Source organism: Phocoena phocoena, chromosome 8 (genome assembly GCF_963924675.1).
Source record: "Phocoena phocoena chromosome 8, mPhoPho1.1, whole genome shotgun sequence".
NCBI classification, from domain to species: Eukaryota; Metazoa; Chordata; class Mammalia; order Artiodactyla; family Phocoenidae; genus Phocoena; species Phocoena phocoena.
The window spans coordinates 10,649,095-10,937,452 of record NC_089226.1 but is presented as its reverse complement, the minus strand read 5'-3'; the positions used below and the strand labels follow the sequence as shown (position 1 = coordinate 10,937,452).

General features: G+C 45.2%; 2 protein-coding genes across 3 annotated transcripts; both read left to right on the top strand.

The window, feature by feature from the left end:
- Nucleotides 1-108,964: 108,964 nt before the first annotated feature.
- Nucleotides 108,965-246,329, top strand: UBASH3B (ubiquitin associated and SH3 domain containing B). 2 transcript variants are annotated; one of them, XM_065882129.1, is made up of 14 exons: nucleotides 108,965-109,125; nucleotides 215,412-215,465; nucleotides 216,221-216,407; nucleotides 217,983-218,181; nucleotides 221,675-221,844; nucleotides 227,770-227,978; nucleotides 232,033-232,165; nucleotides 233,599-233,719; nucleotides 234,341-234,463; nucleotides 235,526-235,618; nucleotides 236,860-237,004; nucleotides 242,873-242,979; nucleotides 244,422-244,531; nucleotides 245,729-246,329. In XM_065882129.1, exons 1-14 carry the CDS (start codon nucleotides 108,965-108,967, stop codon nucleotides 245,864-245,866), a joined length of 1,950 nt encoding a protein of 649 aa, XP_065738201.1. In that variant the 3' UTR covers nucleotides 245,867-246,329. The 2 variants fall into 2 exon arrangements, with proteins under 2 accessions (XP_065738201.1, XP_065738202.1); XM_065882130.1 differs by having other exon boundaries at nucleotides 109,074-109,125; nucleotides 215,412-215,469; nucleotides 245,729-245,866.
- A 15,721-nt stretch (nucleotides 246,330-262,050) lies between these two features.
- CRTAM (cytotoxic and regulatory T cell molecule) lies at nucleotides 262,051-286,418 on the top strand. The gene is given in 10 exon segments (XM_065882822.1): nucleotides 262,051-262,096; nucleotides 268,338-268,484; nucleotides 270,715-270,867; nucleotides 272,603-272,740; nucleotides 273,976-274,137; nucleotides 278,533-278,613; nucleotides 280,566-280,649; nucleotides 282,692-282,838; nucleotides 284,381-284,467; nucleotides 286,288-286,418. Coding segments are annotated over 10 exon segments (1,176 nt in total).
- The last annotated feature ends 1,940 nt before the right edge of the window (nucleotides 286,419-288,358 follow it).

The following is a 288,358-nucleotide window of genomic DNA, read 5'->3' as shown; positions in this document are numbered from 1 at the left end:
CTCAGCATTAGACCATCCACACCAGGTCATTATCTGGTTCTCCATCCCTTCCTAGAAACTACTTCCATGTAATCCCTGTGGCTTCTGCTGTCCTGAATGAGAAGCAGCCGTCCTGTTGGAGAGTCACTAGAAATATCTGTTAAGATATACATTGTGTGCTTGTGCAAGACACAGTGAGAACTGCTTCTTCCCCTACACCTGTGTGTCCATTCCCTGAGTGTTTTCAAGCCTAGCTAAAGAACACCTGAGCCTCCTTTACGTTGGCCTATTGAAGTCCGATGTGTCCACATAAGCTCGGCATCACTTCCAGAACATTTCTAAGCCATCAAGCTTCAAGCCTCACTTCTCTAATCTCTAAGACTCAAAATCTCTAAACCCTAAGAACAGGGGCTATTTACACAGTATTTTACAACGTATATGACACTTTCACTAACGTGCTCTCGTTTTATCCTCACAATCACCCTGTAATGTGTGTGTAATATTGCAGATGAGGAAACAGTCTTACCCAGGTGGCGTCGCAGGGCTCCTGGCTCAGAATCCTCAGCTTCATGTCACAGCTTCCCACCGAGTCGGCCGGAACTGCCTCTGTGTGTGAGAGGTGGGCGTAGGTAATCCCGGGACAGGAAAGAAACCAAGAGGAGCCCTAGAAAACAAAGTACTCAGTGAAGACCCTCCATCACACAGGATTTGGGCCAGGTAAAATTATTCCCCATTCCAACTCATACCAAACCTTGTGACTGAAACAAAATATCAGCCCTTAAAATTGCGGAGGGGGCTCCCCTGGTGGCGCAGTGGTTGAGAGTCCGCCTGCCGATGCAGGGGACGTGGGTTCGTGCCCCGGTCCGGGAAGATCCCACATGCCGCGGAGCAACTGGGCCCGTGAGCCACAACTACTGAGCCTGCGCGTCTGGAGCCCGTGCGCAGCGACAAGTGAGGCCGCGATAGTGAGAGGCCCGTGCACCGCGATGAAGAGTGGACCCCGCTCGCCACAACTAGAGAAAGCCCTCGCACGGAAACGAAGACCCAACGCAGCCAGAAATTAATTAATTAATTTTTTTTAAAAATTGCGGAGGAAGCAGCAGACCTGCAGTGGAAATATCGGGTCTCCAGACCTGGCTGCAATACCTGCCATCCTCCCCCAGACCTCTCCACGTTTCTGGCTCTGCCTTGGGTTTTGGTCCCCTGGGTTCCCGGCTCGACCAGGCCACTGAGAGGACCTGTTGTCTAACCACCTGCCTCTGAGCCCAGCTCACGCCCCAGCGAGTAGCCAACCAAGTCTTCCAGAAGTACTTTTAGTATCACTAAAGTGTCAGAGTCCTTTAGCTCAGAAGAAAAAGCAAAATAAGGAAGTACTTCTTCACCTTGATCTAACTTAGACGCTGGCCCCTCTGGGGCGCCTTCTTTAAAGGCTCTTTCTCCCCTCCAACTCCTCCCCCAGGCTGAGTTAGGTGCACACCCACGTACCTCCAAGGCGCCCTCCACTCTCCTGTAAGAGCACTTGGTCCACTGTTACCGAACCAGGTTCGTCTTGCCCGACGCACAGCAAGCCAAAAGGCCGAGACCCCGAGGTCTGCAGCAAAGAGGGTTTATTTTCAAGACAGCCAAGCGACGAAACGGGTGGACAAATCTCAAATTCACCTCCTGAAGGCAAGGGGCTCGGGGTATTTATGAGCTAAGGAATAAAGCAGCACGGCGGCCTGAGGCGTCGGGAGCTTGGGGCGCGCTAGGCGCCTGCTAGGCGCCTGGAGAAGGGCGTGGTGTGTCGTTCTGCGCAGGCGTGACTAAGCTAGCGGCCTCTGCACGTTCTGGGGGTGGAGTTTTCGGCCCGCCGACAGCAAAAGGATGCTGCGCATGTCCAGCTGGAGGGTCCGTGGTTCTATCCTGTCTGAACAGGCTCAACTCGAACTGGATGCAGCTGACTTCAAGCTCCTAGAACACAACTCAAGCAAACATCTTATTGTTGAGGCTGCGTGCTGCTTGGTGGACTTGCAAGTCTTAAAACAACCTTGATTAGCGAAGACAGGTGAGATGGATTTAGCTAATCCTTGAGGTTTTTCCACTGTATCGTAAATGTCTGCTTTTTGTGTCATTGCCTTTGCCTTGTGAGGTAGATATTCTATCTGGACCCCTAAGTCCATAGCCCCTAGGATAATGTCTTTGACATGGTAAACATTCAGTAAATGGTTGATGAATGAATGAATGAGCTATGTTAAAAAAACAAACAAACAAAAGAAACCTCTGTAAAGACAAGGGCTATAATAGGATGTAAAAATGAAAATTGTTTTCTGCAGTGATATTAAGTGATATATGTTCTATTATTCTTAAAAAATTATTTATACTGTACAGCCCGAAGAAAAATAAGACATGCTTCCAAAAATTTTTATGAAGTAGGAATAACACTGACACCTGGCAACAGACATAAAACAAAGCTCAAGAGGCTTAAATTTCAGATTCCCTGACTATCAATGGCTCCTCCCAAAGCCCTGGCCCAAAATTTATATTCATCATTTTCTATTCTTACAGTGCCTCCAAAACTGTATAAGCTTCAGGTCTTTTGAAACTTAGGTCCACTCCTACTGAAACCAAAATCCAATAAAAATAGCACAAATATAAGACTACAGTACGATATCACTTATGAGTACCAGTGTAAATAATACTAAATAAAATTTTATCAAACAGAACCCAGCTGCATATAAAATTATGACCAACTGGGCTGTGTTTCAGGAATGCAAGGACAGGTTAGTATTAGGAATCTACTAATACAGTTTATCATTATAATATCTCTAAGGAGAAAAAGCATGCATTTTCATAGTTGCCAAAAGCCATTAGTTAACATAGAATACTTATTTTTGATTTAAAAAACTCATTAAGAACAGATGCGTTCTTCCTTAATATAATAAAGGTACATGTAACTTCACTGAAAAGCCAGTGTCCAGTTATCTATTGCTGTGCAACAAACCATTCAGAATCAGTGGCTTTAAAACAATAACAATTATTTATTTTGCTTACAAATCTGGGGGTCTCCCGGGCTCAGCAAGGCAGTTCCTGCCTGGGTCTGTCAGGGCTGCCCTCAGACGTGTCTGGACCTGGGCCTTCTGCAAAGCATCTCCACTCCAATGTCTGGTGCTCAGCCTGCAAAGAATCAAACAGCTAGGACCCCTCAGGCATCTTTCTCTGTGTGAAGCCTCCAGGTAGAGACCTCAGGGGAGCTAGGTTTTTTAAATGGCAACCGAAGGTGCCCAAAGCAAGTGTCCCAGGAGAGAGAAACAGGCATGACCATTTCTAACCTTGCTGGGAAAACCAACAGAGTCTATTTTCCTGAATTATGTTCCCTGAGGCAGCCATAACCTATCCAAGTTCAAGAAGAAGAGACAAGACTGCACCTGTATGGGAGACCTTCAAAAACGTACAAGTACATTTTGAAAACCACCATGGCATCTTACTTAAATGAGACAACAGAAGCATTCCCATTAAAGTCAGAAACAAAACAAGGATGCCCACTATTAACTAAACTTAGTATTTGACATTGTTCTAGCATAAAGATGGGTAAATTTTTTCTGTAAAGGGCTGGATAGTAGGTATTTAGGCTTCTCAGGCCATCTTGTCTCTGGCAAAACTACTCAGCTGTAGTGAAAAAGCCATAGATAACATGTAAATGAACGTATGTGGTTGTGATCCTACAGAACTTTACTTGCAAAAACAGGTCACAGGGGCTTCCCTGGTGGCGCAGTGTTTGGGGGTCCGCCTGCTGATGCAGGGGACGCGGGTTCGTGCCCCGGTCCGGAAGGATCCCGCATGCCGTGGAGCGGCTGGGCCCGTGAGCCATGGCCGCTGAGCCTGCACGTCCGGAGCCTGTGCTCTGCAGGGGGAGAGGCCACAACAGTGAGAGGCCCGCATACCAAAAAAAAAACAAAAAAACAGGTCGCAGGCTGGATTCAGCCAATAGGCTGTCATTTGCTGACCCATTTCTGGCAACACTCATTTAGAAAAAGAAAGTAAGATGTATAAATAAAGGAAGAAATAATTTTTTTTTTTTTTTTTGCAGATAGTATGATATATAACTGCAAAGCCCAAAAGAATCAGCTGAAAAACTATAACAAACAATAAGAAAATTCAGAAAGATGGATGAACACATAACCGGAATACAGCAGTCAATAGCTGTAATATTGTGATACGATACGAAATACTTATTTGGTCTTCACCTGGGTTCCTGACACAGGTGCTGCCCTTGGAGTCTCCTGAGTGATAGGGGTGGGCGAGAATCTTTTATTATTCATAATAAGCCCCTTTTAATCATACCTGGGTGTATGCTAATGAGGTGACTTGTTGGCCCCCTAGACCTGTTGCTGGAGGAACCAACCACGGGATTAGAGGGTTGGACCTTTCAGCCCCACGCCCTGAACCTCAGGCAGTGGGACAGGGAATGAAGACTGAGTTCATCACCAATGGCCAATGACTTAATTACTTAAGCCTGTGTAATGGAACTTCCATACAAATCCCTAAATGGCGGGGTTCGGAGATCCTCCAGATTGGTGAGTGCATAAAATGCTAGGAAGGTGGCCCTCCCATGGAAGCTCTGCACCCCACCCTGTACCTTGCCCTGTGTAACCTCTTCACCTTTGTCTTGCCCTGTGTTTCTGTCCTTTATAATTCCCTTTATAATACAGTGGTAATAGTATACTCTTTTCCCTGAGTTCTGTGAGCCATTCCAGCAAATTATTGAACCTGAGGAGGGAGTCATGGGGAACCCCCAATTTATAGCCGGTGGATCAGAACACCGAAAGACCTGGGACTTGCTACGGGCCTCTGAAGTGGGAGCAGTCATGTGGGACTGAGCCCTTAACCTGTGGGGTCTGCATTAACTCTGGGTAGTTAGTATCAGAATTGATGTGAGTCACTGGACATTCAGCTGTGTCTGGAGAGTTAGAGAATTGGTTGTTGGTGTGGGGGAAGAAGAATACATATTTGGTTTCAGAAGTGTTGTGAGTAGCAATAGGTCAGAATAGCACTTAAAAATACAAACATTAGAAGTTATAGTGAGAGGGAAGAGAAAACTGAAGTGCTTAGGGGCATACTCTAACACCCAAGGAGCAAGGGATTCTGTGTAATTGATGATGGAAACTTAAAAACACTCCTGCAGAACACAATTTATTCTATTAAATATTTACTTCTGAACATGCAAAATGATGAAAATGCAAGGTTATATGTTACCATAGGGTCTTAAATAGCAAAATATTTCAAATAACCAGTCCAACAATAGAGAACTGGTTAAAGTATTGCGTTCACATACAAAGAATACAAAGTATCCATCAGATAAGAATGAGAAAGTTGACTTCCTTGGTGGCGCAGTGGTTAAGAATCTGCCTGCCAGTGCAGGGAACACAGGTTCAAGCCCTGGTCCAGGAAGATCCCACATGCCACAGAGCAATAAGCCCACGCGCCTAGAGCCCGTGCTCTGCAACAAAGAGAAGCCGCAGCAAAGAGAAGCCCGCGCACCGCAACGAAGAGTAGCCCCCGCTCACTGCAACTAGAGAATACCCATGCCCAGCAACGAAGACCCAACACAGCCCAAAAATAAAATTAATTAATTTTAAAAATAAAATGAGAAAGTCCTTTGTGTATTGATGTGGAACGTGGGAGATTAGGTTTGACATAAATACATTACCACATGTAAAATAGCTAGTGGCAACCTGCGGTATAACACAGGGAGCTAAGCTCGGTGCTCTGTGATGACCTAGATGGGGTTGGATGGAGGTTCGAGAGGGAGAGGATATGTGTATACCTGTAGATGATTCACTTCATTGTACAGCAGAAACTAACACAACATTGTAAGACAATTATATTCCAGTTTTTAAAAAGGATGTATTGTTAACACACTCACTGTGCAAAACATATTTATGGTCTCTATCATTTGTCCAAAAAAGGTAGGAAGAGGAAATATACATAAGCACACGCATGCAGGCATTTGCTAAAATGTTTGCGGAGTGATACATGAGAGACTCACAACATTGTTTGCTTCCAGAAAGGGGAACTGGATGGCTGGGAGAGGCAGAGAAAGTTTGCATCAAGTTGCCCCTTTCTGTGTTTTGGTCCTTGAACCGTGTCAGTGCATTAAGTAGTCAAAAATTAAATGCCGTTTTAAAAATATTGTTTATACACTAAATAAAAATCAAATGCCTTTAAATCTTTAAATTTTTTGTCATTATTTACTTTTCTTCACAAGTTGTCACATGCCCAAAGTTTTGAAGTCACACAGATCTGAACAAGCATATAGAGTAGTAATTAATACCATAGATTCTACAGCTCCAGACTGCCTGGATTTGAATCCCAGCCCTGCCAGTTATGATCTGTGGGATCTTGAGTCAGTTAATTAACATCTCTGTGCCTCAGTTTACATATCTGTAAAACAAGTATTGATAACTCCTCCACAAGGTAAATGGGATCATCTCTGCTCAGCGTTTTATCCAGTGTCTTGATGGAGTGACGATGTAATAAATTATGCTGTAGTGTCTATCAGGACAAACAAAAGATGAAGGAGGGATCAGAAAGGTGGGCATGTTTCTGAGGATATTTATCTTGTAGGTCAGAGAACCACAGTCTTAGACCTGAAAGTGACCTAAAATTTGAGCAACGCTCCTCCTCCTACTACCTCCAATCAGACCTTTACAATTCAGGGTAGGATACCTGTTTGACCTTGTTTAAATCCACCTGTTAAATGCAGGTGTTCTCAAGTTTGTTTGACAATGGTACCCTCGACTGACAGAAAACCTATCATTATCTTTCAAGAAACTACTCTTTAGAGCAGAGCTTGTTAAACTTTAATATGCCTATGACTCACATGGATTTATTGTTTAGTTTTTTTTTTGGCTGCGATGGGTCTTCATTGCTGCACGTGGGCTTTCTCTAGTTGCGGCAAGCGAGGGCTACTCTTCATTGCGGTGTGCGGGCTTCTCATTGCGGTGGCTTCTCGTTGCAGAGCACAGGCTCTAGGCGCGTGGGCTTCAGTAGTTGCAGCACTCAGGCTCAGTAGTTGTGGCTCATGGGCTCTAGAGCGCAGGCTCAGTAGTTGTGGCACACAGGCTTAGTTGCACGGCATGTGGGATCTTCCCGGACCAGGGCTCGAACCCGTGCCCCCTGCATTGGCAGGCGGATTCATAACCACTGCACCACCGGGAAAGTCCACATGGATTTATTCTTAAAATGTAGATTCTGATTCAGTAGGTCTGGGGTGGGGCCCGAGATTGTTCATTTCTAACTTTTTCCCAGTTGATTCCAATGCAGCTGGTCCACAGACCCACTGTGAGTAGCAAAGCTTCATAGAAGCAGCTTGGGAAATGCTGGTGTGTATAGTACATCTGTAGATGTATTCATGTACAAGCTTCCATTCATCTCTCCATTATTCAAGGGCATTGACTTGTCAATTTGTGTTTAACTGTATTTCACCTTTCACAGGACAGGTTTTGTTAATTAAATGTGCCAGTCAGTTTATTATGGGGAAAAAACCCTCAACCAGTCCCAATAATAGTGACAGACTTCAAAATGTATAACAATGCATACATTTTGCCTAAAATGAAAACAGCAACAACAACAAATATGCTATTTTTAAATGACATTACCATGACATTTGTTAACTGAACATTTTTTTGTATTTTACAAATCTTAGGACAGTGGCCAGAGCTCTGGGTTCGGAATTGCTCACTTTTCTGAACTTCAATTTCTTCATCTATAAAACGAAGATAGTAATTCACACGTCGAAAAACTAAACTGAGAGTGTCTAATAGAAAGTGCTCGACATTTAGTAGTTAATACATTAATTTTTAATTGAAATCACTGAAGATTATATTTGTTTGGGTCCATTTTATCACATAATATAAGATTTCTCTAGAACAATTATTCTCAAACTTCAGTATGCAGTAGAATTACCGAGAGGGCTTGTTGAAACATAGAAACTCCCAAATTCTTTAAAATGGTTAGTCTGGGTCCTCACTTTAAGAGCCACTGCTCTAGAAGAAAACAAAAACATGTGAGAAACTGTATACATTTATAGAAAAGGCTGCTATGTTACACAGTGCTTTCCTCCTCCCCTCCACACTGTGTGTGTGTGTGTGTGTGTGTGTGTGTGTGTGTGTACTATATATATATATATATATAGTAAAATACATCTGTTGTAGAAAGTGGGAGAATTACCGGACACTCAGAGACAGGGGATTCTGAAAATAGGCTGTCTTGACGTTACACTCGAGCAAGATTGAAGAGTGGACGTTTACAGGGCTGTTTGGAAATACTGATGGGGGAAATGATGACCATGAAGAAACAGAACTGGTTCACCAAGAGCACATCACATCAGATTAACCTTGTTCCTTTCACTGACAGTGTCACTGCACTAAAACAGATTTTATCAAAGTATTTGACAGTGACTTTCAATGATATCCTATAGAGAGAATAAAAAACAAGGAATTATGGATCTATGAAAACATAACTAAGAGGATTAGCAAATAGTGGGACAAATAATCAAAGAATTAGTTTAACATGTCCATTAAGAGGTTCCTGCTGGTGGACCCTGAGCCAACAAGTGAAAACTAGCCTTGATGTCACAGGAACTCAACAGAGTTGCCCTTAAATGTTAGGTGGAACCTCATAAGGACATTTTTTTGTAGGTCAAAGTGTTCAGATATTTAACCCAATAGATGAAGAGTTATCCTCTAATGGCATCCCTCTCTTCTAAATCTGTTGACGATGCTCAATCCTCACTGATATATCTACATATTTCTCACTCCAATAAACAAAGCCCTCTAAAATTTAGCCCAATTTTCCGGCCCCATGTTCCATTATTGCCCCATATATGCTCAACATTTCAGCCAAATTGGATTCCACAATACTCTCCAGACATACCCCAAACTTTCTTGTCTCTGCCTTTATTTGTGCTGCAGCCTTTAAAATTCCCTCCCTCTATCCCATATCCCTCCTCCATATGGCACATGTGGGTGGAAACCTACTCACAGTACGTTCAGATGTGAGAGAAAGTCAGGTTATCTATTTTGTGTCTTACTGATCCAGTGTTCCTCATTAAGTCCCCACCCAGTGGTTAAGTGGGAAGGAGACTGCCTGGACTGGGTTGAATCCAGTCCAGTAATCCAGATTGTCCCTTTAGGGAATACTTAGTCTCTATATGGAAAACTGAATACCCATGTCCTCAGATTGCTTCGTCTCCCGAACTCGTTTCTGCAGTGGCATCTGTATGTGGCAGGGAGGTAGGGAGTGACTTGCTGAACCACATGGCGGAAGCAAAGGCTCTGGGATTATTGAGTATCTCAGCCTCAAGACGGGGGAGAAAATGAAAAGGTAGAGTCTGCCATTCTCCTCTTCTTCTCCCACTCCCTTTCTCCTTTACACTCCTTCTTTAAGAATCCTAACCTACCCATTGGTAGATGGATCCATAAGACCCATAAGAAGAAGATCATATACTCAGGGAGCCTTAAAAAAAAGAGAACATATACTTACCCTCCTTCCTAACTCTTTTATAACACTTTTTACTATTGGAAAATGTGTTGCTTGCATGGTGTAGGTGTTTATTGTATCTCTGTAGGAAAGACATCAGCAAGATGCAGATTAAGAAAAAGGCAGTGGAACAGACCACTCTAGAGGCACCAGAGCTGGGGTGACGGGATGGGGAGGAGAAGAGTTAAAAATTATTTAACTAGAAGGTTCAAGAGAAGAAGAAGGAAGAATAACAAGCGAAGCAGAATGCTTTAGCAGAAAAAACACTCCTTCCAAGAAGACTTTGAGTCTCCAACACTGTATCAGATGCTTCTTGTAACTTTCTTCTACTGTGGTATACTTCAGCAAGCAGTGAGATCTAAAGTTTTGGAAATTTTTCCTATGTTCTGCCTGTAGCATGGAGACAGCTGGGCAATGGTCCTAAAGGGACAAACTCATAGAGACTTGGGCTACTCAGCAAACGGTGACTGGCAACCATTGACCGGAAGGGCATCCCCAATGCTTTAGCACTGGGTGACCTTTGGACCTTTGTATGTTCTTGGGGCGGGTAACTCCAATAATAACTGAGGCTTAATTTCCTGCCAGCAAGTTGATTCGAGATTTTAAGTCAGAAGCAATTTGATTTAAAGGAAATTAAGAAATTTGATATGCTTTGCTTTGCACAACTGGGTTTGTAGACTGAGATTCATTCCCACTATAATAGTTTAGCTTAGCCTGAAGGAATGTGAACCTGGAGGTGTATGTGAGTTTGCAGAATTTAATATAAGTCCTTACTCTCTTCCCAGTGGCCAGCCAGCTTGGGCATGTACCCAGGCCACTCTCCTTATCTGATTACCTTATTATAGAGAACATGAACACAGCAGAGTGGTAAACAACAGAAGACTTTCTTTCACCCTTCCCTTTTAAGGCTTACAACCCACACTAGGCACCCCATAGGAATCATAGTACCATACAAGACAATATCTTGCCTGTTTCCAACAGCACTGGAGAATTAGTTGACCTTAACTTTGAGTCTTAAGCATCTTCACCAAGTGATTTCTCTCTCTTCTCCATCAGCCCAGTCAGCAGGTTCCACACACATATAAATTATACTAAACAAATGTGTTCAAAAATCGAAACCCCCAGAAGTTCCTAAGACCTTTGGCATTCTAAAGCCCTTCACATTCTTACTGCAAACTGCCTTTCCAGTTTTATCTCCTACCACGTGCATACACACACACACACACAGTCATTCAGCCATACCCAGTTGCTTCCTTTCCTGAGGGTGCCATATTATTTATACCTGTGTACTTCTACACATGATTCCCTCTGCTTCCTGTTGACCTCCCGTTTCACTTAATAACACCAACTAAAATATCAAAATCCAGCGGAGGGGGTTGGGGGAGGGATGGAATGGGAGGTTGGGGTTAGCAGATGTAAGCTATTATATGTAGGATGGATAAACAACAAAGTCCTACTGTATAGCACGGGGAACTATAGTCAATATCCCATGATAAACCATAATGGAAAAGAATATTTAGAAAAATAATGTATGTATACGTGTAACTTAATAACTTTGCTGTACAGAAGAAATTAACATTGTAAACCAACTATACTTCAATTAAAAAAATAATAAGAATTGGACGTCCCTGGTGGCACAGTGGTTAAGAATCCACCTGCCAATGCAGGGGACATGGGTTCGATCCCTGGTCCGGGAAGATCCCATATGCCACAGAGCAACTCAGCCCGTGTGCCACAACTACTGAGCCCGCGTGCCACAACTACTGAAGCCTGCGCGCTTAGAGCCTGTGCTCCTCAACAAGAGAAGCCACTGCAATGAGAAGCCTGCACACCGCAACAAAGAGTAGCCCCCGCTTGGTGCAACTAGAGCAAGCCCATGTGCAGCAACAAAGACCCAATGCAGCCCAAAATAAATAAATATATATGTATTTCTTTTAATACTATAAAAAAATAATAAAAATAAAACATCAAGAGCTTCCCTGGTGGTGTGGTGGTTGAGAGTCCGCCTGCCGATGCAGGGGACCCAGGTTCGTGCCCCGGTCCGGGAGGATCCCACATGCTGCGGAGCGGCTGGGCCTGTGAGCCATGGCCGCTGAGCCTATGCGTCCAGAGCCTGTGCTCCACAACGGGAGAGGCCACAGCAGTGAGAGGCCCGTGTACCGCAAAAAAATAAATAGATAAATAAAAAATAAAACATCAAGATTCACCTCAGGTGTCACCACCTCCCCTGACTCAGGACATATTAGAGCTCCCTACTCTGTGGGTTCAGAGCACTTAGTGAACACTGGTCTAGAGCACACGTATTGTATAGCAATTGGTTTACCTGCCCCAGTCACTAACACATCAGCTCCCAAACAAGGAAGGACTGTGTTCCTTTGTACTGCCAGCGTATTACAGTGTGAACCACATAGTAAGATGTATAGGTGAATGGCTGAATAAAGCAGTTATGTAGTCAGGAAGCAAAAGTGATTACACGACCAGACGGGAATCCAATGAATGTGGGCAAGATGTTCAAAATCAAACCTATCTTAATATATAGCCAAAACCATTTTTAAGTTCATATTTTCCATCCGGAAATGCCAATCCTTGGTTTAGTCCTAAAGAAGAAAAAATCACATGCATTTACACATAGCACAGATTAATTTCATAGATCACTCTTGAACATAGGAAAAAACAAGAAAATAACTGCAAAATAAATCAAGATATTTCTTAAACTTATTCAGACTGCAACTCTTCAGAATGCCTTAGAGATGTTGTTATCGTTATTTTTCCACACACTTTTGCCTCATGTACCATCAATAGCATTGGTCATAAAATGTTTCTTAAAAAAAAGAAAGAACTTTAAAATGTATATGTACAAACACTCTATTTCCAATAATGATGGTATGAGGAAGTTGGGGGATTCCCTTCGGGAGAAAACAAGTATAAAACCAGACAAAATTATAAAAGAAGCCATTTCAGCACACTGAAAAACATCTTGAGAAGTTGTTGTTTCAAGGCAACAACTTGAGAAGCATTCGCTCATGAAAGATTGCTAATGCATTTAGTGCGAATGGCACATTGATGGCCTTACTGCCAAGGAACATTGCTATTGTCCCCAGAGTAGGTAGTATAAACCCACAGCTTTACTACCCAGAAGAGGAAGACTTAGTTACTGATGTGTATCAGAGCTGATAAATATACAGCAGGGAGACTTTGGAAGCCAGAAAACCATAGAAGGGCTGAAATAACGAACTCTTCACACAGCCCTGGCTGACTGCTAAGCTACATGTGTGCTGAAAATATCAGGGAGTTCAAAAAAAAGGTAAGCAAGACTTATAAATAGGCTGTGCCTTTGGATATGCTCCTCAAACCACAAACAGCTTGGACAGCAAAGAACAGAAGCCTTCCTGTCTACCCATATATCACTGACTGACCCCTAAACTATGTACAAGTACAGGAGAAGCACCAAAGTCACACTGAAAAAAATGGGCAGAGACATAAGCAGCTGCACACCACGGAGGAGAAAGATTTGGTAGTTTGAGTCTAAACAAATTAGATGATTGCTAATTATTTAACAAAAATTTAAAAGCAACCCACGGAAGAACAGAACAGAATCCAAAGTCACTGCAACCTATTAATTACAATGTCCAGTTTACAACAGCATCAACATGCAAAGAATAGGAAAGCATGACCCTTATTCAGCAAATAATATATGATCAATAGAAAATGACTGCCTGGAGGCCCATGTGCTAGATTTAGGAGACAAATTTCAAATAGCCATTGTAAATATGTTAAACGAATGCAGAAAAATGTGCAAAAAATTAAAGAAAATTATACCAAGAATGAATGATCAAATAGGATTATCCACAGGAAAATTAACACTATTTTGTAAAAAAAAAAAAAAAAAAATGCAATTTCCAGAGCTGAAAAGTAAAAAGAATGAAAAATTCACTAATGGGCTCAAGAGCAGATCTAAGATGGTAGAAGAAAGAATCAGTAACTTGAATATAGAAAGTATCCAATCCAAAGAATAGAAAGAAAATGACTGAAGAAAAATGAATAGTCTTGAGATCTGTGAAAGAATATAAAGAATTCCTATACATGTATAATTGAAGGAACAGAGAGCACGAAAGGGAAATCTATTTAAAGCAGAAAGACTACTTAAAGAAATAATAGCCTGGGCTTCCCTGGTGGTGCAGTGGTTGTGGTTAAGAGTCCGCCTGGCAATGTGGGGGACGCGGGTTTGTGTCCCGGTCCGGGAGGATCCCACATGCCGCGGAGCGGCTGGGCCCGTGGGCCGTGGCCGCTGAACCTGCGCGTCCGGAGCCTGTGTTCCAAAGCAGGAGAGGCCACAACAGTGAGAGGCCTGCATACCATAAAAAAAAAAAAAAAAAAGAAAGAATAGCCTAAAAATTCCCAAATTTGATGAAAAACCATAACTAACAATTCCAAGACACTCGACAAAACCCAAATAGGATAAATTCAAAAAGAACCATAGCTGAACAAAGCATATTACAGCTTCTAAAAGCTAAACACAAAACAAAACCTTGAAAGCAGAGAGAAAAGATAAAACTCATATAAGGAAACAACAGTGTGATTAATAGCTGATTGCTCATTAGATAAAAAGGGAGGTTTGAAGACACTGGATGAACACATTCAAAATGCTGAAGAAAAAAACAAGCAAACTACCAAACAAGAATCAACATCCAGTGAAAATGTCCTTTAAAAATAAAGGTAGGGCTTCCCTGGCGGTGCAGTGGTTGGGGGTCCACCTGCCGATGCAGGGGACGCGGGTTCGTGCTCCGGTCCGGGAGGATCCCGCATGCCGCGGAGCTGCTGGGCCCGTGAGCCGTGCCCGCTGGGCCTGCACGTCCGGAGCCTGTGCTCCGCAGCGGGAGGGGCCGCAGCGGTGAGAGGCCTGCATGCCGCAAAAAAAATAAATAAATAAAAATAAAGGTAAAATAGAGACATCTCTAGACAAACAATAACGGAGAGAATTTGCTGCTAACAGACCTACACTACAAGAAATTCTAAAGGAAATCCTTGGAGCTGAAGGGTAATGTTACTGGAGGCTAACTCAGATTCTAGAAAAAGAATAAAGAACACTGGGAATAGTATATATGTCAGGAAACATAAAATTTTGTGTAATTTTTTTTCTTTTCCTCTCAACTTATTTTAAAGATATATCAGTGTTTAAAGTAAAAATTATAAAACTCTATTGTAGGGTTTATTATGCATAGATATGGATATAAGATAACGATAGCTCTGAAGAGGAGAATAATTGAAGCTATAATGGTGCACATTTTCTAGATTTTATAGGAATTTGGTATTAATATATGTATATCGTGAACCTTAAAGATACATACTGCAATCCCTAAAACAACTCCTCCACAAAATGCAAAGAAGCATAGCTAAAAAGTCGATAGAATTACAATTGCGTAACTAAAAATAGTTAACAAAAAAATTCAGTTTAATAAGAAAAGATTTAGTAAAAAACAAACAGAAAAAGAACGAGACAAATACAAATCAAAAGAGCAGACCTACATCTAATTGTAACAATAATTACATTAAATAGGAATAGACTAAACCCTTTACTCATAATGCAGAGATTATCCCTCAGGATAAAAACGCAATATCCAAAAAAACAAACAACCCAATCCAAAAATGGGCAGAAGACCTAAAGAAGACATTTCTCCAAAGAAGATATACAGATTGCCAACAAACACATGAAAGGATGCTCAACGTCACTAATCATTAGAGAAATGCAAATCAAAAGTACAATGTGGTATCACCTCACACCAGTCAGAATGGCCATCATCAAAAAATATACAAACAATAAATGCTGGAGACGGTGTGGAGAAAAGGGAACCCTCTTGCACTGTTGGTGGGAATGTAAGTTGATACAGCCACTATGGAGAACAGTATGGAGGTTCCTTAAAAATCTAAAAATAGAACTACCATATGACCCAGCAATCCCACTACTGGGCATATACCATGAGAAAACCATAATTCAAAGAGTCATGTACCACAATGTTCATTGCAGCTCTATTTACAATAGCCAGGACATGGAAGCAACTTAAGTGTCCATCAACAGATGAATGGATAAAGAAGATGTGGCACATATATACAACGGAATATTAGCCATGAAAAGAAACGAAACTGAGTTATTTGTGGTGAGGTGGATGGACCTAGAGTCTGTCATACAGAGTGAAGTAAGTCAGAAAGAGAAAAACAAATACCGTATGCTAACACATATATATGGAATCTAAAAAAAAAAAAAATGGTTCTGAAGAACCTAGGGGTAGGACAGGAATAAAGACGCAGACGTAGAGAAGGACTTGAGGATATGGGGAGGCAGAAGGGTAAGCTGGGACGAAGTGAGAGAGTCGTATGGACATACATACACTACCAAATGTAAAAGAGATAGCTAGTGGGAAGCAGCCACATAGCACAGGGAGATCAGCTCTGTGCTTTGTGACCACCTAGAGGGGTGGGGTGGGGAGGAGATATGGGAACATATGTATATGTATAGTTGATTCACTTTGTTATAAAGCAGAAACTAACACAGCATTGTAAAGCTGTTATATTCCAAAAAAGATGTAAAAAAAATACAATATCCAATTATTTTCTGTTTACAAGAGGTGCACTTTAAATTCCAAAACACAAATAGTTTGAGAGTAAAAAATACAGAGAAAGATATATCGTGTAAACAGTAAGTTTAAAAGAGATGGAGTGCCTATATTAATATAAGACAAAATAGACCTCAAGATAAGGAATATTACTAGGAACAAAGAGGGTCATTTCATAATGATTGATAGAGCAAGATGATATATAATTTTTAAATGTATAACTGCCTAGTAAGAGAATCTGAAATGCATGAAGCAAAACTTGTAAGAGTTGAAATGAGAAAAAGAAAATAATAAGCAATTATAGTTGGAAATTGTAATGCTCTTCTCACAGTCATTCATAGAACAAGTACAAAGACAACCTGTAAGGATATTCAGCAAAACCCGGTCCCCACATCAGAAGGATAAAAGAGTGTGAATTTGGAGCCTTTGACTCTGGGTGTCAGAACACTAAATAGTGTGGGCTATCGTGAAAAGGCTGCTGTGAGAATGATTCTAGGGTCCTAGGGCTCCCGGCAACCTGCTTAACAACCCAAGTGGTCTTTGGCATCAGCCCTAGGGCTTCAGGATGGGAGACAAGTGGGTAGAGTCTGGCCAGGCCAGAGGGGAGCCCCGCAGCAGCCCTAGCTCTGCTGAGTCATTGTGTCAATCAAGGCTTTTTCTGCATCTAGCGTCTCCAAGGAAACCAAACATCATGACGATCTACTTGACCCCAAAATTAATACCTCAGAGCAAGAAAAAGAAACGCTTTTCATTAACGAATTGAAAATCCACCAACACGATTAGTTTCTACTGAGGTAACCTAACAGTTACGAAACATCACCCACCCACCGCTCCCCATCAGAAATGCCAACAGCACAGCTGGGAACCACAGGCCACTGGAACTGGAAAGTCCCTTGTCCCAACATAGCCTGCTCCAGAGTCTCCTTTTATTCAACTCTTTGGTAACAATAATAGTAGCCAGCACCTCTAAGGACAGGGCAGTGTGAAAATTACTTTATCCAGTGATCGCTTGTGATTCTTATAATTTTCCTATGAGACTTAATCCCGGTAAAATTCCTGAAGTTTATGATGGAGTCAGGACTGACACTGCGACCTCCATCATTAGCCATTCCTGTTCCTTTTCTTGCTTTCAGTATTGGGCATGGTCCAAAGTTCTCCACTCCTCTGGACATCCCAGAGAAGTCTCTCAAATCCATCCTCCAGTCCTGCTCTGGCTCTCTTTTGGATTCTATCCACCTGAGTATTTTTCTCGTACCTCAGATCACAGCTAAGATGAGTTCTTCATCTGTTCATGGGGCAGGCACCCTTCCAGGTACACAAGTCAGAATCTCTCTGTCACTCTCATTCTGAACCTTCCTTAATGGCCAATTCCATCTTCACACCGTCTCTGGCATCCATCCCCCCTCACCTGCCCTGGAGCATTACAGCATGATCCTAACAGACCCCACTCCTTCCATCCTGTCTGGTGGTACCAGACCCACAAAACATTGAGGGCTCCACATTCTCCACTGAATATCACTCCACTCTTTGTCCCACGTCCCCACAGATTTATTTTCTGACAAGCCCTAGCAGTGGGCCTGATGATACTCATCATCCTCAAAAACAGGAAAGTTCCCTGAAGCTCCTTTCACCACACGTGTCTTCACCAGAGGTCAGCAAGCTATGACCTGTGGGTCAAATCTGGCCTTAGCCACCAGGGCTAAGAAGAGTCTCCACATTTTTTAAAAGTTGAAGAAAGTCAAAGAAAGAAAAATATTTTGTGACCCATGAAAATTCTATGAAATTCAAATTCCAGTGTGCCTAAGTTTCATTGGAGTGTAACCATGCCCGTCTGTATACCTGTTGTCCAGGGTTTCTTCTGTGTCATATGACAGAGTTGAGTTGTCATCACAGAGAATGTGAGGCCCACGATGACTCATATTGACTATCTGGCCCTTTATAGAAAAAGGCTGCCAATCCATGTCTTCACTATAACCTGGCCAATCTTGATTATTGTAACAGTTTTAAAATTTTTTTCTGACACACATTGTAAATGTTTTGTAGTCTGTCACTTCTGATATTAACTGCTTATCATGTGTACGTTTTTAATTTTGTGAGATTAACTCTATCAGTGTTTTCCTTTATGGTTCCTTTGCTTTTATGCTTGAAAAGGTCTTACCTTCTGTTAGTATCAGAAAAATATTCACTTACATTTTCTTCTAACTTTTTAATGATTGATTTTCGATCTTTTAACTTTTTAACGAATGTGGAATTTATGTCCATGAGGGTTGCAAGTTAAAGAAAATTAACTATTGCCCAAACCATTATTCATTTCTCCTAGACCACTGGTTGAATATATATTTATTCCCCATTAATTTGAAAAATGCTGTTGAAATACTGTTTCATTCATTAACATGACAAGCATTCCATTCTAACTTTAAAGTTGAAGCAATGCTCAGAGTCTTTTTTATGAATGTATTGAATATTTTGCAGATGAGGAATATGTTTTTAAATGTGTAAATCTGATGTTAAAACTGAGAATGTAAAACTCTTAATTAGGTTTACAGCTTTCTTCAATATTTTGTCAACTTGGTTATAAAACCATACAACTTTGGGGATGCACAATGAACTTTGCTGTGCTCATCTCACTAAGACAACCCAAGTTTTCTTGGGTCTTTCCTGTCTCTGAAATCTCTTTACTGTGTTACTATTCTATTTTGATAGTAGCAGCTCACTGTTTTCAGTAAAGTAGCGTTAGATGTTTTACTACCTGATAGGAAATTTTCTTTATTGCTCCACTTTTCAAATTGTCCTTAATATTTTCTCCTGCTTCTTCTCCTAGGTAAAATTCAGAAGTGCAAAGTGATTGCTGTGTGATTTTGACTTTATGTTGATTTTTCTTTTTTTCTTTGCGCTACGCGGGCCTCTCACTGCTGCGGCCTCTCCCGTTGCGGAGCACAGGCTCTGGACGCACAGGGTCAGCGGCCATGGCTCAGTCCCAGCCGCTCCGCGGCACGTGAGATCTTCCCGGACTGGGGCACGAACCCGTGTCCCCTGCATCGGCAGGCGGACTCTCAACAACTGTGCCACCAGGGAAGCCCTATGTTGATTTTTGAAGACTTGCCATCCAAACAGTATTTAGTTTGCCTAATGTGAAACATATACTAATACATGTATTATCCTGTACTGAGAAGTGTATTAGCTAAATACTATCATTACATCCCATTTTACAAATGAGGACATGAAAGTACTGCACCCCGACAATTGGATTCTAATACTAACTACACTGACTTATCACAGACCCCACAGGGTAAGGGTCACAGTCCCCAACAAGACTGCTCTCACTTTACATGCAAGCCACAAGTATGCTTTATAACATATACAATACGTGATAATACATTATGAACTTCATAAAATAAGCACACGTAAAACAAGGAGCAAATGCACAAACATGATTTTTACAATAAAAATTTAGAGACAACTGAACCAGAGAAACACAACGCGCTACCACCACCAATAAAATTACTGTGAAAATACTAGGATGAACTAGGATGATTTATTCTTTTTTTTTTTTTTTTTTTGGCCACACCACAACTTGTGGGATGTTAGTTCCCCGACCAGGGATTGAACCCGGACCATCAGGGAATTCCAAGGCAATTTATTCTTAAGCCAGGAAAAGATGGAACAAATGTGAAAACCCCACAGGAATCTTTACAACTCAGAAACTGTGAAATAGTGACAATTTTAAGAAGTGTTTCGTTAAAAATAACCACTAAAGACAATTTTGAGTATGGTGCTTTAACTCCAAGTCCCTATGTCAAAATATTCCAGAGGCCCCAGATATTTATAAATGATTTTAAATAATTGTATGAAGTGTTTTATACCAGTGGTTCTCAAACGCCAGTCCTTAGACCAGTGCCAAATCTTGTTAAGTTTTTCACCCCTTTGTAACAAAACTATAAAAATAAGAAAAAGGGCTTCCCTGGTGGCGCAGTGGTTGGGCGTCCGCCTGCCAATTCAGGGGATGCACGTTCGTACCCCGGTCCGGGAGGATCCCACATGCCACGGAGCGGCTGGGCCCGTGAGCCATGGCCACTGAGCCTGCGCCTCCGGAGCCTGTGCTCCACAACGGGAGAGGCCACAACGGTGAGAGGCCCGCGTACCGCAAAAAAGAAAAAAATAAATAAATAAGAAAAATATGATTATACGTTCATTAACCTAGGTATGCAATTAAAAGGGCTGCCCTTTTTTTCTACAAAAACACTTTCTTTGTGAATTATTGCCCTTGAAGAGTAAGATGATGGTAACCATAGATGCTGGATTTAAAAAAAAATATTACTTGGAAAACTAAAAAGGTGCAACCCTGAGCTGGATTTATTTATTTACCCGGGCTTTTTGTGGGACTTTTTGTTTGCTTGCTTGTTTTTCCTTTTTTATAATTCATAAACATCTAAGTCTGGGAACCATGCAGTTTACAAAGTGCAGGTGCCACTTTGGCCACCAGATGGCAGAGCAGCTCTATTGATACATTTGACGTCTTGAGGCTCCACCTTCTGCTACCTCTGCCCGTTTGCCCTTGGCAAACAGCACCCGTTCATTTTTCGAAAAATATCTTATTTCCTCTTTTTAGGATTTTCCCCTAAGGAATATTTTGAACAGAAGTATTTTACATCTCAGCCTAGAAATGAATTTCCCCCACGGTGTTGTGTTTAGACTTGCCATCTATTTTTTTTTAATTCATTATGTCTCTATTAATAAAACAAAGACCTAACCGAGCTGTTTCAGAGGTACAGAAAGATGATGTGACGAAAGGAGGGGAGAGGAAAGGAGGGGAAGGAATCGATCCTAAACATTTATCCTTCTCCCGTCTAACCCCAACACCACCACCACCACCCGCCCCCCCCCGGCATCGCACGCGCGCGCACACACACACACACACGGAAGCTCAGGATATGTAGGAACAGGGACACTCGGGGAGGGACGGAGGAAAGGGTAGCTGGTTTAACCCAAAGGAATATGATTCTTTAGATCCGGAAAACAGAGCCACTTACTAGAAACAAAGGGGTGCGCCATACTGCCACCCAGTGGTGTGTGTGAGCTGTTTCTTTTTAGACTCGTGCTAACAAGACCTTTCTGTAGATGCTTCACGTGGTGGCTCAGGCCATGGTCTGGGAGGACTTTATATGACACCTATTACACCACTCTTCTGTCTCCACCAGCACCTGATGGTGTCAGGTCCAAACGAGTATATTTACAGACCTCTGAGTCACTGGCTTGTCCGAATGCCAGGCCTGTGAGGACTTGCTCTCTGCCACCTTGCAATTCTAGTGAACATCACAAAGGACCACTCGTGCACCCTAAGAACCAAAGTGCTACCCTAGCGCCCCACTGTTACCTGAGCAAGAGACTCATAATCATCTCATGTGGTCAACTTTCTCTAAAATCCCCCATTTCAGAAAACCTGAGTAAATCTTCGTTTCTCCCCCAAATGCTTTGTCTTAGCAGGAACTGACTGGCTGCAGAAAACGTCCCAGGTCTTCCTGAGAGCATCTTGCTGAAGCCATCACTTCCTCGTCCTAGGCCAGGAGCACAGAGCCTAGGAAAGGACCCAGGGGCATCTCTGGGTACAGAGGAAGGAAAAAGCAATCCTACATCAATTTGGCCTGAGATGTTGAGAGATGTTCAGAGTACCTGAGCTTAGTCCCAAATCCCCCTTCCTTCCTTCCTTCCTCACTCCCTCCCTTCCTTCCTTCTACGTTTTTCTTCCACTTCCCAGACCACCCCTCTTCTACACTTTGGAATGTGACATACCTGGGTTCAAATTCAGATGACCTCCCTTGCTAGGTGGGTGACATTGTAATGTTTCTCGACCTTGTTTCTCATCTGTAAAATGAGGATACAGGAACCTCACCAGTGCCCTCTTGTAGGGCTTCACCCTCTCAGTCTAACCTTTCCTTTAAAACATCCCCGTGCTTCCAAATTACATGCTCTGTTTCTGCATTCTCATCAAAACTCATTTTTCTTCAGTGTCAGGCTATGTCAGTTTCTGAGAAAGCAAGTTCATTGAATTAATGTACGATCATGTGAAAATGACTAATAATAGCCTCTCCCTCTTGGATCCTAGACTTACAAAATCCTCTGTCAGAATTGTAGAACTGCCAAATGCTAGAAATGAGAGAGAACTCAGAGGTCATCTTGTTCAAATCCCATATTCTCCAAGTGATGCAACTGAATCCTGAAGACATTAAGTGGATGGTCTGAGTCCCAGAGTATTTCCTAGAAGAGCCCAGACTGGGACACAGAAGATGCAGCGTACTGACCTCTGCCCAGATTCCTTCCAGTATTCCACACTGCCTCTGGGATTCTAGTCCTGCCTGGCTTCCTTGGCTTCTTCCCATTGCCTGCTTCTGAACCCGTTGGTACAATTCTCCTCCCCGCCCCTCTCTTCCTAATTATCACCATCTCACGCAGGTGATGCAAAGACCTCACGCACATTATCCAGACTGCAATGCTTGGAATTCCTCAGGGAATGGCCCTCGGCTCTGCGTTTAAGATAATTTGGAAGATAATTTTGTAGGAACAAGTAGAAGAAATTTCTGGAAGAGAGAAAACTACATGAGCAAAGGCATGCAGGTGTGGAGTGTTTACACCAGTGATTATAAGACTGCAAATAACGTAAATACAAACTGAAAGGAAACAGATCAGACCTCAGTTTCAAGTGTGAGAATGAAAACAGCTGATAAGAGAAGGAGAGGACCAGGAGAAAATAATGTGGTTAAGGATTCAGCTGCCACATCTAGTTAAGTCTATTATGGGAGAAAATCAGAAAGGTGGGTTGCAGGGGGGAAGAAAGAATCCACGTAGAGGAATAAGAATGGTCGGACAACACAGCTTTACAAGGCTTTGTCCTCACCGCTGGTCCTACCTTTCCCATCCCCACTGCCCCAGGGAGCTTTATAAAACATGAATGCTCAGACCTTCTTGGCAAATTAAATCAGGATTTCTGGGAGTGAGGCTGCTATAATGTTTGCGTTCCTCCCCCCTTGTCCGAAAGTCATATGCTGAAATCCTCATCCTGAATGTGATATTAGGAGGTGGGGTCTTTGGAAGGTGATTAGGTCATGGGGGTGGAGCCCTTATGAATATGATTAGTGCCCTTATAAAAGAGGCCCCCCCAAGAGCTCCCTCACCCTTTCCACCATGTGAGGACACAGAGGGAAGATGGCCACCTATGAACCAGGAAGTGGGTTCTCACCAAATCCCAAATCTGCCAGCATCTTGATCTTGGACTTACCAGCCTCCAGAACTGTGATAAATTAATTCCTGTTGTGTAAGCCACCCAGTCTATGGTATTCTGTTATAGCAGTCTGAATGGACGGAGGTCTAGGCATTGCTAATTTTTTCCCTGATGTATTATGAAAAAGGTCAAAGCTGCAGTGTAGTTGGAAGAATTTTATAGTGAATATGAGTAGATCTACCATCTAGATTCCACCATTAATACTGTTAATTTTATTTTTTAAATCATGGAGTAATATTAACTTATTTTGGTATATCGTTCTTTGAATTTGAACATATGTATATATTCATGTAACCACCACCTAGGATGCAGAACAATTCCATCACCCGAAACTCCCTCATGCTCTCCTTTTATAGTCACACCCTCTCTGCCCTGCTAACCCTGGGCAACTTCTGGTCTGTTCTCCATAACAACAGTTTTGTCTTTTTGAGAATGTCATGTAAATGGAAACATGTTATGTAACCTTTGTGATGGTTCTTTCACTCAGCATCATGCCTTTGGGACTCATCCAAGCTGTTACAAACATCAACAGTTTACTCTTTTTTATTGTTGAGCAGCCTTCTATTTTACGCATGTAATACAATTTATCTCTTAACCTGTTGAAGATATTCAGGTTGTTTCCAGTGTCTGGCTATTACAAATAAAGTTGCTCTAAATATGTGTAAAGGTTTTTGTGTATACTTAATTTTTCATTTCTCTAGGGTAAATATCCAGGAGCAAGAATGCTGGGTCATAGTAAGTGTGAGTTTAACTTTACAAGAAATGTCCAACCTTTCTTCCAGAATGGTTCCATTTTTCATTCCTACCCGCTATGTATGGGTGTTCCAGTTGTTCTGCCTCCTTCTCAGCACTAGATATGGTCGGTAGTTTTTTTTGTTTTGTTTTAAATATTTATTATTTGGCCGCGCTAGGTCTTAGTTGTGGCATGCAGGATCTTTGTTTCATGTGTGGGATCTTTGTTGCGGCATGCAGGATCAGCATGCAAACTCTTAGTTGTGGCATGTGTGATCTAGTTCCCTGACCAGGGGTCGAACACAGGCCCCCTACACTGGGAGCACAGTCTTAGCCATTGGACTACCAGGGAAGTCCCTGGTCGGTGTTTTAATTTTAACAATTCCAACATGTGTACTGAGGTATCTCATTATGGTTTTAATTTGCATTTCCTTCATGCATAATGATGTTGAATATCTTTTCATTATCTTATTTGTTGCCCATATATTCTCAATGGTGAAGTGTCTATTCAAGTTTTGCTCATATAAAATTTGGTTGTTTGTTGTCTTACTGATGAGTTTTGAGAGTTCTTTCTATACTCTAGATAGAAGTGGTTTTTGTCAGATACATGATTTACAAATATTTCTTTCATTCTAGAACTTGTTATTCTCTTAACAGGGTCCTTCCCACTTTAAGTAGAATGTAGAAATTTTACCACCATATAGGGCTCTTTATACACACTCTTTTATGTTACAGTTGTCTTATACATTACATTTACATACATTAAAACCCCATCAGGCAATGCTATAATTTTTGCTTTTAAACTTTGAATATGCTTTAAAGAACTAGAGAGGAGACTTCTTTGCTCAAAACTATGCATATGATTTTAGAAAACCATATGAGGTGGTTGACTTCCTGGGAAAAAATTAATTACTTAAACTAAGAAGTGGAAAACTTAGATCAATTACCATCAAAGGATGAGAGTTAAAGAAAAATGTAGACTCTCCAGAGTTTGGGGCTTGACAGGAATACTATCAAACATTAAGGGAAGTGAATGGATGCTGTGTACAAGTGATATATCACAAAATAGCTAAATAAGCATGTTGCTTAGAAATATGGATGGCAATCACATAAGAAGCAGCTGAAAATAGTTCAGTGGACTGCTTACCTGGAGCAAATTACCCAAGTTCCCACAAAGACTCCCTCCCCTTTGCTTGGAAGACAGATTTCAATCCCCTCTGATAGGCCTCCATTCTTCTTCATTCTTTTCTCCTACACACTCCCTGCTTCATCCAGGTTAATAGACTTTCTCTGCACACAAATCACCTCCTACCCCAGGGTGTATGAATAATACCTCTTTTTGAAATACCTTCCATGCCCATAAGATTCTCCCGTAGCCTCCTGTGATAACGGCGTTCCCAGGTGTTCCTTTCCCGAGGGGACGGCACTGTCTCACCTGCCTGAATGTCTCAGCATATTGAGACTTGCAGACGCACTGATATGTCCTAGATGAGTCTGGCCTCTGGCAAAATGCTAGGCAGCCAGCTGGCACTTTTGGAACTTTGTGAACATTTGTTGAATTTTGCTTCAATAAATATTCTCCTCATGTATCTTCCACATTTTGTTCCTCCAACTACACTGTCAGAGCAGCTCCAGAATGGTCACCCTTTTCTCTGGTTGTCCACTATTTCTAGAGTCACCCTGGCTAGACTATTTGAGAGGGAGGTGAATAAACCAAAAAGTTAATGCCATGGCCTTTCTGGGGGTGCCTGGTGAGTCCCGGCTTCGTGGTTTCTCACAATGAGTTACGGAACAGTGTTGTCTCCTGAAATGTTAGTAGCTATTCTGTAGAAAGGATGAGCAGCCTCTAAAGTGATCCCATTGATCACTACCTCTGGTATTCACAGTCCTATGTAATCCCCTCCCATTGAGTGTGGGCTTGACATATTGACTGACATCTAATGAATGAAATATGGCACATGGGCTGCCATTTCCAAGATTAGGTTATAAAAACACTGTGTCTTTAAAAAAGAACAAAATCAGGGACTCACGCGTCTTGATTTCAAAAGTTGCTATAAAGCTACAGCGATCAAAATAATATTGTACTGCCATAAAGACAGACAGACATACCAATGGACTAGAATAGAGAGCTAATAAACCTACACCCATATCGTATACCTATACCAACAAATGATGTTTCACAAAGGTGCCAAGACAGTTCAATGAGGAAAGAATAGTCTCTTCAACAAGTGGTGCTGGAAAAGCTGGATATCCATATGCAAAAAAATGAAGTTGGACCCTTACCTTACACCACATAAAAAATTAACTCAAAATGGATCAAAGACCTAAATGTAAAAGATAAAATTATAAGACTCTTCGAAGAAAACAGGAAAAAAAACTTCATGACATTGGATTTGACAATGATTTCTTGGATATGACACTAAAAGTAGAGGGAACAAAAGAAAAAAAGATAAATTAGACTTTATCAAAATTAAAAATTTGTGCATCAAAGGACACTATCGAGAGAATGAAAAGGCAATCCACAGAATGGGGAACTATATTTACAAATCATACATCTGTTAAGAGATTAATATCTAGAATATACAAAGAACTTTTATAACTCCACAACAAAAAGCAATCAAAAATAGGCAAAGGGCCTTAAATAGACATTTCTCCAAAGAAGATAAACAAATGTCCAAATAAGCATGTGAAAAGATGCTCAATATCGCTAATCATTAGGGAAATGCAAATCAAAGCCACAATGAGCTATCACTCCACACCCATTAGGATGGCTATCATGAAACAAAGAAACAAACAAAAACCCCAGAAAATAACATTTTGGTGAGGGTGAGACACTGGAGCCTTTGCGCACCGTTGGTGGGAATGTAAAATGGTTCAGCCCCTATAGCAAACAGTGTGATGGTCCTCAAAAAATTAAAAATAGATTTGTCATACAATCCAGCAGTTCCACTTCTGAGATCTGAGAGCAGGGACTCGAACAGATATTTGTAGACCCATGTTCGTACATAGCAGAATTATTCACAACAGCTAAAACGTGGAAGCAAGCCACGTGTCCATTGACACATGGATATGAAAGGATAAATAAAATATGTATATATATATATACAACAGAATATTATTCAGCCTTAAAAAGGAAGGAAATCCCGACATGTGCTAGAAAACAGATGAAACTTAAAGACATGCTAAGTGAAATAAGCCAGGCACAAAAAGACAAATACCATATGATTCCATCTATATGAGGTACCTAGAGCAGTCACGTTCCTAGAGACAGGAAGTAGAATAGCAGTTGCCAGAGCCTGGGGACGGTGTGGGGTGGAATGGGGGATGACTGTTTAATGGGTACAGAGTTTCAGGGTTGTTTTTTTTTGCGGTATGCGGGCCTCTCACTGTTGTGGCCTCTCCTGCTTTGGAGCACAGGCTCCGGACGCGCAGGCTCAGCGGCCATGGCTCACGGGTCCAGCCGCTCCGCGGCACGTGGGATCTTCCCGGACCGGGGCACGAATCCGTGTCCCCTGCATCGGCAGGCGGACTCTCAACCACTGCGCCACCAGGGAAGCCCAGAGTTTCCGTTTTGAAGGATGAAAAAATATTCTGGAGCTGGATGGTAGTGATGGTTGCACAACCATGTGAATGTACTTAAAGCCACTAAACTGTACACTTAAAACTGTTAAAACTGTTAAATGTTCTGTATATTTTACCATAATAAAAAAGTAACTGAAAAAAACACATCTTCCATCTTGGTTTTCTCTCTCTCTCTCTTTTTCTCATCACTCACATGGAGGGAAGCCAGCTGCCCTGTGGAGAGACAGTCCTGGGGAGAGGACTTCATGGCAGAAACCAAGGCCTGCGGACAGCCACGCAGGTGAGGAGTGAGTGACAGGTGGATCTTGGAAGGCCTGTGGACAGTGGGCCTAACGTGGACCCTCCCACACAGAGCCTGGAGATGACTGCAGCCTGTGAGAGACCCTGGGCACAACCTGACGGAGTCACTCTCAGGTTCCTGGCCCTCGGATAGTGTGAGAGAATGAATATTTGTGGTTTTCAGCTAAGTTTTAGGGTGCTTTGTCACTCAGCAGTAGGTAACCAATGCAGGTCCCATGGTCAAATACGTCTGGGGAATATTCCAAACTGTATACCTTTTTTGTAGGTTCACAAAGAACATTAATATGTGGAAAGGAAGGGAGGGAGGGAGGGAGGAGGGAAGGATGGAAGTGCTGTAAAGAAAAGAAAATCCATTAAACTTTATCTCAGTGATACACAAATTTACTTGACTATCAAACGCTTTCATTATGGAACACCTATTAACATTTCATGATATAATGCTATTCTAAGAAACATAACTGGGTAAATATATATATTTTTCAAACTTGCATACAACTTGTAAGTTCTTTATAACTATTAAATCATTTCTAGGATCAGAAGGATTCACCTCCCAGTAACAGAAAATTCAAATTTTAATGGCTAAATAAATATAGATTTGTCTTTCTGACTTAAGAAATCTGGAGGTAAGTAGCTGGTAGCACTGGCTCAGGAGCTCGGTGATGTCAAAGTATTGGTGATACGTCTCCTTCTCTCATGATGATGCCTCTGGGTGGCAAGATGGACACACCAGCTTCAAGCCTGGTAGCAATTTTCAAGACGACGAATAACAGTGAGGCCAGCCCTGTCTGCCCTTTTTTATCCAAAGAAGCAAATTCTTTCTCAGAACGATTTCTACTTGTATTTTCTTGCCCAGAACTGTGTTTCCTGGTCACTAATATCTGAAGGAGAGGTTGGAAAAGTGAGTATCTCATCTGTGCTTCACACATTTCTGCCCTGAGCAGAACTGGGATTTATTAGCAGAGAACAAGGGGGAAATGGATGCTGAGTAGGCAAATTATAGGGTCTGCAGCACAAGGTTAAAAAGGAGCATCTGGAATCTACCCTCACTCCTGGAAAGACAGTTCAAGGTTCACGTGAACCCTAGCCGTATGTATTCATGAAATAGTTAAACTACAGAACAGTAATGAGGCAGAAGTTACATTTTTTTAAGCCCAGCTGCCTCAGAGGGACAGGTATTTGAGGGGGGACAGAGGAAACAATTGTGGGGTAAGGAGTTTATAGTCGTAGGATGAAAATCTCTCAGGAATAACTCATCTGGGAAGTTGTTCTTTCCCTGCCAAAATTCATTCTAAACTTCCCCTCACTTAACAACCTCAGAGGGTGTTATCATAAAGCTGGAGCAAGTCTGTGAACATCTAAATAGAGTTCAGAGGCGATCAGAACAGAAACTGCCAGACAAGTGCAAATCCAGGTGGCAGACTTGAAGCAGTTCCAGGATGAATGGCCAAGGACCCTTTGCAATTGGTGTGCCCAGAGGTGATGATAAAAGTGAGATGAAGAAAGAATTTGAAAGAAAATAGCTACATGTATATGTATAGCTGAATCACTTTGCTGTACACCTGAAACTAATACAACATTGATCATCAACTATACTCCAATATAAAGTAAAAAGTTTAAAACAAAAGTGAGATGGGTACTGTTGGGACTCACAGAAAATAATCAGAAAATGACCACAAAGAGGGGTGGGAGAACCTTAACCAAAATCAAAACAGACATTTACCAGGCGTTCCTGACCAAGAGTTTCATGAATATCCTGGCAAGGAAGTATTGGCCAGAATCAGTTCAGAATCGCTATCATTGTAATTGCTATGTCCAGTGTTGAGCATGTTCCATGGCCAGAAAGAGAATTACATGTTATGTCTATTGTAGATGAAGAATGTCGCCTGCCACATAAGTAAACAAAGGATGCTGCAGCCATCAAGCCAGCAGCCACTGTAGCCACCCCAGCGGTGCATCCTGAGGGGACTCAGGATGGAGAAAAACAGGATACTGGCCCTAGATAGCTAAGGTGCATATCGAAGAAATGATTTCATTAAGCCCAGACTCTGGCATCTTCCCATACATGGAAAAGTGCTAAATTCATTAACTGGAGATGTCTAGTTTTCCTTTAATTAACAGTAATATTTTGATGTTCCAACTACCCGGATTTTTTTCCAAAAACTCCTATATATCCTGGCTCTTCCCTTACCTCTTTGGAACAGTCCCTCAGAGCTATCTCAGAGGCTGTCTCCTGGGCTTGAGTCCTCAGTATGTCCGCCAAATAAAACATAATTCTCAACTTTTAGGTTGTACACTTTTTCAGTCCACACTGTGTTATCTTTATCCTCACTGTGCCTTTGCACATAAATCCTATTTTCCCCCAATACACAAATGAAAAGAATAACATTCAGAAGGTTTTAAAAACTTGCCCCCAAACGACATTGGCATTAAGTGGCAGATGCAGGATTCTGACGAAAATCTCCATGTCTCCAAAGCCCAAGTATTTTTCACTCTATCCCAGGGCCACTTCTGGTCAATACAACACAGGAAACCTCTATCAATAACATTTTCTTTTCTGTATTTTGTTGAATAGGTTTTAACTGCTCAGTAAATTTGGTTCAATCTAGTCTTTAACACTTTACTATGTGATCATTTTATTTCTTTTTTAAGAGGTGCTATTTTATTTTTTATTTTTATTTATTTTTAATTTATTTATTTGGCCACACCGTGCAGCATGTGGGATCTTAGTTCCCCTACCAGGGATTGAACCCGTATCCCCTGCAGTGGAAGCACAAAGTCTTAACCACTAGACTGCCAGGGAAGTCCCCATTACTTTTTTTTTTTTTTTTTTTTTTTTTTTTTTTTTTTCGGTACGCGGGCCTCTCACTGTTGTGGCCTCTCCTGTTGCAGCGCACAGGCTCCGGATGCGCAGGCTCAGCGGCCATGGCTCAGGGGCCCAGCCGCTCCGCGGCATGTGGGATCCTCCCGGACCGGGGCACGAACCCGTGTCCCTTAGCATCGGCAGGCAGACTGTCAACCACTGCACCACCAGGGAAGCCCCCCATTACTTTTATAATTTAAAAAATCTAATGGCAGGACTTCCCTGGTGGCGCAGTGGTTAAGAATCCACCTGCTGGGCTTCCCTGGTGGCGCAGTGGTTGAAAGTCCACCTGCCGATGCAGGGGACACGGGTTCGTGCCCCAGTCTGGGAGGATCCCACATGCCACGGAGCGGCTGGGCCCGTGAGCCATGGCTGCTGAGCCTGCGCCTCCGGCGCCTGTGCTCCGCAACGGGAGAGGCCACAACAGTGAGAGGCCCGCATACAGCAAAAAAAAAAAAAAAAAAAAGAATCCACCTGCCAATGCAGGGGACATGGGTTCAATCCCTGGTCCGGGAAGATCCCACTTGCCACAGAGCAACTAAGCCCTTGTGCCACAACTACTGAGCCTGTGGTCTAGAGCCCGTGAGCCACAACTACTGAAGCCCACGCACCTAGAGCCCATGCTCCACAACAAGAGAAGCCACCGCAATGAGAAGCCCGCGCACCACAAAGAAGAGTAGCCCCCTTCGCCCCCATTAGAGAAAGCCTGCACTTAGCAACAAAGACCCAACCCAGCCAAAAATTAATTAATTAAAAATCTAATGGCATAAGAACGTATTAGAGACGATTCATTTGCTCTGGCTGCCATAACAAGATACCACAGACTGGGGGGCTTAAATTACAGAAATGTATTTTCTTGGAGTTCTCTTCTGGAGGCCAGAAGTCCAAGATCAAGGTGTCAGCAGGGTTGATTTCCTTTGAAGCCTCTCTCCTTGGCTTGCAGCTGGCCACCCTCTTCCTGTGTCCTCACGTGGTCTTTCCTCTGGGCACACACATGCCTGTGTCCAAATTTTCTCTTCCTTAAGGATATCAGGCATGTTAGATTAAGGCTCACCCTAATGGCCTCCTTTTAACATAATTATCATTTTAAAGAACTTGTCTCCAAACACATTCATAGGGCTTCAGCCTATGAATTTGGTGGGGACACAGTTTGCCCATAACAGAGACTCTAAGTCAGATCCTAAAAACCCCTATGGACAGTGTTTTGATTGAATGATTGACAAATATACCCATCATCTTGGCTACCAGGGACCCACCCCCAAAGCTTCTGTCACTATGACTCTTAAGGGATCCTGGGATGAATTAAAAGACCAAGACCATTTGGTCAGAAGATTTATGCGATCGTGCTGATACAATGCATCATGAAAATTAGGTAATGTTTCAGTTTCAGTCTGAATCACATAGAAAGGTTTTCAAAAGGTTTTACATTAATTCCCCAGGGCTCTCCCTAATCATGCCCCCAGTCACCATGGAAGGCCAGTTGGGGGAAGCCTTGAAGACCCACTGATAACATCATCACAACTGTTCTTCATTCTGTTGGGAATCAGTGAAGATTTACAGACTCTGATGATTGTCTCTTCTCCTAAGTACTGAGAGTATCTGTGTTTGCCTTCCCAAAAGAGAAACTGTAGATTTGCAACCAAGAAAAGATCATATTTTGTTTGAGAATTTCCTGTGAAAAGTCGATCTTTGCCCAGAAATTACACATATTGGTTTTCTGAAGTTTTTGTTAAAGAATAGGGAAGGAGGTCCTTGTCCCCATGGTGAGCCACAGCCACCCCTGCCTCTGCAGGAGACCCTCCAACACTAGCAGCTTCAAACAGGCCCAGGGAGCTGCGTGCCTGCTGCCTGGGAAAGGAAAATCCGATTGTAAATATTATCTGCGCTTCTGAGAACATTTAAATGCTGCCTGTGCCGGCTACAGACATTTCAAACACCAAACGTAAAGACATGACCCAGTGGTAGTTACTTCTAAGGTTGACGTGACTGTCACAGTCATTCTTAACATCAGCTTTTGAGGGAAGAGAGGACTGAGAAACAAGGCCTGCTGAGTTCACAGTTCTGTAGAGAACCTGCTGCATCTTCATTTGTTCCAGGCCCTTTCCAGCCATGTGGCTGACAGGCTCTTGGTGCTCCGGCCGGGTGTCAGGCCTGTGCCTCTGAGGTGGGAGAGCCGAGTTCAGGACATTGGCCAACTAAAGACCTTCTGGCTCTACATAGTATCAAATGGTGAAAGCTCTCCCAGAGATCTCCATCTCAACGCTAAGACCCAGCTCCACTCAACGACGAGCAAGCTACAGTGCTGGACAACCTATGCCAAACAACTAGCAAGACAGGAACACAACCCCGCCCATTAGCAGAGAGGCTGCCTAAAATCATAATACTGTCACAGACACCTCAAAACACACCACTGGACATGGTCCTGCCCACCAGGAAGACAAGATCCAGCCTCATCCACCAGAACATAGGCATCAGTCCCCTCCACCAGGAAGCCAACACAACCCGCTGAACCAACCTTACCCACTGGGGGCAGACACCAAAAACAACGGGAACTATGAACCTACAGCCTGCAAAAAGGAGACCCCAAACACAGTAAGTTAAGCAAAATGAGAAGACAGAGAAACACCAGCAGATGAAAGAGCAAGGTAAAAACCCACCAGACCAAACAAAAGAAGAGGAAATAGGCAGTCTACGTGAAAAAGAATTCAGAGTAATGATAGTAAAGATGATCCAAAATCTTGGAAATAGAATGGAGAAAATATAAGAAACGTTTAACAAGAACCTAGAGAACTGAAGAGCAAACAATGATGAACAACACCATAAATGAAATTAAAAATTCTCTGGAAGGAATCAATAGCAGAATAACTGAGGCAGAAGAACAGATAAGTGACCTGGAAGATAAAATAGTGGAAACAACTACTGCAGAGCAGAATAAGAAAAAAGAATGAAAAGAACTAAGGATAGTCTCAGAGACCTCTGGGACAACATTAAACACACCAACATTTGAATTATAGGGGTCTCAGAAGAGGAAGAGAAAAACAAAGGGACTGAGAAAATATTTGAAGAGATTACAGTTGAAAACTTCCCTAAAGTGGGAAAGGAAATTGTCAATCAAGTCCAGGAAGCACAGAGAGCCCCATACAGGATAAATCCAAGGAGAAACATGCCAAGACACATGTTAATCAAATTATCAAAAATTAAATACAAAGAAAAAATATTAAAAGCAGCAAGGGAAAAACAACAAATAACATACAAGGGAATCCCCATAATGTTAACAGCTGATATTTCAGCAGAAACTCTGAAAGCCAGAAGGGAGTGGCAGGACATATTTACAGTGATGAAAGGGAAAAACCTACAACCAAGATTACTCTACCCAGCAAGGATCTCAGTGAGATTCAACAGAGAAATTAAAACCTTTACAGACAAGCAAAAGCTAAGAGAATTCAGCGCCACCAAACCAGCTTTACAACAAATGCTAAAGGAACTTCTCTAGGCAGGAAACACAAGAGAAGGAAAAGACCTACAATAACAAACCCCAAAAATTTAAGAAAATGGTAAGAGGAACATATATATCGATAACTACCTTAAATGTAAATGGATCAAATACTCCAACCAAAATACATAGACTGGCTGAATGGATAAAAAAACAAGACTTGTATATATGCTGTCTACAAGAGACCCAATTCAGACCTAGGGACACATACAGACTGAAAGTGAGGGGATGGAAAAAGATATCCCATGCAAATGGAAATCAAAAGAAAGCTGGAGTAGCAATTCTCACATCAGACAAAATAGACTTTAAAGTAAAGACTATTACAAGAGACAAAGAAGGACACTACATAACAATCAAGGGATCAATCCAAGAAGAAGATATAACAATTGTAAATATTTATGCACCCAACACAGGAGCACCTCAATACATAAGGCAAATACTAACAGCCATAAAAGGGGAAATGAACAGTAACATATTCATAGTAGGGGACTTTAACACCCCACTTTCACCAATGGACAGATCATCCAAAATGAAAATAAAGTTTTAAATGATACATTAAACAAGATGGACTTAATTGATATTATAGGACATTCCATCCAAAAACAACAGAATACACATTTTTCTCAAGTGCTCATGGAACATTCTCCAGGATAGATCATCACTTGTGTCACAAATCAAGCCTTGGGAAATCTAAGAAAATTGAAATAGTATCAAGTATCTTTTCTGACCACAACGCTATGAGACTAGATATCAATTACAGGAAAAAATCTGTAAAAAATACAATCACATGGAGGCTAAACAATACACTACTAAATAACCGAGAGATCACTGAAGAAATCAACGAGGAAATCAAAAAATACCTAGAAACAAATGACAATGAAAACACAACAACCCAAAACGTATGGGATGCAGTAAAAGCAGTTCTAAGAGGGAAGTTTATAGCAATACAACCTACTTCAAGAAACAAGAAAAATCTCAAATAAACAACCTAACCTTACACCTAAAACAATTAGAGAAGAAGAACAAAAAAACCCCAAAGTTAGCAGAGGGAAAGAAATCATAAAGATCAGATCAGAAATAAATGAAAAACAAATGAAGGAACAAACAAACAACCAAACAAAAAAACCCAAAAGGGCTTCCCTGGTGGCACAGTGATAGAGAGTCCACATGCCAATGTAGGGGACACGGGTTTGTGCCCCGGTCCAGGAAGATCCCACATGCCGCGGAGCGGCTAGGACCATAAGCCATGGCCACTGAGCCTGCGCGTCCGGAGCCTGTGCTCTGCAATGGGAGAGGCCACAACACTGAGAGACCTGCGTACCGCAAAAGTAAACAAAAAAAAAGAAAAAGAAAGAAACAAAGAAAACAATAGCAAACATCAATAAAACTCAAAGCCGGTTCTTTGAGAAGTTAAACAAAATTGATAAACCATTAGCCAGACTCATCAAGAAAAAAAGAGAGAAGACTCAAATCAATAGAATTTGAAATGAAAAAGAAATAAAAACTGACACTGCAGAAATACAAAGAATCATGAGAGATTACTATAAGCAACTATATGCCAATAATATGGACAATCTGGAAGACACGGACAAATCCTTAGAAAAGCTCAACCTTCTGAGACAGAACCAGGAAGAAATATAAACAGACCAATCACAATCATTGTAATTGAAACTGATTAAAAATCTTCCAGCAAACAAAAGCCCAGGACCAGATGGCTTCACAGGCAAATTCTACTGAAAATTTTGAGAAGAGCTAACACCTATCCTTCTCAGACTCTTCCAAAATATAGCAGAGAGAGGAACACTCCCAAACTCATTCATGAGGCCACCATCACCCTGATACCAAAACCAGACAAGGATGTCACAAAGAAAGAAAACTACAGGCCAATATCACTGATGAACATAGATGCAAAAATCCTCTACAAAATACTAGCAAACAGAATCCAATAGCACAATAAAGGATCGTACACCATGATCAAGTGGGGTTTATCCCAGGAATGCAAGGATTCTTCAATATATGCAAATCAATCAATGTGATAAACCATATTAACAAACTGAAGGAAAAAAAACCGTATGATCATCTCAATAGATGCAGAAAAAGCTTTTGACAAAATTCAATACCTATTTATGATAAAAACCCTCCAGAAAGTAGGCACAGAGGGAACTTTCCTCAACATAATAAAGGCCATATATGACAAACCCACAGCCAACATCATTCTCAATGGTGAAAAACTGAAAACATTTCCTCTAAGATCAGGAACAAGACAAGGTTGTCCACTCTCACCACTCTTTTTTATTTTTTTTATTTTTTTTATTTTTTTAAATTTATTTATTTATTTTTGGCTGCGTGGGGTCTTCGTTGCTGCGCGCAGGTTTTCCCTAGCTGCGTCGAGCAGGGACTACTCTTCATTGCGGTGCACAGGCTTCTCATTGCAGTGGCTTCTCTTGTTGCAGAGCATGGGCTATAGGCACGCGGGCTTCAGTAGTTGTGGCGCACAGGCTCAGTAGCTGTGGCGCACAGGCTTAGGGGCTCCAAGGCATGTGGAATCTTCCCAGACCAGGGATCGAACCTGTGTCCCCTGCATTGGCAGGCAGGTTCTCAACCACTGCGCCACCAGGGAAGTCCATCTCACCACTCTTATTCAACATAGGTTTGGAAGTTGTGGCTTCCAAAACATCAATCAGAGAAGAAAACAGAAATAAAAGGAATCCAAATCAGAAAAGAAGAAGTAAAGCTGTCACTGTCTGCAGATGACATGATACTATACATAGAGAATCCTAAAGATGCTACCAGAAAACTACTAGAGCTAATCAATGAATCTGGTAAAGTATCAGGATACAAAATTAATGCACAGAAATCTCTTGCATTCTTATACACTAATGATGAAAAATCTGAAAGAAATTAAGGAACACTCCCATTTACCATTGCAACAAAAAGAATAAAATACCTAGGAATAAACCTACCTAAGGAGACAAAAGACCTGTATGCAAAAATCTATGACACACTGATGAAAGAAATTAAAGATGATACAAAGAGATGGAGAGATATACCATGTTCTTGGATTGGAAGAATCAACATTATGAAAATGACTATACTACCCAAAGCGATCTACAAATTCAATGTAATCCCTATCAAACTACCAATGGCATTTTTCACAGAACTAGAACAAAAATTTCACAATTTGTATGGAAAAACCAAAGACCCCGAATAGCCAAAGCAATCTTGAGAAAGAAAGATGGAGCTTGAGGAATCAGGATCCCAGACTTCATACTATACTACAAAGCTACAGTAATCAAGACAGTATGGTACTGGCACAAAAACAGAAACATAGATCAATGGAACAGGATAGAAATCCCAGAGATAAACCCAAGCACCTATGGTCACCTTATTTTTGATTAAAGAGGCAAGAATATACAATGGACAAAAGACAGCCTCTTCAATAACTGGTGCTGGGAAAACTGGACAGCTACATGGAAAAGAATGAAATTTGAACACTCCCTAACACCATACACAAAAATAAACTCAAAATGGATTAAAGACCTAAATGTAAGGCCAGGAACTATCAAACTCTTAGAGGAAAACATAGACAGAACACTCTTTCACATAAATCACAGCCAGATCCTTTTTGACTCACCTCCTAGAGAAATGGAAATAAAAATAAAAATAAACAAATTGGACCTAATGAAACTTCAAAGCTTTAGCACAGCAAAGGAAAACATAAACAAGACGAAAAGACAACCCTCAGAATGGGAGAAAGTGTTTGCAAGTGAAGCAACTGACAAAGGATTAATCTCCAAAATTTATAAGCAGCTCATGCAGCTCAATAACAAAAAAACAAACAACCCATTCCAAAAATGGGCAGAAGACCTAAATAGACATTTCTCCAAAGAAGATATACAGACTGCCAACAAACACATGAAAGAATGCTCAACATCATTAGTCATTAGAGAAATGCAAATCAAAACTACAATGAGATATTATCTCACACCAGTCAGAATGGCCATCATCAAAAAATCTAGAAACAATAAATGATGGAGATGGTGTGGAGAAAAGGGAACCCCCTTGCACTGTTGGTGGGAATGTAAATTGATACAGCCACTATGGAGAACAGTATAGAGGTTCCTTAAAAATCTAAAAATAGAACTACCATATGACCCAGCAATCCCACTACTGGGCATATACCCTGAGAAAACCATAATTCAAAAAGAGTCATGTACCACAATGTTCATCGCAGCTCTATTTACAATAGCCAGGACATGGAAGCAACCTAAGTGTCCATCAACAGATGAATGGATAAAGAAGATGTGGCACATATATACAATGGAATATTAGCCATAAAAAGAAACGAAAGTGAGTCATTTGTAGTGAGGTAGATAGACCTAGACTCTGTCATAAACTCTGAAGTAAGTCAGAAAGAGAAAAACAAATACCCTATGCTAACACATATGCATGGAATCTAAAACAAAAAAAATGGTTCTGAAGAACCTAGGGGCAGGACAGGAATAAAGACGCAGATGTAGAGAATGGACTTGAGGACACGGGGAGGGGGAAGGGTAAGCTGGGATGAAGTGAGAGAGTGCAGGGACATATATACACTACCAAATGTAGACAGCTAGTGGGAAGCAGCTGCATAGCACAAGGAGATCAGCTCGGTGCTTTGTGACCCCCTAGAGGGGTGGGAGGGAGATGCAAGAGGGAGGGGATATGGGGATATATGTAAATGTATAGCTGATTCACTTTGTTATAAAGCAGAAACTAACACACCATTGTAAAGCAATTATATTCCAAAAATGATGTGAAAAAAAGAAAAAAAGAATAGGGAAGGAAAGTCTCTGTGTCAAAATAAGAATTTTAAAAAGCAAGGTGGGATGAGAGGCCCCTATAAAACTTGCTTCAAATCATGTAAGACACTTATGTTTGAATTACACAAGTAGTCTACAATTTCTGCACTGAGAACAATAAAAAGGGTCAAGACACTTCCCTCCTTCAAGGTAGACCCCTGGGTATAATGGCAGGGACATGGCTACAGACATGGCAGCCATCTCCTCTGTCATCTGCCTTCAAAGACCAAGTAAATTGAACCTATTGTGAGGCTCTGAACCATTTGTATGCTCAACGACATCCACCTTCAGAAAGAAAGCAGGACCTGTGCTTAGAATATAGAGGCGTTTCTTGACACTACAATTTGATGTCCTGACATTATCCTCTCATTGTGATGAAAAGAATCAAATTGTGAGTTGCACTCACAGAGGAGGAGTCCCAGATTTTGGCAGACCTAACACAAGCCCACATAAGGAAAATGTGGAAACAGAGATTCTCATTACCTTTTGGCCTACGAGTCTTGTCTTGCCCTTTGCTCTTCTAAGATACATGGGGCCACTAATAAGTTCAGTCTTTTCAAGAAAAAGCAAGTCTCATTGTGTTATTAGAGATGAAGTTGTTTATTTTCAAGAAGGTGACACTGGAGAAAAAAAGTAATACAGAAGGACAAGGAAAGGTACAAAAAGGACACGCAGAAAGTTTATAATGCAAATGTCTAGCCATCTGTATCCTTCTTCCTGGATGAGCTCAGCTAGCAAACAGGGTCTAAGAGAGGCATGAAAGTTTTCTGCTTTGGTGAATTATCAGAACTCTATGAACTGTCAAATCTCTTACGCTTTTATTACTGCTCAACACTAATATAAGGGGGAATGAGAACTACAGAATGTTAGAACCACAAAGATTCCCCTAGCCCAGATTTTTCAAACTTTATTTAGCTATACAATTCATAACGTTTTTAAAAAAAGGAAGGAATGAACAGAAGAACAAACGAATGAATGAAGGGCAAGAGAGAGAGAAGCAAGGCAAAAATAACGACTACTTAATACATAAAGTGGAGGGAAGGGGGGTTGTTGTGCCTGAAGAAATGAGGGGGAGGGGACTCACTAAACTCCCACATTCTTTATAAGAGCCCCAGAAAGTTCTACAGAACATCTCGGTCTTCTGAAGCACAGTTGGTAAACCAATCATTCTAGTCCAGTCTTTTCATTTAATAGAGGCAAAAACAGAGGTCCAAGTGCAAAACCAGACCTAGAATCCAGATCTCCTGGCCCCAAATCCAAGGCTTGGAGAAAGAAATTTTCCTCCCTCCAACAGCTGCTGATGGAAAGATGAACCCTAAAGATGTCTGCTCCGAACAGTGTACTTCCTGATAGAAAACGTGAGATTAAACCAAACCCTAGCAACAATCAGGAAATTGATCTTCATAGCAAGAAACAAGCATGAGAAGGTGTGGTTAGAAGGTTTTGCTGGTGACCCATGTCCTGCGACCACCAGAGCTCCAGAACCACGGTGGCAGTGTGCCCAACGGCCAGCCTCGAGTATCTATATGTGGTGTGATGTCTGCAAACCAGCCTGACAGAGCCCTGCACTGACACAGAAAACTTTTAAGTTTGTTCTTTCGTAGGAACAGGATTAGCACATAAAAATGTAAGCGTGGGACTTCGCTGGTGGCGCAGTGGTTAAGAGTCCGCTTGCCGACGCAAGGGACACGGGTTCGTACTCTGGCCCGGGAAGATCCCACATGCCGCGGAGCGGCTGGGCCCGTGAGCCATGGCCGCTGAGCCTGCGCGTCCGGAGCCTGTGCTCCACAACGGGAGAGGCCACAACAGTGAGAGGCCCGCGTATAGAAAAAAAAAAAATGTAAGCGTGAATTAGTACCTAAAGGACAAAAAGCACTTACGCGGCATCAGCACATAAGAACATCACGCAGGGGGGCTTCCGGGAAGATGGCGGAAGAGTAAGACGCGGAGATCACCTTCCTCCCCACAGATACACCAGAAATACATCTACACGTGGACCAACTCCTATACAACACCTACTGAATGCTGGCAGAAGACCTCAGAGCTCCCAAAAGGCAAGAAACCCCCCATGTACCTGGGTAGGGCAAAAGAAAAAAGGAAAAACAGAGACAAAAGGATAGGGACTGGACCTGCACCAGTGGGAGGGAGCTGTGAAGGAGGAAATGTTTCCACACACTAGGAAGCCCCTTCACAGGCGGAGACTGCGGGTGGCGGAGGCGGGGAGCTTCAGAGCCTCGAAGGAGAGCAAAGCAACAGGGGTGCGGGGGGGCGCAAAGCGGAGAGATTCCCGCACAGAGGATCTGGGCCGACCGGCACTCAACACGCCGAGAGGCTTGTCGGCTCACCCGCCGGGGCGGGCGGGGCTGGGAGCTGAGGATCGGGCTTCGGTCGGAGCGCAGGGAGAGGGCTGGGGTTGGCGGCGTGAACACAGCCTGAAGGGGTTAGTGCGCCACGGCTAGTCGGGAGGGAGTCCGGGAAAAAGTCTGGACCTGCCGAAGAGGCAAGAGACTTTTTCTTACCTCTTTGTTTCCTGGTGCACGAGGAGAGGGTATTAAGAGCGCTGCTTAAAGGAGCTCCAGAGACGGGCGCGAGCCGCGGCTAAAAGCGCGGACCTCAGAGACCTGCATGAGACGCTAAGGCTGCTGCTGCCGCCACCAAGAAGACTGTGTGCGAGCACAGGTCACGATCCACACCCCCCTTCCAGGGAGCTTGTGCACCCCGCCACTACCAGGGTCCCGGGATCCAGGGACAACTCCCCTAGGAGAACGCACGGCGGGCCTCAGGCTGGTGCAACGTCACGCTGGCCTCTGCCGCCGCAGACTCGCCCCGCCCTCCGCGCCCCTCCCTCCCCCCCGCCCCCGGCCTGAGTGAGCCAGAGACCCCGAATCAGCGGCTCCTTTAACCCCGGCCTGTCTGAGCGAAGAACAGTCGCCCTCTGGCGACCTACACGCAGAGGCGGGGCCAAATCCAAAGCTGAGCCCCTAGGAGCTGTGCGAACAAAGAAGAGAAAGGGAAATCTCTCCCAGCAGCCTCAGAAGCAGCGGATTAAAGCTACACAATCAACTTGATGTACCCTGCATCTGTGGAAAACCTGAATAGACAAGGAATGATCCCAAATTAAGGTGGTGGACTTTGAGAGCAAGATTTATGATTTTTTTCCCCTTTTCCTCTTTTTGTGAATGTGTATGTGTATGCTTCTGTGTGGGATTTTGTCTGTATAGCTTTGCTTCCACCATTTGTCCTAGGGTTCTAACCGTCCGTTTTGTTTTTTTTTTTCTTTTTTTTCTCTTAATAATTATTTTTTTAATTTTAATAACTTTATTATATTTTATATTATTTTATTATACTTTATCTTCTTCCTTTCTTTTTTCCTTCCTTCCCTCCTTCCTTCCTTCCTCCCTCCCTCCCTCCCTCCTTCCTTTCTTTCTTTCTTTCTTTCTTCCTTGCTTTCTACTAATTCTTTCTTTCTACTTTTTCTCCCTTTTATTCTGAGCCGTGTGGACCAAAGGCTCTTGATGCTGCAGCCAGGAGTGAGTGCTGTGCCTCTGAGGTGGGAGAGCCAACTTCAGGACACTGGTCCACAAGAGACCTCCCAGCTCCACATAATATCAAATGGCTAAAATCTCCCAGAGATCTCCATCTCAACACCAGCACCCAGCTTCACTCAACGAGCAGCAAGCTACAGTGCTGGACATCCTATGGCAAACAACTAGCAAGACAGGAACACAACCCCACCCATTAGCAGAGAGGCTGCCTAAAACCATAATAAGTCCACAGATACCCCAAAACACACCACCAGACATGGACCTGCCCACCAGAAAGACAAGATCCAGCCTCATCCACCAGAACACAGGCACTAGTCCCCTCCACCACGAAGCCTACACAACCCACTGAACCAACCTTAGCCACTGGGGACAGACACCAAAAACAATGGGAACTACGAACCTGCAGCCTGCAAAAAAGAGACCCCAAACACAGTAAGATAAGCAAAATGAGAAGACAGAAAAACACACAGGAGATGAAGGAGCAAGATAAAAACCCACCAGACCTAACAAATGAAGAGGAAATAGGCAGTCTACCTGAAAAAGAATTCAGAATAATGATAGTAAAGATGATCCAAAATCTTGGAAATAGAATAGACAAAATGCAAGAAACATTTAACAAGGACCTAGAAGAACTAAAGATGAAACAAACAATTATGAACAACACAATAAATGAAATTAAAAATACTCTAGATGGAATTAATAGCAGAATAATTGAGGCAGAAAAACGGATAAATGACCTGGAAGATAAAATAGTGGAAATAACTACTGCAGAGCAGAATAAAGAAAAAAGAATGAAACGAACTGAGGACAGTCTCAGAGACCTCTGGGACAACATTAAACACACCAACATTCGAATTACAGGGGTTCCAGAAGAAGAAGAGAAAAAGAAAGGGACTGAGAAAATATTTGAAGAGATTATAGTTGAAAACTTCCCTAATATGGGAAAGGAAATAGTTAATCAAGTCCAGGAAGCACAGAGAGTCCCATACAGGATAAATCCAAGGAGAAATACGCCAAGACACATATTAATCAAACTGTCAAAAATTAAATACAAAGAAAACATATTAAAAGCAGCAAGGGAAAAACAACAAATAACACACAAGGGAATCCCCATAAGGTTAACAGCTGATCTTTCAGCAGAAACTCTGCAAGCCAGAAGGGACTGTCAGGACATATTTAAAGTGATGAAGGAGAAAAACCTGCAACCAAGATTACTCTACCCAGCAAGGATCTCATTCAGATTTGATGGAGAAATTAAAACCTTTACAGATAAGCAAAAGCTGAGAGAGTTCAGCACCACCAAACCAGCTTTACAACAACTGCTAAAGGAACTTCTCTAGGCAAGAAACACAAGAGAAGGAAAAGACCTACAATAACAAACCCAAAACAATTAAGAAAATGGGAATAGGAACATACATGTTGATAATTACCTTAAATGTAAATGGACTAAATGCTCCCACCAAAAGACACAGATTGGCTGAATGGATACAAAAACAAGACCCACATATTTGCTGTCTACAAGAGACCTGCTTCAGACCTAGAGACACATACAGACTGAAAGTAAGTGGATGGAAAAAGATATTTCATGCAAATGGAAACCAAAAGAAAGCTGGAGTAGCAATTCTCATATCAGACAAAATGGACTTTAAAATAAAGACTATTAGAAGAGACAAAGAAGGACACTACATAATGATCAAGGGATCGATCCAAGAAGAAGATATAACAATTGTAAATATCTATGCACCCAACATAGGAGCACCTCAATACATAAGGCAAATACTAACAGCCATAAAAGGGGAAATGAACAGTAACACATTCATAGTAGGGGACTTTAACACCCCACTTTCACCAATGGACAGATCATCCAAAATGAAAATAAATAAGGAAACACAAGTTTTAAATGATACATTAAACAAGATGGACTTAATTGATATTATAGGACATTCCATCCAAAAACAACAGAATACACATTTTTCTCAAGTGCTCATGGAACATTCTCCAGGATAGATCATATCTTGGGTCACAAATCAAGCCTTGGTAAATTTAAGAAAATTGAAATTGTATCAAGTATCTTTTCTGACCACAGCATTATGAGACTAGATATCAATTACAGGAAAAGATCTGTAAAAAATGCAAACACATGGAGGCTAAACAATATACTACTTAATAACGAAGTGATCACTGAAGAAATCAAAGGGAACATAAAAAAAATACCTAGAAACAAATGACAATGGAGACACGACGACCCAAAATCTATGGGATGCAGCAAAAGCAGTTCTAAGAGGGATGTTTATAGCAATACAATCCTACCTTAAGAAACAGGAAACATCTCGAATAAACAACCTAACCTTGCACCTAAAGCAATTAGAGAAAGAAGAACCAAAAAACCCCAAAGTTAGCAGAAGGAAAGAAATCATAAAAATCAGATCAGAAATAAATGAAAAAGAAATGAAGGAAATGATAGCAAAGATCAATAAAACTAAAAGCTGGTTCTTTGAGAAGATAAACAAAATTGATAAACCATTAGCCAGACTCATCAAGAAAAAAAGAGAGAAGACTCAAATCAATAGAATTAGAAATGAAAAAGGAGAAGTAACAACTGACACTGCAGAAATACAAAAGATCATGAGAGATTACTACAAGCAACTCTGTGCCAATAAAATGGACAACCTGGAAGAAATGGACAAAATCTTAGAAATGCACAGCCTGCCAAGACTGAATCAGGAAGAAATAGAAAATATGAACAGACCTGTCACAAGCACTGAAATCGAAACTGTGATTAAAAATCTTCCAACAAACAAAAGCCCAGGACCAGATGGCTTCACAGGCGAATTCTATCAAACATTTAGAGAAGAGCTAACACCTATCCTTCTCAAACTCTTCCAAAATATAGCAGAGAGAGGAACACTCCCAAACTCATCCTACGAGGCCACCATCACCCTGATACCAAAACCAGACAAGGATGTCACAAAGAAAGAAAACTACAGGCCAATATCACTGATGAACATAGATGCAAAAATCCTCTACAAAATACTAGCAAACAGAATCCAATAGCACAATAAAGGATCGTACACCATGATCAAGTGGGGTTTATCCCAGGAATGCAAGGATTCTTCAATATATGCAAATCAATCAATGTGATAAACCATATTAACAAATTGAAGGAGAAAAACCATATGATCATCTCAATAGATGCAGAGAAAGCTTTCGACAAAATTCAACACTCACTTATGATAAAAACCCTGCAGAAAGTAGGCATAGAGGGAACTTTCCTCAACATGATAAAGGCCATATATGACAAACCCACAGCCAACATCATTCTCAATGGTGAAAAACTGAAACCATTCCCACTAAGATCAGGAACAAGACAAGGTTGCCCACTCTCACCACTCTTATTCAACATAGTTTTGGAAGTTTTAGCCACAGCAATCAAAGAAGAAAAGGAAATAAAAGGAATCCAAATCGGAAAAGAAGAAGTAAAGCTGTCACTGTTTGCAGATGACATGATACTATACATAGAGAATCCTAAAGATGCTACCAGAAAACTACTAGAGCTAATCAATGAATCTGATAAAGTAGCAGGATTCAAAATTAATGCACAGAAATCTCTGGTATTCCTATACACTAATGATGAAAAATCTGAAAGTGAAATCAAGAAAACACTCCCATTTACCATTGCAACAAAAAGAATAAAATATCTAGGAATAAACCTACCTAAGTAGACAAAAGGCCTGTATACAGAAAATTATAAGACACTGATGAAAGAAATTAAAGATGATACAAAGAGATGGAGAGATATACCATGTTCTTGGATTGTAAGAATCAACACTGTGAAAATGACTCTACTACCCAAAGCAATCTACAGATTCAATGCAATCCCTATCAAACTACCAATGGCATTTTTCACAGAACTAGAACAAAAAATTTCACAGTTTGTATGGAAACACAAAAGACCCCGAATAGCCAAAGCAAGCTTGAGAATGAAAAATGGAGCTGGAGGAATCAGGCTCCCTGACTTCAGACTATACTACAAAGCTACAGTAATCAAGACAGTACGGTACTGGCACAAAAACAGAAACATAGATCAATGGAACAGGATAGAAAGCCCAGAGATAAACCCACGCACCTATGGTCACCTTATCTTTGATAAAGGAGGCAGGAATGTACAGTGGGGAAAGGACAGCCTCTTCAATAAGTGGTGCTGGGAAAACTGGACAGCTACATGTAAAAATATGAGATTAGATCACTCCCTAACACTATACACAAAAATAAGCTCAAAATGGATTAAAGACCTAAATGTAAAGCCAGAAACTATCAAACTCTTAGAGGAAAACATAGGCAGAACACTCTATGACATATATCACAGCAAGATCCTTTTTGACCCACCTTCTAGAGAAATGGAAATAAAAACAAAAATAAACAAATGGGACCTAATGAAACTTCAAAGCTTTTGCACAGCAAAGGAAACCCTAAACAAGACCAAAAGACAACCCTCAGAATGGGAGAAAATATTTGCAAATGAAGCAACTGACAAAGGATTAATCTCCAAAATTTATAAGCAGCTCATGCAGCTCAATAACAAAAAAACAAACAACCCAATCCAAAAATGGGCAGAAGACCTAAATAGACATTTCTCCAAAGAAGATATACAGACTGCCAACAAACACATGAAAGAATGCTCAACATCATTAATCATTAGAGAAATGCAAATCAAAACTACAATGAGATATCATCTCACACCAGTCAGAATGGCCATCATCAAAAAATCTAGAAACAATAAATGCTGGAGAGGGTGTGGAGAAAAGGGAACACTCTTGCACTGCTGGTGGCAATGTGAATTGGTTCAGCCACTATGGAGAACAGTATGGAGGTTCCTTAGAAAACTATAAATAGAACTACCATATGACCCAGCAATCCCACTACTGGGCATATACCCTGAGAAAACCAAAATTCAAAAAGAGTCATGTACCAAAATGTTCATTGCAGCTCTATTTACAATAGCCCAGAGATGGAAACAACCTAAGTGCCCATCATCAGATGAATGGATAAAGAAGATGTGGCACATATATACAATGGAATATTACTCAGCCATAAAAAGAAACGAAATTGAGCTATTTGTAATGAGGTGGATAGACCTAGAGTCTGTCTGTCATACAGAGTGAAGTAAGTCAGAAAGAGAAAGACAAATATCGTATGCTAACACATATATATGGAATTTAAGGGGGAAAATGACATGAAGAACCTAGGGGTAAGACAGGAATAAAGACACAGACCTACTGGAGAACGGACTTCAGGATATGGGGAGGGGGAAGGGTGAGCTGTGACAAAGCGAGAGAGAGGCATGGACATATATACACTAACAAACGTAAGGTAGATAGCTAGTTGGAAGCAGCTGCATAGCACAGGGATATCAGCTCGGTGCTTTGTGACCACCTGGAGGGGTGGGATAGGGAGGGTGGGAGGGAGGGAGACGCAAGAGGGAAGAGATACGGGAACATATGTATATGTATAACTGATTCGCTTTGTTATGAAGCAGAGACTAACACACCACTGTAAAGCAATTATACCCCAATAAAGATGTTAAAAAAAAAAAAGGAAAATGTGTGGAAGCCCAGCTGAAGTAGGGCTCATGGAAACTTGAGGAGGGGAACCACCGCAGTTTTGCAGGGAATGGGGATGGAGGTGAATTCCACACCTACCTGTGGGGCAAGAACTGCTGCAGTGATGACACATAGAGCATTGCTGTGGGACAGACCCTTGAGAGGCACTTTACATGAGTGTTCCTAATTGTCCTTACACTCCCATTGTCCTCATTTTTCAGAGAAAGAGAACTGGGTCTCAGAGAAGGTGAGTAACCAGCCACGTTTACACAGCTGTAATCTAGAAAATCATTATTCATTCATTCAACAGATCCACGGCATGTCAGGCACGTGTAGGTGCTGAAGAGTCCGTGGCCAACAAGAGAAACAATCTCCACCTCCAGGAGCACGTGTGGTCCATGGAAGGTGCAGGTGAGTGAACAGTTACCATGGAGCCCTGGGAGCCATCGGGTAACCAGCTAAAAGACACGGGGTGTCTGCCTGGCTTCAGAGCCTCCCGTTCTCAGTGATGGGGAACCATTCGTTAAAAAAGCCTGTGCAACCTCAGAGACTCTCCCCAGAGCACTTAGCAACCTTCTCGCTAAGCTTCCCAGCAGAAGGGCTTCTGTTGTCCGAGCCTCCAAGTAGAAAGGAGTCATTTTCTCTCCAGGCTTGGAAAACACGAGTACCTAGGGGAGGGCATCGTCCAGCAGACTGAAAGCTTAAAATTTTCCTTGTCTAGTAATAAATGGATAAATTGCACCTCGTGTGTAAATTCCACCTGTGGAACCTGAGTGACGTTTCAGAAAGGATTCCCTTCTCTTAATTAGTTATGAAGAATGAGACCCCAACACAGACATATCCCCAGGAGTTCCCTACAGGGCAGCAGCTGATGTATTTACCTCTACACACCCACGTCCCACCATATTTCTCAGTGACGCTCTTCTCTTTCCAAGCCCTCCCACCACCTTCTGTAGCATCCCAAGTCCTTTAGCTCTGAAGGTATTGAATAAAAACACCTTCTTGCAACAGCAGCTGCAGGGTTTCTTCTATTCTTTTGCCCTCCCTCTGTTTCCTCCCCAGCCTCCATCCTCCTTTATACCCACTCTAACCCTGGCATTTCCTCACTCTGATTTCTCCAACTTGTACCTTTCGCAGCATCTTTCTCTTCACCATCCTCTGTAAAATTCAACGTAAAGGGAAGCAAGAAGGAAGTCGGAAGAGACTGTTCGGCTTTGCTTCTTGGACGTGGGACATGTCTCCCATCTCAGTGAGTCATAAACTTGCTCCACCAATTTGAAATCACATGGGTTCTTTTCTAGGAAGAACTGATGCCTGGTTCCCACCCAAACATCGTGATCTAATTGGGATGGAGCGCGGCCCAGGCACCAGGATTTCTAAAAAACTCCCAGGCTGAGTCTAATGGGCAGCAGACGTTAGGGGTTACTGACCTGTGTAGCTGTTCTTCTCAGGCATGAGACATGGGTATCCACACGAAACATGGCCTTCTGTCCAAACGGCAGAACCTGAGGGATTTGGAGTCAATGGGGGCCCATTTTGAAGATTCACAGCCAGCCTAACCCCTTCAGAACTGGCCCCTTTTGCCAGTCTCAAATTCAGACCCTCGTTCTGGAGTGAATATAAAAACAGGATTATAAGGCAGCACTGAGTCAAAGCTAAAAAGTACCATGAGCTGCTCTGCTAAAGAAAAACAAGGGGACAGGGAGAGAGCGCATAATTATATTAGTCTGTCAAGTACAAGGTGGAAGCCAATTTATTTTCCGTACGGGAAATGTCGACTCTGGTCAAAATGCTATCAGCTCCGTTAACAGCTCCTCTTCTGGAAGGCCGCGGCGGAATCTACACTTTAAACAGGATAAGCCTGAAGATCAGGAAAATGAAATCATTGTCCTAGTATCAGACAGTCCGTTCATGGTAGACCCAGGGCTGGAAAAACGCAGGTGGCTTTTTTCTTTTAATATTGATTTATTTATTTGGCTGCACCAGCTCTTAGTTGCGGCATGCGGGATCTTTAGTTGTGGCATGTGGGATCTTTAGTTGCGGCATGTGGGATCTTAATTGCGGCATGCATGAGGGATCTAGTTCCCTGACCAGGGATCTAACCCAGCCCCCCTGCATGGGGAGCGTGGAGTCTTAACCACTGGACCACCAGGGAAGTCCCAAACTCCAGGTGTCTTTTGAGAATGCTCAGGCAAGTTAAGACTGCCATCAGAATTCTGCTAACGCTGTTATTATTGTCTTATTATAACTCATTACTACCACTAAGATTTACAGTAAGAAGTACATTTGTCTGCAGCTCTGCCGTAGACAAGAACAGGATGATGACTTCGGGACGACCCCTCCCCACGGAGGAATCCTTGTATTAGTCCTCTCCATCTCTACCTCACTCCCCAGAGCCTCTGATTGGATTTCCTGGTGATGAGATCACAAGGTTTTCACTGGAAAGTGACACGTTAGCCTGAGTGACTGGGTGGTCCTGACAACAAGTAGCCGAGCGCCTTGGTTTTTAAGTGCAGTCTGCTCCCCGGAAGCAAGAAGCCTTCTGCTGAATTTACCTAAGTCCCCAGAAGGTGACTGACAACCTGCTGGAGAGGGAGGCGCCCTGGTGGGGACCCGAGCCCCGCATCCCAGCCCTGGCTCTCCACTAACGAGCAGTGTGGTCTTAGCCGGCTGTGCCAGCTCCACATCTGGAAAATGAGGGGCTTGCACAGGACCATCTTGAAGGGGACCTCCAGCTCTCAGATTCAGATTCCACGATCTGACACACAGAAAACCGTGCAGAGCCAGGCAGACTCAGAAATTTGCAGCTCCCTGGAGTTCCATAACCATAACTGAATAAGCTTCTTGGAGTAGACTTGGAAGTTGGGGGAATTGAACGCCTCATTTGATGACAGGAAACCTATGTGTGAACAGATTCTCCAAGATATTTCATATTTTAATTGTTCTGCCCCATAAATATAGTCTTGTCAGACGATAGTGCAGATAGTTGGATAAGAAAGGCAGAGTTTTCGGGAATTCCCTGGCAGTCCAGTGGTTAGGACTCCACACTTTCACTGCCAAGGGCGCAGCCAAAAAAAAAAACAGAAAGCACAGTTTCTACGGGCATAAACCTTTCAGACCTGCTACACATCCTTGACTTACACAGGGCAAGTGTATACAGTTGCACGGCCTTGTTCTTTGGATTTATTCCGCAGAAAAGACACATTTATGTATTTTGTCTCAAAATAATGCTACTTAGTAGAGCACCCTCACATATATTACCTCCATTTAAAGTTTTAGGAATCGTTTTCTTTGTCTATCAGCCTTTCAAGATAGGTGGTACTACAGTATGTTATCTTACTTTACAGATGACAAAATTGAGGCCCAGGAAGGTTAAATATTTTGTTAATTAATATCAGAGTCTCTGCTGACTCAACTCTTGTCTTCCAACTTTATTTCCTGTTCTTTTTTTTTTTTTTTTGCGGTACGCGGGCCTCTCACTGTTGTGGCCTCTCCTGTTGCGGAGCACAGGCTCCGGACGCGCAGGCTCAGCGGCCGTGGCTCTCGGGCCCAGCCGCTCCGCGGCATGTGCGATCTTCCAGGACCGGGGCACGAACCCGCGTCCCCTGCATCGGCAGGCGGACTCTCTACCACTGCACCACCAGGGAAGCCCTCCTGTTCATTTTTAATTCAGAAAAATAGCAATTTCTAGCCTTAGGAAACTTAGCTTGAATTTGGCAGCTATAAAACAGGTTTACTAGGATGAGACAGGGATCAGATACTGGTTCAGGGTCAGAGTCGATGACTATAAACTAATCTGAAGGTTCAGAGTCAGACTCAGGACTCAGTGAGCAGGCTCGAGGCACTCATATGCCCTGGGCCCACAATACTGGTCTTTATGATCACCTAAAGCTGTGTTGTACAACTAAGCATGGCTATTTGTAATAGAAGCCAGGCTGGGTGTTGGAAGCAGTGGTCCTTCAGACTGACTCAGAATGGAATTGGTCTATAGTCTTGCTACCCAAGCAGACTGGGGCATCACCTGGGGCTTGTTAAAATGCAGGATCGGCCCTATACCCCAGATGCGCTGAATCAGAATGGATATTTTAACAAGGACCCACGTGGATCATATGCCCACTCTACTTGAGGAGCACTGCTCTGGGCTCCCCTCCGTCGAGGTTCTACCAGCAATGATTTTACAAATGAAACTTGTTGTCCAGCACCCTCTGTTCAGCACGCTAGCAAGTGGGGGAGTGAGGGCAAGTCCACTGCCGGCATCTTGGACACCGAGATGACACACATGGGGCTCAGCAAAACAGTGATAACAGCTGTAGAGCGTCTACATGGGAGCCCTTAAGCAGCAGCCTGTTAGTCTGTCCTGTGAGAGGAGTGAGATTACCAGACCTTTTCACTGTCCTTAACTTACATTTGAGACGGTGAGAGGTGAGATTTCAAAAGCCAATATCATTGAGCTTCCCTCTCACTGCCTGGCACAGATGAGGAAGCTGGTTTTTCTCCCTCTGTCCTCCCATTGTCATTGCTCTGTTTCTCATTGTCCCTTCTTCCTGTCTCTTTCCCATCCCATCCACCCCAGCACACACACACACACACACACAGATTTTCAAAGTTAAAGAGATGTGAAGATCATCTCTTCTGATTAGGACCCAGGAGAGGAGCTTCTGCAGAGCCATTTGCATTAATTACCACATTAATTTCTTGTCCCTCGGAAAGCTCAACAAACCCTAAAGCCTTCCTGCAGGCAAACACCTGCAAGACCTGGCAGTGGATTCTGGGGGCTCTGGGTGAGTGAGGTGCTAACGAGAGCACTGGAAAGGAGCCCTCGTGCTGGAAAGGAGCCCTCAAATGGCTTCCGTGCAGGTGTTCGGCATAATAGGGCGTTAATTGGGTAACAGGTGGAGGCACAGAGGGTGGATGAGCGGTGAAGTGAATAGGGCAGAAGCTGACTGCGTAACCTAATTTTAACCGCGGTGGAATTTTCCTTCCTCTTACTTCAGTTTGGGCTCAGAAAGCTCAGTCACAATAGAACGTTACAGCACAACATCATTTATAACGACTAATATTTAGAGCTGCTTTCTAAGTGCCAGCACTGCACACTGTGTACATTACACACTTTATCCCAGATCATCAAAGCAGTTCTTCAGGACAGGTACGAAGAGCTTATTTTGAGAATGCAGGAGCCAAGGCTCAGAACAAGGTGATTAATTGCTCAAGGGCACACAGCTAGTACTAGTATGGTGGCAGAGCTAGTATTCTCTGCAGGAACCCACTGCATGGTACTGTCTTCCCGTATCAGTGTTTTTAGGAGAGGCAAGAAGCCTGTTAGACTGTGTGTTGGTCACCCTCATCTGAAGGTTGTCCTTAAATCTGGAGGCCACGTTTTAACACGGATGGAGGGACAAGGAGTCAACTAAACACATGAGGGTTGAGAAACCACTGGAGAATGAGCTAAATCAGGGCTCAGCAAATTACCACCCAAATCCCAACCTGCCCTTGCTTTTGTAAATAATGTTTTATTGGAACACAGCCATGTTGTCTGTGGCTCCTTTCATGCAAATATTGCAGGCCTGAGTCATTGAGACAGAGATTGTATGGCCCACAAAGTCTAAGGATCTACGGTCTGGCCCTTTACAGGAAAAGATTGCCAACCCCTGGGCTAAATAAATTATTGCCCATAAGTCTAATCGCAGAGACCCTGCTTTGAATCACTACTCAGTGCTATCAAAGACACTGTGAATACTTTATCCAAAACAGAGAAAACTCAAGGGCACATACCTGACATCATGTAGAAATGGATTTCCTTGCAAGCCAAGGGGCAGAAATTTCCAGGACATGTTTTTTTGGCCCAACCTAAAGAATTTTCTGTTCCTAATGTCTGAGTTAACTTGTAGGGTAATAAGGTCTCCATCACTATTAGTATTCAAATAGTCAAATGAGCATCCATCAGAAATATCATGGACTTTGTCCCAGATGAGCTCTATGTTCCTTTACAGCCCCCGTGATCATAGGACTTTGTGAATTTCGGTATGACCAGTGAGTCAAGGGGACTTATCCTTTCCTGAGTCGCCGTGCCCTCGTCTACTATGTTAAACTCATCATCCCCTCCCGCTACCCACGAATATAGTAACAGTTAACTTATCAAGTGTCAGCAAAGAATAAGCTATTGTACTTAAATGGTGTTTCAGATAACTGGAATACAACGTGTGGTCAAGATGTACTCACCTTTAAACGTCCTTTTGTTTTTTCGTTTGGGGTTTTTTTTTTCACTTTTTTCACATTTATTAACAACACTCTTTTAGAGTAACTTCCATCTTTTTGTTTTGTTTTGCTTTGTTTTCACACTTATTAACACTTTAAGAGTAACTTCCATCTTTTTGGGGGGTTTTTTTGTCCTTTTGGTTATTTATTTATTTATTTATTTATTTTTGGCTGTGTTGGGTCTTCATTGCTGTGTGCAGGCTTTCTCTAGTTGTGGTGAGCAGGGGTACTCTTCTTTGCGGTGCGCGGGCTTCTCATTGCGGTGGCTTCTCTTGTTGCAGAGCACGGGCTCTAGGCGCGCTGGCTTCAGTAGTTGTGGCGCACGGGCTTAGTTGCTCCGCAGTGTGTGGGATCTTCCCGGACCAGGGCTCGAACCCGTGTCCCCTGCATTGACAAGCAGATTCTTAACCACTGCGCCGCCAGGGAAGTCCCTGTCCTTTTGTTTTTTAAAATCAACAATGAAACATAATTATTAAAGCCAAAAAGGACATAGCTGCTATCAAAAACAAGATTCATTCATTCATTCATTTAATAAATACTTATTGAGAGCTACTATGTACACAGACAGAAGTAGGATGGTAAGTAGGGCTGAAGCGACGGGCATCTGACCCCTGATCTGGAAACAGGCAGAAGAAATCCAAGCCCTGCAGGGTAACAAGGAGGGGAGGGGCCGGAGCCAGGCTTACTGGCAGGAAATAGGTGCTGGGAAAGCTGTGACCACTACCTGGGGCAATGGCTTGTAGAAAAGTACCTGTGGTCAGAGGAAAAAGAGACAGGCTGGGAGAGACACACACACAGAACCCGGGCCAAAGCATCTGCTGGATCTGGGATAATGCTCCATTATCACCAATGGGGAGGAGCCCCGAGCTATCAGGATAAGACCTAATATCTAAACTGGAGGTTCCAGGAAAACAAGTGCAGCCAATCACAAAACTACAATTGAGGAAAGACTGGCTGCAGAAAGGAGGGGAAACTCTCCTTTAGAAACCTGCCTCTTCAAGTCATTCCAAGATTGTTCCATTATTTACACTTTACTGAAAGTGAATTCAGCTTCCAAATGTGGATTTTGTTGGCTGTTTTTCAAAGCACACGAGGAAAAGGAACCAAGAAAATCATTCCTAATAAAATGTAAATAATAGGACAATCTCAACATGATTTTTAAATAAGTGCACATAAAGCCTCAGAAAGATAATAGAGTAACATTTCTTTACAATAAAAAGAAATTACGAAACAAAAGCATACATGATGCCCATCCCTTTGCGGTAGAGGAAAAAAGATGGACTCCTGTGTTTCCTGGGACTTGCCCCTCCTTACTTGCTAAGGATTTGGGCTCAGCTCAGCTGTAGTCCCATCTTTCTTGGAGAATTACGCCTGGGACATTGTGATGCCAAATCAGGATGAAGTATTAGGTTGGCCAAAAAAGATCGTTTGGGTTTTTCCGTAACATCTTATGGAAAAATACAGTAGCCAAGAAGAAAAGAATGAGAATCCAGTAGGAGCCAGAACTGGGGGGCAGGGGAGGAGGGGAGGGATAGAGTAAGAAAGGGGTGAAAACCCTTATTTTGAGGCAAGTTATAAGGGGTTAGAAGTTTTGCTGCAATCTACACATTCACCCTCTTGTACATGAGACATGCGAGTGAAATGCTATGATTTTAGAACTATTTTAGTTGCTGTGGTGTATCTTTTTAATCACAGAGCTTCCCTGAGTTTGGACAACAACAGTTATGACATTATATGCATATAACCTTAATTTATTTATTTTCAAATTAATTTGGAAATATTTCTAAAATATATCACATATGTTCCTACTTTCTTGAGCAGAACAAGCAATAACTTAACTTCTCTTCATGACTTGGGGTTAAATTAGATGGGTTTCCCCCTAAACAAGATAACGCCTCTTGCTCTTGGGGATGTCACCCTGTTCTTTCTGTCTCTGACTTTTTTTTTTCTGGCCAAGCCACAAGGCTTGTGTGGGATCTTAGTTCCCCGACCAGGGATCGAACCCGAAACCCCTGCAATGGAAGCACCGAGTCTTAACCACTGGACCTCTAGAGAATTCCCTCTGGCCATTTCTGAGGATGTCACCGTCGGCAATTCCTCACTTCCATCTCTGCTGTTGGTACTCCATCACAAGACATCAGACAATCAAATCAACTCACTTAGGCTACAAAAAAATGTTGGAGTCAACAGACCTGAAGGTGGTTCCATTCTCTGCTGAAACAGAAAGTAAAGGATACAAGCTGTGTGAAATCTATTTTCTAGCCATTTTACATTGCTTCCTTCTAGGTTCACAGCTACCCTACAAACAATTGAGAACTCTAGAAGTCAAAACTGGATGAGTGAAATATTAGTGCAATGTGAGGATCTAGTGTGAATCTCTGGCCAAAACTGAAAATGCTTCATCCTCTCCTAGGGTTAGCAAAGGAGATACAGTCAACACTGTAGAAGATGATCTCTTGAACAAACTCCCTCAAATCCACTTCAAATCACAGCCAAAGCTCCACTGTGGACTACCCAGCACAGGTGGGCAGATTGGTATCTAGAAGAGAGGTAGGGGCCATTATGCTGACCCCAGAGGATCCCTAGGTGTATACAGGTGGTACCAAGCAGGTGCTAAGTAGCCAGGCAGAGTCGTTTCATCCATCCATGGAGTCAAGGAGAACTGAAAACTTAAACCCACCCCATCCCCCCTTCTCTCATATCTGGTCCTTCCCCCTGCAAATTCAATTTACTGACAACTTACTTTGTGCCAGTAACTTTACTAGGCACTGGAGGAATACAATGATGAATAAGGGGGAAAAAAACCTTCTTTCAAGGAGCTCCCAGCTGAGTAAGGGAATACAGAGAAGTAAACAGATAACTACAGAATGAGGCAGAGTAAAAGCAAATGAGAGAGATGAAGCAACCTGCTTTGGAAGCACGAAGGGAACAACTAATTTTTTAACAGCTTTACTGAGATATAATTGATAAAGAACAGCACGTCTTTAATGTGTGCCATTTGATGAGTTTGGACATATGCAAACACTCATGATACCATCACCACCATCAAGGTAATAGACATACCCAACACGTCCCAGAGTTTCCTTGTGTCCCTTTGTTTTCTGTGGTAGGAACACTTAACATGCAATCTACCTTCCTAATAAATTTTGAAGTCACAACACCATATTTGTTCACTGTGGACGCTATACTGTACAGCAGATCTCTAGAACTCACTCATCTATCATAACTAAAGCTTTATACCCATTAAACAATGACTCCCCATTCCCCCACCACGACCACCACCCAGTCCCTGGCAACCACTGTTGTATTCTCTGCTTCCATGAGTTTGGCTATGTCTTATACCTCATATAAGTGCAATCATTCAGTGTTTGTCCTTCTTTGTCTGGCTTATTTCATTTAGCGATAATGTCCTTCAGGTTCATCCACCTTGTCACAAATGGCAGGATTTATGTTTTTAAGGCTGTATAATATTCCATTTTGTAAATATACCACATTTTCTTTATCCGTTTATCTTTTGTCACTTTTGTTGTTTCCACATTTTGGCTATTTGAATAATGCTCCAATTGGGAATTCCCTGGCGGTCCAGTGGTTAGGACTCCATGCTTTCACTGCCGAGGGCCCGGGTTCAGTCCCTGGTCAGGGAACTAAGATCCCACAAGCTGCATGGCACAGCCAAAAAAAAGAAAAAATTAATAATGCCGCAATAAATGTGGGCGTGCAGATATCCCTTCAAAATCCTGATGTCTTCTGGATATATGCCCAGAAGTGCGATTGAGGAACATTTAATTTTTAATAAGGGATCAGAAAAGTCTCACAGAGGAGGTAGCAATGAAGCTTGATCCTGAAGGATGAGAAAGTTTTTGATTTACAGCAAATGGAGGGAAAAGGCATGGTGGAATAAGCATGAGTGGGACCCTAGGATGTGTCCACAACACTAATCCTATGAGACTGCAACGTCGGATGAATGGAAGGAGGTAGAGACAGAGGGGGCTAAAGAAAGTGGAGAATGAGAAACTCGCAGGAGATCCTGAATTTGGTCTTAAAAAGTTTAAAGTTATTCTCCAGACATGGAATGCTTTGGCAGACCTTAATGGAGGGGAGATATGCCATCTGTTTTGATAGTCCCCCTGTGTGGACCATATATGGAGGAGGAGCTAGAGTGCAGACCCATGAAGAGCCCATTTCAGGAGCCCTCACAAGAGCAAATGCTATAAAATGCTGAAAATTTCCCTTAGTCTCTTCTGTTAGACGAAAGCTCTTGAAAGAATTATCTGCCTTAATATGAAGGGATAAGCTGGTACAGGATGTGAAGCCAAGATCTCGGCAAAGACTGACTCAGGCCTGCTCACCCATGTTAGACCTTGTTGCATTAATTCCAGGCCCCTCACTGCCTGGAAGGGAGTTTCTCTCACTCCATTCTGACTTCTCTGAATGCTTGTGTTCCCTCCAATGTTCCTATGTTGAAACCTAATCCTTAGTGTGATGGTGTTAGGAGGTAAGGCCTTTGGGAGGTGATTAGGTCATGAGGGTGGAGCCCTCATGAATGAGATTAGTGCCCTTATATAGGAGACCCCAGAGATTTCTCTTGCCCCTTCTGCCATGTGAGGACACAGTAAGAAGACAGCCTGGCTATGAACCAGGAAGCAGGCCCTCACAAGACACTTAATCTGCTGGTGCCTTGATCTTGGATTTCCTAGCCTCCAGAACTGTGAGAAATAAGTGCTTTTTGTTGAAGCCACCCAGTCTGTAGTATTTTTGTTACAGCAGCTCAGAAAGACTAAGATGCTGACCGACTCTACTGACCTCTACTGGTCATCTCCATGTATGTACAGCATTCAGAACCATGCGTGGTACAAAGCCAATGCTACACAATGGATTGTTGTGGTCTGGCCATACTCTGGGTCCCCTGTTCTCCCTGTGTGACTGTGTGTGAGAGCCTCCGTCCTTAGCTACAGGCTACATTGTTCCAGCAAGTGACCAGCCTGAGCCAGATAGACCCCGGTATGGACCAAACCTCCCAACTTGCCAAGCTGATTTGGACCCAGAGGCCTCCACTGGTTGGTTTCTCTTGGGTTAAAATAGGTTTTCAGTAACCCCATAGATAGAGTGCTGATGAGACAGCTCCTGAAATACCTGGGGAACTCCCAAATCAGGAAGGGCCGACCGGTTGTCCAGGTAGTTTCTGGAGTCTTTTGGCTTCAGAGCTCAGTATTTCTTCCCCGCATGGCTCTTTTCTCTCTGTCTGCAATCTTCACCCTGCAACCAGAGTGCATTTCTAAACTGCAAGTCCCAGCATGCCAACTGCATTAGTTATGTATTCCCACGGGATAAACAACCTAAAAGAGTGGCTGAAAACAATAGCAATGATCTATGATTATTATTTCTCTGGTCCTGGAGTCTGACTGGGCCCAGCTGCAATAGTTCTCACTCAGAGCTTCTCCATGGTGGCTGTCAGACAGTAGCTGGGACTGGGGTAGCCTGAAGGCTTGCACACTCCCATGACCAGAACCTGGCCTGGGAGGACTCAAAAGGCTGGGGACTCCCTGAGCAGCCCTCTCTATTTTTATATGGTCTCTACTTGTGGTCCCTCCAGTGTGGCAGCTGCAAGGTAGCTGTACGTGGTGGCCCAGTGCTCCAAGGTCAAGAGCACTGAGCGGGGAGAAAAAAGAGTCCTGAGGGAGAGCCAGTTGGAAGCTTTATGGCCTTGGAAATCATTCAGTGTCATTTCCACCACTTCTTATTCAATAGATGTGAGTCACTAAGTCTGACTCACTTACAGGAGGAGTTGAATTAGACTTTCTCTTTTGAAAGGAAGAGCATCTGTCTAGAGTTTAGAGAACTATCCTCTGCCATTGCTGCCTTGGCATCGATTTTATTTGGCCAAGCGTCCTGTGGGACGTTAAACGGACATTAGCCCCTCGTGCAAGCTCATGCCCTAGAGAACTGCCCGAGAGAACAGCCCACAGGGTTATATGCAAAGTAAGTTCCTAATATGACTTCCCAAGCAGGCCTTGTGACCCACAGTCTCCTCCACCTCCCAGGGCCTTCCCCTCGTGTGCCCCCCTGGAGCTTACCAAAATCTCACACGTTTTGGTTTGACTTGTCCAATCCAGCCTTAGCTCAGGAACCCCAAAGCCCTCCCTCTGCACACCCGAGGCCCTGCCGCTCTCTCTGCATGCACCCCGCTTTGACCTCCCTGCGTAGCCCCTCCAAGAGGGCTCCAGGACCCGTGAGCAATAAGCTTCTCTGCTTCATTTCCTTTGTGGTCTTTTTTGGAACCTCAGCTCACTGACCGACATCCCAGGGCTCTACTGAACAAAGTGTTAATTTTCTGAAGTCACAACAGCGCCACAGACTTTGCAGACATATTTTAAGACTATGACACCATCCCTCCTCTTAACATCCATCCTTTGTCCCCCATTGCCTTCAGGATGAAATGTCGGCCCCCTTAGCAGGCTCCTGGGGCCCTTCTTGATCTGGGCGCTGTCAGGCTGTCTGGATTTCAGCCTCACCAATTCATGCACCTTCTCCTTACCTCCTCATACCTAAGCTCCAGTCACACCAAACAACTCTGGGGTCCCTGAGTGAATGTGTCAGGACCTGGCCCACTTTCATGTTTTCTGGGTGCCCCCTCTGCCTGACATGCTCCCATCCCCCATTGCAGCCCTAACCCCATGCAGCTACTTGAAATCATTCACGATGCAGCTCTGCAGAGGCTTCCTCTGATCACTGTCCCATCCTGTGGGTTTGGCGCCAGCCTCAGGTGGCCCATCATATCTGTGTGCACTTCTAGCCCCTCACTTCACTGCAGTCTTTCTGCCTTGTGCCTGCCTGTGTCCTCCTCTCCACGGTGGTCTCCTCGGGCTCATGCATCAGATTTTGGTCATCATCTCCCAGCTCCTATCAAACCCAGCATAATTGTGACAAAGCGAGAGAGTGGCATGGACATATATACACTACCAAACGTAAGGTAGATAGCTAGTGGGAAGCAGCTGCATAGCACGAGGAGATCAGCTCGGTGCTTTGTGACCGCCTGGAGGGGTGGGATAGGGAGGGTGGGAGGGAGGGAGATGCAAGAGGGAAGAGATATGGGAACATATGTATATGTATAACTGATTCACTTTGTTATAAAGCAGAAACTAACACACCATTGTAAAGCAATTATACTCCAAAAAAAAAGACTCATTATGTTGGTAAATAAATGACATGTCAAACTTGAAAAAAAAAAAACAAAAACCCAGCATATTGTAGGCCCTCAAAACATGATCAGTGAATGAATGAGGGCCAAGGGTCTTCAAAAATTCTGCTATGGTGCCTGGAATTTAGATTTATATATTCTAAAGATAGATAGATAATAGATAAGTAGATGATAAATGATAGATATAAGTAGATATAGATATATATTCTTTTTTTTTTTTGCGGTACGCGGGCGTCTCAGTGTTGTGGCCTCTCCTGTTGCAGAGCACAGGCTCCGGACGCGCAGGCTCAGCGGCCATGGCTCACGGGCCCAGCCGCTCAGCGGCATGTGGGATCTTCCCGGACCGGGGCACGAACCCGTGTCCCCTGCATCGGCAGGTGGACTCTCAACCACTGCGCCACCAGGGAAGCCCGATATATAGTCTTATATCTGTATGGTTATCCTTACATATGGAAAAATGAGTGTGTGAAAGCTGCTTAGAGGGACTTCCCTGTAGTACAGTGGTTAAGATTTCACCTGCCAATGCAGGGGACACAGGTTCAATCCCTGGTCCGGGAAGATCCCATGCGCCACGGAGCAACTAAGCCTGTGTGCCACAACTACTGAGCCTGTGCACCACAACTACTGAAGCCCACACGCCTAGAGCCCGTGCTCCACAAGAGAAGCCACTGCAATGAGAAGCCTGCGCACCACAACGAAGAGTAGCCCTCGCTTACCGCAACTAGAGAAAGCCGCGTGCGGCAACAAAGACCCAACGAAGCCAAAAAATAAATTAATTAATTTTTTAAAATCTGTTTAGACACTGTATTATCACTTTAGCAGTGTTTAGTTAGAGTTATGTAGAAAACAAAGCTTGATACTTTGTGAGATATAAATCTAGGGCAGGAAAACTGAGACAAGGAGAGATTCAAGGCAATGTTAGCATTCTGGCTACCGTTCATGACAAGCTACGAAGAGACATAGCAGATCTTTGCAGATGTGTCCATTTGGCACGTGGGATGTCTCCGGAAAGGCTACGTAGAGAAGATGGGGGAGGGAGAGACAACCTGACCCTCTCCTGCCAACCTCTGGTTTCCCATTGGTTGCAAGTACACGAGTAGCATATCAGGAAGTGTGCTATAGAGCAGTGTTCCTCAAACAGTGGTAAATGACAATTTCTTTTCAATCTCCAACTTACGATATACCGATGGTTTTGTAACATACAATAAAGGTGAATTACTGGAAAAATGAAATTTCTAAAATAAACTTAGAAAATATGCTCTGAGTATTACTGCTACAGAACATATGAGTCACTCTTGGCAGAAACCAGAGGGAAATTGCATGGCCAAATAAATGTGAAAAACACTGTGTGCAGAGGGCATCCTTGTCTCAGAGACTCTCTGTGTGGCCTAGCTTCTCAGATATCCTGCAGTGAAGAAACCTGGTCCCTTTTTAAGCCCTAGTTTATAAAATATAGTTGATCATCAAACCCAGTCCTCACAAAACACCCATTAAACTTTATGGATCTCAGGCTCATCACGTTGATATATTGAAAGTACTGGTTTTTTAGGTATATTCAAGGAGCGAGTTCAATCAACTTATAAGACAGTACTAAGCAAAGTAGAATGTGTCCAATACCGGGAGGCAGTGGGGTCATTATAGTCTAACTAGAGAACTACAGTGCCATGTATAAAACATTTAGACTAATACAGGATAATATAACCAAGCACCAATGAAAACGGCACAGGGTATAAGTGCCTTAAAAGATAATACAGAAAATCGAAAATTTTATCAAAGAGCTTCCCATTTATAAAGCACTAGAACTGGAACCTCCCTGGTGGTCCAGTGGTTAAGACTCTGTGTGTCCAAATGCAGGGGACGTGGGTTTGATCCCTGGTCAGGGAACTAAGATCCCACATGCCATGCAGTGTGGCCAAAAATTTTAAAAAACCAAAAAAAAACAAAAGGCACTAGATCCAAACAACTTAATTCTACAAAGGTTTAAGAAATTTTATATTCCTCATACTAATCCAGAAAATTAAAAATATTTCCCAATTCTTTTGATGGTGTAATCATATACTGATGCCTCCTTTAATAAATCACAAGAATATCAAAACTTAAAGACTAGCTTATGAATATGAATTCGAAAAGACCTAAATAAAAAGTAGAAGAGGGAATGCCCTGGCGGTCCAGTGGTAAGGACTCCATGCTCTCCCTGCTGAGGGCCCGGGTTCGACCCCGGATTGGGGAACTAGGATCCCACAAGCGTGTGTGGCAAAAAAATAAAAATAAAAATAAATCAAGAAATAGGGACTTCCCTTGTGGTGCAGTGCTTAAGAGTCTGCCTGCCAATGCAGGGGACATGGGTTCGAGCCCTGGTCTGGGAAGATCCCACATGCTGTGGAGCAACTAAGCCCGTGCACCACAACTACTGAGCCTGTGCTCTAGAGCCCACGAGCCACAGCTACTGAGCCCACATGCCACAACTACTGAAGTCCGTGTGCCTAGAGCCTGTGCTCCACAACAAGAGAAGCCACCGCAATGAGAAGCCCACGCACCACAACGAAGAGTAGCCCCCACTCACCGCAACTAGAGAAAGCCCGCACGCAGCCACAAAGACCCAGCGCAGCCAAAAATAAAAATTAAAAAAAAAGAAATAAATAAATAAAATAAAAAGTAGAAGAAATATAATTCAGCAACTTGTTAAAAACTAAAATACCAGGACTAAATAGAGTTTAAACATGGAAAGAATGGGTGAATATTAAGAATTCTATTTACATAATTCACTAACTTAGCCTATTATTATATCAGAGTAAAAGAAATGTTTATCCAGAGATGCTATAAAATCATCTGATAAAATTTAACGTCTGTTCTTGATTTTTACATAATTCTTCCTTAATACAATTGCATTAAGAAAATTGCAAATTTCCATGCCTATCTGTATCTATATCTACCTTTATATAGCTATATGAACTCTTAAGACAAGGAACTTTAAGGCTAGTGTCAAGCTTAATAGAGAAATGATGTAAGCAATTCTGTAAAGTCAGAAACTAGACAAGGTCATTTATTATTATTGCTCGTTTACTATTTATTATTATATGTATGCAGGTATACATATAATATATATTGTTTATATATTAGAAGGAAAGAAGCAAACTTATTTTTTTGCAGGTGGCATAATTATACACAGACAATTAACTATAAAACTATTACAAGCAATAAGAGAATTCAATAAGGTGACGATGCAACAAAAATAAGACTTTTGATAATAAAAGTCCGAAAAATAGACTTTTATTAGTAATGATAGCTTTCTTACACAAAACAACGTATTTTCCCCTGTTAAATAACAATCATATTTTATCTTACTGGCAAACTAACAATTTAGTCTGCCACAGTTTCATGGATGCTAGCAGGAGAAGGGAGACTCCTGGGTCAGAGACAAAGAATTTTATTACTCACAGTAATTACAGTAGTCAGATTGTTAGCATTTTCTTGGGCCAGTTCCCTGAGCTCTAGTTCCAACAGGGCAACACAAGAGAGGGCCAGGTGACACCTGCATATTCAGTGGGTTATATTACCAGAAGAATCCTGGACCTGGGGGACCTGAATCTTTTATATAAGACATTAATCATGCCTGCCCTTTGCTCAAGGGGAAGACATAATCTCTACCTTTTAAGGCTGTTTGCTATACAAACATCCTTGAAAAGTTAGTTTGGAACAAAGGGAGAAACGCAACTCGTAGAGAAACATGAGCAACCTGTGGAGAAGTGTCTCCCAACATATGCAAAGAAAACTTTAAAATGCTATTTGAGGATATAAATGAAGATTACAAATTGAAAGATCTATTTTATTCTTGAATAATCTCTAAATATAATGAAAAGGTCAAGCACACCTAAATTAATCTATAAATTTAATGCTATTCCAATTAAAGTACAAACAGGTGGAGCAACAGGACTCTCATTAATTGCTAGTGGCAATGCAAAGTGGTACAGCCACTTGGAAGACAGTTAGTGTCTTCTCAGAAAGCTAAACATAGTCTTACCATGTGACCCAACAATCTCACTCCTAAATATTTACCCCAGTGAGTTGAAAACCTACATTCACACAAAAACCTGCACACAAATGTTCATAGCAACCTTATTTATAATTGCCAAAAATTGGAAGCAACCAAGATGTCCTTCAATAGGTGAATGGATAATGAAATGAAATATTATTCAGTGCTAGAAATGAGCTATCAAGTCCATGAAAAGACAGGGAGAAAACTTAAATGCAAATAGCTAAGTGAAAGAGCCAGTCTGAAAGACTACATACCATATGATTCCAACTACATGACATTCTGGAAAAGGAAACTACAGAGCCCTCAGTTTTGTCTGCCAAATAAAACATAATTCTCAACTTTTAGGTTGTGCCTTTTGTTTTTCAGTCGACATCTTGTCAGTTCTTCTTGAAAGCTGGACATAATGTACTGGGTAAAAGGCCTTCAGTAAGGTGGTGGTGAGGAATGGGTTGAGGGGATACGTTCTACAGTCCTGGGATAAAGTCTCAGGCTTTTAGTGAGCCCGTGCCTCTGGACTGTGAACTTCACAAGACTTTCTCAGATTTTTCTTTTCCCCCCTTGAGTGGGAGAGGATGGCTGGGGTGAGCTAGTCTTGGGTATTTCCCTCCCTCAGGTCACTTAGGCTCTGAGAATACCCTAGCAGGTTAAGCTCTTGTTAACTAGTTTCCTCTGAGGGCACGCCTTAGAGTAGAATGCTCTGGCTTATTTAAAAATGGTTCCCTTTCCCCTCCCCCTACCGGAAGCACTAGGGGATTGTTGTCCAAAATTTACTGTGGGAACATGGTCAAGCTCCTGGGGGTAAATCTCACAATATTGTGGAGGTCTCCCTATTACTGGGTTTCCCTAGAGTTTTTAATTCTCAGACTGGTACACACCGAGCATCCAGCAATTCATCAGTTAACAGTGCTGGTTTTCCTATCCCAGTGCTGGCCTTCGGGAGGTTTCCACTCCTGAGTCTCCGTTCTTGGAAGCCAGGACTTCCTGTATTCATTTGACTGTCTCTCCAAGCTTGGGGAGTGCAGTTTGCCATGTGTCCTCATCTCATTTTCAGATCCTAGAAAAGTTGTTGATTTTTCAGTCTGTTCAGCTTTTTACTTGTTGCTAGGATGAAGTGGCAACTTCCAAGCTCCCTACATGTGGAACCTGAAAGCAGAAGTCCTTAACTTTTTTTTAAGTACTAAATCGTACCACATTTTTTTAAATTTGCATTTTAAAAGGGACATAAAGTTGAAAACCAGATTACAGCTTACAGAAAAATATTTTCAATTCACATTATACACAAAGTTTAATCTGTTTTTTATGCTGACTTTCTACACAATGTGTAAAGAATTTTTTTCTATTATGTGTAACATAGGCAAAATTATTTAAGTCGATAAAAATTGTTTAAATAAATTTATTTATTTTTGGCTGCGTTGGGTCTTCATTGCCGCGCGCAGGCTTTCTCTAGTTGCGGCGAGCGGGGGTTACTCTTTGTTGCGGTGCGCAGGCTTCTCATTGCGGTGGCTTCTCTTGTTGCAGAACACGGGCTCTAGGCGCGCGGGCTTCAGTAGTTGTGGCACGTGGGCTCTATAGCGCAGGCTCTGTAGTTGTGGCGCACAGGCTCAGCTGCTCCGCGGCGCGTGGGATCTTCCCGAACCAGGGATCGAACCTGTGTCCCCTGCATTGGCAGGCAGGTTCTTAACCACTGCGCCACCAGGGGAGTCCCTAAGCCAATAAATTTTTAAGGAATTTCACATGTTCTGATTCTTTCCCCTGCCAATCACCTTAGTTCCTCCAAACTCATAATCTTCAAGATAAGATAGCCCTTTCAAAAAGAAGTTGTCATGTGAGTCAGCCCACAGTCCTTTTAGTTAGGCTTCTTTGATCTCCAGTGGAATACGGACACACTTCAAAATTCCCCACCTGTAATCTTTGGGATCCAACTTCCTCAAGCAATTTACTTTAGGACCATGTTTAGGGTCAGGGGTTGGATCTGCCTGGTTCTGAATTTGACACCCTCTAAAAATGTATTAGGTTCATATCATATTCACTCCTAAGCCATCACACCCTAGAACAGTACAGATCGTTGGGATATGCCAATACCTAAGATAAAAAAAGTTTGACTGTTAGGTTTTTCATAGACTACTTGGCAGCTCTGTCTTATAGTTCTTTCCCACAGATCTAACAGCTAATTCTATGAGTAAAGGAAACCACACAGTTACTCTATGGGGCGTTTCCAACACTAATCTCTTTAATAGAAAATGGACAAAGGACAAGAATGAAATTACAGAATAATTACAAATGACTTATAAGTATTTAAAAAGATGTTTAAATATATACAAGTATTTAGAAAATGTTTACTTAACTACTAATTTTTACCTTTATTTTTATTATTACCTTTCCAAATAAAATAAATGCAAATTAAAAATATTAGACATCATTTTAAATTTAGATTGGCAAAGATTTAAAAAAATGGATAACGCAATGCATGAGCATTTCTATACTTTGTTGTTGGGAGGGTAATTTGATACAACTTCTTTTGGAAAGAAATTTAACAAGATCTATCAAGAGTGAAAAGGTATATATTCCTTTTATGCAGCAATTTCAATTCTAGGGTTGATCCCTTAGCTATATATGTTCCCAAATATGTGTGTACAAGAGTATTTATTGTAGCATCTTTAGTAGTATAAGCGACTGGAAATAGTTATATACACCATGATACAGCAATATAATAAAATACTATAGGGCTTCCCTGGTGACTCAGTGGTTATGAATCCGCCTGCCAATGCAGGGCACGTGGGTTCGAGCCCTGGTCCGGGAAGATCCCACATGCTGTGGAACAACTAAGCCCGTGCCCCACAACTACTGAGCCTGTGCTCTACAGCCCGCGAGCCACAGGTACTGAGCCCACATGCCACAACTACTGAAGACCATGCACCTAGAGCCCATGCTCCGCAACAAGAGAAGCCACGACAATGAGAAGCCCACGCAACGCAACAAAGAGTAGCCCATGCTCGCTGCAACTAGAGAAAGCCCCTGCACAGCAACAAAGACCAAATGCAGCCACAAATAAATAAATAAATAATACTATATAGCTCTTTAACGTAGTAAGATGGTGCTATAGTATGTCCATGGAAAGATTTTGAAAATATAATATTAAGAAACCAAACACAGAAAAAGACTGTGCTACCATTTATGTAAAAAAAAAAAAAAAGTGGGGATACATCTGGAAGAAGAAAAAATGTTAGTGGTTGACTCTAGGAATTCGTGGGTCAGGAGTCAGTGAGAGAAGACTCACCTAGGTCTTTCATTATGTGCTTTTATTGCTTCAGAAAAGGAGGGAGGGAGGGAGAGAGAGAGAATGCAATCAAGCACACTTGTCTGTGGAAGGTTGCTGCTCATCAAGAGGAACAGATATCTTAGTTAATGGTTTTGAAACAGGAGGGAAAGGGGCAGAGCACAACCTTTAAAAGAATGACAGAGCTGTTGTGGATACAGCAAAAACTGGTGAGAACAGATTAGGCCCAAGATGGCAGAAGATTTGACTTCAAGTAGACCTTGAGCCTCATTATATGCTCATTGTAATACATTAGCATATGCTAAACAACACACCCACAGGTGCCATGACAGTTCAGGGGCTGACCATAAAAGGTCAAAAAGTGGGTGGTGGCCTAAATCCTGGAAATCCCCATCCCTTCTCCAAAATAGTTGGAAGAATTCTCCCACTTATTAGCCTAAGAAATTACCCAGCCCATAAACACTAACCACCCCATATTTCAGCACAGCTCTCGCCTTTTGAGACGAACCGCATTCTATCTACAGGATGTGTATCTCTCTAAATAAACTGACTTCTTACGTTTGTCTTGTCACCTTGTCTCTCACTGAATTCTTTCTGTGCTGAGACGCAAAGAACCTGAGCTTCATCAAGTCCTGACACCAGGTGAGTGATTCTAAATAAAAGACAGTGGGTTCAAGTCCCACTCTGGGTTGCATGGTTTCAGTTTCAGTGCTTTTCTAAGTGTGGGAAGGTGCAGGAATCCAGGTTCCTAAAGAATCTCTCCTGAAAATATCTATCTGCAGTCCTGTTCCACCAGTTTTCCCAGAGCACAGAGTGCCTCATTCCACCTGGAGTTCCTTTCAGAGTGTGTTGAAGGTCAGTAACTGCGGTAGCCAATAACTTAATTCTTGTAGAATCGGGTGGCAAGTGACATTCTTTAGTTGGCAAGTTGGTATAAAGCTTCAATTATGCGAGATGAGGAAGTTCTAGAGATCTACTGTGCAACACTGTACCTACAGTTAACCATACTCTTGCATACTTACACATTTGTTAAGAGGGTAGATCGCACGTTAAATATTCTTACCACAGGGACTTCCCTGGTGGTCCAGTGGTTAAGACTCCATGCTCCCAACACAGGGGGCCTGGGTTTGATCCCTGCTCGGGGAACTAGATCCCACATGCATGCTGCAACTAAGAGTTTGCATGCCTCAATTAAGGAGCCCACCTGCCGCAGCTAAGACCCAGCACAACCAAATAAATAAATAAATATTTTTTTAAAATTCTTACCACAATGAAAAACATGTTTGATGAATGAAAACAAACAAGCAAATAAATACATTTTTAATAAATAAATAAATTCCCATACACATCAACCGGTTCTATTCCTAAGCCGACTAACAGATCACAGCACCAGGATCCATAAGAAACGCCAATGAAACACCAATATTTTGATTTCTAAACTCAGTAGGGGCCAAAAAGAAAAATCAGGCCCCGGTAAAAGTATCTCTCACTTTCCTACGTCATCCTGCACAGTGTTTTGAATTTAACAGGTATGCAATCAGTATCTGCTGTGAATTTCATTAAATGGTTTTCACGACCATTGAGCATTCATTTATCTGCATTTGTACATATAGCAGATTTCCTCAGTTAAAAGTCCTGGATAAAAACTCTTTGAAAATGTAAACATCGTTAAAATGTCACCCCTCAGCTTTCAACTCCCTGAGGCCAATCATGCCAGTAATTTTCATCTTTTGCTCAAGTATAAATTGGCTCTTAGATCAGATGGCTGTTGCAGACCTGTGCTCTTCTTTTCCAAAATAATCTGTTCAACTGTGATTGGAATAACCGTAGCAGCTCCCCTCGGGAGGGGCAGGGGTACGGGGAAGAGCTGTGAGCAGGCTTCGTGGGCTGGCAGATGCTGTGTTTCCCTCTCGGTGCAGCAGTTGCGCTGAGCTATATGCTTCTGCACAGACACATTTCCTTGGCAAACAGACTGTTCTCGGGAGGGACGGGGGGTACGGGGAAGAGCTGTGAGCAGGCTTCGTGGGCTGGCAGATGCTGTGTTTCCCTCTCGGTGCAGCAGTCGCGCTGAGCTATATGCTTCTGCACACATTTCCTTGGGAAACAGACTGTTCTTTTCGATGTATGGCTCCAACAGCCTGGTGCCATCCTGTGCAGGTTCCTCCAGGGACGCAAGGCCCTAGGGATGCAGCGCCCAGGGCAAACCACAAGGGGTCACTTTTGCACACAGGTGCACCCCACTTTAAAACACCACCAGTAGCGGAGGAGAAGGTAGCTGGAGATTGTGGCCCGAGGTATGGAAAGGAGAGACTACTTGTTGTGAACTGGCTGAGCCAATTCAGCCACACGCAACTCCGAGGTCCTTTTGGAATAAATCATAGCCACCCAGGAATTTTAAAGGTGGCAAAAACTAGCTGCTCTCCTACACCCTCGATACCCGATTAAATTGAAAATAAACCTCAAACCAAATATATGCGAGAAATTATTAAACAAACAGGAGCAAACTGAAAGAGCACTGTTCATATAACTTGTTTGGTAAACACAATAAATCCCAGCTCTGTGCTCTTTGAGTGCTCCAAACGTTCCGCAAGTCAGGCACAACATTCCAAGGGAAGGATTCTGTTACCCTAAGAGGCAATATCAGGAAACCAGAAATCTTCCTAAACCAATAGCTGGACACAGGACCTCATAGGGATCAAGTCTTGCATGTTGTTTCCCAAGGGAGCTGACACAGAACTCAGGGATTTTTCACACTCTGTTCAAAGTGTGTGTCCATCTTATTCCTCAGGTAGGTGAGACCATGAACTCCTTTAGGAAAGAAACTAGGTCTTATTCACATTTTCTTCCCTTGTTGTAGAGTGGCCACCAACATTTCCTACCCGCCCATCCAGAGGTAGAGCCTAATTCCCATTCCGTTGAATCTGGGCTGGCCTCGATAGCTGTGGCCGGTAGAAGGTGGTGGAAGTGACACCGTGCCAGTCCTAGTCCTAGACCTTCTGAAGACTGGTGGCTTCTACTTTCACCCTCTTGGAAGCCAGCCACCATGTAAAGAAGTCTGATTACCTTGCTGGAGAAAGAGACCATATGGAGAGAGTGGAGACCTGGGGGATGAAAGCGAAAGAGACCCAGCCAGCCCTCAGCCATTTCAGCCTTGCCAGCTAAGGCACCAGACACGTGAGTGAGGCCACCCTGGACCTTCCAGCAAGTACCACAGGAGCAGAGACAAGCCATCCCTGCCAAGTGCTGCCCAAATTGCAGAATCAGGAGCAGATAAATAGTCCTTGTTTCTACCCACTGAGTTTTTGGAGCGATTTATTACATAGCAGTAGATAACAGGACATCCCCCTTTCCACCTGCCCAAACACAATGGCAGTCACATTCACAGCTGTGGACCAAGAATGCTGCCTGCCATATCAGCAGACAAAGGATGTTTCAGCCATCAGCCACTACAGACACCATGTCTGTGAGCCCTGAGGCAACTCAGGATGGAGACAAACAAGCCGCCTACCATCAAGCCGGGTCAGTCACTGCAGCCGCCCCCAACGGGGCATCCTGAGGGGATTCAGGATGGAAAAGAACTGGATACTGGCACTAGGTAATTGAGGTGCATTTCAAAGAAATGACTTCATTAAGCCCAGGCTCTTGCATCTCCCCATACATAGGAAAGTGCTGAATTCATTAACTGGAGATGTCTGGTTTTCTTTAATTAATAGTAATCTTTTGATGTTCTGACCACCTGGTTTTTACTGCAAAACTCCTATATATCCTGGGTCCTCCCTCACCTCTTGAGAGCCGTCCCCCAGAGCTATCTGAGAGGCTGCGACTCGGGCTTGAGTTCTCAGCAAGTCCCCCAAATAAAACATAATCCTCAACTTCTAGGTTGTGAATTTTTTTCAGTTGACAGAGTAATAGCACGAAGGTCGGCTGAACTCAGATATCACCCCGTCCAAGAAACCTCCTTCCATCTTTCCAGACACCAGTCCTCCGTCTTTATAATATTCTAATATCAGGTGCATCGCTGTCACAACTCTGAATACTCTGTAATTAGAATGACTGAGATTCAGGTACTGTGTGCATGTCTACCCCCCAACACTTGACTCAAGGACAAGAAGCATGTTACATTCATATTTGTCCCTCCCCATGCCTTAAATGTTTATTGAAGTAGTAACTCAATGTATAAAGAAATGGAAAGTGGGCTTCCCTGGTGGGGTAGTGGTTAAGAATCAGCCTGCCAAAGCAGTGGATGCGGGTTCGAGCCCTGGTCCGGGAAGATCCCACATGCCACAGAGCAACTGGGCCCATGAGCCACAAATACTGAGCCTGTGCTCTACAGCCCGCAAGCCACAACTACTGTGCCCACGTGCCACAACTAATGAAGCCCGTGCGCCTAGAGCCTGTGCTCCGCAACAAGAAGCCACCGCAATGAGAAGCCCGCGCACCGCAATGAAGAGTAGCCCCCACTCGCAGCAACTGGAGAGGGCCCGCACACAGCAATGAAGACCCAAAGCAGCCAAAAATAAATGAATAAATAAATAAATGTATTAAAAAAAAAAAAGAAATGGAAAGTGAGTAGTTCAGAGTACAGACACCCCCTTGATAGAACAGTCTTACAAAACTCTAACTTTGTAAATCAACGACACAATGCAAAACAGTCAAAATCCATGGCCAATCCAAGTCGACAGTGTCATTCTCCACGCCTCAGGAATCTGCCTGGAGCTCCTAATCGAGAAAGACTTGAGTTTCTGTCTCCTCTCTCATCCTCCCTCCAGGGACGCTGCTAACAAGCTGGGAAACCGTCAAGATGCAGCTGTCAAGGTGTGGGGAGCCACACAGACATTGGGCAGTCGGCCCCTGGAGCTGGTAGGCCAGGCTGGCTGTGGGCAGGCAAAGGTAATAACTGGATCACAGCCAAGAACTGTAGGAATCATCACTGACGGTGGCCCAGTTTGTGTCATTAGAACATACCTCCCCAGGGGGATGGGCAAGTGGAAATGTCTTCGACTCACTTCCTGGTGTGAGCCAGTCCCCAGAGGAATGACACTTTCTCTGAATCCTTTCCTCACATCCCCCAACACACACATACACACCCCAAAACCCCTATCTCTTAGTCTGGACACCTTCACCTGCACTGACAGCCTCACTCTTTGAAACAGACCAGTGAAGAGCAGTGATCTCAATGGTGATGGTTCCCACTCATTGGACGTGGAAGCAGAGACAAAGGTTCAATTGCAACCCCAGGCATCCAGGGCTTTGGAACTTGCCAGATGATGCTGAATCTTTCCCCTTTCATCCTTTTGTGTGATATAAACACTGATCGAGGGTTTGTTTTATCACGACTTAGTCATAATAATTGAGAATCTGATGCCGTCACTTAGATGTCCTGATACCCAACTGTCCTGAAATAAAAACAGAAGGACATTGGATCTACTCCAGACTTTTTCAAACAGTGAATTATTGAGAGCCTCAGAAGCACTGGGAATTTGACATATGGAAATAGTCATCTCTAAGTAGTTCTAAAGATATTGTGGTGGTTTTGCACTGTGTCAAACTCAGTAAAGTGGAACCACATTTCCCAGAATCCCCTTCCCTGTATGCTTCTGGGTTAGGTTGGCCTCAGGGAAATTTGCATGAAATGCGGAAGGTGGAAGGGAAGCAGCAGTGATTATACTAGGAAGGTTGGGTGTCAGACCTCAGGCGATGCACCATTTGCACGTGTTGTTAATCTGCTGGCTTGTCATCGCCGTGGGGCAGTGATGGGGCCACAGAGCCTCTGAGTCTCACTGGCTCGCCCCCTCCAGCTCTTTTGCATCCCCTGCCAGGCATGTCTGCAGTTCGAGGGAAAAGGTACCATCTTCTTCCTACGCTACTGGAGTTAGATGCGGGGAGGATGAATATGGGTTCTCCTTTGTCCTTGTGAGTAGGCTACACTTAGTCCTCATAGGTTCCAGTTTATTCCTATGGGTTCCTGTTAGTCCTCACTTTACCCCATTTCCCACCCAGCTTTGCTTCTCAACTGCTGGTCCTCTTGACCTTCAGCAGCTTGGAGCCCACCCACCAGAGGCAGAACTTTCCACAGACATCCTCATCTACTGTGTAAGTCCCAACACCTACAATAGATCACTTATTCCACATCACTCATAGTGATTCTGCTTGCTTAAGGGAACGCCAGCTGTTAACACTTAGGTCAGTATTTTCCTGCCTCAAAAAATGTGGTTCTGTGGATGAAGGTGCAAAGAAAAACTGGTACCTACATACAGTGGAATACTAGTCAACCTTTAAAAGGAAGGAAATTCTAACACAGGCTACAACATGGATGAGTCTTGAAGACATTATGCCAAGTGGAATAAGTCAGACAAATCCTGTGTGACTTCACTTATATGAGGTACTGAGAATGTCAAATTCACAGACAGAAAGGAGAATGGTGGTTGCCAGGGGCTGGGGTGGGGGGAGTGGGGAGTTATTGTTTAAGGTTAGTGGGTACAGAGGTTCAGTCTGAGAAGATGAAAACACTCTGGAGGTGAAGGTGGTGCTGATGTTTGCAGAACAAAGTTACTATTTTAGTATCATTGAACTGTACACTTTAAAATGTTCCAGGGACCGAGGTCCAGTGGTTAAGACTCTGTACTTCCACTGCAGGGGGTGCAGGTTCCATTCCTGATCAGGTAATTAAGATCCTGCATGCTGTGTGTCGTGGCCAAAAAAAAAAAAAAAAGGTCCAAAATGTCATGAGTTTTTTTCTATGTGTATTTCAGGTTATATTCTACCACAATAAAAAATACAGTACGTGTTTGATAATTTTATGAATTTCTCTGTCTCCCTCCCTTCTCCCTCTCTCTCTGCTGTTTTCCCATATACCTCATCTCAAACTCTCCATTAAATCTAAGTGTTTGGCACATATATGTCACCTCAAATGCTAGATGTAGGTCAAAGATGTCACTATTTTAAAAAGCAAGAAAAAGTAAAGCTCACTACCTCCCAGTGTTTGCAACTCAGTGATAAACTTTTCAACAGCTACACTTCCCACTAGAGAGGTCACAGAGTTCAGTCTACACATTGGCACATGGATGTTCTGTTTCGGCCAAAAGAATCAGTTGGTTGAAAATGTTAATAATTTGAGTAGGCATTTCAGGAAAGCTCTGCAGGGAGAAAAAAAAATCTGTGACTAAAACCAGGTCAAAAAAAAAAAAGAAAAAAATGCACTGCTTCCCCTATTTCTATTCAGATTTGCCCAGGGTCCTTAGATTATCAGGTATGACTCTGAGCCCTCACCTCTGCCCTAGAAATCAGAGATAATGTTGCCCTTTCTTTGCTTATAGTCTCTCTTTCTCAGTGTGCCCTGACCCACTGTATACTCCATTCCCAACTTTCAGACCTGAAGTTTCATTTTCTCACCTCACCTTTGGATAATAACACTTGGCATCACATATTGCTTTGGTTCGGTCTGGTTTGGTTTGGTTTTTGTCTCTTTAACCACAATGTAGTCCCCCCACCCCCTGGCATTTGGCCACCATGACCTGGAACCTGCCAAGGAGCTCATGAGTTGTGTCCCAGTGGATTCCCCTTAACTCGCAGGCACCTTCTCACTTCCTTTATTTCTTTGGCCATGTTGCCAGGGTAACTGGAAGATCTAGAGGGAAAAAAACTAATCAGCATTAGGAGGCAAGTAGATTTCTTTAACTACAAACACGAGAAGTGAAACAGAATTTGGGGGAAAACAGGCAAAAAGAATCCAGTCCAGATGAAGAATGAACTGAGTTCTGAGCAGACTGATCCAGTTTCATTCGGGGGGGCAGTGAAGTATAGCAGGTATGGGTTGGGGCTGGGGATCCGACATTTCTGGATCCCAGTCCCAGCTCAGCTCTTCACCGTTTAGGCAAGATACTTATCCCCACGAAGCCTCAGTGCCCTCAGCTGTGATAGAAATACCTGCCTCAAGAGTTTAGGAGAACTAAAGAGACAACATTTGTAAGCAATTCACTACAACGCCTGGTACAGAGTAAATTCTCAATTAAAAATAATGATAATTATAGCCACTTTCAAGTGAAGAACTAAGTGAAGAATCAGAGAGACCTGGATGACAAAGAAATTAACACTGTGTCATGTAATGAACTGAAGTTTTTATCATGGAAAAAAATAGATTCAAGAGCTATCTTTGAGTATAGGATGGGCTGTCATGTGGACAGTTTAAAAAATGTTTTATATTCCTAATGAACTTATCTACGAAACAGAAACAGACTCACAGACATGGAGAACAGACTTGTGGCTGCCAAGGGGGAAGGGGGCTGGGGGAGGGATGGAGTGGGAGTTTGGAATTAGCAGATGCAAACTATTATATATAGAACAGATAAACAAGGTCCTACTATATATAACTATATAATAGTATATATATATATATAACTATATTTAATAATGTGTGAGAAACCATAATGGAAAAGAATATGAAAAGGAATGTATGTATATATGTATGTATGTATAATTGAATCACTTTGCTGTACAGCAGAAATTAACACAACATTGTAAATCAACTATACTTCAATAAAATAGATTTTTTTTAAAACTGTTTTGTATTCCTCCAATGGATAGGTTTTTAGATGGAAGGTGAAAGGGAAAGGGAAACAAATTGTAGCTCAATATAAAGAAGAGCTTTCTTTCTGAAATCTCTACCTTGATAACAGTACAACCCCGGGGATGAGACTTGCACCGGCAAAGCGAGAAGGGTCTTTGGCTGGACCGTTGTCACAGAATTCAGGCCTGGAGTGGATGCCGGTGAAGATTCCTTGCAGCACTGGAATTCTGGGTCTGCTCCGTTCTATTGCTTACTGTAAATATTATCAGGTATTTACTGATCATTTCTTGAGCACCAACTTGGGGTAAGAGGAGAGAAAAGAAGGTACGAAGAAGTAGAGAATAAAGTTTCTGTTTTTGAAACATTTCGAGTCTCCTTAGGCAAACAAGATACACAGTTCAATTTAATTCAATAAATATTTATTAAAGCTGACTTTGTGGTGAAGCCTGTGCTTGTTGGTAGAAAGTCAAAGAGGAATTGAGACAGCCCCAAGGATCCTGGAGAAGCCTACATTAGAGCAAGATGCTATACGCTAAGGGCTGAGTTTTTTGCATAAGTTCTACATGAATTCAGAGGAAGGACAAATCCTTTATTGTGAACAGGACCATAATTATGTATAAGACCTTGTTGAACACTTTGTAGACACAACTCTCCTGACTAATCTCAAGAAAATGTGTCTGTATTTTGATTTGAGGACTTGCTATGAACAGGGTTATAGGATGGAAGAAATAGACACTTGCCAGATGTCAACAACCAGAAGAAAAGATAGGTCCTTCGCCTTCCGGAGTAGTGACAATAAAGGCAGGGAGTTGGGAAAACAGGAAGTGAGCAAAGGGTACCCTGCTGGGCATAATGATGAGCCAAAACAGGACCACTGACTAATTTTTAATTTTTTTTTAATTTGGTTGCTTTGTTACTATGTAGGTAGCTTAAAGATTACTCAAACCTTTGATAAGTTCCCGACATATCCATTTGCTTCCATTACATCGTAACTGTTTCTTTCCCAGAATTTCTGTCTTCCTTAGAGAAAGAAGAAATGAATGGGAAAGGGGGTAATATTTTCTGAGCCTTGACATCAGATACTTTACATACTTGTATGGTCGGGCCATTCAAGATGGCTATTCTCCTGTTCTCTGTACATCCCCTGCTTGACCAATCCCTGCTTCAATCCTCTTAATTATGGGGCTTAATTAGTAACTGCCTATGTGCTTGCTCCCTCCCCCAGCTGCTGGTTTCCATAGTAATTGATGAGCCAACCTGACATCAATTGCCCCTATAAATCGCAGCCTCCTTCCTGCCGAAGGTCGCTGTCACGTCCTGCTTGAGGTCTGCCGCACACGACGGGGGTGTTGCTCCAGGAACCTGCTTCAGATGTGTAAGATCCCCCTGTCCAAGAAACCAGTGATGTCTCCGTCACTGTCCCCGGGCTCTTTCTTTGGCTTCAGGTTGGACAGCTACAAGGCTTGCAGGCCTGCGGGGCACAGCCCAACAATATTTCATTCTAGTTTCTCCTGAAAACTGTTATGTGAGTATAATCACTTTCACTTAATCAGTGCAGAAACTGACATACAAAGGTGTGAGTAACTCACCCAAGGTAACACAGTGAAGAGGAAAGAGTTCAAATTCATATCTGTCTGGTTCCAAAGCATGTGGTTTTGAACTACCCTGCACTGTTTTTCCATTATGCCGATGGTGATGATGAGGACGATGGTGTTGGTGGAGATAATGATGGTGATGATGACGAGGATATTGGTTGCAATAAGCTAATGAACTCAAATGTAGAATCATCAGGTTCTAGGGCCAGTAGCGAGACAGTGTTAACAGTCAACACAAGAGGGACCTGTAACACCAGACTACGGGGAAGTAGAGCCACATTCTAAAGCAAGCCTGCCCACTTCTGAATTCCAGGAGAGAAGCAGTCCTGGAAGCACAGCTGCCTCCAATATAGCCAGTTCAATGTTTCATTTTTATCTTTGATTTAAAAGTTAACCATTATCCTTTGGTTAAAGTTTAAGGAGTCTGTTAACAAGACATTAAAATAGAGTTTGTGCACTGCCTTCAACAAAACTGCATATGGCTTAATCAGACATGATTTTATTTATTATTTTATTTAGATTTCTTTGTAAGTTCGAATGGAGAAACTCCATCTTCGTGAAAAATAATTTTTTTTTTTGATGAAACAATCCAAGACACCTTAGTTTGAGTGGGAACAAGGAATTCCCTAGTATAATCCCAGTAACAAACCCGACATTTTCATTAAAGTGAAGGTAGTCAAATGAGGTCACTATGCTCCCAGCTGAGCTGTGTGCTCTTAGGGTGGGGGAGAGGGCGGGAAGAGAATAAAAGAAATCAGAGAAGAGAGGGGAAATAGAATGAGAAACAGATGGTCTCTAATTTCCAAACCGGAAACTTTTTTTGGTTGTTTACCATTTGTAATCTGAACTAAAAACAGGAGGCAGATAGAAGTGCCTTCAAGTGACAACTCACAAAACTAGTGGCTGGAAGTCAAGCCAGCAACTCCCTCTGGCTTGGAGCAGGGGAATGGGGAGCCCTGGAGCCCTTTGCCCCACCCCACACGTGGTCCTGGCCACAGTGTTCTCCTGGCCATGGCATCTTCCAGTTTAGGGCTTGGGAATCTCTGGTCCTGGGCAACTGGCCTTGCTTTGGGCTCTGTGTGTGGTTTCCATAGTCGGCTTGATCCACATTGTAATGAGTGAAGGGGCCATGGGTCCCAAATGTAGTGGGATGGGTAATGTGTCTTCTGGTTCTTCCAAGTTCCAGTTTCATCTTTCCATTTTGCTACCATGCTGGCTTTTCAAATGCAATGTGTCCAAAATTAATTTTGCAAATGTTTGAGAATGGAATTTCTTTAGTCCTCTAGATTCAAATATTTTTCATTCACCTCCCATATCCAAATCATTTTCAATCCTCTAGAAGGGGTAGATTTACTTCCAAACTATCTCTTGAATCTAATTTTTATTTTCAGCCGCACTGAGGACGTTCTATTTAAGCAGTTTTCTCACCTTGGTTTTTGTAAGATCATAATCAGTCTCTCTGTATTCCTGAAAAACGTACTGACTTTATACCAGGGAGAGAATAATCCTATGGTCCTTCAGTGTTGATGTAATACATTTAATTTAAATATATGCAGGCATAAAACTAGTAACTTTTTACCTGTAGTTCTTATACTACAGACATTCAATCTTCCATATCTGCAGGTTCCATATCCATGAGTTTCGCATCGGCAAATTGCACATCCACAGATTCAACTGAACGCGGATCAAAAATATTCCCAAAAGTTCCAGAAAATTCCAAAAAGCAAAACTTGAATTTGTCACACACGGGCAACTGTCCACAAAGCCTTTACGTTGTATTTACAACTATTTACATGGTAGTTGCATTGTATTAGGTATAATTAGTAATCTAGAGATAGTTTAGGGTATACAGGAGGACGCATGTAGGTTATATGGAAATACTATACCATTTTATATAAGGGACTTGAGCACCCACAGATGTTGGTATCTGTGGGGGTCCTGGACCCAATCCCCTGCAGATACCCAGGGACAACTGTAACTAAAACGTTTTACATTAACAAATAGACATGTAAAACTAATGAAACTAAAATACATTGATTTAAAGTGACAGTATATTGTTCTGCTGAAGCTAGTGTTAGAAAGGTGAATTTGTTCATTTTGTGTTTCACTTGCTGTTAGCTGAATTCTTTTAATTTTGAGTGTGGTGGGCCACTTCTTGAGTCCTGTCACATTGTTTATTTAACAAACACCCTTGAAACTGTCACTGAATGAGTTTTTGATAGTGTACCCCATAATTCTAACACAATTTTTAATGCTTTCTTATTTACTCGCTAACGAACAGTTCCAAGTAAAAATGTACAGAGACAGGATACTCAGGAAACATGCACATCCAAGAGGCTTCATGTATCAAACTGGTTCTTTGGAATCCAGGATGCCTGCACTTCCATGTGCCAGGTAAGGCCTCAATTTCCTCGCTCATCTTTGTATAACCCTGCTTTGCAACTTCTGTTCTTTTCTGGCACCGTGACATCATATTGCCTTCACTTGGTGTTGATGCCTCATGAGCACAAATTCAAACACTAGAAAGTAAGCTCCATAAGGGCAGGGATTCCTTCCTTTCTTTCTTTCCTTTCTTTTTTTCTTTCTTTTTTTCTTTCTTTCTGTCTTTTTTTTTTCTTTTTTGTGAAAAACATTAAGCATACACAGAAGTAAAGAGAATATTACAATGAATCTTTTCATACCCTTTGTCCAAGTACAACGATCAACTCCTGGACAATCTCATTTCATCTATATTCTCACCCACTTTTTTCCACCCCACTGGACAACTGTGAAGCAGATCTTAGATACCATGTAAGTCCATGCATAAACATTTCGGTATATATATCCCTGAAAGATAAGAACTCCTTTTAAAACATAAACATACACTGTGATTATGCCTAAAAAAATGTTCTTAATATTGATAAATATCCAGTTAATGTTCAAATTTACAGAGGGAGACTTTTATCCGTTGTGTCTACTGCTGTATGCCCAGTGCTTAGAACAACGCCTGGCACATAGTAAGTGTTCAATTAATATTTTGAGTGAAGGAATGGACATTGAACTTGAGTGGCAGAATTCTGTTATATAATGCGGTCATTCAAATACTCCAGAATATTATAATATTTTAAGATTTTCATTAGAATAAAAACACATAATTTTAAAATTACTGTAGAATTCTCAGAGCACTGAAAATACATCCACAAATCCCAGCTGAGTAACACCGGTGTATAGATACCCCTGCCAATTAATCTTCCAAGTTCTTATCTTGGCTCTTCTGATCTTAAAAACCTCTGGTGCTTCCTGTTACTTGCAGAGTTAAATCCAGACTTCTTGGCTGGGCATTTGGGGCCCTTGGGACTCTGACTTCAACCTGCCCAGCTTATCTCTCACTATCCTCCTCCCCCATCCTGTTCCGCGAGTCTAAGGAGGCTCTTCCCTGCTCTCCTGCTTTCTCCTCCCCGGTCCTGACCTTCCTGGCCCCTCCCCTCCTTGCTTCGCCATCACTGCTGATTGAAAGCCTTCCTGTTCTTCAGACAGTCTCAGAGAGCATCTTCCTCATGAGACCTTTGGTGTTGCTCCAACTGAACTGAATTGCTCTCTTTCTTGAATTCAGCTAACATTTGATTGTACCTCTATTATCACAGTTTTAATATTCTGCCTGGTTTCGGGTTTTTGGTTGTGTTTGTTTGTTTTATTGAAGTATAGTTGATTTACGATGTTGTGTTAGTTTCAGGTGTACAGCAAAGTGATTCAGTTATATATATATATTTTTTTCAGATTCTTTTCCATTATAGTTTATTACAAGATACTGAATATAGTTCCCTGTGCTATACAGTAGAACCTTGTTGTTTATCAATTTTATACACAATAGTCTGTACCTTCTAAACTCAAACTCCTAATTCATCCCCCACCCCAGCCTTTCCTCTTTGATGACCTTAAGTTTGTTCTCTATATCTGTGAGTCTGTTTCTGTTTTGTAAATATGTTTATTTGTGTCGTATTTTAGTTTTCACATATAAGTGATATCATATGATATTTGTCTTTCTCTGTCTGACTTACTTCGCCTAGTATGATCATCTCATTCATGTTGCTGCAAATGGCATCATTTCCCTTTTCATGGCTGAGTGATCAGTCCACTGTACATATGTTTTTGTTTTGTCTGTCTTAACCCTCTTCCTAGACCATGAGATTTTTTTTTTTTTTTTTTTTTTTTTTTGCAGTACGTGGGCCTCTCACTGCTGTGGCCTCTCCCGTTGCAGAGCACAGGCTCCGGACACGCAGGCTCAGCGGCCATGGCTCACGAGCCCGGCCGCTCCGTGGCATGTGGGATCCTCCCGGACCGGGGCACGAACCCATGTCCCCTGCATCGGCAGACGGACTCCCAACCACTGCGCCACCAGGGAAGCCTCCATGAGATTTTTTAAGGGAAAGCTCTGGGTATTTTTTTCTGCATATTCTCTACCAGGTTTGGCTTAGAGCTTTGTGTGGTTGTTTGCAACAAATGGTTATGGATTGAGCAAAGCTAGCAGAAGCTAGTGACCTCTTTTCGCTCAAACCGTCCCCTTCTCACTCCTCAGTTCCTTATGCACCTCAATTTAAGCTTAAAGCCCTTCACTGGTTGCCCATAGCCTTGGAGGCACGGTCTAGATGCCTTGGTGGGGCTTAGAGGCCTCAGCACGACCGGCCCTACCTACCCCAGCCTCGCTTCCTCCCATCCTGCCAACCACCTCTTACTCCTTTGGTTCCTGAACCCTGTGTCCTTGTCTGCCTCCTGCACTTACTCCATACTGTTTGCCTGAAACACTCCTAACCCTCTTCATCTATTACCATCATCTAGCTTTTAGCTTAGGTATCCCTCCCTGATCTCCTAAATCTGGCCCAGGTGTCCTTCCTGTGAATTCCCATGAAACCCAGCACATCACAATCACAGTACTGATCTGTCTGCACCATTACGGCCAGTGTCCCGGTCTGCCGTCAAGAGCACCAGCGAACGTCTGGAAGGTGGGGTCATAGTGTCACTCACCACTGCACTGAATTGGAGTGTAGATTACACATGCTCCTGGTGGTGATGGGGGGCAGTGGTTACATGATGTGAAGTCGTAGAGGAAAACAGAGGCCACAGTGAAGAGGGCCTTGCAGACCACATCGGGGAATTCGGCTTTATCCTGAGGGCAATGGAGCAATGGAAGACCCTTTAAAAGGGTCTTTAGCTTGGGAAAGGCATGAGTACATTTCCTGATCAGATTTTAGAAAGAGTATTTTACCTACAGTGTAAAGGACAAATGCCAGCCAAGACTAGTTCCTCCCTGATCCCAGCTTTAAGCACTCTTGCCGGCTTGCCCTGCTCTCGGGGCATCTACATTGCAGGTCTCTCCTGACTCCCTACCCCTTGCCAGAGCTGACCGGTCCTGGGTCCTAGGGTCCTGTTTTGTGACAGCAGTTGCAGAACCAATCTGCTAATGTGCTCACAGGGGCCATAGATCAGTCCTTCCAGATAAGGACGTGCGATGCAAAGGGCATCGCCTGGAGTCAGGATACTGAAGTTAATGTTCATTTCAGCCACAGCCAGCATGAGACCTGGGGTGAGACACTTCTGGCTCTAACCTTCACGCAAGTGTGCTGTGTGAAAGAGGGAAAATCAAGGTATCTTCGGTTTCAGAGAAGAGATTTTTTTTTTTTCTAGCAAGGGAGAAGGGGAATTGGGAAGGTTTCATGGCATAAGTAACATTAGAGCTAGGCAGAGGCCTAGGGAGGAAAAAATGGGGCATTTCTCAGGGAACAAAAATTTATTTTTCTGGCTGCACTGCCCGTCGCGCGGGATCTTAGTTCCCTGACCAGGGGCTGAACGGTACTGCCTACATGGAGTCTTCGCTGCTGGACCACCAGGGAAGTCCCCAGAAATAATTTAAATGTTATCTCAAGGATAGGCTTGGAGGTTGCTAAAGATTGAATGTTTGTGTCCTCCTCAAATTCACACGTTAGAACCTAATCCCCAATGGGATGGTATTTGGGAGTGGGGTCTTTGGGGTGATTAGGTCATGAGAGTGGAGCCCTCATGAGTGAGATTAGCACCCTTATAAAAGGGACCCCAGTGAGCTCCCTCACCCCTTCTGCCATGTGAGGACACAGAGAGAAAACGGCCATCTATGAACAAAGAAGTGAGCTCTCATCAGACATTACATCTGCCAGGGCCTTGATCTTGAACTTTCCAGCCTCCAGATCTGCAAGAAATAAATGTTTGTTGATTATAAGCCACCCAGTCTATGGTATTCTGTTCTAGCAGCCCAAACAGACTAAGACAGCAATCTAGGAAGGTAAGATTCGATCTCAGAGTATTTGTCCTAAAGATCTGGGTGTCCTGTCTTCCAGACAGAGCTCAGGTGATGCTAATTTTTACTGTTTGGGCTCCCTTTTTTTTTATACTCTCAGAAGACCACCTTGTATTAACACACTATTATCTGCAAATCTATTCTTTGTTCAAATGATAACATAGCAGCCCTTTGAACATTAACAGTGCTCTAGGCTATTGCTTGGTTTGGGGTCATATTCTGATTGTCTCAGAACAGGTGTAAAAAACCTATTTTAGGTGGATTCATTTGTGGATAGTAGAGCTCATGTTTGTCCAATCAGATTCTAAGTTACATGGTGACATTTTCCAATTCTGTTCTTCTGTCTGAGAGAAGAGAAGACAATACCACAGTCGGGGCCCGTGGGCCTCTGCACACCTCACGCTCTGGATGGAGTCAAGTCAGAAAGCCAGATAGCTCCACTCACTTCCCAAATCATTTTTAAGCACCTCCTTAGGTGCCCAAAGCACTGAAGAACGCTTAGGATTTTTCCATAAGTGTGCTTCTGAACCCTCTGGAAACTACAGGCAATGTTTAGGTTGGGCAGGATTAGCGGATAGGAATTCTCCCCAAATTTTTTATCATTCTTATTCCAGTTCTATTAAGGTGCAGATTGTGTCGTACAACCCCCCCCCCCACTCCCCGCCCCTCCTGCCCCCCGCACACATACACTCAGCACTTTTATGCTGAGACAGACACAGAAGAGAGGGAGGTCTGGAATCTGAATCCCAAGGGTGGAGCCCCAGATCTTGCGCTTACAAGCCCTGTGACTGGAGGACAATCCAGTCCCTCAATGAACTGCAGTCTCCCACCTGTAAAATCTGTATAATGGGGGTAACAACAGTAGTAGCCCTTCTGGGGTGTCACACGGTATCACAGATACGGAACGATTGTAAATGGCAACTTGATGTTCTGATGCTCCTGAAGTTACCATTATTTATTTATTTTTTCTTCTCTCCGTTTGAACAGCTCAAATGCGACTGAGGTGGCAGGAGAGGAGTGGAAAATGGAGCACCGGGAGACCCGGGGCAGTTCATGATCAGAGAATGTGTCAGGGAAAGATACTGGGACGAGCAGAGCAGAGGCTGCAGCCAGGGTAAGTCAGAAGAAAACCAGCCCTCCTTCCTGTGTTCCTTCCTTCCTCCCCCCCACCCCCACCTCCCTCCTTCTGTCCCATTTGGCCACACTTGAAGAAAATGATCAAAGAGTAGACACCTCAAGTCTTCTTCCCAGGGCCTTTGCAGTCAGGTGAGCAGAGGCTGGGAAGAATAGGCTCTTGGGGACCAGCAGGGGCATGACTGGCATTGTGGACACCCCAATGGAGACCCGATGTCCGTAAAGTGGCAAAGGGCCGGAAAGGCAGGTGAGCTGCAGAGGGCTTGGTGATGTGGACTTACTGGGTTTGTCGCACAGGAATGCTGCCCTTCTGGAGTCCTCTCCTGCCATCCTGCCTTCCAGCCATTTCTACAAAACCCTAAGAATAAGCTTCGATGTGTGTGTTTCAGTTTGGAAGGCATTTCATTTATTTTCAACAACTTTATGTTCTAGGTAGTAGTATCCACTTGACAGGTGAAGAATCTGAGGCCCAGTGGTCAAGTGACTTGCCCAAGGGCACACTGCATGAAAGCCATAGAACCCAAACCAACCGTGAAATCCAACAACTAAACCCAGTGATCATAGCAGGACACCACTCTACACACTGAGCTGAAACGCTTGGACTTGCAAGTGGGGAAGAAGGCCTGATGGGAGGGGAAAATGGTCTTATTCATCCACCACCCCCATATGTCTTTCCCTCCCTCCTCCTGTCCTCTGCTATCTCTCCCCAGAGCGTCCATCGCCCACGCCATCCCCAACCAGCTGCAGTTCTTCTGACTGCAAAACACTTCCCACTTCACATCCTGCCCCAGACCTAGTACAAAAGGCACCACAACAAAAGGAAGAAGTTAAAGGGCTCATTCCTCTCTCCCTCCCTCCCTCCCTCCCCTCTCTCACCTTCTCTCCCCAGGCTCCTCCTCCGCCCCTGCCTTCCAAACACAACAAGGCTTTTAAACCCCTTCCGACTAACAGCAAGGGCCGATCATCAGGGGGGCCGTCTGGAACTGGCTTCTGTCCCTCTGATGGGCCCAGGAGATTTGACATTGCCAAGCATTTTAAGAAATTTACTTATTTTCATTCCTTACAAATCATTCCTGCAAAACCAGCACCAGCTCTCATTTTGTGGTTGTTCCCCTGGGGAGATTAATAACACACAAAGAGCCTTCCTCTCCAGGCTTATGTGAATAAGAGCTGGAACACACTCAGAAATTGGAGGTGATGGGTTGGACTCTGTTTCTACCTGTCCCCGTTTTGTTGTATTACACGTAGTCGGCAAGTTGGCTAGGCCGAAGCCCACTGTGAAGAACGACTCCTCTCTACAGCGGTCATAGGCTGATGATATGCCTGTTAGGGACAGTCTGACTTTTTTTTTTTTTTTTTGGCTGCATTGGGTCTTTGTTGCTGCGTGCGGTCTTTCTGTGGTTGCGGTGAGCAGGGGCTACTCTTCCTTGCGGCGCACGGACTTATTGCGGTGGCTTCTCTTGTTGTGGAGCACGGGCTCTAGGCGCGTGGGCTTCAATAGTTGCAGCACATGGGCTCAGTAGTTGTGGCTCGTGGGCTCTAGAGCGCAGGCTCAGTAGCTGTGGCACACGGGCTTAGTTGCTCCACGGCATGTGGGATCTTCCCGGACCGGGGCTTGAACCCGTGTCCCCTGCATTGGCAGGCGGATGCTTAACCACTGAGCCACCAGGGAAGTCCCCTGACTTTAAATATTGTCTTCTTGGCAGGTCCTGTGAGCTGATGTTGGGTTCAGAAAACATGGTTACCTGGTTTATACCTTCCCCTGGGGGCCTGGCAAGGCTTGTTTCCCACCCTATGTTTCTTGGGGAAGAAAGCCGCCTGGCTGTGTCCATCTTGTCTTCATTTTTGGTAGTGTGTGCTGACCACCGCCTGAGAGTTTGGAGGGACTAGAGCATGAGGAGAGGCTAAGAAGATGACAGACGCCTAAACGGACATCCACAGTCTAAGCCCTTATGCATAAGATCCTTGCCCTCAGGGGGTCCTCTTCACAGTGGTGACAGGCAACTGCCTCAGATGTGAGCACTGTCACTGTGGGATGTCATTAAAGGTGATGCCCAACTTCATCATCTGTCAAATGGCAACAATACTGCAAAGTTCCCAGCCTACTGTGAGACAATTCATGTGGTAACTGTAACTCACCCGCATAGAGGAGGGCTATTCTGACACCCACCCAGTTGCAGGCTCTTAGCAGGACTTCATCAACCCTGCACAATGAATGAGGAAATAATGTAAGAAAGAGTAAATGAATAAATAATGGTTTATTGTCAGTATAAGAGGAGTGATGTGTCAGCTCACCTTTTGTGGGATGTGATATGCTGCAACGCACATGTATGCACTAACTTTTTAAAATCTTCACATGCCTTTAAGTAGCTTTTTAGTTTATCTCTTTTTCTTTTTGCACACCAGGAATGTGAGACCCATTTCACCTACAGTGAACTAGGTGAGAAGTAGCAGAATGGGAACTTGAACTCAGGTCTTCTCCCTCTAAGCCCGGCACCAGTGCCATTTCCCTCTGGAATACAGGTCTCAGCTTCAACCCCACCTCTCTATTCTATCCAGCCAAGGTGGCCGCCTCCCCCTCACTCTCTTTCCAATTCACCTGTTTTATTTCCTTTACCTCATATATCACTTCTGCTATTGGACATCATCTTATTTGTTGCTTTTAAGTCTGCAAGCTGTTCTATGTGCTAAATTAGACCTTTGTTCTTTAATAAAACTATCACAACAGCCTTATGAATTTAGTATCAGTTTTATCTCTATTTTATGTATGCAAAAACTGAAATTCAGAGAGTTTAGGTTACTTTCGAAGTTTAAACAATAGTGGTAAAGTTACTCTAAGTAGAAGAGTTCAGATATTTGGTATCTGACTGCAATGGTCACGCTTTTCAATTCTGAGCTAATGTCTCCTAAAGGTGCTAGATGACTATTTTTTAGTATAAGGGTGTTTTTTTGTTTTTTGTTTTTTGTTTTTGTTTTTGCCGTACGCGGGCCTCTCACTGTTGTGGCCTCTCCCGTTGCGGAGCACAGGCTCCGGACGCGCAGGCTCAGCGGCCATGGCTCACGGGCCCAGCCGCTCCGCGGCATGTGGGATCTTCCCGGACTGGGGCATGAACCCGTGTCCCCTGCATCGGCAGGTGGACCCTCAACCACTGCGCCACCAGGGAAGCCCAGGATAAGGGTGTTTTTGTCATTGTTATTGTTGTTTTCAGAATTAACGTATAACTTCTACACCATCTCTTAAGAAAATTGGTGACATCCTAGTATCTACTGACTTCAGGAGGATTGAGAGTTACCGAAATAAATGACATAATAGACATGTACAATAATGGAATTATTCCAGTGTTTTTTTCCCTCTTGGAGACAAGCAGCAGTGTGGGTCTCGTTAATATCTGGCCTGAAAATGCATGTTCTTATTCTTCTCTACAGATCTTACCAAAGATCATTTCACCAAGAGCATATGTTGGCTGGTTATGAGGGAGAGATGGCCCAGATGTGTATTTGGGGGCAAAAGGAAATTAACAGTTTAAAACCTGCTGGCTATCACTTACCAAGCAAATACTACAGTTGACTCTAAATGATTGGAAATAGTAAACAGAGCATGGATTTCAGCTTCTGGAACTTATAACAGCGCGTTTGGGGTAAGTCTCTTAGCTGTCTGAGTCTTGCTTTTCTCATCTGTAAAATGAGGAAAATAAAACCTTATTTTCAGGAATGTTATAAGGATTAAGTGAAACAATTCATATAAACTGCCTGGTGTGCTGCTAGTGATAAGTAAACTTTCGTCTCCTTCCACTATCCCTGGTTCATAATGATTTACTAGTCTGTGTATGAGTCATGATTATAAAATAAAGAATAAGGTCGATATCGCAAGTAAAGAGACTGGAATGCAAACATCGCAGTATGTCTTGGGAAGCTACCCACTTGGCCTAACCATGCTGTGTTGGCTCAAACATTTTTGGAATGCTTCTCTCTACCAGTCAGCCCTCCGTGCAGAAGACATTCACAGGAAATGACATCAACAACTTGTTATTCATCCATCTCAGACTCTTACTCATCCTGAACAAGTGAATGAATGATTATTTTCGGACCAACAGATAAGGAACAAGCCACAACCCTACAACATTTTCTGGAGTGGCCATTCAGCTCTCTGGTCAAGTATCACTCAGCTTCCCTGAACTTTTTCCAGATATGCTCAGAGAAGCACTTGTTAGCAATTTTACCAGTAGCCAGTTTCTAAATGGGGAAGTGGATTGGCTCTGAGGGACAGTGTGTATTAGTCACAGAAGGCGAGGGACGGTGACATTCTTGAAAACAGAGGGGACCAGAAATAGTATTACAAATATCTAGAGCATTTCTTTCTTGAGAGAAAGGTTCAAAAACACTCGTTTTAATGAGGCTGGTGTGTAACAAGACTGATGTGGGAGTGAGGCAACCCCATTTCAGGGAACAGCAGTCCACCGGAGAAGGTCTCAAGAGCCCTCACTTACAAAACACTTTGCTTTGACTGCGAGCACCCTGAACTATGGATACTTTACTTAGATTTCAAAGGCCAACGACGTTGATGCTCTTCAAGAGTAATTACTAGCTAGATGTGTGAATGTATGAGCCTTGGGTCTCTTGCTGCCCGTGCTAGAGATTCTTTGTCGGAAGAAGACTTACATCTCCCATTTCATCTCTAGCTGTGCTAGCTCTGCTCCAAGGCCAGAGACCATCCCCTGCTCAAATTTGCCAACTTTCTTGCAAATGCATCACTACTACTGGACAGAAACCCAAAGTCCTTTGTGATGTGAAAGGCTTAACTGCAATTCCTTAAGTACGGCTCTGTATATTTATACACACCCTTCCCTTTAGCCCTATCACCCGAAAGCATGCTTCCCATATCATGACATCTCACCCTTAAAATCTCCCAAGGACAAGAACATTCTCCTATGTAATCATAAGACCGTTATCGTGCTTATGAAAATCAACAGTAATACAATAACCGCAGCCAACAGTAAGTCCATATTCATATTTCCCGAATTGTCTCAAAAATGTCCTTTTAGAGCAGGTTTTTTGGATCCAGGATCCAATCAGGGTCTGAGCATTGCACATGGCTGTTCTGTCTCTCTACTTTTCTCCCAGGTAGAGCACTCCACTGTCTCATTCTGATCTGCATGGTGCTGGGCCCTTTAATGAGCCTAGGCTACTTGTCCTGAAGAATGTCCCACACTCTTAATGAATGACTGTTTCCCCCTCGGGATTAGATTCAGGTGACATTTCTGACAAGAGCATCGCATAAGCTGTGATGTGTACCACCCACTGCATCTCATCTCAGGAGTCACAAGTCAGAGGCACCCCATGATTGGCAATGCCAAGGTCAAGCTCTTGGTTAAGGTAGAGACCACCAGGTCTCTCCATTCTCCCTTTGTATTTAATAAATAAGCTATGGGGTGACACTCTGAAACACTATGAATATCCTACTCCCCAACAGCCCTTTTACCCAATGGCTTGAACATCTATTAGTGATTCTTAATAGAATCTGCCATGAATTACACTGAGGGTTGAAAAATGGTGATTTCTCTAATTCCATCATTGTTTCCACACTCATTTGTCAGCATTGTTTTGTGAAAAACAGTTTTCCCTTTTCTCTCCCTCTTTTCCCCTTTCTTTATTTTTAAAGTATCACTATGGATTTATGGGGGTTTATTTGCTTGTTTAGCCTGCTATAATCCAATATCATCATTTGAGGGTAGAGAAGGGGGGTGTTCAAATTGGATTTGGCTGTGGGAGCTCCTTCAGGCTGGCTCCTATATCCTTTTCATATAATCCCATTAATCCTGGGGCAATTCAACACTTTGTGACGTAAGATGTTCCAGGCCAACCTTGTGCTTTCCCTGCCTCTGACCTGGAATCAGCATCTCTCCATGGAGCCCTGACTCTTTTTAGTTGAGGAAATGGTGCTTAGAAATAAAAATCTATGTGCTAGGTGTGCGTCCAACTGCAATTTTAAAATGCAATTTTGAAGCAATAAATTTCTAGATCTCTGCTACCCAGGCCTGGGATTACCGAGACATTATGACAGCCAATAGTAATACGGCATGACTCCAGAGGACCTTCCTCCTAAAAAGAATCTCTGTCTTGGATGCCCTTCTGAGGCTGAGGGGTGATCCGAACCTTCACTTGGTCTCACCTGAGAGATTTATCTACCACTGCTCTAAGGAACTTGCCCTACACTTAAGAGTAGCAAGTCTTAAGACATTTTTAGCCCCAGCCCAAGAAAGAAAGAAGAAATTACTAGAATGGCTCTCATTTCTGAAAAACCTGGGTTTAAGCACTGATTTACTCTCCTGCATCACTGTGTTATCACGGTTACATTGCATAGTTTTTCTGAGCCTCAGTCTTTTTTTTCTGCCTTTAAGAAAAATGTATTTAATGTAGCTTCTTTATATTGTTTTGTTTTCTTGGGGGGTGATAATTAAACAAGGTATTATGCCTGAAAGTGTTTAAAAATTGTAAAGAGCTATGTGAACACTATTACTAAATGGGAATAAGAGGGTAACATTTTAGGTGGGTGGAAGCAGCATAGGTAATTCAAATTCAAGAGCAATCTCAGTCTCTACTTCTTTAATTAAAGTCTCTAACTAAGGAGCAGTTTGCACTTGCATTTCTCCTCTTGGCTTCTCTTTACAGGAGCTTCTAACTAATGAGCGGAGAACAGGCCACGAGGAAGCTTCTAGGAGTGGTCTGGAGGCTCCATCCACACTCATGCTGGACACTTAGCCCCAGGAGCACCCACAAGTAGCCAGATGGGGGGGCAATAACTGAAGGCAAAGTCAGGGCCTGAAAGAATAGAGTCACTTGCCATTTAAAGACACGTGTTTCAGGCCTTCCCTGGTGGCGCAGTGGTTAAGAATCCGCCTGCCAATGCAGGGGACACGGGTTCGATCCCTGGTCCAGGAAGATCCCACATGCCGTGGAGCAACTAAGCCCATGCGCCACAACTACGGAGCCTTCGCACTAGAGCCCGCAAGCCACAACTACTCAGCCCATGTGCTGCGACTACCGAAGCCCGCGCGCCTAAAGCCCGAGCTCCACAAGAGAAACCACTGCAATGAGAAGCCTGTGCATGGCAACGAAGAGTAGCCCCCGCTCGATGCAACTAGAGAAAGCCTGCGCGCAGCGAGACCCAATGCAACCAAATAAATAAAATAAAATAGAGACACGTGTTTCCCAAACAGCCCTTCCACTGAATGTTGGAGGTTTGTGTAAATATCACCTCTCTTGCTGGTTCAGGCCACCCATGTGAATGTCCCACACTCTTAATGAATGACTGTAGCAGTGAGGTCATTTTCCCTCTAAAACCCCTACAAGCCTCCAGTCACAGGTGCTCCACTTCTGGTGTGTGGCCCTTAGATCTTTCCAAAAGGATGTCTTTAAGGAGACTTGCTTTGGGGTTACTCACAGCATCGTGAACCGGAGGCGTGAACTAGGCATGAAGATCTGTCTCATCACCAAGGAAACTGAAGGAGGGAGAGGGGAGATTCTGACCGGGGCTCTGAGCCCATCCACCCAGTGGGGCGGGAGAGAGAGTTTCTTAGCCTGTCTCAAAATCAGGGAAGCGAGGAAATGCAATTGCATATGTGCTGTCAAGGAGTCTCTCATCTCAGCTGGAATGCAATTCAAGCCAATTCAAGAGCATTTATTAAGTGCCCACTGAGGCCACAGCTCTGGGAAAGGCACGTGGAGCCTTATGGAGCTCACATTCTCCCCTGGAGGTAAGCATTAAGTATATGACATAGCCTTCACTGTGCTTAGTGCTATGATAAAGGGGGCACAGAGGACAAGGTGGGTGGCAGTTTTCATCTATGCAGTATGCGCAAGAAAGGCAGGTGATCTCAGGTAAGTCCCCTTAGAAGAGGTCGGGGGAAGAAAGAGCTCCAGGCAGAGGGAACAGCATAAATTGAGGACAGTGGCCTTTTCCAATAGGACTGGGAAAGTATGATTTACTTACTCATTTCCTGCCCCTCCCCATAATCTGTCTCCTCCCATTAACCCAGATCACCAGGCTCCTCCAGCCTCAACATTAATTGCTCTAGGACTGGTAGTGAAGGAGGTTAAATAACGGCCCCCCAAAGTTATCAGGTCCTAATCTCTAGAACCTGTAAATGTTTCATTGTAAGGAAAATAGGGGGTTTGCAGAGGTAATGAAATTAAGGATTTTGAGATGGAGAGAACATCCTAGATTATCTGGGTGGGCACTGAATCACAAGGGTCCTTATAAGGCAGAGGCAAAGGGAGATTTCAGACAGACACACACGGAGGAGAAGGTAACGTGCAAGACAAAGCAGAGAGAGATTTGAAGATGCTGCCTTAAAGACTCTAGTGATGCAGCCACAAGCCAAAAACTGCTAATAGCCACCAGAAGCTGGAAGAGGCAAGGAATGCATTTTCCCCTAGAACCTCTGGGAGGGTGTACAGCCCTGCTGACACCTTGATTTCAACCCAGGGACTCTGATTGAGGGCTTCTGGGTCTCCAGAACTGTGGGAGAATACATTTCTGTTGTTTTAAGCCACCCAGGTTGTGATAATTTGTTACAGCAGCTACAGAAATTAACAACATTCAGATTCCTCCAAAGATCAAGCATCTATTTTGCCCAGGGGACTTCGTTAAGGAAGAAGGAGAGAGAAAGAGGGTGGTCTGTTCTTTGCTGTATTCATTTTGCTTTTATTTTTCAGATGATAGTCTGGTCACTCACCCCCAGAGGTGGATCCAGCATGCCCACAGGAAACTAGCCAGCACTGGTGGCCTCCACTCTAAAGAGCCACATTTGTGGAAAGACCTTTCCTGGATTTTTGAACATGACAAGGCTGATTATGTCATCTTCTCTTCTGGGCTTTTTTACAATGCTCCTCACTCAAGGCACAAATTTTCAAGCGAATCTACGTTAACACAGGCTTATGCCATGGTCCCAACTAGCTGGGAGCTCATAATCCATTGAGTGTTGTCTCCATCAGTGCCAAGTATTGAAGAGGTCCATATGGGAGGTAAAAAGCATACAGTGATGGTAGCGCACAACCCCCATGCTCAGGTAATTTAGAATTAATTTGACTAGGACCAAGGGTTGATCATCAATCTTACTGAACAGTGGACGAAAATGGACTAAAATGTTAGTTGATCACTTCTGCCTGAAATGATTTGTTCTTCCTTCTTTATCTTTTTGACATTAATTTTGTGATAAAAAATACCTTGCTGTATTGCTTCTATATTTTATAAAGCATTTACATTTAAACGAGAGAGAGTGAAAAAGTGAAGGAAAAATTAAAAGCAGCATATTGTTAATTATCCATGAGGTTTTAGGATTTGAAAAGTGCTCTGAGTTTCAGTAGCTGGGGGCCTGGGAAGACTCCTTGGAAATGTCAAGACTTTAGTTGAGCTTGAAGAATGAGCAGTATTTTGAGATGTCACTCTAATTTTCCCTTGTGTCTTAGTCCGTTTGGGCTGCTGTAACGAAATACCATAGCCTGGGTGGCTTATAAACAACAGAGATTGATTTCTTACAGTTCTGGGGGATGGAAGTTCAAGGGAGCTCTCTGGGGTCTTTGTTATAAGGACACTAATAATTCATAAGGAATCCACTCTCATGACCTAATCACCTTCCCAAAGCCCCATCTCCTAATCCCATCACCTTCGGGGTTAGGATTTCAACATATTAATTTTGGGGGAACACAAAAATTCAGACTATAGCACCATGGATTCTAAGTGGTTTTGGATTATGAACCCAATCATTGGGTGGTGATGGATTTCCTAATAGGGTATCAAAGCTGGGCAGACATCAGCTAGGGAAATATTACCTATAAAGAAGTCTGGTTCTGCAGTAACCCCAATTCTCCAACCCTGCTCTAATATCTGAATCTCCTCCATTTCCCCCAAATCCTGTGCTTCTGCCATGCAAGTTATCTAAGATGACCTGACCTCTCCCATCTCTGGCCTTTGCACTTGGCATCTTCTCAGGCTGGAACATCCTTTCTTTCTTTCTCTTTCTACCCAGCCTCATCCCACCCCTAGTCTCCGTGTCTACTTAACCTCCATTCACCTTCCAATGTCCAGCTCAGACATCATGTTCTCTGGGAAGCTATACCAACCACCCTCCCACCATTTGGCCCCTTATAGCAACTTAGGCAAACCTCTGTCTCTCAGTCATCCTGTGTTGTCATGGTCTGATCATGCCTGTCTCCCACTAGACTTTGCAAACCTTGAATCCACCCCTGTCCTCGAGCCCATTGCCCAGATATAGTAGGTATCCGATTACTGTAGAAGAGAAGAACTACAGGAGGGAAGAATTTTGTCTTTTACTTGTTAGTCACCTGATGATGAGTTTAGTAAAGATTATTTCAATGCCAGATTTGCTTCGACCCCTTCTACTCATGTATCTTCAAATAGTCTCGAGCAAGCCTGTTGTTCATTTAATAACACATCCAAAATAATTATCCCTGAATGAGTTGCCTATTCATATGTTTTAATTGATATTAATGAATTAAGGTACACTGTGATGTGCCCTGAAGCTAGATTCTGATGTCTTAGTTTTCAATGCCAGCTCACCACTTAGCAGCTGTGTGACCCTGGGCAAGTTACACAACATCCCTGAACCTCAGTAGGTTTATCAGTAAATTTCCCATACAGATATCTGCCTGACAGTGTTGCTGATGGTATGAAATAACGACATGTGAGAGTCCTAGCCTAGAGTGACCACTCAACGTATGTTTGTTCTTTTTCCTTCAAGGAGCATGGTGAACAGATTGTTGGAAGGTAGGGAACCTGGAGAAGGAGCAGGAAAATTGGCAGGAGCTGGCAAACACTGTAGTCACTGAGCTCTCTTCCTCTGCCCTGTGCTTTCCTGTGAACCAACTCATTTCATTCTCATGGCAGCCTTTTGAGATTGGGTTCTGAGAGGTGAAGCAACTCATCTCACTTTTTTTTCTTTTTTTAAAATTTATTTATTTTATTTATTTTTATTTTTGGCTGTGTTGGGTCATCATTGCTGCGCGTAGGCTTTCTCTAGTTGCGGCGAGCGGGGGCTACTCTTCGCTACGGTGCACAGGCTTCTCATTGTGGTGGCTTCTCTTACTACAGAGCACAGGCTCTAGGCGCACAGGCTTCAGTAGTTGTGGCATGCGGGCTCAGTAGTTGTGGCTCGTGGGCTTAGCTGCTCTGCAGCATGTAGGATCTTCCCGGGCCAGGGCTCAAACCTGTGTTCCCTGCATTGGCAGGCGGATTCTTAACCACTTCGCCACCAGGAAAGCCCAGCCCATCTCACTTTTTAACTGCATCTGTTCAGTAGTATTTCCCCCTTCCCGCATTCCCCCTACCCACTCTCAGGGCCAGGAGGAAGAAGCCCTGGGGAAGCATTTGCCAATTTCCACGGTGTAAATATTCCCACTGTGGCTGATTTCCAGCTACTAATGTTTTAACGGTGGCTCCAGGTACTCCTGAAAATTTAACAATGGGTTGTGAACACGGAGCTTGAGTTGGCTCTGCGCACCCACTGCCGGTCTTCATTCTCCCCTCCCTCACTATGCTTCAATTTCGCTGGCCTCCTTTATGTGCCTTTGAGTATTTTCACCTTTGAGGGTTTGCATGTGCTGTGCCCTCTGCCTAAAACGCTCCCCCTCAACCTCTTCATTTGGCTGTTTCCTTCTGATTATTCAGATCTTAGCTCTGAGGTCACCTCCACACATGTGATCTTCCCAACCCATTTCGCTAAAGGAGCTTTCTACTCTCAGTTACTTTTAAGCACATCATTCTGTTTTCCTTCTTTATAGCACTTATCATTGTATGGAATTTACATTTACTCATTTATTATCTGTCTCTTCCTACTAGAATGTAGGATCCTTGGGAAGAGGGACTTTATCCTCAGCACATAGTAGGTGCTCAGTGAATAACTGTCGAATGAATGAATTTGTTCAAGATCACATGGCTCAAAAAAAAAAAAAAGATCACATGGCTTATAAGGAATAAAGTGGAACTCAAACACGGGGCCTATACTCTTGAACTCTCTGACTACATTACCTCAAGTTAACCTCAGGTAGCTTGTAGAGTAATCTGGACTACAGAATAATTATGTAGCCACAGGCAACCACAAGCGAAGAAATCTCTAACGTGCTGGTGGTGGGAATATAAATTGGTGTAACTACTTTGGAAAACAGTTTTCTATTACCTTTTCTAGGCTACATTGGGTCTTTGTTGCTGCGCGTGGGCTTTCTCTAGTTGCCGCGAGTGGGGGTTACTCTTCATCGTGGTGCGCAGGCTTCTCATTGTGGTGGCTGCTCTTGTTGCAGAGCACGGGCTCTAGGCGCACAGGCTTTAGTAGTTGTGGCACGCAGGCTCAGTAGTTGTGGCACACGGGCCTAGTTGCTCCGCAGCATATGTGATCTTCCCGGACCAGGGCTCGAACACATGTGCCCTGCATGCGCAGGCAGATTCTTTTTTGTTGTTGTTGTTTGTTTGTTTGTTTGTTTGTTTGTTTGTGGTATGCAGGCCTCTCACTGTTGTGGCCTCTCCCGTTGCAGAGCACAGGCTCCAGACGCGCAGGCTCAGCGGCCATGGCCCACGGGCCCAGCCGCTCCGTGGCATGTGGGATCCTCCCGGACCGGGGCACGAACCCACGTGCCCTGCATCGGCAGGCGGACTCTCAACCACTGCGCCACCAGGGGACCCCCGCAGGCGGATTCTTAATCACTGCGCCACTGGGGAAATCCTTCTAAGTTGAAGATGACCCAGCAATTCTACTCCTAGAATTACCCAAGGGTAATTCTTGCACACATAGAGTTGGAAACATATAAAGAGTGGTCATAGCAGCAGAATCATAAAAGCAAAAACTTGGAAATAATCCAAATATGAATTAACAGGAGATAGGCTATTTTTCCTTTTTTTTGTTTGTCTTTTTTGGCCCCGCTGTGCGGCTTGCGGGATCTTAGTTCCCTAACCAGGGATTGAACCTGGGCCATGGAAGGGAAAGCACGGAGTCCTAACCACTGAACTGCCAGGGAATTCCCAGAGATGGACTATTATACCGCAACCAAACCAATGAACTACACAATATTCAACAGTGTGGATATGCCTTAGCTATATACTATTGAGCAAAAAAGTAAATCTCAAAAGATTACAAACAACATTATACCCTACTATATTAAAATAGCTTAAAAATCTCTAAGAATACTTTTTAAGACTACTCACAGGTTCAATAAAATTATATGAAAAGGGGGCTTCCCTGGTGGCGCAGTGGTTGAGAGTCTGCCTGCCGATGCAGGGCACACGGGTTCGTGCCCCGGTCTGGGAAGATCTCACATGCCGCGGAGCGGCTGGGCCCATGAGCCATGGCCGCCGAGCCTGCGCGTCCGGAGCCTGTGCTCCGCGGCGGGAGAGGCCACAACGGTGAGAGGCCCGCGTACCGCAAAAAAAAAAAAAAAAAAAAAAAAATTATATGAAAAGGAAATCAGGAGAATGATGAACATGGGGTACAGGAGGAAGCCACCTGGGGTACAGGAGGAAGCTACCTGGGGTATATGGGGAGACAGGGGATGGGCTTGTTGGAGCAGGGAGTGGTCATTTGGTAAGGTACTGGTTACTGTCAAGGTCCTAACTTTTGTTTCAGGTGAAGGGTTTATGGGTGCTTATTGTATTATTCAAAATGAGTTGAGTAAACAAGTAGCTAGATGGCTAAAATTGAGCCATATATGGACCATTGATTACGATTAATTCTATAGTCCTAAGGTCTAATTAAACAAAGAAACTGTACAAATGTCATAGGAATGGGAAGGTGAGTACTGCACAGGGAAAAACTGTTTCATTAAGCCCTCAGCAAGCATGTGCCACCTTGCTTGGTACTTCCATATTAGTGATTCACTTAATACCACAAAAACCCTATGAAGTACGTATTGTTGTTCCCATTTTAAACATGAGAAAACTGAGGTAAATTATCTTGCTTACTTTCCCAAACCTATAACCCAATCGTAGAAGGGGACTTATCATAAAATGTAGCTAAACACTTTCTAGGGTGGCTTGGGGAGATGATGGGGCAGGCAACTGGGTAGGGGAGGCAGCATCTGGCACTTTTAGTATTTCCATTTCCAGAATGAAGATGGAAGAAATAGTGACCTGGCCAGAGCATTATTCTACCAATGGCTCGGCATTACAAAAAATTCCCTATTTGTATAGGTCGTAAGTTATTTATGTTTGCATTATGTATTATGCATGATTTGGAAATGTAACAACAAAGTACACAGACCCACAAAGATTCACTAAAATGCATGTTATGGAATTTTAAAGTAAACTTACATTTTAAAAAAATTATTAAAATATTTTATCTTGCAATCCCTGAAACCACTCTGAATTTTTAAATGGTAAAAATATTTTTCCAAGTATTTTGGTTCATGGCTGTTGTTTCCACTCTTTTTTAAAAAAATTTATTTATTTTATTTATTTAGTTTTGGCTTCATTGGGTCTTCGTTGCTGTGCACGGGCTTTCTCTAGTTGCGGCGAGCGGGGGCTACTCGTTGCAGCACGTGGGCGTCTCATCGTGGTGGCTTCTCTTGTTGCAGAGCACTGGGCTCTAGGCGTGCAGGCTTCAGTAGTTGTGGCACAGGGGCTCAGAAGTTGTGGCTCACGGACGTAGTTGCTCCACGGCATGTGGGATCTTCCCGGACCAGGGCTCGAACCCATGTCCCTGCATTGGCAGGCGGATTCTTAACCACTGCGCCACCAGGGAAGCCCTCCACTTTTTTTTTTTTTTTTTTTTTTTTTTTTGCGGTACACGGGCCTCTCACTGTTATGGCCTCTCCCGCTGCGGAGCACTGGCTCCAGACGCACAGGCTCAGCGGCCATGGCTCACAGGCCCAGCCGCTCCGCAGCATGTGGGATCTTCCCGGACCGGGACACGAACCCGTGTCCCCTGCATCAGCAGGCGGACTCCCAACCACTGCACCACCACGGAAGCCCCCTCCACTCTTTTAAATCAAGGTTTTTGGAGTTTTGGGGGGAGGCTTTGTTTTTTGTTTTTCTTTTCCCTCAGGTTATTTTTAAATTTTATTTTTATTAAAGTATAGTTGATTTACAATGTTGTTGATTTTAGCAGTACAGCAAAAATTATAGTACAGTTATACATATATATACATTCTTTTTCATATTCTTTTCCATTGTGGTTTATCACAGTGTATTGAATCCTGTGCTATACAGTAAGACCTTGTTTATCCATTCTATGTATAATAGTTTGCATCTGCTAATCCCAAACCCCCAATCTATCCCTCCCCTAACCCCCTCCCCCTTGGCAACCAGAAGTCTGTTCTTTATGTCTGTGAGTGTTTTTCTGTTTCGTAGATAAGTTCAGTTGTGTCTTATTTTAGACTCCACATATAAAAGTGATATCATATGGTATTTGTCCTTCTCTTTCTGATTTACTTGGCTTAGTATGATAATCTCTAGGTCCATCCATGTTGCTGCAAATGGCATCATTTCACTCTTTTTTATGACTGAATAATATTCCACTGTGTGTGTGTGTGTGTGTGTGTGTGTGTGTGTGTGTATATATATATATATACCACATCTTCTTTATCCATTCTTCTGTCCACGGCCATTTAGGTTGTTTCCATGTCTTGGCTATTGTAAATAGTGCTGCTAGGAACATTGGGGTGTATGTATCTTTTCGAATTACAGTTTTGTCTGGATCCCTCGGGTTTTTACAGCTACTTAATTTTATATTGTTTCTTGGAAATAAAATCTCCCCTTAAGTTTCCTGTACATTTCCTTTTGTATACAAGAAGGAAGTTATGTGAGAAGTGGCATTAACCTTTTTTTTTTTTTTTTTTTTAAATTTATTTATTTTTGGCTGCGTTGGGTCCTCGTTGCTGAGTGTGGGCTCTCTCTAGTTGCGGTGAGCGGGGGCCACTCTTCGTTGCGGTGCACAGGCTTCTCATTGTGGTGGCTTCTCGTTGCAGAGCACGGGCTCCAGGTGCGCAGGCTTCAGTAGTTGTGGCTCACGGGCTCTAGAGCGCAGGCTCAGTAGTTGTGGCGCACGGGCTTACTTGCTCCATGGCATGTGGGATCTTCCTGGACCAGGGCTCGAACCCATGTTCCCTGTATTGGCAGGCAGATTCTTAACCGCTGCACCACCAGGGAAGCCCGGCATTAACCTTTGATTAAGCTTGTACTGTTTATTTCCCAACACTTCTATTGTCTTGTGGCAAGTCAGGGACACAGACCCTTCGGCAGTGACATTTAGGATGAGGCTTTTCCAAGGAGGAAGCATACACAATGGAGTATCTCCTACGAGGATTCCAAAATAGACACGCTGGGAGTTTTGTTCAGAGACGGACAAAAGAGAAGTGAAAATAGACTCCCCCACTCTCTCTTTCTTCCTTTTGCAGTTGAGGGAGAGATCTTAATTTTTTCAATGTATGAGGAAAACATAAGTTTTTTTAGTGGTTTGGATTGATGCTCCTAACTTTGTTTCAGCCTTACCTTTTCCTACCGTATACAAGGCTTCACAGATTCAACAACCCAGTAGTAATTGTACAAGTATAGGCTTCCTGCGTGCCCAGCACTGTGCTAAGTCCTACAGACAAATTCAAGACTGTGAAATAGTCACCAATCTCCAGATCCTTAGACATGTTATAGCTGTGCCTCAGGACAGGGTAGAAATGATATGACTCTTTTTAAATTTAATGTTTTTAATTGAGGTATAATTAACATATAATATTGTGTAAATTTAAGGTGTACAACATATTGAGTTGATGCATTTATATTGTAGTATGATTTCCACTGTAGCATTTTGTCAAGTCATATAACTATCATTTCCTCTAGTGGTGGAAACAATGTGACTCTTTTTTCTTTTTTATAGAAGTATTGTTGATTTACAATATCATGTTAGTTTCAGGTGTACAGAACAGTGATTCAGTTATATATATATATATATATATATATATATATATATATACACACACACACACACACACACACACACACACATCTTCTTTTTCAGAATCTTTTCCCTTATAGGTTATTACAAAATGTTGACTATAGTTCCCTGTGTTCTAGAGTAGGTCCTTGTTGGTTATCTGTTTTATATATAGTAGTGTGTATCTGTTAATCCCAACCTCCCAATTCATCCCTCCCCCCACCCCATTTCCTCTTTGGTAACCAGAAGTCTGTTTTCTATGTCTCTTTCTGTTTTGTAAATAAGTTCATGTGTATCATTTTTTTAGATTCCACACATAAGCGATATCATATGATATAACAACAGGACTTTTTAAAGTTTGTTTTACCCTAACATTCGACCTGTGTGGACCCTTCTCCCCTCCCCCCACCCCACTCCTCACCTGTCCCTCCATTCCCAGCAACCTTGGCCCCTACTCACCAATCCGACTTCATTCCCCTTTTACTTTCCCTCTTGTTAAATTATGGTCTCTCAGAACAAAACTAGGCGTTAAAGATCATCTAGTTCAGTGTTTTTCAAAATGTTTTTTAATCCTCTAAACCATCTTCCCATAGAAAACCTTATATAAAATCCCCAAGAGTAAGAGAGGATGCCATGTTTTGCCCACTCCAACTTTCAGTTGACAGCACCAACCCCTGCCCACAAGAGTCCCCGAGGGTCCCCAGGCAAAGTTCTAGGAATCCCCAGCTTAAGCCCCTCATTTGGCAGATGAGGAAGCAGATAAGTTCTCTATCCGTCTCATTTGGCCTAGAGAAGGATAGAGAACTTATCTAAGTCACAGCCAACACCTAGGGGTCCCAATTCCCAGCTCTGGAACCTTCCCATGCTGCTTTCTTTCTTTCCTTATCGCATAGTTTCAAAACCTTCTGGCCATGAGGAATTCCCAGGAAGTCTAGGGGCTAATGGCATCCCAGTGGTTTGAAAAGTGCCTTTGACAAAGCAATATCCCAACCCTTGGGACTGGAGACATTCTGCAGACTTTAGTGCCTGTGCTTAATGGGATCTCTTGACCTTTTCTCGAGGACAGAGAGAAGCAGAAGGGAAAGATACAGGACACACTTTCAGAAATTATGAGTGCAATTAACTGGGCCCGCCTGGGTATCCCTATGGCCTTGTCAGAAGGGCTGCCACACCAAGAAATCGGCTGGGGCAGCGGGCATGCAGTTAAACAGTGCCCACATGAACAGAAGGAGGTTTGTGGGGAATTTCCTGGTCCACTTATTAGGACTCCATGCTTTCGCTGCTGAGGGCCCAGGGTAAATCCCTGGTCGGGGAACTAAGATCCCACAAGCCGAGTGGTGCTGCCAAAGGCAAAAAAAAGAGGCTGTGGTCCAGGGTGGATTCGGACATGACCTGTGGGTGCAGGGGGACATGACAACTTGTTTCCCTTCTGAGGGAGCAGCTTGACGCTGATGTCAGCTTCCTCACTGTGTGAGGCCCCCTCTCTCCTCCCCACTGCTGTCAGATATCCTGTCCAATGAATAGTCATTCCCCTTCTCTTTGTCATATAACAATATAGACTTTTATAAAGCTTCCCCTAGCTTTTCAAAGTCAGTACAATTAAAGCACAATGCATCTTAATTGCTAGCACCTTACACATGCAGAACAAAACAGCTGCAGTCTTAAATAAAATGAGTGCTGCCGCTGGGCTGAAGCCTGATGAGGAAGCCGGGATGGGATTTCTGTAGAAGTGCCTCAGACAAAACAGTTTGAGTCTAAGGTGTCTGGTTTTTCCATAGTGCTTTTTTCCAGGCTACCTAAAACTATTTTTATACCCATCATCTCCTCTCACAGTTTGCCTAGAGGAGGGAGAAAGACAATTCAATTTTTCTAGAGAAACAGAGATCCAGCAATTCTGTGTCAAGGGGGATAGGAGTGAGACTGAGTCCCTGTAAAAATGAGTTCCGTTACCAAGTTTATGACTGATCTCTCCATCCAAAACTTTCCTTTCTTGTCCCCTGACTTCAATCCTGTGCGAACTGAACGCTGATCAACCAGAGTCAGATGACTGAAATTGCTGTGGTCGATAACATCGTTAACTACTAAAATTGCTGTTGTTGATAAAATTGCTGTTGTATCGTTAGATATCATCATTAACGAACAAACCCAGGGTTCTCCAGGGCAAGAGGAGCTAACAGGCCCCTGAGCCATGGACCACGTGGCCAGAGGATTGTAAACCAGAAACATCCTGACTCGGAGAAATGTCACAGGATGAGGATTAATCCCAGCCTCTTTGTTCTTCTTTAGAAAAAAACAAAAACAGAAAAAAACCAGGGAATTCACTGGCGTCCAGTGATTAGGACTCAGCACTTTCACTGCTGTGGCCCGGGTTCAATCCCTGGTCAAGGAACTAAGATCCCACAAGCCGTGTGGAAAAAAGAGAAAGAGAGAGAAACCAAAAAAAACCCTAACTCTGAGATCAAATTGGGATGGATCTGAGGCTTGTCTCCCACTTCCTTGCTTGGTGCCCTGAAATAAACACTCTACTTTCCTTCACCACAATCTGGCGTCAGTAAACTGGCTTTGTTACACTTTGAGTGAGTGGACCCCAATTCAGTGCGGTAACAGGAGGAGTAAAAAGGTTATTATTTGACCATGTTATTTTAATAACATGGCATCTCTTCATCATCATAGTAATGGCAGTAAGTGGTTGTTTGGAAAAATTTTAAGGGTTCAAACCACTTACTGGCCATGTGATCTTGGAGAAGATGCTTATCTCTGTCTCCTTCAAGATCTTCATTTGTAAAATGGCCAATGGTAATATGGTGGTACCTACGTCATTGTCTTGTTAAGGGACTAATGAGTTATATGTGTAAGACGCTAAGAACAGCATCAGTTCTCAGTAAATTTCAGTTGTTATTTGTGTGGTACTTATGGTTTACAAAGTGCTTCTACAGACATTAACGCTTGACTAGGTTCCAGATCGTTTGACTCCCAGCCCAGGCATTTGGAAGAAATTCAGAATATCAGGTAAGGTCCAGCGTCGTTTACCGAACACGTCCCAGGGAGGCTAGTCTACTAGGTATGATTTGTCTCTTTGCTCCATGCCCAGGAGAAGCCCTCTAAATGGCTTCAGGACACTTGCTGTGCTCCGGCAGAAGCCCCCACCCGGGAACTTTTCCTCATCCCCTACACAGCAGGAGACAGAATTATGCACATTGTTGCTTACGCCCCAGTAGTCCTTATCTCCCCACTTCCAGACACCACTGGATATTTTTTAGAAAACAAATTCTGGGCTAAGAGAATTAAGCTGTGTCATTTCCCCTGGTAAAACCCTTGGACGCTTTATAAAGGAACATCAAAAAGTTGCTCCTGGGCTTCCCTGGTGGCACAGTGGTTGGGAGTCCGCCTGCCGATGCAGGGGACGCGGGTTCGTGCCCCGGTCCGGGAGGATCCCACATGCCGCGGAGCGGCTGGGTCCGTGGGCCATGGCCTGCTGGGCCTGCGCGTCCAGAGCCTGTGCTCCGCAACGGGAGAGGCCACGACAGTGAGAGGCCCGTGTACCGCAAAAAAAAAAAAAAAAAAAAATCTGGTAGAGATTATTCCAAAATATATATATAAAAAAAAAAAAAAAAAAAAAAGTTGCTCCTTGGGAGCCGGTCATCATCCCTCCCCCATGCTCCAGGCAAGGGGAGGAGCTGACATTTTTGGAGAACCCAGAGTGTGTAAGGTTAGTTACTATGATGCATACAGATAAGGACACGGGGCTGTAGAGAGCAGAAACAACTCATCCAAGGCACCAAAAGCTCTGGCTCTGACTTACCAGCCCTACAATCTTTCTCAACCTCTCTGAGCTGAGTTTTCTCTTCTGCAAACTGGGATAATAATCATACACACCCCATAGGGTCATAAAAATTCAATGAGTTAATTCATTTATTATCCTGAACACAATGACTGACACATATAAGAGCCCAATAAATGTTAGGTGGTGTTATAATTATTATTATTACCTGAAAAAGAGCAGCCGGGGTTTACTCTCTGCCTTTTGCATTACACCAGGCAGGGTCCTTGTCCCTGACTGAGGACCCTAAGTTTGTCTCTGAATGGAAGAGCTTTAACATCCCCGAGCCAAGTTCATGGTGTGGGGCACTGGGGAGCAGGGATGTCTAGGACTTCCACCTTCTTTGAGGTGGGAGTCATTTGAGCCAAATTATGATGCAATTTACTTATTCGTCACTGCTGAGCAGCGATGCTCCAGTCGTTACTTTGAATACTTTTATTGACGGGGTACTCATTTGCTGTTGAAAATCAACCCATTCCACGTTGCACACCTCTTACAATTAACAAGTGTTCTTTCTCTGTTTCGGCTCCCTCCACCCTCCTCCACTTCCCACTTCCTTCCTCTCCGCCTCCTTCTTCCTGGCATCTTCCCTTCCCTCTTCTTTCTGCCCTGTCCTTTCCCTCCCTTCCTCTCCCCTCCTAGGTCGAGAGCCCCAGGTTCCACCCTTTGCCCTGAAGTCACCGTCTAGGCCACGGAGGTCACAGAGAACACAGAAGGTCTTCAGTGTAGCCCCTTAGCCAGCTGATGGGAACTTGGTCTCCAGGAGCCGTAACCCAATCCTCTGGGTTTTGCAGGGCCTTTGGGAAGCAAAACGTTTTATCTGGGCCTCATGGCTTGGCCTTCTGGTGCATTAATGTCATCCATCAGTTCGCCCAATTTCCATTATTAAAGCCCCGTCTAGAACCACAGGAAACTTGAAATGGGTTGATCTGGTGTCTTGAGGCCCAGCTGTCCCTTGATGGCAGCTATGGAGAAGCTGGAGCGCTGGGAGTGACTCTCCGGAACCAACTGGAACCAATGTACACAGGCAGCCCTCGCTGGTTCGAATCCTCCGCTCAGAGCACCTGGACTCCACAGTTTGCGGGAGCAGCCGCGGGCTGCGCTGCCGCTTTAAGAGAGGGGCGGGGCCCGGGTACAGGCCAGGCAGGGCCGGCCCACAAGGCTCCTTTTCCTTTTTGATCCATTCAAAAATTACTCAGTGCAAATTCCCGGACTGCTGGGAGCGGAGAAAGAGAGGGGCGGAGGAGAGAGGGCTGCTGCGGGCGCCGTGCACGGGGCACCTGGGCCCCGAGGGGCTGACGGCCGGTCGGGGAGAAGCCGCTCGCGGCGGGCCGTTCTGGCTCCGGTGGCCTCACCAGGAAGCGTCAGTCTCGACACCGGGGAAGCTCCGAGCGCCGCCGCCGCCGCCTCCCTCCCGGCACCGGGTCCCCGAGCCCCCGCCCCGGCTCCGGGCCAGTCCTCCGCCCTCCGGGACCCTCCGGCTTTCCCGGGCGATGGCTGGCCGCTGAGCATGGCTCAGTACGGCCACCCCAGCCCGCTCGGCATGGCTGCGAGAGAGGAGCTGTACAGCAAAGTCACCCCGCGGAGGAACCGCCAGCAGCGCCCCGGCACCATCAAGCATGGATCGGCGCTGGACGTGCTCCTGTCCATGGGGTTCCCCAGAGCCCGCGCGTAAGTGGCCGGGCTCGCCGCCCGGGCGACCCCTCCCGCCCCAAGCGACCGGCCCTCGGCTTCGCTCCGGCTCGCCTCCTGGCGCCTGCCCGGCGGGCGGCGCGTTCCCCGCTGCCCACGACCTGTTGGGGGTAGGCTGGGCGCGCGGGCGGCCCGGGACTCGGTTCCTCCTGGCGGGGGTGCAGGGGAGGGCTCCGCGCCCGAGCGCTGGGCTGGGGGCTTGCTGGCGATGACTACGGTGAGGCGTGCCTAAGGGTGTGGGATGCCTAAGGGCGAGGGCACAGGGTTCGAGTCCCGGGTACGGTGGCCCGCGCCCGGCCTCAGAGGGTGGGGCTAAGGGAGTCTCTCCCGGGCTCCCCGAGGTCTCCAGCGCTGAGCCCCCGGGGAGGCGGGGCCCCACCGAGGATTCGGGCACCCTCTCGATCCGGAACGCCGGGCTGGCTTGGGATCCTCTGATGGCTGGGAAAGGGCAAGGCACGGCGGGGCAGGGAGGCCGGCGCTCCCACTCTGCGGCTTCCAGCTCCGGATGTCGCTCTCGGGTTCTGCCTCCCTCGGAGTAGGAGGGGCGGGAGCGTGGGGATTGCCTCGTGTTCATTGATGGGGAGGATGGAATAAGAAGGGGAAGCACTTCCCCCAGGGGCCCTGGGTTCTCGTCAGCGGTGACGGCAGCGCAGGAATCTGTGGGTGCCTGAGAGTGAGGAGGGGAGCAGTCCTCCCTCATCCTTCTTCCTCCGGGAGGGCGGGGTAGGGAAGGGCAGAGAGCGCGCAGGTGGCTGCCCCAGCAGCTTGCTGGGAAGAGGCCTGGTCGCCGGCACCAGGCAGCAGCGGCAGCAGGAATCTTCGGAGGCTGGCTGCCCAAGGCCGTGGGGCTGGAACGCTGCCTGGGAAGAAGACAAGGCCGGGTGGCCCGGCCCTTCTCCCTCGGTTAATTCCTCACATGCAGCTTTCTTAGGCTGGGACACAAGGCCTGGGATCCTTGTAGGGTGCTGCTTCTTTGAATGACATCACCTGAGCAGGGAGTTGGGCAAACTTTATCAGAAAGGGCCAACTTGACGAAAGTTTGTTTTCTTCTCCCTTTTTTTCAGGTGATAATGCTAGGTCTCCCTTACTTGGCCTCTGGGCAAACCTTTATTCTTTACTATTAACTTGGCTGTAATCTTGATCAAAGCTGATCCCTGATTTTATCGTTCCACCCAGCCTGCTGGGACAGGTCAGAGTGGCCTTGGAAGGCCATAAAATGGACTGACATTTCTGCCTCCTACTAACTTCCAGTTGCTGACGCCAGAGTTACAGGGAGAAGATGTGGTGGGCTCTGCAGGGGTGTGCCAGGTGTGGAAGCTGCAAGTCAGGTCCTTCGTGTGATGGATGTGCATAGCTGTCCTTGAGAAGGGGCAGGTAGGGGCCAGCAGTCTGTGGGGCAAGGCTGCAGAATTAGCACAGCCCCTGGCATTCGCCTTTTCTGAAATGAGGCCAGCCTTAAGGACCTAAATTGCTTAATTAAGGGAAGAAATACTTAACTGCATTCTTCAGACTGTGGTGTTTGCTCTTTGAGGTGGCTTTAACAGGACATCTTCTTTCCTGCACTGGGTCCAAGAGGCCTTGGCTATGTGCTGAAGCATTAAGATGATGGTTTCATTTTGGCTTATTCAGTCCCTGAGATCTCATAATAACTAGCATTTAGTGAGTACTTACTATGTACTGTTCTAAGCACTTCACGTTTATTATCCATTTTATCCTCCCAGCAGCCCAGTGAGAAAGGTAATTATATGCCCATTTTATGAACCGGGGAACAGAGGTTTAGAGAGGTTGCATAACTTGTTCAGGGTCACAACAGTGAGCAGTGAACCTGGGATTCAAACTCAGGCATGTGTCGGTTCAGCTCAGGCCTCACATCCAGGACCAGGATGTAATGAGTTAATGTGGGTAAAACACTTAGAGCAGTGCCTGGCACACAGTGGGTGATCTTTAAGTGTTAGCTACTGTATTAGTTTCTGTTTTAACAAATTACCCCATTCCCGGTTGTTTAAAAACACAGAAATTTATTCTCTTACAGTTCTGAAGGCCAGAAGCCCTAAATCAGCATACCTGGGCTGAAATCAAGGTGTTGGCAGGGCTCTGCCCCCTCCGGAGGTTCTAAGGGAGAATCTATTCCTTGCCTCTTCCAGCTCCTGGCGTCTGCTGGCATTCTTTGGCTTCTGGCAGCATCCCTCCAATCTCTGCTTCTGTGGTTGCCTTGCCCTCTTTTCTTTCTGTGTCAAATCTCCCTCTGCCTCTTTCCTACGAAGACACTGTGATTGCATTTAGGGCCTCCCCAGATAATTCAGGATAATCTCCCCATCTCAAGGTCTTTAACTTAATCTCATTCACAAAACCCTCTTTTTAGCCATAAGGTAATAATGTTCACAGGTTCCAGGAATTAGGGCATGAATATTTTGGGAGGAGCCCCTTTCAGCCTATCACAGCTACTATTATTACTAGCACTGCCTCTCTTTAATGGAAAGGTGACAGAGTGGGTCATGATGAAACATCCTGGGGAGGCGGGTAGGCTTGCTGTTCTGTCTTCTCAAATTCTCTGTCTCGGAGCGTCAGAGCCCTTGGCGGTCATCTGATCTAGTCTACTCCCTACCTGGGCTGGCATCTCTTCTACTTCAGCCAAGAGAGGCTGATGTGGTCAGCCTTCCTCTTAATAACTTAATCAGGTCAGTGAGAAGGGGGACTTCTCCCCAGGGCCATCTGAGATTCCAGAGAGCAGACTTTTTTTTTTGAATTTATTTTATTTATTTTTTATACAGCAGGTTCTTACTAGTCATCCATTTTATACACATCAGTGTATACATGTCAATCCCGATCTCCCAATTCACCACACACACACACACACACACACACACACACACACACACACACCCCGCTGCTTTCCCTCCTTGGTGTCGGTACGTTTGTGCTCTACATCTGTGCAGAGAGCAGACTTTTAACTTCATTTTGGAGAGTTGTGAAGAAAGAGAGCAAAGGCACCGGGCTCCACTTGTGAGAAGCCTCTTTCTTAGGCTTTAAGCCTGGTGGAAGGAGCGTGATGAAATGGAAAGTGGGAGAGAGCAGCGATGGTTTCCCGGATTCAGGAAGACCGGGCTGTGATGTTTCAAGAAGGAATGAGACCGAGGTCTGGAACACAGCCCTTTGGAGGGAATGGTGGTAACCAGGGCTGGCAGCTCTGGTTTCCCTTCTGGGTGTAACTGCGTCTGATCTTGTGCAGCAGCAAGAAGGGCCCTTCCACTGGGTTCTGGGTGGACCGTAGAGAGCACCGATGCCAGCAAGGCCCAGGTCCCATGCAGCCTGTGCTGTGCTCTGGCCTTGGACAAGTCACTCAAGCCCTCAGGGCCTGGCTGGCTCCCTCTCAGGGGAACAGGATTGATTAGCGCATGCTTATTAAGTGCTTGACAGCTACTGAGAGGAGTCGGGTATGTTCCTCTAGCTCGTTATGCCCCTGGAGCCGTGCTAGGTTTTTTCCACCCAACCGTATGACCTTTGGTCCAACTTAGACGCTGCTGTAGAAGAACAGCAGCCATGTGGAGAAGGTTCGAGAACTGGCCGTTTATATCGCGTGTGCGTGTGTGTGTGCGCGTGTGCGTGTGTGTGTGCATGCACGCACACACGCAAGCACAAGGCAGGGAGGTGTTAGGGAGGCCTCAGGAAGGAAGCTTTCAAGGGGCCAAAATGGCCTGTCCCTTCCTTTTTCTTTCTATGCCCTTAGCTCTTCCTTTTCCCCAAAGTTCGAAAAATAAAGGCCCAGCTTTGTCAAGACTGGAGTGAGGTAGGTTGGAAGGAAAAGGAGGAGTGTGTGTGCTGGGAAAGGCCTGGGGCCAGGAAGGGCCCGAATGGATCACCCAGGAAGGCAGGGTGAATTCTGACCGAGTGTTGCCTTTTTTGTTGTTGTTGTCTTTTGTATCTTTTTTCTTTTTTTAAAATTTTTATTGGAGTACAGTTGATTTAGAGCGTTGTGCCAGCCTGAGGTGTACAGCAAAGTGAATCAGCCATAATACACATATTGATATGTCCACCCCCCCCCTCGCAGGTTCCCCTCCCACAGCGGCCAGCACAGAGCACTGAGTAGAGTTCCCTGTGCCACACAGCAGGCCTCTGTTAGCTATCCGGTTTATATATAGTAGTGTGTATATGTCAATCCCAGTCTCCCAATTTATCCCCCCCAACCTTACCCCCTTGGTGTGTTGCTTTGTGTTCCCTACTTGCTTTTCTTACTTGCCTCTGGTTTTGGGGGGCAGCGGAGGCTTCTCTGCCACTGGAACTCTGGGAGCAGCCACCCAGCAACTGAATTTGATGAGGCCCCACTGACACGACTCTGGCCTTTTGTTTTGGTTCCATTCGTTCGAGACTGCCTATGGCTAATACTTTGTCTACAGCGCATGGCTCTCGAATGTTCTCTAATGATTGAGAAGTAGAATTTTACAAAAGGACCCTCTGGCCGGGGTCTGATGCCCTGAGGCCTAGCCCAGCTTCTGACTGACACTTAAAGCATTTAGGTCTTCTGTTGAACCCCTTTCCTCAATATCCTGTTAAGCTTCTGTGCTGTGTAACTCACGAGGCTTTGTGAAGACCGAATGAGCTGAGGGGCAGGAAGGGACTTAGAACTAAGTTAAAAATATAATCTGGACCCAAGGTAGATAGGATTACCGTATTATGGTGTTGGATGAAAAGAAAAGGAAGGAGGTGAGATCGTGGTGGTAAATCTCCAGCAAGGATTTACGTGTGCTGTCAGGTTGTTGATATCTGAACAATGCCCAGCGAAAGAGCAGGACAGTGGCGGAAGGAAGGAGCTGGACTAAGTGCCTTTGACTTTGCTTTGGACAGTCAGCATTAGCTATGCATCACTGCCCAAAGATAAAAGCACCTGGGAGCTGGCAACACAAGGAACTGAGAGGCATCTTGCAGAGCCCGTGAATTCAAGCATCCGGTTTCTCCAGCTTACCTGCTGGTGGACATTGGATCCCCTGAAAGTACCCGGTCAGCTCAGCATCTCTGAATCGTGGCTGATTCTGGGTGGGTGCTGCAGCTGCGTTCCCCGGGGCCTTGGGCAGAAAGAGGAGACCAACCAAAGCCCACGTGGAGTGAAGGGATCTTAGAGGTGGATGGGGCAAGCAAGTCTCTACTCCATCCGTTGTGGCCATTCACCCACACAGCACTCCCCCCTTACACGTGTGTGTGATTTGTGGGTGAAAAGTTGCTCTCACATGCCCTAAATATCCCTCTTGATCTTGAGAAAAGCCTCACTTTATTTATTTATTTTTAAAATATTTATTTATTTAATTTATTTTTGGCTGTGTCGGGTCTTAGTTGCTGCACGCGGGCTCTGTAGTGGGGGTGCACAAGCTCGGTAGTTGTGACATGTGGGCTTAGTTGCTCTGCGGCATGTGGGATCTTGGTTCCCCTACCAGGGATCCAACCCATGTCCCCTGCATTGGAGGTGGATTCTTAACCACTGGACCTGAAAAAGTCCTGGGAAGCCCTGAGAAAAGCCTCGTTTTAAAGATTAGGTGACTTAAGTCTCAGAGGACTTCAGGGGCATGCCCTGTGTGAGGCCATGTTGCCATGACAGCGTTGGTCTAGAACTGCAAGTCCAGTGAACTTCCCAGGCTACCCAGAGGACCTGGCTCCAAAGGAAAGACCTTGGCATACATTCATTTTTCACTTTACTGAGGTATAATTTATGTACAATAAGCTAAACCTATTTCAAGATTGATGAGTTTTGACAAATAAATATACCTGTGGCATCACCTCTGCAAGACAGCACGTGTCCTTCGCTCCTGTAAGTTTCCTTTTGCCCCCTTGCAGTCAATTCCTTCTCCACCCCTATCCCTGGGCAAGCAGCGACCCACTTTGTGTCACGGGAGATGAGTTCACATTTTCTCGATTTGCATACGAGCGGAATCATACAATGCCTACTCCTGTGCCTGCCTGGCTTCTTTCCTGATATTTATGAGACTCATCCATGTTGCATGTAGCAGTAGTTTGTCTCCTTTTGTTGCTGAGTAGACCTTGATGTATTTGGATGGGCTAATAAGGTAATTATAACCCCTTGCACACAGCGTCTGTGAACATTTCCTGTTATGCCCTACCTAATACTACCTTAGATTTTTAGATCACTTTAGAGATGACAAAGCGGATTCATGTACCTAATCACTGTTAAGTTTCAGACATCGATAATTTCATGAGAAAACAGGTTCAAATTAAGTGCCCCAGCGAGTGAAGAGCATCCTGCCTCATGACTCTATCCTGTGGTTTTTGTCACTACCCCGCCCTTGGCCGCCTCAAACTCTAACTGCTTTTCACTGAGTGGACAAGAATGCTCAGCGCTAAGGGCTTTGCTTTTCAGAGAGGCAACAAACCGAGGGAACCCTGTGTCTCCCACCAGCTCTGCTCCTGCTGACAGTGGAGGCGGAGCTCAGCGGGGGCCCCCCTCGTCCCGGCGGGCATCTGATGTGCATGTATGTGAGGGTGTGTCCCTCTTCTAGGGCAGGCAGGAACTGAAGAGACCCAGTCACCCTCTGCCTGATACACAGACGTCTCACCGTGGCAGCTGTTGGCACAGCCTGGGTTTGAATCCCAGCTCTGCCTCTTCCCAGCTGGTGACCTTGGGCGCGTTGCTGAACACCCTGAGCCTCAGTTCACCTGTCTGTACACTGTTGATAATGTTGACTGAAAAAAATGCCCAACCTAGAAGTTGAGGATTTTGTTTGGTTCGGGGGACTTGCTGAGGACTCAAGCCCGAGAGGCAGCCTCTCAGATAGCTCTGGGGGATGGCTCTCAAGAGGTGAGGGAGGACCCAGGGTATATAGGAGTTTTGCAGTAAAAACCAGGTGGTCAGAACATCAAAAGATTACTATTAATTAAAGAAAACCAGACATCTCAAGTTAATGGGTTTAGCACTTTTCTATGTATGGGAAAATGCCAAGAGTCTGGGTTCACTGAAATCATTCCTTGGAAATGCACCTCAGCTGTCTGGGGCCAGGATCCTGCTTTTCTCCATCCTGAGTCCCCTCAGGGTGCACAGTTGGGGACGCGGACGGCTGCAGTGGCTGCTGGCTTGATGGCTGCAACATCCTTTGTTTACTGAAATGGCAGGTGACATTCTTCGTCCACAGCAATAATAGAATGTAGCTCTGTAGGTCCTTGTGAGGGTTAAGGGTGCAGAAAACAGTTGGGGAACGCCTGTAATCCCTCAGTGAGGAGGGAGGTGTGACTGCTACTCCAACGGTGATTTCATTCCACGTGTCTCCCTTTGTCTCGGGGTTCCCGGTTGTCCCCCACTTTTATATCTCTGCTCCTCACTGAGCTGTGGCCGTGGAGTAGAGGCTGATAGCCTCCTTCCTCAGCATCTTGTCCCCGCAAACTGCCCTGGAGTTGCCGGCCGAGTGGAAGCGGGCCCCCGGAGCAGAGCAGGGCCATCCAAACTGCTGACTGACTGTAATTAATGGCCAGGCTGGAGATTTGAAGGGGTACCATATGGTTGTCTTCTGATTCATCTCAAATGGAATCAGACTCCAGCCCTAGAGAGAAAAAAATAAAGTGCACTGAAGAACGGCTCCTGCATGTGACGGGCAGGGTCCCAGGCAGGACAGAGTTGCTGTTGGGAGAGTGAGATGGCTGTGGCCCCCTCAGGGCTGAAAGCCTTTGTCTTCTTCATTGGGAAGTTCTCCAGGTTCCACTGGGGGTTTTCCCAGAGACTTATGGGAGAATCTCTGAGTTTTCTCTTCCCTGGAAGATGGAGGGATAGATGTAGCAGCAGCCTGTGTCCTCTGGACCTTCTGTCGAGAGCTCAGGCTATGTACGTGATGTCCGTCCTTGTTGGTCCTCTGGCTAACATCCCGTTTTGCTGGTGACTTTGCTGTCATGTTCTTTCTGCCACCTGCTGCTTAAGAGGATGAGGCTTATGGTGAAGTGCCTCAGATGAACATCCAGAAATTGTCTGAGCTCCTACTGTGTGCACAGCACCCTATTAAATTCTGCGCAGGAATAGATGAATGTCAAGTTCTGCCACCTGGCACTCTGAAGTCAGCCACTGGCTCTAGCTGGCTGCAAATCCTCCACAGTGACTCTCTGAGGAGCCGGTGTGCCTTTTCTCGGCCTGGGTGAATAATTCTCTACAGATAGTTGACAGGCTCTAGGTTTGGCCCTCACCCCACAGGTGGCCCAGGGGTAATGCACGATGAAAGCAAACTCCGTGTACCTTTCTTTCAGAACCCCGCCTTGGGCTTTCACTCTGCTCTCACTTGTTGGCTGTCTGGACTCATATACATCCTTTTCCTTCCCTGGGCCTCAGTGTTCCCACCTGTAAAAGGGGTTGACGTCAACCACCTCTCCGATCCCAGTTCTGGTGACTTGGGGGTGACATGGACAGCGTTTTTGTTCAACGCAAGGGTGTTTTCACTGTCTCGTGTGCTTTTCTGTTCCGGAATGTTTGGCTTCTCTGGTTTTTTGTTTTGTTTTGTTTTGTTTTCCCCAGTGCTAGATAGTCAAATTCTTCTCCCTTTAAAAAAACTCTTCAGGACCATTGAGATTCTAAAGAATGGAAAGGAAGAACAATACTGGGCAATTACAACGGTGGGGAGTCGTCTAACTAGTATGCATTAGTATAATTTTCAAATTGGTATGATGTGCTTTGCTGCAAAATACAACCACAATGCTGGTTAAATGAGAGGAAGTTAGTGCCCTGAGCCCAGCCCCTGGGGGAAAGAAATCGCTCCTTGGCACCTTTTTAATTAAAGGGACGTCTCCCCTTCTACAGAATCACCAGCTGTTTGTGTAACAACTCCCATTGTGTTCAGTTGCCCCAGTGGAAGAATAAACATTCCTGTACATAAAGCAACGGTGGCAGTGAACTCCACCAGGACCAGCTATTGCCACACACAGTGGGAAGCTGAGAGAAGCACCACCGTCGCAGCTCACAGCAGTCCGGAGCTCGCCGAGAGGAAGCTGACAGCACAGATGGCCAGAGGCGGCCAAAGGTTTCAGATTTCTTTTCAGGTTTTGCGGGATAAACCTTCTGTATGAATCGGGTAGCACGATTGTTTAGAATTCTACTTCCGTGTTGACGGTGCCCCATTCAGAAATATTTACTGTGCGAATTGGCTCTCTGTTTATTCTCTTATCTTGGGCAGGAAGCAGGGAGAGAGAAGGAAAGAAACCTGCCTTGAATGGCTGCTTTTGTGTACAGTCTCTTTAAACACAGGCGACCACATGTAGAACCACACAGGGTTGCTGGATTTCCGAAACCGCAGCATCTGCTGTCTCCTTTCTTAATCAACCTGTCCTTGAATTGCCTACATGCCTTTCCTTTCTCCTCCTTTTGCCTCATCAGATTTTACCCGCCCTGGAGAACTAGTTCGACCACAGTACAGCTGGCCTCCCTTCTCTTTGCTTTCTTCTCCTTCCCCTCCCCGCTTCCTTTCTCTCTATTATCCTCTCTCTTCCATCTCTTCTCCCTCAAGCTTCACTTTGTGAAGTAAGCAAGGTGGAGAGGCTCTTCCCTCCATCACCTATGAAGTGCTTTGTCCAAGGTCTTCAGCCAGTTCTGCACAGTTACCTATCTCTTTGGGGCCTCTTATAACGCATCTTGACAATTGAAATCTTTGAGAAACAAGACCAGAAAAAAAAAATTGTATATGTTTTATCTCCATGAAAAGTTCCCTGGGTAATGCCGTTTTTTCAGAAAAACATACAGACATTTCCCGGCGTACTTATGGGCAACTATTATGACCTATTATAAGAGGAGTTGGGAGTACAAAGGTAATTAGATGTAATCCTTGCCCTCAGGGGACTGACAATCTAGTGTGGAAGATAGAAAGTTATGACTAAATGTCATGTTATGATTAAGTGTGATGCAAGAGATAGATGCAATGTCTAAGTGTGAAGAGGAGGAGGTGATATAACCAGACAGAGGGGCCCTGAATTAAATTTAAAGGGCAAATAAGAAGGGGGCGATACTCTTCTACAGTTTGAGAGGTAGGGAGATCAGTAGACGGTTCAAATGATTTAATATCACACTGCAAATGAAGATGGAGGCAGATTTTAATTTCAATTTGGGCTTCTTGAATCATCTCACCACCACCCCTCCCCCCAACTAAATGAGTAACTTGATGCTATCTAGCTTAGAAAGAAAAGGAAATATTTTGTCTACCAAAGGAAACAGTTGGCCCATAGTTGGGCCTATCTTCAGATCTGACATTATGTTATTCATTCTTCCAGTAGGCATTTACTGAGTTGCCTGCTATAGGCCAGGAACGTGTTCGGGATGCAAAGAAAATTGTCTTTCTTCTCCAGGAGCTCAGCCTTCCTCAAGAGAGAAAGGCATAAAAACCATAAGCGTGATTTAATAATGCAATTAGTGCCATAGTAGAGGTTTGAAAAAAAAGCTCTGTGGGACCACCAAGAAAACAATTACTGTAACTTGGGAAGGTTGAGGAAAGCAGAGGAGGTGACAATTAAGGCAGAACTTAAAGAATGAATAAAGATTCTCCAGGTATAGAAGAGGGAAGAGCATTCTAAGTCAGAGAGAACAGCACGAAGTTCAGATCACAAGGCACGTGGGGCTGGAGACTGGTGGGAAGGAGACAGAAAAGGCGTAGTGAGAGATGAGAGTGTAGAAATTCGGGCCAGACTGTTTCCTAGAGGTTATGGGAAATAACATTATAAGGCAGAGAAGTCAGTATAAAGGGGAATGGAGCAGAGAAAAACTAGGCCTGGAAGCCAGTTAGAAGGTGGTTGTAATAGTCCAGATGAAAGATAAATCGGGCTTGGGTTAAAATACCCGAGAGCCAGATGCTAGAGAGGTTCTTGAAATTGAATTGACAGGATTTATAATCTGTGGGGTGTGAAGGGTAGGGGACCATAAAGGTAGCCCAGGATTTCCAGCTTGGGAAACTAGAATGGTGGAGACATTATGAACTGAGATAGGACATACAGAAGATAGGGTGATTTAGAGGGTGAGGCAACAAATCTGGTTTGAGACACGTTTTAGGTGCTATAGACACAAAGGTACAGATGCAGTTGCAAATGGGGATCTGGAGATCAGAGTGGTGAGGGCTAGAAATATCCATTTGGGTATTCATGGTAGTAGAAGGCTTGGGAGTAGGTGTAACAAACCAGGCAGAGTGTAAAGAAAAGGAAAGAAGCCAACTCCCAAGGGTAGAATTCTGGGGGACCAGCTGGTGGGTAGAGGAAAAAGAACAGGTGAAGGAGGCTAATATAAATGGTTTGAGAGACAGGAAAAAACAAAATGAGAGATATCCTAGAAGAAGACAGGGAAGAAGAGAATTTCACGTCAAAGATGCAGGTCAACAAAATGTTTCTTTCCCTTTGCGTTTCCAAAGTGAGTGAAATCGTTGGAGGTGACTGTAGTTGGCTGTGAATGAGATGTTCTCAGAGGATGATTCCAAAGCTTCTCTTTAGGGTTTCTGGTAGTTCCCTTCAGCTTCCCCAGACTCCAGAGGACCAGGACCCTGAGATCCTGCCTAGCTCCTCGCCAGCTCTTTCCACACAGAGCTGGAATCTGCTCTCTGAAACTGAGACTGCTGACAGATCTGACTGAATAGACAGATGATCAGGAATCTGATGTAAGAAACATCTGCTCTTTAGAATTTCCCCAGTGCTTAAGTTCCACTTGGAGATTTTACCTTCCCCCTTCCATCCCTACCTCACTACCAACCCCCAGCCCCATCCATATCACACCTGAACTTGTTCTCATTGGAAACTAGGCTGAGGTCACCTGATTATCCTTGCTGGTGTGATCCTTCATTCATTTTTTTATTCAGCAAATCTTTCCCCATCCTTGCTGTGTGCCAGTCAATGCATTAAGTGCTGTGGATAAAAAGCATTGAGGGGCCTTCCCTGGTGGCGCAGTGGTTGAGAGTCCGCCTGCCGATGCAGGGGACACAGGTTCGTGCCCCGGTCTGGGAAGACCCCACATGCCGCAGAGCGGCTGGGCCCGTGAGCCATGGCCGCTGAGCCTGCGTGTCCGGAGCCTGTGCTCCGCGACGGGAGAGGCCACAACAGTGAGAGGCCCGCGTACAGCAAGAAAACAAAAACAAAAAAGCATTGAGAAACCATCTCAGTTCCTCCTCTTTTATATCTCAGGAAGCTGAAATTGCAGCGTGCCATGGGCTAAGCTCATTTCCTCTCATTTCCTCTCTCTGGTGAGCCCCTGCCACTACCACCACCTCCATCAGGAACAGCGCATCTCAAGGAATGTCGGGGATCTATGCTCTGTCTATAAGACATCGAGATTCAAGAGGTGACTGGTGGTCAGGGGCTGGACCATCCTCTGTGGCCCTGAGGGAAGGTTTTCTCCAGTCTTCCAAGTCCTTGCAAGTTGTTCTGCACACTTGGGTCTGTCTGTACTCGCTAACAACCTGGAGACGAGTGGGGAGGTGTGGAATCTGAGTGGATGATGGGTGATTTGGAAGGAAATGATAGAGGAAAGAAGATGGAGGAGGAAACAAGCAGAAGACCTTGAATGGGGCATGGGGTGGGTACCTGAATCAAGGGTGGAGAAAGTACATTTACCCCCCCCCAAAAGGGAAGTTGTATTTTACATGGTAGGTTGTATGTTTGTGGGAATTGAATTTCTAAGAGTCGGTAGACCTTGAAATGCAAACACAGAATATATAGTTTTAAATTTAGGTGATTCGGTCAGTGACAATTCTTCACATCCTCACATGAGGATGTGGAGAAGAACAATGTCCTTTGTGAAAGATGTAGATAGACACAGGTGCTCAAGAAATGTCAGTCATTATTCATAACCTAGGCAGTTCCTAGTATTTAGTTACATAATAGCAATCCCTTGTTCCTGCCTTGAGAGCCATGTGTGACAGCAGGTACGTTTTGCTTCAGAGTAAAGAAGCTCAAAAAAAGTTCCTGCCCTAGGGTGAAAATGACTCAAGTACCTCTTCTGAAACAGAGTATTCCTACTTGGAAAAAACCTGCAGAGGTAGAATCTCAGAAGTGTCTTAGTTGAAATTGCTAGTAGAGCTTATCTAGTCCAACTCCCACTTTTTACAGAATGTCAAGTGAGATGAGCAAGTGAAGGGACTTTTTCAAGACCAACGACTAGCCTGCGATAGAAGCAGAGTTTGAGGCCCCCTTGCTCTCAGGCCCAAACACATTCCCTTTTTCTGTATCAGACTCCTTCCCTGAGTCCAGACTCCGCCTCCAAGAAATAGATTTCTAACAAAGTTTCAGCTCTGTTTTCTGGAAGAATGGACTGGTCTGTTGTCTGGATTAGCCCTTTCTTACATTGTCTTGGTTTTTTCCTTTCCTTTTTGCTTCCCTCCTTCTGCCTGCCATTGTTTGCATCGCAACCCATAGAAGATGAAGGTAATTTGTGGATAGGCCCGTTGGAACGGTTACTTCTGAGAAGTGGTTGGGGGGGCGGTGAGGAAGTATCACACCAGGAGTAGAGTAGTTGTTGGAGGGGATCCATAGTTGTCTCAGTGACCCACCCATGAGGGGTATTCTTCTTAGGGGGAAAAGAAACTTGGTTTTAGAGACAAAAGACCTGGTTCAAATTCTGGATCTGTCACTTTCTGCGGGTGTAGTTTTTGAACAGTTTATTTTTATAGGTTGGATGAATCAAAATAAGACAATGTATATAAATGTAATAAAACCCACAAAAAGTCAGGCTCATGTAAAGTGACACTACTATTTGTCATCAGTGATTGGGTTCTGGTACTTTGAGGCTTTTCCAGAAAGTCTGTGACCTGTTGGTTTTGTGTGACTTTCGGCAGGTTGTTCTAACCTTCCCTAACCAAGCTCCGTTCTTCCAGAGAAGCTAATTCTGTCACCGTGGGGAACACAAGGAGCCCTTGGAGAGGCCCGTTCCATCAAAGTGAATGCTTCCTTCTGGAAGCTTAAGTTTTCACTTCACCTTTTTTGGGAAGTAAGGACGTGAGTCATAAGGACTTAGAAAGTGGCTTTTGTGAAATACAGCACGTGTGACCAGAGGCATGCATAGTAGTTTCCCATTGCTGCTTTAACAAGTTCAGTGGCTTAAAACAACACAAATTGATTCTCTGAAAGTTTGGAGATCAGAAGTCCAAAATGGGCAGTATAGACTAAAATCAAGATGTCCATAGAGATGGGTTCTTTCTGGAGGCTCTAGGAGAGAACCTGTTCCCTGACGTCTCCAGCTTCCCGAATCCTCCCACATTCCTTGGCTGGTGGCCCCTTCCTCCATCTTCCAAATGCATCACTCCAACTCCTGCTTCAGTCATCACATCTCCCATCCGTCTGCTTCTCCTCCCTCCCTCTTTCCCTTACCAAGACCCTTATGACTACATCTCTCCCACTCAAGATCCTTGGCTTAATTACATCTCTGAAGTCCTTTTTGCCATTCATAGGTTCTGGGGATTAGGACATGGGCATCTTTGGGGGCCATTCTTCTGTCTACCGTGGCACGTGCATGTGTAAGCACTTGGCCTGTCTCCTTAGTTCACGATATTTCTCACGGAAGAGAGGTCTGCTAGGCTCTTCTCAACTGCATTTCTGATTGTTCACTCGTTTGTTGTCTCATCGCCTTCACCATTCCCAGCCCAAGCACCAAATATCCGTAGCTAACTTTTGCTGAGTGCCTACTGTGTACAGACAACATTTTAAACACATTACCTGTGGATTATTTTGTTTATTCCTCATAAAAGCGCTATGAGATGGGAACTATTATGATCCCAATTTTACAGATGAGAAAACTGAGGCACAGAGGTTTTTTTTTTAAGTTGCCCAGGATCACGCAACTAGTAAGTAGTAGAACCAAAGATGAAGACTCCGGGCAGTCTGACTCGGTGTGAGTTCTTTTTTTTTTTTTTTTTTTTTTTTTGCGGTACGTGGGCCTCTCACTGCTGTGGCCTCTCCCGTTGCGGAGCACAGGCTCCAGGCGCGCAGGCTCAGCGGCTATGGCTCACGGGCCCAGCCGCTCCGCGGCATGTGGGGTCTTCCCAGACCGGAGCACGAACCCGGCAGGGAGTCCGCATCGGCAGGCGGACTCCCAACCACTGCGCCACCAGGGAAGCCCAGCACCCACGGTATTGGCACATAGCTGGTGTTTAGTAAAGTTTGATGAATTGCAGAAGGAAACTTGAGGTCCAAGGAAACAATGTGATGTCCCTAGATTACACAGAACTGGGGTCACAAGGGCCGCCCGCCTTGCCCGTTGGTTTGGTCCGTTATTGGGCCACAAGTAACAGCAATGTGGTTGGCTGTGTAGAAGTGTGATCTGGAGTTGCAATGATGTTATTGTCCTTTCTGAAAGCGTGTGTGTGTGTGTGTGTGTGTGTGTACATAGTACTCATCTCGGCTCCAAACTATGAGAAGACAGGATTGTTCTCAGGAGTTAGTAGACTCCCTGCTGACCGCCTCTCCCAGCCTCCACCGGCTGCTGCAGATTGAGCCTCCACAGTAGAAACAGGAAGCTCCTATTCCTGTGGCCCCGATGAGGGCTCCTCGGATAGAGTGCACAGTGGTCAAAGCAACATGTGTTCAAATTCCTACTGCACTTGGAGCAAGTTACTGAACCCTTCTAAGCCTCAGTTTTCTCATCTGTAAAATGAGGATAATGAGATCTGCCTCAAGGGGTTGTTACAGTGATTAAATGAGATAATACATAGAAAAGAGTGCACAGTAAATGCTAGCTACAGTGGTTAAGATCAGCAGCTCTGGAGTCACACTGTTGTGTGGGGCACACGAGGAGATTCCAGTTATAAGTCAATAAGGTGGTCTAAATCTTTTCTTAAAATCAATTAATTAATTAATTTTAATTTATTTATTTTAGGCTGCATTGGGTCTTTGTTGCTGCGCGCGGGCTTTCTCTAGTTGCGGTGAGCGGGGGCTACTCTTTGTTGTGGTGCACGGGCTTCTCATTGCGGTGGCTTCTCTTGTTGCGGAGTACGAGCTCTAGGCAGGCGGGCTTCAGTAGTTGTGGCACGTAGGCTCAGTAGTTGTGGCTCACGGGCTCTAGCGCGCAGGCTCTGTAGTTGTGGCACACGGGCTTAGTTGCTACGTGGCATGTGGGATCTTCCCGGACCAGGGCTTGAACTTGTGTCCCCTGCAATGGCAGGCGGATTCCTAACCACTGCACCACCAGGGAAGTCCCAAGGGGAAGTTCACTCCGAACATCTTTACGACCTGTGTCTAGGTTCATTCCATTGGGTAAGGCTCTGGGGAGGGGCTGCCCTCCTTATCGAGAAGAATCCCTGACACACCAGCAGCGTGGGGAGGATGGCAGGGGGCCCCGTGGGAGTCAGCTTGTAGGTAGGCCTGGAAAATCAACTGATACACCACGAGGAGCCTCGGGGGAACCTCAGACCTCACGCAGACCTGTGGCAACCCTGTGCGTCAGGATTGAGGGGAGAGTTTGAAGTTCTTATCTCCCTCTAAATGTGAGATCCCAGGCTCACAACCCGATGGCTGAACAGACAGCTGTACCCCTTTGCTGTCTGGCTGCTTCGGGTGCCGTAGATCTCTGGATGTCACTTCATCCATCAAGCCTTGGCAGAAAGGCGGCAGGTGTGGTTGTCTCATTAGGGCTGCGGCTATGCGCCCTGCTGGCCGCTCGAGTTGGGGATATGGGACAGAGGAAGAGCGGCTGGGCACCAGTAAAGCCACATCAGCAAGATGGCCTGTATCGTGTGTAATCCATGAAGGCTTTTGAACAGAATGACTCTTGGGAGATGTTGAGTAAAGAAAGAATGTTGCTATTTGCTAGGCAGCAGGCTCAGAACGATGTGGAGGATAAGGGGAGAAATCTCAGTTAATTTCTTATTTATTTCTTCTTTCCCTCCACTGCAGGCTAAGGAACTAGCCATGACTTTTCTTTTTTCTTGTTTTTTTTTTTTAATTTATTTTTTTTGAAGTATAGTTGATTTACCAGGTTGTGTTAATTTCTGCTGTATAGCAAAGTGACTCAGGTATACACATATATACATTCTTTTCTATATTCTCTTCCATTACAGTTTATCCCAGGATATTGAGTATAGTTCCCTGTGCTGTATCTATACAGTAGGACCTTGTTGTTTTTCCGTTCTATATGTAATTGTTGCCACTGCTTTTCTGAGTTGGCCTGGGAAACAGGTAGTGTGGGGCTAAATATGCTTAGTCTGAAGAAGACTTGAAGGGATAAAGAAGATGCTGAGGCAGGGCAGAAAGTAGGTTCTATTAATTCAACGAAAATTTACTGAGCAATGCCTTTGTGCTGGGCACCCAGGACTTGTGCTGAGTGCTGGGGCTACAAAGTTGAGTAAGACCCAGCCCTGGCCACAAGGAGCTCCCAAGCTCTTGGGGAAGTCTGACTCAAGCAGATGACTTTGATATAACGTGATAAGATAGCAAAGGAGGGAAGGTATCTCTCCTCTGATATCCGGAGGGCTGTCATGTGAAAAGAGGACTTCAGTGGGTGCTTTGTGTTGCTGGGGGAGCTGATTTAAGTTCACCAGGAAAACAGGGAAACCAGGGACCTGAGCCCAGGATGCCCCGCCTTCCGAGGCAGTGTCTTCTCTCTCTGGTTGTGGTTGATTGTAAACAAGCTTCCTTATCAGTCTCCTCAGAAGGACTGAAGCATTCTAGGTTGGAGTCAGGAACTTATCTCAAGTCCCTGGGGTGGGGTGAGGCTGGACCCACCTAGGATCTGAGCTCTGCAGGGAAGGATATGGAATCCAAGGGCCCAGAAATAGAGATGTAAATGGTACTTTGGATCACACAGGAGCCAGGGGATAGCTCTCCTTGGGGGTCCTTAGTTCTTCCAAAGATCTGGATATTGTCAAGTGAATTTATATTAGGTCCTCAAAGGTATTAGAGGTAAATACCGTTTTCTTAAAAGACTTCATTTGTTTAGAGCAGTTTTAGGTTCATAGTAAAATGGAGAGGAATGTTCCCATATATGCCCTGCCCCCCACAATGCATAGCGTCTGCCGTGATCAACATCACTCACTGGAGTGGGACCTTTGTTAAAACTGATGCACCTACACTGACGTATCATAATTGCCCAAAGCCTGTAGTTTACCTTAGGGTTCACTCTTGGTGTTGAACATTTTATGGGTTTGGAGAAATGTGTAATGACGGGCATCCATCGTTGTAGTATCCTACGGAGTATTTTCACTGCCCTAAAAATCCTCTGTGCCCCACCTGCTGCCTGTGCACCCCTCCCTCCTCAGCAACCCCTGGAAACCACTCATTTTTACTGTCTCCACAGTTTTGCCTTTTCCCAAATGTCATCTGGTTGGAATCATTCAGTATGAGTGTATGATAAGGCTATGAATCATAGCCTTTTCAGATGGCTTCTTTTACTTAGTAATATGTATTTAATGTTCCTCCACGTCTTCATGGCTTGATAGCTCAATTCTCTTTAGCACTGAATAATATTCCATTGTCTGGATGTACCACAGTTTATTTATCCATTCACCTAACGAAGGACATCTTGGTTGCTTCCAGAGCTGGGCAATTATGACTAACGCTGCTGTAAAAATCTGTGTGCAGGTTTCTGTGAGGGCGTAAGTTTTCAACTGCTTTGGATAAATACCACGGAGCATGGTGGTAGATACCGTCTTTAATCCTATTTTATGTGCCATTCACTAGCCTCAGCTCCTTACAAACACTAAATCACTCTTCACTGAAAACCTATGCAGTATTATTAACAGACCCACTGACAAATGGGAGCTCAGAAAGTTATTTAACATGCATTTAAGTGGCAGAGCTGGGTTGCCAACCCTAGTTTTTCCTACTCCAAGGGCCTTTTCATTAGAGCTACAGTCAGGTCACCTCAGTTTCTGCTTTACTGGTTTATTTTCATTCCTGGATCACAGCTTTAAACTCACACACAGAGCTCTAGCACCCTGACTGGCAAATAAATGTTCCCGGCAATCCAGCCAGCTGCCGTTTCCTGTGTTTATAGACCACATAGCAGGAACGTGTTTTAAGAGCTGTTTCGAGTGTTGTGTCTGCTTCTCCATGCGAACGTGTGGATGCCGCTCCCGAGAGGGAGGATGGTGACATGGGATGCACCGTGCTGGGTGGCAGTTCCCATGTGGTGGGGATTTGGAAAGGAATGCATATGCCACTGGATGAGATCAGAGCCTTTGTTCTGTTTGGTCTGACACCATGTGGTCTCAAGAAATCAATGGACTGCGAGGTCAGAGTTCTAGAACTAACTCCACTGTCCATCTGTCTTGTGACTTTGGTTAAGATGGTCTGCGTCCGCTTTGTGCAGTGTAGTTCTCTGACGTTTCAAGGCCCTCTGATAAACCAAGCACCGTGTAGCTCCATGAGCCCCAGAGACACAGGATGCATTCCTGACCTTCTCAATCCCTGAGTTTAGGAAGGGGGGAGACACGGAAGCAGCAGATAATCACCAAACAAAGAGGTACATGTGCTGCAGTCATGCTTCCTCCAAGCTTTCAAAGGATCATGTTGTACTGCAGGGTGTTTGGAGCTTCTTAATTAGATAGAGACAGACAGCTGGTGAGATCTCACATTTGTTGTGAATCTACTGTATTGTTTTTACTCTTTTCTTAATCCTGAGGGGATTTGTAGGTAGTATTTCCATTTTACAAATGAGAAAAGTGAGACAGATCAATTAAAAAATTTATCCAACTTGTAAGTGACTGCAGCAGCATCCGAGCCTTACGCTTTTCTACCTCACCTAACAGCCCTTTGAAGATTTCATTTCGAAGTTTCGAGATACCAACAGTCCAGCATTCCTCCGCTATTGAAATGACTTCTGTTTCTTTCGCATTAGTGTGTTTCGGGATATCACTGTCAATCAGGAGGTGATAATGGCCTATTTGTTGCTGCCTGTCTTTCTAGTCTCTTCTCTCCCGCCCCCCCCCCCTTGACCACTCAAGTTCCTGCATTTTCAACACTGCGGGGGTCTTGCTCAGATTCGTTAATGAATCGACAGATCAACAAACGTCTTCTTCCTGCGTACATTTTTCTCTTAGGTGCAATGGTATATACATTTTTTACAAATATACTCTCCTTTGAAAAACTTAGATTGTATTACCTGTTTCTCATTCCTCCTCCTTCCTCTCTACTCCCATCTCAAAGCAGGATATGTGTGTGTGTGTGTGTGTGCGTGTGTATGCTGCCCCGGCACATTAGATGTGCCCCCACCCACACCTCTGTTGGAGCACTTTTCCTATCGCGTCATCATGGTTAGTTTACATCAGCCTCCCAGACTAGACCGTGTCTCCTGGGGGTGATAGTGGCCTGGCTTTCTATTTCCCTAGCACTTTGCATGGTGCCTAGTACATAGCAGGCACTCAGTTCATTCGTGCATTTCTTTATTAACATTCATTATTCATGTGCCCTGTGCTGGGTGCTAGGGAAACAATGGCAAACAAAACTGGACTTGTCCCTGCCTTCCTGAGCTTAATAAAGGTTCCTTGGAGGAAACTGAAATTGATCAATTTACCCGTGAAGGAAGACTGCTGTCTTAGTCTGCTCAGGCTGCCTTAAGAAAGTACCACAGGGGCTTCCCTGGTGGCACAGTGGTTAAGAATCCACCTGCCAGTGCAGGGAACATGGGTTTGAGCCCTGGTCCGGGAAGATACCGCATGCTGCGGAGCAACTAAGCCCGTGTGCCGCAACTGCTGAGCCTGCACTTTAGAGCCCACGAGTCACAACTACTGAGCCCACGTGCCACAACTAATGAAACCTGCGCATCTAGAGCCCATGCTCTGCAACAAGAGAAGCCATTGCAATGAGAAGCCCGCGCACCTCAACGAAGAGTAGCTCCCGCTCACCGCAAGAGAAATTCCTCGCGCACCAACAAAGACCCGACGCAGCCAAAAAAAAAAAAAAAAAGAGAAAGTACCACAGTGGGAGGGATATATTGAGAGACTTGGATTGACATAAACACACTACTATGTATAAAATAGATAACTCATAAGAACCTACTGTGTAGCACGGGGAACTCTACTCAATACTCTTGTAATGACCTATATGGGAAAAGAATCTAAAAAGAGTGGATATATGTATAACTGATTCACTTTGCTGTACAGAAACTAACACAACATTGTAAATCAACTATACTCTAATAAAAATTAATTTTTTTTTTTTTTTAAAAAAGTACCACAGACTGGGGGCCTTAAACTACACAGAGTTATTTTCTAACAGTTTGGAGGCTAGAATTCCAAGATCAAGGTCTAACAGGTTTAGGCTCTGATGAGGTCCTTCTTCCTGGCTTGCAGAGAGCCACCTTCTCCCTGTGTCTTCACGTGGCCTTTGCTGGGTGGGTGCTTGTGGGGAGAGAGAGAGAGAGAGCTTTCTGGTTATCTCTTCTTTATTTTTTACATCAGTTATACACATACATATTTTCCCATATCTCCTCCCTCTTGCATCTCCCTCCCTCCCACCCTCCCTATCCCACCCCTCCAGGCGGTCACAAAGCACCGAGCTGATCTCCCTGTGCTATGCGGCTGCTTCCCACGCCTCTCTCTCGCTTTGTCACAGCTTACCCTTCCCCCTCCCCATATCCTCAAGTCCGTTCTCTAGTGGGTCTGGTTATCTCTTCTTATAAGGACACTAATCCTATCAGATCTGTGCACCACCTCATGACCTTATCTGACCCTAATTCCCTCCCAAAAGCCGCATCTCCAAATACCATCACTCTGGAGGCTAGGGATTCAACATATGAATTTGCAGGGTCGGGGTGGGGACCGTGATTCAATCCAGTCCATTGCAACTGTCAGTGACCTTCTGGAGAGAATACCTCTGTGAATTTAATGATAGGGATTTTAGGAGGAGGGGTGGGGAAGATGCCGTATAGAGCAGGTAGGGGCACATTTCAGGGTAGTTTATGGCTCCCTCCACACACTATCCCCTCCATCCTGCCCCAACCTGGGCTGACAGGGGATCGTGCTTGCTACCCCTCTTTCCCTTGTGGCTGCACTCAGCCTACATCTGACTGTCTGACCTATCATCCTCTGGGTCCAGGTGGCCTTAATAAGGAAATAGAAGCCGTAAGAAATGAGAAAGGGAAATGCCCGCAGCCTGAGAGAGCGAAGGTGGTGACGGCTGTATCTCTTTCCCAGGCCTTCTCACTCACCACTTACCAGTGCTTTGTATGAGGCCGTCCCAGGATGACCGACTCACTGCTGTGGGTGCTGAGTCTGCCAGCACTGCTGCAGGGACCCGCCGTACAGGGGCCAAAAGCTGTGTCTTCGGGAGCTGCTCCCTGGGCTCAGAAGTTCTCTGTTCTCCACAAAGTGGCAGCCATGGGAAGGGGCTGCTATTCCCAAACCCTCCAAGGGTCTCAGAGGACAGGCTGAATTTCCCTCTGTTTGAAATGCCATGGAACTAATTCCCCCATTCGTTTCTGAGGTGCAGGTCAGGGAAAAGAAGACACACACCAGGATTCTGAAGGTCTGGGCTCCCGTCCCAGCTTTTCACTTGATTTCCTGGGTGATCCTGGGCAATTCATTTGTCCGATTTCAAATAATGTGCATGATATCCCTGCCCTATACTGAGAACTGTGCTTGGTCAGTGGGCATCTAGGAATAGACAAGACGACTTCTGCTTTAAGGACGTCAGTGACATACGCTGTGTGATTCAGGCTGCAAAGAGGAGTGTGACGTATAAATAGGGACCGCACCAAAGGACCACTTAGCCTCAGCGAATCTGGGAAGGTGCCTTTCAAGGAGGTGCCACTCAGCCAAAGGGCAAGAAGGACAATTGGACATGTTGAGGGTGGGGGGATGGGGAGAGGAGAGGATGTTAGAGGCAAAGAGATCAGTGTGTGCATAGGTGTATGGATGAGAAAGGTGAGCATCAGGGAGCGGAGGGCATGGGTGTGCACACGTGGTGTGCATTTCCGGGTATGTGTGCGAGATGCACTGTGGCCAGTGAAGCTGGACACATGGGCAAGAATCACACTGTAGTAAGGGTCTGAGTTAACATGAAGGCTCTGGAACGGCACTAAAGGATGTTGAGCAAGTACACGGCATAACCAGGTTTGTCTAATAGAGCCCAGCCTCGTCATACAAAATGTGGTCCCCAGACCAGTGGCTTCTGCACCACCCAGGAGCTAGTTAGAAATGCAGAATCTGAGCTCCACCCCAAACCCACTAAATCAGAATCTACTGTTAATAAAACCCCTAGGTGATCGGGATGTACCTTAAAGTTGGAGCCGTACTGATCTATAGTAAGGGTCAGCAAACTTTGTAAAGAGAGTAAATATTTTAGGTTTTGCCAGCCACACCGTCTCTGTGACAACTATTTAGCCTTGCCTTTGTAGTGCAAAAGCAGACAGACAATATGTAAACAAATGAGGTGGCTGTGTTCTGACAAAAGTTTATTTATGGGCACTGAAATTTGAATTTCATGTCATTTTCACCTGTCACAAAATATTCTTCTTCTTTTGATTTTTTTTCATCCATTTAAAAATGTAAGTACCATTTTTAGCTGGCAGGTTGTATAAAAGCAGGCAAGCAGGCTGGATTTGACCATGGGCTGTAGTTTGCTGACCCTTGATCTATAGGATTCTGATCCTCCGCCTTCAAGTAATACCTCCTGATCTTTATGCTTTATTGTGAAAATCCAATAAGCTGGGAATGACATCCAAGCCAAGCCTTTATTTTTCAGATGAAGAAATGGAGGCCCAGAGAGAGACACTGACCTGCTCAAAGAAACACAGCTGGTTAGGACTGGTTAGGACTCAAACACAGGCTTGCTTACTTCCACGAAAACACTCATCCCCTGTTCCGTGTATAAGCAATCTGGAAGAACTAGAGCCCTGTTTTTTCTCCACAACTGCAGCAGAATAAGGAATGCTTAAAAGGCAAATTGACTCTTTCTTTCTGTTAAGTTACAATTAGTTAAGGCTTTTTAATGTCAAAGCTACTTCCACAAAGCCAAATACTCTTGAGCGGCTTGTGCTGGGAAAATGTATTATGCAGAGCAAAACCCTAGACTTTTCAACACCCGAAATAAGATATCAAAGCTCTTTTTTTATTTAGAAAAGTTAAAGTTAGATTAGGTGCTGCTTGATAGCAAATGAAGTTTGCCTAGACATCATTTCATGTGTATGTATTTGTTTTTATTTATTTATGTAAGTATGAATTTATTTTATAAATTTAAAAAATTTTTTTAAAAATTTTTCTTGGGCTTCCCTGGTGGCGCAGTGGTTGAGAGTCCGCCTGCCGATGCAGGGGACACGGGTTCGTGCCCCGGTCCGGGAGGATCCCACATGCCGCGGAGCGGCTGGGCCCGTGAGCCATGGCCGCTGAGCCTGCGCGTCCGGAGCCTATGCTCCACAACGGGAGGGGCCACAACAGTGAGAGGCCCGCGTACCGCAAAAAAAAAAAAAAAAAAAATTTTTCTTTCTTTCTTTTTTATTTTTGCCTGCATTGGGTCTTAGTTGCAGCACATGGGATCTTCGTTGAGGCATGTGAGGTCTTTTTCGTTGCGGTGTGTGGGCTCTTCATTGCGGCGCTCCGCTCGGGCTTTTCTCTAGTTGCAGCATACGGGTTTTCTCTCTCTAGTTGTGGCGCATGGGCTCCAGGGTGCGTGGGCTCTGTAGTTAGTGGCACGCGGGCTCTCTTGTTGAGGCGTGCAAGCTCAGTAGTTGTGGCGTTCAGGCAAGGCATGTGGGATCTTAGTTCCTCCACCGGGGATTGAACCTATGTCCCCTGCATTGGAAGGCAGATTCTTTACCACTGGACCACCGGGGAAGTCCCCTTATTTGTTTTTATTTAAATCTTGCCTGTTCCTCGTAATTAATGTCATTCATTATAATAGTTGTTTAAACGCATAATAGAACGAATCCAGTGCTCCACTTGTTTTCTTATCCTAAACTGGAGGAAGCCTAAGGGATTCTTAGAGCAAAATCCAAGACACTGTAAATGAGAAGAAAAAGAAAAAAATCTACCAATAAATTCCACATTCTCCATAAATACATATCCCTATCTGTGGTCCTTTTTCTTATTTCCTTAGTCAAACAGAAACAGTCACTCACAAAGGAAATGGCATTTTTGCCTCCCTGTACCTCTAGTGCTTTGTCTTTGGACACAGAAAGACGATGATGAGATTCAGAATATAGGTCTGCGATCAGCCAAACTGAATACTCCACCTGGAAATCACACTGCAGGGAGGTCCTCTGAGATCATAGCTGAGCTCACCTCTAAATAAAGCAGGGCCTGGGCAAGTGGGGTCTGGCCATCACTGTTTGGGTGTCCTGTTCCCTGTTCTTGCACTATGGCACTGAGACGGCGCACTGCCCCACGGAGGTAACGGGCGTAGGTTCATATGCATACTCTTATACATGTGTATACGCACGTGCACACGCGTGCACGTCCCTCTTGTTAGCTTGATCCTGGCAGGGCTGGCAAAAATGTGTTTCTACTCGGAGGCTGGGAGAAGCCTGTGAAGTTACAGGGGAGAAGGCACAAAGGATGGCCATCTATGGCCATCACACAACAGAGCATCCTGGATGCCTGGCCTCGGCTCAGGAAGCCTCGTGTACTGAGCATGGCAGCGGCAAGACTGATTCATCACTGCCCCCGCTGGGGTGGCCCAGCTGTCAGAACACGATTCCTCAGCTCCTCCTCTCCATCCTCCCTGCTCTGTCCAAAAAGTGACAGGTGGTGAATCAGCTGCCCAGATACAGCCACAAGGGAAGCTCAGAGGGTGAGTGGGGAGGACGGCTGAGTGCAAATTCTCCTGCTGAGTAGTGCCCTGCTGACTCACTTTGAGGCCTTGAACAAATTGCTTTTTCTTAAATAATTAATTATAATCGTTTTCACTTATTTAGAACTTGACTGTGTGGCTGGTACGATGGAGCCACCGTTCAGACCCAAGTCTCTGACCCACCGTGCCACACTACCTCTCATCTTCCCAGGCGAGATCTCCTCTAATCCTCAGCACAGTTCTTTGACATGGAGGGTAGTCATATTCCCATTTTAGAGATGAGGACATTGAGGCACTGAGAAGTTCACTGGTCCTAGATGGGTGGCAAGGAGGGAATCCAAAACTTCTGACTCCAAATCCCAAATTCTTTCCAGTCTGCCTTTCCTGGGCTGTTATTTTTTCATAGGAGAAGTGGAGAAATACTTCTTTTCCTTTCTTTGGGTTCCCAGAGCCTGAGATACACATTTCTCTCTAACCAGTAGCTTCTCTGAGGAAGACATGAATCAGGACCCGGGGATCTGCTCTCTCTGCAGGGCAAGAGGAGTAACCCAGTCCTGGGCTGTCTGCAGCCTGCCCTGCCCCGCTAAGAGGGGCCAGTACCCAGCACAGCACCGTCACGGAGAATCCTGCTCTATAGAATTCACCAGATGGAAAATTTAATAAAGTACTGATTTTTAAAAAATTTAAGAGTAATTTTCAAACTTACGTAAAGGTAGCAAGAGTGTTATTAATGAAACAATGTATCTAGCCATTCCTGCCTGATTTTTTTTCATCTATACCACACATTTCTCCACCCTCCTCCAGATTGTTTTGAATTAAATCCTAGACGTATCATTTCATCTGTTAATATTTCCATATGTGCCACTAAGAGATTACAACTCTCCTTAAAATGTAACTGCAGGATCATGGTCACACCTAAAAAACAAATAATTATGTAATATCAAATATCCAGTCAGTGATCACATATCCTCTATTTCCTTATAATGTTTTTTAAAAGTATTTTTTTGTGTGAACCAGGATTCAGATAAGGTTCCTACATGAATTGACAGATATGCCTCTTCGTGTGGCTACCCTCCCTTTCCGCCCTTCTCTTATTTTTTTTTATTTGTAGTTTTTTGGTCAATGAAAGTAGGTTGTGTGTCTGTAGTTTCCCGTAGTCTGGATCATGCTGTAGGTAGCCCCAGGATGTCATGGGACATCTTTTTCTGATAGTTCTTATAAATTGATAGTTAGATCAAGAGGAAACTATCCATTTTTAAAGTAGATTTTTTTAAAAAATTAATTAATTAATTTATTTTTGGTTGCATTGGGTCTTTGTTGCTGCACATGGGCTTTCTCTAGTTGCGGCAAGCATGGGCTATTCTTCGTTGCGGTGCGCGGGCTTCTCATTGCGGTGGCTTCTCTTGTTGCAGAGCACGGGCTCTAGGCGAGCTGGCTTCAGTAGTTGTGGCACACGGGCTTAGTTGCTCCACAGCGTGTGGGATCTTCCCGGACCAGGGCTTGAACCCGTGTCCTCTGCATTGGCAGGCAGATTCTTAAACACTGCGCCACCAGGGAAGTCCCTTTAATGTAGATTTTATTTGGATCAAAACCTCACCTGACCAGGAACTCTTGGTGAGACACCAGATAAAGCACAAGTCCTTGTGGGAGAATCACTGAAGACCTTGCAAGTGAAGATGGGACATTTGTCTTGTTAAACCAACTTGCAGAGTGTGTCCTAGCGACTGTGTTCACGTTCACGTACATTGGCTGTAGATACACAGTGGGCCAGTGAGAAGTGACCTCGTGAGTAAACATGTATCAAGTACCTGCCATGTGTCCTCCATGATAATGAGGTGTCAGAGATTCACAATCAAATAAAGTGCAGCCCCGGCTGGGGATGCTTTTCCTCTAGTGAGGGACAAACCGATAATTCAGGGTGATGGTATATTGTGAAAGTGCTTTGTGGAGTTACTCACAGATGATAGAGCTGCAGAGAAGGGGGTATTAATTTTGCTGGGTGATGGGAGGCTTCTTGGAGGAAGTGGTATATTATGAACGATGAGGTATGAACAGTTTTAAAACTGAAAATTATTTGGTTCAATATTCTGCATTTGGAAAAATGGAGAGGAACTCAAAGTGATACAGGCTGATTTTCCTTTTTTAAGATTTCAACAAGGATTCCCAGCTGATGCTAGAAACCCTCCTATACCTGGAAAATCGCTTGTCCAGATCTCTCATGTTTTAACATCTCTGGCTCATCAGCATTTCATTGTGCTGTCACTTTACCAACAATATAAAGAACCGACACATCTTCATGTGTCTGAAATTGTGTATCTTATCCTGTTGGGGAAGGTAACTTTTTTCTTTCACCAATTCTGGGTGTTCTCCTTGGATTAACACTGAGTTTGCAGCCAACCTTCCTGCAGCCTCAGAACAGGAAAATGGGGAAGGTGAGAGCCCATTTGTGCCCACAGTGGCAGGACGACTGACCTTGTTTTTTGTTTGTTTGTTTCCTTGCTTGCCTGCTTATTCTCTGCTGACTGGGACTGAGAGCAAGGACCTTGACTGTCTCCATCATCACCCTGATCCTACTGTCTACAAGAGTTGGCCAGGGCATGTGCTCCAGAAATATTCGAGAATTACTTAGTGTATTCATCTTTGTCCACTCCCTATTCTTCTTTTTTTTTTTTTGCGGTACGCGGGCCTCTCACTGTCGTGGCCTCTCGCGTTGCGAAGCACAGGCTCCGGACGCGCAGGCTCAGCGGCCATGGCTCACGGGCCAAGCCGCTCCGCGACATGTGGGTTCTTTCCGGACCGGGGCACGAACCCACGTCCCTTGCATCGGCAGGCGGACTCTCAACCACTGCGCCACCAGGGAAGCCCCCCTGTTCTTCTTATTTGGGGTAGTGTTTCCCTCTGAACGTTTCCTCCCGTGGGTGGTCCAGATTATATGCAGGAACGGGCTTATTAACCTGTAATGTCTTATGACCAGATGCATCCTTGTGATAACGATGGAACCCTCTCATCCTTACAGCGCACTACAGTTTGCAAAGCATTTCTGTTTGTATTCTCTTCCTTGAGCTTCACTGCAACCCTGTTAAGGTGAAGGCAGAACAGATACTGTTACCACCATTTCTCGATGAGGAAACTGGGGCTCCGAGAGCTGAGTGAGTTGTACAGGGTCCCAGGGTGGAGCAAGGAGGCACTGACCCCGGGCCTCCCTGGGCCTTAACCCAGCGCCCCCTGGTGCAACCCGCTGCAGGCCACCAGGCCCCTCTCTTGTCTCTGCTCATGGAAAACAAAACCAACAAGGAACAGGGTTCATCCCAGGCCATTTGGCAAGACCTCTGGGGAAGTCTCACCCCAGCTTCAACCTGTTGTGGCTGGGGTCCTTAGGAGACCCACAATATTGGGGGCTGTTTACATGCCCAGTGGAAAGCCAGCAAGACAAACCCTAAGGGGAATCCCAGAGAAGCAGACTTTCTCTCTAACGAGCTGAGTCAAGTCAAATTAGCGACGATAAATGCCCATGAAGGAAGAGTCGGTAAGAAAACCGGCCGACACATGACCTAGGGTAGAAGCAGCAAGACACGTGTCCACTCTGAGGATGCTCGGTGCCCTGCCTGACTTCAGGGCTTGGAGCCAGGAACACTGCTTCCCTCACGGGAACCCAGGGGCACCGTGACTGCAGTGGGCGATGTGTAACAGAGGTTGAAATGGTGCTAAGGTGGTCTTAAATGTTCAGAAAACAAGGACAAACATCTCGAGGCTGGATGTACGCAGGGTGAGCAAGGCTTGGCCCTGATGTATGGGGAAAGAGCACATGGCCTTGGAGGAAAGGCCATCCGGGCACACGAATAGAGCTGGGGTTAGTGGATATTGAGGGGAGAGTAGAGACTAGAATATTCTGTGTCCTCTCCCTTGCCTGCCACAAATGCCTCATTGGAATAACTAGTCCAGGCACTGGCTTCCTCCTTTCCCTTAAGACCCTTCTTCCCCTACCTCCTCTTCCCGTGTGCTGACCAAGCTCTATGAGTGAGCTATTTTTCCTTAAGTAAAATGAAGCTCTTTCCAATTTTTTATACCTCCACTGAGGTGAGGTGCAATTGCGAGTTTATCCCAAGCCACACAAATGGTAGGTGGTTTTGATACCATCACCTTTGATGCCTGAGGAGCGTCTAATAAATACGATAAGGTCGTGGCATCTCCAGGTGTGCGTAGCATGGCAGTTTACCATCTGTTTGGGATCCTGCCTGAATTTCAGGTGGCCATGAGGACTGATCAAATGGCTTGGCGCTTTGATTCAAACTTTCCATTTGAGATGGTCCTTCCCAACACTGGTTTTCCAAGGGAGGTTTTTGCTTCACTCCTGCAGGGGCTAGATTTTGGAACTTGAGGATGATGGAGAACAGGTGTGTTGTGCTGGAGAGAGGATGGGCGAGGAGGGGCTGGGAGAAAGATATTAAACACCAACTGCATGTTTCCTACTATGCTTTCAAGAGCCCCTTCGCACCCATTTTACAGATGAGAAAGTTAAGGATTTGCCCAGTGTCGTCACTCAGTAAATGAGATCAGGATTCCTTTTTTTTTTTTTTTTTTTTTTTTTTGGCCATGCTGCGTGGCTTGTGGGCTTTTAATTCCCTGACCAGGGATCAAACCTGAGCGCCCTGCAGCGAAAGCACAGAGTCCTGACTACTGGACTGCCAGGGAATACCCTGGGATCAGGATTCTAACCCGAGTCTCCCTGAAGCCAGAGCCCACGTTCTTTCTCCCACCCCTCAGAGTCTTGCCACTTTTCCACGGCCATCTTCCGGGCACTCCCAGGTCTCCAAGCTGAGAGAATTTTCCAAGTCATGAAGCCAACTCTGTATTAGCTCTTCTCCCTATCCTGACACAAATGCCTCATTTAAATAACGACTACTGCTAGAAATAATGATAACAACAATAATAATAATTGAGTGGAGAGTGTTCATGCATTCTGTTTTGTTTTAGTTGGTCATTTCATTTTGGGTTCACCGCCTGACTTCTTTAGGGCATAGTGATCTGGGCCAAATGGCATCACAGGAGCCACAACCTTAAAGAAAGAACTGTTCATCTGTCTTAAGATTCTACTCAATCCCACATTCATGCACGGCGTGCCTGAGGCATAAGGGGAGCCCCTGAGGGGACCGCTTGCTTCTGACTGGGGAGATGCCTACTGTGTAGAAACTGAATCTGTTAGGGTGCTTCTCTAGAATCCAGACACCAACATGGATGGGGAGGGGCTTTTGATTATTTGCGATGGGCCTTTAAATAGCCCCACAGTTTAAAAAGTGATATATGCTTACTATGTCAATTTTGGAAAATACGGAAGAAACAAATAGGAACAAATACCATAGTATATATAGTTATATGTAAATTAAACAAAGTTGGGATTATTACTTAGTCATCTGCTGCAAACATTTTTTTATGTCATTAATTATTCTCACGTAGTATCTCCTGCATTTCTAGAATGCCATTAGACGAATATACCATTTAATCGATTCCCTATTTTTGGGAATCTGGGTCATTTTGTTGTGATGAACATCCGTACACAAAAATGTCTGTGTCCTGAATAGCAGAGTGAGATTAAAAGCCTTGGTTTGATGTTTTGTAAAATGGGGGTAATAGTACCCATTTCAGAGCCCTGCCGTGAGGATTATATAGAATAGTATATATAAAGTACCTAGCACAGTGCCCGGCACACAACGAGCTCTCCAGAAACAGCACCTTATTATTGGCTTACTTCACGTCTGATTATTTCCTTAAGTTAACTGCCTACAACTAGAATTACATTCTCAGGGTTTTTGAGGCCTGTGTGGTTTAACTGTGTTAGCCTATCTGAAGGTCAGTGGAAAGAAGGTGATACAAGAAGCCACTGTGGCGTGTCAGCTCAGCCAGCGCATAAGCTGATCAGGTAAGGCAGCCACCGACCCACAGATTGGGGTCCTGCTGTCCCCAGACTGCCTCTGTCCTGAGCATCCCTGGCCAAGACCTGGTCTTCTAGTGTGCAGACATATGGAGTGACCCAAAAGCCACTCAGATTTAAATACATGCTCACAAGAGCCAATGAGAGCCAAGTAAATTTGTTCCTCCCTCTGAAACTCATCCTTGCCCACTAATTTCGCATTTTTGTGCCTTAATTTGTAAGACACAGTGGCCGAGGGTAGGCACCATGTAATCATCGCTGCTACGGGAAGAGCATTTGCCGCAGGACGTGACGCCCTAAGATGTGTCAGATGTGTCATCTTGCTCTGTGTAATACGTTACCAAATATCATAGACTTTCAGAGCTGAAAGGAAACTTAGTCACGGCTGGGGCTGATCCCCAGACTTTTATGAAAAGTTGAGGCCTAGAGCATTTAAATGATTCTTTCAAGGTCATTAAACAAGTAAGTGGCAAAGCCAGAACCAGATCCCAGGTCTTCCGGATCCCTCCCCCTTCCAGAATTTTCCTCCCTGGACCAAGCTTATTTCCAACAAATGAAAAGAAACCCAGGATTCGAGGCCACAGTTAACTTGTTATCCTTTCTTTCCAAAATGGAGTGTTTCTCCTGAGGGGTTCATCAGTGGAAAAACGAAACCGCATGGCTGTGTGTTCTGCCCTAGGCCTGTGCTGAACCTTTCCTGCAGAGAATTCTGTTAACATCATCAAGAAGCAGGAAGGAACTTTTATAAGGTGGCTCTTATTTCTTCTCTCCCCTCTTAACTTTAATACAAATATTTGAAGCTGGTTTCTGTAGGAGAAAGTTGCTGTTTTCTGGACCAAAACTACTGCAGCCAAGCAGCATTACATCTCACTTCCTTGGGTGCAAATTCGAGGAAACTGGCCTTTGTTACCTCAGATGCTTTCAGCACAGAACTTTGCGTGAAGAAAGAGCAGCCGCCGTGCCATCTCTGGTGCAGAGGATGAAGTTAGGAAAACTGCACCAAGATGCTTTCCCTCCCTGGGGTGTAGCTGGATTCTCACCTCGCTGCTCAGTCAATTTAGAATTTAAAATCTTTATTTAAGAAGTGCTTTTATTGAGATTTCAAAGACACCAGTTCATCCTCTGTTATTGTAGTAGCCACCCACCACTGGCAAGAAAATCCCTAGATGTCAAACTGTTGATTATTTTGCAAATGAAAGAGACACTTCTGGAATCAGCGAAGGGCTGCCTTGGGTAAGTGAGGAACTGGTGATTTCGGCCAGTCCCACAGCTCAAGCAAGAGGCCAGGTGGCCGTTCTATGGGGGCCCTGTGCTTTGGGCAGGGGCTGCCTGGTGGCCTAATTGTGCTCTCAAAGGCCACAGTCAAAGCTGCCCACAGCAGGCCCAGGTCCATCTGCTCAGGACTGGGCTTCTGATCACGAAGGAGGGCAGTCGGTCAGCGAGAGGAAGGTCCCATCAGGCTAGAGTGACAGTTAAGAACATCGGAGTTTATCAGGCCTGGGTCCATTTCTTGGGTCTGCCAAGGTTACTTGGACAAGTGACTTAATATCCCTAAGCCCATATTTCCTTGCCTGCAAACTGGCATCAGCACAAGTCCCTACCATCACAAGGTCGTAGGATAATTAAGAGAGAGAATGCTTATAAAGTACTTGGCAGATAGTAAGCACTCTATATATGTTAGCAGTCAATTTAATACTCCCTTGCTTTTACTGACGGTGACTCTAGGTCCTTTGGAATCGATAAGAGGCGAGGTGAATAGAAAACTCTTTTCTTGCTAGTCATTAATTCCTTTCTTCAGAAAATATTTAATGATATGCACCAGACACTCTCTAGACCTTGGGGGTGCGAAAACGAGACGCTCATAGTCTACGGAATCGTGGCATAGTAGAAACAAAGAATTGCACCGAGGTGGGATAAACCCTACAGTAAAGTGGTACACTGGGGGTATCGTGGAAACAGGGAGGAAGGACTGTCACAGCTGGCTTGGGGAATGGGCCCTGAAAGGCTTCTCAGAGCAGGAACGTGGAAGGGAGTTTGCAGATTGTCAAAGGCATTCCAGGCAGAGACACAGTCTACACAGACTCAGGGGAGGGAAAGGCAGGGTCTGTATGGACACCGGAGATAGGAGGCACACCTTCAACCCTGAAGGTGTTTAGAGACTGGTGGGCAGAGAAAGACAAGCAGATTAGTGATTATCATGTGATAATCGCAACGATCAGGGTACCCATGTAGCGGGCATACTGAAAAGGACGGCTAGTCTCAGCCTGGAGTGGCGAGGGAAAACCATGAAGGGAAGATGACACAACCTAAGACTTGAAGATCTGAGAGTAGACAAGTTGGAGGAAACTAGAGGGAGGAGGAAAAATATTCCATAAAGGATACAGGTGGCGTAGGGCGTGGAGGCTTATGAGTAGTCATGGGTCCATGGAGGAGAAGTAAGTAAGCCTATAGGCATGGCTGGAATAAAGAAGGATGAGGCTAAGATATGCACCCATGAGCTCATTCAACATATATGTGTTGAGTTCCCCCTGTATTCCTGTGGAATGTTCTAGGCTCTGGGTAGAGGACCAATCATGAAGTGGGCTAGGGAGCACAGATGGTGTTTAGTGGACCACAGTGTCTGATTTGGGTGATATGCAGATGTGACCCGAAGAGGCAGAGTCACGTGGTGATCAATGAATCCTTTTCCAATTCTGATTATAGGGGAGGGTCTCAGCTCAGAGTTAGTTGATCTTTAACACCTCTCTAGTACTTATTAATCTCTCTCTTTTTAACAGAGAGCTATAGGCCTTAGGCTCAGAACACTTACAGGGAAGAGTATGTAACTAGAACTTAGTAAGACTGTTTTGTATTTTTTAAAATTAATTTATTTTGGGTGCGTTCTGTCTTCGTTGCTGCGTGCAGGCTTTCTCTAGTTGTGGCGAGCGGGGGCTACTCTTTGTTGTTGTGTGCGGGCTTCTTATTGTGGTGGCTTCTCTTGTTGCAGAGCTCGGGTTCCAGGCATGCGGGCTTCCTTAGTTGTGGTGCATGGGCGCAGTAGTTGTGGCTCTCGGGCTGTAGAGTGCAGGCTTAGTAGTTGTGGCGCATGGCTTAGCTGCTCTGCGGCATGTGGGATCTTCCAGGCAGGGCTCAAACCCACGTCCCCTACATTGGCAGGTGGATTCTTAACCACTGTGCTACCAGGGAAGTCCCTTGTATTTTTTTTTTAATTATTAGATATTTTCTGTTTATGGCAAGTAGGACTAGTTTTCCATTTATAGATGTCATATCAAATTTTCTCTAAAATGTGTTTGAGTTAAAGTAAATGAGTTATTTTAAAGAGCAATCCTTAAATCCAGTAGAGTACAGGTGCAGATATAGCAAAACTAACGAGTTGATCTAGAAAGGGTTAAGGCCTAGGAAGCACTGCCGTTGCTGATGGGAAGGCATTGTAAGTTCTGGGAAGGGAGAGCAGCTAAGAGATGCGTTTGGACTGGGGGTTTCCTGGGTGCCAAAGTTTCCTGGGTGCCAAAGTTTTTTTCCCGGGTGCCATATCGTTTTTTTGTTTTTTCCTGGTCACAGACGTGCGGCTTTCAGGATCTTAGTTCCCCGACCAGGGATCGGACCCATGCCCTCAGGAGTGAAAGCCTAGAGTCCTAATCACTGGACCACCATAGAATTCCCAAGTGTGCCATATTGGTTTTGAGGTTCCAGCTCCTAGCATAAAGTTTGGCACTTAGCTTGTGCTTAATTTGGGGCATGCCATTCCCAACTAATCTGCTTTAAAATCTAAAACTTGCATTTATTCCTTCTATTCCATCCACACCTGTCATCACTCAGTTGCATAGATGCTTGGAAGGCGCTGGAAACTCTGGCATTAAATGACAGGAGCCTGTGGATGGATAGGAGTTCCCGTACTCGGGCCAGCGGGCTGGAGAGCGTATGCACCTGGGTCTCCCCCTGCAAACGTGTGTGTTTTGATGTTATGTGTTTGTGTTATGATGATAACGCTACCCCTCCTGGGACTGTCTCCTGGGATCCTATGGTAGTCCCTCCATTATTCACAGAGAGACGACACCCAGAGTTACTGATAAGCATCTAATACCAGCACTGGTTCGGTAGTTCTAAGAGACATTGTGGTTTCTTTCTTACTCCTTTAAAAAAAGGTCTCTTTTCACTACTGGTAAGCATTTATGCATGTCATGTTTTATGTATTATGATCCTCTTAGCACCTTGGATATGTTGTTTGGACCCTCATTTACACTGTGCCTCTCTTTCTGGAGGTCTGATGATGTTCAGATAAGACAGAGGAAAGAACTGCCTTGCATCACTTCATCCGTTCCTGCAACCCAACCATAACAAAGGGGGTTTAAAATGAAGTTTTCAACTACATCATTTAGAGCTACCCTTATTCTAGAGCTGTTGGGAAGTTACTGAACAGACGCATTGAGCTTAGGGCCCCTGGTCTGACGACCAAATGATTTTTAATTCCTCAGTTCTAAGCAGATAGGATTTTTTTAAAAAAGTTTATTTTATTGAAATATAGTTGATTTACAATGTTGTGTTAATTTCTACTGTACAGCAAAGTTATATATTCTTTTTCATATTCTTTTCCATTATGGTTTATCACAGGATATTGTTCCCTGTGCTATACAGTAGGACCTTGTTTATCCATCCTAAATATAATAGTTTTAAGCAGGTAGGATTTGAACCTTAATGGTGATTCCTACAAGGCAATTATGTCACTAAATATATATTTTAAAAGACAGCTAAAGGCTCAAGTGAGTGAGGTGCATGTGTCTCTGCGCTGCTGCCCAGCATTCTTTAGACCGTGTTCAGCACTGCAGCCACAGCAGAGCAGCATTGCAGGTGACTGCGTGGCCTCTGGCTTCCCGTCTGTGCAGAATACACAGAAAGCAGCCCGGCTCTGGGGGAGGCCTGAGTCTGTTGACAGATGTTTCTCCTTATCTTGTTTTCACATCGGTTGCAACACCATGTCTGTTCAGAGCAAGTGTGGGTGGGGATTCCTCCTGCCCTGCCCTAGCTAGCTGTTAAAATAAGAGGGTGGTTTATCACATTGTTTTTCAAGTTGATATCAGGCCACCAGTAGTTGGGGACGCCAGTGGGTCACTGGAGGGATTAGATGATTGCGAAGGAAAACCAGCCCAGCTGTTTGGCCTTGGGGGGGGGGATACCTCAACAATCCACATGACAGTCACTCGAATTCGAAAGTGAGGATTTGGGGAAAGTTTGAAGTTTTGTTTGACTGCTAAGGTCATTGTTTAGCTCTCAAAACATTTAAACTACATTTTCAAACTTGTATATTTGGACAAATTTTCAAATCAATTGCCAGGAATTGTGGCAGGCAACTGACCACTAACATTCCAATTGCACTTTCTAATCCACAGAGCACTTTTCCACATATATGATTATTCCCATATTACAGATGAGAAAACTGAAACTCAGAAATATTAAGAAAATTTGGACCAAAGTCATGTGTTTTATGGCTAGTGACTGAGGGAGTTAGAGATCAACCCCAGATCCACTGCTCCCCAGTTCTGGGTCCTTTTGCCTTCACCATCCTGCCTCTTGTTTATTTCCACCTTCTTGTCCATTTGCTGCTTCAGTGAACAGCACCTCAGTGCTTGATAGTTGAGGTTTAGGGAGGGTGGTGTGGCCATGTAAGATCACTGAGGATCGACTCATTGCATTGCACCATGGATTCATACGTTCACAGCAATTCAGAGCTAGAATTAAGAATAGAGACCAGTATTAACTGAGAAGGCAGCTGCTGTGCTGGGAGCCTTATGGACCTGTCACTGTGCGAGAGGGTAGATATTTACATACCTCCTCCCTTAATTCTCCAACAGCTTCTTGAGATGAGGTCTCTCATCCCCACCTGACGGTTGAGAGTACTGGAGCTTGTGGAGATACAAAGAAACTTGCCCAAAGTTGTGTAACAAGTAAGTGGTAGAGCCTGAACCTAGGTTTGTCCGATTCCAGAGCCAGCCCGGTCCCACTCCCACATTCCATGGATGAGGAAGCCAGAGTGATGGAATGTCTGTTATGATCTCATGGAGGATGTGGCAGAGCTGGGTCTCAGCCTAATCGCAGGCCTCTTCCCAGCACTCCTGGCAGACCTCATCTCTTGGGGCTGGAATTCTCCTCTGTCCCATCAGATGAAAAGTTGTCAGCATTGCGGATTACCTCCCCTCGCCCCACCCATGCCTCTGTAGTCATGAGAACTTTTGGTCGCAATTCACACCAGCCACTGCCTTCTACCTCCTGGTTCTCTTCCAGAATCCACCATGCTGCTCATCCAGGCTACTTGATTTGTACATTTTCTCCCTGCCTTGCAACATGACAGGAGGAAATGGCTTATAAGACTATAGAAAAATAGGGTGGCATAATGCTAAAGTAGAGACGCTGGATGTATCACCCTGTGGAAACAGCACCCACCATGTGTAAGAGCCCAGAGTAAGTGGTAAGTAGGCACCAGCTTCGAGGATACTAGAAACGGGGCCCTGGGTCATCCTAGGTGCCACTTGTGGAGGCTCCCTGTGTCACTACAAAGGCCAGACCCTACAGTTGTCCCCAACCCCAGTGTCCCCACAACTTCCACCCTCTGCTCCTTACACCCTGCCCTCCAGCCTCTTTGGAAATCCATTTGCTTCAGTGCTGCCACTGATGTTCATTTTAACCTGCAGCTGTGCGTACAAGCGTATAAGCCTATCATGGACGCACACCCTACAGAGATTAGTTCTAAATCTCTTTAGAGGGAGGGTAGGGCCTCAGGGGCATGGAAGGGAGGACTAATTACTAGGTGCCTGCTCTACATAGTTATTGCATTTAACCCTCACAACACGAAGGAGGTGGGTGTTCGTCCCATTCTCCAGAGAAGATTGGGAGACTCACAGCAGGAAGGGAATTTACTCACAGTTTCCCAGGTAGTGAGCGACCGACCCAGGATCAGAATCCAGCCTTTTCTCCAGAACCCACACTCTTTCCTCTTTACCGTGTATCAGCTGTATCACAGAACCTACCTTCAACATCTTGCAGGGAGGGGACAGTATGACCTCTGATCTCAAAGGACGCACATGCGTGGCAGTGGAGTCACAGAATTGGGTTTGAATCCTGGCCTAGCAACATCCTAGCTGTGTGTTCCCTCTGTGCTGTCTGTCGCCTCTTCTCTGAAATCTCTAAACGATAGTTATCTACCTTCTAGAATTACTCTGAGAAACACATCAGATGACAGATTTTTCTGATGTCTGTTAAGCTCTATGTAAATGATATTATTTAATTTTGAAAATCAATCAAGGAACTGACAGTGGTACCCACAGGCCTAGCGGTGGAGCCCGAGGGAGAATGGCTGTCAGTGGTTCCCTAATCAGGAACTCTACTCACCTGGACTGGCCTGGTGGGCAGGTGTGTGGTGTGAGGAATCAGGCGTGGCTATTAAGGGATGCCCAGCCCCCGTGGGCCTGGGAGGTTGGGAGAAGCGGTAGCAGCCATGATGCCTCTTGGAGCAGCCCTGCCGTGTGAGTGAGAAGTCAGACCCTGGTGATTAGCTGGAGACCCAGAACTGATTCTCTGCAGATTTGGTTTGAGATCTGATTCCTCAAGTCCTGGAAGTAAGTGCAGAAGCCCCGGTGCTAAGTGGACGGTTTAACTTGCAGAGCTTTGCCTCCTTGGTTTGGACCCTGACCAGAGTTACTGGTGGTGAGTGCTTTTTTTGTTTGCTTTTAAATCATTCTGTAAGTTTGGGATTATTTGTTAAACTTGGTAATTTAGTGGATAACTTTAGCGTTTCATTGCGTTTCATTTTTTCTATTTAAATTTTCATGTGTTTATCTTATTTGCTCTCGTAATTTACTTCTGTTTTTGAGGTTAGCAGTTTGGGAAGTGGTCTGGAAGCGTCTTGCTGACAGGTGAGGGAAAGCTTCACCTTGGAGTAAACAGTAAACTGCCCCAGACATGGAACTTTGTGCCATGGGGGCAAGCCCTGGGAGATTCAGGACTCAGTCCGTGTTAGCTCAGAGTTCCAGAAAGAAACAGTCTGCTCTACTTTTAACCAGAATCATCTCTGTCTCATCACAAAAGGAACATTAGTGCCATGGGTGACATTTTCTGTTTTATATTAAAAATTCCCAGCTCCCAGCGTACTAATCCCGTGCAGGCCCGCAGGCCCGCACTAATATGCATGGTTGTGTGATTCGGCTCCATCTGCATTGAATTTCTTCGCCTCTTTGTCCGAGGGCATTAACAAACCTACTTGTTTCTTGGGAGGGGCTAAGGACCTGATTGATTGGTTTTGGAGTATAAAGAAACAAAAAGACAGTGGGAAACTAGTTACTCTTTTTGTTAAGCGCTGTAGCCTGGAGGCCCCCAGGGTAATTAACACAAGTGCAGAAACTTAACTGTTCCAGTCTAAAAGGGGGTGGGAGAAATTACAGAGCCGGAAATAAGAAAATGAAGTCTTATTAACAAGAGCGAGGCCCTTGCAGTGGCAAGTTCTGCTGGTCACCCGGTGGGCTGGGAGCCTTTTCAAGCTGCTTTTTGGATAGTACAGTTTCCCAAGGAGGTGTCCTTCCTTCTGACACGCACCTCAAGGCCCTGAGCCGCCCAAAGGCGCAGAAGTTTCCCCAAAGTCACGGGGTTGTGTCTACACTCACCACCGAAGCACCTACTCACCAGCCCACTGCTTCTCATGAGGAACGAAGGGTGTTCAGGGTGGGAGGGATGGAGGGCTGAAAATTGGACCAGTTCTTTCCTTTTGACTTTCCACGGGAGATGTCCCTCTTCCATCTCAAAACCTGCCCTGACAGCTGTTGCCCACATGGAGCCATGTCCCTCCCGTGAATTCCTAGGGCATGTGTTGGCCTCCTCTCTCAAGACAACCGTACTGCCTTTTGCCCCGTGGAGACTGCAGTATCCACAAGGGCAGCAGCGGCCTTGCCCGTAGTCCTCACGTGTGGCTTGCGAATACTATCGTGTATGTTCCACAAAGAGATTAGCCAGCACCCCTTGAGGAGAAGTGGCGTTCGTTCCTTAAAAACACGAAATGCTACAGATGAACTTATTTGCAAAGCAGAAATAGAGACACAGACGTAGAGAACAAACTTATGGATACCAAGGGGGGAAAGGGGGGTGAGATGAATTGAGAGATTGGGGTTGACATATATACACTACTACGTATAAAATAGATAACTAACGAGAACCTACTGTATAGCACAGGGAACTCTACTCAGTGCTCTGTGGTGACCTAAATGGGAAGGAAATCCAAAAAAGAGGGGATATTTGTATACGTATAGCTGATTCACTTTGCTTTACAGCAGGAACTAACACAACATTGTAAAGCAGCTATACTCCAATAAGAATTAAAAAAAAAACACAAAATGATTTGCTTTAGAAAATGAATCCAAGTCCATAGAAACATTTCATCCAAAACACTAATGACATCTGCATGGAGAGAGATGTAAGAGTCTAAACTAAAGATCTGGCGAAAGTGTGAAAGGAGGGCAGAGAATATCACGCCATAAAATAAAATATAAGATTCCATCCCCAGGTCTGAAGACTCCTTTCCTTCATTATTCGAGATCAGATTGGAGACTTCATAGAAGTTGCAAAATTTGCAAATTGCAAAAGATTCTAGAAACCAAAAATGTGTTTGGGGGAACAGGTGAAAAAACATTAAGCAGCAAGAAGAACCATAAGATATTAACTCAGGAAAAGTGTATATTCTCCTAACTCTGTGGACCATATTAATGCAATTAAATGAAGGAGTGGAAGTGCTCTCAAACTTACTACTAATCCTGATTTTGCATTCATTTGCATTCATTTTGCATATCACTCACGTGTTCACTTATTCACCCATTCTTTGGACACCTCACACGCTCCCAGAGGAGAGCTGCCATGTCTGGTTCGTTTTTGGAATGTCCTCTTCCCCCCCATTCTCACAAGCTTGGCCCACAGCAAGTTCTTAGAACATGGCTGTTAAATTGGTTTGGTTGTAGACATGCCACATACTTCTTTGAAATATCGTTTTCTTTTTACTTTTCAAAACAAATACCAAGGGACTTCCCTGGTGGTGCAGTGATTAAGAGTCCGCCTGCCAATGCAGGGGACACGGGTTCAAGCCCTGGTCTGGGAAGATCCCACATGCCGCGGAGCAACTAAGCCCGTGCGCCACAACTACTGAGCCCACGTGCTGCAACTACTGAAGCCCACACACCTAGAGCCCGTGCTCCGCAACAAGAGAAGCCACCGCAATGAGAAGCCCACGCACCGCAGTGAAGAGTAACCCCTGCTTGCCGCAACTAGAGAAAGCCAGCGCGCAGCAACAAAGACCCAAGGCAGCCAAATAAATAAATACATTTATTAAAACAATAACAAATATCAAGTAAATAAGTCTTATCCTCTTTCATGGGAAAGTCTGCCTGATTGAGAGTCATGGACTAAGTTTTGAAACTTGGACAGTTTATTGATTTCAAAAAGAAGTTTAAATCGTATCTAAGTAGAAACTTTTAAAATACATTTTTTAAAGGTTACACTCCATTTATAGTTATTACAAAACATTGGCTATATTCCCCGTGTTATACAGTACATCCTTGAGCCTATCTTATACCCAATAGTTTGTAGCTCCCACTGGTAACCACTAGTTTGTTCTCTATATCTGTGAGTCTGCTTCTTTGCGTGTTATTGAATAGAAACTTTTAGACCTTGAGCATAAGTGGGGCCATCTGAGACTCCAGGACTCTTGGCACGAGTATAAAGTATTGTTTATTGTTCATTTGAGCCCCTCATTTTGTGAGGGCAAGCATCCTGCCTCCCAGAGTACAGGAAAGGACTGAGGAGTTGAGAGAAAGACAACTTGGAAGCCTGTTAACTGGTTTTGGGTTGATGGAAAAGCACGTGTTTCTAGGGTAGATGAGAGAGAAGCAATGGCATGGGCCCTGGGGGTGTACTCTAGGGACCTGGCATCCTTGGGAAGTGTCCTACTGGCGTCACAGTGGTTGTTCTTTCCTGTCTTGGTGGACAAGAGGATCTTTTGGCTCGGGGGCCCGTGTCCCCTACAGGCTAACAGTCATGGCCTCAAGAATGACTCACTTAGACTTGGAAGCTAGCCTGACTTGCTCAAGCAGTCTGTGGCTTACACGTCCCGTAGAGACCGAAGCAAAGTTTTGCCGACAGCAGCAAGTGCTCTGTAGGCTGTGTGTGAGCTCAGAGGAAGCAGAGCTGGTTGATGTGTTACGTAGGGGCTAAGTCTGTGGCTTGGGGAACCTGAAACCTGCCAGTGGAACGGTCTACGTTGGCCAAGTGTGGAGCGTCTGAATCACCACTTCCCAGGGTCTTCCTCTGAGAAGGTGGTGGTAAGAAGGTTTGGCTTTGAAAACACCTGCTGCTCTTTACTTTGATTGACAATTGTCTTGTGAAAGGTCAGGCCAGCGGGGATGAGAACAGTTTCCATGGGGACCTGAGCACAGGGGTCTTAAGAGACTTCAGTTGTGGCAGGTGTGAGAGCATTGCCCTATTCTAAGGCTGGTGGAGTATTAGAGAAGGCACTTTCTACAGAGGGATTGTGGACAGATGTCTCTGGAAACAATTGTTTAATTTTTTTTTTAATAGAGAACTTTATCCCAGGGTTTCTTTAAGTGCTACACTTTCTAGGAGTGGCAGTGGGTGAAACAGGCCACACCCTCTTATGTTTTCTTTATCTTGGGGGATAGAAGAAAGGAAAATAAAGTCACCCAGATGAAATGACCTATGGTTAAAGAAGGATTTACGTTAGAGCCCCAAATCTAGTTACTTCAGCGGAGGGAAGAAGCAGGTGCTAACCTGGCCAAGAGGACATGTTTGGCCCGATCCCAGCCCCCCACCAGCCCTGCACAGAGAGAAACCTCCCTGGACCCAGGCTGCCCTCCCAGCTGCCAGCCAAATTCACGAGTCCCAAAGGGAAGTGGCTTTGAGGTTGAAGCTGGCTCAGCCTAAAATCCTTTCCACTACTGACAAGCAAGCCAAGAGCCCACAGTCCACTGTCTGAAGGCCAGTGACCCCCCTCCTTTATACACCATGGCAATTTCTTATAGAAGCTGTAGAAGCAAGGCCTGCTTTCCGAGTCCTAATGAAGAGAGACTATTTCCCAAGGAGCTAGCACGCCAGACGCCCTTGTGCGGCCCAGAGGCTTCTTTGCCAATGACCTTGAATCTCACCAACCCAGTGGGGCATCCCCACCACCAGCTACCACATGTGGTCAGTTAATAGGGAGGCTGGGAAGCCTTGTGAGTAGGTGAGTGGAAAAAGAAAGAAAGAAAAAAACCTGCCCATGGATTCTTTCTAATGTTCCCATCCTCACCAGCCACGTTTTATCACAGGACTCTGGGCTACCCTTGCTCTGCCTAATTCACACCTCAGAGGCTGTGAGGGAAGCAGCTGACCAGCTGGAATTCTGTGATCCTAGGTATGGCGTCAATCTCCACAAGTCACCCTGAGGCCCCGGTACACACACTGGCTGACTGGGTCTGGACCTCAGGCCACCAGATGCCCTAACAGCTATTCCTCGGGAGTCAAAAAAAATGTTCATGATGAAGAAAGAAGATAAAGACATTCTCTTATTTGCCAAAGCTTTAGTTTTTAATGAGCCCCCCTGATTCAGATCTAAGGCATGGGACTTGAGAACGTGTGGGTTATTTAGAAGAATCCATCTATCCCCTTCTGAACAAAATTTTAAAAGTAGATTTGAGACCCCTCTTCTCGGCTGTACCCTTTTGGTGGCTTCTATAATCTGAGCACTCAAAGGCATTCGGAGGTATTGTTTGCACATCTGGCCGACTGTGGGGAAGTTCCTCCCATAAAGGTCTGGGGCTTTGTTGCCCAACAACTTGGGGTGTTAAGCGGCAGTGTACATTTTGCATTTTACTCCGGAACCCTGGATACAAGATTCCCTTGGGGAATCTGCTGTAGGAAAGGGGCTGGTTTGGGGACAGCCTTCAGAAAAATGCGTTTTAGGTTTGCTGTTCTGATGTTGGAATCTAAAAAGGAGTGGAAGTATTCCAGAAGCCCTGGGTAGATGGATGGGTCTGAAATTCTTGGCTAGAAGGAATATCAAGAAGTCATATAGGTACAGAAAAATAATAACTTACAGCTTGGTTCATATTCTGAAAAGCCACTGTAAGATGGGGAATTTCAGCTGTACAGAAATTAATCTACAGAGATTATTTTATGTGTGCCAAGCGGAAGATTTTACCATTCCAGGTAGAAGAAAATGGTTTGCCTTTAACTAACTCTGTCTAAATCTAGGAGGGCTGATGGGCTATATTCTTCCACCATGCCTTTGGTCCCAAATCCTGTCAGTATTGTCATTAGACCAAAGCAACATAAATAAATACCGGTGGAAAGTTTCCAGATCGTCTTCCTGAGGACGAAGTGCCAGTCATTCTGAGATTGTGCCCTTCCTACTTTTTTGGAATTAAAACATCCTTATTATTATGAATGAATGGTAATAATTGGTAGTGGGGACTTCAGAATAAGATTCTTAATTGAGCAAATCAAAAGTTAACAACTCCGTGAGATCCACCCCCACCCCACTGGCCCCTGTTTTCAAGATGCATTGGTCCATAAAGTGCAAATATCTGGGATCATCTGATCTACCCATCTTCTTATAAGCCACCAGCCAGATGAGACTTTCCTGCTCCCTGTCTTAAAAGAAGACTCTACAAACCTATTCTGCAGGCTTTTCCCATACAGTTGGCCCTTGACCAACATGGGGGTTAGGGGGAGCTGACCCTCCATGTATTGATATAACTTGTAGTTGGCCCTTCACGTCCTCTGATTCAACAAATAACTAGTATTTACTATGGCAAAACGCATGTGAGTGGACTGGTCAGTTCAGAAATGTTGTTCAAGGGTCAGCTGTACTTTCCTCCTGGACAGAAAGTTGGAGGCTTTTCTAGCCTGTGCCCTCTCTGCTTGATGCCCTCCCTCCTTATCTTCTCAGTGGAGCCCCTGGCAAGAGAGCTAATCGGCCTCTTCCTCCTCTGGGCTGACCAAGCATCTCATTCATACTTTGTTCTAGCCCTTATTTACCATGATAAAAGGTAATTATTCGAATGAGCCTCTTTCTCACTAGGCTGTGAGGTCCCTGGCAGCTTATCTTATCGTCTTTTGTTTTTTTTTTTGTCATTACTAAACACAATGCCTGATAAATATGTATTCGTGGAACAGGAATAAGCATCCTAAATGTTACGTTCAAGTCCATCGTCTCCTTTGTCTCCCTCAGTAGAGATGAACAGCTAACCTCGTATACAATGATCCTTATGATTCATGCGTCCTGTGATGGATCCCCGCTTTGGCCATCTCTTCTGACATCATCATCATATCAGTAGAGAGGCGCTGGGCCAGGAATCTGCACACCCGGGTTCTAGCTCTGACTGTGACAAGTCACTCTTTGGAGACTCTGTGTTCTATCTGTATTTTGTTTTTGTTTCTGCGGTATGTGAGCCTCTCACTGTCGTGGCGTCTCCCGTTGCGGAGCACAGGCTCCGGACGCGCAGGCTCAGCGGCCATGGCTCACGGGCCCCGCCGTTCCGTGGCATGTGGGATCTTCCCGGACCGGGGCACGAACCCGCGTCCCCTGCATCGGCAGGCGGACTCTCAACCACCGCGCCACCAGGGAAGCCCTGTGTTCTATCTGTAAAGGAAGGGGGCTGAAAGCCATTGTCTCGAGGGTTCTCGTTATCCTCAGCATCCTACAGGAGAGCGGATGGGAGGGAGGGGCCTTCAGATGTGAGACGCGTGACTCTTCTCCAGAAAGTTTCACTCAGTCATTTAAACTTTAGTTTGATTTGGGGTAACCGATTTGTTCATTCATTCACGCAACGAAATCTACGGCCAAATAGTACCATTCACTTACATGTCTCAAAAGGCCCAATAGGTTTTGGAATCAGAGCATTTCTAAGTTGGATATTGCTCTGAGTTCTGGCTCCATGTTCTAGGAGACGTGTAGCATGGGACAAGTCCCCATCTGGGCTTCAGGTTTTCTCACGAGCAGAGTGTGTATAATAGTCCCTCTGTCGTAGCTGTCGAGAAAACGAAATGGGAAAATGTATGTAAGCATCCAGCGTGGTGCCTGGAGTACACATGTTCAGCACTTGGTCATTTCCCCTCCTGAATGCAGGGAGCCTTCTCATGGCAACCCAAGACCCAGCCAACTTAAACAGGAGAAACTCACTCATACTTGAAACTCTTCACCTTCTTTCCCCATCTCTACCTTTATGCCTACTTTGTAAAAAATAGGCTGTTTGTAAGAGAGGCTTCAGACACAGGGCAATACCAACATCTATCCCAGAAGAAGATTTTGGGGAATGATAGAATTTCAGGAGTGAAGGTTTCAGGGAGGAGTAGGAATTTCATCACTTACAGGTCAGCCCCAGTAGAAGCCGGCCAAGTGTGCCGCCTGATACATGAGCTTTAACTTCAGTAAATCGGAATGAGAAGGGGCACAGGTGTGGGTGTGGGAGGGATTAGAGATTCAGTGCGTGTGTGTCCTGCTGTTTCAATCCCTGGTTAAATATGGTGAAAATAACTTCAGCAGCTGATGGTTAACTCTCTCCAGGTGTGGGCCTGTGACGAGCAGTCATCAAGCACTGCTGGCATCGTCAGTGGAATTCTCTAGTCCGTGGCTTTTGTCAATGGGGAAGTTAAGTCCCCACCCAGCTCTTTCTCCTAGAGACCTGGAAGAGGTTATCACAAGGTCTCAGAAGCTAGAGCTCTAGGCCATTTTTTATTTGCGTTCATTCGTTCGTTCAGTTGCCTGGGATTGAAAGAACATTCTCACTCACGGCTTTAAGATGATGGATAATAAATGACATTGCCTGGCCTTCTAGGTCTCCACAACAAGGGGAAGATGAGACCGACAGAAGTAAAGTTGGAATGTATAGGTAAATGCAGTTTGGGAAAGGCATCCAGGCACAGGAGGAAAAACAAGTCGGGGAGTGTGCTGGGAGCTGGGGAGAGGGTGGGCCCACCATTGTTTGCAAGCTGATTACATGCCAGGTACAGTGCTGTCCTTTGCATATATTTTCTCCCTCTGCATCCCCACCACTCTGCTGGGCAGGTCCAGCCTCCTCCTGTTTTGTGAAGAACCGGCTCAGATGTTTAGCCCCATAGCTGACGTTCCCCACCTGAAAAGTGGTAGAGCTAGAAATGAAATCTTCATCCCGCTGGTTGTAGTGTCCCCAACCTCTGCTTCCAGAAGCATGTGACTCGAGCTGCAGTTAAATGGTAGCTGACCCTGGCACAGCCAAAAGTGGGACGATAAAGGTACCAAAGCAGAAGCGGTAGTGGGGGGTGGAGGTGGCCCCAGAAGGGCATCCTGGGGAGAGCTGGGAGGTAGAACTGGTGGGCTCTGGGAACACAGAGAGCTCGTGCTGTACACCACTTCCCTAGAGCTCTTGTGCTCTCATTCCGTGGGGACGGGAAGCCCAGGTGGAGGCTTTGGGGAGGGGTTAGTCGGGGGAGGTGGTGGAGAGGACGTGGGAACAGCTAAGCGTACCTCTTGGGTTTTCTGGGACAATCTTCACTTGTAAATCATGCCTTTCATTGGCAGGCCATAGACAAAACATTGATATTGACAATTGTTTCAGAAAATAAGGCCCCCACTGAAGTCACAGGGTTAGGAAGTGGCAGGGGGAGGGGTGGCAGTAGTTTGAGGACTGTTGGAAGCCAGATTCACGGAAAGAGAATTCTGAGCACTCCTGACTCGGGGCCTCTGTGTCCAGGCAGGATCCCCTCAGCCAGTTTTCCCAAAGGAAGCCCCCGGCCTTCCTCTTTAAAATATCTGGCAAGGAATCTTCTTAGCTTTGCAATTCCAGGCTCCAAAAATCTCTGCAGCAGATATATTTTTTTGTGGGGGGACCCCATCTTCAGTCCAAGCCCTGGAATTCTTCATATTTTTAGTGCTTTAGTGCCTAGGGAAGAGAGAGGAGAGCAACCGGATCGCATTCAAAAATCCATCTCCTTCCTTCCTTTTTCCTTGCCTCACTCTCCAGGGAGGTGGGTCCCCTCCCAAGTCGTCAGTGACAACATAGTTGCCTGTGAGTCCTAGGCAGGCTCACAGGACACAGGCAGGGAGAAGCCAAGGCCAGGACCAGGAAGTGGGGAGCAGGTCCGAGTGGTGGGCAAGGAAGGCTGGGCGCTGGCCACCCTCTAGTGCCTTCGAGGCCACGTCTTAGGAATACATCCACCTGGGACTCTCTGGAGCGCGTTGCCTGGGAATGTCAGCCTGGCCTTGGCCTCTTTACTACCTCACTCCGCGCTGGGTACAGACACATGTGGGTAAAGAGCCTAGGTTTCCCGACAGAACTGATGTCCTGTGTTTAGGCAAATCCCCTGCTTGCCCTGAACCTTTCTTCCTCCACCTCTAAAATGGGGATACTGATCTATCTCATCCCTGAGGTCCGCACACCCTTCTCCCAGGGATGCTTTGAGGACAAGTGAGTCAAAGCAAAGAATCTCAAAGCTAAAACTCACCCCGGGATTCATTTTGCCCTTCCTCCACCTGCAGCCAAGTCCTCTCCATAACAATACCCACAGCAGACAAAGGAATGTGCCAGGGCATCGAGACCACCTCTGAAGAAGAACCCACAGCTTCCTCTTGGGTGGGAGCCAAGTTAGAAATTGTCATGCCAGCTTTTTTTTTTTTTTGCTGCATGGCTGTGCCTCATCAAGTAATTCAGGCCACTCGGAAAAAAAGAGACTTCTCTCAAAATGAGGGAGTGATTTGCCGCATCTGTTACTTCCTTTCCAATTGAGTCTGTTCTTCTCAGATACTAGGAGCAAGTGCTAAAGTCAGCGGTAGGATTCAGCTGTGCACATTTTGAAGGCGCTGGAAGATAAATTTCTGTGCGCTGTACGGATGCAGACTGTACAGAAACCAGATGGCCATCTGTCCCCGAGGTCCTCTCGTGAGCAGTGGCCGATCTGAAGCTCTAGGGTGAGGAGGTCACTTAACTCTCCTAAGGAGCTGCCTTGGTGAACACGTGCCCAGGGTGGACTTGGAAGTTTCCTCGAGGGGGTTGGAGGGTGTCACACGAGCCAGGCTTTCTCAGCAGCCGAAAGGGACCCAGAGGTGCTCACGCCTCCTTCCATCCCGCTCCCTGCTGAGTGATGGTTTGGCATAGCCAGGATCCAGTAGGTTCTAGTATCTTGCACTCTCCAGGCTTGTGGCGAACCAGGAGGGCTACCAAGGGAGGCTCTGGAATACCTTGCCCCACAAAGTGCCCGACTGGAAGAGTTTAAGTGCTTGAGGCGAGGGGAGGAGTCAACGGGCTTGGCGGGTCCCTTCTAACCCGCGAGGTTAGAGACACGCACACACATACACTCACATGTGCACACACAAAACCTGGAACCATGTAAAGCTCCAATAGCCCAGCTTCTTAAAGACAGTTGTGGGGGGGCTTCCTTGGTGGCGCAGTGGTTAAGAATCCACCTGCCAGTGCAGGGGACACGGGTTCGAACCCTGGTCCGGGAAGATCCCACGTGCCGTGGAGCAACTAAGCCCGTGCGCCACAACTACTGAGCCTGCGCTCTAGAGCCCGTGAGCCACAACTACTGAGCCCACGCGCCTGGAGCCCGTGCTCCGCAACAAGAGAAGCCACCGCAATGAGAAGCCTGCACACTGCAACTAGAGAAATGCGTGCAGCAAGGGAGACCCAACGCAGCCAAAAATAAAAAAATAATTTAAAAAAACAGTTGTTGGCGGGAGAATTGGGGATTTTGCTCCAGGCAGGACGGGTGAGTGATGATGGTACAGGGATGTACGCTTCTGAGCTGAGCTCCAGAAAGTTAACTACATAGTCATCTTTCTTATCTAAATGCGTACTTTCTGAGCCTGAATAACGAGAATTGGGAGATTGTGATGCCCCAGTGTCTCAGCCTTCTTGTGACGTGAGACTTGACAGAGGAGCTTGGTATCAGCGTTCCCCATTTCAGGCTGGGAAGTTGGGGCTCAGAACGGGGAGGAGGCTTTCCCTCAGGGTGCACAGAAGGCATGCAGTAAATCCTCAGTGCAACACCATGTGAGGAAGGGAGGCCTTGGTTTGCGAAGTAAAAAGCGTTGTGCTCAGCCGACATTGTAGAATCAGAGGAATGTGTATAGAAACATAGACCTTAGCCACCTGAGGAAGGCATGGAGTTGTAAGGGTGAAGGTCAAGATCTGCAGATGGGAAGGGAACTCCCTGGCGGTGCAGTGGTTAGGACTCGGCCGTTTCACTGTTGAGGCCCGGGTTCAATCCCTGGTCGGGGAACTAAGATCCCAGAAGCTGCGCGGCTCGGCCAAAAAAAAAAAAAAAAAAAAGATCTGTAGATGGGAAAGCCTTTGGGGAGGAATATCCTATGGAAATAGAATAGAAGGAAAATCATAGCGTTAGCCTCTGGGGAGCGTATGTTACTTGTTCAAGGAGATAAGCTTCTTGTTAGCAAATGTAACTGAACTATAGACAGCTTGCATTTTTCTGATAGCCATGCCCAAATTCTTGGTAAGAGGGTTTCAGAGAATCAGAGTATTTTATTTTGGGGACTTAGAGTTTACTTATTCTAGTCAAATCTGGCTACATGTCACGATCATCTGGGGAGTTTTTAAAAATAGTGATGTTCGGAGTTCTTCTCTGACGATTCTGATGCACTAGGTCTTGGTGGACCTGGGGACCTGGAAGGTATATTTTAACTGAGCTGTACCAGTAACCCAGATGTGTGGCCAGCACAGTGACCTGCTCTAATGCTGCCTTCCATGTCAGAAACCATCTATGGCTAACGAAACAGATTTTATGTAGCTCACAGAACTGGCTGGAACCTGGATGACCAGGTTCTGACATAGGAACCAAGGACACTGCTGCCATCACCTCTACACTTTGAGTCACTCCTTTAAGGGTCCAACTCCAGTTGATTGGCTAAGTCCAGGTCATATGTCTGGATATCATCCGGCAGAAAGTTGAAAGAGAGAACATCTGCCCCATAGGCTTCCTTAGGGGGCTCCCGTTCCCCGCATTGGGATGCCCCCTAAATAAGAAGGGTGTTTGGATACTGGATGGCCAAGGCAACAGTGCTCCCTACAAATTCCCTCTGTCAAAGGAATGCCACCAAGAGTTCATCAAGACTATGCTGGGCCCCCCGTGGTCGTGGAGCTCTCCACCTTACAAGGCTATCCATTCTATCTCTGGACATATTCCATGATTAGGAAGTTCTTCACAAATCCACCTCCCTGAAATGGCTACGCATTGGCCCTCAGGTTCAAGTCTTTTCCCAAATCCCAGCTAAACCTCTGGGATATTGAAGAAAAACTTCTGAGCTTCCTCTTCTACTTTTACTTTAAAATCTGGAGCAATTGAGAGGCAGGCCCCTTCCTCCAGGAATTTGGTCCAGAGACAGCATGATAAAAAGGAGAAAGCACAGGACCGATCTCGGTCCTGGCTCTGAATCCGAGCTGTGCTGCTTCTTAGCAGTGAGACTTTGGACAAATTAGTTTCTTCAGCAGTAAGACTGGAGATAACTGATGATGGCAGGGATTAAGCTCACACACTTTACCAATGTGCTTGTTCCTTCTAGCTTTGCTCTCAGTGAAGCAATGCCAGCTGACGACAGGAAGGCAGGGTAGGATGGTGGTTAAGAGCAGAGGTGCCAGGAACACCTGAGTCTGCGCCCAGGTCCCACTCACTATCTGCGTAACCTTGTACAAATGATTTACCTTCTCCTTTGCTCATCTGTAAAATGGGCATAATAATAGTAGCCACACCACAGAGTTATCGTAGAGATTAAGTGAGGTAAATGTCAAAAGGCTTACATGGTGCTTGGTACATAAATAACATTCAAGAAGTGTTATTTCTTGTTCTTATTGGTTGGCGGTTGGGGGTGTGACTCCTCCATCCAGAAGGACTTTTCATCACTGCCATTGGGGGAGGTGGTTGCCTCTTTCAGGAGAGTCGTAGCCCTGCTGTCAGTGTCCATGAGGAAGGAGACAGGGCACGTGCTGGTTTATTAAGTTTTGGCAGAGATCATCCTGGAAGCTTCTGAATCAGTAGATGCCTGTGACTGGTGGGGCTTCAGCTGAGCTCCTGTCACTGAGGGCCATTGACCCCATCTGTCGCCAGAGGAGACACAGCAGATCTTGCTGGAGAAACACTGATCAGAGTCCAGCATGAAAACTGCTCCTCTCCTCTTCCTACTCCTCCCACCCCATCTGCTTCTGTCCCCCGCTCCCTTCAAAGCACACACAGAGACACACACCCTTTTTTCCTCTCTCTCTTTCAAAACAGGGAATAATTAAAAAACCCAAATCCAAACATCCAGCAGAAGTTTATGCTTGAGTCTTAGAACACAACATATGGCTTCCCAGTCATTGCCAGATTCTGCAAACCACAGAGAGAGAGAAGTCTTCGGCCTCCACCACAGCCCCGCCAGCTTTGGGACCATTTGCCGCAGGGTCGGCACCCCTCCCTCGAAGACGAGGGGTCCTGGAGTTCAACCCCTTGACTTTTAGTCATAATTCCATCTTCCTCTCGTTTGAAAACGTTCCAAGAATGGCGGGCATTCAAATGCTTTTCTTCCCTCTTTTTTTTTTTTTTTTCCCTTTGGTACGCGGGCCTCTCACTGCTGTGGCCTCTCCCGTTGTGGAGCACAGCCTCCGGACGCGCAGGCTCAGCGGCCATGGCTCACGGGCCCAGCCGCTCCGCGGCATGTGGGATCCTCCCGGACCGGGGCACGAACCCGTGTCCCCCGCATCGGCAGGCGGACTCTCAACCACTGCGCCACCAGGGAAGCCCTTCTTCCCTCTTCTTGCCGCTCTATTACTCACCTTCTGCATTGGGTTTAGAGGCATTGGGGACCACGGAGAGGATTCCGATATGGAATTTTCTGGTCACGTCCCACTGCCCCTCTGTAGGGGCAGAAAAGCTGTGTGGTGGCAGCAGCAAGCTGGGGCTGACGAGAACCCCAAGAGGAAGGGGACTCTTGAGGCATGAGTAGGAGCCGTGCTGAACCACACAAGGAATCTCTGCTCTGAGGCTTGGGCCAGCTGAGGCTTGGGCCAGTAAGAGCCCCTTCCATCTTCTGCGGCCTTTGCCTAGGAGCTCTTACTTTACAGTCGTGGCTGTTCCGTAGAGAGGTCTGGGTTATAGACACATAATCTCTCCACTGGGCAGGTAACGCAACCGGCATATGGGCCGATGAGATAAAATTCTTGTCTGTGAAGTCCAGATTTCCAAATCTTGGCTGTCAGACCAGGCTGAAGAGGGGTGTCCTAGAATGGTTGGGGAAGGGGAGAATCAAAGGAAAATCTTCCCCTTTCCTCCCAGTGGAAGCCTCAGCCTCCTAACTTGTGGATCACAGAGGGAGTCGTGTTCTGGCAGGAGCTGAGATGGGGTGAGCTTGGGGTATCCTCGCCCCACCCGCCCCAGGCCACCTGGATCCTGTGGGCTCCACCACATGCATTAGGTGTGGCTATGGCTGCAGATCAGTAGAGGGAGAAGCATGACAAACAGCAAAGGCACTTGTGAATGTCTATTGCCCTCTTTGGGGGCGGGGGGCATGGTGGCTATAATTAGCTTCTCTAGCACTCTGTGTGCACAGAGGGGGAAACAAGCCCTTGGAGATTGTATATTTTCCATCGCTGTACCCCGTGATGTCACCACAGGTGCCTTCTGGCTGGCCCCAAGCTTCTCATTCTCCAGGAACTGCCGTGCCTGTTGGTGGCAGTTTTGTAACTCTGAAAAGTCCCAGGGGGTCTGGTCAACCACCAGCAAATGATTTCCTGTTCCCCTCCCCTGCTACCCCACGATGGCCCAGCCCCCATGACACCGGGCCAGCACTCGTGTGGTGAGAATGAATTCAACTCTAAGTGGATTTCTCACCCAAGTTTTAAACAACTCCAGGAAAGCAGACGCATACATATCTAGTCAGATGTGTAAAATACAAGTCAGGTAGCAGTCAGGTAGAACTGCTTTTCCTGTTCTAAAATGACCTATCCGAAAGCCCTAGAGCCTTGGGTTCCTGGCAGATCCCTGAGACATTAGTACATGGCATCAACGTTTAGAGCTGGGCGGGCTTGTGGAAGGAACGAGCGTATGAAGACTGATGGCCTTGGGTTTGAACCTCAGCTCTGCTGCCTTCAGCCATATGACCTTGGGCAAATTATTTAACCTTTGAGTACCAGCTTCCTGGCCTGTAAAATGGGGTAGTTACTTGCCTCATAGGATTGTGTGAGGATTAAGTATGATATATATAAAAGCAAATAACAGAGCATTCCTCAGACACTGAATAATGGTAGTTTTTGTATAAATAGCACAGATTAAAGAATCTTTGTGATTGGAGCTGATAAAGAGATAAAGAGGGGCAGAGATTAAAAGCTAACTCATGGAGTGTGTGTCTTTTGTGGAGAGAAGGATAATGTTCTATGTTAGAATTTGAGTCAATTTGGAGTAGAAAAAGGATAGTTCAACCGTATCTTGCTCCTCCAATATGATACAAAATCCTCTGGTGGACTTGCACGATTGCAGTTAAAAATAATACTTTTTGAGCATTTACCATGTACCATTGTTCTAAGAATCTCACATGTAATGATTGTCTTAATCCTCATTACAACCGGCGGTGGTGGGTATTATAATTGTCCATTTTACAGATGGATTAGCTGATGCACTGAGGTTAAAAGTAACTGCCCAAGACCATACAACTAAGACTTGGAAGAGCCAGAGAGTCAATTCCCTCTCTGAGCTTCTTTTTTCTCCTGGGGAGGGGGCAGTTTAGAGATTCATAACATCCAAAATTCTCTGTCTATCCTAAATTTACCTGGGGAACTTTCTGGAGTATGTGGAAATTTGAGAGTTACTTTAGTGATGTTTAGTGATGGAAAAAGAAACCATTTAGGAAGCTTTCAATGACCTGAAACTCTTTAAAAGTATTACATATTCACTTGCCTCCTGTTTCGCTTCTCTTTTCTTGTCTTTGCTCTTCCTCTTCCTTAAAACGAGTCTCTGTGGTATATATACTTCATTAGCTCATGAGAACCAAGCTCCTATCCTATCATATAAGTCAAGGAGTATATTAGAGATTGTTAAGAAAGCCAATACTATGAGTTCTCATCACAAGGTATATAAGTATATAAATTATATATATATTTTCCTATTTCTTTAATATTGTGTCTATATGAGGTGATGGATGTTCACTAAACCTATTGTCATCATTTCATGATGTACGTAAGTCTAATCATGATGCTGCCTACCTTAAACTTATATAGTACTGCTTATTTTATATCTCAATACAACTGAAAGAAAAAAAAGAGCCTCTGATCAGAGGTTGTAACAGTCCAGCTTGGCATCTTGAGAGATCATTGCAGCTGTTTCTCTTCTTGCAAAGCCTAAAGCATTCAAAAACAGATTCTTTAAGAATAAAACTTCTTGAAGAGTCATCTGCACTGGCTGTTTCTACTTCCTTTCCTCCTCTTCTCTCATAAACTGATTTCACCCAGGCTTTTGGTCCCGCCTCCTGCCCAAACTGCTCTTGTCGAGGTCAGCAATGGCCTCAGCATCACCACATTCGGTCAATTCTCCATCCTCCTTGTGTCCATCCATCAGTGGCATTTGATCCAGGTGACCCCTTCTTCCTTCCTTGATGACACCTGGCTGCTAGGAGTCTCTTCTCTTGGTCCTCCTACCTCAATAGCTGCTTCTGCTCTGACTCCTAATCCCCTCACCTCTAAATGTTGAAGCCCCCCAGACTGAAACACCGACCACTTTACTTCTCTGTCTCATCAGACTCCTGGCTTTAAATTCCATCCATATGCTGACAACCTGTATACTTATATTCCCAGCCCAGCCTCCCCTCCTGTTTTCCAACTCCATATTCACCATCTCCTTAGGATGTCAGATGGGCATCTCAACCATGCCTCCTCCTACAGAGTTTTCCCCTCTTCAGGTATGGTAACTTCATTCTTCCAGACGTTCAAGCCCAGCACCTTGGAGTCATCCTCGATGCCTCACTTTTTCTCACGTTCAACTGATCAGCAAATCTGTCGGCGTCACTGCTTCATACTCACCAGATCGCTTTCATCTCTCATCTGTATTATTGCAATTGCCTCCAAACGGATCTCTGTTTTCACATTTGCTCTCCTACAGTTCCTGCTCATCAGCATATCCAGAGATCCTTTTACAATGTAGGATGGATTATATCACTCAAAACACCCTAGTGTTTTCCCCATCACAGTCAAAGTAAAATCTAAAGCCTTCAAGTCCCTATCTGGTGTGTTTCCTTGTCACCTCTCTGAGTTTTATCTCCTTTCACCCTCCTTGCTCTTTGAACGGAAGCCACTGATCTATTTACTGTTCCTTGAATACACGGACTGTGCTCCTGCCTCAGGCCTTTTGTACTTGCTGGTCCCTCTGCCAGGAATGCTCTTCACATAGACGTCCACATTGTTGCCTCCCTCACTGGTTCATTTATGATCTTATTGGACCACCCTGTATAAAACAGAAATCCCTTCCCATCCTTCCTTGCTTTATTCTTTTCCAAAACACTTATCATAAGATGCATGTATTTATTTATTCCTTATAATCTGTCCTCTCCCTGAGAATATAAACTGCATGAGGGTGAAGATTTTTGTATGTTTCACTCACTGCTGTATCCCCAGGGCCAGAACAATGGCGGGCACGTGGTAGATGTCCCATTAATATTTACTAGGAGAATAAATGACTCTAGGTCAGTTTCTACAACAGATTCCGAATGACCAGCCCAGCTCTCTGTGGAATTCTGTTCACTCAGAGTGAGTAAATCTTCCACACTATTGAGGGTAGGAGTCGGGGCGTGGTGGTTAGGAGGGCCACTAGACCTTTTCTGCTATAAATTCTTTCTCCATCTGATGGTATTTACCATCCCAAGATTTCAGCTCTGGCTCCAGACTTGCCTGAGGACATTTGTCGGGAAGAACTGGACTAAGAATTCAGTGATTCTCAAGATGGTTTCCCTGCAAAGGTCCTTGTGGAACACCACCCGTTTAAAAGTCCTGAATCCAGACTGCCTGTTACATTCTCAGATGCATTGTTTAAAGTATTTCCAGTGGTGTGTGGGGGTGGGGGGGGGCAGGAGGTGTGAGCTACTTTTGTTACTTAGTGGTTTCAAAAGCCTTCCAGGATCTCTTTCCTTATTACCCCAAAGAATTTGCTCACTCTTAACCCTTCTCTACTGTCACCTAACATAACCTCTTAGACTTCATAGCTCATCAGCAAATCTGTTCGTGCATTTCATCTGCACCTCCAACTCTTAGTGGGTGAAATTGAGAAACGTGCCTCTCCCTTCTTTCGGGGTGTCTCTTAGGAGAGTGAGACTACTTTTCCTTGGAGAGGCAGGGAATGATATTCATAGAAGATACTTTTTATTGAATGAACCAATTGCACAGACTTTTAATTCCTCGGAGAATGTAACCATATTCATGGTACAGCGCATTAGTCCTAATACTTTTAAAGAATAAAAACATTGCGTTGTATTTGGGTGGTTTTCCATCATGCTCTGCAGCCCTTCACATCTGTTATTTCATTTGACTGTCATGAAGCTTCCTGTAATAGACAAGTTGTATCCAATTTTACAGATGACAACAGGAGCATTGTTGGGTCCTAGTGACTCACTTAGGACCGCCCTTGATTGACGGACCACGGACGGCCCAGTCCATCTCAGGTCTTTGGTGCTCCCACTTCCTGGCCTTCAGCGCTTGGCCTCCCCTCAATATTGATAGGTGTCCCTCTGGTTCTCCCCTGCACTCCTGGAGCTCAAGTCCCTGTCTCAAACACTTGATGATTGCCTTTTCCCATGGGAGTCCATTTCTAGCTTACAGCATCCTGCTGTTGGTTCTGCCAGGTTCTGAGGGGGCGGGGTGGGGAATGTCTGTGTCTGGGGACTGTTTTTTCCCTAGAAGGATGCTCAGTGGAAGAAGGAACCGTCATGAATGGACCATAGGATCCATGGCTGGCTGCCCTTCCCGTGTTCATGGGTACCCAAGCTCCAACCTGGTCTAGAGTTGGGCTTCCTTTCTGGACATCCATTGGGAAGTCACATCCTTTAGAAATCTTCCACTTGTTAAGTCAGGCAGCCCTAGGGGGTAACCTTGAAGCATAATACTCAGACTGGTATTTCTTTGACCACAGAATTATAGCAATGGCTACCTTTGTATAGTGCTTTAAGCGTTACGACCATGCTTCAGAAGCACCCAGAGAGTCTTCTAAAATACAGGTTCCTGGACTCCTCCCCTGGACATTCTAATTCAGTAGATTTAAGAAGGATCCAGAAATCTGTAATTTAGAAAAAAAAGGAATTCCTTGGCAATTAACCTGGTTCTGAAATCACTGTTTAGATTACAAAGCCCTTTTGTTTATAATACTTCATTTGTTCCTTACAGCACACGAGGAAGCTGTTAACCTCTTTTGCAGATGGGGCTCAAATATGGTAAATGACTTACTCCAAATTCCTAAGTTGGGGAATGGCAGAGCCAAGCCTCCAGCCTCAGGTCTCTGTCTCCAAACCTGGTTCTCTTTCCACTCCGTTCTCCCTTAAGAGACTCCTTCCTTCTCTCGGTTGCCCTGGGGTATTGGTTTTCCCTCATACCCTGATTGCGAGCCAACAGTCTCACTCACCAGGTCCAACTGTTCTCTCCTGAGAGCAGCTCTGAGCAGGTTTGGGGAAGACAGTAGGAATCCAGGCCCTGGGGGAAGCTTTTCCGGCCATCCTTCCATGTCAGGTATCCGGGAATATCAGGCAACGGTGGCGGCCAGGCCCAGCCCCATCCTGGAGGATGTGCAGCCACCACGAGTTGAGTGTTGCAGGGGCCCCAGACCAGCTTTCATGACCAAATAGAACTTTCAGCCCAGTTCCAACAAAGAATTCTGGAGAGCACAGGCCGAAACCACTGACCGCTGGCATGGAGAGTTGGTGGTAAAGTAAATCTTTCCTCTTTCCATGTGCGTTCTGTTTGGAGCTAGCTCATTGTGGAGAAACCTCAAAATCTCAGGTTTCATTGTAATGGGAAGAATGCAGGGTGGCGCTGGGGGTGAGTATGGGAAACTTTGAATAGCTCTTCTGGTGTCTGTGGATGGGGAGATGCCAATGTGTTAGGGTCACGGGAGGGCAGGGCTCCTTTGTTCCAGCCGCCCCATACCATCGGGCACACCGGGCCCCGACTCCCAGTATGCCTGCTGTCCTTGGGATTTCAGAAGTTAGGACCTGGAGGAACTTTGCTTTAGGAATGGGCACTTGATTGTTAGTTCTTGCATTTATTCACGTAGGATAGGCATCTTTATATCGTGGTTAAAAGCATGGGCCCAATCTGGCTGCGCCACATACTAGCCCTGTAATTATGTTGCGGTGCCTGTTTCCTCATCCGTAAGACTGTGACACTAGTACCCACTTCCTAGGGTTGTGGTGAGGATTAGACAACGTGTGGCAGGTACACAGGAGGTGCCACCTGCTTGCCAAACATCCAGCTCCGTGCCCCACCCCCCCACCCCCGTGGCATATAGGAGAACAGCCATGGACCCCGCCTTGCAGGAGTTCACAGTTTACCGGGAGACAGAGCAGCAGATCACCGCGACATCAGATGGGAAGTTCTGTAATAGAGGAACGTTCAGTGTCACGGGGGCACAGACAAGGGGCCGGCCGTGAGGGGCTGGGGCTGGGCCTGAACTGGAGGCGGCTTCCTAGCGGAGATGGCACATTTGATCTTAAACGGTCAGTAGAAGTCCGCCTGATGGAGAAAGAGGGACCGGCATTCCAGACAGAGGCGGCAGCGTGAGAAGGGCCACAGAGGCACGTAAACTCTAACATGTGCAGGAAATTATGTCAGGTGGAGAATGTGATGCATCCAAAGGAGGTGGGAGGTGAGGCAGAGGGTCAGTGAGCGCAGGGACCGTAAATGCCCAGGGATTTGGACTTCACCCGAAGGAAGTGCACTTGAGGGTCACTGGGGCCGTTGGAGAAATGTGCTCGTTTGTATTTTCATGAAATCAGTCGGATTGTTGGGAGAAGTGGAGAACAATAAAAAAGGAAACAAACTAACCGGCTGACTTGAGTCTCTCACCCTCCTTAAAGGTGAGTGTAGGTCATCTCCCCCCATTCAGAGAACACCTGACTCCAACTGTGGCCAACAGACAGGTCATGGAGAACTTGGTGCCTATTCTGCCTGTGACTTTCAAGGTGACCTTGAGAAGGGCCCTTCAAGTGTCTGGGCTCCCAGTTGCTCTGTAGTTCAATGGGGATTGCATACTCGGTCTCCCTACCTCATAGGAGCAGGGTGCTGTACTCTATTCCCGCAAAATGTAGCCCCCTCAGAAGGGAAACTGGGGGTCCAGCGCTTGCTCTGTCTTTCTATAGAGTGTATTTGCACTTAATTTTATTATTTAATAGGGAGCATTGTCATGATGCAAAAAGCAACGTGATAGAAAAAGTTACCCATCGCAAGCCTTGCTCCTACCCACCCACCCTCTTGCCCCCATCCCTCCACAAGAAGCCACCCTTACTAGTTCCTTGGGTGTCCTTCTAGCATTTACTTATGCAAATTATAGTGAATACAAATTGCGATGCTTACTGTACCCCGTGTCTTATATAAGTCCAGACACTTCTAGAATATGCATCAGTTCCTTCTTCAGGCCGTATATCAACAAGCTCTTTGAAAAATAAAAGTTGTGCTTGTCAAGGGCTTTCTGAGTAGTCCAGTTATTTCTTACAAAATGGAATAAAGGAGAGCTCTGCTGTGACATTATCTCCCTGCGCCGTAAAATAGGGACAACCTTCTGTCTACCCTGACTCCCATGGGGGAAAGTTATAAGTCATTTCACACTCGTAAATTACTTCGAGACTTCTGGTGGAAGGGAGTCTCACAGCGGGAATGTCTGATGATTCCTCAGTGAAATATTCCTGCTTTGTTTACTGGTTCCAGGATTTTTTTTTTGTTTTTTAATTTAGACTGCTAATTGTTGAGGTTTTTTCCTCCCCTCCAGCTTTTCCTCTTAAAACCACTGAGTCTTAATGGGCAGCCCGTGTCTCCGCCAGGGCCATGTGGGTCTGATTTTAAGCTGCATCCTGCCAGAGACTCCTGCCTGCACGCATGTGACTCCCACTGCTTCTCCCGGCGTCTGGTGCAAAGTCCTTTCTTTTTTTCTACCACATGTGCTGAGCCGCACAGAAGCTTCAAGACTTCATAGCACAGCACAGCAGTAAGCCAGTGCTGGCTGTAATTAGCTAGAATTGCACATTCCTCCTGGTCAGAAAGACATCATATCTTCGCCTTTTCGTTCACTGTGGAGAATTTCCTGCGTTCTCTAGGTTCGCTGGAGAGGCCTCAGAGGAAGGAAGTTGTCTGTGAAAGGGGGGAGGGCCTCACTCTCTAAGGTCTCTGCAGTTCTCAGGGTACACTTTAATGACACCTTCCGGGGCTGCCTGTCCCAACATCAGGAGGTAACCATGGCACTGTAGGTTTAGCGGATGCCGGGAGTGGAGACCTCCGAGATACGCACCAGGAGAACACGGACAGTGATGCTATTGTCCGGAAACCACCGAACCTGGTGAATGTTTTGAAAGGGATTTGGTTTTGTTTTACTGGAAAGCTTCTGGAAGTCTTTTCTTGAGGCAGAGAGCTTATGTTAGGTCTTAGGTAGAGCATAAGGCCGTTGTCTCTCAGATGTGGACTTGGTCATGGGGAGCTTAATTCTGGGCCGTGGTTCAAAGCCTTGCTGGTGCCAGCTTTGAGAATTTGAGAAATTCAGGTCCCACCCAAGGAACCAGAGGGATTTTGAACAGTCCCTTCACCCTCCCTGCCCAGCCAGGCAGGGCAGCAGACAGGGGCATATTCTCTATCCTGAGGGCTAATGGCCCTCACCTATAGGAAATTCACACATTAGGGACCATCTTCCGCTCGGTCCTCACCTATAGGAACTTCACAGGTTAGGGACCGTCTTCCACTCTGTAGTCTTAGCCCACGTTGAAGATGAGCTATGCCGTTGTCCCGGGTGGATTTGTACAATCTTAGGAGGATTCGAGAATCACTGAGCTCCCTTATGGAAGGTTTAGCTGTCTGCATTGTTCCCATGGGCCTCCCTTCAGGAAGACGGATGTTTGAAAGGGCTCTGGGTGCTGCTGGGGAGATGTTCCCCACTGTAAATTGGCACAGACAGCTTTCTGCACTTTCTTCTCGCCAGGACCACTCTCTATGGTATTTCTGTTGGAGCAGGTGGGGTTCAACTTGAGCAGGAAACCCCATGGATTGGGGCCACCAGCCCAGTGTCTAGGTCATAGGTCTGAGCTGATAAGACCCACAAGCACTTCTGTTATAATTAGAGAACTTTCCTGCTCCATTGAACAGCTCCCTGTTTAAACATTAGCCTCTCCAGGGAGACACTGGTGACCCCTGGCCCAGCACAGTGTCTGGCTTACTGTGAACACTCAGTCATTGGTTGTTGGGTTGGGTACTTCATTCAACAACATTGCTTGAGCACCTACCATGTGCTTGGTGTTGTGCTAGAATCTGGCAGTGCCAAAATAAGATAGAGGCCCAGCCCATAAAAAGTTTGTAGTCTAGAAGGAGAGGCACTAGGGCACTCCCAACATCTGGCACATTGCCAGACACGTGGGGGTCACTTGATGGCTTTTGAGCTTGAAGTTATAGAATGATGGAACTGGAGGGTCTTTGGGATCGCAGCGTCCCTCCCTCTCACTTCAGAAATGAAGACACTGATTGGTGAGGGACTTGCATTCAAGGCCGCCCAGACAGGGGCAGAGAGAGAACTCGGTCCGTGGTCCTCGCTTTCGGCTTTTTGTAGCACCCCACTCAGCTTGCTTTTGGCGCTTAACTAGAAAGGTCAAATTCTGAAAAGTAAAGGCAGTACCAAAAAGCGTAGGAACCCGCTTGCACTGCACGCCTGCCGCTTCTCGGTGACCTGAATCCTGTAAGTACTTGGAAACTCCGGACATTGGTTCTCAGACGTGGGCTGCAGAGTGAGTTACTCAGAGGCAGCAGGGGCCCAGCTGCCTGCAGTTCCCACTGAGATGTCATTCTTGGGAGGCCAGAGCTCCCAAGCTGGAGAGTCATCAGTTTGACCTTGTGGCTCTTTGAGCTGGGGTGCCGAATGGTGTTCAGGATAAGGTGTGTGAGAGGTTCTGGTTCTTAAACCACATAGAAGGGCTTTCCATCCTGCTAAAATAAGGCCGGGACCTTGTTTGACCCTGATTCAAACAAAGTAACTGTAAAAAGATGTTGAGATAATCAGGGAGAAAAGAATGTGGATTTGATATTTGATGATACTAAGAAATGCTCACAAATGGTAGAGGTGATCATGGCACAGTGACTGTGTTACAGGAAAAACAGTCATCACTTAGAGAGGCGCATAGTAGGTTGTTTTGGAATACTCTAGGGAAAAAAGTAAGTCTTCATAAGAGTTTTGGGGTAAGGTGATACGTATGAGATTTGCTTTAAAATATTCCAGGGGAGGGGCTTCCCTGGTGGCGCAGTGGTTGAGAGTCCGCCTGCCGATGCAGCGGACACGGGTTCGTGCCCCAGTCCGGGAAGATCCCACAGGCCACGGAGCGGCTGGGCCCGTGAGCCATGGCCGCTGAGCCTGCGCGTCCGGAGCTTGTGCTCCGCAACGGGAGAGGCCACAGCAGTGAGAGGCCTGCGTACTGCAAAACAAAAAAATTCCAGGGGAAAAAAAAGTTGGGGAATAGATGAAAAATTTGGCCAAACATTGGTCATTGTAATTACTGAAGCTGGGTGATAAATGCAAGGCAGTTTGTCATACTATTCTCTCTACTTCTGTATGTGTTTGGAAAAGTCCAGAATAAAAAGTTAGAGAAATAGGGCCTAGATCTCTCTCCTCGCCCTCCATGTCCACCGCTGAAGCCCTTCCAGTCAGGGTGGAGGCTGGCACTGCGATGACAGACCACACGAGGAGGCTACTGCAGGGGCCCTGTAGTAGCTGGCCGAGCCCCTGGCTAATTTAGAGTTGCCCTGAAGGGCTGGACCCTCCTTTGAAGCCCCTTGTACCATGTCAGCCAACAGCCCCATCTCATCCCTGTTGTGTCTTTGGAAGCCACCTCCTCCTCAGCCCGGGGAGCTCAGTGCCATCCTTGGTGTTTACCATTCCCTGCCAAGTGCATCTGCCCATCAGGCCAGCCTCGTCAGACTCACCCAGAGAGGCCCACCTAAGGCAGACTGCTGAGCAGGTGACACAACGCATTGCCAGCGCTGCAGATCGGGGCGTGACAGGGTTTCTCTCTCAACACCCTGCGATGCAGCTATCTGAATCCTTATTCATCCTCAGTCCGCGTCTGTCCATTTCCGCTCCCTCCCTGATAGAGGGACCGTCATTATATCTCCCTGCTGGTGGTCTGCAGAAGGATGGCAGTCACCCACAGCCTTTACAATGTAGAGATTTCACTATTATTAGTTAGTTTCACTTTTTTCTCTCTTGTCTTACTCATACATGAACTTTTTGTACCCAATCTCGATCTTAGACCAGAGGGTTCCCTTCTGGTCTTCTACGGCCGTGCCCTTTAGGACTGAGTGCAGATTCCCTAGGTCCACAGGGACGCGCTTACCTGGAGCCTGTATCCCTCCCCCTCCCCCTGCCCCCAGCAAACACACATCACACACTCTGGGTGTTAAGGACCCAAAGGACTAGCAGGCAGCTTCCTGAGTTTCTTCCCTGTGTCCAGCCTCTTGAGGACAGACACCCCTAGCCCTGAGCATGACCAAGGAGCAGCTGTTTGTGGTGCGAACAGAGTTTTGACATGCTCCTGAGGTGTCCATACACATGCATGTGAGGCCTCTCCTGGTACCCGAAGGAGCCGGGGAGAGGGCATAAAAGCGAGTGGGGGCAGAGCACACATAAAGGGATCAGGGGCAGCAGTGTTTTGGCACAAAATGCCAAGGAGTCTGGGAAATCTAACCAGGCCTTTATGAAGGCCGATGTGTCAAGTAGGAGGATAGGACGTATTTTATTTGCCAGTTCGTTTGCTTGATTTATAACTTCTAAGCATTAGACATTGGATAGGTGGGTCTCCCTTTACATTCTTGCCCAGGCTCTGCACATTTTAGGTACCTGTGTCCTAATTGAGACACGGGAATTTTGCTGGTGGCTGGACTTCATCTCATCTTAAGATAAGCTTATGTTCTCCCACAGTATTTCCTGCAGCTTGTAAAATACAACTTGTGAAGTCCTGTTGTAGCACCAGTTACTTCCTGTGTTTATAATGGAGGTGAAATCATGGTTTGCCTTTCCACCACCCTGCTTCCCATTCCCAAACAAGCAAGCCTGAGTTACATAAGCTAACAAGCTAATCTAAAATAACCTTTAAAGTGAGGGTCACTTATGTGTGCCAACAACTTTATCGTAAAAGTCTTCCCCTGTAATTTCCGATGCTCGTTCAAAGGGACTGGCAGGGTTCTGGCCTCCATTCAATGGGTATTAGCCGTAAGACCTAAAAAGTTGAGCTATTTTTTAAATTATAGTTTCCCAAAGTGGCTCCTTCTCTTCAAATAAGTGCTGGAATTCCACCTGCCCTCCCTTTCTCCCTCCAATGAAACATTTTCATCTCTCTCAATGAGTTTTTTTTTTTAACTTTTATTGGAGTATAGTTGATTTACAGTGTTGTGTTAGTTTCAGGTGTATAGCAATCAGTGAGTTCTGTTGAAATGCCTGACCTCTTATGGTACACTCATCACTATGTTACCGATCAGGGTTCATGGCCTCCTTAATCAATAGAAATTGATAAGAGGCCAGAAAAGAATTTTAGGCAAGGCTTTATTGGGTCTCCTGCTGTAGCAGGAGGGAGCAAAAACAAGTAACTGGTTCCCTTGCTTGCTACCTGAGGGAGTGTGGGCTGGTTCCTTATATGGAGTGAAGGTAGGGGTGTGTCCAGGGGTCGGGCCAGAGGGGTGGCTTAGGTGGTCTGCCCACCCCTTTCGTGGTGCTGTGTGCAGGGGTATGCGCAGTACCCGGCTTTTGCTCCTGGATCTTCAGAAGTCGGGCTTGGGTTCTTTTTGTATCTTGTCCATCATTTGCCCCAACTGCGCATGCATGCAGTTATTTTTAGTCCCTTACAATTTCTTTGTATTTTGTTACTCAAGGAGACGTTTATCCAGGTACAAGCATTGCAGCCAAGGGCCCCAGCTCCCAGGTTCCAGTTTGTCTCGACTATACCTACGTAATATCAAACAGAAAGGTTCTGAAGGCCTTTGGGAATGTCAGAGCAAACGTCTCCCACCCATATTGGCTGTGTAGTTGGCCTGTCTCTCTCTTTAGAGACATTAAGCCCTCATGTTAAATAGCAAATAAGAATTCGAAAAAACCACAATGTCTATATGTGTAAAACTGAGTCACTTTGCCGTGCAGTAACGATTGTCACAACATTGTAAATCAACTAAACTTCAATTAAAAAATTAAATTAAAAAAAATAAATAAGAAAGGACTGTGGATTTGGGGAGGGAGTATTGAGGTCAAGGAAGCAAGTAGGAGGCTTCACATCAACAAAAGAAGTGCTCCCCCTACACCCCTGCAAACCTTGGCTTCCGCCCCCTCACTGCATCTCAAACCCCAATTAAAGTTTAATCCAAATCATCACAAATGCAAAGTGTTTTCTTCAAGCTCCATTACTTCATGGAGCTCCCAGGTGCCCAATTTAATACATGCTTCAGGGAAAGATGTCTGGCAGGGACTGGATGCAGGTATTGACTTTGGAAAGAGGAGTCTTAACATCCTTAAGTATGTCTGAACATGCTCGAGTATGTCACTGATCAGTCCCTGGAAACAAATCCCAGCCATCCAGTTTGCTTGTTTATGTGGCTCGGGCGCCTTGCACCCAAGCTCGGCCCAAATCCAAGTTTCACATTGGCAATCCCTGCCATCCGACGTGTTTGGCTCTTGTCTCTAAATGGGTGTCGACAGACAAAATCTACACTCCTTCATTCAGAAGTGCATTCATTCATAACCTTTATTCCCCAAACGAGTATTGAGGAGCCCTGCATGAGGCTTGGGAGGGAAGGGAGGCTGATCACAGTGCAGGCCTTGCCTTAAAGGCAGCCAAGCTGTATGAGCAAATTATCATAGTGATGAGAAGAGCGTGTGATAATAGAGGTGTGTACAGAAATGTATGAATGCAGGAGAAGCGGTGTCTTGTCTGGAAGAACTGGATGAGGTATCAGGAGGGGACACCTGATGTGGACCTTGAATGATGCACAAGAACAGGGATGGCTGAATAGGGCCATTGAAATTTACATTCTCCTCTCTTGAGACTTAACACTTCAAAAGCTTTTGGTTTTCATGAGCACAGAGAGGGCTGGAGGCCTGATGATCAACTGGGGGGCCTTATCTACAGCTGCCCTGAGGAGAGAGAGAATGGAAAAGAGCTTCGGATGCTGAGCCAGAGGGAAGGACTCTGCCTGGGCACAGGGGATTTACAAAGGAGAAAGGAAGGGGCTCAGGGGCTGGCCCCACCCCTTTGCTTGGGCGTCAGTCATAGACTTACTAGTTGTTGATGCCTCCAGTATGCCACTGGGTGGGAACCAGCAGCCCCGAAAGGCCAGTGGGGATAGTTGTCAGCTCTGCTCATCTGAAGACTTGGCATGTGCTTCACATACAAACCTCACTGCAGCCACTGCCTTGATTCCTATCTTGAAATAACTCATCACGGGATGAGTATTTTAAGATGCAGCTTTCATCAAGAAGCTTCCATTAAAGCAATTCCAGTAGAGTGAATAATCATTTCCCCCCCTTCATCAGACATGCTTGTCTTACAGAATTATGATGAGTTCAATTCTCACTTTTTTTTAGTCCCATCTTTAAAAAAAAAAAAAAAAGCCCTCAGAGAAATGATCCTGCATCTGTGTTAAAAAGTTTCCCTCTGTGTTTTCAGATCCGTCTTTTCTGGGTCAGCATTTCTCTTTAAGGCTTTCCTTATCACAGTTCTTTTTTTCTTTTTTTTTTTTTTTAACTTCCTGTTTCCTATCGAGCTTTGTATAAACTCATTTTGTCTTAAGCCATTCAGGAGTGAACCTTTCCCCTTTTTTTGCAGGCCAGTACTTTTTCAGCAACTTCTTATTCACTGTACACTCGAAGGTCATGCTTGTTTCAAATGTTTTGACAATCTTCAATTCTTTGCACTTAAGGATTTGAGTAGAAAAGGGGAGCTGCATTAAATTACCAGCAGAATGACATTAGAGCATGACATAGATGATACCCAGTGACAAGTTCTCCCCATGTGTTTATTCGCCCTTGGAATGTACTTAAGATCTTGTGTTTAACACAGTAAACTGCTTCATCTGCAATTCTTATGCATAGAGTAGATGGGCAACAAAATTTACAGTGGAGAACCAACCCACTGGCATGTGGGTAACAGAAAGCTGGAGTAATGTAACTTTTCTCTACCAGGAATCATAAGGAGAGGCCAGATAATCTTCTAGTTTATTAGGAAAGAAACAAAAGCCTAGACAGACACCAGCCTGACTCACAGAGACCAAGGCTTCATTCCTTTATTTATTCAGCATTTACTGAGCACCTAGTATATGATAGATGCCAGAGACTGATTGATTGATTGATTTTTAAAGCATTTAAAAAAAACTTTTAATTTGGATGCACCGGGTCTTCGTTGCGGCATGCGGACTTCTTAGTTGTGGCACGCGGACTTCTTAGTTGTGGCACGCATGTGGGATCTAGGTCCCTGGGATCAAACGCAGACCCCCTGCATTGGGAGCGTGCAGTCTTACCCACTGGACCACCAGGGAAGTCCCAGATGCCAGAGATTTAAAGAAGCGAAAGACATTTCTCTATCTTCTTTGGGTCAGTAAAGGCAAACACAGCTTGACAGAAGCCAAACAGATGAGTCCCTGGTAGGAACAGTTAACTCCACTGTACTGTCCAGAATGTGACTCCAAGCCACAGGACAGGCCAATGAATTAGAGCCGAGGTGTTGAGGCAAGGAAGATGACTTAATTCAGAAAGCTGGTAGACAGAGAAGATGGTAGACTAAAGTCTCAAAATAATCATCTTATCGAGGCTTGGATGCCAGTTTCTTTTATAGCACAGAGAGGGGGAGGAGATGAGGAAGAAAGGTAAAAAGGCCATAAGTTTTGCAAATATCCCCTGGAATGACCGGCCTCCGGGAGGGGATGTGTTAATTTCTTCTTTCTTCCAGCCATCTGCAGGTGGACAGGGTCCGGATGTTTGCCTGAACAAAGGCACTTTGGTTTAACATTCAGGCAGGGGGGCAGGGTTCCCCGAGGCAGGCCATTATGTGTAGACAGTATCCTTTTAGTGAACAGAAGCAGCGGAGAGCAAAGGTTAAAGTAAAAGAAACAGATCCAACATGTAGTCGATTTGGCGCTTCCCTGTTACAAATATAGAAAAGTACGTCGGAGGCAGGTATGTGTCGAAACGGGAACAGTGTTCTGGGCAGAGGGCCCGAGCATGTACAAAGACAAGGAAGGAAACAATGTATTAAAGGAGAGAGAGTTCAGGGTTGTTGAGGTGTGGGAGGGAAATGGCAGGGTTGAGCATAGAAAAGGAGATTTGGGCGCCATCATGAAGCACCTTGCATGCCAAATGGAAAAGATTTTATTCTGTAGGTAACAGCAACTCTCTAAAGACTTAAGCAGAAGTAATGTGGTCCAGGCTCAATTCTAGAATAATAACGCTGACAGCAATGCAGACAGTGTATAAAAGAGGAGAAAGGACTAGGGGACACCAGAGCAGACTTGCCAGGTGAGAGATGGAGCTGTCCCGGCCTAGGACAGAAGAGCTGTAGGTGGAGCACGGGCGGTACAGCCACCACAGTTAGCATGCTTTGGTAGCCGATAGAGAAAGGGAAATGAGGAAGATGGACAAGTTGAGAACGGTTCATAATTTCTCCTTATTTCAATGCCATGACCCATTTTCGGAATGCGCAGGTTAAAAACGTCTACTGCTAAAGTACAGCCCCTGCTGCCTCTCGGCGTCTCTCCAGCTCCTTTCAGAACGGCGTCTCTCCAGCTCCTTTCAGAAATGGGGTAACTCATCCCTGGAATATTGAGGGGGACACAGCCTCGTTCTGCATGCCTGACTGAGGAATGCAGAGGACTGGTAACATACAAGGCTCAGGCTTTTAGCTTTTTCCTCTTTAATTTAATAAACACCTTTGGCATCATGCTAGAATGTAAGGCATGTCGAGTGAAGACCTGGTCCTTTTCCTCCATAAGCTCGTAAGCTTACGGAGGAGAAAGACAGGTACAACATTAAATATTAACCAAGGCAGAATGAAAACCTAAGGGCTGTGGGAGCACAGAGAGAAGCCTAGGAGGATGCAGGAGGGTTTCCTACACCAGGTGGTGTTGGGGCCAGGCTGTTGGTGTTTGCGGAGTATCTACCACATGCCCCGTACTTCCCTCAGCACTGAGAATAACAGTCAAATATATATATATATATATATATATATGTATATATACACACACTAAGGAGGAAGAAAAACACTACGTAAGTTGTTACAAGCACAGTGAATACTGGGCGAGAGAAATGCAGGATGTCATGAGGGTAAGTAAGTGAGAGCTTAGTCTAAGGAATCAGCGAAAGCAACCCAGAAGATGTAACCTGGGATGTGAAAAATGAGCCGAGATATAGGAGAGGGAGAGAGAAGTACGTGTTCCCTTGCTCCGTTGTGAGAAGATGTGTTCAAAGAACGTAAAGAAATCTAATGTGACAAGAGCATATAGAGAAGGGGGAGTGGCCTTAAGAAAGGCTAGGAGGGGCCAGAAAATCTGTCAGACAGGCTTGTTAGCCATGGTGAGGTCCTGGAACTTTATCCTAAAGGAAATAGGGAGCTATGGATGTTTTAAGTAGAAGAGTGGTGTGATGGCTGCATATTTGGAGAATAAATTGGAAACGGCAAAACCGGAAGCTGCTGCGGTAGTCAGAGTGAGCGGCAGTGGTGGCTTAGAGAGAGGAGATGACAGATGGAAGAGACCAGGGGTGGAATAAGTTCAGGAGCAGACCTGGGCAAGAAAGGAAAGAGAGGAAGAAGTTAGGAGTTGATCTTAAGCTTCTCATTTGGGAAGTGGGACAGATGGTGTGTTATTAACTGAGAGTATCTGGAGAGAAACAGGTTTGCAGGGGGAAAAGGTGAGTTTGGTGTTTGAACACGTGAGGTTTAGTACAAGCAAGATATTCAAGCAGAGATTAACAGGAAGGAACGTGTTATGGAAGCACAAAGGTGAAGAGGGAGAAATGGAGCTTCCCTGGTGGCGCAGTTGAGAGTTGAGAGTCCGCCTGCTGATGCAGGGGACACAGGTTCGTGCCCCGGTCCGGGAAGATCCCCCATGCAGCGGAGTGGCTGGGCCCGTGAGCCATGGCCGCTGAGCCTGCGCATCCGGAGCCTGTGCTCCGCAGCGGGAGAGGCCACAGCAGTGAGAGGCCCGCGTACCGCGAAGAAAAAAAAAAAATTTTTTTAAAAAAGAGGGAGAAATGGATGGTACACAGAGCATCAGTGTGTACAGGTGGGAGTCGCGGCCATGGGAGTGGCTGGGATCTCCTAGAGAGAGTGAACAGAATAGGGAAAAAAAGACTGGACACATGCCTGAGGAATACCAGCAATTAGAAGGCCTGCAGAAGAGTCAGAGATAACAAAGAAAGCTGAGAAGGAACAGCTAGAGAAAACAGCAGAAAACCCAAAGGGTATAGTGTCAGCGAGGTAGGAAGTAGAGAGCAAAGGGAGCATCAGTAACGTGAAATGCTGTTGAGAGGCCACGAGAGACTGAAATTCAAAAAGCCCACTGAACGGACTGTGATGGTCCAGATTCTTACCGCCGCTTCCCGAGTGAGCTGAGACAAGCTACTTAGTTTCACACTGAGCCCCCGTCTATAAACTGGAGTGACGGTACAATATTTAACGTCTGAATGTTCAGTCAGTATTAGCCATTATTTCTCACATGAGTTTTGACGAGGAGAACTCCCTGGGGCTTGTGGAGGAGCAATTTTAGTGGTGACTTGCCCGAGCAGAGTAGCTTTGAACCAGAGGGAAAAGTGAGGTTGAAGATTTGGAAGGGGTTGTTGAAATGTAGAGGAGGAGACCACAGGGAAGGAGAAGCAGAAGATCCAGAAAAAGGATGAATTGGCTTTCAGTGAGTATACAGCAAAACAACCGAGAAGGAGAGGCATGAGCCAGGGGCCTGAGGTGTGCTATTATCGATACACGGTATGATAAAGGAGCGCAGTCCGGTATGATGGTCCGGAGGATGGAGGATGGGAAATGGAAGACCGATGGGTGGGAACCGAACCTGTCAAGAACGTGACATTCATGAGTTTGAGCATTTGAATTTTTATTTTGTGAATGTAAGAGAACCATTGACAGTTTTAAAGGAGTGGAAAGTTTAACTCTACTGGCTTTAGGAAAATTACTCTTAACAGTAGTGAGAAGGATAGATTATAGTGGAGAAAGATTGTTCCACGCTGCGGTTGCTGGTGGTGGAATTTTAATACAGAGCAAAAGGCCGCCTGTGAGCGTTTGATCTTGACTTGCTCACTTAACCTCATCTAGACTCCACTTCCCCATCAATAAAGTGGGGATGATAGTGTTTCTCTCTGAGGTTCTTTTGAGCATCATGTTTCATGTCAAGTACCTAGGATGGCGCCTGGCATCCAGTGAACAGTGAATATCCTTGTACTCCCCATGCTCCGCGCCCCTCCCCCCCACTTTTGGCAGGTACCTGAATGTCTTACTGGCACCTGATTCTCAGGAGAAGTATCTTTGCTTCCCACCTTTCTGGGCCATACTAAAATAAAACAACAATCTTATCTTCCAAAAAGGTTCCTTTCAAGAGTGGGACTACTTTGTCACTACGGCTACTGCTCACCCCCTGATTTGGCAAATCCACGTACGTTATTTGCATCGCACCAGACTGTCTTGACACAAGAGTTTCTGTGTTTGGGGCTGGGCAGTGGCTCAAGAGTATTGCTTTTTCATTAAGCTTTTAAGGTACTTACCTACAAGATGGATAATACATCCTTCCTTGACAGATGGCAAAACCCTGAAGTTGTTCCCTTAAGTTCTCCTCTCATTTCTCCTTTTATCCCACCCTCTGTGACATCCGATTTGGTAAAATTCATTTCCACACAGAAATAACTGGTTTCTTGAAAAGATAGAATATGGATTATATTTCTCTAAAGCCATATGCCCCATAAATCCTGGCATCCGCACAGATGCCATTTGATTCCATTTGGTTTTATTCATTCAATAAATACATATTTTTAAATTTTAAATATTTATTTGTGGCTGCATTGGGTCTTCGTTGCTGCATGCGGGCTTTCTCTCTAGTTGTGGTGAGCGGGGGCTACTCTTCATTGCAGTGTACGGGCTTCTCATTGTGGTGGCTTCTCTTGTTGTGGAGCATGGGCTCTAGGCACGCGGGCTTCAGTAGTTGTGGCATGTGGGCTCAGTAGTTGTGGCTCACGGGCTTAGTTGCTCCGCGGCATGTGGGATCTTCCCGGACCAGGGCTCAAGTCCGTGTCCCCTGCATTGACAGGAGGATTCTTAACCACTGTGCCACCAGGGAAGTCCCTCAATAAATATTTATTGAGTGTCTGCTTGGTGTCTTGGCATCACAAAATAAAAATTCAAATACTCAAACTCATGAATGTCACATTCTTGATGTAATTTCAGTAGACCGTGGCTAGGTTAAGTAAGAGGTGCCATCCAGCTTTCAAGTCGGGGGAGGGGGGACTAAGGGGTTGCAATAAAAAGCTTTAGAAAGCTGGCATTTGAACTGAGTCTTGAAGCGTGAGCTCGATTTTCCCAGGTGAAGTAAAAGGGATGGGCTTTCCTGACATGTTTCCTGATGAAATGGCATGTGATTTGAAAGAGGATGGCTGACCCTGAAAAGGCTGACGTATTCATTGTCCCAGGACGTATTCAGTGTCCCAGAACTGACGTATTCAATGTCCCAGAACATTGCCAGCCAATGTTCACTGAGAGCTCAGTATATGCCACGTAAGGTGCTAAGTGCCTTGTGTTTTATTTCACCTGATTCACAGAACCGTATGAGGCAGGTCCTATGAGTATTTCCATTTTACACAGGAGGCAACTGATCTCAGAGAGGTTGAGTAAATTGCCCATGGTCACACAGTGACACAGCTGTGATTGAACATAAGCTGTTCCACTCCAGAGTCTGTGGATGCTGTGAACCACCACTGCACGAGCTGGGTGCGGGCCATGGTACAGAGGACGAGGGCCGAGGGGATGGGCGGAGGGAAGAAGGGTGGATGGAGACCAGCTTTGAGGGACTGAACACTAAGATGGGGCTGGTAGATATATCTTTGCATGTTTATTTCTTATAAAAGTGTAATTATATTACTTTTAAAGTGAAATAGGACTCATTATTTAGACACTTTTTAATTTATTTTTTAAGGCATCTCATTTTTAAAATTTATTTTATTTTATTTATTTATTTTTGGCTGTGTTGGGTCTTCGTTGCTGCACGTGGGCTTTCTCTAGTTACGGCGAGAAGGGGCTACTCTTTGTTGTGGTGCGCGGGCTTCTCATTGCGGGGGCTTCTCTTGTTGTAGAGCACGGGCTCTAGGCGCACGGGCTTCAGTAGTTGCAGCACGTGGGCTCAGTAGTTGTGGCTCTCAGGCTCTAGAGTGCAGGGTCAGTAGTTGTGGCGCACGGGCTTAGTTGCTCCGCAGCATGTGGGGTCTTCCCGGACCAGGGCTCGAACCCATGTCCCCTGCATTGGCAGGCGGATTCTTAACCACTCCGCCACCAGGGAAGCCTGACACTTTTTTTTTTTTAGCAGAAGTCCTGCTTTAGTGGGAGATAATAATTGTATAAATGAGACAAGAGGATTAGTGTAGGAAATCTACTTAAAAACCAACTATTCTTAGGGATTTTGATTATTACTTACTTGAAAAATGCTTACTGATACATAAATTCACTTTCAGTCATCAAAGTAAACCCCAATAATGTAAAAGTACTTCTAAGTTATTCACTCTTTTCACTTGAAAAATTTATTTTCCGTGAAAAATTAAGGAATGTAGATTGGCTTTAACCTCCAGCTCTCGTAAGCACTAACATTGTAATGCAATTCAGATTTCTATAGGAACTTGCCCAGAAAAAAATATCTGTTCAATTTACTTTCAGTTCATAGAACACTTCCATGTTCTGGGTTTCCTCCCACCCCCAACAGTGAATATTAAGAATTACCGATTTGAATCTACTACCAGTATATTCACGAAGTGTTTCAAAAAGCAAAACTAAACCCAAACAAGTAAAAATATGAATCAACCACAGAAATAGCGCACTTGTGTTGGTTGTAAATAAATGAGTAAATAAATGAACATCTGGGCTCGTGACAGAATTCAGCTGAAGGAGCACAACTCCAGATCCTAGTTGCTTCATTTCAGGTCCCTCACTTTAAGGTCTAAGTCAGTCCATGTAGTGGTTACTCAGCTTCCCGCTTGGCAGGAGCTGCATTAGGAATCTAGTATTCCAGATTTACAGTCTTTGCCGGTCTCCGGGGAAGAGTGCTGACCTCTTTGGATCCTGAGGCCCGAGGGTCTCTGCTTGGGGAACACAAACCCCTAGAAGGAGCCCAGCCACTCCCCTTCCTTCCCACGAGGCCCTCATGACTTCCGGGCCCCACGAACGTGAACTTGCTGGACTTGGGTGGCCAGGCTGCTTCAGAGCCTCTCTGGGAGCGAGCAGCCCCGTTTCCCTCCCGTGGGTTCTGCGTCCCAGATCCTTCTGCTGACCAACGAAACCAGCCTTGAGCAAAGTCCAGCTCCCCGGATGGCCCTCCTCTCCTCCTCCTACCAGGTCTCTCCTGGAACCCGGGCTGCATCCACCACCCACACAAGCTGGAATTTAACCTCTGCGGTCTGACAGTGGAGTACAGCCCTGAGAAACCCCTCCCCACTCCCCACAAAACAGCCCAGGGACAGCAGACGCCGGAGTTGGGTACCATCCAAGGTCATCTCAGGCATCATCCGCTTTCTCACTTGTCGGTGAGACTCCGTTGGTCAGAGTCTCTGACCTCAGGGAGCGTGAATGCCTGGAAGGGTCAGGAGAGGCTTTTAAGAAAAGGGTGGGACTTGGAGAAAGAGAGGTTTGGACAGTGGTCCAGACAGGAGGGAAGAGCAATACATTCTCCCAGCATGGGCGTCTCTCATTTCAGTCCTGGAGATCTCCAGGAAGGAAATTCCAGGGCTTCCCCTGAGCCTGACCCATCCTTTTCCTGTGACATCTGATGTCCCATTTTATAGGCCCCGGCTGTTAAATATATGAAACCTACAATGCAGGGGACTGTGAAACAGAGGGCACAGTCTGACAGAACTGCTAGCCTCGTGGAAAAATCCAGCCGGGTCACGGTTTTCGTCCCCTCTTGTCTCCTTCTAGCCACACACACGCTATCATCACTCGATCTGAGTCTCTTAGGCTGGTTTGGGAGGACAGCCTGCTGCTGGCACCCTGCTCTACCCTCCGGAGCATCCTTTGGCAGGAATACAGCTCAAAGGGCTGTGTGTGCGGCCTCCCTCTAAGCTTCAAAGCACTGAAGCCAATTTCCTTTGCAGGGTCATTGCTGAAGGAAAAACGGTTTTTAATCACTCCTCTCAGAGAGAGAAAGAAAGCGAAGTTCCAGAAATGTCATTCATCCCCAGAAATGTCATCTTGCTAAGGCTTCCCCTCCATCTTGCTCTGTAAATTGTGGAAATCAGTCCCAACTGCCTCAGGCAATTGAAGTCTATACATGGACCTATCCAAGCTCCTGGCACCAGGCCAGCTAGAATCTATTTCTATGCGTGTGGTTTGTTATGTGTATGGAAAAGGGGGGGGGGGAGGGCCTTCAGGGCCAAAGGTGGGGCATGATGTTTGCCAACCTGTGACAGAGCTTCACTCCTCTCCTTCGTCTTCTCTCCCTGCTCACCATCAGGCGTTGCTCTGGCTGTTCTAACACACTGTCCATCTCAGACACACCTGTGTTCAGAGCCAGGGTGACAGGTGGAGTAGTGACATTCCTGAAAATGGAGCATTGAGATCAGAAAGGCTGCTGCTGGGCCCCCAGGACAAGTGACTTATCTCTTTGCTCTCAGCTTCCTCATCTGTAAAATGGGTATAGTATTCACCACTTCATGAAGCCATCTTGAAGACTGAAGGAGATGCTGGTTATGAAAAACTGTAGGGACTTCCCTGGCGGTCCAGTGGTTAAGACTCCCTGCTTCCACTGCAGGGGGCACAGGGTCGATCCCTGGTCAGGGAACTAAGATCCTGCGTGTGCTCATAAAACGGCCAAAAAAAAAAAAAAAAAAAAAGAGAACGAAAAACTGTGAAATACAAGGTGCTGCAAGGAGTTCATCTTAGAAAACAGGTCCCTGGTCTATTTCATCTTGGAGTGGGGGAGAGGGGAGGGGCGGGGACAGGTCACAAAACTGAATATTTCCCTTGGAAAGGAGCCTGGCCGAGTAGGTAGCAGAGGACCTAAGGGGTGAGGTAGAACGGCTTACAGGAATTAGTCCCCGAGGACTCCGGGAAGAGGTGGCTTCCAAAAGAGAGGGTGCTCCACGTCTGCAGGCAGGAAGGCAGAGGGTGTTCCCTTCCTCACAGAAAACCCCTGGCCGAGGGGGAGATGCCAGATGATCTGGGTGACTGCATCGTCGCCGCCCTGGCCGGCCGAACGGTCCGCAGCCGGGCGCCAGGGCTGGTGCTGCTTAGGGTCTTGGCTAAGCCCCGGCCTCGCGCCTGTGAAGGGGACGGGCACCCGCAAGGCGTCCCTTTTGAATGCAGCCCGCGCACCTCACCCACACCTCCCCTCCGCGCTCAGGCTTCCTGTTTTGAAACCACTAAGAGATGGCAAATGTGAGTGCTGTCACTTGAACGGCTCAGGCTGTGTGTGTGTGTACACGTGTAAGAGAACTGGGTATGTGTGCTGTGTGGATATGGGAGCTGTGTTGTGTGAGTGGGTGTATGTGTGTGAGGGAGTGTGTGTTGTATGTGATCCTGTGTCTGTTCGAGCATGTGTTGTGTGAGAGTGTGATCGTATGTGACCGTGTGATTGTGTGGCTGTATGAGCATGCGTTGTGAGTGTGAGCACGTGTGTGTGTGAGCACGAGTGTACCGCACGGCCTCGAAAAGGCAGCTGAGGCCCAGGGCTTGCCAGTGCCCGGACACCTGTGGGGAGGGGTCTGCTAGGCGCTGTCGCGCTCCCAGCACACCTGTCTGCCCCAGCGACAGAAGGGAGGGGCGCTGTAAAATTAGTGTCTGCAAGCATGCAGGGGCAGGTGGCCGAGACCCTTCCCGTTAACTCCCAAAGGTCACCTCACAGCTTGTAGAAAGGTCTTTTTTATTTTTCAAGCTTTAAAACAGAAATGATTTCTTACCAACCCAAAAATGGCTTTCTAAGGAGCTAGCTCATGTAATTGACCTTGCTTAAAGGGCAGGCAATGTGTCTAGTCCATGCCTTTATCTCCAGGACCTAATTCAGTTCCTGGCAGGTAGCAGGAGTCCAGTGAATTCATTAAGCGAATATTTATGGGGTGTTTACTATGTACCAGGGATTGCTGGAGGCTCTTGGGATTCAACGCAGATCATAACAAAATCTCTGCTCTCAGGTAGCTTATAGACATTGGGGGGAGATGATTGCCATCCCACGAATACAAATATTAAATATGGTAGGTGCTGGTAGTGTTGGATGAAAGAATGGATTCATTTTAAAGCTCTTTCCTTGGCTTTTTAGAGGAGGCTGTGGCTTGCCGAGTTCTGCAGAGCAAAAGCCAGAATCAGCATGCTTTTCTTCATTTACTAAGATAATATAATTGACCCACGGTCTTTTGGAAACAAAACTTCTCCTCTAGTGAGAAAAGATAAACAGACAAGGTTTCTCTTTCCTGCCATGCCCCTCCTCCACCCCAATTTTGGCCTCCTTAGAGCTTCTAGTACCTTCCCTCCTTCCCACACCACACCTGCTGTTCCTTCTCTCTTGTCTGGATGGCAGAAGTCCTCTCATCCATCAAGACTCCACTCAAATCCTGCCCACTCTGTCAGCAGAGTTAATCTCACCGTCTTGGTGAGATTCTTTAATTTTATTTATTTTTGGCTACGTCGGGTCTTCGTTGCTGCACGCGGGCTTTCTCTAGTTGCAGCAAGCAGGGGTTACTCTTCGTTGCGGTGTGTGGGTTTCTTATTGCGGTGGCTTCTCTTGTTGCAGAGCATGGGCTCTAGGCGCACGGGCTTCAGTAGTTGTGGCATGTGGGCTCAGTAGTTGTGGCTCACGGGCTCTAGAGCACAGACTCAGTAGTTGTGGCGCACGGGCTTAGATGCTCTGTGGCATGTGGGATCTTCCCGGACCAGGGATTGAACCTGTGTCCCCTGCATTGGCAGGTGGATTCTTAGCCACTGCGCCACCAGGGAAGTCTCCCCACCTGCATGCTTTAAATGATCTCAGGAGCATGTGTATCACAGGGCATTATGATTATTTGTTCTCTGTTTGTCTTCTGCCTCAACTGACCCCCTTGAGGCCAGGAACTCTGTTTTGTCTATCAGTGAATTTCCCAGAGTCTGGCACAAAGCCTGGTCCTTCTCAGATGTTCAACACAAGTGGGATGGATGCATGGATGGATGGGTGGGCAGACAGGTGGTTAGATAAATATTTTCTCACCAACCTTTATGTAATGAAAAATAGACACTAAAGAGATGTCAGCCCAGGATGAGGAGTGCAAACCAAGACCCAAGGCTCATGCAAGAGATGGAGTTTTGGGGCTTCCCTGGTGGCGCAATGGTTGAGAGTCCGCCTGCCGATGCAGGGGACACGGGTTCGTGCCCCGGTCTGGGAAGATCCCACATGCTGCGGAGCGGCTGGGCCCGTGAGCCATGGCCGCTGGGCCTGCACGTCCAGAGCCTGTGCTCCGCAACGGGAGAGGTCACAACAGTGAGAGGCCCGCGTATCGCAAAAAAAAAAAAAAAAAAAAAGAGATGGAGTTTTAACCATGGTTCTTGCTGAGTCTGGGCTTCTTTCACATTTTTATAAATGATCCAGAAAAGGAAGTTCAGAGTAAAACTCACACATCTGTGGAGGACACAGAGCTGTTTGGGTAGCGAGGAGCCGTGCCCCAAGATGTGAGCTGGCAGACAAGTAGACCTGGCTTGGGTGTGAGCAAAGCAAGCCACTGCGTTTAGGTAGAAGTTACCTGAGGTATGAGATGGTGCTCCTCCGTGATTAGCATTGGCAGGAAAGAGTGAGGACCTGGGAGTCGCTCCATTCACTCAGTTAATTAAGCTCCTACTATGTGCTGGGCTTTGTGCTCAGAAATGCACCTCCTACCCTTGAAATATCTCAGAGTCTGAGGAGGAAGAATATATGTCCAATGTAGTGGTGAAAACAGACATGGAAGGAAGTAGAGACAGACATACAAGGAAACAGAAATAGAGGCTAGCAGTGCTCATAGAAAGATATTCTGAAGTGCTGAGAGACCTCAGAAGACAGCCGCTCTGCTGGGGTCGGGGTGGGCAAGGGAGGGTTCATTCATTCATTCCTCCCTTATTTAATGCACATTCCAAGGATTCACCGTGCGCCATACCCGGAAGGCACAAAGTTAAACAGATAGGGAGCCTTGTTTCAAGGAGTTTCCAGTCCAGTGGCGGATATGGAGAAGTGAAGTGTGGGAGGGGCCGTGAGGGGAGATGTGTGATTCAGAAAGGAAGTTCTAGTAGGATTCCACTCGAGGGATATGAAATCTTGGCTTAGATTTACAGTCATCCTCTGAGTTCGTTAGACAGAAAAGAGAGGAGGTGTAGGTAATCCCGCTGGAAAAAGCAGAGTGGGCAAGACTTCAGCAGAGAGAGCTTCAGGGTATTGGGGGCAACTGCAGGGCTCCTGTGGCTGAAGCCAAGGCTTCTTGGGGTAGGGCGGGGGGCGGGGTACAGGGAGGGACAACATGGTGGGGGGAGGGTAACTGCAGGAGAGGCAGCCAGGATGACGGGAGCCACCACGGGCTGTGGCCAGGGATGTGGCTCTGAAGGGTCTTAAGTAAGACAGTGGCATGATCCAGGTTAGTATTTTAGGAAGATTATTCTGGCCTCAGTGGAGGATGGACTGGGAACTGGGGAGGAGAAGGGAAGGCGACACCAGGAGCCACGAGAACCTCTGAAATCACCCAACAGGAGCTTTTGCGTGGAGAATAGAATGAATGAATGGACCCACAGTGACCTAGGAAGTGGGGTTGGCCTGGTGACATCAGCCAGTAAGACTTGGGAAATGTCATACTCTCGCCAAACATACAGGGTGTCCTGTGGGAACAAGGCTGAGACCAACACCCAGAAGCAACGCTAGACAGGAGGGGGGAAAGAGCACGGGAGGCGTGGGTCCTGGGCTGAGCCATGGCTCCGTGACCTTGGACAATTGTCTGACCTGCCCATGTCCCCACTGGGACTGCTGCGAGAATGAAATGAGATAACATTGTTAAGTTATTTGTAAACTACAGGGTCAGTACCTGGAGTGATGTTGGGTAGTTCTGGCTCTTGCACATTAAGAGGTAAAAACCTCTTAATGGCTGGAGAAGCTCCAGAGATGGGCACTGGGGTGATTAAGGGGTTGGAAAGTTTTCTTTATAGAGACGCAATGAAAATATTAGAGCTACTCAATCTGGAAAGAATGAAGGGAGTCTGCCAAAGCTTGGGCTTTATAGCCCAGGAGTGGAGAGCGAGGCAGGCAGACTGCCTGTGTGCAAATCCTGACTCTAGGGACTTCCCTGGCGGTCCAGTGGTTGAGACCCCTTGCTTTCACTGCAGGGGGCAAGCGTTGGATCCCTGGTTGGGGAACCAGGATCCCGCATGCCTTGCAGCGTGGCCAGGGAAAAACAATTCCTGACTCTACAATTGGAGATCCTCCTAGGGCCTTGGGCAACCTCCTTAGCATCTTTAAGCCTTAGTTTCCTCGATTATCTAACTGGGGGATGGTGATCCTGAGCTGATGGCTGTGATTAGATGGCATAATGATGACCTAGCTGTTGGGAGGATTGAATGACCCGATGCAGGTAAAGAGCTTAGTACAGGGAGTGGCGCGTGATAAGCACTGACTGTTAGCCATTAACAGGAACTGGGAAACGGGTGTCTGTGCAGTTATTCCCCGGATCCCGCAGGGCAGAAGAATACCTCCCTTGTGCTTGAAGAAACAAGTTGTCGCAGCTAAGGGAAGGTAGAGGGCTCTCCCACAGTGGACGGAAAGTGATGAAATTCATCAGACTGAAAAAACTGCGTGGGCAACTCTGGGCTCCCACCCTGCAAGTTGGCGGTTGAGGGCAGTTAGGCGGGGAACAGCAGCCCCGCACCCTGTCGTATTCCCTGGGTCACTTGTGCACACCAGCGCTTAATACTGATTTGCCACCTCACAAGTCTCTTGGCTGTCAGTGAGGGACGGAGCACGTGGGAGGAAGCGGGTGGGGAGAGCCCTCAGCTTTGGCTGCTCTTACACGGAGAAAGTCTTTGCTGCCGAGACAACCCGGGACAGCTGTGCGGTCTCCAGGTCCCAGAGTGATCCCTGCACAGTGCGTGCCCCAAACTACACATGGCACTAGGTTTCTCTTCCCTGGGAGAGGAAGAGCCTTCTGCTGACACATAGAAATTACTCAGGTCGAATCTCTTGTGGCTTTCGCTGTCACCAGAAACCCTCCCCTGAGAGGCAGCTGAATCACACTGCCTATCTTTAGTTGGTCCACTTTGTAGGGTTGGCAGCCTGGAAGGTCGTTATTGCAAATGATACTAATCTCTGAGCTGAATTCCAGAGTGAAGCTGCTGCTCTACGGATGCCATAATTACATGGAGCAGATACCTTATTATGCGTTTATTATATGCAAAGCACTGCATATACTGACAACACTTGCCCAAAGCCTAGAAAATAATCGATTGCACTTGCGTTGTGCGTTACATCTTTTATCTGTAATACTAACTCGCAGAGTTTATTGAGAGCTCACTGTGCACCAGGCACCATGTCAATGAAAACCTCCAAACAACACTCTAAGTATGATTGCCCTTCTCTAGTGTCAGATGAGAAAACTAGGGGTTCGCTATATTCGGTATATTACCCGAGAGTCCTATAACTAGTGGGTGGTGCAACAGGATCCACATCCAGCTCTGTCTCTGGAGGCCATGGGTTTGACCACTAGGCTACACTGTCCTTTGCCTCTAACAATAGCTTTGTGAAGTTAATCGTTATCGTTCCAGTTTTACAGATGAGATGCCAATGCCCAGAGAAGTCTTCCCTAAATCGCAGTTAATAGATAGCAAAGCCCAGCTCGAAGCCGGATCCTCTGACCCCGTATTCAGTGTGTTTATTAGCGCAACTCCCATCCCTCCGTCAAAGAACGTCTGGGCTACTAAGGGAACAGGCTTGCCAACACCGATGCCCATTGCTGATGGGGTTCAGTAGCAGGACCCCTGTTCTGGCATATTGCTCAGGCTGGTTGGGAGGAGGGGGGTGTTTTCTCCCCTTGAGGACACAATATACCCTTAGTTACACCCACATAATGTGGTGGTGTGCTTTTGACCTAAACCCCCGAAGCTACAGAGACCTCCTCTCAGCCAGTGCTGTGTGAGCTAAGAACACTTGACTAACAGTATCACCCTCCCTGAGGTGAGGGGCCACATCCTATCCTTTTATTATGTAAAAGAAACAGAAGAAGGCTTCTCCCCAAAGGAGGCTAGGGAAATGAACCCAGAAAAACTGAAACCTAGACTCTGCCTCAGTTCCACTTGGTAGTGTCCACTTCTAGCAGTGCTTTGAAGGCTTAACCTAGCGGGCTTCAAGATGATGACCTTGATGCTTGCATTTCGAGGTCCTAGTCCAAGCTCTTCCTCTGTCATCCTAGGGGAACTGGGGGCAAGTTACTGGAACACAGAGCCCTCATTCTCCACCAGTAAGAATCAAATGTTCACCCCTGTTATCAACCTCTTAGGAAGGTTGGAGTCATAGACACCTGTGAACCATGCTTTGAAATCCTAGGAGGAAAGACATTGTAGAAACTTATTTTATCATCAGTATCGCTGGAAACGGTATATTAAGCACCGACAGTGTGATGACTGAGGTGGAGTTGGGTGACCGTCAGTATTTCGGTGCCTGGCAGGAGGGATGAACGCCTGCAGGTCAGCAGGAAGAACTCTGTTTTGCACCCAGGTTTTGGGCCGCTGCTGTTCAGAGCACGTCCCTGCCTCCGGCTTTTTGGGAAAGCGCATGGTCTATTGCAGTGCTCCGCCAAGAGCAAAGGGCTTTTAAGTTACACTTGGCTACATTTATTTCATAGTTATCCTGTGAATGAGGTATCCCTTTCCTTAGATGAGGTAACTGGGTCCCCAAAAAGTGAAATCCCGACTCTCCTCTGCTAAGGGGCATCTCCCCCTATAGTCTTCCAGAAAGCTGCCTGGATGCTCCTCGGGAGAACGCTCCCACAGCCCTAGGAGCTTAGAAGCAACGAGGGCGTGCCACAGCCCTCTTGGAGGGCTCCCCTCTGCCCTCCCAGCCCTCCAGTGCATGTGTCCACCTGGAGGTTCACTCCAGTCTGAGACCAGTCATGGCTGATTTGGGAGAAGCCGGCAGCCTGGCAGGCGGCTGGCTTCGGGGCCACCAACAGAGCCCCCCTCCTGGTTCTAGTCTGCCCTATAATTAGGTGTTTTAATTGGGCATTCTGTTTATACTCAGCCACAACTGTTGGCACTGGCTTAGGCCTCACACAAGCAATATCTGCTTGGCTGTAACCCTGTTCTCCCCAGGGAAGATGGTGTTTACTATAAAGGGGATGCAGTCTGGGGCCGCACACATCCTGGCCTTCTGCCGTGGGTTGGAAGCCTGGGCTCACCTTCCGGGATGATCTTGGCTAATCACAGGGCTCCGCTTTCCCCTAGAATGCCACTTAAAGTCACCAGGCTGCACGTCACATCCGTCATTGCTGTACCTCCTCCGAGATCAGTGTGAGAAGCCTCTAGATGAGTAGTGGGAGTCATAGACATTTTGATCCAGGGTGAGATCATTTACTGAAACCCAAAGGAGTCAGCTCTCTGGAGGAAAGCCTCATTTAACTAAAATTCGGTTCCTTTGGGCTGAAATGATACCAACCTAAAGTATAACAACATGGGGAAATGAAATTTTTATTATCATTACATACTAAACATAAGGTATTTGCAATGTGTTCGCTGAAGCACGGAGTCCATTGAAGGAAGAGCACGGTCCGCCTGTACAAAGCTGGTCGGACTGTCTTTTCAAGGCTAAGCTTCTTGGCTTACCCTGTTCCCTATCTATCTGACCCTATTGGAACCCAGGCCTACAGGGCCAACCACGCCATCCCCGTCCCTAGGTTCCCCTAAGGAACCAAGCGCTGCCTAAGAACACCTCCCTTCTTTGAGTGTGGACCCGTGTGGTGAAGGAGCAGAGACACAGGGAACCATCAGGACAAGCCCGCGCGGGAGAACTTATCATGTACAAGACGGGAGAGGCACTAAGAGCGCCTGGGTTTGGGGGCTGGAGTTACAGACAGGGTGAACTAAGGGAGCAGATGCAGTGTGAAGAGGTGGGAGAAGCAAAGGCACAGGTGGGGCAGGGGCACATGTGTAACAGGAATAAGGGTTCTCACCTCAGGAACGGCCTATCTGCCAATCATGAAATAGGAGCTTCCTAAGCAAATGGGGCACGTAATCCTTCCAAGTGTTAGAAGGTGGAGACTGGTCTTGATCTCACAGGCAGTCGGGAGCCATTTTAGTCTTTGGAGCACCAGGACATGATAATAGTGGTATCTCAGCAGAAATCTTTCCTTGGACGTGTACACGACGGATTGAAGTATTATGATCTCAAGGCAGGGAGAGCCTTTGGATAAGGCAAAATATTCTTAAGGATCGTGGCAGCGGGACTCAAAAGCAACTTGAGGGCAAGGTCAATGATGCAAACTCCTTAGAGCTTCCAAAGTATTCTGTTATGTTCTCCCACTTGGTTCATATAAACACCTCCTTGGGGAGAGTATTATTACTCTCGTTTTACAGGTTACAAGAGAGATTCAAAGGGGCTCCACTTGCCCCTGTGATTGAAATATGGACTGGAGCCTGGGTCTTCTCTTTCCCGGTCCTCTGCTCTGCTCCTTCCAATACATTTACCGACCTACTCTTGGTGGTGGTGGTGGTGTTTTTTTGTTTTTTTGTTTGTTTTTGTTTTTTTCCGGCCAACACCGTATGGCTTGCAGGATCTTAGTTCCCTGACCAGGGATCAAACCTGGGCCCCTGGCAGTGAAAACCCGAAATCCTAACCACTGGACCACCAGAGAATTCCCTTGTTGTTTTTTATATCCCTCTTAGTACCCAGGCTAGGGAAGCACCAATGGGGGCTCAGACGCTTCTTAGAGAATGAACAGTAGAGGAAATCAGAGTTTCTTGGTGTAATTTTGAATTACTAGCATCATTATACTGGCACTACCATGTTCTCTGCCCTGTCTAACTTGCCTAGCCGTGAATTCAATAAATGCAGTGCCAAGTATGTGTCAGGCACCTCACTGGATACTTGAGATCTGGGAATGAACAAGGCCGAGTCCCTGCTCTTGGGGAGTTTATGTTCTAGTGCATCTCACTGTCCACTCGAATACCCTGTGGCGATGAGAATATTCAGGTCTGTGCGGCCGACATGGTAGCCACCAGCACCTTAAATGCGGCCAGTGTGAGGAGGAACTGAATCTTTAGTTTTCTTTTACACGTGGCTGGTGACCAGCGTATTGGGCAGCACAGTTCGGATGGAATATTTTTATGGACAATAGTGAAGGGGAATTCCAAATTTACACCCAATTGCTAAGAAAGGCAAACTACAGGACGAAATAAGTCTTTTCCTCGGGATAATGGAGGCTGCTCTCCTAGCATGTGGCTGCTGCTCCAGAAATGGAGATGGGCCTTTTAGCCTTCTCTCTTCCCCTCAAGGAAATTGTCTTCCTGACAAGCTAAAAATGGCATCTCATTTTCCTGAAGCATCATTCTCTTTGTGTCTTATCTACTGAACACAGAGCAATAGTTGGAGGAACCCAACTTGTATTGCATCTGGGAGAGCAGCTGAAGGGGGTAGACAGGGCATGAATGACTTAGAGAGAGAGAATACGGTCCTTTCCGGCTGGGATGAAGCACAGTGGGGCTTGAGGCTGTCACCTGTAGAGAGGGCTGCAGTTTGAAGTGGCCACTTTCCGTTTCTTTTGGTCTTTGTAAGCATGACTCCTGCTTTGGTATCTGTTGTCAGTTCCCACTGAGGATTCTCCATGACCCTTCCCTCCCTCCCTCCCTCTCCTGCAGGCCAGTCTTCATGATCAGCCCACACCTGGCTCTTCTGACCCATCATTGTCATCTAAGGGGAAAGAAACAGCCCAACTTCCTCCCCCCCCCCCCACTCCCCCGGTGTATGAAAGGGAAGAGAATCCACAGGACATATAACTCACAGGCTATCAGAACTGGAAGGGGCCTTTGAGATCCATCTAAGCCCTTTCCATTTTCTACGATCCCAGGAAGGTTAGGGACTTGCCCAGGGTCACACAGTGACAGAGCCAGGACCAGAACTGGCTGTCCCACCAGCTCAGTCCTTTTCCCAGGGATGCACAACGGACAGTCAAAGGGGCGGAAAGAAGACATGGGTTGGAGCGCTGGATTGGGTACGTGACAAGGATTTGTGAGTCCTGGGTTCCAAGTTGGCTCTGCACTAACTCACTGTGACCTCAGGGAAGTTGTTTTTCTTCTCGAAGCCGCAGTTCCCTGCTCTATGAAATGGAGAAGTTAGCCCCCACCTTCACAGTCCAATGGTGAATAGGAGTTTCAGTGAAGCCCCAGAGCTCTGAAGCACATTTAATGAAGTTAATACCCCATCACCTCATGCTTCAGAGTGCCGCGAATGCAGTTTAACACACGAGCCCAAGGAGCATGCAGCCCCTTGCCCCACTCAGCTTTGCAATTTCCCACCTCGTCCATAAAAGAGACTCAGGTAGCAGTTGACTTTTTGACCTGTAGCCTTCTGTGGAAAGGGCCTGAACATTTTATACCTTTTTTTTTTTTTTTTTTTTAAAGGGAAAGTGAGGATCAGGTTGTGGGTCGGGGAGGTAGCTCGGGTTAGAGAATGTGACCACTCAGAGTGATGGTCTGCCACCATCGAAGGGGCTTTGCCCAGCCAGCTTCAGAAGAGCCTCCCGTGTCAATGAAAATGGTTCTGCAGAGCAGGGCACGCTCTCTGCTCCAGAATAATGCCCTCAGCTCTTATCTTTCCCTCCCACCCCGAGAAGGGAGGCTTATCAACCCAGGGGGAAGCAGGCAGGGGGAAGTGACTCACTCAGGATCCTCTTTTGAGCTGGGGACAGAGTCAAGTTAGCCTTTGTCAACTGAGGCTCAAGGCCCTAGGATTCTAAAACTGGATTTATATTTAGAAAAAAGAGAACAGAGCAGAATGCACTTATGTAAACCTTGTGGCTAAAGAGAAACCTGGTCCAAACGTAGGTAATTAATTATAATCTGCTTTGGTTTTCTTACTGATTAATTTGTCTTGTTTCCTGGGGTTCGGAGCTAATTTGAGAAATCGTTTGTATCCAAAAACACTGCAGCGCCCCTGTCCCGGTTACACACAGCACAGGTGTTGCTGGGCAACTCGGGGGGCTGGTTAAGGAAGAGGGTCAGTTAATTAGGACGGAAGGAATGAAGCCCTGTATTTCCGCCTACAATTACCTTGCGGTGGCCTGAGAGGCATCGAGCGATGCCCACTGCAGTTGGGGGTGACATTTGAATGAGGCAGTAAAAATAAACTGCTTGGAAAATTCTTAAGCGCTTTTGGCCTTGAAAGTCACGCAGAGCCACCTAGAGCTGAGTCAGGTCCTCTTGGTGCCTCTGAAATGTAGGACCACGTCTCTCGCTGGAGCCAGCGACTGGATTGGATTCTTAAGGTCGCACGTTTTTAAGCCTAAGCCTAGTAACTACCGCTGCCTCCCTCTCTAAGCCTCAGCTTCCTCATCTTGTAAAACACCTCAGAGACGTGACCTGAAGATTAAATAAGCTTGTTCCGTGACGCTTCCTCCTTTCCCTGCCCTCTCCCCGCGGCACCCCGCTCATTTCCAGCATCCATTCCCACATCTCAGGGAAGGGCGCACGGCTGGCTCTCCAGACTCTGCTCCCTTCACACCAAGGGCGGTTCTAGCTCTTCTCGAAGGCTGTAGTGCCCCAGTGTGGAGGGCTGGAGTAGGACCGGGGGCAGCGGGGGGTGGGGGGGAGGAGGTCAAAGAAGGAAGCAGGACCGTGGGCGGGAGGGCTGCCCTGCCAAGGTCGCAGCTGAAAGGCCTGAGGCAAACCAAGGGGTCCCCTCTAGCGCTGCTCCCTAAGAAGGGGGTCCCAAGGCCTCTGAGCAAAGTAGCACCTGCCCAGGGGCTAAAGAAGTGGTGCTAGATCAAAAGGAGATCGAGCAGCACGGTCTAAGCAAAAAAGGCAGAGCCACAGCCTAGCGATATGCCAAGAGCACAGTTTGGAGACTTAGGAAACCTGGCTTCCTGTGCTTGTCATTTGCCTGGGCGGGTCTTAGTTCTTCATCTGTAACACGAGAGGATTGATCTCAGAGGCGTGATATTCCATGAGCATCCTCAACATCATACCTTACTACGTACACTGTTAGCAGAATCTGAAATCACCGACACACACACACACACACACACACAGAGTCACGCTCAGGGGTGCCCGACGTGGTCCTGGGTATTAGTAGACATCTGATGAATCTAGATATTCCAGGCTGTGGGATACTGGACAAATGGGCTGTATTTCTCTATCCATAAAATAAAGTTAGTGATTGCATTCTGTTTCCTGTTTCCTTCCCTCCTAAGGCATTGAGGGAGGAGGGCTTGTGAGGTAGAAGGGCTCAAAGCTCTCAGAAGTCTAATGGGAAAACAAGAACTTATTTATTAAAAAAAAACAAAAACAAAAAAACAGGCTCTTCTTTGATGCTTCCTCAGGGCCCCCAGGCCACCCAGGGTGGCAGTGTGCTTTCTACTCATCTGAGGGGACATCGCCTGATTCCCTGAGCTCTGGGGGCAAAGGCCCAGGGGACTGGGTGATGTGGCAAAGGGGTGATTGTCTGAGGGATGGGAGTTAGGACAGCTCTCGCTTCCCAACGTGTTTGGTCAAGTCCCATTTATGATATAGAAAGTGCCCGTGAAAGGGGAAGCAGTAAGTCATTTCAGGAAATTGGCCTGATCTCTCAGCAGCCTCACCGCGTTGGAACAGGCAGGGTGGAATTTCCTGGGATTTCAGCTGCAGTGTAAACCTCCCAGGCATCGGCCAAGACCTGTTCAGTCCAGGAGAACCCCATAGCGGGCTTAACCTTAGAGCCAGGGAAGGTGGGGAAGGGCAGCGGGTGGTGGGGCTGGGAAGGGAACATAGACCTTGAACTTGCCACTTCTTGCCATTTCACATAACTGTAACAGAGCCCTGAAATCAGCCTCGGTTACCCAGGGGACTGAGCTCAGGGAGGTTAGGCCATCTACCCGGGGTCTCGCATCTTGACAGAAGCAGCTGCAGATTCCAGCCCCACTCTGTCCGACTCTGATTCTGTGTTCTGGCCGCTCCATTTACCTCCTCCTTTAAGTACCAACCTATGACTCTTGGCCAAGTAACAGCCTAAATCAGATTTAAATGGCGGCAGGAATGAGATGGGATGTATTCACGACGAAGGACTCAGACTAGCCAGGTTCAGTTGGTTCTGGGACGGAGGCCTCCCTTCTCCTCCATCAAATACTGAGGTGCCTGCCTAATGCTGAGGTTGGGCTCACGAGCTTAGAGCAGCCGATGCTCCACTGGTGTTACTTTCCTGCCTCTTTTCCCTTTCCTGAAAAGCTGGACATCCATTCGTTTTCTATTACACCACACTAGAAACTTAGTGACTTAAAACACACGCATTTATTATCTCCCAGTCTCTGTAGGCCAGGAGTCCGGGCTTAGCTGGGTTCTTTGTTCAGAGTCTGGTTGCAATTAAGCTGTTGACCGGGCTGTGTTGTTATCTGGCGGCTCAACTAGGATCCACCTCCAACCTCATTCAGGTTGCTGGCAGAATTCATTTCCTTTTGGTGTAGGACTGAGGGCCCCAGTTTTCTGCTGGATGTTGGCTCGGGGCCACTGTCTGGTCTTAGAGGCCACTGACATTTCCCTGACATGTGGCTCTCCCCATAGGCAGTTCACAACACGCTGCTTCTTGAAGGCCAGCAGGGCAGTGAGTCCCTTAGAGTCTTATATGTGTATCACAGTGGAAGCACAGAAGTGACATCCATCACCTTCGCCATATTCTGTTGGACAGAAGCAATAGGGCTGGCCAGACTCATTCTGTTGGGTCTCACCTATACTCTATGGGAGAGGATTATACAGCAGAGTGAATGCCAGCAGGCAGAGATTACTAGGGTGTCACCGGAGACTCTGTCTGCCACATATCTAGACCTTTAACATCTTCATAAAGTTCACTTTTTAAAAAAATTATTTAACACCTACTCTGTGCCAAATACGATACCATCTATTAGGGCTGCAAAGAATGTCAGAAATGGTCTCAGCTTCATATAGGTCACAGTCTATTGCACAAGACAGATCATTTAAATATAATGCAGGAGGCGCTGGGGTGCAGCCACGTACCGGATGTTCCGGGTGCCCAGACCAGTCAGGGATAGCTTCCAGAGGAGACGAACACTCCACTTCCATGTGGAGTGTTAAAGCACAGGTAGGAAGCATCCAGGTAACCAAGGGTAGGGTTGACCTTGCAGAAACAGGAACACACAGGAGGAAGGTTTGGAGTGTGAGACAGGATCCAGGGAACAGCATGCTTGAGGCTGAAGCTGAAGAGCAGACAGGACTGAAGCCACGGAAGGTGCAGGGTACATGGTAAGGAGGTTGTACGTGTTCTTGGAGGTGACAGTCTGTAATGATAGGATGGGCAAGCTTTATATTGAGCCCTGAGTGGCAGCAGGTGTCTAAACTAGCTACCCCGCTTTGCTCTGAATCCCTGCGCCCCTTACTGATGCCTCTTTTTGCCCCTTCCTATCACAGGTTCAACTACACTGGTTGTCACTCACACAGTGGACTCCAAGACTGTCCAGTTCTTTTGCCAGCTTGGATTTTGGTCTCCACAAATACCTTTTTTTTTTCCTAGTGTAGATTACTCCTCTTTTTTTTTTTTTTGAGAAAATAAGATTGATTTTATATGCATTTCTCATATTCTGTGCTTTAACTTTTTAAATTAAACCAACAATGTAACAATAAAGAAAAACTGCTAGAAAAGATTACTTGTAATCCATCACCCTAATACAACTTCAGCATCTTTTTTTAAATCTCCTATTCTTATTTTTCTTATTAAAGTACAGTTGATTTACAATGTTGTGTTAATTACTGGTGTACAGCAGTGGTTCAGTTATACATATATATATATATATATATATATATATATATACACATTGTTTTGTTTTTACATTCTTTTCCATTATGGTTTATCATAGGATATTGGATACAGTTCTCTGTGCTATACAGTAGGACCTTGTTTATCCATTCTGGATATAAAAGCTTACATCTGCTAATCCCACCTTCCCACTCCATCCCTCCCCCTGCCCCCTCCCCCTTGGCAACCACCAGTCTGTTCTCTATGTCTGTGATTCTGTTTCTGTTTCATAGATAGGTTCATTTGTGTCATATTTTAGATTCCATATATAAGTGATATCATATGGTATTTGTCTTTCTCTTTCTGACTTACTTCAGTTAGTATGATAATCTCTAGCTGCATCCATGTTGCTGCAAATGGCATTATTTCATTCTTTTTTTATGGCTGAGTAGTATTCCATTGTGTATATGTACCACATCTTCTTTATCCATTCATCTGTCGATGGACATTTAAGTTGTTTCCATGTCTTGGCTATTGTGAATAGGACTGCTATGAACATAGGGGTGCATGTATCTTTTTGGATTACAGTTTTGTCTGGATATATGCCCAGGAGTGGGATTGCTAGATCATACTTTTAGTTTTCTGAGGAGCCTCCATACTGTTTTCCACAGTGGCTGCACCAACTTACATTCCCACCAACAGTGTAGGAGGGTTCCCTTTATTCCACACCCTCTCCAGCCACACAAATACCTCTTGAAATAAGTGGCAGCGGAATGGGATTGGCTCTGGTAGAGTCTGGGCCACACATAAGACTCAGTGGTGTCCCTCTGCCTCTCATCCTCCTTCAAAGGTCCACCCAAGAATCCCATGATAATAACCCATCCTCCTGGTAGAAGACCCTCAGCTTAATTCTTCAAATCCAGGGCTTATTTTTGTTTATCCATGTATTCCTTTGGAAACTGACTTCCATCCTTCAGTGGAGGGAGAGGCATGGGGGTGGGGTGGGAAAGAGGGATGCCGGCCAAGAACATGAGTTTGAAAATAAGACCCGTTTTGATCCCAGGACTGTCTTGAACAGTGTTCTTAATCTTTCTGCACCACAGTTCCATCGTGTATTAAGATGCAGGCAGTAATACCCACTCCACCAAATTGGCTTAAGGATCACATAAGCTGATACCTGGAAATGCACAGTACAAGGTTGGCTTCCTCCTCTTTCTGATATGTGCTTGTTGAAGTGGTCATGGGGTGACTTCCCTTAAGGGCAGGAGCCATGGTTTCCAACCATCTTTATATTCACAGCCCTCAGCATAGTGTCCGGCAACAGATCCGGACACGACACATGCTGGTGAAGGAGTATTTGAGTGAATGAACAAACAAATGAACTGTCACGAGTCGGACTGAGAAAGCAGTGCCGTCGTGTTTTGTAGCAAGTTCCCACGGAAGATTGTCACTGCACTTCGCCTCATCGTGGTCCAGAAACAGTGGCCGCGCTGGTCCTGGCGTCCATCTGCTCTGAGGACGTGTGGCCTGGCGGCTGAGCACACACTTGAATGCCACACCTTCCTCTTCCCGGCCACATTCTGCAGCCTCTCTAAGCCTCACTTTTCCCACCTGTTCGGTGAGGGAAACAATGGCACCTACCTCAAAAGAGCTAGGGATTGAATGAGATCATTTCTATTTAAAATGTTAGTACATTGCCCGGCTTCTAGTAAACACTCACTACATCTTAGCTAAGAAATCACTTGTTTGATGAGGTATGTGGTGACGGTATATGGCGACGATGGCTCTGTTTGGTCTGTACTTTTCTCTGACCCACGAATGCTGGGAGTCAGAGCCTCTTATGAAGATTTGGGCTGAAACCATTTCTGAAGGACTAAAAATCATCCGTGTTTAAGTATTTTGAGCTGATTCTAGTGGCTTGGAGGAGGGAGGAGGTGGAAATGGGAGAAGGAAAAAAATTAATCTCTGCAACCTGGAATGATTCCTCCTTTTCATCTGTTTCTCCCAGATCCTTTTTGGTGGGGTGTGGGTGGGGCTGTTCCCTCCATACACGTTAAATCCCACCTGCCAATCATTGCGGTCAAAATTAACCTCATGGGCCCAGTGGTACCTCAGAGCTCTGGGCAAGAAAAAGCGGGTCAGAGTTCGAGTCACCCCTCTGCCGTACGCTGCTGTGTGAGCTGAACTAGAATTTGAACCTCTCTGTTCCCTCCTTCTCATCTGTGACATGACAGTAACAAGGATGCTCTGCCTACCTCTCAGGGCTGTTAGGAGGACCCAGGAGTGATCATATAAAAGTCTTGAGCAAAGTTTCAGCCCTACTGTCGTGTTTATCGGTTGAGCCCCATCCTCCTCCTCCCCGGCACGTCCTACCTCCTTGAGAACAGTCACTTCTCAGCTTCCTGTGTCTTCCTGCAGGAGCTTTCCTGCCTTCCACACACCTCGGAGCACTTCCGCATTGGGCCACCGGCCTGAAAGGCGTCTGGGGGCTCCCTGTGGCTCTGTATTAGCCTTCCCGCCCTCCACAGTGCCGCTCTTTTATGCAGTGGACACCTTTGCCCCCAAACCGGCTGCACTTTCCTCTGCAAGGATGCAGAGACTCTGCACAACAGACAGTGCCCTTCCAGGGGTGCCTGATTTCCATGGTTTTCTATAGAACCCATAACCTAGAAACAGAATCTTCTGGACTGACAGAGAGTCAGAGACCGAAGCCTTAATGTGAAACTGAACCGAGCGGCTAGTTAGAGCCCAGACCTGCGTTCCATCCTCAGGTCTCTCGTGGAGGAGGAAAAGTGTATGAAAGTACGCAGAAATGGTAAAGTCCCAGAGAGGAGAGAGGAGATAATCATCAAAATATAAATCTTGGCCATTTTTACTGAGCAAGATTTATAGGCAGGGGACTGGACTAAGTGTCACTACCACATCCGTGATTTCCTTTCGTCTGATTCTGGGATCCTTGAGTCTCCCGTTTGCTGTGTGTCCTCGGGCAAAACAGAGGCAGCTTCTGATCCTCTGTTTCTCAGGGAATAATAATAGTTCAGCATGTACAGTGGATTGAACTTTTTTTTTTTTTTTCGGTACGCGGGCCTCTCACTGTTGTGGCCTCTCCCGTTGCGGAGCACAGGCTCACGTGCAGGCTCAGCGGCCATGGCTCACGGGCCCAGCCGCTCCGGGGCATGTGGGATCTTCCCGGACCGGGGCACGAACCCGCGTCCCTTGCATCGGCAGACGGACTCGCAACCACTGCGCCACCAGGGAAGCCCATGGATTGAACTTTTAACACTTGTATCCTATTCCCTTGGGAGGTGGTTCAGCTATTATTTCTCCACAGCGGCGTGGGGAATAAAGAACCCCATAGGGAGCACTAGTAACAGGATCTCAGAGGAGGAAGGGAACCCTGGCCAGTCTCGCCAGTGCCTGATAGCCATAGACACCCAGATCGGGGCTGGCTCTCCCTCCTCCCCTTGGATTCCTGCAGTGAGCGGAAACTCTGTCCCTCCCTTGCTTAGGGCCTCTCAGTGACTCCCAGCTTCCTTCCTGATGGAATCTGAACTCCCCTGCCTGCCTCCCGACAATCTGGGCTGTGTCCCCCCTCAGTGGAAGCTCTCCAGACAGCCACACATCACTGGCTGGTTTTCCCTTTGTGCCTTTTCTTGTGTTTACTGCCTTATTTGGAAAGCTTTTCTTTCTTCCTCCAAATCTCATGTACTCCTCAAGACCTTCCCAGATGGTTGGAGATTGTTTTAGCAGAGAGGGGAGCTGGTGCCCAGTCTTGAAATATTCCTATTAGCATGGAACTTGCAGACATTTATTCTGGGAAAATTGCAAAGGTTGTTAGGTAATATGCATAGGCATCTGTACAGATGTTTTTTTATTTTTATTTTTTATTTTTTTGCGGTACGCGGGCCTCTCACTGTTGCAGCCTCTCCCGTTGCGGAGCACAGGCTCCGGACACGCAGGCTCGGCGGCCATGGTTCACGGGCCCAGCCGCTCCGTGGCATGTGGGATCTTCCCGGACTGGGGCATGAACCCGCGTCCCCTGCATCGGCAGGCGGACTCTCTACCACTGCGCCACCAGGGAAGCCCCAGATGTTATTTTTAAGTACCTAGTATATGCCAGATGCTGTGCCGAGCTCTTCAAATTCATGATCTGTTATTGATATTAGTCATCATTGTATCCTACAGGGTAGGTATTGTTGGCCCCATGGAAGAGACTGGGAAAGTGAATCCTCAGATTAATTAACTTGTCCGCAGTCCCACAATTAGTAAGAGGTGTGCTCCTTTTACACGGCAAACACTCCCTTGTGCCTCCATGCAAAAACTCATTGGTCTTAGGGGGAGGAAAGGACTTGTCTAGATCCCAGGGAGACTTAGAGGCAAAGAGAAATGTATTTTCTTATGTCACCACCCATGGTCTAATGGCTGGTTTCCCCATTACAAATGGCTTCCTCCTTAACAGCAGAGGCCAGAGCCCCAGCCCCTTCTTAGCAGGAACAAAACAAGGCCTCTCCGCACGGCCGCTGGGCCCACCATATAAAAACACCAGGGGACCTAAGCAGCATTTTCCCTGCTAAGCACTCCCTGTGGAGAGCGGCCTAATAGGCTCTTTATGGGTTGGGAAGTAGAGCCTTGGTGATAGGAGAGAAAGAAGGGCTTCACCGCAGGTTGAAGTTCTTCCACTGGAAAGCCTTCCTAACCCTCCAAATAGCTCAACATTTTTTTTTTTCCCATCTCTCATTAGCTTCATATAAAAGCCCACAGCTTTTTCTTCCCGTTGATCGGCCTTTTGGTGGTAGCATCCCCGGCCCCCTGGCAGGCCTGCTCTATCCCATTGATTGTTAGATGCATGGCTCTCAGGCCATTAGCCCCGGCCAGCTGAAAGGGTTCACGGCCAGGAGACTGATTGTGAAACTGGGTCTTTATGATCAATATGTCGTCCTCCATTAGGTTCATTTCCTCCGAAGGAAATGGGTCGGGCCATTAGGGTTTCTGTGTATTGATGGGCCTCTCACTGCCCCCACTTCAGCTTCACAGGGAGGAGACCAGAGCCAGCAAAGACTTTGGAGACGTACTTGCTAGACTGAACTGCCCAGGCTCTTTGCAAGCCTGTCTTACTGGCCTTGGTGACCAAAAGTAGCCAGAATCCCATGTGTGAAAGTGACAGAATAAATGATTTTGTTATATAGGAAAGAGTGACCAACTCCACCAGGTACAGAAAACACGGCATAAGTTTGGGCACAGCTGGAAGGACTTTCCAAGCGCAAGGGCTATTAAGCCAAAAAGAAACATTGTTGAATCCCCTTTTCTTAAGGTCTGTTAAGAACAGGAAAGATGCTTTCAAAGATACAACCTTGAAGAAAGTACAACCTTGTCTGGTCCTAAGGAGGAACGGACAGGATGGTCTCAAGATCCTTTGTCAACACAGACACAGTTTATCACTTCTAGTTGCTTCTGAGGACCTCAAAACACTTTATAAATGTCCCATCTCTCTTTCTCAACCTGCTTGTGTGCAGTTTCATCACCTCCTCTTTGGAGATGAAAAAACGAAACCTCCAAATTGGGAAATGACTTCCTTCGGGGAAATGGCAGCTGCAAGCCAGCACCCGTGTTCTAGCTGCAAGGATCCACTGGGGCAACAGTATTCGGCCTGTCCTTTAGTTTTATTTAACTTTTACTAAGATAGCACCACTGCCGCCTCCTTGGCTTGCGTAGCTCTTAGCTGCTCCGCAAACGCTCCCCCACATTCATTTGGCCTCTGATCATCAATTAAAAGTGGGATTAAATCTGTAAGGATCTTATTGGCCACTGGTAGCCAAGAGGGTAACCATGTCAGAAACTGAAGTCTCGATTAATAGGCAGTAATGGGTGAGGGGGCTGCAGGATGTGAATTCCGGGGGTTACGCTGGTTACTCTAGAAGCATCTCCCATCGCTGGCCACTGGGGAACCAGGACTCCTGTCTGCTCTGTATTTTGTGTTCATCCACCCCATCCTCATACCCTCCTGCTCCTGATGGGGGGCTCTGCTCATGGGGGGATACTCTCTCTTGCCATGAAGTCCCATTACAACCTGGAAGGCACCCCAGATCTCCAGGATCACACCCAGTGAGAGGTTTAGGGGCCACTTCTCCCTGGGTTTCCAGAGAGGATGGAGTTTGGAGGCCACTGGCTGAGATGCTGCCCAGGGTTCTAGGCTCATGCTTTGTTTTTGTTTTTTTTGCGGTACACGGGCCTCTCACTGTTGTGGCCTCTTCCGTTGCGGAGCACAGGCTCCGGACGCGCAGGCTCAGCGGCCATGGCTTACGGGCCCAACCGCTCTGCGGCATGTGGGATCTTCCCGGACCGGGGCACGAACCCGTGTCCCCTGCATCGGCATGCAGACTCTCAACCACTGCGCCACCAGGGAAGCCCTAGGCTCATGTTTTGACTACTCAATATACTCCTTTGACTGATGCAGACTTTGGTCACTGCCTCCAGAACCAGCCCCTGGATTGGGACCACCACAGAGGTGACTGGACAGCTGACCTGTCAGGGTAGAGCCACCCAGATCCAGGGAGGCTTCTAACAATACCGGCTTCACCATTTGTCATGAGGCTTAACGTCTAAGTGCCTGATACATAGAAGGCCTTCAACTGTGGACTTCCTTATCCTTATTTTTCTCCTACTAGAGAACAAAGATGCAGAGTTACCTGTTTGCACTTTGTTCTCAGGATAGCTGTCAGCTGCAGGCAGGCTCAAGCTGCCTCAAATCATCCATAAAGAAGCTGGCACTGGGACTTCCCTGGTGGTGCAGTGGTTAAGAATCCACCTGCCAATGCAGGGGACACAGGTTTGAGCCCTGGTCCAGGAAGATCCCACATGCTGTGGAGCAACTAAGCCCGGGCGCCACAACTACTGAGCCTGCGCTCTAGAGCCCGTGAGCCACAACTGCTGAGCCCGTGTGCCACAACTACTGAAGCCTGCGTGCCTAGAGCCCCTGCTCCCCAAAAGAGACGCCACCGCAATGCGAAGCCTGCGCACTGCAATGAGTAGCCCCCGCTCACCGCAACTAGAGAAAGCCCGCGCACAGCAGCAAAAATAAATTAATTAATTAATTAAAAAAAAAAACAGCTGGCACTGAGCAGGTAACTCTTCATGGAGCACAATAAAAGCCTCTGTATTTCCACCTAAAACCACATTACAAAGCACCGTCTGCTTTGCAGATACACTCTAAAAGAATTCCTCAATTTGGCTTAGTGGCGCCAGTGGCCTCTTTATATGACTAGACTCTCCAACCAAGAGAAATAGAAGTTGGATTCTATCTGTTTGCCCCGGTCTAGTGCAGATCCTGGAAAAGGAATGAGATATCTGATTAATTGGGTCATCTTTTAATTGAATTCACAGTACTAGATGTCGCAAATTTATCAATTTGGTATCCTGGATATTGAGAACGTTTTTTAAAAAATCCTATATTAGCTTCAAATGTTTCTAAAAGTTGAGATTGTCTTAGCTACACAAAAGAATGATACAGTTTAACTTTGGTTGCACAGGGAGCTTTACCCACTTGGAGGATTACCTATTTGACCCCTTGTCTCTTTTCCTGCACAAATAAGTCCTTAGTCACAGAGAACCAATGCACAGAGCAGATGGGACGCCAAGGCCACGAGCATGCATCTACCAGCAAACCAAAGCCAAGGACCGAACAACTTCAAATAACTGGAAAGTTCAACAAATTCGTTTTCTACTTAATTGAATCAAGGTCTTACTATTTTGAGGAAATATATTACTATTTACATTAGCATATAATGTAAATGCCTGTTGTTTTTCACTACAGGTGTCAGATATTTGAGTTTTGTCAAGGGCAATAAAGTAAGGGATTAACTCCCCTCTCTGAGTGAGAGATGAGTCAGCCTGGAGAACCTGGGGGTCTGGGTAACCTGTCTGCTTAAGCCAAGGATGGCTTGAGTATTTAATGACCTCAGTATTGAACAAGTTTGGAGCTGAAGGTATGCCTTAGACAGGAAATAGGAATTCAGTGGGTAGCCTAAAAGAAGTGTCTGGCTTCCAAACAGAGACAAGGAATCGTAGGCAAGCTAACGGAGAAAGCTTTTGGGATATGGTACCCTAAACCAGACCCAGAGTCTGTTAATGATACTTGGTGTAGATGTAGTTAGGCCAGACCCCCAGATTCTCCAGGGGACAGTAACTGAACTCATCACCCATTACCACCCCAGCCCAAACTTGTTTCTACCCTGCATTCTCACTCAGGGGTGTCTGCGCCATCCACATAGGCCTTCAAGCTACAATTGCTAACCCGTCTCCAAGCTTCATTCAGTCAACAACCCAAACATCTTAGGCAACGTCCCCACCCTCATTATAGTTCAAGACTCAGTGTCCCTCTTCTGATCGATTGTCAAGGTCTTTTAAATAGTCTCCAGCCTACAGTTTATCTCCCTTGAATCTGACCCTCACATGCAAATCTGATCATGCCTTCATTGTTCCCCGCTGCATAAAACAGTCAGGTCCAAGCCCTAAAATAGCACAAGGACCTTTGTGAGCTGTCCCCTTTCCAGCTTTGCCTTTTTTGCTCTAGTATCACCAAATTCTAACTTCCCCGCCCATACAGTGCTGTCTCTCACCTTCCTATGTTAGCTCTTGATGTGGTCTTCGCTTCGGATGCCCTTCTCTCCTTGTGGATTTCTCTAGCCAGCTCTGACTCTGCTTTGAAGATCCAGATCAATCATTGTTTCTTCCCGGACGGATTCCCAACCTTCTCAGTTCATAGCACCCTTAGAGTCTGAGTAATTTTTACATAGAGCTTGTAGACCAACATAAATACCTAATGGTTCTGTGTATTTAGTAGCTAGATCCAAACAACTCAATAAATCACTCCTAACAATTTAAGGACCGTGTGAAAAAATAATACACAAAATTGAAAGAAAAATATTATTTTTATTTCATTCTTAAAGAATTGCGACTACTTACTAATGACACGGGTGTATGTATAACTGAATCACCTTGCTGGACACCTGAAACTATCACAACATTGTTGATCAACTATACTCCAACATAAAATAAAAAGTTTTAAAAAAAAGAAATTGTAACTACCTCGAGCTAGTAGCTTATGGGATGCCCAACAGATGATGAAGGTGGCTTTGTTTCCTTCCAAAATTAGCAATTTCCCATGGCACCTCTGAGTTTGCTGTGGTATCCTGACCTAGGGTAGCTTTGTGGACAACTTGAGACCCTCAGCCCCTCAAAATGCCCCACTACTGAGTTAGCATCCCTATTCTGAGCACACTCGGCCCATCTCTTATGGCCATTAACGTATCGCCTTGTAAGAAGCTGCTTGTGTATCTACGTTCTGAACTCTTTGAGGTCCAGGATCGTCCTTCCCTCTTCTTTGCTTGCTGGTGATAACACAGTGCCTAGCACACAGCTGGTTCTCGGCTGAAAAGACCTGAACTACCGAGAGTGTCAGAGACCTCCATGGAATCCAGAGCACCAGGGTGGCTGCAGAGGAAGTCAGCCTGGGTGACAATTAAGCAGGAAATTCCAGTCTGGCTCAGAACGTGTGTTTTGAAGAGGGAGTGAGGATCCTGCTGGACCCGGACATGGGACCAGCCCAAATCCACTCATCAGGCCCGAATCCAGCCGAGGGTACCAGAGACCATGGTCTCTGAAAGGGCTCCAACCAGTCAAACTTCAGCTGAGACAGCGACACCCAATAAACTCTTGGTTTTATTTTTGGTTTATTGGTCCATTTGGTTTCCTGGTAAGAGTTCCTTGGGAGGAGAAGGAAATAAAGAGAAAGGTAGGAAGAAAGTAGGAGGGAAGGAGGGTGGAAGGGAGGAAGGAAGGATGCTGCTTTGCCTCCCACAAACTGTGACCCTGGTGGTTGGGTAGAGCCATGGTTCTGGGGCCAGAGCCACCACGGACCCAAAATTCAACCAAGCTGCGGGCAGACAGTGGCAGGAATCCCAGCCCCCGCAGCCGCAGTAAAGCAAGGCTATCAGTGTGCGCTACTCGTTCCTCCCCATCTGGCTAATTTCCTCACGGCTGCGTGCCTGAGTTTTTTGATGAGCCATTGCTTTTATCTGCTTTGTGCTCTTCCTCCCCATCATTAGGCATTAGAGTTTGCATCACTTTTTTTTTTTCCACACTCTGCTAAGAATGAACCCTAGACATAATTGGGAAGGTTAGGACCAGGGTCCGAAGTCAAATTTGTGCTCTCATGTAATAGCAGAACCTCAGTAGTTCACATGTCCCTCTGATTCTTACCATGAAAGTCCCAACTCAATGGCTGCTATGATCCAGGAATCTCTCCTTGGAGTTTAAAGGGATATTTCCCCTTTATCTGCCCAGCGGGCTCTGCCGACTTCTGAGTCACTCTGAGGGTAGCAGCTGTTCAAGCTCAGCCTGGTGTTTGGGGTCTACCCCACACTCCCCACTGTTCTTGGCATTTACCCCATCGGTGGACCATGGAGGTGGCAACTCTATGGCAACAGGCTTTCCTCAGTGGGATGGAGCAGAGAGATGTTCTGCCACTGCCTGTGTTCAGTCTGTTTTGTGGGCAGAGCTCTGGGAACAGACTCAGCAGAAACCACCATCAGCCTGGCAGTGGGTAAAGGAGTAGCAGAGCTCAGCCTCTGGCTCAGGACCCGAGGGAAGCAGTGCTATCACTCCTCCTACAGCCTCCTGCCTAGAGAATCACACACCTGTTTCAGATCGGTAAGTACTTTCTAGAAACTTCTCTAAAACAAAACAAAACCAAAAAGCCACTTTAAAGCACATTACTGCCAGGACGTTCTTTCCGGAATCTGACTTGAGCCCCTTGTACTATTGCCAAAGCTTCTTTTACTTTGGCTGACCCTCGCTAGGAAAGCTACACAGATATGATAACCTTCCATAACCCTGAGGACCTCTCAGACTTGCCTTCTTAGAAAGAAGAATTGGTGTTTCCTTAGTCTTTCACCGCAGCCTTGTCACCCAAACCTTTCATTATCTTTCTCAATTGTATCTTTGAATCCTCTCCAAAACTTGGCTTTTGAGTTACAGGGACCATAACTTAATGAGATCTTTCATTTCCAGAGGACATTCCTAGTGCTGAAGGAAAAATAAATTAAACTTCAGATAAAATATATTTCTTTGGGGCAAGAGCCTAGGAAAAAAAAAATTGGATCCTTTATATAAATAGCACATCTTACTGCAAGTGAACTTTCCTTTTCCCAATTGTTTTTGAAACAATGGGTCTTTTTCTTTGGTGAACTTAATCCCTCAAAGATTCTAACCTCTAAAAGACCATGTTTTGTGTTCTTTTGTGGGTACACGGCTTGAGGATTTGAAAAAAGCGCAACAGGTGACCTCTGATTGTCTAGTAAGTGGTAAAGGAAACAGGGCTTGCATCTTGGCAACAATTAAGCACCTTATGCAGGTGTGGGAAGGAGTTTCCTGTGTTTCCAGCTTTTTCAGCACTGGCTTCTCTTCCAAGGGGCTCTGAGGTCTTCCTTCTTCATAACCTCATCTTACTGTAAGTAGGCTTGTCTTCTAGAATGCCGTTCTACTTAGCTGTGCAGATTTTTCTATTCTGATCATTTGGTATTTGTGCTCAGAGTTTCGTGGGGGAAACGAAGGGATTCTCTTTGGACTGTGGAAAAGAGCAACTGAGGCTGGCCTCGAATCAGGCTGGAATCTGCCCTTCACTCAGCACTCATCGCAGCCAGGCTGCCCTGAGCACGTGACTTGTCTTCCTTTACCTGAATCTCCCCCTGTGTCAAGTGAAGAAATTGGGGCCCCAGTTGATGTCTTAGGCCCCTTCCAATCTGACCCTCTGTGACTGTCACAGCATCATGGGTTCTCATTGCTCCAGAGAGGTACCAGGAAAAGGCAGGAGGAGTTGGGTTCAGCAGACAGTCAGGAAAAGGATGCCTGGGAAGAGCATCAGTTTAAACTAGAAATTCCTGCCCTCTCTTCTCTCTCCCAAGGACCCTGAATTGGGGTAGTATAAAGGGATAGGAATAACCAATTATTGATCGCCTCCAGTGAGTCAGGCACAGTTCAAGGCTCCTCACTGTAGAGGAGAGGTACTCGGTGAATTCCATCACCACAGCCCCTCACACCCAGCCCACCCCGCCCTCCCCCTCGGCTCAGCCCAGATCAGGTGTCCCAATCCTATGTGCTTAAGGTTCTCTGTGCTCTCCCCTCATTGCACTGACCACCCATGTAATTAAATAATTATTTGTGCAGTTGACATTTTCACGCCTGCTCAACTGAAAACTCCCTGAGGGCAGGGATCATATAAGTCTTGTGTTTCAGTGTATTCCTGGAGCCTAGCACAGTGCTGACAAAGTCATAGCAATTCAGTAGGTATGTACTGAGCAAACATAAACTTGAATGCCTGAACGGACGGACAAGTAGCGAAGCTGGATACAAACCCAGAACTATCTGGCTTTTGGAGACCTGCCTGATGTTTCAGAAGTGCTCTCGTCGTAAGCTCGTGTGCAGGGCTGTGACTCGCTGCCAGCGCCACCCTGTGATCCTGCCCCACCATGCACAGAACTTTTGAGTGTTTCTCCCACAGTGGGAGCGATGGCCGCCCTTCTCCAGCCAGCCCCTTTTACCAAGTGCTACTCGTCCCCAAAGATGTCTGTAAAATTGTTGGAGATGATGGATCCAGTCTGAGGCTGCTGGTGGTAGTTGGAGGACAGTGGGAGGAGGCACTGGATTTAAACCAGACCAATTGTCCTTCTGGGCATTTAACCTCAAGTCTCAATGGCCTTAATAGAAAGTGGCGGGGGGTGGGGGTGGTGGTGGGATGAACTGGGAGATTGGGATTGATATATATACATTAATATGTATAAAATAGATAACTAATAAGAGCCTGCTGTATAAAAAATAAATTAAGTAAATTAAAAATTTTTTTTAAAAGCATCATTTTCTAGCACACTTTGCCAGAAGGCTGCGAATGAGAAAATGTTCTGTAGGGGATCTGGGTCAGGAAGAGTGAGTGGGTGAAAGGGAAGGAGGGAAAAGCAAGACATGACAACCTTTAGGGAAGCAAAAATAAAAGTCTAATGTGGAAATGGCTAAAAATAGACGGCATGGGCTGTTAGGCTGAGTGCAAATCCAATGCTAATTACATGGAAATTAATCACAAGTCCTAACCTCCCTGTGCCTTGCTGTGACCCCTGGGGGGATGCCCAGCTGCAGGTGTCTCCCCTACACCCTTGAGGTGCCTGCTTCACACCCAACTCTTGCCACTGCAGTGGGAAAAGCTGATAGGAGGCTAAAAATACTAACAATAGAAATCCGATTTCTTATTCCAGACAAAAAGCCTTGGCGTCCACAGGAGGAAGAAGCGTTCAGGCAGCATGCGACTGGTTGGTATGAAATAAATAAATAGAGGAAATAGCATGTAATTAACTCTAAGTGTATGTGGATGAGCAGGGATGTGCAGCCTGTGTCTAACGGGCCCTTTGGGGGCGGGGTGGGGGGAGGGGAAGGATCCCAAAGACCGTGTGACCAGCCGGTGCATCAAGCCATTCGCCTCCCCCGTCGTGGCCCCAGAGTGTGCTCTCCTCAGAGCTGTCAAAGAAATTCAGAGCATTTCCAAGACAGAGCCTCTGTCATGCTTTCCGCCCCCTCCTCCACTCACTTAAAGATCCATCCTAGATATGGGGCAAATGGATTTAGAAATATCCTACTTACTTACCTTCCAGGATATCACTACCCAGGGCTGACCCCACAAGGCGACCCTCCAAGCTTCCCTCATCTTTGGAGACACACGCGTTTAATCCTAGACGGAGCTGGAGGGACAGGCCGGGCTGGAACAGTACTGATGGCCTGGGAAAGGATTTGGGGTTGACCCAAAACACTTGCTGGAGAGCGGCCTTAGGAGGGAGTCGTGGGATGCCCATGCGATAGGACAGGCAGGAGTAGAGAAGTTGGTGCATCTGAGAGTTGGTTACAAAGTGTGAGCTTCGAGGGGTAGATTTTTAAAGTACAAAACTGAAAACCCTCCCGGCTCGCGGTGCTTGGTGGGGTGGAGGCTGCCCAGGATGGACCTTGATGTCAGTTCTCCCTTTGCTTCCATTGTTCTTAAGTGAGGCATGCTCGGCCCCCCTCTCTCTGGCAGGTTGTTCTCCCACGTCGGCGACCCCTTCCTGGATGACCCCCTGCCCCGGGAGTACGTCCTCTACCTCCGCCCCACCGGCCCCTTAGCGCAGAAGCTTTCCGACTTCTGGCAGCAGTCGAAGCAGATCTGCGGCAAGAACAAGGCGCACAACATCTTCCCTCACATCACCCTCTGCCAGTTCTTCATGGTGAGCCGCAGCCCCCCACCCCGGGGCGCCTGCATCCCTCCAGCCCCGGGGGACTGGAGTCAAAGCTGGGAGCTGGGCTTCCCGGGTGGCGCAGTGGTTGAGAGTCCGCCTGCCGATGCAGGGGACACGGGTTCGTGCCCCGGTCCGGGAAGATCCCACATGCCGCGGAGCGGCTGGGCCCGTGAGCCACGGCCGCTGAGCCTGCGCGTCCGGAGCCTGTGCTCCGCAACGGGAGAGAGCACAACAGTGAGAGGCCCGCGCGAACCGCAAAAAAAAAAAAAAAGCTGGGAGCGTCTCAGGATGTTGGTAGAAACAGTCACGGGCTCCAGAGTTGGGTGAGCCTTTGAGGAATCAGTGAGGTCCACGGCTGCTCACCCTGGTCCTCTTTCTAACACCTGCCGAGACCTAGGTGCACCCTGGGTCTGGTGTGGCATCGTGATGACCGTGTGCTCCTCAGGACCCAGGGGACAAGCCTGACCCACTGGGTGACACACTTGTCTGGTAGCCACAAGGGGAATGGATTCTCTTAACCTAGCTTCTCCTGTCTCTCATCTCCCTCCCCTCTCACGAGGAAAGAGCAGACATTAGAGAGCTGGGGATGAAAAACGTAATCTACAGATGGGGGGAGAGACTTTAGCCTCCTGCACACCATCCACAGGTTTTGCCATGCTAGATCTTTCTAGAGATGGCTAGGATACATTTCCCCTGCCATAGTTACCTAGCCCATAATTCTAGCTGTCATGAAGCTTATGCAGAGACTGAATCAAATCCCTCTCGTTCCAATAAATGTAAACATATTGCATCTACTTTGGTTCTCTGCAGAGATGGAGAAGAATTGATGTGTCCAGCTATTGTCACAATGAAGCAGAATGGTAGCATTTTAAGACAATATGTTTTTCTAATATTGAGGGTTGTTTTTCCAGAATCTCATTCATATTCTCCCCCATCTCCACCTTTTATAGGTGAAAATATGTTCCTAACACCTTCTCTTTTACCATTCATGCTGAAAATTAAAATGATGATCATTTCCTCTTAGTCATCCAGGCTCTTTCTCAAAAGCATTCAGAGTTTTAGACACTCTCATTGTTTCTTCTAGTGCCGGGGGAGGCGGGGGGAGGGGGAGGATACTGCAGCTCTTGGGGCCTCATCTTCCCAAGTATCATGGGGGTGGAGGTAGAGTCAACTTTGGATCATGTAAGCGGAATAGAAAAGGCACAAACGATGCAAAACTGTAGAAAACACACAACGACTTATCGTGGGGGTGCTGTACACTCTCTTGGCACGTCCCTCATGCTTGCTTTCTGCTGGACCGGCCCTACTGCATTCTGGCGGGGCTCAGAGGAGCACATCGGAGCAGGGAGAGAGGGAGGGGAGAGGTTGTCCGTCGCCCCAGTTTAATTGACTGGTTGGATAGTCCATTTCCAGATAATTGGGAGGCTGCAGGTCTTCTCCCTGCTCACAGACAGGAATGATGGTTCAGTTAGCAGCCTCCAGCTCTGGGCAAAGGATGCCAAAGGTAAGTAGCGGCAGACATCTCCCCTTGTCCCTGAGCGAAGCCTCTTGTTTCCCTGCCAGTGTGAGGACAGCAAGGTGGACGCCCTGGGGGAAGCCCTGCAGACCACCGTCAGTCGCTGGAAATGTAAGTTCTCAGCCCCGCTGCCCCTGGAGCTCTATACCTCCTCCAACTTCATCGGCCTCTTCGTGAAGGAAGAGAGCGCAGAGGTCCTCAAGAAGTTTGCCGCCGACTTTGCTGCGGAGGCTGCCTCCAAAACCGGTGAGCTGCCAGCTGCCAGGCCTGCCCTGGGCCCTGGGAATTGGAAAGTCGGGAAGGAAAGGGACAGGACATGATTGTGGAGGAGGAGGGTGGAGTCGGGAGATAGAGGGTCCTGCAGGAATGGGCAGAACGTGCCCAAGAACACAGCCGTTTCCCGCAGCACCCCACACCTCTTGCCCCTTTAAAAAATATTCAGGGCTTCCCTGGTGGCGCAGTGGTTGAGAGTCCGCCTGCCGATGCAGGGGACACGGGTTTGTGCCCCGGTCTGGGAAGATCCCACATGCCGCGGAGCGGCTGGGCCCGTGAGCCATGGCCGCTGAGCCTGCGCGTCCGGAGCCTGTGCTCCGCAATGGGAGGGGCCACAACAGTGAGAGGCCCGCGTACCGCAAAAAAAAAAAAAATTCAGTTACAGTTCTGCTAACCTCCTTGAGAGCAGGTCCAGTGTCTACTCCCTGACACCCACGTTGAAGGTACATAAATGACTGTTCCCATTGAACTATAAATGTGTTCCTTTGCAGCCCCACCATCTCTTCCCTGTTCAGAAATAAGGAACTTTTCTGTGTGTGGTTTTTTTTTTTTTTTTGGCCATGCTGCCTGGCTTGCAGTATCTTAGTTCCCCGACCAGGGATCGAATCCCGGGCCCTCAGCAGTGAAAGCGTGGAGTCCTAACCACAGAACCGCCGGGGAATTCCCAAGGAACCTTCTTTTCCTCCTCCAAACCCCCATCCCAGGCAGGTGTTCATCTGGGTCTCCCCGTCCCCTCCGTGTGGACTGAGGTCTTTGCTCAGGGGGTCATACAGCGCAGAGAGTAGAGTGGAACCACTTAGCATCCAGTAATAATCAAATCCACTGAGCCAACACCTTTCGACTTGCTGAAGCCCAGTAGTCAGGCCCCTAAGCCTCAAAAGGGCCCTTATCCACCCCTTTACAATGTCACCTGCCCTTTACATGGGAGGTCTCAGTTCAAGCCAACAACTGAGGTTTACCGTTAAAGGAATCAGTTTGGAGGGATGCTCAGGATGTGTGCTGACTTAAAGGCGGGCGGCGGCGAGACGGGACAGGAGGCAGAGGTTTGCAAAGCCTTCCTGTGTGACTGCAGGTGCAGACAGCTCCGCAAGGGCCTCGTCTGCCGTGAGACAGACAGACAGTGGGGGGCGGGGAGTCTTTTTGGTCCCTTTAGAATGAAATCACGATCAGCAGGTATTTATTGGGCACCTACTGTGTGTTTATCCACGAGGAACACAACAGGGAAGAAGAGGTGGTTTCTCCAGGCACCGTGTCATAAGAGCTGTGAGAAGAGAGGCCATCATCCCGCCATGGGATGATGGAGTGGGGCCCCCTTCACAGAAGAAAGGACAGTCACTCCGGGAAGACGCTGATCCATCGGATGGGAATAGGGCCCTGCAGGAGGGCAGGTGGCATGAGCGCAGGCAGGAGGGAGCACGGTGCTGGGGCCGGTGGGCCATCGCCCTGATCAGAGTGGAGGGCGTGAGCTGCCCACCCGGGTCCTGAGTGTTGAACGCAGTGCTGGCGGAGGCCCCAGCTGGCCAGCCCCGCCCTTTGCTCCCTGGGCTCCTGACCTTTGGCCTCCACCTCACCTGCCTGTGTCCCACTCTGCTCTTTTCATCCCCAGCTCGGGGCCTATTTCTCAGTGGCCTTTTCTACCAGAAAATCCCCAAATAGGGCTCAGGACTCTAGGAAGAGTGTGGTGAGGGCCCAGCGTCACTGAACAGGATCACAGTGAGGTCTCTACTCTCAGAGGAATGCGGGCCCTTAGGTCACCTCTGTGCATTGGGAACCTGGTCTCCTTAGATGCCCCACCTCCACCCCTTCGTCCCCAGGGACTCATCTCTGCTCTCTGACTTCGGTGGAACCTGCCCCCTTCACAGGAGCATAAAATTTCAGAGAAATGGCCTCATAGGCAGATTATTTCCTGTTCCCATCCCTCCACCTCAGGGAAATGGCTCTTTTCATCCCACAGCAGCTATTGTCAAAACCACTAAAACTCCCACAAGAACCAAATCTAATGTTGTAGCCACAAAACCCAAATCATTCGCAAGTGAGTAAAGCAGGTCTCAGCCAGGACGCGGCCAGTTCATAAGGCGCATTTTGAGCGAAAGGCAGGCGGGCCCTTGCTGGCTTTCCTGCCAGGAAGGGAGCGAGCCAGCGCCTCCCCAGCCATCTGAGTCCTCTCTGCAAGAACCGGTGGGCTTGGCTGGCTTCTCGGCCCTGGTGTGGCCCCCTGCTGGCGACTCGGAGAACTGGGTGGCCCGGTGTGGGAAACGGGCCATGAGGTCTTTGCCCTAGAACTTGTGTCACGGTATTCAGACGTGTGGCAGACCCAGATTCCGTCAGTGAGTAGATGAAGTGTCATCCTCCATCCTTGATGGTTTAAGGAGATGCATTCGTGTGTCTTCATTCATTTAACAAATACTGAAAGCCCGTGGGGTGCTGAGCACGGGTTGGGGGGTAGGGGGGTTATAATCCATGAACAGGACACAGAACCCTCGCCTTGGGAGGCTTACACCAAAGAAACGCATGTGGTATAACAGAAAAGTACTCAAAACCACAGCCCCAGCTTCTACAATTCTTCTACCTCTGTGCGGCTTGAGCAAAAGCCCCTTAATTTCTGGAATTCCCTAAGTCCCCTCTAGTTGCATCTTCTGTGGTGTTTGAGCTTGGACAGTAGATGGATCCCTCACTGAAAGATAGACAAAAGACAAAATCTCTTGCCTTGTGTAGGTAGGCTGGTTTCTTTTGGTTTGCTTTTTAGGGTGTCTTAGAATAACAGTCTGCCTACTTTAAACCTGTGGTTTTCAATCGGAGTGATTTTTGCTCCATCTCTCCCCAGAGGTCATTTGGCAAGGTCTGGAGTCGGTTTTGGTTGTTACAGCTTGGGGGGTGCTGCTGGCATCTAGTGGGTAGGGGCCAGGGTTGCAGCTAAACACCCAGTAATGCACAGGACAGCCCCCATAACAAAGAATTATCTGGTCCAAAATGATGTTGAGAGACCCTGTTTTAAACTTTGAAAATAGTCCATCTTTTCCCCTCATTTCTCCATCAGAGCCACCCAGAAGCTAAGAGGCTTGATTTCAAAACAAAGGCAAGATAACCTGGGGAGTCCCATGATGACAAAATTTGCTCCTTATTTCCACATAAATTAGCTCATCCCTTTAGGTCTCGGTTTCCTCATCTGAATGGTGGGGCCAATGACACGCATCTGGATTTGTTGTGAGCAGCCGCTGATCAAAATGATTGTCTCTCAGCTGGTCCAGAAAAGCCAGACATGTGGCTCTTTCTCTCTCGGACTGTGGGTTTTTATCCCCCGTCCCACTCTTATTCCGCTGCTGTGAAGGAGAGAAACAGGTTTTGTCTGACCGAGGGACTCTGTCCTCTGCTATTTGGGAAACAGATTTATCAGGGCACCGTTCTGTGTTTTTCCTTGTCTTCACCATCGAGATGCAACAGCTGCCTCTTTCCTTCCTTCTTCCAGAAGTGCACGTGGAGCCTCATAAGAAGCAGCTGCACGTGACCCTGGCTTACCACTTCCAAGCCAGCCACCTGCCCACCCTAGAGAAACTCGCCCAGAACATTGATGTCAAACTCGGGTGCGACTGGGTGGCGACCATATTCTCCCGGGATATCCGATTTGCTAACCACGAGGTAATGTCTCCCTGGGGCTCCTGACTCTGCCAGGGGTGCTGGGGTGCCATCAGCACCAGTAGCACTTGCTGCTATGGGGAGATGGACACCAAAGGGAAGTAATGCCCAGGAGTCATCTGGCCCAGAATTTCATCCAAGCACTGGCCGGCTCACTGGGGAGCTTTGAGCTTGCATCTCTTGTCTCTGGGTCCCAAGTGGCTGAGCTGTGTAATATCCCCATTGTTCTATCTGCCCTGCCAACCTTACTGGGATGATATAGAAATGAAATGGGAGAATAGATAGAAAAGCATTGTTGATAAATTTTTAAATATTCTATCAGTTCACAGTATTAACAGGTAGAAGACACCATCCTGATCTTAGGTGAGGAGAACACCTAAATACAAAAAAGACCCCAAACAAACCCTGAACACATAGCTAACGGATATTTGCTGAGTATCTGTGGCATGCAAATTACCATGGAACACACTAAAATTTTATTTTATTTATTTATTTTTATTTTTGGCTTTGTTAGGTCTTCGTTGCTGCACGTGGACTTTCTCTAGTTGCGGCGAGCAGGGTCTACTCTTAGTTGCGGTGCGCGGGCTTCTCATTGCGGTGGCTTCTCGTTGCAGCACGCAGGCTTCAGTAGTTGCAGTACGGGCTCAATAGTTGCGGCACGTGGGCCCTAGAGCGCGCGGGCTTCAGTAGTTGTGGTGTGTGGGCTCAGTAGTTGTGGCTTTCGGGCTGTAGAGCACAGGCTCAGTAGTTGTGGTGCACAGGCTTAGTTGCTCTGCAGCATGTGGGATCTTCCTGGAGCAGGGCTCGAACCCATGTCCCCTGCATTGGCAGGCGGATTCTTAATCACTGCACCACCAGGGAATTTTAAAATGTGGTCCATATGAAATGAAAGCACAGACCAAATATTGTGAGAGTTTGTGTGTATCACATGGGAGACCTGAGAGGGACAACTGAATTCCAGGACAGGCAGAAAGATTGGCGTGGTCCTGCCATCCTTCTTCTGAAGGAATTGACATTGCTTTCCAGGACAAGCACATGCCATCTCTGAAGAGTCTTATTGTCCTTTTTTGCCTGAAGGAGAAGCTGAGACATAGGGATTCAGTGGCTGGTCCAAAGCTAAAGAGCAATTTAGGACCAGAACTGAAGCCAGAAGCCAGGGGTTCTGACCAATGAAGACGGGCAGCCCATCTAAAAAAAGACCACAGAGTTTGCAACAATTGTCATCCAGTTTAACTGCATTTTTGGAACATACGTATAAATTGTTTCCTAGTTTTTCAGCAGCAAAAGAACTGATATTTTGTTAGTTTACGTAGCCTTTTAACATCTGTTTTAGATGGGTTTTTTTAAATATGAAAAAGAGTTAGAAATTCAGGGTCTAGGCCAGGCGGACCTCATCGTTGTTTTGGAAGTGTTTGGAAGAGCCAACCCACGACAAAGGTCCAGGACTGTGTGCGGGGCCCGAGAGTGTCAGGGACGTGCAGATTTGTCTGGCTCTGCTGATGGGAATGTCATGTCCTCCTTCCAAGTCATTTGATGCAAGTTTCTGTAAAGACACGGCAAGGAGACTGGGCTTAATCTTACTTCAGAATTCTGAAATCTCCTGGACTTGCTTAGCGTGAGCCCTAAATAGAACAAGAGAGGTGTGGCTGGTTGGATTCCTTCCGAGGGCAGAGGAAAAAAAAGTCAAGGGTGGCATGCCAGTGGACGGTGAGAAGTCACCTTTCTAAGAGAAGGAAGGTGGCGATGGAATTTTCCGAGGAGTATCTTCTAATCAACACTGCCCTCCAGTTAACTCAGAGGGTAATTGCTTTTCTGCCTGACCCACATTCTGCTCGACTGGCACGGAGGGAAAGAGGCAGCTAGCGCCCACATGAATTATTTTCTAAAAATAACATGGCCTCTTTTTATCTCTTATTTGTAAAAGCTCATTTATTACTGTTCCTCCTGATAAAGTTCTCCGTCCGAGGTCATTTGGCTTTAGCTGTGCTCTCCTGCATATGTAAACCTCTACTTACCTTCCTCCTCCTCCTGTGCCCAGGAGGCAGGATTGATTAACTGGTCCAGTGAGGTGACAGATGTCCGGAGGAGGCCAGTGGTTTAGGCAAGGACACTCAGCAAGTGATGCTTTGGAACCCTCTGGGGTCTCACCCCTCCTCTGTTCAGATGCTCACTTGATGTGGGCTTGCAAATGCTTGTTTGTACTTCACACCATCTCTTCCACGTTAGCGATCCCAGTGTGCCATGCCAGTTTTATGTGTCAAGCACTAGAAATCTAGAGGAAGGACAGAGTTACAGAAAAAGCATGAATTCTGGAGTTGGGCAGACACGGCTTCAAATCCTGGCTCCCTCCCTTTAGCGGTGGTTAGATTCGCTTTTGCAACTTCTAGAAAATAATCCAGTCCTTAGTTCTCTCGTGTGCAGAATGCCGGCGATATTTTGCTGGACTGTCGCCTGAACTAGAGGACATACGGAAAGGTCCTACCGTAAGAGCCAGCACAGTGGGCACAGCGACAGCGACAAAATCGCCACAGCTGTTATTGTTACTGAGAGTAAAAAGGGCTTCAGAGGCAAAGAGGGTCAGTTGCTGTCATCACCTGGGGCTGTACCTGCCCTTGGGTCAGTTCCTGTCATCACCTGGGGCTGTACCTGCCCTTGGGTCAGTTCCTGTCATCACCTGGGGCTGTACCTGCCCTTGGGTCAGTTCCTGTCATCACCTGGGGCTGTACCTGCCCTTGGGTCAGTTCCTGTCATCACCTGGGGCTGTACCTGCCCTTGGGTCAGTTCCTGTCATCAGCTGGGGCTGTACCTGCCCTTGGGTCAGTTCCTGTCATCACCTGGGGCTGTACCTGCCCTTGGGTCAGTTCCTGTCATCACCTGGGGCTGTACCTGCCCTTGGGTCAGTTCCTGTCATCAGCTGGGGCTGTACCTGCCCTTGGGTCAGTTCCTGTCATCACCTGGGGCTGTACCTGCCCTTGGGTCAGTTCCTGTCATCAGCTGGGGCTGTACCTGCCCTTGGGTCAGTTCCTGTCATCACCTGGGGCTGTACCTGCCCTTGGGTCAGTTCCTGTCATCAGCTGGGGCTGTACCTGCCCTTGGGTCAGTTCCTGTCATCACCTGGGGCTGTACCTGCCCTTGGGTCAGTTCCTGTCATCACCTGGGGCTGTACCTGCCCTTGGGTCAGTTCCTGTCATCACCTGGGGCTGTACCTGCCCTTGGGTCAGTTCCTGTCATCACCTGGGGCTGTACCTGCCCTTGGGTCAGTTCCTGTCATCACCTGGGGCTGTACCTGCCCTTGGGTCAGTTCCTGTCATCACCTGGGGCTGTACCTGCCCTTCCCAAGATGTCAGTCAGCAAACTCTGAGCTTAATCCCCAAGTAGGAAGGGAGGGAAAACATACTTGAGACGGACTCAAGAGTGCTTACAAGTAGCTGCTAAGCATAAAAGAGTATCACATAGGACAAAACTAGGCACGTGAGCTGAGATCCCCCAAACTTGGGCTGACTTTTGCACACGCTTTTGGTAAGTGGGGAAGGGCTACGGGGACCTGGGCACCGGTTGTAATTTGAGATTTGCCGCAATACCTTGATGGTTTTTTTATTGATTATTCGATAAATCAAAGTTCCTTATTGTCCGATTACCCTCTGCCCGGGACACGATGTCCCCTCTGCTCCTCTCTGTGCCTCGATCTCCCTGGAGATCGCCTAGAGCTAGAACACTTACCCCAGCACCCCCAAGTGAAAGGAGCAATGAGTTCTTCTCCCAGGTCATTTTTGAGGTTCTCAAAGAAAAGACACTTCTGCCGAGTCAAAGGCATCATTAGCCAGGACCATGCTGCACTTGGGTGTCTAAGGAACCTGAGTTGAGTTTAGACTTGTTCCCCATGACTTGGTGCCTCTCTCCACCCTGTTCCAGGAAAAGGAATGTTCCTTTTGGTGTCTCTACACATACCTAGCCTATAGATTTAAGATTTTTTTTTCTTTAACCTCTTTTAACAACCCAGCAAAACAAACCCTTCCTGGTTAGTGTGGAAACATGGTTTGAGTGAGTATGTAGCAGGGGAGTGGGAAGGCGATGGGATGCAAGAAGATCTAGAGCCGAAGGGGACATCAGAAATCCAGTGGAGCAGGTAGTCGAGTTCTGTGCGTTATCGTGTTCGTTCTCTGGGGGGAAAACCATATTTTTACTGGCTCTTCTCATTAGCAACTTCCAGAAAGAAATTCTTTCTTGACATGCTCTGATGTACCACCTTGACCCCAGTGAGCTGACGAGCTCACAAGCCTACCCAACACAGGATTCAGGGGTCAGCATCAGCTAGACGGAAAGGTAACCCTTTGAAAGCCAGCCATCATGGGTCAGTAGAAATAATTATGCTCCTTCTGTGTACCAGAGGCCTCAGGAGTTTTCTTAGGTTGTCTCATTTAACTTTTATAGTCCGGGGATCATTTGACAGATGAGAAAACAGAGGCCAAAATTAAAAACCGGTACGTGGGCACCAGAATATTTTGCCTGCCACTGGTAGCTTCAAGATCAAAGGAAAAGCTGATAGAACAGCCCCTCTTAGCCCTTGTGAAACACAGAAAATATTTTCCTTACTCTTGAGGTCTCCTGCTGTTAACAAAAACGGAGTAAAAGAAATGTTTTCCAAAGTATCTTCATGCCTATGCCTGTGATGTTTCTATATACCAGAAAAGGAGGCAAAAAGTGGAATAAATCAGCCAAGTGGCATAGCCTGAGGTTGGCCCAGGGGGCTTTTTCTGAGCCCAAAGAAGGAACACGTGGTCTCCATCTGTTCACTGACAAAAGCTGGTTACAGACACGACACACTGATGGCTGCGAAAGATATTTTTCTTTCCAGGCCTTTGTTAAAAATGGAGGTTTAAAGAAAGCTTTTTTTAAAAAATTATTTTATTTATTTTACTTTTGGCTGCGTTGGGTCTTCATTGCAGTGTGCGGGCTTCTCATTGCAGTGGCTTCTCTTGCAGAACATGGGCTCTAGGCGCACAGGCTTCAGTAGTTGTGGCACGTGGGCTCAGTAGTTGTGGTGCACGGGCTTAGTTGCTCCGGGGCATGTGGGATCTTCCTGGACCAGGGCTCGAACCCGTGCCCCCTGCATTGGCAGGAGGATTCTTAACCACTGCACCACCAGGGAAGCCCTAAAGAAAGCTTCTTTTTTTTTTTTTTTTTTTTTTTTTTTGCGGTACACGGGCCTCTCATTGTTGTGGCCTCTCTCCCGTTGCGGAGCACAGGCTCTGGATGCGCAGGCTCAGCGGCCATGGCTCACAGGCCCAGCCGCTCCGCGGCATGTGGGATCTTCCAGGACCGGGGCACGAACCCGTGTCCCCTGCATCAGCAGGCGGACTCCCAACCACTGCGCCACCAGGGAAGCCCCTAAAGAAAGCTTCTTGAAGGCAGGGACCATGTCTTGTTTAAGCCACTGAGTTACATGGAAGGGAGAACACTTCATTTCCAAAGCCTTCCTAGGGGAGTCTCCATCTGGGCATCAGTGACATCTGCATGGGAGACTCCCTTTCCCATGAGTTGCATTTCCAGGGTCTATTATGGCACCTACCCCGGCAGACGGAGCAGAGAAAACTAGGTCCAACCCTGTTTGTATAGAAGTTTACTGGAGAGCCTACAGGTTTTCAGATGAATTTCTAAAAACCGTATCTTTTGAAGCAAAGACATGCCTGAAGGAAAGTCTGGAGACAGCCGGGAGCACCAGCACATACTCACAGTACCCTGAAAAGAGAAGAAACGCCTTCTGATCTGAATCCAGATCTCCTCAGAGCCTGCAGACCCCAGGGGCACCTGTCAATGTCAGCTTCTGGACGTGTGCCCTGTTAGAGCAGAGCACACAGACCGGCCCTGGAGGCGCTCAGAAGAATGGGTCAGATGTGGGCCTCATGCATCCCTCTCCTCCTTTTTCAGACGTTACAGGTGATCTACCCCTACACCCCGCAGAACGACGATGAGCTGGAGCTGGTCCCTGGGGACTTCATCTTCATGTCGCCCATGGAGCAGACCAGCACCAGTGAGGGCTGGATCTACGGCACGTCCCTAACCACAGGCTGCTCCGGACTCCTGCCTGAGAACTACATCACCAAGGCTGACGAGTGCAGCACCTGGATATTTCATGGGTGAGCAGATGCTAAGTTCTCTGTCTGCTGCTTTTCAAAGAACATTGCGGAGTTTGAGGAGGTGGCAGGGAAACGGACTCGATCCTGGACGGGCAGGGCAGCAGTGCCAGTAAATGAAGTCCGAGGGGGAAGAAAGCCCTATTGGTTCCAGACTTTCAGGGAAGGGCTGATCTGGGGCATGAGAAAAATGGGAGATGGCTTGCCCTGCTTTGCTCTGCCTGCCCCCATTGGATGTAACATCTGTCTGAGTTCCTGACTGGAGACTAAACAGAGGCTGCTTGGGGGACCATCTCTTCTGGCCTCAGTGTGGGTCATCCCAGCACTGAGTCTTTATGGCTTTGGGGCTTCTGTCCACTCTTTCTTGGGTTGTTGCACAGAGGGGTCTGACTCCCCAGAGAAGCAGGACAGATTCCCACTATGCCAGCCAGACCAGTAGTGAAAGGATTTGCAAGGGTCAGGAAACCGAACCGCCCCTCACCGTGAGGTGACCCCGAGCAAGTCCTGAGACTTGGCATGTGAATGCCTAGATGACAGAGACCATTACTGTGGCAATGGGCAACCGCCAGAGCCTTAGAAAGGCAAGCGGTCCCTCCCCCACCCAGGTTTTCTGGAGAGTGATAGCGTTCCACCCATCCCTCACTCCTGCTTTGCCCCCAAACCAACCTGGTCCCACGTTGAGAGTGACCTGTGCTGCAGGACCAGCTTTGTCCCGAGAGAGAGGTGCCTTTTGTTCCTCTTTTATGTTTCTTATTAATCGGAGGAGTTCAAAGCCAGCCCTTCCCTGGTGCACTTGGGCATCTGGCCAGGGTGTGCGTGCTGGTTTGTTTTTCCTCCCTCTTGTTCTTGCCATGTGCCAACGTGGCTGAGAGCCGGAAGCTCTGAGCACCAGCTGCATGGTGTGTAACACTGCTTCTCTTTTATGACAGTAATAACAGAGACAGGCAATTTCAGTGAGTGTTTTGCCTGGAGGAAAAGAAAAGACGGTCCCCTACCCTGGTTAGCGGCAAGCCGATAAACCACAAACCCAGGGCTGGGAAGGAGTATCTTCTTCCTTAATAACCGCCTCCCCAGCAACCCTTCCTCCTCCTTCCCCATCCCCACCCAAGGAACATCCAGCATTTGGGGGCACAAATTGGAAGGTCAAAGCTGCCTCGTGCTCCCGAGACCTTTACTTTTTTTTTTTTTTTTTTAGTATTTATGTATTTATTTGGCTGTGCCAGGTCTTAGTTATGACACGTGGGATCTAGCTCCCTGACTGGGGATTGAACCCGGGCCCCCCTGCATTGGGAGCACGGTGTCTTAGCCACTGGACCACCAGGAAAGTCCCCCCAGACCTTTGCTTTTTCAGAAATGTTTCTAAGTTGGGTTTCCAAAGTCACCGCTTTATCCCTGTAAAAAACAAAAACAAAAACCAAAACCATAATATATGTGAAGAAACGGAGAATCAAAAGATTATTTGATGATATACAGCTCCCAGATCACATTCTTAAAAGTAGGGCTCCCTGTGGGAAGAGTATGTGGGAGAAGTTCTGCTGACCCGGTTCAGATCTCTGCATCTAAACCCACTCTTGCCCAAGTTAGAGCTCAGCTGAAATGGTGGGGGGGGGGGGGGATCCTCAGTGACCTCAGTCCATGGATCCCAGGGAGGTCTGTGTGTCATCTCCCTTTATTTTGAGAGATTACTAGTGATGTTACTTCCCTGGGAACCATGTCTGAAATTTCAGTGTCAGCTGCCACAGCCAACCCGGCTGAGAGTGGGGGAAATACTAGTATACTAGGTGTTTGTTAGGACACTGTAATTAAGAATTTGAGTTTTTACTCCAGTAGTCTTAGATTCAAATCCTGACTCTCCCACTCACCAGCTGTGTGACCTTGGCCAACTAACATGACGTCTCTGAGCCTCAGTTTGCTAATCTATGAAATGGAGATAATAATTGCCTTTCCCGTAGAGGCGTGTGTGAACACTGCTGTAAAGAACTTAGCTTTATGTGGATCAGGGCCGTGTATAAAACAGCACTGAATCTACAAGCGCCATTAGCTTTATGGTTATTTTATTTTTCTAACTTGTCTTTTCTAGTCCTCTCTTACATGCTTGTCAAATCAAATGTCTCTTCCACAAAAGCGATCCTATAGAAGAACTGCACTTTCCTAATTAACCCCAGAAGTGGAAATGACTCAGCGAGGCAGAGCCCAGCTGCTGTAAGACAGCCTTGTTTCGCCCCTAACGACAGGTAGCCTGGGGGAGGGAGAGCCACGGGGTCCTCAAGCATGACGCGGCCGACTTGATGGGAAGTTGCAGAGGGGATTCAAGCAACCAACAAGTAGGGACTTGGGGTCAGCAGCCCTTCACAACTCTTCCTCCCCTGTCCTCAGTTTTCCGAGTCCCTCCTAAGGAAATATTTTCCTACCACCCTTATTAGAGCACCCTGCCGGGTTCTGAGTACCTCCAGATATGTATCAGTTGGTGAAAGACCCACCATGTCTTCTAAATTGGGGTAGGCTGGCCGGTCCTTCTCGGCCGACACACAGCCCTGATGTGTCCTAGGGAGGTGCCAGTGTCTCTCCGATGCTTGAGAAGATGTTCCGGGCGTCAGGGGCAGCTCTCTCCCTACTCTGCACTCAACGTGACTATTGTCTTACTGGAACTGACAGCCCCAAACTGCCTCAGTGAGTCGGGGGCTTTGATGACAGTGACAGTTGAGAAGAGAAGGAGGCTGGCAGTCTCGCTGCCGGCTGAGCTGAAGGAGAGAGAGAAGGGATTCTAGCAGTGTCTTCACAGCTGTAATAAAGTAAAGAAATTAGGGAACATGTACAAGTAAGATGTCAGGATGATTCCATATATCCAGACATCTCAGGCGCTGAAGCTTTGATGAATCACAGTGAAACTGAATTTTCTTTAACTGTGTGATGTTTGGGAGGGTCTCAGTTTAAAATAAAGGAAAACAACCAGCCTGGCAGACTGTGTGAATGGCACAAGATTTCCTTAGAAATAACCCCAAAATATTAAAAACTAAAAACATAACCATAAAGCTAATGGCTATTTTAGATTCAGTGCTCTTTTATACATATGGAACTTTACCCTATTTGTAAAGAAGCAAGAAATCTAAAATTTAAATGCTCTCCCTTGACGCTGCCCAGTGATGTCTGTTGGATTTACCTAACAACCATATTTGAATTGCAGTGTTTATTAGATAAAGCTTTTTGGAGGCCTTACTAATCAAAATAATTTAAACACAGCGTGATTTGCTGCCTGTCTTTCAGCAAGACCTCTTTTGGGGCTTCTGTAGTTACAGTGTTACATCCAGAAATGAGAGCTCTTGGCTCAAAGCTCTACACATCTGGTGAGAATGGTCTCCTCTGGAAAAATGCTGTATTTAATCATCTTGTTGGAGGTATGATTGAGATGGGGGAGGGGTTTGGACACTGAAGGAGGTAGAGTCGGGGGTAATGGGCAGAGGTTTCCTTGACCATTAGGAGCCACAGGCCAAGTGGTAGAGACGGTCAAAATCCTCCCTCTTATTTGTCAGTTCGGATGGAAATCACCATGGAAAAGATTAAAGGCGACAGGAATTGTTTATTTCTTGGAGCCAGAAAAAGAGCTGGAGACAATGGTACGAAATTGATAGCTCATTATTCTGCAGCATGCTTTGGGTGCCAGCCACGCCTGTGGCATCCTAATAAGCACAGAATCACAGGCCCCATCCCCGCCCACAGGGACGAGCGCATCTGTTCCAAGTCCAGAAATCCATCTACCACTAATTTATTAACTGCAAGACTTCAGTGTAAAACAGGATGTTCCTCATAAAAAGATCAAATCGCTCTGTCGTACACTTGAAACTAATACGATATTGTTAGTTAATTATACTTCAATAAGCAATTTTTTAAAAAGATGTTCCTCTGCAGGCATGGGATGCCCCCTGCTCGGCTTTCCCAGCCATTGCACCGCCCCAGGGAGTGTTTCCTACTCATTCCCACAGTCCCGTTGAGCCCGGGGGTGAAGTGCTGATGACTTCTGGCCAAAGCAGTTAACGTCTTCCTTGTCTTCCCTCTGCAGTTCTTACTCGATCTTAAATACGTCACCTTCCAATGCGCTCTCATTTGGGGATGGCATCCTGGAGAGGCGGCAGTATGAGGACCAGGGCCTGGGGGATGCGACGCCCCTGACCGTCATCTGCCAGCCCACCCAGGTAAGGTTGACTGTCAGGGCCGCCTCCTCATCTCTGCTCAAGGATTCATGAGCACCTTTTTACTAAGGATGAGACCTTGCCCTTGCTGCCCCCAAAGGGTTACCTATCTCTCAGGGCACAAGAGCCTAAAAGATATATAAAAATTTAAGGCTTTGGAAGAGTCAGATGGGTGGTGCTGACAATGACTGCCAGCCTCTGGGTCTAGGCTGGTAAGGAAGGCTGCTCTGCAGAGAGGACGGTATGTTATCTGTAAAGTAGTAACGCGGTTGAGCCTTGAACAACGCGGGGGTTAGGAATGCCGACCCTCCATGCTCCGTACAGTGGAACATCCACTTGCAACTTACAACTGGCCTTCCGTCTACCCGGTTTGCTTCCTACATATCCACGGGTCTGCATCCTCAGGTCCAACACACGGCAGATTTTCTTGTAGTGTTTACTTTTGGGGAAAAATCTGTGTATGAGTTGGACCTGCATGGTTCAAACCCAAGTTGTTCAAGGGTCAGCTGTATCTAATCTATGTTACAGGTCATTGTGAAGATTAAAGGAGATAAGGATACGGTTCTTAGCACAGTTCCTGGCACATAGTGAACGCTCAGTGTATGTCCGATATATGCCAGAAAGGGTACAGAATGGAGGAGTTTGTAAAGTGTATGTACTGTATTGGCAAATGTGAAGCCAGTAGGAGCTGGCAGCCCTGAGGAAGCTGGGAACAGCTGACTCCATCAGAAAGAAGGAACGTAGAAACATCTGTAAGGATCCACGCAGTAGTTACACAAACCAGAGCCGTTTGGACAAGCCTTTGACTAGACTTGCCGATTTCATCACCCAGAGGTAGCAACTACCCTCCCCGAACCACTTCTGGGAACACCGTCTTGCGTGCAGCGAGACCACAGAGCCTAACCTGCGATTAGAATGGGCAGAGCGGGACCTCCTGGCCGGAGTAGCCTTCGGACCACCACACGGTGGAGATGCGGCAGATGTATTTGTGGTAATAAAAGTCCTCGCTCCCTGAAGAAGTTGGTGGAGCGTCTCGTTAGGGGAAGAAGCTGTCCCGCTACATGGCCGTCTCTCCATCCTGGCTAGTTTTGCCTGTGAGCTGTAACTCAGGTGGTCTTCGTGTCTCAGTATTGGCCAGATACGAATCCTACCAACAGCAGCAGCAGTAACAATAAAGCCATTTTCATAGCCCTTCTTATTTTGCAAAGCACCTGCAGTGCATCTCATCTGAGCCTCGAAATAACTTGCGAGGTCAGTACATGAGGCTTACCACCCCCATCTTATAGACAGGCCAACCTAAATCCGAGGCAGTTAAGGGGCTTATCCCACTCGAACATCAGTGAAACTTGTTCTAGAGCACAGCTCACCTGACACCCAGCTAGCTCTGAGACGTGTCTATGTGTGTGTCCCCACTTACAGCCTTTCTTTCTCTGCAGCCTCTGAGGATCAGCGGCCAGCCTGGCCCTCAGAAGAGATGCCTCTTTGTGTGTCGGCACGGTGAGAGGATGGATGTTGTTTTTGGGAAGTACTGGCTATCCCAGTGCTTCGACGCCAAAGGTCAGTAATTGGTGGGCCTGTTCAGCATTGGCATACCTATCACGGCCTCTAGGGGGCAGAGTCAAGCTACTTTTATCTAGATGGAGTCATTTATGAAATGCCTGTCATCTGTTACGTTGTAAGTCCTTCCGGATTGTCTGGAGTGTTAGGGGAGAGAGAAGTGTTCTTACCCCCATTCTATAAACTGGGACACCATGGACCAAAAAAGGCAGATGTCTTGCCCCACAGCCACATGGCAAAGTTAGAGGCAGAGACAGGTGTCTTGATTCCATGACCAGACCTCCCTCTAGTAAGTCACCCTGGCTCATTTTGGTTCCATTTTCATTTGGGTGGCATGTTTAAGATAGGGAGGCTTGCACCTCAGAGAATCCTACCTGCTTTAGAGTGTCTGGTTGTTACTTTCCCTTAAAAACTATCTCTTGTCACTTTCGTCAGCGGAATGGAAGCGTGGATCCCAGGACACAGTACTAAAGGAGGAGGTCAGCTTCAATATTTTCTAGAGAGCTCAGTTCAGTCTCTGTGGCCAAAAAGGAATGGAAGTGGAGGGGCTGGCAGGACCAGCAGTGGAAGCCCTAAGGAGATAGGAAGCTCATGTCGCCTTGGCCTGACTTCTCTTTCCAGGTCGCTACGTACGCACTAACCTGAACATGCCTCATAGCTTACCTCAGCGGAGTGGCGGTTTCCGAGATTACGAGAAAGATGCTCCAATCACTGTTTTCGGATGTATGCAGGCAAGACTCGTGGGTAAGTGTCCTGGAGTGATCACACAGCCTTTCCTGGCTACTTCTTCCAAAGACTGGCTCCAGTGGGTATGCCAGAATGCTGCCTAGGGTTTTCCTACAAGTACTATATTTCGTCAATTCAAAAGGGATTTATTATGTAACCATTAGGTCCAGGGCACTGGGTTGGTTTGCCAAAGTGAACAAGGTGTGATCGCTATCAAGGGGCAGATGGTCCAGTGATGGGGCAAGGTCAGGCTTGGTGCGGCCGACAGGTCAGCTTCTAGCGCAAGGATGAGAAGGCAACCCAGGAGTGGCTGAAAATATAGAGGCCAACCAGTCTCCAAGATGCTCAGTTCTTTGCAGGTCTAGGTCCATACCTGCCACACAGAGCCAGCAGCAGCCTGTGCTGTTCAATCATTTAACACACGTCAGTTGATCACTTACCTTGTGCAAGGCACCATGCTAGGTACTGGGGACCTAAGCGTAAGTCCCCACCCTCGGCGAAGCTTGTAAGTGGATAAATAATATAGAGTATTCTCGTTACTCAAGAATAGAACTAGGTACAAAGTATCATGGGAGCACAAAAGAAGACATAAGAGGAGAATAGGGTAGAAGTTAGTAGGAAGGTGGGACAGCATCTCAGTGGGAGGATCAACATCAAGTCATAGACATGAGAAGCAGCGTCCACAGTGCAGAAAAAACAAGCCGTCTTGTTTCTAGAGCATCAGCTGTGACCAGGGCGGGAGACAAGGCTGGCGGGATGGAGACAGACAAGTTCATGGAAGACTTTGACCGCCCCGTTAAGGCATTTAGACTTTATCCATGAGAGAAAAACGGGCATTTTACTGCTTGTTAGGACCAGAGAGACAGAAAGAAAATAGACAAGAAGGGTGTATCCCTTGGTCTTTCACAGAAACACTGGTCAGGAGAGTTGTTGAAAATGAGATTGAAACTGCTGGCGCTATGTGAGCGCCCACCTGGAAAGAGAGGTTTGCAGGGTCTGTCTGGCACCCTCTCCAACACTGAGAGTCAAGTTGAGGCTTCGTAAATCATCGGATGGATTCTTCTCTGGTTTCCTTCGCAGGTGAAGCCTTATTAGAGAGTAACACCATCATTGACCATGTCTACTGCTCCCCGTCCCTGCGCTGTGTCCAGACTGCGTACAACATCTTGAAAGGTGAGACTGGATAAAGGTCAGCTAGCCCATCCCTCCGTCTCCAGGCAACCTGACACAAATTATCCTACTCAGGGGACATTAGCCAGTTGAAAGCTTTGAATTTGAAATGTTTAGCAATGATTCTTTCTTTTGGAAGATGACTTTGCAAAAGTCCCCAAATCATACTCTGGCAGCAGAAGTGAGATCAAGAGAATATACACATCATGTTTTTCTTGAAAATGTAAAGCTCTCTTCGATGAATTAGAGGCTTGTAAAATATTGTTCTCTGGCAGTAATTTAGAGCCTACAGAGCGTGATCCTTTTTTGTCTTGTTTTTTTCTTTGTTTCCTCCCACTCTGCTCTGTTTGCCTCTTTACAGCAGGGAACGGTGCTCCTAGGTGTCTGTAAATCTTAATCACCCTTGTTTCTTTAGTTACTTGGAATGAGTTCAAACGTACCATTGTTATAAAGATATTCAGCTTTTACCCTAAAATCCGTGGAAGCTTGTGTTACAGGAATCTCCATTCTCATTTCACTGGAAGGAAAACTAGAAGGAACAGGGTTGACTGTTTACTTATGCCAAACAAACAAGCCAGAAAAAGCTGAGTCAACAAGGAAATTACACTGCGTTTGAGACTTCTGTTCATTAACCTTAAGTAAGCCAGAATGCGTCTATTATTCAAACGCATTATCTATCACATTTGCAAGGAAAAACTGGGCTAAATGCAATACAAAGAGTTAAACAGGGACAGTTCCCACTCTGAGGACAATTACACAATCACAAAACACAGGACTTGTGCACTGGCATTGGTAAATATTCAACACTGGATTTTCTAGTAGAGAAAATGAACAATCTCTATGATACGCAAATATAACGTAAGCTCTTGTAAAATAGTGGACGCTAAGAATTTCTGAAGTTTCTTGGTAAGAACATTTTGGAACTTACTTTAGAAAGAGGAATTATAGTAGCCACAGAACTGTAATAAATTATATGGATAATGACTTTTTCTTTAATCAGATAGCATTTAAAGCCAGCATACATCCTGGTGATGGGGCCAGAATAAACTCACGTGCTTATAACACAAAAATTAAAAACTCTTGTCCAAACCTGCATATTTTACTTCCTTAAGCTACATATAGCATCTGCTAGGAAAGAGGATAGAAGGTTTATGAGCATTTTTGTAACAATTTGGCCTCTAATTTACTTTTCCACTGAGAACATAGTAATACTCCCTTCATCTTCATTTTATTTTCCCTCTAAGGTTTACAACAAGAAAATCACTTGAAGATCCGCGTAGAGCCTGGTTTATTTGAGTGGACAAAATGGGTTGCTGGGAACACACTACCTGCGTGGATACCTCCATCAGAGTTAGCTGCAGCCAACCTGAGTGTTGATACAACCTACAGGTAACCCTCTGAAAGCGCTGTTTCCTGAGGCCAATGTGGAAGTACTCTTCTCCACCAGGCCAGGCTAATTAAGGAGATGAAGGACCAGATGTAGCCCACAGCCAGTTGTCCATATTGCTGGAAGTCACGCTATGATTTAAAAAAAAAAAAAAAAAAACTGGAGAAAGCCAGCATTCCCTTGTATTGGGCATCGGTGTGGAGTATGTCTCCCGTCACATGCACTAGGGCTTTCTGACTTTACTACATTGATTTCAGTGAATAATAAAACCACTTCGCATGCCAGGAGCACACACCAGCTAATGATAAAGCAGTTCAGAAGCCTGTTGGGAAATAAGGGAAGTGACGGTGTCTTGCCTTGGATTGTCGCTTTCGATTTTTCAAAGCATTTTTAATTATCTTCATTCATTATTGCTATAACCCCAGGATGGAGGCAAAGCCACTTTCATCTGTGAGAGAGTTCTGTGGGCTGCCAAAAGTTATACACGTAGTGGACATATCTGACAATAATAATAACTAACCTCGATTGATCATTTTCTGTGTGCCAAACACTGTGTAATCTGCTTTACAGTAGTCCTTTGCTTTTTCCATTAGACTGTTATTAGAAAGAAGTGTTTGTAGATTGTAACATACTTACATTAACCATCAAAAATCCACTCGGGCTTCTTACTGACGTGATAAAAAGAATGCTTTTTGTGTTCTTTACAGCAATATTTATTTTAAATATTTTTAGTAAGCAATGATATTTTCCTCTCTAACCCCTGTATTTGGTTTAAATATTTTTGTTAGTTGTTCCTGTTAAGTGTTTAAAATACATCTGGTTATCTTGTCAGTGTGCGATAAAGTTTTAGGTTGAGCGTTAAAAAAAAAAAAAAAAAAAATCCACCCAGACATTCGTAAAATGTCTTTGAAGGACAGATATTCACAACCATCACGGTGGGGAACTAATGCATGTCTTAAAACAGAGTTTGGAACGAGTGACCAGTATAAGCAAAACTTTCTTCCTTGTGCTATCCCTTGACCTTTCATTTCAAATACCTACCCAAACCTCAAATGAACCAATGTGAGTTTCTGGCTAAGGTAGGAGAGAATATCTTTCCTTCCATACTAAGTTTTGGCTCTGCAAATAAGACCTCAGATAACCCCATTAATTAATTAACGTGTGCTACTTCTTGCCTTAAAGGGATGAGCATTCCTCAAAAATAAGATTAAATCAGTCAGATCCTCTACTGAAATAATTCACATTTTGTCCTATCTATCTACTCGATGGCCACTGTTTTTCTGTTGCTTGGGAAGCAGCAATAAATGATTGTCCCCATGCCAACAGCCATCATCTCTCTGCCCTGGAGAGAGAACAAGTTACTGCCAACGTTGGTAAAATGACTTTCCTCACCTACCACCCAGCCCCACCCAGGCCAGCTAGCCTTCGGATCCCCCTTTAAGTGCATCCTGCAATTCTTCCCAAGCTATTTACAAAGGTCCCCAGAATCGTTCTACCTGAGCCCTTCAATGCGCACACAGATACATACCCCACCAGTAGTACGAACAGAAGGATGGACGCCAGGAACCTGGGGGTCAGGACACGGTTCATATTCCAGATTTCCTTTTCCTCTACAAAAAATCAAAGTTGTGTTCAACCGCTTTGTGTTGGGGCTTGGGGTGGTGGTGAGATTAAGCCTCTAATTCTATAAATCAGTCGTGAAATTCACCCGTCAAGCATGTGAGAGGCACAGCCCCTAGAGTCAGACTCACTCTGAAATTCATTCTGTCAAGTGAGCAGGGCTTCTGAAGCAGGTAGTGGTGCCCAAATGTTTGATTGAAGAAACGTGGTGATGTGCGGAGGGGCAAGAACCGACAGGCAGGGTATTATAAGCCAAGCAAGCACTGCTCACAGATCCCTCCCTGTCGCCTTGAACAGGAGGGAGGAGCGGCTGGAAGGTGGATTTAGGCTGGTGACCAATATCCAAGCGTCAGCCACCGGCAGCAAGACCCATCCTGGGGGCTGGGTGTAGAAAGCAGCCCCAGGGGAGCTAGGCGGGAAGGAGCAAGACAGACAGAAAAAACAAAATACACACCAGCTGCGTGAGACTTCGGAACAGGACCCTGACTGGGGCAGGCAGGGAAAAGGGGATGGGGAGCCATGGATCTGGAGTATTAGAGAGACAACAAATCAAACTTTGGTGTGGGACTCAGGGCAGAAGCCTGCTCTATAGTCTGGACCAAAGTAGGCTGGGGAGAGGAGCGTATACACGGGAGAATACTATCCCAAGGGTACTACCTGTGTACCCAGAGCTCTGGGTGCCAGGTCTAGTTGGTGGTTGGAGGCCCACCTGAGTCCCAGAATAGTACAGGGGTCCTGTCAGAAGCGGGATGCTGCCGACAAGAGTGAGAAAGCTTTGACTGTCCCATCCCCTTCAGGGCTCGTTCAAACATGGAAGCCATTCATAGGTTCCACTTCAAGGCAAGAACTGATGAGGAGGAACTGGATTCTGGCATCTACCAACTCTCCACTTCCGCAAATCTTGTACATTACAGCGTGGTTTCACCCCTGCCGTGACTCCCTGAACCAAAGAGGCCTTTTGTCACAGTGTGTATGTGTGTGTGTTGGGGGAGGGGTCCTGGGAAACCAGGTGATGTAAATGGTAATGGAACTGGATGAGAAGTAGGGATGGGAAGAAAGGGTTTGCTCCAGAACAAGGAGGCACATCCCTAACGAGTTGGGGAATTCATGTTTCTCCCTGTCACCCAGGGTGTTGTAAGATTCAGAAGGTTGTTTTCTAGGAGAAATAGTATGCTTGCAGAGAGAATGTTATTTAGATGAAGGCAAGTTACCTTCAGATGGAAGAGCATCCTTCCTCTCCAGACAGTAAACCCAAGTGCACAGGAGGGCAGCTTTGAGGAGGGCACTATCAGAAGCCATCCAGGGTGAAGGATAACTTGATAGGTATTAATCTCAGACACAGGTTCAAATCCGGGCTCTAAGAGTTGCTAATGATATAAGCAAAGGCAAGTCAGCCGTAGCCTTTCTAAGCCCTAGTTTTGTCATCCATAAACTCAGAATTTGCAAAAGGGTTGCCAGGTGGGCTATGTTCAAAGAACGCAAGTAAGGCGCTTTGCGCAGAGCCTGACACACGGGAACCTCTCAGTAGATCTTAGCAGCAGCAGCGATGTATTCTGATGCAAATGCCGTGAGAATTCACTTTGAGAACTCGCTAGCGCCTCCATGCACTAAATACCAACAGTGAAAGACAAAATAAGAAAATATGACACAGTTGTACTCGAAAACAAGGTAAACACCTCATAGACCAGAAAACTAAATAGCAAAGGAAGGTGGGAGACAGGAGTGACTGGGATTGAAGACATTCAGGGTCACCAGGATCGGAGGGCCCTGCTCTGACCATCGTCTTATATGCGTTTGTACATCGTGTCATAATTATCATTTACATCATTAGCTTACTCACCCCAACCACACACAGAGAGCTCCTCAAACATAGAAACTGGGTTTTCTTCATCTTTATGTTCCCTGGACTTCTCCAACTGCCAGGTATGTGGTCTGTGTTCAAACTAAGAAAGAAAAGGAAAGGCTGGTGAAGCGTTGTTAGCTCACAAGTCCAATGGACCTAATATCTCCTTTAAAAACCTATCCTTACAACTCCCCATTTCATTTTATGAGACCAGCATTACCCTGATACCAAAGCCGGATAAGAATACTACAAGAAAAGGGAACTACAGGCCAATATTCTCAACAGATATTAGCAAACCAAATTCAACAGCACATCAAGAGGATGATACACCATGATCAAGTGGGATTCATCCCTGGGTTGCAAGGATGGTGCAACATACAGAACTCAATAAATGTGATACACCACATTAGTAGAAAAAAAGATGATAAAAATTATATGATCATCTCAGTAGATGCAGAAAAAGCATTTGACAATATACACCATCCTCTTCATGATAAAAATTGTTCAACAGATTGGGTATAGAAGGAACATATCTAAACATAATAAAGGCAATTTGTGGCAAGCCCACAGCTAACATCATACTCAATGGTGAAAGGCTGAAAGCTTTTCCTCTAAGATCAGGAACAAGACAAGCATGGCCACTCTCACCACTGCTATTCAACATAGTTCTGGAAGTTCTAGCCAGAGCAATTAGGCAAGATAAATAAATAAAAGGCATCCAAATTGGAAGAGAAGAAGTGAAACTCTCTGTGTTTGCAGATGACGTGATCTTATATATAGGAAGTCCTAAAGACTCAGAAAATCCTAGAACTGTCAGACTAATCAACAAATTCAGCAAAGTTGCAGGATATAAAATCAACATACAGAAGTCAGTTGTGCACAAAAATAAACTCAAAACGGATCAAAGACCTAAATGTAAGGCCGGACACTATAAAACTCTTAGAGAAGAACATAGGCAGAACACTCTTTGACGTAAGTCACAGCAGGATCTTTTTTAAAATTTATTTTCTTATTCTTGGCTGTGTTGGGTCTTCGTTGCTGCGCGCAGGCTTTTTCTAGTTGCGGCGAACGGGGCTACTCTTGGTTACGGTGCACGTGCTTCTCATTGCGGTGGCTTGTTGCAGAGCACGGGCTCTAGGCATACAGGCTTCAGTAGTTGCAAGATGCGGGCTCAGTAGTTGCAGCATGCAGGCTCAGTAGTTGTGGCGCATGGGCTTAGTTGCTCCGTGGCATGTGGGATCTTCCTGGACCAGGGCTCGAACCCGTGTCCCCTGCATTGGCAGGTGGATTCTTAACCACTGCACCACCAGGGAAGCCCACATGTCTCCTTCTGAATTATGGTTTTCTCAGGGTATAGGCCCAGTAGTGGGATTGCTGGGTCATGTGGTAGTTCTATTGAGAAAAGGGATCCTTGTGCACTGTTGGTGGGAATGTAAACTGGTACAACCACTACGGAAACACTATGGAGGGTCCACAAAAAATTAAAAATAGAACTACCGTATGATCCAGCAATCCCACTTCTGGGGTATATCCCAAGGAAATGAAAACAAGATCTCAGAGAGATATCTCCACATAATATCACTTATATGTGGAATCTAAAAAAGCCAAGCTCAGAGAAACAGACAGTAGAGTAGCATGGACACCCATGGGACCGTGGGGAGGGGGAAATAGGGAGAGACTAGTCAAAGGGCTACAAACCTACAGTTAAAAGCTGAATACATTCTGGGGATCTAATGTACAGCATCGTGATTATAGTTAACAATACTGTGTTATATTCTTGAAAGTTGCTGAGAGAGTAAAGCTTCAATGTTCTCACCACCAAAAAGAAAATGTGACATAATGGAGGTGTTAGCTAAGACTATGGTGGTCATCATTTTGCAATGTATAAATGTATCAATACATTGTATATACCCTTAAACTTACACCATGTTATACATCAGTGAAATCCCAATAAAACTGGGAAAAGATTAAGTAAAACTTACCCTTACTGCTTATCATGTGCAAGCCTACTAGAGGCTTGGGAAATCTCTGGTGATTTAAATAGATGAAGAGATCTAACCTCTGCTTGGCTTCCTCTTATTTATGTGACCTGGGACTGACTGTCAGTAAAATTAGTCAAACTGCTATGAGATATCCTGCAAGGGAAGCCTGAACTGAATGTTTCTTTTCAGCCGGTCACTTTGACACCATGCACACATGGCCTTTATTTCTGTACATTCTGCATATTAGGACCCCACTTCTACATAGTTGAAATACCCTTCCCTGTGCCTCCATCCTTTCTAGGGAAATGGATAAACAGAAATATGGGAACTTTAGAAAGGTCTTGAACTAAAACTTAGAGTAATGTCAATTGCTTTGTCTTGGGATCAAAATGTTTTCGATGCCTTTGTTCATTTTTCTATTGCAGACCTCACATTCCAGTCGGCAAATTAGTGGTTTCAGAATCCTATGACACCTATATCAGTAGAAGTTTCCAAGTAACAAAGGAAATAATAAGTGAATGTAAAAGTAAAGGTAGGTATTATTTTGGACTCCATAGTTAAATCTGTGATCATTTTTCCACCATGGTTAATTGGCTATTCAAGATGGTTCAACGTGCTTTGACAAACTTGCTTAATTAGTAGGAAAGAAAAATATTTCCAGACTCTCTTAATAGATACTTTCATGTTAAATTTGTACTATTCTCTTGAGTACCTCAAATGGTAGATATTCCGTGGAAATACATCAGACTTAGTTACTCTATGAAATTACAGAATTCTGCATTTCAGCTATTTATCTTCCACTCTCTGAAGGAGGTTCCCTATTACAGTTTCCAGAAATTCTTTACCATAACACTGTTTTGCCTATAATTGGATCCAGGAGCATGGACACCTACACACAAACACACCGACACAAATACACCTACCGTCACTACTACCACCAACCGAGAGCAGTGTGCTATACGACTCAAGTCTGCCACTGAATTTTATAATCATTGAACTCAAATATTTAATGATGTTGTAGGACTGTAATATTTGTAGTAAAAAGGGCAGGTTACAAGAGCGTCTGCACATTCCCATCCCCCACTAAAAGTTAAAATATTTATCTTCATAGAGCAAAGGCTGGATTTACATACACACCAGAAAGTTAACAGTGGGTAGCCCTGGTCAACAGTATTGTGGATGGTTCCCGCCTTTCAGTTATCACTTGTAAGCCACTCACTTCATGACCACCCCTGTGGTACCACCCATCCCCACTGCAAAGAAACTCAGCATGTTCTATCAACCAGAAAGTCTCAAGTGCTCACAGCTCTACAATGGCAACATCAAAAACTATAATATATTAGAAGTGATAGCAGAGAGCCCTGTAGACATAGAACAGTTTTGTACCTTGATTGAGGTGATGGTTCCCAAAAGCTCCACATGTGATAGACTTGGCTAAAGCTGGTGAAATCTGAATAGGCTATGTGGAGGATACCAGTGTTCACTTCCTAGTTTTGATAGTATACCTTAGGCAAGACGTTACCATCAGAGAGGCTGTGTGAAGGGTGCATGGGACCTACCTAGTGTGTGTGTGTATAGTATATATTGCAAGATAACGTGTTGTATATATATGTATGTATATGTGTATATGTATATACATATTATATAATATGTGTATATAGTATAAAATATACACACGTATATCTAATATGTAAAATATGTATTTGTTACCTCCTGTGAATCTAATTACTTTAAGATTGAAAGTAGGTTTGTTGTTGGGTTTTTCTGTTGTTTTTGTTTGTTTGTTTTTTGTTTTTAATGACATTAGGCTGCCTTAACAGTACAAAGCATTTTCAAAATCTTGCTTTTGGCCGAATTGTCTCCTTCTCGAAAATGTTTGCCTCTCCCTGGAACACTTGGCTTCAGTACTTATTACAAGGCTTACATATGTCTTTATAGAAACAGTCTTTTCAGTCCTTGCTTTTTTGCCCCCAGGAAATAACATCCTGATTGTGGCCCACGCATCTTCCCTTGAAGCGTGTACCTGCCAACTTCAGGGCCTGTCACCTCAGAACTCCAAGGACTTTGTACAAATGGTCCGAAAGGTAATTCCTGCTTGCACTTCAGGGGCCTGTGGGGCCTCGGAGCTTCAGAATGGTTCAGTGCTGGCTGATAGCGAAGTTCTTTGGAGCTGGGAAGGTACATTTATTGGTTTATTCAACCAAGATGTATTGAATGGGGCTCTGTTTAAGGCGCTTTACCAGGCCTTGGGTAAGAGAAAAAGATGTGTTTGAGCTACTTCTAGCTTCTAAGAGCTAAAACTTAAGAAGTAGCTAAGAACCATGAGCACATTGTCTGGGTTTCCCTGTGGGACCATGGAACGGATACGGAGGAGGTTTGTGGGCCAAAACACAGCATCTGACAGCTCAGCTGGAAGAGAGGTCCTGGCGGGTAGGCCAAAGGAACCAGTGATTCAAAATGATGGGGCTGAAAGGCAAACCCAGGAACAAGGCAGCGAGACAGAAAACCCACCAGGCTGACCAACACATCTGGATTCTTCCTTCTCATGCCTGTGGAAGAGGTTTTCCCTTCAGCCACCCTCCCACATACACTTCCCTCCAGGCTGAGTTATATGCTTCCCGTAACTATCCCCAGAGAACCTGGTTCAAACTCGACGGCAATTCTTTTCTCACTTTTTTAAAAACTTACGTGTCTGTCCTTCCCATTAGTCTGTAAGCTGCTTGAGGGCAGAGATTTTTGTCTTGTTCACAAATGCAACTCTGGACACACACACAAATACGTTTTGAAATGCCATGCCTACTGAAGTTAGGAAGGGCACACAGCTTCAGCTCTGAATGTGTTAGATACACATGCCAAAAAATGAAAGAAAAAGCAGGATAAAACAAATTCTTAAAACTTGGTTCATCTTTCCCATTGTCCAAGTATAATTTCAGAAATGTTTGAGCTGCGTTTTCAGCTTGACTTGCAATTAGGAATGAACTCCTACCACCTTAGCTTTATACATGAGTTCCTTTTTTTTCCTCCCGTGCTATATAGAAACCATGTATAAATAATTGCACTAGAAGCGCTCACCATTTAATGAATCCTTCCGAAGAATCCTCTTGCGTTGTAAATACTCTTCCTTCTAATTTATCAGTTCTATCCATTTCATTTTCAATATTTTGGAGGGGATGCTTGCCTACAAAGCCCTGATTCATTCCTTTGAGTTTTCCCTCGTCTAGGTAAAAGTTAAAGCACTCAACCTGTTTTCTATTTTCCCTTTCTTTACTATCTTACCTCAGATCCCCTACTTGGGGTTTTGTTCCTGTGAAGAATTAGGAGAAACTGGAATCTGGCAGCTGACAGACCCACCAATCCTCCCTCTTACCCATGGACCAACTGGGGGCTTCAACTGGAGAGAGACCCTGCTGCAAGAATAACCGCACGAGCGAACAAGAAGAAAAGACTTGACTTGAGGAAGGCTTTGGGAGAAGTGTCTTTTTGTGTACTTAGTTACAGTGGGAAGGAAAGTCTACACCACATCCTAAGTGGACAGCTCAGAATAATTTAGCATATTTCCTTTCAGGCTTTAATGTTCTTAGGATGAGACCATGTCAAGGAGAGAAAGACTTGATTCAGGGGAAAAAAATTCATTCTCCCTGGACTCTTGCCTCGCTAACAAGGCTTTCAAGAATTGTCTTCCTATACAGGGGCACCTGCTACAGCAGAGGATGTTTCCTCCCTTCCACCTGTGCTAAGGAGCCTGGGTCCTCCCAAAGAGAGCTGCCAGCCCACTCTGAGGAAGGATGCAGGAGAATCCAGCTGGAGGGACACCAAGCTGCCAGTCCAGTGATGGGCTTTTCTTTTCTTTTTAACTCCATGTTCCAGTTAAAACCAAGCTGCAGAATTCTTTTAAGGTGATTAGAAAACATGCGGTTTCCCATCAGTTTCTACCCTCAGTATGACCCACACACACACTAGTGCTGCTGGCTCAGGCCATCTGCCGGAGGACTCTAACCTTCACCCTGGTACCACCACATCACATTTTCTCTAGAGAAAAGCTGACTACAGCTTTGTGCTACTGTCCTACCCCCTTGCTTCTATCTATCTGTGAAATGGGGAGACAGCATTTTTATTCTCCAAAAGCACTTTTGGATACTCAGGAGGAAGATACGATAAACGTGTGAAGTACTCGACTGTAGGAGCAGGGAAGCAACGAACTTGCCAGATATATCAAAGGAGTTACTCGCGTCACAGCTTAACGAGCCACAGGACTTCTGAATCACCGTGATTCTCTCGTCTTCGCCCCGAGAGTCTAGACCATGTTAGCTGGTTAAGGATGTTGACATTTTCAGATGTACGTGAAATACATCCTTTGAGTCAGCAAGAAGCTCATTCTTGTGCAATATGGACGTCGTTACAAACCATACCAAGGGTCAGGTCATTGTACGCTTACAGTACATGTCAACCACAACAGAACACCCACAAATGCATCAGTTACATCCAGAGATGTATTATGAAGTCAGGGAACTAACTTAAATGATGACAGTCACGACTGCACTGCTGCTGGTGCTGTCGTTTTTGTTTGTTTGTTTTGCTATGGTAATTTAAAAGAGGTAGGTAGGGCTACTTAAGGAAAGTTGGGAGAGCCACATCCTGTGGTATCTCGTCACACTTGCCTCCTGAATTAGGAGGGAGTTTATTTAAAAGAAAAACAAATGACAGTCAAGCGAAAACAGTTATCCATGTCTAGTTAATTGTGTGACTAGCTGACTGTTGACGGCAGCAGGCGATGGTCTGGCATGGTATAGTTCACTCTGTAGAATGTATGTGCAAAATGAAATCTCAGCCATTTAAAGAGAACATTCATGTAAAACAAATCAGTATATATTGTAGCATTAAACAAGCTTCAAAACCCAAAGGAGAAAACATATGGGATATAAAAATAGATCTGTGCTCCTATTTGAAACTAGAATTTGATAGTCCTTGAAAAGAAGAGGAAGTGAAAGGATGCTGGCTATGTATGTTGATCTGCAAGAGGATTATTGTTGAGTTTTTTTAAGTCACTTAGAGAAATACGTCATGAATTTTATATTTTAAGAAATCTTGATTTCTTCCAGCATTGCACAAACACCGATCCAGCTTCTGGGTCTAGAAATGACTCTGTGCTGACACGATTGATTAATATAAAAGTTTTCATCTTAAACTGGGGGAAATACTCATATTAAAGGTTTTAAGAGAAAAGTCCCAGCATGGCCAATGCAGTGTCGCTGCCAGTCATTCTTTTATCTGTAATTAGGTGAATCCACTGTAATCAGTTCTATAATGTTTATTAGATTCTCCACAAATTTTCATGGACTTTCAATGCTCAGAATAAGGCTCGAACATCTCATATTCGATTTCCTTGAAAATTGTAGCAGTGTGTCCTGGACAGGGTCTGTACTCGTATAGAACAAAGTTCAGAACAGGTTATCCCTCTCTCCTTCTCCATGATCTTAAGCCTTTGATGACCTGATAGATTGGTTTAGCTGGGCTACGGTCCAGTGTCCTTAGTCCAATATGGACAAAGCCTTAGGCCATCATCTGTGTGAGCAAAGGGAGGCAAAGATCTGAAATAATCTTCTGGATAATTTAGGGTGGAAAACCTTGAGTCAAAGAGTTCATTCCTCTGCTTTATCCAGATTGTTGAGCAAGATGGCCTGAATTCTCATGAAATTCTCTTTTCACATTTACCTAATTAAAAAACGAAACTTGGACTCCAGTTGAGAAATTCTTTGGAAATTGTGTTGAATCTATGTGTAATAAAAGGAAGAGACAGCTGTATTCCGTGATTTCATATCCATCATTGCTATTACGACTCGAAGTTCAGGCTGGTTTCTTTTGAACTGAGGCTGATGCTTGTTAAATGTTTTGGGGGGCTAGGAGAAAGCAGGAAGGCAGAAGGGAGGGAGGGGGGCAAGGAAGCAAGGGAGAAAGGAAGGAAATGCCAGATTGGAAGGAGCAAATGGTTTCCTGTAGAGAGGAAATTTTTTTTTTTTAATGTTGAAAGTTATCTGAAATAAACTGAGATAAAATTAACTAAAGGATTTAATCTGGGATTGAAAGTCCAAAACAGTCTGCTGCCTGCACAAGTGTACCACATCAACCCGCTAATGGCTCAGTATTATTCACAGATAGACTTTGGTTTCAGTGATTTTAAAATGCCACGTCTATTCCTTTGTGGACTAGAATAATTGGCACATTTTAATGCACAAGCTGGGGGTTTCATTTTCCCAGGCTCCCACTCCATCACTGCAATGGTAGCTGGGAGCTTATTGCCTCACCCCAGCAAGGAGTTCAGAATACAGTGTTTTCCATTACATTTAGATTCATAGAATCTGAATGGCTGATTAAATGGCCATCTGATGGCTGAAAGAAGGGGGGTATTTTTCACCCCGTATTGAAAGGCTTGGGGGAGTCTCTAGTTTTTATTTTAATTATACTTTAACCAAAGAATTCTTTTAAAGTAACCTTATATTTGAAAGACAGTTTTGCAAAAAATGAAAATAATAAAAAATATCTCCTGGAGTGATGTCAGTTTGGTAAATCATTGTTGATACTTTTCTTGCATTTTAGGCTGCTGTGGTCATTTTCCCGTCAGTGGAATTTGGAATGCCTATGGATTGTCATTCAGTTGTGCTTAGCATTACCATAAATGTATCTTTTCCACTCAACTAGCTGTGTTCGTATTAAATCAAGTCTCTTATTTCAATTACCTAGTGTCACTGGGGACTGACTGAAGAACTGCAGAGAGGTTCCTATCTCGTTGCCTTTGTAGAAAGGCGTGCCTGGGTGGTAAGGGAGGTATTCCTCGTAACCTAGGCACTCTGCCGCTCGGGTGTCTAATTCGAAAGCAGTGATGAATTGCTCTTTTGAATTTACTCTAAGTCACGCGTGTGTTGGAATACAGATGAGCCTCCTTTAACTTTCGTCACAACTGGCCCGTCTGCACCAGCTTCTCAGATAATGAGGCGCAGGGTTATTTGCATTTAAATTGTAGTCCTGCACACGTGTGAGAACTCAGAGACGCCAGTCTTGCTGCCTCGCCATGAGGGATGATATCGGGCGGAGGAGGGTAGGGAAGAGAGCGATTTAAGATCTCTTTTAGGTTAATATTCACTTTACTAAGGTGATGGGGGGATATTTTGTTAGGTGATGGCAGATGCTTTTCATGTTTAAACATAGGATTCACTTTGGATTTGCTTCTCTTTCGTACCGCAACATACTGAATTTTCCTAGGGAAGTGACTAGCTGTAACAGAAATTCAAGGGAAGGGGGAAGAATCGCCTCTAAATGCAGAGGAAATCACTTGATTTTTAAATACATATACTATTCTGTTCAGTGTATAAGCTTAAAATGACGATGATGAATAGTCAAAACTTAATACACCGTCAGTTCTTACAAATGGTTCAGACTGCAACATTTAGCTGCCACTACTCACACAGAAATCGGAATTTTTGCAGCTGCTCAACTACTCTTGGACTCTGTACAGGATACGTATGTATGTATAATGGGAAATAGGTACTGGTTCTTTTGTTGATTGCCACGCAAGATTGGGAACACCATCCTGAAGCATTTTGGTTACACATAGACCATTTTAAACCTGCTGTTTGGGGAGGTGTATTGGTTTCTTTCTCATTTATAAGGCTATTGTATCATTATTTTTCTATGTGATTCAGGCATATTTATTTGGTGAAAAGGGTTTGTAATTATAAAAGAGGAAACCACACCTAATTGTGTCGCCAAATTCCTTGTAAAGTACCTGTGGCATCTGTGCTTTTCCTGGCTGCGTGCTCTTCTCCATACAGCTCTGGCACCATTGTAATTAGTTCATTCCATTCCATGAGCAGCTCCATTTAAGTGGTTCCTAGATGATTTAATAAAGAGAAACTGTGTCCTCAGTCGATCCAGAGCGATCTCATATTACACTGAGTGGTCTCGACTCCTATCATGTCCTCACACGTTGCTGTGGTCATTATTATTTCATAAATGTCCATTAAGAGTGGGATCCTTCCCTCAGAGGGGCACTTGCTGCTCAAGGAAATGAGAGGAGGCTCTGGCAGCACCGTGGGCCTCCGCTCCCTTCTGGTTGGGCATCTCTCTGAGCCATCCTGGCTGGAGAGGTGAAAACCCACCCAGGAATGAAAGAGCGAGCTCCAAAACGCTTCCTCTGCCCCACGTGCGAGGCTTCATCCCTTACCACTACCCACCCGGAGGAGGTGTACCAGGAATGATGCATAGAGAAAGAATTTGGGTCAGAGAGAGGACAATTCCAGTTCAGACTGGGTTCCACACTACTAAAAGCCATAGACCCCATTTCTGAAGTAATAATATGTTAAGCTAATAGGTTTTAAAATAAGCCATGTATGCAAATGTATACCGAGAACATGAACACAGATTTTCAGTGGCACAACTGGCTACTACCCTTGCAGTGTTTACTTACTGAGGAAACTTAACAGCTAATGCTCAGATCTGACAAAAGACCAAGCTGTGGTTAGCCTTGTGGCTGGTTCTCAGCTGTTCTGTGCTTGACAGTTTCCCAAGCTCATTTTGCCCTTTTGTGATATATGTACAGGCTGCCTGCACATCCAAAGAAAACGAATCATTGTGCTTTGGATCTGTTTAAGCTTAAATAAGCAAAAATGTTTGGTTTTTTTTTTTTTTTTTTTTTTTTGGAAAGTTGTTTGAGGACCAAAAAGCAGTTTTCTTTCGGAAGAAAGAGAATGTGTCATTTTGCCCAAAATAAACATGTAAAACCCAGATGGCTTGCTCCTGACCATGAAAGGATGCCAAAGTTTATGTAGCTTGCTGGTTGTCACTGTACTGATGGGACAATTCAGAAAGTCTTTGTATCATTGAAGAGGAACTTGATATTGTACCAGAGAGGAACCCCTAATTCCAGAGTCAGATAGAGCCATGTTCTGATCCTGGCTCAGCTACTTCCTAGATCCCTTAAACTCATCTCACCTGGAAAAATGGGCACATAATGATTCTTTATAGCATGCTTATGAGCATCAAATAGGATAATACAAAATACCTAATACTACATGCTAATAATAAAAAGATACTACATGCTGATAACTTAATCGCTTTTGCCAAGGCCAAGATAAAAGCACTCATCTAGCCATTCCTCTTGTCTATGGGGAATATCAGGGACAAGGAATAAAACAGCCTCATTCATACTGGTGTCACTTTACTATTTGCCCCATAATTTAGCTTCTGTGGTAAGAGAATGGTAAAAGTTGGGGTGTTTGTTGAATTCTGTGATTTGTCTAAGAGGCTGCCCTAATGATTTTACCACCTTCCCCAAGTATAATTGTTTATAGTTTTAAAAGCACATTCTCATTTGATCCTCAAAACAAGTTTTCAAGGTAAGGAGATCAGGTATTATTAACTCGTATGAGAGAAATTAAGATACTAAGATTCTAAGTTTGTGGACTTATCCTTCATTCTACAACACTGATTGAATGCTACGTTCCTAGCTGGTGGCAGGTGGAGGTACAGCGGCAAATCAAAAAGCAAGGTCCCGGGGCTTCCCTGGTGGCGCAGTGGTTGGGAGTCCGCCTGCCAATGCAGGGGGCAGGGGACACGGGTTCGTGCCCCGGTCCGGGAAGATCCCACATGCCGCGGAGCGGCTGGGTCCGTGAGCCATGGCCGCTGAGCCTGCGCGTCCGGAGCCTGTGCTCCGCAACGGGAGAGGCCAAAACGGTGAGAGGCCCGCATACCGCAAAAAAAAAAAAAAACAAAAACAAGGTCCCTGCTTTCATGAATTTGGGAGACAGACAATGAATCCACAAGTAAACAAAATAATTACAGGTGTTGATCCATGTTGTTTAGGAGGAAAATGGGTTATATGATAGTACATTTGGAAGGGATGCGGGGCAGGGGATGCTACTTGAGATGGGATGGCCAGCTTTGGTGTACCTGAGCAGTGGCAATGAAACCAGCAGTGGAGGCTTGAGTAGAAACTGGTTGTGGTGAAGAACTAAATGAGGAGGCTCCTGGGGAGACAGAATGAGTGCAAAAGCCCCCACGTGGGAAGGAGCTAAGGGTTAGAACAAAGGGGGTCAGCGGGCTAAACCTTCATGAGCATGGCAGGAAGTGGGGGGAAATGAGGCAGGAGAGGAAGGCAGACCCAGAAACACGGGGCCCCGTACACCAGGGCTCTGCAGAATCTGGCCTACAGCCCTGTGTTTGTCCAGCCCACAAGCTAAGGACGTTTTTACAATTTTAAATGGTCGAAAAACATCAAAAGAATATTGTGCAAAAAGATACAAGCACCCCTATGTTCATACTAGCACTATTCACAATAGCCAAAACATGGAAACAACCTAAATGTCCATCGACAGATGAGTGGATAAAGAGGATGTGGTGTACATATCTATATACAATGGAATACTACTCAGCCATAAATAAACAAAATATTGCCACTTGCAGCAACACGGACGCAACTAGAGATTATCATACTAAGTGACGTCACTCAAAGAGAAAGACAAACACCATATGGTATCACATATACGGAATCTAAAATACGGCACAAATGAACCTATCTACAAAACAGAAACAGACTCACAGACATAGAGGTCAGACTTGTGGTTGCCAAGGGAGAGGAGGGGAGGGAGAGGGATGGACTGGGAATTTGGGGTTGGTAGATGCAAACTATTACATTTAGAATGGATACACAATAAGGTCCTACTGTATAGCCCAGGGAACTCGATCCAGTCTCCTGGGATAAACCATAATGGAAAAGAGTATTAAAAAAAGAATGTGTCTATATGTGTAAAACTGAGTCACTCTGCTGTACGGCAGAGCTTGTCACAGCACTGTAAATCAGCTATACTTCAATTTAAAAAAAAGATTATGTCAGGGCACAACTCAATAATTATAGGAAATCCAAATTCCAGTCTCTATAATAAAGTTTCTTTTGTTTTTTTAAGTTTAGTTTTATAATTACAATAAAGTTTACTGGCACATGGCCACGCTCATTCACTGACATATTGCTTACGGCTGCTTCCTGCATACAAGGGCAGAGGTGATCACATACAAGAGGACACAAGACCCTCAAAGCCTGAAGTATTTACTTCTTGGCGCTTTACCAAAAAAGTTTGCCGGCCTCTGTTGTGGACCACGGTGAAGCACTTGGATTTTGTTCTAAGCCCAGAGTCCAGCACAGAAACCATTCCTACTGTATAACAAATGAAGAGACTGGTAATGTCCAGTAGGTGGCAAAATGACAGCCAGCATTTAGTGAGGGCTTATCTCGTAAACCTCTTTAATCTTCTCAACAATGCTATTTTAAAGATACTATTGTTATTCCCAATTTACAAAAGAGGAAGCTGAGTCTTAGATTCTACAACCTGCCCAAAGTCACATGGCTGGATTTGTTGGAGCTAAGATCCCGGCCATGTCAGCCTGGTTCCAGAGCCTGGACAAACAGTTTGAAATATTTTTGAAAGAAATTTTAAGGAAAATATTGAAGAACCCTGAGGCACCTGGGGGATACATGGGTTCTTCAGAACACAGCTGGAAAACAATTGCTCTCATCCAACCCCCTCATTTGCACATGAAGACACCAAGGGAAGTCACTTGTCCTGGGAGATCTATGAGCTAAGATCTGAAGCTGGAGATCGCTTTTCTGCTGTACCTTCCCCCAAACCACAATTTCCTTCTGAAATCAGCTCTTACTTGAGTTCTGTTTTCAGAATGATCCATTTGGTTAGGTTGTAGGCAGAAGCCTTAAGAACAAAAGCTGAGCTGGCCCTTTCGTTTTCCAGGAACATCTCACCAGCTGTGGTTCCTGTGGGGACAAGATGCAGCCCCAGCTCCCTGAGGTCTGCAGATTTATGGAGGATCTTGGATGTGCCGCCGTGCTGGGCACGATGTGTTTGATTCATACCTCCCAGTCACCTTATGCTGTCATTATTCTTCCCATTTTACAGATGAGGACACTGATACCTAGAGACAATTATTCTTCTCCAGACGACAGGGCTGCTAGTGACAGGGCCCAGTGGACAAGTCCGGGTATGTCTGCCCCACCACCCCTTATTCATCCCGCTGAGCTCTGCTGCTCCTAGGAAGCCCTTTTCTCAATCAATAACTAGTTACAGAGGCTGCTGCTCTGGTTTGCAAACTCCCCAACCACTCTGTGTAAGTCGACAACAGTGCTCAGAGAATCCCGACAAGGTGTGAACTGGGCATCCTGCATCTGCTGGGAAATGCAGGCCAGGCCACCTCTGGCCCTGGCTTTGGGAAAGGTCACAGATTCTTCACAGGAGCCATGAAAGGTCAAGAAGAAAGTTTAGGCCCCTCGTGTAACTGCAACAAAAACCCCAGGGGCTTCTTTCTGCATGGGGAAATCCCCTATCCTTTCTGACCCTTAAAAGAGTCCATCTTTCACCTACTTGATAAATCTCCTTTTCAGAATTTTTTTTCTTCCTGACAACCTAGGTTGATCAGGGTGATGATGTTTATTTCTCTCAAATCTGTCCCAACACCACGACCCCATCAAATGCTACCTCCTATGAGTACGAAAACATACCATGGGGATTTCATGAAACCCAGACCAAAGTGACAAATGGGCTATCAGCTATGAGACCTCCCACATACAACGTGGTCAGTAGACACTCTTCCATGAGAAAATAGGTAGAAGGTCACTCCTTGGCCACTATGCTCTGACCTCACCTTTTCCCTCCACTTGCTAAGCAAGCACAAGCTGCTCCCTTCCTCTGTTGAGCCCGCTGTGGGCTGCAGGCTGAAGTGGGGGTGTTGAGAGGGGGAAGGACCATGAAAACCACAAAGACATGTCACTCAGAGCCTGCATTGCAGCATTTCCCCCACGGACCATTTGTCCTTTCTGAGCCCAGTGGACTACTGTGACATTTCTCAAGGTTGGCAACCAGTTGATAGCACATCCATGGGTGAATAAGATATACTCATCATCTCCCAGAGGGCAATTTAAAGTAAGATCTGGGCTTCCCTGGTGGCGCAGTGGTTGGGAGTCTGCCTGCCAATGCAGGAGACACGGGTTCGAGCCCTGGTCTGGGAAGATCCCACGTGCCGCGGAGCAACTGGGCCCGTGAGCCACAGCTACTGAGCCTGCGCGTCTGGAGCCTGTGCTCCGCAACAGGAGAGGCCGTGACAGTGAGAGGCCCGTGCACCGCGATGAAGAGTGGCCCCCGCTCGCCACAACTGGAGAAAGCCCTCACACAGAAACGAAGACCCAACACAGCCAAAAATAAATAAATAAAAATTTTAAAAATAATAATAATAAAGTAAGATCTTTAATGCTCTGAAAAAAATTGTAAGACAAGCATCCTTCTAGGCTCAGAGAAAAAGAGCAGTGTTTCTACCTCAGATGGAGAATTCATTCATTCTTTCATTCACTCACTCATTTGACAACCTATTTCAGGTGCTGTTGTGGGTCAGTTTCCCTGGAAAACAGATGCTGAGATGGAGACTTGTGTGTGGGAGTTTATAGCCACGCTCTCAGGACAACACTTGTGAAGGAAGCAAGATGGGGCGGAGAGAGTTGCTGAAATGGGGTGCTGTGGCAACAAAGGTCTCAGCTAATCCTGATCCCAAGGGGAGCTCTGAAGCTGGACCATTTCCCTTTAGAGCTGCTCCACCTAGAGGCAAGGGCACAGGACCTTTCAGCCCCTGTCGAAGGGGCCCATGGAGGGGCCCCATGGAGGAGGTGTGACTTGGGCAAAATGACTCTCCCCACTGAAGGCAATTCTCAGAGAAGGAGCCAGCTGACACATCCCAGCCTCCCAGCCTCTGGGGGATGGACAGAGAATCTGAGTGTCACACCTGAGTGTACACTCCAGGTGCCAACTAAGGACCAGCATTTACTTTAACATCTCTTGCTAACCTTGAGATTTTTCTCTGAATTAGGAGATTATCACAAAAAGCAGATGTGGAAACACACCAGGTTCCCCTTATTTAAAGTTTTGCTACAGCTTATTCAATTTAATAAACAATTATTTAACCCTATCCTATGGTAAACAACCAGAAGTCCATCTACAGGTGAATGGGCAGACAAACTGTGGTAAATTCATATCATATGCTTCTACCCAGCCATAGAAAGGAATAAACCCTCGACAAAGTATTTTGAGATGAACCTCAAAATAATCATGCCAAATGGAAGAACAGTGACAGAAAGTAGATCAGTGGTTGCCTGAAGAGGGAAGGTAAAGAGGGAAGGAGAGGATTACAGTAGGCAGGAGGAAACTTTAGGGGGCAATGGATAGTTCACCATTTTGATTGTAATGATGATTTCATGGGTGTATACATATATCAACATTTATCAAATTGTACATGTTAAATATGGACAATTCATTATGTCAATTATATCTAAATAAAGCTTTTTTAAAAAATAACTATGATCTTCAGACTAAACAACAAAGCTATAGTAATCAAAACAGTATGGTACTGGCACAAAAGCAGAGGCATGGATCAATGAAACAGGATAGAAAGCCCAGAAATAAACCTACACACTTACGGTCGATTAATCTAGGACAAAGAAGGCAAGAATATACAATGGAGAAAAGGCAGTCTCTTCAGTAAGTGGTGCTGGGAAAACTGGACAGCCACATGTAAAAGAATGAAAGTAGAACATTCTCTAATACCATATACAAAAATCAACTCAAAATGGGTTAAATACCTAAATGTAAGACCAGATACTATAAAAATCTTAGAGGAAAACATAGGCAAAACACTCTTTGACATAATCACAGCTATATTTTTTGGATCCATCTCCTAGAGTAATGGCAATAAAGGCAAAAATAAACAAGGGGGATGAATTGGGAGACTGGGATAGACATATACACATATATACACTAATATGTATAAGATAGATAACTAATGAGAACCTGCTGTATAGCACAGGGACTCCACTTCGCTGTACAGTAGAAATGTACACAACATTGTAAGACAACTATACCCCAATTTAAAAAAAAAAGTGGGACCTAATTAAACTTAATTTTTTCCTTTGCATAGCAAAGGAAACCAAAAGAAAGACAACCTATGGAATGGGAGAAAATATTTGCAAACAGTGCAACTGACAAGGGATTATTTTCCAAAATATACAAATAGCTCATACAGTTCAATATCAAAAAAACAAACAACCCAGTCAAAACGTGGGCAGAAGACCTAAATAGACATTTCTTTAAAGAAGACATACAGATGGACAAGAGGCACATGAAAAGATGCTCAAGATCACTAATTATGGGGCTTCCCTGGTGGCACAGTGATTACGAAGCCACCTGCCAATGCAGGAGACACAGGTTTAAGCCCTGGTCCAGGAAGATCCCACATGCTGCAGAGCAACTAAGCCCACGTACCACAACCACTGAAGCCCACACGCCTAGAGCCCGTGCTCCGCAACAAGAAGCCACCACAATGAAAAGCCCGCACACCACAACGAAGAGTAGCCCCCACTCGCCACAACTAGAGAAAGCCCACGCACAGCAATGAAGACCCAAATGCAGCCAAAAAATAAATAAATAAAATTAATTAATTAATTAAACAGTAAATTTAAAAAAGATTGCTAATTATTAGGGAAACTCACATCAAAACTACGATGAGGTATAACCTCACACCAGTCAGAATGGCCATCATCAAAAATTCTACAAACAATAAATGCTGGAGAGGGTGTGGAGAAAAGGGAACCTCTTGCACTGTTGTTGGGAATGTAAATTGATACAGCCACTATGGAGAACAGTATGGAGGTTCCTTAAAAAACTAAAAATAGAACTACCACATTATCCTGCCATCCTACTTCTGAGCATATATCCGGAGAAAACCATAATTAAAAAGATACATGCACCCAATGTTCATTGCAGCACTATTTACAATCGCCAGGACTTGGAATTGACCTAAATGTTCATCAACAGATGAATGGATAAAGAAGATACGATATATCCATACAATGGAATATTACTCAGTGATAAAAAAAGAATGAAATAATGCCATTTGCAGCAGATAACCTAGAGATTATCATACGAAGTGAAGTAAGTCAGACAGAGAAAGACAAATATCACATGATGTCACTTATATATGGAATCTAAACGAATGATACAAATGAACTTATTTACAAAACAGAAACAGATTCACAGACGTAGAAAATCAGCTTATGGCTACCAAAGGGGAAAGGGAGGGGAGGGATAAATTAGGAGTTTGGGACTAACAAATACAGACTACTATATATAAAATAGAGGGCTTCCCTGGTGGCACAGTGGTTGAGAGTCCACCTGCCGACGTAGGGGACACGGGTTCGTGCCCCGGTCCGGGAAGATCCCACATGCCGCGGAGCAGCAGGGTCCGTGAGCCACAGGAGAGGCCACAACAGTGAGAGGCCCATGTACCACAAAAAAAAATAATAATAATAATAATCAACAAGGACCTACTGTATAGCACAGGGAACTCTGCTCAATATCTTGTAACAACCTATAATGGAAAAGAATCTGGAAAAGGTATACATATATACATATGTGTACCATATATATATATATATATATATATATATATCTTTGCTGTATACCAGAAACTAACACAACATTGTAAATCAACCATATTTCAATTTTTAAAAGAAGAATAAAAAATAAACTATACTATGAAATGGTCTGTGCCAGGCTTCAGGAACACTAAACTAAGAAACAAACTCTTCTTTCGGGGGCTCAGAGGCTAGCAAGGGAGATACATGGATACTCAACTAAATATAATAGAAATCAGAATAACAGCTAGTATGATAAAAAACAAAGAAATTATCATGGGGGCAAAGAAAAATGGAGAACTGAATTTTTTTCTGGGAGACTAGAGGATAGCAACAGCTAACTCATATAGTATTTACTATGCATCCTTTGTCCTTTAATTCCCACATCAACCATGTGAGTGGGTGCTGTCATTCTACCCATTCCACAGGTGAGAAAACCGAGGCTTTGATTCCAGAGAGACTGGTTCCAGAGTCCACATTCTTAATCACTAGTTACTATTCCTCTCTGAGAAGTGCCGAATCAATCTGGGCCTCAGAAGACAAATAGAATCACCCCAGAAAGAGAAAGCCATTTTAGGTAGAGAGGGCAGTACCAACCACAACCCAGTGTGAACCATGACGATATAGACGTACTGCATGCTTGAAATAGGACAAGAATTTTCTATGAGTATGGGGAATGGAGGGAAAGGAGGCTGAAATGGGGGCCAGGGTGTGACTGGCCTTGAATGATCTGCTAAAGAGTTTGCACTGTAACCTTCAGGCAAAAGGGAACCACTGAAGGTTTTGGAACAGAAGAATAACATATCAGATTTGTGTTTTTGAAAGAGAATGAGAAAGACTACCTGCCTACAGTGAAACGAACACTCGGCAAATTTCATGCGAATGCATTCTCAAAAGACCATTTGATTCACAGATATTGCACTAAAACCACATTAAATCAGTAGATCTGGGACAAACTACACTGTTAATTTAGGTCAGTCTCAGAACGTTTTATTCTCTGGTCACCTGAGTCTTGTATTCATTCTGTTACTTCCACCTGTTTCTCCACATTTTTACCAAATAGAAAATTACAGAAAACCACTATTGGAAAAGAGAGAAGCAAAGTGACCCTTCTCCAGGCCCTACCTGAGTTTAGTTCAGACCGGGTCCAAGATTTTTTTCCCACTGGCTTAAAATGAGAACTCCCGAGATGACACTTCTACCTTTGTTTCTTGTCAAAGTGATTTTTTTTTACCTCCTCATACATTCAACCTAGATGATAGGCTCAAGATCTGAAAAATCAACCAGTAATTAAGTCCAGACATGTTTCTGGCTTTATGAGGGCACATCTGACACCATTGTGTCAAGAGGAAAAGTAAAGCCTTTTCCTCATGTGCTTTGACAGGAAGTATTAGAAAATTCTATAAGGAACAGTATTCTTCTAGGTGAAAACAAACGTGGGAAACTATTAACTAGCCACAGGCTAGTTCACACCTTCCAAGGGAGGCCCAGAGACACCTTATATGCACTTTCCTTGGGTTTTCTTAAGGGGGTACAGACAGATCAAGTGTCACTCTAAAGCAAGGACAAGACGTTAGCAGGAAAATCAAATGCTTAAGACAGCCTTGGAGCCTTAAATATAAAAACATGAAGTCCCTAGAGGGAATCTTATGGGGAAGAAAAGAGAAATCAGACCAAATACTCAGAAGTCTTGGTTTGTATTCTCAGTTCTGCCACTAACTCACTGTGTCATCTCAACCAAACTCCTCAATTCTCTATTTTGAAAAATGGTACGATGCAACCTACTGATGCCCTGCTCCCATACATGTCGATATATTCAAGAAGCATTTATGGAGAACCTTCTATGGCCCTATAGCCACCAGCCGGTAGCAGAGACAGGGTTACCTCTCACATCTCACGGTTTCAATGCCAGAAAACCCTCCCCATCAGTGCTGCTCACGTTCGCCTTCTGATACCTGGAGACCTCGTTAGACATACCAGTAGCTCCTCATTCCAGTGAAATTCTTATTTAATCAATCTGGAGCGGATCCTACCCATCTGCTGCTTTTTAGCTGGGGGCCCAAGGCATTTATAACCTCAATTTGAGAAAGAGGACATTATATCCTGCTAAACTCTACAAGGAAACAATATTTCTCTCAGTTCTTTACTCTCTTTCTACCTGTTAAAATAGCTAAAATATTTGAAAGACATTTTTGATGGATATAATGTTCCCTACCCAAACTATCACATTTAAGAGTACTAACGCTAGTTTCAATTAGAACCAGTAAATATGAGTTCCTTTACAATTTTCTAAACATTGCAGACTAACCTCTGTTTTCTAAGCATAAGTCTACCTGTATTTTGCTGTGTGTCCCCAGAAAAATGAAATAAAGTCTATCTCAATTTGTCCAGTAAATGAGAATTAAATACCAAAAATTGTTCATGTGCATACTCTCACCCCCACTAAGATCATATTCTCTTTAAACACAAGGCTTTATCTTTCACATCTGATCATATCTTAGAGCGGTGCATACTAGATGGCTAGATAAATAAAGAGATGGATGCTGGATGAATGACAGATGGGTGGATGGGTGGGTGGATGGATACACAGATTTTTTAAATGAGTCAATCTGTGATTTAGTGAACTTTGCCCCCTGATAACCATTAGAAATTGTTTCCAGAGTTAGAAATATATTCACAAGGGTTCAGCAAAAATTGCCTAATTTTAATTGTTTAATAAACTAGACCAGTGAAAACAAGGTGACGTCACTACACAGGAACATTTTAATATCTCTTGCACTCCCTCCTCTCCCCAAAAGCCCTGCAACTAGTTGACTTACCAGGACTACCCACGTGCAATAGAAAGATTTGTGCCACCAACACATACACTCACCCCTCTCCACAATCAAGGTGACACATGTGGTCCCCTAAATGTTCCACCGGGAGGTATTTTGGGGGCAGCTAACTAAGAGGGGGGCTTCCAGAGCGGATGGAGGAGGTGAGACACATGAGGTCACAGAGCCACTGCCTCCCCCTTTCAAAAGAACCCAGTCTGCTCTATTTATTTCAGAATCCAGAGGAAGTTGACAGAGTGCAACAGCAGCACAGCACAGTATGTGGTGGAGGCTTTGCAGCTTGCTGGCTTGGTTCCCCTTACAAGGTAAGGACTTAGAGCTCATGTTTTTTGATGTTCAGTGGACCTAGTGTTTGGGCACATCTGTCTACCAGTCAGTCAACTGCTCTCACGGAGGACCAACTGCAGAAGCAGCTCAGGTAAATCTGCCACTTTCCATGCCACACCGAAATCACATATCTGAGGGATGTTACTGGATTTATTGAATCTCTTGTTCAGTGGCTATAGGGTCTAGAAACGTCATTGTAGCGTGTGTCTCTGTGGAATCTGTGTTATGGCAAAGTGTAACAAGCTTATTGGCTCTCTTAAGGGTATACCAGTTGAAAGGGCATCTCTTTGGGATTTTTAAAAACTTCCTTGTTGTATAAGCCTTAGCCAAATAAGTTAATTTCTCTGAAACAGTTTCCACATCTTGAAATGAAGATGATAACAGTGTTTGATCTACCAAACTCTAGATTGTTAGAAGGATCAAATTTCAAATGTGCAAGTACTTTGAAAGTGGCAAAGTGCTATATGACTCTTAATTCGTTCAGATTGTAATGATCCCCGTGAAAACTTTGTGCTTATTTTTTGAGTCAGTTATACTTTACATTTCATTATAATTTTCAAATGCGATTTTTTGATGCTCAATTCTAATGTAGTGTTTTGAACGTTAAAGAAAGACAGTTACCTTTTTAGCACAGGTCAGATTATTCCTACCCAAAAGTGGGGGCAGGCTGTATTGTTTCTGAATCTCTGATTGCAACTTGTATCATTTTCTAGCAAAGAAAATTACACGTATACAGTGTTGCTTGCTTGTTGAATGTTGGTTTCCAAAACTGAATGTATTGTTATGTTCTAAGTAAAGCAGCTGTCCTTCTAAATCTTCATTCACCACAGAACTGCATCTGAAGAACAGTATTTTTAAACACTAGATGTCCTCTTTTACATAGTACTTCAATTTCCTACCTTATACACTTCAATTAGTGCCCTCTGTTTTGGTCCCTGCATCTTGAGGCACTTAATAAAGATTCAATTTTTGTAATAAATAATAGTGTCTTCAGTAAGTGTCTTGAGGAAGAGCTAATACCTTCAGAAAAAGTACATTTAGGTGGCTAAAATTAGAATGCTTTCAATTATTCCAAAGTTTAAAGCCTTTAACTGACCTTCACTTTTTCAGGACTCGAGTTATTCCCTTATAAAAATAGCTCACAGAAATCATGTTTTAAATAAAAAACTGCAATAATCATGTCCTAAGGTAAACCTAAGATAAGTCTTTTAGGATATAAATTATTCAAATACTATTTATAAAGAAAGGGGAGAAGTGTATTTATTGTATCGTGCACAGTGCTGAAAACTTTGTTATTTCATTTATCCCAGCAAAAATACTGAGGGAGGTACTCATATCCCTAATTTACATATGATAAAATCGAGGTTACAAGAAATTAGACAACCTGCCCAAGTTTTCACAGCTAGTAAATGACAGTGTAAATATCAGGAAAGCACACAGTCAAAGTATTATCTCATGAAAGTTTTCAGTGAGTGCGTGTGTATTGGGTTGTGATAGAAAATGTGTTTCTCAATGTGGATCAAAAATTTGAAAGCTATAATATATACAGTTTGGAAGATTCATTCTTGAAAAATCCCAAACTGAACCCTCATCCAAAGGGCCAGCCAGAGGGCGTCTAGGCTCAATGGTATTTGGGAACCAACTGCCCACTCTATCCTAAGCTTCCTCATGCCCATCAGAGTCCCAAACGGGAAAGGAGCTGACCATGTTGCTTTCTTATCAGCAAAAAGGCAGCAGATCAGCAGTTTGGGCAACATAGATTACCAGCTGCTTTTAGCTAACTGAATTATGGGAAGATCACTACACCTTCTTCCACTGCACAACTTCTATGGGTGCCAAAAACTTATAGCCCCCCCCCCAAAAAAAGTCCCATAATCTTGGAGCCTGCCCTCTTTTCAAGGCACCTACTGGCAGCCCCTAGGGTGGGTGAAACACAGTAAGAATGGAGAAGCTTTCAAATTCTTCCCATTTACCTATATAGCAGATGATGAAAAGCCACCAATTTGCACCCTCTGTTCCGGTTGTTTAGTGGAGAGTAGGATGCAGGAAACAAAGAACAGCTGCAAGTTGAGTAGCGTCCTCCTGATACTTCCTTTGACCCGGAAAGAGTCATCCATTTACTGACGTGCTGTTGAGACGGATTCTTTAAAGCTATACTGGGAATCATTTGATTTTGAGAAAGTCTGATTCATTGGCACACTCGTAATTTTCTCTATCAAATCTATCTAAAGAATAATAATAATGCCTTTTTGTAATGATTTGAATCGAAGCCTATTTTGCCTGCTAACCTCATAAGAGCCGAGCAAATACAGCTCTGGTTTGAGAATTAACTCACTGTGTGTCTCTGGTTTTAACCTAGCTCATCTTTATTATTTAACATAACCAAATGAGCATCCTATTAAAATATTTATCCCTGAGTATATACATTCACTCATGATTAGCCATTGATCGAACAAATACTTAAAATGTTACTTTGTGTTAGGCCCTGGGAATATAAAATGAATGACTAGCAAACAACTTTTGTATGAGGAGTCTGTCATCTATCCACAGAGACATACTTGTAACCAAAAAGGTAATGTGTGAAGTGCTGTAAGAGGAGTTTAACGGAAGCCTTTGGGGATCTGGAGGAGAGAGGAGGTTACCGAGGGGAGGGAGAGGCTAAAGGCTGCTTGGGCAGCTTTGACAAAAGTGGTGTAATTTGACTTGAGCCTCGAAGGAGCTAAGAAAGGCATCCCAGGCTGAGAACAGCATGGACAAAGGCAAAGTATCTTCTTGAGCCTGGAACTTTCTGGAAACAGCAAGTAGCCATTTGCATGGAGCGTCTGGAAGGGAATATCGGCCAATGAGACTGGAGGAAAAGATGCGAGTCAAGTTATCTGGAATTTTGACCTGATTCCTACAGGCAGTGGGAGCCGTAGCAAATATTCTAATGAAGGAATCAAACGATCAAATTTATACATTTTAACCGTAATTCTGAAGCAGATGAGGATGATAAATTAGAGGGAGTAGAGGCTAGAAGGAGGTTATTGCAATGGTCCAAGAAAGAAACAATGGAGGCAGTGAGAGTAGTGAAAAAAAGAGGAATGAATTGATTAAAGAGATGCTTTGGAGAGGGAAGACGCTGGGGTGCCTCTCAGATACCTGGCATGCAATGGCTTGGGAGGACACCGAGGGGTACAGGGAACTACCAGAACCGAGCAGGTGGTGTGTCTGTGTCTGGTGTGTATGCAGCACAAGGGACAGTACAAATGATGAATTCCAAGTGGACGTGCTGAATTCGGGGTCCCTGCAGGACAGACTGGCTCTCTTCTGGAGTTTTAAAAGTTGTTGCGTGCAACAATTGGGCTACTAAGAAAAAGAAAGCATATCTTACTCTTTCTTCAGTCTGCCATGATGACCTAGGGTAGGGTGGACACACCGCCACTTCCCAAACCTTCGGAAAAGCCAAGGACTCTTAGGAACTGCACAGGTTTTATCTACGGGTGCTTTGGTAGGTAGCTGTGGCTATCTAAGGGTCGGTCACGCGTACTTTGGCATGAAGCGATTCCACTCATAGGACAACTGGTTCACGCGCTGGGGGTTGGAGATGATGGTGAAGGTCACGGGTTCCCTTTCCATGTATAAATCAGTCACACAGTCACAGTCTATAGCTCCAGACTTAACTAGCGGCCTCGTAACACACGGCTGTGCATGGATGGATAAACCCAGTCGTGGAGATAATGACCAAGCCCAGCAGTCAATAATCCACTCAGTAAACATGACGTACCAGCAGTGAGTGGTGACCTTCCGGGAGAGACATCACAGAGATTCATTGTCAAGCTCTGTATGTCCAGCATTTGGCAGTCACGTCGGGCTCGTTTGTGGGTGAGAAGTCTGAAGCCCAGACAGGGAGGACTAGCAGGTAGGCACAGGGCACTCAGGGTCTACACTAGAAAGCCTAAGGGTGAATAAGGATATACATGTCTTTAGAACCTGTAGGGGAGGAAGTGGTGAGCAAAGAAGATACCCCTCACCCCATCCCTCTGACAAAGAAGGTGAAAGTTTGACTCTAAACTTAGGTGAAGAAAGATTTTAAAGACGAGTTCCACTGTAGTTTTCAATGGCAACAAAAGGGTCACGGGGAACTTCTTTCTTAGAAGACGTGCCATCAAAACTTAGGTACCCACTGTGCCCCTCTTCTACCCTTTGACGTGACTTAGACACATTAGACAATATTTTTAAGCACTACCACTGAAGCAATATGGCTCAGTGGCTTCTCACTGGGCTAGTCTTCCCTTCTACAAGGATTTCCTGTCTCTGAATCAAATACGGGGTCTACATGACAGCACTGCAAGATAATTAGGCTTATAAAGCCAAAAGCAAGGCTAGGAGCCAAGAGTAGAGGAAACGACAGTGTTCTATGCCTCAAACACAGCCCTTTCCATCTGGAACTCAGGCACCTATTCTTGTGGTCAGCAACCTGATCCTGAACTCTCAAAGGCAAGAGCAAACACTCATCTCGGGAGATAACCTTCTTTAGCATATGCTAAAAAGCCATACTACCTTTTAGGACAATTTTTAAGACACTGTGAGAATCAAATGACATTATTAATTCATAAGCACGCATCCCAAGAAAGACAAGGATGATGTACACCTTTAAAATGGGAAACGTTTATTCATAAACAGGCAGCAGACAACTCTCTCCGCTCCCTTCTCCCCAGATGTGGGCTTCCTGTCTAGACAATCATTCTACCAAAGGTAAGAACACGGGCAAAACTTCTCAGTGTCAATTTCTGGCCTGAAGGATGAAATCAGGGGATGTTGCTTAACACTAGTTTTTATTCTATCATTTACTGATGTAGTAACTTCCCTCCTGCCTCTCAGTATTCTTACTAACAATAGGAGGGCATAGATATCTATCCATTGCCTGCTAGATTATAGTGTCATCATGAAAGCTGGCATTAAACCATGACCTTCCAAGCTCACACTGTGATAGTTTCTATAAGGAATGAATTTTAGAGAAATAGAAGACATAGTTATTGCCCTCTTGAAACTTCAATCTGTTTGTGGGGAGCAAGATAATGCATGAGAACTAGAGTAAAGCAAGAATCATAATGGAACAAAGCAATGCGAGTTAGGTCTAGATTCAGATTCTTGGTTCAGAAGCCCCTTAACCTTGGAAGAAACTCCATTGTCATTTCAAAGCATCTCTACTAATATTAGCCTTGTTACTCGATTATAGGTTGATTTTGTACATGAGAATATCTCCAAATGACCTGCGTAAGCAGGATTCTGGCCTGTGACTCAATGCTTTTTTGAAAATAATCTCTTTTTATTGATTCCTCGTTGTTCATCACAGTATTGGCTGATGATATGAGTGGTTTTCCCTTCGGACTCAGACAAACTGTTTTCCCATGAAAGTCAATATGAATACAATACAGTAATTCTGGGCTCTTATTGCCAGAGGCTAGGTTGAAATTAATGACCGAGGAATGGAACAAACTAAAAAGTCTGCACCAGTTAATTCCCAGAGCTCTCCAAAGCGCTCTTCCTAATATTTGAAATTTATCACAAGGAAATAAACTCCCTTCTTGCTTCTCCTTTTTTATTTCTTTTTTTTTTTTTTAAGATGATGCAGTAAAACTCATTGCCTTTGCTGTTCATATTTTATAACCCCACAGTATTCTTCTGTTTATGGAAGTGTTTGGTACTTTCACTGATAAGAATTGTCTCGTCCTCAGGAAAAAAAATTCTTTTAAATTTAAAACTTGAAGAAATAACAAATGGCAATAAATGTGCCAAATTGGCAGTAAAGCCCATTTATTTTTCTATCAGTTTCTTTTTTGGGAGGATAACTGTGTAGCTGCTTAGAACCAATTGTTTCTCATTCTCTGGGGTTTGTGATTTGGGGAAATTAGACTCTCACGTTTGCCTGGGGAAAGCGCTGCTGTGGAATATTAAATCGCAAGAGATCTGAGAACATCTTCCCTCTGGTGGAGAAGCCCTTCTGCGGGTGGGGCGTACCTACTCACCGTGATGGGCAGCTCCATAATTCGCAAGAGCCCAATGGGAAGTAACACTCGCATTGTTTGATGTTGACTTACGTTTTGTTTCTCTAAGAAATGTGTAGTAAATAACCAAATAATGAAAGAGGTTGCGTTGAGTCTAAACCCCTGCCTCAGCTCAGGAGGGGCGTGGCCCGTGCCAGCTCTGACTGTCCCCGATTCTCTTCCTCTGCAGAGGCCTTTCAGACCGACCACATGGAAACCGTCACCGTGGAGGAAGGCCAGACACTCACTCTAAAGTGTGTCATTTCTCAGGCGGAGACCACCTCCCTGCAGTGGCTGGCCCCATCGGGCTTCACCATTTTCTTCAGTGAGCATTCCGGTAAGTGAAGGAAAAGTAAATCACCATCAGGCCCTCAACCTGAGGGATTTTCCAGACAGACAGGTTGGTGGGACAGAAAGCGGCCATGAGTCACCCAAACGGTGGGCTTGGCTCTACCCACTGTGACATGTAAATAGCACCCAGAAGCTTATTATTTCACACGTGGCTGCTTTTACTGACAGGAAGTCTGAAATGGAAACCCCACCAAAATGGTTGGTTAAAGGGGGCTCAAATGACAGAGTACGTTTCCATCAACCCACCTCACCCCCATGTCACTTTCTGACTCTCAGCGACCATGAGAACCATCACCAGCATGATGACAGATGGGTAGCAGACTGACAGACTGGGGGCCCTTGGTCCTCAGGCAGCCAACACATCACCCCGCATCTGGAGCCAGCTGCTTTGTTTTCCATCTGAGCGATCCAAAGCCACATCTCAAAGCCCCTTCCAGATGGCTCCCCTTCTCTTGTTGGTCTTAACAAAACCTTTAGATCACTAGGCGATAGGAATTGACAGGACGTATTACTTTGAAAAGGAGGGCAATCTTCCTCTCTCAGAAATACACACTGAGTCTTAGATGCCTGAGATGGAAGAGGACTCTTTTTTCCCCCAATTTTATTAAGATATAATTGACATACAACATTGTATTAGTTTAATGTGTACAACATAATGATTTGATATATGTATACATTGGAAAATGATACCACAATAAGTTTAGCTAGGATCTGTCACCTCATGTCGTTACTTTTTTTTAATAGTCTATTATAGTCTATTTAGTTCATCTCTTCGGGCAGGATTTTATGAAACCCTCCCCTTTATGAGACCATTTTATGTCTCCATTTAATACTCCTAACTGTCAAATGTTTGGAAAAGTCCCCAACACAGCAAATTTCATTCTGCTTTATAAAAGCAGAGCCTCTAAAAAAATTTGATGTGCTTCGAAAATGTTATTAAATATTGACAGGTTCAATGTAAAATAACTATATTATTTTAAGCTGAATCAACTAGATTCCGAAAGAATAAGTAGATATTAATTGTTAAAAGTTCTGAGAGGAAAATTTAAGTAGAGAGAATTCTGTTAAATAATGCTTTCCATTGCTTTGTTTTGGGTAAACTGGGAGAAGACGGACGTTCTCAAATTTCTGCAACAGCATGCCTTGATCTAGCTTGGTGGTTCTCAACCAAGGGTACTTTTTGCCCTCTGGGGGACATTTGGCAATGTTTGGAGATAGCTTTGGTTGTTATAACTAGGGAGAGGCAAGGGGTTCTGGACTCTAGTGAGTAGGGATGCTGCTAAACATCTCATAATGCACAGTGTAGTCTCCCCTCCCAACAAAGAATTATGGACTCAAATGTCCATAGTGCTGAGACTGAGAACACCTGAATTCCAGCTCAGGTAACATCAGTGTCCCAGGACACACAACAATTATTCAAGATGAGAAACAACCTTCCTTGGTCAGCCATTCACAATTTAACTATTTTAGGCTTGTTCACATTATAAATCTTAACATTAGAAAAAAGAAGCAAATAAAGCCATTCATTTAAGGAGCCTCTGATTTGCCAAGCGACCTTTGACCTGAGATGGAAATCCCAGGTCAAGGTAGAATCAAAAGGAACACTTGCTATTGGCTAGAACTTTCTGGAGCTGTGGGGGATTTTATGTTGGGGTTTGTTTGTTTGTTTGTTTGTTTTGGCAATTCCTTAAACATTTGGAAGGACTAAGTCGTCATCTTTGGGAAACTTCAAATAATAATGAACTTTTAAAAATTAAAAATAACAAGCACCTAGCTGGAGCAATGAATATCACTGCATTTATTTTCCATTCTTCACATACACTGTGACAAGACAATCACAAAAGAATCAGATTTCAAAGACATAAATCCTAGTGGGGCGTTTTCCACAATGTAAAAAAAAAAATTATTTAATATCCTCCTGCAACCTGAACCCTTTGCCAGCACAGGGCTCTTAATTTCCTACGAGCACAAATAAAGCAAATTGCTTATTTCACAGATCCTAGAATCAAAATATTTCATTTCCTAAACTAACTTTGAACTATTCAAGGCCTCCAGCTGGCAACACCAGAATTTGGAAAGCAGCTCAGTTGAAGATGGGACATTTGTTCCTTTAAAGTGTGACAATCAAAAGCTATTTCTCTGAATAATCAATCCACTGAGAGTCTGCATTCATCTGATCTCTCTCCTCATAATAGCTCTTTTCCCCTCTTGTACAGGTTTAAAAAATTCCAAATACCAGCTTCTTCATTACGCCTCCAATCAGCTCTCCATCAGGGTGCTGAATGTAACACAGCAAGATGAAGGCGTGTACAAGTGTCTGCATTACGGCAACTCCGTGAGAACAAAGGAAGTGAAAGTGATCGTGTTAGGTAGGTGTCCGAATGCCAGTAAACCCAGCCTGGGAACAATATACTTAGGAACGTGATACATCATTTTAAAACTTAATATTTTAGTTAAAAAATGTTGCCTAGAGCAAGGCATTTCCTGGGCGCCTTTGCCACCTTTTGTTGAAAGGAAAACAGCATTTTGAGTGGCAAGCCCCAGACGAAAATGTGAATTTGTGAAATCTGTCTTTGGCATCAACTAGATTTTCTCTGCAGGGAACTAAAAGGAAAGAAAACTAGTACTGGATGAGCCGCGACTCTGTGTCAGGCGCTGTGCTAGTCTGCAGAGAATCAAAGATGAATTAGGCACAATGTCTGCCCACAAGGAGTTTGCACACTAGTTTAGGAAGGCGCAAAGCACATACGGACATCAAGCAGAAACTTCTGACAGCATATCTTAAGATGGCATGAGTTCAGATGTAACTGCACTGGACAATCAGCTCACATCCTCTACAAAACAAGTGCCTCTCTTCTGCTGCGGGTGGGTGGGTGTGGGATTGGGAGGCACGGATAGGAAGGGACAGCTCCCGATGGGTTGGAACTTGCTCAGTTCTGCAGATGGTCAGCTGTGTTCAGCCTAAGTCTCACCATCTTTACCTTTTTGCTTTTCGTGGCAGAACAGATCAATTAAAAACATTGCTTTTTATTGCTCTCTAAATAACATAAATCCACATATCACACAAAGAATTTCTTAGACTTCTCTTCTTGAATTATTAGAGTGTGGTACCTGCCGGAAAGTAAAGGCATGTTGACTAAGTCTCTAGGAAGGAGTGGCTCCCTAGGGGTTTTGAGAACCAATATGACTCAGCTTAGGGATCACCTTCTCCCCACCTTACTGGCCACCCCAAATACCACTCGGGCTCAGACTGACTGTGTGCCCTACTGAGCTCTCATAACACCCCATGCCTACCACCGTCATCGCACTTAGCACTTGGCCTTTCAATTAACAGGTTAGGGGCTGAGCCCATCGCCAGACTATAGCTCCTTGGCGGGCCTTACCTTTTCCTTATTTGCATTGCTAGCATCTAAGGCATCTAGTGCATACTTGGAACTGACCTCATAATGTCTCAATGGCGGATGGATGAGTAAATCAACATGAAAGAGTGCAGTTCTGGACCAGGGAAGAGGAAGAAGTAAGCCTAACTGAAAAGGATTTCCAAGACAGGAGTAGAAAGAAAAAGGGCCGGTGGGCCCTTTAAAAGAGAAATGCATCTTTGATGCTAGGAGGGGACAGAGGTAACAGTACGTTGAGGTGAGTCCTAGACTCATGAAAGTTTAGACCTGAAACAACGAGACCATAAACCAGTCATGTCACAGACAAGGAAACTGACAGACCAAGAAGTTGTGGGATTTACCCAAGCGCTTACAATAGCTGGTGACAGAGACAGGACTAGAATTCAAGCCTCTATTCCTCACTTAGTGTTCTACCAGCCAAATACATTCATATATGACGTTTACTAATTACTGTTGTAACTAAGTCTGCCTGGGAATTTCTGGAGACTAATCACACACTGGACGACAAACATTCTGATTACAGCCAGAGTAGCTTTCCAAGTACCTAAAAGCCCTTTAACTATATTCTGAGAAAGGTCAAGTAAAAAAGTACGCCCATTATTTAGACCCCATCCCCTGCAATGATCCCTGCAGATTATTAGGCTCTGTGCTTTGCTGATATCTATAGACCAGCTAATTAAGCAAAGAAAAATCAATTTTCTTCTAGCAACTCCTGTCAAGCCAACCTTGGAAGTTTCCGCTAGAATGCAAAATGGAGAACATGTCCTACTGAAATGCTCCACTGTGAGAAGTAAGCCCCCTCCACGGATAACCTGGCTCTTAGGGGATGACATGGAGCTCCAAGGTAAGTGAAGAAATGGCTCTCTTTCCTCCTTTGTTTTCCTCCCCGTTTATGTGTCTAAGGAATTTTTCAAGGTTCTGGCACCCTCTGGTGGCAGAAGGGGCCACCCTTCAATATTTCATCAGTTGTTTCAAGACAAATTATCCTTACTAACCAATCGATACCACGCCTTACTCTTGAAAGCCTCTACACAAATAACATGGTTACATGTTTTTGTTTAAAACAAGGTAGAAACCTAAAATGGAATATTTATTATGGCTTCATAACATTTCATAAAATAAAAGGTACAATATAGCTGTTACCTCTGAGCATAAACTTTGTAGCAGGCATAAAATTAAAAATACGATTTAACAGGGACTTCCGTGGTGGCGCAGTGGTTAAGAATCCACCTGCCAGTGCTGGGGACATGGGTTCGAGCCCTGGTCTGGGAAGATCCCACGTGCCGCGGAGCAACTAAGCCCGTGCGCCACAACTACTGAGCCTGTGCTCTAGAGCCCGCGAGCCACAACTACTGAAGCCTGCACGCCCTAGAGCCCGTGCTCTGCAGCAAGAGAAGCGCACTGTAACCAAGAGTAGCCCCCGCTTGCCGCATCTAGAGAAAGCCTGCGTGCATCAACAAAGACCCAACGCAGCCAAAAATAAATAAATAAATAAAAATACATTTAACATGATACATGCAATTGGAACATATATGAACTTGCTTATACCGTGGAGTACTATGTCATACTGCCCACGACAGACAAAAATATTTTGGTAACAGCGAATCTAAGCTTTGAGCCTTTTAACTGAAGCAGGAGAACCAACTGTGGTGCTTGGGAACTATTTCTAGTTTGTTTACATTTCAACAGACATTCCATTCGATTTTATGTAACCATAGATTCAGTCCAGTGCCAATTCTGGACCTCTCCTTTAATTTGCCTTATTCATTCAACTTGAGTAAGGTCTTGGGTCTTTGTGTTTCACAACATTAGGCTTTTCCCGTGTAAACATGATAAGCTTTGGATTTTTTTTTTTTTTCCAGTAGTGCAGGGTTTATAGAAACTTATCCACTCTTATTCATCTGCTTCTCTTTGGGACTAGGGTCAAGCATGTCCCAGGCAGCTGGGGGAAGTTAGAGTGAGGTTAGAAGTCTAACAGGTTTGCCAAGATGTCAAGGCCATTGGTCTCTCAGAGACGCAAACACGTCCAACAGCATTAAACAGCCACAACCTCACACGCCTCTTTAAATTGCTCCATAGGTGAAACCCACCATGAATATGAAACTGATGGGAAGAAGTGTAATAGCACCAGCACACTCAGAGTCCACACATATGGCAAAAACTCAACAGCGAGCTGCATCGTCCGACACAAAGGCCTGCAAGGAAGAAAACTGGTAGCCCCTTTCCGGTTTGAAGATTTGGGTAAGAACCACCAATGACTGTCTTTAATTATTTTAAATTTACCTTTATATTACACTATCAAACAAAATTAAATGGGTTAGGAAAAGTCCTTCAGAGTGAGCTCAGGTCAACAAAGCTTTCTTTAATAGCAAATTCCTTTAATAACTGAAATGTCTCCCGCTAGCCAACAGGGTTGCAACTGTTCCAACACTGAGAGGAACCCCCGTTGTGCAGAAAGCCTAGCAGAGTGCCACATGCAAACAGTGTCATGGTCGCTTTTTGATCATGACAGCTGGCATAACTTGACCTTAAACAGTTTTATTGCAGTCATGTGTTTGGAGATATCATGTGAAGCATACTACCTCTCTGTACTTAACCCAAAAGGAGACAATACTAACTGAAATAAATCTAAACTTGTCGATATCATTTTATGTTAATATAACACTCACGTAGTCACATTAAGTCATGATTATGCTTTAGCTATTTCGTTACAACCGTTTTGGAGATTTCAGTTTACCCATGTTAATATTCTGAGCAGAGCACCAAAAAATAAGAAAAAGAAAAAAACATCAAACATTAAATGTGAAGAGGAGTTGCCTCCATTTTCAGAATCCCTCTTCTCTGATTCCTTCACCAAAAGTTTAAGAAGTAATTTAAAAACTATATAAAACTTTTTGAGCCAAGAAGTATCCTATAAGAAGCAGCATGGGAACTTCCCTGGCGGTCCCATGGTTAAGACTTCGCCTTCCAATGCAGGGGGCGCGGGCTCGATTCCTGGTCGGGGACCTGAAATCCCACATGCCTCACAGCCAAAAAACCAAAACATAAAACAGAAGCAAATTCAGTAAAGACTTTAAAAATGGTCCACATCAAAAAAATCTTTAAAAAAAAAGAAAAGAAGCATGAATCACACATCTATCATTAATAAGAGTCTGACCTTCATTACTTTATAAAAGTTCTTCTTAGGGAGAAAAGAGATTCCTGGAGGATAAGAATTCACTCACACTAGTGAAGGAGGAAGCTGTTGGGTGACAGTGCATTTGTTGAAAAAGCTCTTTATCAAATGAACTAACCAATGAAGAAAGGCACTTGTTAACGAGAACCTCTCTGTGGGAAAACTGTCACGCTGCTCTGTGGGCGCTGGCGCTGTGGCGAACAGCTCCTCGCTCACTACCCCTGTGCTCGCCACCGTTCACTTTCTCATCAAACCAAAAGCAGGTCTTGAGGAAGCTGGGTTTAGAAGACTCAAGTACCCACAGACCAGACTGTACCGTAACCTGACGCAAATATTCCTACCTCTTTGTTTTTGGGGTTTTTTTTAAGGTTTTTTTTTTTTTTTACTGTGGACCATTTTTAGTCTTTATTGAATTTGTTACAATATTGCTTCTGTTTTACGTTTTGGTTTTTTGGCTGTGAGGCATGTGGGATCTTAGCTCCCAGACCAGGGATTGAACCTGCACCCCCTGCATTGGAAGGCGGAGTCTTAACCACCGGACCGCCAGGGAAGTCCCTCCTTCCTCTTTGTCATTCATTCCGGTCCCCAAGCTCCACCCCCATCAGTGCAAGGGAGCATGTGGGGAATGTGAGAGGGTCGCCAAAGAGAAAATGAGGCTTCATTTATCTAAATGCTTCTGAAAGGCTTTCGGATTTTAAATAAAAGAATCAACAATATCAAAAAAGCATATTTTTACTTGTCAGCAATTGTTCAAGCCATCTACAAAAATTACTGCTGAAGGGGAAATCACAGTTTCCCCTCCTTGATGGCCATAGTTTTCTATAGGACTAAAAATCATAGCCATAAAATGTTTCTAATAATAATAACAGGCTAAAACTTGACTTTTATTTATGATCTGATTGTCAATTATTTAGCACCACTGCCAGATCCCCAGTAAGTGTTCACAGAACCACACCAGGATCACCTGTTGGTGCATCCAACTGCCTATGAATGTTTCTCTGTGACGAGCTCCTGCATTGACCCACAGGTGCTAGAAATCCGACAAGTAAAAGTTTGCTAGCTGAGGACGCTCAGGAACATATTTACAGTAAGGATTCTGACCCTCTCATCTCCACACTCTGCATGGTAGGAACAATGTTTACTTATTTATTTTTAAAAGAATTAACCTACTTCATATAAAGAGAAATGGCATATTTTTATGGAAAAAAATATATTTTGCAATGCCAAAAAACAGAAAAATGGCACTGCTTTACATTTTTTAAATCTTTTTTTTTTTTTTTTTTAAAGAAGATGTCGCGGGTAGGAGTTTATTAGTTTATTTATTTTTGCTGTGTTGGGTCTTCGTTTCTGTGCGAGGGCTTTCTCTAGTTGTGGCGAGCGGGGACCACTCTTCATCGCAGTGCACAGACCTCTCACTATCGCGGCCTCTCCCGTTGCGGAGCACAGGCTCCAGACGCGCAGGCTCAGTGGCCATGGCTCACGGGCCTAGTTGCTCCGTGGCATGTGGGATCCTCCCAGACCAGGGCTCGAACCTGTGTCCCCTGCATCGTCAGGCAGACTCTCAACCGCTGCGCCACCAGGGAAGCCCTAAAAATCTTTTTACTATCTGGTTTAATAGAAATAGGTTCTCATAACTTCTACATTCAAGCTCTTGTAATATGTTGTTTTGCTTAAACTATATAAAAATATGAAGCCTCACACCAAGTTGGAAAAGGGAAAAGTATTTGAATAGCCTTTTCAGATAATTGTGGATACGCTTCTTCAACGCTACACTAAAACTTGACAAGAGGTAGTTTCTTTAAGGTTAGCTGCTCTGTGGACTCTAGAACCATGTCAATGAACATTTCATACTCTTGGTACATTAAAATCCATCGAACAAATTTGCTCTTTAAATGATCCAGGCACTATTCCTAACATCATGCCTTGGTCATTTGGAGAATACTGATTCATTGATTGATACAAATCTTTCAAATGTTGGCACATTTCAGTAACAAAATCACATTCATTAATATCATCACTAATCGCATCAGAAGCCTAAATATTTGGAAGGTGTCAAGTTCCCAGTGGCGGATACAGGTTTTCCAAAACTCTAACTTGGAATGTGGCTAGTGCAACTGAGGAAGTAAATTTTTAATATTACTTGTTATTAATTTAAATTTAAATAATCAGTATAGCTGGTGGATACCATATTGGATAGCAGAGGTCTATAACATTCTAACCAACCAGGGAGATAAATCATCATGTACCAGTATCCACTTAATCAAGACAACATTCAGTCTAAATGAATCTATTTAGCAGTTTTGCTAAATAGAGGATAAATCAAATACAAACTCCAGTGTGTGTGTATGTGTGTGTGTGTATATATATATATATATATATATATATACACACAGACTATTGTAGTTGCCATATTATGCTCGTCTTATAATTTGCTTCCAGCACTTCTGTTTGACTTGCCTTCAAGCTTTTCCTTCTTTTCATTGCCAGCAGCTCTACTCTTTCTTCAGGTTTCTCTGGCTTCCTGTGGCCACAGAGCTCACTCATCATCTATATTACTATTTCTCTAGTGTCTCCTAAGTGGTTCTTCTTTTCTCAGAGCCCTTGGCACGTGATTCAGGCATATTTATAGTTTTCAAAAAATTTTAATGTTTAAGAAAATAATTTTCAAAACCACAGAAAATTCTTTGATTAAATAAAAGGCTGAGAAACACTTGTAGATTCCATAAAGATATTACATATCAGTATCAATATTCGTAAATCAATAGGCACCATTTTTATAAGCTCTGTGGTTACAGGCCTGTTCATTGACTGGTCAAATCTATGCTAAGCTGAACCTCTGGAAACATTCCTAAACATTGTTTTATATCATACAATAGCACGTAGTAAGCACTGTGCTTAATAAATAGCCAGGTGTTGTGCTAAACGTGTTATTCAAATGAAATCATTTATTCTCACCAAAAAACTCCAAGAGGTACATGTGTTAGTATCTCCATTTTACAGTAAGAGAACACTGAGCATCTGAGAGATTAGGAACCTTGTCTAAACTCAGCAGCAGGCAAGGAGCGGGACTGGAATTCAAGCCAGTCTGAGACTGACTCCAAAGCCACCTAATAAATAAGCAGGTAGATATGTGCTTGGATAGATAGACAGACAGAGGGACTGATAGGTAGATGGATACAGATAAAGGTGGCGGATAGTCTTTGCCCACCACTGCCGAAGGCACCACTCCACGGAGGTCCAGCCTGCTGCACTTCTAAGCCAGGCAGCTTAGCAGATGGACAATCAACGGGACACAGATTCAAACACCAGAGCAAGAGCTGCAGAACACACAATTCTGAGGTTGCTGCAGAACCTCCACACACAGGTAGCAGCCAGATACATTCTCCAACCTATGGTACTGAGTACAATGTGGGTGAAATTGCTCTCTGTAGTTGCAGAATTTTGTTTTTCCCCTTTCCTAGTTACTGATCAAGAGACAGTTTCAGCTGCCCTGGAGACAAGCTCTCCATCCTCTCAAGACCCTCAGCAGTCCACTAGTACCGGTAAGTATCGAAAAACATTAAAACTTAAAAAAACAAAATTATGCCTCTTTGGGAAGGTCACTTTTCCAATTCTAAGTTCTCATTTTTTTGTTTTAATTTGTAATAAGACCATAGAGGACCCCTTGCAACTGACTCCAGCGTCATGGTGACCTGGAGAAGCACCCTATCAGTTAGCGGGATGGGCTTCAGGGTAACTTAACACCTTGTAAGCTCTCTCTCTCTCTCTCTCTCTCAGACACACACACACACACAACTGTGACATTTGAATTCCTCTGTGGTAAAAGGCAATGCTGAATTCATTTATAGGAGACTTGTTTTTCCATCCAGAACAGACCAAACACAAAATAAAGACATGGTAACAACAAAGAGCAAAAAGCAGAATCTGGAGTTTTGGTGTTTGTCATTGAATAACAAAATCACCCTTGAAGGCCCACCACTTACTTGGTGGTCAAGAACTCAGATAGTTTTTGATAACAGGATTGAACTATAAATGGAGAATTTAGAACACCTGGATTATAATACCAGCTTTTTTAGACAGTAAAGCACTAGATGGTTAGCTCTGGGCAATGATCATATATTTAACTTATCTTTGTATTTTACCTAGCATAGCATCTGGCAATAGCAGATACTCACAAAACGCAGTGTGAATGAATGAATGGATGAATGAATGAATGCATGCAAGCCGTCGTCATGGTGCTTTGAGCAAGACAGGCCTCATCCAGAAAGGCATACATTCCTATATGTCCCCTTTCTGTTTCAAATAGCGTCTCTATAAAAATGTCATGTGGTGGGAGAAGTGCTTTCATATCACCATCATGTTCATAGTTCTGAGTAGGAGATTACACTTTTAAAATGTTTATCGTGAATAACTCTGAAAAGGAAATGTTTAGGTTCTTTAAACACTGATAAGTACGTATGTACCACACATACATACATACTTTTTCTGCAGGGCGATGGAAACGGAAAATATTATGAAGTGGAACTACCACCTCATCTGCCTTAATAATCCAATATTTTTAAACACGTTTAGAATCTAGTTGTCTTTAAATTGGTTTACACCACTACTGAATAACTCAATTTTCTCCTCTCCTTTTTCATATATAAGATTTAAGCAATATGGATTCTAAAATTCCTTTCAGCTTTCAATTTCTACAATTTTATTACTGTTAATAATACCCATTTTCAATAGAAGGGGTGGTTTCATTCCCCTTGGGGTCCACATCGTGGCGCTGTACAATGGGCTAAAAACCAGGAGACGGCAGAGGAAAATAAAAAAAGAAAAGGGAAGATAAACAACAAAATCGGAAAAAACGATCTCATTTTTATAATTTCTCTTACCTAGCAAAAATCATCATAGTACATCCCACTTCTAAGGGGGAAGCAAGCATAGGTTTGAATGACAACTGAGCTGATTTTCTACATAAAAATCATTGCTCTGTGCATTTCAGGCTATGGGTTTTCTACCCATCAGGCTTGGGATGCCATTCTTCAGTGTTCACTTGCTATCCTGAAGCACCTAAAACTGTCTCAACTGGAAGGCCTGATTCAGGAAGGAAGCATAAAACACTGGCTGAAATTTGGGGTTCTGAGTCTCAGTATTGGCTCTGCCACTTATTTGCCGTAGGACTTTAGACAATTTACTTAACTCTTCAAAACCCCTGTTTGCTCAGAGCTGTAGAGGAATATATACCAAATGGTCAGCCTGAGGCCTGGCACAGAGTAGTGTTCAGTAAACATTTACCTTAAAAAAAAGGCAAACTGATCCTGACCATTTGCAACTATTTTTGGAAGAAGTCAGTATGAACTAATGACCTCATTGTTGTTTTTTTAATGAGGATCACTGAATTTGGTTTCCAAAGCTGCTTTGGGATGACTCTGTGCATATATACACACGACACGGCACAAACATAGTCATATGTATATATCATGTCTTACTTTCACCTTAGTTGCAGTAATGGAAGATTCTAGTACCTCAGAGATTGACAAGGAAGAGGAAGAACAAACCACTCAAGTCTCTCACTTGGCCACTGATAAGTGTTCCCACCACTCATTTATTTAGCATAAACACTTGATGTTTTAACCTCTTAATCAATACATCCAATAGCCTTTTCCAGTCCTCATTATTTTTGACATTTCTATTGGTCAGTCACTCCCTGTCCCTTTACTTAGTTGTCTCCCTGGCTTCCTTGACATACTCTGCCTGGTCCTCTTACTTTTTTTTTTTTTTTTTTGCGGTACGCGGGCCTCTCACTGCTGTGGCCTCTCCCGCTGCAGAGCACAGGCTCTGGACGCGCAGGCTCAGCGGCCATGGCTCACGGGCCCAGCCGCTCCGCGGCATGTGGGATCTTCCCAGACCGGGGTGCGAACCCACGCCCCCTGCATCAGCAGGCGGACTCTCAACCACTGCGCCACCAGGGAAGCCCCTGGTCCTCTTACTTTTGCTAACCACTCCTTCTCATGTCCGTTAGCTCATGTCCCTTCCTCTTCTGACTTCTTCTATGTAGATTTGATTTTACTTCTCCATCCTTGGTTATTGCCTTAATGCTTAAAGAGTTTTTCCATTCCCAAGATTGTTTCTGTTGCCACCAGCAGAAGATTTCCATACCTGCATTTCCAGAACATTCTCCAGAGCATTAGTCCCTGTTTCATTCCATTTCCCACACATCTCTGGCTGAATTTTCTGTCATCTCCTCAAACTCAACATGTCTACAAACTGAACAGCACTTTTCCCCACAAAATCAGCTTGTCCAAAGCATCACATAGGCCCCAAACCTTGGTGACATCCTTCACTCTTGTGCATGTGTGTGTGTGTGTGGACACACACACACACACACACACACACACATAAAATCAATAGGTTCCAAGGTACTTTGGAGTCTTCTCTTTTAGGTATTTTGTCCACTATCACTGCCACGTCCCCGAGGCAGAGCCTCATCATGTCCTGCTGGAAGTATTGTAACTTTAGTTTCTCCCCTTGCTGTGCATTTTCAGCACTTACTATCAAAACATCCCTTTGCACTCTTCGCACCTATGTTCAGAAAACTGCTATGGTTCACAGTCCACAGCACGGAATGTGAGCCCTCAACCCTCCAATAGGTGCTCTCTACCACCTACCTCTGCAGTCCTGTCTCTATAAGGTCCTGACCAGAATACACATTTTTCTCTGAAAACTTCATCCTGTTTTGATTGCCCTGCCCTTGTTCACCCTAACTGCCCTGATGAAAGGAAAAGTCCGCATCACTCCTCTCCTTACCCCTCCTTCAAGGCCAAGATCCTCACCGAACACTTTCCTGACCAACTCAGGCACCACTCCTGCCTCAGAATCCCTGAACACATCATTATATTAACACACGTGGGTCTAGAATTTGGCACAGATATCTTAATTCTGTTTGTTTCTATTAACTTGTTTGTTTGCATATATAGACAACTCTCCCGAAAACATAGGGATTGTGCCTTATGCAGCTCAAAGCACAGTGTCCTATGCGTAGCTGACACTCCTCAATGGCTTGTTGGTTGAGATGACAGGGACCGTGAATGACATTTAGCAAAATCAGAGCCCGTAGAATCAGAATTCTAGAAGGATCTTTAAGAGCTCATCTGGTTTATCTCCAGATGCCTTCATAGAGGACCGCATTTAACCTAGCCAAGATTAATGAAATTTCATTTTGTTTGCATAGTTTCACAAACTCCTTAACGATCTCTCTTGCTCCTTAACTACACTTTGCTGAAAACTCATTCCTTACATCTAATTTGAATCCCCTGACTCTAATTTAATATTCTCACGTTTCCACTAGCAATGAAAAATAACTAGCTCGATATCTATGGAACTTAAAAACCTTTTTCAAATCGTCCCGCACAATTGCTTTGTCTGTTTGTATCCCCGCTTGCTTGTTTTCAGAGAATAAATGACACGGATCTCTTTACTTTCAGGGTAAAGCTCTCTGTCGTCTCTTCCTCTCAGCTGTGTATTAGCCTCTACTATATTTTGCAAATACTGTGTATATTCCTCAGTGACCAAAAAAAAAGAAAAAAAAAACAAGCCGCCGAACTGTCTAAAATGCTCTCATTTTCCTTCTAGAAGCGAATCGTCAGTTTGTGGGGCTGACGAGGAAGAATAGTGGCTACCTGCTGCTGAGCCTCGTCTCCTTCCTCATTTTCATTCTCTTCATTATCGTCCAGCTCTTCATCATGAAGATTCGGAAAGCACATGTCATATGGAAAAAAGGCGAGTGGGCAGAGAACCTGACGGAGGCTACAAGATGCTCAAACAATTGGCCAGCCCAAAGGGAAACTCTGCCAAAGCTTTTCCATTCAATGCTGTACTACCTATTTGATGAGCATTGTCATTCAAATAAGCAGCCGTTTGTTTTGCAGTAAACACAGGATGTGATTCTCCAGGAACTATAGTTACAGAGTGCACGACCAAGAGAAACTAGAGCAGCTCCAGGAATTGGCATTAAACTGTGGAGGCTTCTACTCACAAAAAGACAGCAAATAGCATATTCATTCATTCATTCAATAAGCATTCATTGAGCACCTGCTGTGTACCAGGCACTGGGGACACATCTGCCAACAAGACAGACCAAGTCCCTGCTCTTAAGCAGCTCCTATTCTAGGAATGGTCAATCAAAGGTTGACTATAATAGACTGTTTTGGGTCCCATTCTTACACTGTAAGAATGCACTCAGCCTCCGTCAACCATACGTTAGTAATTTCCCTAAGCGTTCTGATTTAAAGGTTTATTTCATTGGAAACAAAAACAAAATTACTTAGCTAGCATGGAAGATATCTACTAAAATACAGACTCAACACATATCAGAAACAGAAGGGACCTTAGAAGTTACCCAGAATAACCATCTGCTGTGTTCATTCCCTAAATGTGTGCCAGGATTAAATCCCCTCTTTAATTCTGAGTGGTTACTTAGACCTGGGCTGTTCAATACAGTAGCCACAGTATGGCTAGTCAGCATATGAACTGTGGCTAGTTGCTCTTGAGAGGTGCTGTAAGGATAAAACACACACCCAACTTTGAAGACTCAGTACACACACACACACACACACACAAGAATACATCTAATAATACTATATTAAATCTACTAGTTAAATAAAACATATTCATTTCACCTGCTTCTTTTTACTCTTTTTACTTTTTTACCACTAGAAACTTTTAAATTACACACGTGACTTGCATTCTGGTGATCTTGGACACTGCTGATTTAGCCACATACGGCTTGAAAACCTCTAGTAACAGAGAAATCATGATGTCCCGTGGCAAAATACTACATCTTTGAAGGGCTATGACCCTCTTAAAAGAACCACTTCTCCTAGTTTAATACCAATGTCTTGAGATATTCAGATGCACTAACATTTTCATCATAAATATACCTAAACACAGGGTCTGGCTTTCCAGCTGTGTCTGCACAATAGGCAAATGCCATACTATTGTTTCGAAATCTCCCGTTGATACTTCGCCCCCATGCCTCTTTAAGGGCTACTGGAATTGTTTCTTCCCAAAAGACAGTACTTGATTCTAATCTGCGGTCATTTGACTTCTGCAGCTCTTATACTGCCTGGCACAGTGCCTGCAGGAATCATAGTAGAGAATAAAAAATGATTTGTTGAACGAATGAGGACATGAGGTACGGGGGAGGGAGCGATAAGCCCACTACGGTATAAAAACAGGTGTGCTCTTACTCAAAACGTACAGCTCTGAATACAGAAGATGCTCTGTGCACCAGAAATCAATAACAATTTTCTCTTCCTGCAGAAAATGAAATTTCAGAGCACACTCTAGAAAGTTACAGATCGAGGTCAAATAATGAAGAAACATCATCCCAAGAGAATAATAGCCAAAGTAAGTCAACTATGTGACCTGAGATTTGAAAAATGAGGTTAACGTGTTGCCTTTAATGAGGAGAATAAAAATCAAAGTTTGATTTTTAGCACAAGAAAAAGCAAATCGCATACATCATCTTGTAGAACTTGAGGAAATACTTCTTAAAAAACAAAAAGTAGCAGTTAAGCTCAGGTAGCTGGAGGTATGCCCCTTTGGGAAGCCATCCCTGAGTTCTCGCTGTCACACACAGGTAGAACCCTCCTGTGTGCCACAGTATCCTATATACACCTTTACAGTGAAGCACTTCCCACGCCAGACTCTCATGTTTGGTGTATTAATTTAGCTATCACAGGACACCTCCAGGTGGTGAGCAACTGGATCTACTCTATGTGTACCCCCAGATCCTAGCCTGGGGCTTGGCACAGATGGAGTGCTGGATAAATCTGTATTGAATAAATGAATATAAGGCTTAACTAATTCAAACAGAAATGTTTCAGGTCTTTTGGATGACTTCATTGCAATTCTTCAAGCAAAATATGAAAAGAAGAGTCTAAAAGGAGACTCGTGTGTGTGTGTGTGTGTGTGTGTGTGTGTGTGTGTGTGTGTGTGTGTACTCTTGACAAAGATCCAGTAGAAAGAAGCTAGGAATATAGCAAAACAAGAATCTTACACCTTCCAACCACTGTTTCCGCCATGCAAATCAACTTATTCCACCTGCCAAAAGTTGCAAGAAAATGCAGTAAGCTTTGCCACTAGTTCCTATTGGTTTTACTGAGGCTTTGTAAGAAGCATTTCTTTTACAACACCTCTGGCTTTTTTTCTGGTTTTGACCTAGCAGGGTGTGAAACGGAAAGAAAGACTAGCTGTAGTAGCAGGAAGAGGGGCACAAGTGAGAGGTCTGTGCGAGACCTGGGTGTGGGAGGGGAAAATGTGTGTCAGCTGCATACAGGCTGTTGTAGCACAACGCGTGTTTCTATAACATCCATCTCCTCCCACAGCTGGCAGGGGGAGAATGACGTCAGTATAACGTGTAATTGGGGTTGTTTCCTACGCCGATGCTCCCAGGCAAGGGCAACAGAAGACTGGGAGCAGAATTATAACCTTTAGCAGGAAAAGAAAAGCCCTCAGCTCAGCTACTGAACAAGCAGAAGCCCTTGTAATTCACCTTTAAGAAAGTTTAAAATGAGTGTCTATACAGAAGAAATGAGCACAACATTGTAAATCAACTATGCTTCAATAAAATTTAAAAAACAATTAAAAAAACAAAAGGAGCATGTGCACTCAGGACTCCCTCCCCAGAAAGGTCTGCCCCCACCCCGACTCCCTGGGGTGGGGTGGGGGGGCTTGCCACAGCTGTGGGAAGTTGCACTTTATCCTGGGTTCTGACCCCCAAATCCAGCATTTCAACTCCATTGTTTTTGCTCACTTAAAAGCTACCTTCTGGAGCTGTTTCCAGACTCCATGTACAGAGTTGCCTAGGCTTTCAGTGGGTCGCCCCAGTCCTCTTTTTCCCATAAGCCCTCTTACTTTCAGTATGAAATTATGCTAAAGGCAATGTATTGTTTTGTCTAGCGATACATATGTTATTTGATAGCAGAGATGTCTATATATTTTATTTCAGGTTTAGGAGTATATAGTTTACATAAGAAGACAATTTAAAAATTAGACTATCACAGGGCGTTCAAGACCATGTATACACATCAGTGAATTTCAGGTTCGATTTTTTTAACACATTAACATTCGGACCTACAAATACCACGTGCAGTCCACGTGTTTCAAATAAATGGGTGCAATGTTGTTCAAACTAAATGTTCGTGTTCGCTACGTTTTTCTTTCAGCTTCCCGCTCTAAGAGCTGCATGAACTACATCACACAGTTGTACTCAGAGGCAAAAACAAAGACGAAAGAAAAGGCACAACCTTCAAAATTCAAAGGAGAGCTCACTCATATACAAGAGAGCATCGTGTAGCGCTCATTGCAACAGGAAATAGGATTTCAGGGCAGCCTCATCATCACCTCAGTGGAGCAGCCTGTGGGAAGGAGCATAATTACCGTCACAGGAGAAACAAAAAAAAAGTACTTTGAGTGCAATGCAAGATGGTGTCCTCCAAGTGTAATCTGCCCTGGACTCAGAGCAACAAATGAGGACTAACCCATGGACATAAAGCTTTGTAGTTAAAAAAATAAATAAATAAATAAAAAGAAGAGAAAGAACCTATTATGCCTGATACTACTTCAGAGCAGGAGAATTCTACTAAACTTTGGGATCAGGGTCAATGTGACCAGCTAACATCTTACTGTTAAGGTAACAGGAGATATTAGATGCTGTGCTCTAGTGCAACTATTTTAAAAAATATTTTTTTGTCTTTCTTTCTGGTTTCCAAATAAAGAACTTCGGGATGAAAAGGACCCAAAGAAGGTCTCTAATCCTAGGAGCTTACTTTCAAGATGCACTTTAAGAAGCTGTAACCAGCCCATTCCCTGTCTGGGAGAAGTTATGCAAAACAATGAGTGAGTCAGATAAGCATGAAGGTCCCAAGACGGATGCCCCAAGACACAAGTGCTAGTTCAAGGCAGACCCAAAGTTTCCATTTTCTTCTACTTGTCTTGCTAAATCACAAGAGTTGACCTGGTAGACAATGTTCTCCGGACGCGCAAGCTCAGCGGCCATGGCTCAGGGGCCCAGCCGCTCCGCGGCATGTGGGATCTTCCCGGACTGGGGCACGAACCCGGGTCCCCTGCATCGGCAGGTGGACTCTCAGCCACTGCGCCACCGGGGAAGCCCCCTAGACAATGTTTTTAGCAGGACACTTCATTACAAAAACACGTGCGAAAGAAAATAATGAGTTGAATTTCCCGATTACTGACACAATAGATGCTTTTTAAAAATTATTTAATAAAGAGCAGAATATGTATTTGTGTTTCTAGTGGTTGTTCCAAGTCGTACTTCCTCCCTTCACTTTCACGTGTGAAAGTGACATGTGACATGTCTTCCCCCCCCCCAACATTTATGACATTTCTCATTCTTTGGACCTGAATAAACTAATTCTAAAATAATACCACCTGCCCCCCCCATTGCTCTACCACATGCATAAAAATTATGAGTTTGTAATTTGTTACAGGGGCCAGATCCAGCCAGGCTGATTTTTTTCCATGATATCATTGTTTTTAACAATCAAAAAATTACTGAAAGGCATGAGGATAGAACGAAACACTTTTCCCTCTAAACCACTGTAAGTTGACATGATGTCCTGTCACCCCACAAATGCTTTAGTGTGTATTTCCTCCAAACAAGGACACCCACCCCTATAACAACAGCGCAACCCACAGAATCAGGAAATTAACATTGACTTTTTGTACTGCAGACCTCAGACTTCATCCATCTATCTCCGATTGTCCCACACCTCCCAGGGGATCCAGTTCAGAATCACATGTTTCATTTTCATCCTATTCAGTTTGGCATACCGTGCCTTCCCTTTCAGGAGCTGGACATTTTTGAAGATTACAGGCTAGTTATCTTGTAGACCGTCCCTCAGTTTGGCCTTGTCTGATGGTTCCTCGTGGCTGGATTCAGGTTATGCAACTTTGACAGGACTAGCATGTCAGGGATGTTTTGTCACATTGCATTTTATCGATCCCATTATTGATGATATCCACCTTGATCACTTGATGAAGGTGGTGTCTGCCAAAACTTCTCCATTGTAAACTTACTCTTTTCTGCCTTCTAAGTCAATATTTTGTGGGGAGATGCTTCAAAACTATGTAAATATCCTGTTCCTCATCAAACTTTCAAGTTACTTATTGATTGATACCTGTATGGACTCATGGTTTCCTCTGTTATTAAACAGGCTACAATCTGTTACTATCCTATGTTAGTCACTGGGTTATACTCTGTTACTGTCAAATGAA

What these genes read in the sequence shown, in the direction of transcription:
- UBASH3B (XM_065882129.1), top strand. Translation starts at nt 108,965, where the DNA reads ATGGCTCAGTACGGCCACCCCAGCCCGCTCGGCATGGCTGCGAGAGAG. An exon ending in TCATCTGCCAGCCCACCCAG is followed by an intron (nt 232,166 to 233,598) that starts GTAAGGTTGACT and finishes CTTTCTCTGCAG; the next exon opens with CCTCTGAGGATCAGCGGCCA. An exon ending in AGTGTTGATACAACCTACAG is followed by an intron (nt 237,005 to 242,872) that starts GTAACCCTCTGA and finishes TTTCTATTGCAG; the next exon opens with ACCTCACATTCCAGTCGGCA.